Below are 288,358 nucleotides of genomic sequence, written 5' to 3'. Positions count from 1 at the left end.
TTACAGCTTACATCACATGCCAAGGGGTGAAGCGCCAGCTTTGTACTGAGCATTGCCATCTCTCTTAATTTTGATTGCTTTCCTTTTACCTGAATTTAATCAGACTGCAGGCAAACATGGGTTTAAGGGCAACAGCTAACCTAACAAAGATGAATTTTTCCTTCTCTGTGGATGTGAGTATAACAAAATAGAAATGCAGGAGAGGCATAAGGTGCTCTTAAATGGCTTGGGTATCATTCACATATCCCCGTTGGCTTCTCATCACAGCACCCTCCTTTGGCTTGCCACAAGACACCCCTTTCCAGAAGCAGCTACACAGAACAATGGCAAATGAGAGTGGGGCATGATAATTTACTGATAAGCCAGTCACTTGAAATGACATGTTTTGTTTTACACGTAAATAAAGAGCTGGTCTGGTTTCAGAGCGTGTCACTCAGTCACTGTCACTGCAGTAAGTGGCAGCAGCTGCTGCCCAGGGCCACTGCAGTGTGCTCGCCTCCATGTGGAGGTGGGAGCCCAGATCAGCTGTGGATCAGCATAATCCTACCACCTGGTTAACAAGAATAAATGGGAACAAAAAAACACAAAAACTTGTTCTTATAGACTCCTTTTCATCTAATGAGCACACCGTGCTTTTCAGTGCATGTTATTCATAGTGTCCCCATGGCAATTTGATCATCTAAGATGTAGAACGGATTGGCTGAGTCAGTCCAGCTAAAGGGCCTGTGGCAGAATTAGGATCTGTTACCTTTACTCACAGCCCTCTTCTTTGACCACTAGATGATGTCCATGACTGGATACTTTGAGGTTATATGAAAGCTTGCTCAGACACATCTGTTTCTAGGCAATATCACGGAGATATCTCCTTTCTTTAAAATTGACTGCAACTGAAAGCCTACAATAAACTCCGTGTAATATATTGCCAAACTAACATATAGCTTCAAATTCAGTTTGTGAAATCTCATCTTTTTAAGAGCAGAAACCCTTCTGTCATTGAGAAAGACCTGAAAAGCTCCTGCAGTCTCATGGGGAGTATTAACCACTGATGAGGATCTGTCTTAATACACGAGAGAACAAGGGTCAGAGTAGTTCGACAAGAAGAGTGAGGGCTTAGCAGCAGAAAAAAATCCCTCTAAAAGCCTAGGGTATAAATATGACCAGAAGAGAAATTTATAATTTTGCTCAGCAAATTTCAAGCAAGTCAGCCAAGCTGCATGAGGATTTTAATGACATTTTCTCTTGCTACCAAGAATGCTGTGCCAGAAGCCCTCAAATCCAGCTGCAGTCATATACTTGTATACTTGCAAACCATACTGCCCCAAAGACAGTGTAGTCTATTTCTGTCACAGATTAAGTGACCTCTGCACTTTTTGCATCTAGCTGTGGAGAAAGCTGCAGGTGGAGGAATGTTCATCCCTTGGTTAAGCTAAACCTTTGTTTGCTGTGTTCACATGAATAACTTATAGGGCCTTGGCATCATGAAAGCAGCAGTGACACAGTTGACATGACAGCACTATAGACTGAATCCCGATCTGCCCTCGGAGGAGAAGATGGGATGTTTGCTCGTTTCACATTTCACCAAGTCGGGCTGTTCAACTATTTATAAGATGAATAGAAATTTCCACTACTTCAGCTGACACACCTGCCTTTACCTAGCAACTGCTCAAAGGGAGCCAGCTGAGACAGAGGAGGCTTTCAGAGGCACAGAGCAGAGGGGAGCTGCTGCTGCCACCCCTGCCAGCCCTCTCTGTGCCACCAGCTCTGGCCTCTTGGCAAGTCAGCAGCCCTTTCCACTCACCTCAAAAGCTGTTTATACCCAGCACAGCTCAGGAGAGGAAGTGCCTTCCTGTGCAGCCTTTCCTGGGCAGTGAGTAGCATGAGAGCAGCAGGGAGTTCTGCAGGGGCCTCAGGGCAGAGCATGGGGAGACTGCCCTGCCTAGCTTGGGTGACCACCATGGTGACATGAAGCAACTTTCCCAATGGCCTGGTGTACCACCCATCCTGCTGCAATGCAGTCCTGGATACCCCTCATATCCCATTCCTGGATACCCCTCATATCCCATTTCTGGATACCCCTCATATCCCATGTGGCCCCTTCAGCTGCCTGGGGATCTCTGACAGTGCAGGGAGCCCACCTGGTACCAACCACTACATTTTCATCCAGCTTCAGGCCCATGGGAATGCAACCATCACCTCCCAGTCTTCTGCTCTTTTTTGACACAAACAGGCAGGATGAGGAACACCACTCAACCTGAGGCATTTGTCAAGAACTTGTTTTGCTAATGAATTGCAACCTGGCCCATACACAGTGCCTGCAGCCACTAAGGCTTCACATTTGACTCACGTGTCTGTAGGGTCTCTCAAAGAGCCTGTTTCCACCAGACTACCAGTGGCAGAAAGGACAGAGCCCCATTGCATTATCACATTTCTGTGCAGCATGTCTGAGGGCTCCAGCCACCACAGGGTGATCTTCTAAAGAAGTCTCCTAGGGGTAAAAAGCCATTTTAACAGGGATTAAAATATAGATGAGCTAGTGCAGCCAGGGAATAATGCATGAAAAATGGCACTTTCCTACTTTAATGCTGTAACTATGGAGAGTAACTGACAAAATTCTGTGGTAACAGTCCCAGAGCTGGACTAGTCAGAAGACCTCCTTCTACAGAAATACTGAATCTAGTCCTAGCCAGGAATAAAGTCCCATCATCCTGGTGACTTCAGACACAAAAAATCTGAGGAAGGAAGAGGCTACACACGGGATGCTGCAGCCTAATTTAAGACAGGAATAGGCAAGGACATCGAACAGACAAAGAGGGGGTGGCAGCAAGAGGAACATGTGCCAGCACAGATTCATCATGCATGCTGTTGCCAGGCTAAGAAAAAAAATTAAATGGTATCCCAAAACAAATTGCATTTACTAGGTGTTCCTTCCTCAGCTCATTGTCAGCAGAAGAGATGGGAATCTGACAGCAGTGCCCCAAGCCAGCCAGGAGCATAGGCTGGGGTATCTGGGGAGTTGGCTCCCTCTCAGCAGGGAGAGGGGCTCTTGAAAGGCAGTTTTCTTTACTCTGATACCTTAAATGTTTACCCACTAGCATTTGATGTTTTTGGAGAGGCAGGACTGTAACTAAATATAACATACTCTTGTTGTTCACAATATCGTACCATGTGGCAGCTTTAAAAAAAGAATACTTGACTACATGGTTTTGATGCTGAGGATGAAAAGACCATAATTGCTACGGCAATGTGAATGGTGTTAGCAAAGGAAGGAGTTTACCAAACAGTAGGAAAGAAGATAAAGTAGGGTGGGTTTTATGGTTAAAATTAGATTGACCTGAGTAGAGATTATAAATGTTAGGAAAAAAGTAAATGTGGTTTGGAAAGGGAAAAGGTGTTTCCAGGAGACGTGCTTAAGTTTCAAAATATCTTGTACTTTTTGCAAAGAAACAGACTGTGACCAAAATATTCAACAACTGTTCTCTCTTGTTCTTGACACATGCTCTTAAACGTAGAGCTGAGATCAGATGTGAGGGAGGGCAGGAGTGGAGGTTCCCCACACCAAGCAAAGCTGAATGAACCAAGTCATCTTTTTGTATTTCAGTAATCTCAGAGACTGATGGTAGTCTTCAGGATATTTTCCCTTCCCTTCCCTTCCCTTCCCTTCCCTTCCCTTCCCTTCCCTTCCCTTCCCTTCCCTTCCCTAGCACTGTTGTTCATCTTGGTAGTGATGTCTAGAGAGGCTGATCTGGAACAGAGACTAGACAGTTAAAAGAATACAATAGGTATTAATTGAAAGGCCTTTAAAGGATACACCTTGGGCAGTACAAGAGCTTGGCCAAGGCTACACCCAGGATGGATCCAAGATGGATCCCAGTCCTGAGTTTTTACACTTTTATAAGTTTTGGTCCATTTACATATTGGGGTTAATTGTCCAATTACAGCTTCAGGTCATGAAGTCCCATCCTCCCAGATTGCTCCCTTCAGCTCTCCATTGTTTATGCTTTTTGGGCCTGAAGCCTGTAACAGTTGTCCTTGGTCTCTGGAAAGCTGGAAAAGGATTGTTTTGTCTACCTACCCTGTGCAGAGAACTTACTAACACTTAATATGAAGCCCAGAGCTACGTACCTAGGCAGCACAGGATCTGAAAAATATGAAAACTAAAACTTAAGGCATCAGTAGCAAGTTCTTTGAGCTGTTAAAGCTGTTTGCTGGAGCTTTGGGTGCTCTCTTTAAAACTGAAAATCATCCTGCCATCATCCACCTTGCTTTAACACCCACCCACTTATGGAATCTGAAAGCTGTGTATCTTGTCAGAGGCTGCTAATGTTCTTAATTCTCCTACCTTAACAGCCTATCCAGAATATGAAAGGAGATTTTCTGCAGATTCCTGGGCTATAGAACATTCTGCTGCATTTCCCATACACATTCCAGTGTCTGTTTCCCATGGTTAAAAATAAAAAGTCTGATTCAACACTCTCATTTCATTTGTACATGACTGAGATACCGTTGGTTTTTACCTGCATAATATAAACTTTACCTACTAAATCTTATTGTGAATATTTCCCTGTTTCTTGGCAGGCTAAATTGCCCTCTCTAACCACAATCAGACCAGTTCCCAAACCCAGACTAGCAGAGCTACAAATATGCTGGATCTCTGTATCTTGTAGTGGAGACATACCTGAGTGTGGTGCACAACCACTGTCAGATATGCTAACAGGGTGTTACATAACTGCCTACCTAAGCACTGTTAATGCTTTACCTATCAAAGGAAGGTAATTGCTGAATTATCAGATGCTTTAATTGCAGATTTTAATGCGTTCCTACACTAGGAAAAGAATCCTAAGGTGCCAAGTTGAGTAACCCCCAATATTATCAGCTGGAAGCAGAGGGACACACTGCTCTTAGAAAGTTTTCTCTTGATAATTCCTTCCACAAGGCACTGCCATCCCTAGAGGATATAGAAACGTATGTACTGAAGCTGATTTGTAGTTGCCTTGCTGTTGAACCCTGGCTTCAGAAAAGGCCTTTTGTAAAAGCAAAAGAAGGGAACATCTGATTTCTATGAAATCAGTTTCAACCATCCTAGATTCAAATAGAATCTAGGATGGCTGAAACTGCTTTCATAGAAATGAATCTTAGATAAATTTAGCCCACTGCGTAGAAGATAGTGTGTCCAAGGTGAAAGAGGATGTGGGCAAGGAGCAGGAGTTTGCTCTGCTGGTGACATGCTGATCCCCAGATGCAATAGAACCATAGCATAACAGGTTGGGACAGTGAAACAGCCTGTGCTTCAGCACAGAAAAACTCAGAATGGTATAGAAATATATGAGGCAGGCAGGCTTTGGCACAGCTTCAGAAAAGCCTCAAAATGGCCTTACAAAACCAATTGAGCCTATACATCTTCCCTGCCTGATCTTGATTCAAAGCAGTGAATCTTGCCTAAGAACCAGAGCATGGGGCCAATAAAATACTTTATGCAATCAAGGGCTGCACTACATTTACTGTATAGAAAGAGATTAAAATATTTCAAGGATTTGATTGAGACATCTTTAGCAGCCTTTACATTATAAATATCTTCAGTACTAGGAAAACAGCACATTTGACTATAAGGCAGAAGACATCACATGGGGAGCCACATGTGAGCTGCTCACAACATGGTCAGCAGCTGTACTAAGGCAAGAAAGGGGAGAATAATTTGTTGTGGTGAGCTGTCTTCATGATTGTTGTGATCCAGGGAAAATGTTGATCAAAGGTAGTAAAACATAAAATGAACAGATGAAACACAATAGCAAAGGAATGGTTTAATCTTTCCAAAAGGTTTAGTTAATTTAAAAGATAGCTAAGACTCAAGCATCCCATGGGAGCCAACACTGCAATACTCCATTCCATGCACTATCACTGAGACAAGATCTAAGGCAGTCGTGAGCAGCATAATAGGAAAGATCTTATTTTAAACCTTAGCCACTGGTGGAAATAAAACTAATTTTTCTTTGTGCAGTGTTAAAAAGTAGGTTAGATGTTTATTTGTAATGAAAGTTTTTTTGTTGTACTTAATTTCCAGTAATACTGCCTCTCTCTGTTGTGATAGCATGGACAATTCCTTCCTTCCCTGGTGACTTCATTTAGGCAGACTTATGCAGCTCAGAGTAGCTTTATGAATAGGTTTGATGTGGTGAACCTTCTTCATTAAAAAGAGGAAGCTACTGAGTATAGAGTGCTGTGAGAAATGCACCAGGTTGGGAAGGACCAGCCTTGCTCCATGAAAGTGCAGGTAACCAGAAGGAGCATGGATGGCTGACAGAATAACAGCTGTAACTTGTTACAACTGTTAACCCCCTTTCATTGTTTCTATCATGCCTAATATGCTGCAGCACAGTACTAACCAAATTCACGGCAGTCCCATCACTAGAAGGAAGACTTAAGAGTGGGATAAATGGTCATATAAATAGTCCGTGCTTTCTGGCATTCAGATCAGGTTTTTTTACTTTTGCACAGATAACTGTGAGGAGTTTTTTTAAAGTTAGTAATCTAAATTAGGAAATAATTAGGTGCAGGTTTTCATACCTACAGGTTTTAAAACCATCCAGAAAATCACTGTGAAGTGAACTGGAGCATTTAGAATATCAGCTGAAGACACACATGGCTGAGGAAACCAGAACAACTAGTTTGCAGCATAGTCTGTGTAACATAGGCATGAGACCTGAAAAGTTAATGGAATTTCTACACTAGCAGTAGCATGTCAGCCAAGCTGGATCTGTGACAGCCATGGTGGTACCCTGCCCTGACCCCATGAGGACTCCACAGCCACCAAAAATTGGAAGCAACATGTCTTTAAACTGAGCATGAAAGTGACATTACCTGAAGGGAGATACTCACTCCTCCTACTTCCCACCCTCACTTGCCATCTGTTCTTGAATTTGCTGGAAGTGAGATGATCTCAGGAGGATATTATCTGCTTTCCACCCCAAGCTAGTTGCTGCTGACTGCACTGTACTAAGTGTGCACTAGTCCCAGACTGTTCTAGCTCATGGATCCCCTTGCTCTATCACCAGGTGTACATACACCCTAATTACCCCTAAATTTACACCATCCCTTTGATGCCAGTGGAGCTGCACTCACAAACTCATCAAGGATTGAACACTGAATCCATGAAAGAATAAATAATTTCAAACTTGCAGTTAGGTCTAAAACTGCATGAGCAATTTTCCTGTCCAAGATGAATTCTCTACTTTGCTCACAGGGCTGCATGCTCACTGTGAAGTACTGAAGAACAGTGCCACGGCTCAGAGGACATACCTGTTAAATGTCATTATATGTGCTCTGAAATGCTGACAAATCAGAAATCCACACAATTATAATTAAAATATTTGGTCACTGACAGAAGAAAACAAGTATCCTGGCAAATATCACCCTGTTGTGAAAACAATCTAAGGTCTTCTTCATGCCCCAAATCCCTATTGCTTTAATAGACTGCTTTGGAATATCATGGTTCTCTCTGCACCTAGCTGGAGCCAGGCTATTGAGCCACAATGTACCCATTTTTCTAAATTAAAAGTCCTCTGGTCATCATCATTGTACTCAGTTACTGCCTATTCCAGGAGATCACACCTCTTTCCGTGTGGGATATACACTGGTTTTTTGTTCAGTTGGGATTCTTTTCTCCAGGGATTGAACAAACAAATCTACTCAAATGAACTCAAACCCACTATTATTTCTCCAGAGAAATCCCATCACAACATTATTTTTCCTTTGCTGGAGAGAACCTGCTGGTCCTCCAGGTTATCCTCTCCTCACCCTAGCTACTTTTACAAGTATTTTATCAATTGTTTGGCTCCATGCATTTACCTCTAAAGCTCTCCAAGGACAAAAGATTGGCAGCTACTTGAGCATAAAGATAGTTTAACTTTACACACAAGGGCAAAAATGGAGGTGGAAATAAGATCAGCAAAAGCATTGCAGCTCTATTTTCCTAATGAAGCAGAACTCTCACACCGAGCTGGGCTTACACACTGTAATAAAACACATTTCTCACAACACTGGGGTTTATGGAGAGCCCTGTGAAGAGCAAGGTAATTATTGGCTGCCACAGCTCAGAAGGGCTCTTCCTCTTCATTTTGCTCACTTGTCAGTTTATATTAAGGAAGAAAATGAAGAAAACCCCACATTTTCAGAAGTATCTCTAGCACAAAAAAAGACATGAAGTACATATGTATCCACTTCCTTCCAATCTCCACACCCCAAAAAAAAAGGTGTGGACGAGAGAAGGAGGATCAGAAAATGCAATAGTTATGCTGGTCATCTTTGTGAAACTTGTTTTTGCAAGGATGAGCCAAACCTAGTTTTCAATTCCATTTCTGAAGGACTGCATTGTGGAAATTACTTCATAAGTGATCAATAACATTGACTAAATTAAAGTATTTTGAGAAAGGCTTCCCTGGTACTGAAAGGCAGGGACTGGTGACAGTCTAGAGGACAATGAAACTGCTGAGGAGATAAACTCAGGCAGAGTAAGATAAATCTCTGACTTCCTCATATGAATTAATGTTAGTGCAGATACAGGAGTGTGGTTTATTTAGGTAGTAATACAGGATTATTTTCTCCCATCTAAATTTACAGAAAGTGCTTTGTGAAGAGTTTGTTTGGAAACGTTTGTGGGCCTGCTTTACCTATGGCAGAGTAAAACGTTGATGTCTCTATATATACAAATGTCCAGGCACAGCATTCCATAAAACCTAGCCAGGTAGTGCATACAAGCAAAAGGAAATATCATTGAAAAGTCAGAATATTGCACTGAGCAAGTAGTTCTAGAATAATGAGTTACATTCAGTCCAAAAAACCGCCAGAAAGCTTTATCAAAAATAATTCAAGTTTTATTTAAGAGTATAAACAGATATGAAAGAAATAAAATCACTCAGCAAACTGTTCTCAGGATGTGACCTATGACAAAACAAATCATACCAGCATGCAATGAAAAAGCAGACCATGAAGGCCTGCAAAATGAGGGAACAAAAGTTAGAATCTTATAGGAGTGTGAGGGAGTATCTCAGAACCTCAGAATGATTGAGTTTGGCAGTGGCATCTGGGGATGGAATTCCAGCCTCTGCTCAAAGCAAAATGAACCACAATAGATTTCTCAGGTCTGTGTCCGTTTAGATCTTGAATGGAGCAACCACAACCTGTCTGGGCAAACTGGTCCTGTTGTTCAATCACCCTTATAGTAAAAAGTGTTTTCTTATTTTAAATGTCTTTGCCCTCTGTCTCATTTCCACTCATTGAACAACACTGAGAAGAGCCTCCTTCCATCTTCTTTAATCCCATCCTTCAGATCCCACTGAGCTTTGTCTTCTTCAGGCAGAGCTGCTCTGACTCTCTCAGGCTTTCCTCTTGTGAAAGATGCTCCAATCCCACAGCCATCCTTGTCACCCTTCACTGAACTCAGGCCACTACTTCAAGGTGCCCGTGGATGTGGGGACCCAGCACTCCAGCTGTGTCTCATCAGGGCTGAGTGATGCAGGACATAATTAATGCACTGTCTCAAAGGAAAAAAAATCACTGGTAAAACATATGATCATTTGATATTGGGGATAAACTACAAAATATCTGAGGGCAGAGTGCTACTTAAGCCAAATATTCCAAAAAATATTTGAACTTGGTGGTGCCTAAAAGGATTCCAATGATACATTAATGAGCCCAAGAGAGGAACTCAAGATCTTTGTGCTTGTACTTTAGGAAATGACAAAAAATTATCAGCTTCTGAAATTTGTGAATGTGGTTAGCTCAAAAAAGTGGTAAAGGATGGTGAAGTCATTAAAAAGTCACGATTTTGTTACTTCTAATTGGTAAAAATTGTCACTGAGCATTCAGTTTCTTCAGGACACCTGGCAAGCTAGAATGTTCATGTGTATACATATGTGGGAAAATATATGAAAGCACACATGAAAAATTAAGCTTCTCCATGAGCTTCTCAGTGACCTGGAAAGAATATTTTTAAGGTGAGAGCAGTGTTGTCAAAGCTTACTATATCTTTGGCAAGGGAGGGTGGGCAAGTGAAATTTTCATTAAACTGAACCATTATGCACCTTATGGTCAGAGAACGACTCTCACAAACACACCAGCACATCTCTCCCAATCCATTCCCATCAGAGGATATACACAAGTCGTGACCTGAGAGGACTGTAAGAAATTAGCATATCTGTAATTGGCTGCATGTGGAAAATCAATTGCCTCCCCAAATAAGGCATTTGTTAGTCATGGTCCAAATGCTAGGACATAAATTTTCATATCTGAAAACTGAGGAAAATTGGAGGGACTAGATGAGAACTGATGCTGTTTACCTATGGCTTCCTCTTTTAAGAGGTTAGCTGGAGTTCTGCAATTACACCAAAGTTCTGTACTACACTCATTACCCTACAGTACATGTAATCACAGTCCAAAAATGTCAAATGTTTCTAGTGCTCTTGACCTCACATGTACTTTCATAGCAGCCTGATTCTACAGCCATATCTTTGAAATTTCCTTTCCCTGGAAATTAAGCTCAGTTTTTGCTTAAGAAAAGAATGTTCCAGAGTTTAAAAAAATAATAAAACCTGGAGACTCTCATGCCAGGAATCAGAATTTGGTGATGAGCAAAGGAAATGAGCAGAGGTCTGTGCACACAGGATATTGGAGACTGGAGGAAGGAATCCTGCAGGGAAGAGTTTCACTCTACTTTGGTTTGAAAGTCAAATACAGCTCCAGATCTGAATCATAATTAGACTCCTGCTGAAAGTTCAACCCTTAATTTCTGAATTAGGTAGTAGTGGGTAGTGAATGCAACCAAATATGAATAATGATGCCTCAACACATCCCTTATCAAAAGCAGCAGTAAGTAGCCAACAGTGCTCAAGAACTAAATATTTAAGTGGACTAAAATAAATATCCTCAGAACTTGACCTATCTCATCTGGGCAGGTAGCAGCAAGGCTATAACAACCTATATGTTCTTTGATCATCTTGGAAAAAAATATTCTCCAGATGTTTATGTTTGTCAGAAAAATGATTAGTATTATATTTTTATAGAAAGAAATTCATAGAAGCAGTCCAACAACATGAATTTAAATTTGGGTATCTGCCAAAGAGTGGTTTGGTAAACATTAAATCTTTGTTTCAAGTTTCCAAGAAGTTATATATAATTCAACAGTTCCCACTGTTGCAATAAGAATTGTAATGATGATAAGGCTATTGGTAATGGTAATAAGAATAAACAGACTAAGCACTGAGAGGGGAGAAACCCAAAATAAGAAACTTTACTTGAGGAGCTGAGTTGGTGGAACCAGACTGAGAAAGAGCTAGCAACAGCCCAGGAAAATAGCAGAAGAGAGGAAATTTGTTGCAAGGAGGCAGAGACTCGTTTGTGGGCAGCAGGGTACCCAAAAACTGGAAGGGAAAGGAGAGAAAAGCAGAAAGCATAGCAAAGAGAAAGAGTAAGGAAGGTGTGAGGAGATAGAAAAGGGAAAACAGTGGCAGTCACACCTAGCTACAGAGAGGAAGAGAATTACTCATATAGGTAATATTAATTTGCAATATTAATTTTAAAGCTTTAGAAATAAAATAATAACAATAATTTTAGCTAAAATATAAATTTCCTAAACATCTCCTAAGTCTCTAAATTGGGAGAAAATAAAAAAGTTAGCCCACTGTTAAATGAGTGAAAAATTACAGTAGCAGTGGTATTGGGGGTAAATACCAATCCAGCAAAATGCAGCAAGTGGATATTAAGAGCAGCTGGGGAATGTTTCTGTAATGAAAGTCAAATGCAGGTAACATCTCTTCCTGATGGACCATTAAGTCTATCCAATAAGCACCCCAATTTAGTTATTTCTTTATTTTATTTTTGTACTTCTTCATAACAACCTGCATTGTTTCTGTTAATGTATAGGTTATCATGTTGAAGCATATGGAATCAAAGCTTTGTAGATTGGGAGAAGTGGTATTTTGCTGTGATAATAATACCATTTCTGCATAACTAGTCACTGACCTTTGTTCTTCTCATCAGCAAATAGACCATCTTTGTAACAAAAGTAAAGCTGAGGGATTTGAAAATGTCAAAATAGCAAGCAACAAAGAGCTCTTGGCCCATATAAATATTTACATTTGAAATATCCATTTGCTGAACTGAATATTTCAGCTGTTGAGGGCAGGCTGAATCTCATTACATCAGCTCCACAGGCCTATTGGTGCTCGTGCTTTGAAGACAAGAACAGCACATTTATTGTGTGATATGCACATTCCAAGCATCCAGCACATTTACGAAGTGGGTTGTATTCCAGCGATGCCATGTCTCTGCTATTCAATTTTTCTGATAGCTTCCAGACTCCACAGCTGTGTAGCTTTCTAATATTGAATACAGATCCCTCACAAGACAGCTGTCTTGGAGGGATTTTTTGGTTTTCAGTTTCTGATATTTTTGGTTTGGGTTTTTTTGTTTTGGTTTTTTTTTTAAAGAAGGAGAAAAAAACACCAAACTTCTAAAATCAGTCTCAGCAATGTCTTGCCTAGCAGAAAATCTATTTTAATTCACTAGTTATTCTGATCTGGAGCTCCAGTGAGTAAGATACTGTCCAATACTTGCAGTTCAGGATTAGTGCATGCAACCCTTTGTCTGGATGCAGCCAGCTCAGCCCACCCTTGAGCCAGTCTTTCCCATGATTGACACATAGACAGACCCCTCTGTGTACAGACCTGGTCCTCCATCCTTGTGAGGTACAAGGTCGTTGGGATAAGATTAGAGAAGAAGAGGGAAGACTAGGAAGGTGTCTCCCTGCTTTTGGCCTTGGCTTGCAAAGGAAAGCCATGCAAAAGGCATCTCAGCTCCTTTCTGGGAATGTCTATATAAATGCAGTGTAGGGACATCTGCCAGGTCAGTAGTCTTTGCAACCACTCTTCTGATTCATCTTTACCTCCCAAGAAAAGGCTGGTGGCCATAGGCTGCAGGTGCAGGATGGCCAAATGTTCTCCAGGAGTCATCAACCCCTCCACAGGTGTTGTCACCTTTGCCCCTTCCACTGGAGGCAGTGTGGCCCAGGATATAAAACTGGAGAAGTCCAAAAGAGGAATGCAGATGCTTTTATTGTTCCATTGCAGGTGTTTACAGAAAGAGATCCAAACGGGCATTTTTCATGTAATACAGTGTGATTGCTCTATAGTTTTCCCAACTTCAGTGTGTCTTTAGCATTGAATACTCCCAACTGTATGTATATTTACCATTCCAACTAATTTGGAAGTGTTTTGTATAGGCTACTTTGTTACTTCTGTACATCTCAATATGCCAAATAGATAGCTGAAATGTTGCTGTGGGGCCCGTTTTAGCAGCTGTTTGTCTGTTTCTGTACACATGCTAAATATCACTATAAAGTACTATCTTCACTTCAGAAAAGGCTCTAAACCAGGCATTACTGGCTGAGGAACTTTAGTCCTCAAAAGTCCTGAACTTTCAATTCTTTTTAATAGATTTTTTCCAGTTCTTACTGACTATCCTGGTAAAATGTGGAGCTAAAGAAGTTTCCCAGTCTTCAGATTTAGATTCCATTTTTTCTTGATGTCACATTACTTTCCAGCATTTCTATGACAAATAAAGATTTCTTCTCCTATTAATATTTTATAAACCAACAACCAGCTGTGTAACGGATCAAATCCAAGTTTAGTGAGTCTATAAATGGTAAATTGGCAATATATGTAAATGCTGGCCTGGCCATGATATTTCTATCTTTTCCTAAAGTTCTTTATAACCAACATTATCACTGAATACATCTCAAGGGAATTCTGTGATAACATAATGGTCCTCAGAGTTTTGTGGTGCAACGATGTGCCAGAACATGGAGTACATTTACAATGAAAGCATCACTCTGGCTCAGTGTGTGTAACTATTAATGCTTTGCAAATCTGCCTTGCCTGGGATGTAATGTACTGCAAATAATTGCCTAGTGTGCTTCAGCTTTCTGCACGTTCTGTGAAAACACTCCTTTCCTTTAACTGAGGTAATTTTTTCTCATTACCAGGGTTTTTTTTTCTCACCACTAACTGATTAGAAGGAAACATACACTCCAGTGGAAAAACTGGAGATAATGGTGATGTGATAAAGACTGAAAAGTGATCTACAACTCACTATAGTCACCAATAGATGACATTCATAAAAAGTTTTGTCACTCTTCCCAAGTACTTTTCTATTAAGCCATTATTTTATTTTATCAAAATTCAGGCACTCAAGAAAATTTCCTTCATTGTGGCAATTAGGTAAGTTTTATTACTTATACCAAATGCATTGGGTATGAGAGCTAAAGAGCTGACATTAACAGTGCAGGGTACTGTTGGTAAGTGTTATAAATAATTCTTAGGCAAATAAAGGAGCAAGCTCCTAAATGCATATACCCACATGTACGTTGGCACACATGGTGCTCCTTATGTACTTTGACACAAAGAACAATTTTGCAGTTAAAAGTCTAAACCTTTTGAATCTGTTGGATCCCAGAAACTTGGGATTTTTGAGCTCTCTGTGCTGTCTAGCACTGATACCCTGGAAAACACTGCTTTTGACCTGAGGCCTTGGAGAAGGCTTCTAAATATGAGTGATGAAGTTAAAATCATGGGTGTGTATTGAAATAAAAGTGTGTGCTTTCACGTGGTGAAGGGTTTTGAATTTGAGGTTTTTATAGTACAGTAATAGGTACGGGACAACATGGGGGTTTTAGGGCATTGTCTCTTTCTTTGTTCACCTTCCTTCTTCCTTCTTCATGGGTTTCAGGTAGTAGTTTCTGGTTGGTCAGTCAGTGTCACTCTAAGGGTCATGGGAATCTAGTTATTGGGTCAAAAGTATAAATAATATAGTTGTTAATTCTCTATTGGACTGTTTTGCTTTAAGACACCTTGTAGCAGCTGGATCTTCCTCCATTTTTCTCGCTTCTATCAGGTAGCTAGAAGTGCTGTCAAACGCTCTGTACTTTTTGATAAAATTTAATAAACAACCGAGCCCGAACATGAGAAAATCCGTTTCCTTCATGCATTTGTTAATCCTGGCTCTGAGTGAAGGCAGAAGAGACTGAGACAAACCATTAATTAAGTGGTGCAAAACTCCCACCGCTGTTACATTGCAGCTGTTTGAAAGGTGTGTGTCAGGTCTGTAGAGCCAAACAGCTGCTCACACCTTTGAGAAGCCCGAACATGGGGTCTGTGCACACTCATTTACACACAGTTATACTGTCCCTGGTGTTTAGGCCCAGCACAGCCCAAGGTGGAATTGTGGGTTATAAAGTGCATTGTAGTAACAAGCACAGTTTCATGACACAGAAGCCAAAGCTTTTACACCTCGTTGCCATTAATAGCCTGGGTTATGTTGCTCTTGACCTTTCTCTGTTGGTAGTGTTCTGGGCACAGTGAGCTTTTTGTCTTACCCCTTCAGATGCTTTCTCTGGGCAGACAGGGACTCCCTTGTGGTGGATCAGGAGTCCTGCCACCTCCCAGCTTTCAGGTGAGCAACCACAACGAGTAGTATGTCTTCCAGCCTTCCTATCGGCTCACAGAAAGCTGCAGCAGCTCAAAGCCTGTGCTTCCTTAAAATGGGGTTAGTCATGGAGGAAATGGGCCTTTCAAGATACCACAGCTATCTGCACAGTGTTCTCAGCAGGGACCTGGATTCAAGACCCTGATCCTTGCTTCTGGTCAAGGCACCAAAACCACATTCAAGCCAGCTACAACAGGATATCTCCATGTATTGTCTGGAACCTTTCCCTCACAAGGACTGACCCAACCTCACTCTGATTAACCTGAGTTATCTGGTGTCACATGTAAACATGAAAGGAATCTAGGCACTTATTAAATATGCATTTCCTTTCCTATTGACATAGTTCCATCAATATTTTAATGCCATGTTTCCTTTTAGATTGTTTTCCTCCTGTAACATGAGGTCTCTGCTTGAGCAGACAGACACCACAGGAATGGATGAGTCTATGGATGACATTTATTTCAGTATGGCAAGTTGCCATCAGTGATGATTTTCTGCTGCAAATGCTTACATTTCAACATGAAATAACATCTCTAGTACCTTCTACCAATAAAGCCAATGGGACAGCATGAAGGTGTACAAAGTAGGGATGAAAGGTACATTCAAGCAGCAAAAGATAACTTTACTGCCAAAAAGAGCTAACTTGTGATCCATCAATTACATATATATAAATTCAATTCAAATGTGTTGACTCTATTGGCATACATGAGGAGGAAATTTGATAATTTACAGGTTTGGGGGTGAAATTCATGTCTATAGGAAGTTTGAGGGTTTTATTTCCTGTTTTTTTACAATCCCTTTCTCATCCTGTCTAGTGTTTTTGCTCTTCTCTGGTCATTTGCCTGAAAAACAATAGCTGGCAGTTATTGTGCTAAATAACCCATTTTGTTATCCCTGCCACAATTCATGGTGTTCTCAGTTATTGCACTTGATAGGCGTCATTAAGGTTCCCATGCTGTTACTCACTTTCCTGAATCTTTCATGTTTCTTCTACTCAGGAAGCATCTTTTCTTAGAAACATTCAAAGAGAATAAAACTGGATTACATCCAGCACCTTGGCGTAATGGCATCTAAGATCCAAGTCCCCCACTTTTTTTTGTTTATTTTCTATTTTTTAAACTGATAACTCCAATTAAAAATTTGAAAGGCTGGATTATTCCCCTTGTGCTCACACAAAGTCATTCCATAGATGTCTACAGAACTAGCTGTGAGAGAAATATTGTTCAGTCATTAATTTTTAGATGGCACATTCTAGGAGTCTGTAGGACACTGTATTATCACACTGTATTATCATGAGCTGGGATGTATTAATTTGACTGGCACAGACCTGCCCATCATAAATACTGTGAGGTTACTGTGTGCCATCCAAAAAACTTTTTGGAGATGCTGTGTGCGTGTGAAGACTCAAACAGACTTAAAGCTCTGTTTGAGGGATGGATGTGCAGCCACCACCTAGGGAAGGAGACCTTCCCATTTTCAGGGTGAAGCTCTCTCCTGTTGCTGTCAAGGTCCCTGGCATGTCATGTGCAAAGCAAGGGAAAGTATCATCAGAGGGTGCCATAGGGTCAGTAGCACCCACGCTCATGAAGAGTCATCAAGGGTCTGTGCATGTGCTGGAACACATGTGGTCATTGCTTCATCTTGGTACCTAGAGCCCAACCTTGAAAACAGAGATTTGCTGAGTCAGCTCAAATCTAAATTGATTAGACCACTTAGAACCAGGCAGCCTTGCCTTTGGTGGGAAAGCACAATGTAAAACTAGAGATAGTTTCCCTAGGGAAAAAAAGTTTGAGGCCACAGGAAAGAAAAATCAGTCACTTCATCAAACATCCTCTCTTCAGAAAGTGCCACAGGTTTTTAATATCCAAACAGGAAAAGCAGATTGTGGATTAGTTTACATTGTTTCATCTCAAAATTTCATATACAGTAAACTGGATCAAGTATAGCAAATGCTAAGGGTTCAAACTACAGTTAATTTACAATCCTAACAGAAGCAATCTGTTCCTAGCATCCCTGGGAAAAAAAAGGATCAAGACTTTAGTTAAGGTGCAGGCAGAATAATGCAATTTTAAAAGAAGAATTCAAGACAGATGAGGCTAATTCTTACCTCATATATTTTTTATATGAATTTACAGGCCTTGGGACTGTCTTACAGAAATGGTAAGTACATGGACTAACTTTCATCTTTGTTACAAAGCTGAGAAAACAGCTTCAGTTTCATTTTTATTGCAGTTTATATTCCAAGCAACAGTGAGATACGAAGCTCTGCATGCACCGTAAAACAGGTATACATTTCCTATCTTCTTCTACCATTAATGTTCAAAAACTTTTCAAGTTACTGTTGGTTTTTTGTGCCCAGATTTCCTAGGAGGTTATATTTGAAGGAGAATGAGGGATAATCTGTGCCATAATTTTTGAATTAAGAAAGATCATCAGAGGAAAAAAAAAAAAAACACAAAAACCCTCTGGGGTGAGAGGGTATCCACTGTATCTTTCTCTTTCAGGCACAGATTCCTCCAGAAATGACATAGCTGTGAAACTAAAAGCTTAGCACAGAAACAGCTCCTGGACACCTCCTTCTTATGCATATATTTAGTACGCAGTTAGGGGCATACTTACGGGTAGCGATACATAAGCAGCAGAGTCACCATCAGCTGAACCAGTGATTTCACAGAAGGTGAAATAGTCCAGAAGGATAGGATAATATTTTAAAGGGAACGTGCAGGCTTTCTGTTGGCCTTTTCATTGAAAAAAAAAAAAAAAAAGCCCATCTGGGAGGCTCAGCAGAACAGGAATACGCTTTGTATTTCACCAGAAGGAGAGGGTGAGCGGTGTGGCTGTGGAAAAACCATAATCCTACAGGCTGGGAAATATTCTTTGAGCTCCACACTGGTTAAGCCTCTTTTTGATATAAGCATAAATCATCTTTTTGTTGGGGGGTTGAGAGAAAGGAAAATTTGTGCCCAGATTTCTCCTTGAGAATCCGCCAGTGCATTTGCTGTTAGGAAATGACTAAAATAAGCCTCTGCACATATGTCCTTAAAAACACTTTGACTGCATTCCCCTGTAATTATTAAGCTTCTTCAGAGTCTGTAAGCCAGTAAGAAAGGGATTAGAGGGGTTACTTTGTGCCTCTGTGCCCATAAAAATCCCTTGCCTAATGCAGCACACTGCTAGGAGCATCCTGAAAGCTTTCATATAATCCCTGCCTCCCAGCCACCACCACCAGCACTGCATTCCCATTATTTTGACACATTCGATTTTCATGCAGTAATGTGGAAGCACTCCAACATGGAAACAAGATTCACATTATAAATCACATTTGAAAACTAACCTGCCAATTAGAGTGGAGCAGCAACATAACTGCATGATAAACCCACCCTCTATTTTATGCTGGAAGGACAACTAGGAGATGTAAATTGTTAGTTAGTGTCTGCTAACATTTCCTATTGTCCTGGCAGTTCAGGACAGGAATCATTTTCAATACCTGTCCTTGTAGGAGAGGTCAAAATAGAACACTGATCCTGAACTGGAATTGCATCTGAGTATAAATACATGACAGCAATGGCAAAAGAGTGATCTGGTCCCTGTGACCGTTCAGGAGATTTTCATATCAAGAGAGAACTTGCAATTCCCAATGGCATTGCACTGAAAATAAGTCATTGTATCATAGGCAGCAGTAACACAGAACTGGAAGCTCTCTTCTGGGTCACACAGTCTGTTTCTAGTGCCAGCACAGTATTACATAAAGCCTGTAAAAATATCTATAAAAATCTTAATCTTTTTAAACACAACATTTCCTCACCATAAATTCAAGGAGGAATCCTGGACTGTGGAAAGGTTTGAATGAAGCACTGCTGTTAAACCCAAGAACAGCTGTAAACATCCAAAGAGAACAGCTTCCAGATCATGATGCTAAAGCAGAGAATCAACTGTCAAATGTGCATTAAAACAACATCTGCAAGACAGAATCGAAAAATCTCCTTTGTGCAGCCAACCATTTACAAATACTTCCTCAGTATACAGGAACCTTGCATCACTTGGCAGAAGTCAACTACGAGGGCCAAACAGTGCCTGGAGGAGCTGGGGAGGAAGCTGCTTGTCATGCACTGCCTGTCTGCAAGCAGAAGGAAGCCCATCAGCTATTCGGTTTGCAGCGGGTGCAACGAGGAAGAGTGGTCACAGGGCAAACCAGTAACCCAGCTTCAGCACTGGCTCGCTCCCGCCCTGCCCCCTCACATTTGCCTGTATCCCTTGGCACATCGTGTCAGTTTATCTTGGTCACCATCTGTGAAGAGGAGATAATAACACCTCTTGCCTGCATGTCTATTTAGGTTGTAAATGCCTTCCAACAAAGACTGTCTCATATTATGTTTACCAACAGTATGTAGTGCATGGGCTCAATCTTTTGTATAGATCCTGGTCATTAATACTCATGATTAGAGTTGGGATGATAAACACAGTAATCATTCAATATGCATCTAACAGTAATCAAGCAGTTTTGGCTTTGTTTCTATCAGAATTCTTATCCTAAATACATGAGGCCACAGGAGTTAGGAACACAGTGTATTTTTGCCTTTTGTGGAAGGGCTGCTGGTGATTTCTGGCTGCACACAGGATGCACCTTAAAACACAAGCATGCAACAAACACACAATTGTTCAGACACTGATCATATCTGACTGTTTAAAACTATCATCTTCTATGCACTGTCTCTTTGCAGATTATCCTTCATATGAAAGCTTCAAAAATAGAATCTCTGAAATACTATTGTATTACAATATCAATGGCAAATAAGCTAAAGATATGCATTACAAATAAAATAGTCCATTATCTTTTCCTGATAAATTCACTCATCTTTTTCACTTTAAAAATAGTTAATGACCAGGAATACCAATCCTTCCTCCTTCCAAATAAAGGATTTGATGAATCCATGGTGCAAAGCAGAAGTTAAAACAGTAGTTAAGAACTGCAGTCTGATTCTAAAGCGTTTTGGTGTTTGAATAAACTCTGCTAACACTGTTTAGCTAATTTTAGAAACTGCTATAGGTAATTTTTTAATTGATGAGCTCCTAGAGTGACATATTTCAAACATAAAATCTTAATATACTTTTCTAGCAAAGTGTGTGCCATTGTTCATGGGCAAAGAGAAGGAAGTTCTGAGCTAATTTTTAAACCCAGGGGAATATCAACAGCCAGACATCTGCTAAGGCTTTCTGCTTGATCCCTTTGCAAATTCTCTTCGGCTATTCATGGCCAAAACATGTCATGTGCCAATCTAAAATCATGTTGGAGGAACTGGTGGAAAGGGTCTCCTTTTTCATACTCCCAGCAGGCTTATGTCAGAAGGCTGTGAGGGATAACCATTGCTATTTATAGATAATCCCACTTTGAAAGGTCACCCTTCATTGTGTGCTCATTTCACCCCATAGCTGTCCAAGAGTCATTCTCCTGCAGCTCAGCCCTAATGAGTATTTTTTTAAGCAGATAAAAATGAAATAAATCATGCAATAAAGCAGAAGGTAGTGTTTGTTTTACAGCTGACAGCCCAAGCAAGGCATGCTGCATGCCACTCACATTATCTCCTGTGCTTTTAATTACAATATATGCAGGATTATTTTGCTTGAGTTTTTTCAACAACTTCACTATCTTCATCCAGGAGCAGGCACTTACTTAACAGGTTGTACATTCTTGACTGTAATAGGGCTTTTGGGCACTGAATCACTTCCTTTATCATGAACTACTCATGTGGAATCACAGAGTCACTTAAAAGCCCAACAAACTGCAGCTTGCAGCAAGTCAGGGAGAAGAATAGCACCTGCTCTACAATTCTCAGCACTTCTGATTCTGAGAAAAAGAACAAAATAGCTCCCATATTATGAAACTAAGCTTTCATTCCTTCTATGTATTTGAGTGGTCATCCTGAGCTAAAAGCTGACTGCCTTTCCTGCTTTCTGCTGAGACGCAAGCTGAAGGAAGCAAATAAAGAGATGACAGCATTGAGCACTAAAATAAGAGAAGCATTGAATAGCAGAAAGAAAAAGTGTATTTTTATCCAAAGCGGTGCACAGCAGTACACCAACACAGTGATATTTTCTTTATTTCAACATCATCAAAGTTCAATTAATGGAAACGAGAAGACTGTCACTGTGTCAAGAGATCGATGCAGAGAAGAAGAAATATGGGTAGGGAAGGGAGATAAAACAAGGTGAGGTTTTGGGAAAGAAGGTGCCAATGTCACCTGAAAAGAAATGGGCAGGGGATTTTAGAATATATGACTTAAAAGAACAGAGAAAACGCATAACATTTCATTCAAAAAAACTCTCTTGTGCTGCTATCCTTCTTAAAAGAGAGGTAATGAGTGAAGCCTTCTCATCACACTGCTGAGAGTGGGCAGACAGGGATGTGGGTCGGCTTTCCTCAGGATCGACAGCCCTGCCTTTTGCTGAGCTTTATCATCATGTCAAGCAAAATGGAGCACAATACTGCAAGGAAAGAAAAACAGCTTCAGGTTATGAAGGGCTCTGCCAGAAGTTGCTCTCAGTGCTGTTATTGTGTCTTTTCTCCTGATTAAATTTTGAGTATAGATGGCAGGATTTGTTCCATGGAAAACAATGGCTAGACTGCTGAGATGGACAAGGGAATTGGTGATCTCATCACAATGAGGCTTATTCTCTAATATATATTGCAGCAGCTTTTTTTCTTGCTGTTCATTAAATAAGGCCTAGCTTAGAGGCAGCCTTTACATTTTTGAACTGCTTAAACAATTAAATCATTAGTCAACACAACAGTTGCATTAAAAATCAGAAAGCACTGATGTTCTTCCTCAAAAGAAATTTAAAGGATTAAAGAGATCACGTTTGAATAGGAAAAACACTTTCTTTTTGGACTATTCATGTAAATTAGTCATCTGCAGGGAAAAAAAAAACAAAAAAAACCAGCCTGTAAATATCTGATTGCAGGATGGTGATTTTTGTCAGCTTCCACTGGGTAGATTGGTAATTCTAAAATTTCTTTATGGACTTCTTCCACTCTATTTCAATAGGCCTACGGGTTTAACTCAGCCATATTTATCATTTGAAGTACTACTCTGGATACTGAGTGGTTGGAATTTTAAGTTTAGATAGAGTTCACCTCACCTAACTGCAGGCTTGCAAAATTGAAGCCTCTAGTCTGAGACTGTCATCATCTATGTTATTTGAACAGACAGTGCAGAGAACATTGCTCCTCTAGAGGGTTCATCCCATCTCTATTCTACACACTTAATTTTGGATTATGGATTGAGAGTAACCCTGAAGAAAAAAAGCTTGAGGGTGTTGGTTGGCAAAAAGCACAACACAAGTCAATAATGTGCACTGGCAGCCCAGAAAATCAACCATGTCCTGGGCTGTGTTCAAAGCAGCTTGGCCAGCAGGTCAAGGGAGATTATTATGCCCCTGGTGAGACCCTGCCTGGAGTTCTGCATCCAGCTTTGGGTCCTCCACACAGGAATGACATGGATTAAGTTGGACCAAGTCCAAAGGAGGACAGCAAAGATAAGCAAAGGTCTGGAGCACCTCTCTTAAGAAGACTAGCTGAGAGAGTTGGTCTTCTTCAGTATGGAGACATCAAGACTCCAGGGGTAAGAGCTTATAGCCCCATCCATTAGGAAGCCTACAAGAGGTCTGGAGAAGGACTTTGTACAGTGCCATGTAGTGATGGGACAAGGTGAACTGGCTTTAAACTGAAAGAGTGTAGATTTACTTTAGGTATAAGGAAGAAATTCTTTATGGTGAGGGTGGTGCTAACCTGAGAAAGAGCTGCCCAGAGAAGTTATACATGTCCCATCCCTAGGAATGTACAAAGCCAAGTTGGATAGGGCTTTGAGAAATCTGGTCTAGCAAGAGGTGTTCCTGCCCATGGCGGGGGGCTGGAGCTAAGAGGCCTTTAAAGGTCCCTTCCAGCACAAACTATTCTATGATCCAATGAAGCATCCTTTGAAAACACTTGCAACTCTTAGTTAACTGCAGAGGAACATACAGGGCCTTTGAGAAAGCATTTGTCTCTTAGAGGGCTGAAGTACCATCTTCTGTAGTCACTATTAAACCAATACATCCACATCACATTTTGTATCTAAGATGAGTGGGGGAAAGGATTCTGTTATGCCCACAGTCTCCCTTCACTGAACTGACAAGTAGGTATGAGAAGAGAGGTGATGAGTTCTCACACCTGCACACTGCCTGTAGGAGTCAGAGGTCAGCAGGAAGGAAATACGTTCTGCTGTACTTGTACCTTATCTTACCTTCCTACAGGTGGCAGGAAGGAGAGAACAGACTAGAAATCTCTGAATAAAACATCACTCTAGTTTTAATTTTGTCTGAATTAGTCCTGATTCTAGATAACTTATTGAGAAAACAATTCTTCATTGTTAAGTGAAGAGCATAGCTGGAGAGTTTGTCACAAAGTATGTCATGATCAAAGAGCCTGTGTGACTAGCATCAAGGTTTTGTTTTTCCACTTGCCAGTATAAAGCTTGTGGAAGATTTTGAAAGACAATTTAGATAGACAAAGAAAGGCATTAAGTGGCACCCCAACAAGTAAAAGTAGACATAGTAAGTCTTCTTCTCTCATTAAGATCACTGTCTGTCTCTCACTCTAGAAGGTTTTTATTCAAAGTGGGTGCTAGTCGTGGCTTCAGGAATTATGTCTTCATTTCCCTATCAAGAGATCCTTGCAGACAAAGGAATCCCAACTAGCCCCCTAGAATAAGCTTGTGAAGCTAGCTAGAAGCCTACTCTACATGGTTTTGCCTATGTTTAATAGGTCAGTAGATGTCTTCTTCCATTGCAGTTGTGGAATGATTGTATACAGGTGATGTCTCATACTCCAGGCAGTTCTTAGTATACACTCCACTGTTTCTGTATCATCTTCCACTCAATCTTTAACAACAGTAGGGTAGGAGACCCTTTCTTTTAATATTTCTTCCAAACAGTTAGCAGTCACATCACTTAGAATGAGGACAAATGATTGTAAGACTTTTGTTTGTCTTCATCTGGAAGGAAACTGCCTCAGAGACCTGTAAATGATGGTTGACTTTGAGCTGTTCAAGTTCCCAACAGGGAGTCCTTCTCATAAAGAATGCAGATTTGGTTTCCTGGTGAGGTACAGCAAAGTTTGCCCTTACTCCAAAATGAAGCACATTTTGTCCCTTACCCTAAGAATGGAGAGGGATATTTAACTGAGAACAGCATAAGTTCTGGGTAATACATCAATATTTCAAATGATCCAGAGATTTCCATACAACTGTGCTTCACAGCAGGCAAATGAAACATTCGTCAGTCTTCTATCACTGTCAGGTATACTCTACTCTCTGCTAGAATCACCAGTCCACTGTAGATTTTGGCATAAGTAGCACCAAAATATGCTGATGGTCACCTAATTGAGAAGGTACATTTAAAAACTCTGTTGGTTTTTTTTGTTTGTTTGTTTTGGGTTTTGTTTTTTATTTTTGTTTTTTGCATTTTGCAGAAGATTGCTTTGATTTTTTTTAATTTTTTTATTCTACAAGTATTTTGGGCTCTTAGATTCACCTCTTTTGAGATTTTGTGCATCATTCTGTCTTGGAGTGCTTTAGAAAATATGTCAGAGTTTGAGGAATTCACAGATTTCTACTTTCTTTAATATGTAACCTCATGTATGTACAAGGCTGAACACTGGGTTTTTTTGGTCCAATCTCTACAGTCATAGGCAGCACAGAACAAATTTGTGATATCTTGTTTTTCTATAAAGAATACTCTCCACCCTCCTATGGAGCACTATGAACTGAAGAAAGGAAGAGATATCAAGTTCTTCACATTTTTGTGCTGGCAAGAGGTACAAGATCACAGAAGCTGACTTTTATACAAGCTTTAAGATTATGTGTAGAAGATATAATTAGAGTTTCCCAGTAGACTTGATTTTACCACCCATTGTGATTATTTTCCCATCCGGGTTCTCTGCATAACATTAAGCAGCTCTGTAATAAAGTTACATGACTACAAAATAATAGCTGCACTCTGCCTCTGTACACTGTGGTTTCCAGCCACCAGCTAAATGTGAATCCTTCATGTCATTCATAGCTCTGCATGTTTGGAAGAAGGACTGAGTTCAAGTCAAGACTGACATTATTAAGAATGACAGGTCCTATTTTTAACCATCCATCCATTTGAGGACGGTTTTGTTGTTTTTTCACTGCCCTATAGAACCAAGATTCTTCTCAGTGACAACATGCAGTACTGCTAAAATTCAGTTTTCCCAATGGTATCATGGCCACAGAAAACCCAGATGAATAAGGCAATCTTTGTGCAGATATGTGCAGGTCACACCACTGCCACTCTGCTATGTTTCACTTTTGTGTGCAGGCAAGGTAATGAATATGTGAGACTTGGGAATATGACTCTTATTATGATATTTGCATCAGTGTCTCTACTTAAAAGAACTGAATGGACGGGCAGAATAGAGGGGTGGTATGACAAGCTCATATACATTTACAAACAAAAATACAGAACTGATAGATCTAATTTTAGGCTTACCAGCAATCTCTCTTTACAATAAGAGGAACAAAATTGACATTCAGCTGGCTAGTAAATTGAACTTTTACTGTACCAGTAAGATATAATTTTAAATAGTCATGGCTCTGGACCAAGACAAAGAAGGTGCTGTCTGATCTTATGAAACACATTAAAGAAACTGAGAGCGTGAGTAAGTATCTAGTCCAGATCAGACACAGTCATCCTGACCCTCTGTAGGCTTACAGTCACAATAGCAACTGTCAGCCTCATTGGAAATATTTTAAAATTAATGACTAACCAAAATAAATTACTATGGTGAGTAAGCCTCAATGAACAGAAGCCATAACATCTAAAGTTATGCATACACACGTGAGCTGAGGAAAGTGGTCATTTACATCCTTGCTTGTCAATAGAGACTAAAGGCAAATTCATTCATCATGCCTATATCAGATTTCTGATCCAAGAGAGGAAGTGAACTCTAAACTTAAGTCTCTTCATTAACTGTAGTTACTACCTGACATGTAGCTTTCAGGACTTTGGAAGCAGGGAAATTTCATTTTGTACATCAAAGGACAAGTCTCTAAAATATAGCGCTTCTAATCAAAAAGTTCTTCATCACAACTCAAGCTGTGTAGCACAGAAGCAGCTGTGTCACAGCCATTGATGAGGTATACCAGAACTATTGCTTTTGCCTCCAACAGTATTCAGGATTGCACAACACTGGTTTGTAGTAATGTGCTTCTACTTAGGTATCTACAGCATGTCCTGTCAGATCTGTAACTAAAGCAGACACCAAGCCACAGCAGGAAGAAAAATAAAAATCTCCCCTGCATGACACAAGTGAATGTGAAGCATTCAAGACAGTTTTTTTTATTCTACGTATCTTGTTACCTAATTTTACTAACATGTTGGCTGTTTACAGGCTTTGAAGCAGACTTGTCACAAAAGAGTAATGTCATAAACTTGGTCCCTGGAAAGCTGGAAAGCTTTTCAGCAATATTTTTTTGTTATCACTTCAGCAGCTCAGAGTAGTTAACATCTGATTGAACTTTCTATAGCAAAGAACCAGATTAAAGAAATACTGCACCAAGAACTGAAACTCTACATGTCTTTTTTCTTTATCGACAGATTACTGTGATGATAAGCACCAGCAGATATATCAGAAAGCATTTGAAGGAAGTAAAATGTTATATTTGCACAAATTTTCATCATTCAGTTTAGTCTCAGAAACCAAAGGAAAATCAGAGGTAATGGAAGTGAGTGCAGCTGTTGTGCTTGTTTAGTCCCATGGGCAGTGCCATGACAGACACTCTTGTAAGTGCAGCTTTTGCACAACATTTCATGTTTCCCATGGAGCCTATCATTCCCAAACAGCCTTTTTGTCATTCAGAAATTTTCAGAATCAGATCCTTACCCATTTTCACATTTTACATTATAATAAATCCCCATAATGTTTATAATGTTTTGTTAACTCACAAATAAATCGAAATGTGGTCTGCTTCCTCTGTGAAGCATTTGATTCATTCAATGCACTGAGTTCGTGCTAATTTATTCCTCTATCTGTATATGGGTAGATGAATTCATGGACCATGATGTTTACACAAAAAATTTTAGAAGCAGAAAATTATAAGATATATAAATGTAAACTTAAATCCATAAATGTGCCCTGGAAAGGCTTGTGGGTAGTTTTGTTAATATTTGTAACTCAGGGTTTTGCTATTCATCCACACAACTCTAGCCATGATGACACCTTCAGTGTCATTGGCTTTAACCAAGTTCATTCCTTGCCTCCTGCCTCTATCAATTCCTTGTTAACCTTACAAAATGATGCAAGGAAAAAGTTTGGGCATTCTTGGCAGCTGCTCATAGCCTGTTATCAATACTCTCCAATGACTAATATCTTTGCACTAAACTGCAGCTCTATTAAATCTGGTCCAGTAAAACAGAGATGCAATATTAGAAACAACACTTGGGATGTCCTAAGTGTATAAAACAGGGATTGTATCTCTTTGAGCTGGGGATGATTGAACCTGTCAAATAGCAGGAGGTCTTAATTTTCTAGAAGCCCTTGTTACATAGTAGAGAGAGGCACTTTCAGGGGTGGTGCTATATCAGGGTGACTTAAAATCTGAGCCAGAAGAAGGTAAATTGTCAACTAGACTTACTCCATTCTTTTGTCAGTGAACCCATCTGCCCACTCTTTTACATTACACTTTATCTAGGGTGAATTAGTTAAGATCACCCTTGTCTTTCACAAAAAATTACTGAATTCAGAAAATTCAAGAGCAGCACAGATCTAAAGATGAAATTTTATCCCAGGAGACCAAATGAAAAGTATTCACCTATATTTTTGCAAGGTTTTTTTTGCTAGAGCTTTGGAAATGTCTTGACGAAGAGCAAAGATCTTAATCACATTTCAACTTGCCTATGCCATTCTAAAATGATAAATGTCTTGACACTCTCAAAGAGTGGAATATTCTGTTTGGTCTTAGTCATGATTATGCATAACACACTGGAGCAGACCTTCAGTGCCCTGTACAAGGAGGCTATTGGAAGAAACACAGTGAATGTCATTTACTGATGTAAAGCTTACATTTCTGACTGTCACAGTGTTAGTAGACTGATTTATCTATCCTTTGGGAAAACTCTGGGATGGGATTTGAAAGGTCGTTGATATCAATGGATGTCTGTGCCATATTCTGAAGTACAAAGAGCAAGAGATTTTATGGAGGATTAGAAAGGAGTTGCACAACAAAGATTTGGTGATCATATCTGTGGCAGCAGAAATATTGTAGATCAACTCTTAATATGCTGTAGAGTTAGAATTTGTACAGAAAAAATATAAAAGCAAGATATAACAGGAGTAAATACTGCTTCAAGTCAGCACATCATCTCTTATTCACCAGTTCAGAGACTGCTGGACTGAAGGTTGAAGCTGTATTCACAACCCTGGGGAGTTTTCCCTGTGAATTTCTGGCAGCATGGCTGCTTTAGGAGCTTGCTGGGAAGCACAAGAGGGCTCCTGGTGTCTCAGGCCCTCTTCATGAGGGGCTGGTAGTCAGTGCCCTCCTGGGAGCCAATCTGGACCTGTGAGGGCTGCAGGCTTTGTGGTGTCATCCACTGGGCCCCACAGCAGGTCCCTCTCTATTATTAAACATTGATGAAGCAATGCAGGAAGGACCTTATGGAGAGGTTCCTCTCTTGTTTATCTGTGCTTTGTTCCTGCTGAATTTGCAGGTAGGACAGATGGTGGCTGCAAGGTGACAGACACTTCAGGTGTCACCGGTCCCGACTCGAAACATCCTTCGGGAAAGAGGAAAAGAAAATAGACCCATGCTGTTCACACTGCTAGGGAACATATATTGAATTAACTCCTATTGCTATTTGTGTAGAAATGATAACTTGGTTGTAAAAAAATTATCAGGCAAATAAAATTTGTACAAGCAAATTTGTACAGGCAAATAAAACAGAAAAATCTATGCTGAAGACAGTGGGTTTATAGTATCAGCTTGTTTATCAGGAAAAGTCAGAGTAAACAGAAAATATGTGGTAAAAAAATCTGCTTCTGAAGGGTGATCTCAGATCAATGAGCTCTAATTCTAGGAAACAGGCAATAAACAACCTCATGTCAGTTTCTTCATGAAGTAAGGCACAAGCTTGAACACAGAGTGCTCTGAATATTCTCTAAGTTTGTTCTGTCATTTTTAAGTAATGGTCCTACACTAAGTATAAGTGCATAGATAACTCGAAGCTCTTTGATTTTATCCGAAAGACAGTTGCTGTTTGAATAGAAACCTAGCCATGAATGACAGAGCTGGGAAGCAAGTAGAGCAGAACTCCTCTCAGCAGGTCCTCCACAGCTTGGCCCATCTGAGCTGTGGGAGCTGTACCCATGGCAAATTATTCTAGTCACTAGACATGGGAGAAGACAAATAATAGGATTTGTCTGTTGTTTGATAGAGGGAATAATTACTTTTGTGCCACCAGGAAGGGAGATTTCCAGATTTTCCTGTCTTTTAGAATTTACAGGCCACTGGACATCAGGAGTTCTGAGATTTTATTGAATGAGATATACAACCAGCAAATGTTCTACATGAATTAGGATTTTATGGGAGTTTTAATTAGTTATGCATTTTGAATGTTCTCAGGATCGAGTAGAAGCAGTCTATTTTCCCTTCTCACCTACCATTTCATCCTCTCTATATACTCAGTGTTTCTTCCCAAGATTCAGCAAAGTCCTCTAAACTCTCCTTAGACATTTTGAAAAATGTTCCTCCAACACAATTACTAATTTAAAACTAAGGACAAGAGTTTCCACCATCTTTAGTTAATGGTAATGCCCCCATCAAACAATGCCATTGTTTCCCATTAGACAATAATGGTCTGGTGGGGGGAAAAGGACAGAGTCATAAAGGAATTGTGGAAAAGTGTTCCTACAGGACAAAGGAAGATTTCCCTTCCTAATGAGACCAAAGGAGCAAAGCAGCTGCTGAAATAGTATTGTACCCAATGGATTTGGACTACATAGAGAAATCCTGCTCTTGTGGAATGCAATCCATGAAGCAACCCTGCAAATCTCTGACCAGCGTCAGCTACTTGAGCTTTAACATGAGGCCATGTGTCACAAGGTCTTAATCATCCAGCCTAGGTCAGCAGGTCTCTATAAATTTTACTCATCTGATAGACTCTTATTGTATAAGTCATTGAGTTCTGCAGGTTTCTAAACAGGTTTTAGCTTGTTTGCCCCACATTAAATGCAAGATAATGTATCTGACTGTTTAAAGGTTTTATTGTCAAGACATAAAACCTTTTACAAATTATTGTCTTTTATTTTCCAGGTTGTAAAGTGTTTGAATAAGCAAATCTGATTTGATTTTACCTGATACTATTGCTCCATGACTAATTTACTTTTATTGTGTCATAAATGAACTCCATGACCATTTCACTCTTAGTTCTGAGTGCATTTTTTATGAAAGCAGGCTATACAGTTTTGTTTGTGGAGCAATAACACTGAACATGTTGGCGTAAGTTTCAAAGCCCTAAGTGGTCTGGGACATGTTTTTTTCTTTGCTTTATCTTTTAAGCCATTGAGTTCACCTGAAGTGTTTCTGTTGTCAGTTCCAGTTCCAGTAATGGACTGGAAAATATTTGCCAGGAAAAATGCTCAGCTCTAGAACTTATTTCCAGCTGGACTGCTAGTCCTGCTAGACTTTAGGGCACAGAGCAAAGCAATTTTATGTTTCTGCATAAGAAAATCCACATACTTCTTATCTTAGGAGGCTTAGTGGAGAAGTTGGTTATACCTGAAATTTCTAGAGGGCTTTTGTGCTCTTGGATATTAATTAGCTTTGTGATTTTCTTTACTCTAGAGTAGTTGGTAATATGTTGTGAATTATTTAATAGGTTTTTTAAAATGTAAGTTCAACCAGATCCTTGGGCAATGGTCACATGTTTTATAGATATCTATGTCAATAAATAAAAAAATAGATGTGAGTGCCTCTGCAGGCATGGTTCAAGAATTGTCAGAAGAAAAAAGGTAGAAACAGAGTGAATATTTTGACATTGAGAGTCTTTTGGCTGACATCATAGCTTTTCTTTTCCTCAATATCCTCTGAATTATTTTGTGGTATTTCCCAATAAACTATGTCAGTCCTGTAAGTAGCAGGTGACATTTTCAGAAGAACATTGAATGGATTTTGCAAATTGCTAAGAACATAGTGGTTACAAGGACACACCCTACAAAACCAACTTCCATTCAAAATATTTTGCCTTCAAAGTCCAGGTACAAGACCTTGAACTTAAGAAAAGGAAATTTTATACTACAGATATAGCCTTCTGCTCTCTGTACAAGTGATTCAGGAACAGATATGGGTACTTTTACTCATAATTTACAGCTGTCCAACAAATACTCCCTGTGAATGTATTTCAGGCTACAGGTGGTTCATGAACTATTCAACTGTTTTTGAGTATATGCTTCTCTCAAGGCTCTGACTCACATTCACTAAGCAAACAGCTGTGGTGGCTAAGACCTTACTGCCTCTTCTCCCCCATCCCAGCTGTTTGTTACTGACCCTCTGCCAGAAATTCTTGTTTCTGTTCCAGATACAGCAAAACCTGCTGCACCTCAGCTGCTCCAACTCATAATCTGGTGTCTTACTGCAAAACAACTTCTATTGCTCAGTTAAGCTCATGTACAGGACTGTAAAATGGAACAGCTGAGGTGCAGTAAAAGGCTCTATTTTGCCAGCTCTTTAATTGGGAGCTATATCTTCTTGAAAGAAGTGCTGATTTAACTAGTTCAGCAAGACCTACCAGGGTTTGCTTGTCAGTGTTCTCCTGACCATATACTGGCACTGTATTGCTTTTAGGTGTCTAAAAACATTATAAACAAAGAAGTTTTGATGAATGTAATAGCACCAACTACAGCAACAACACACCATTTGACAGTTTGTGCTTTAACAACTTGCATGGTTGTTACATACACGAGTACATTCATTTCAAATAAGCAAGCATTTAAAATTCATTGAACAGCAAAGATGTATGAACATATGAAAATGAGAAAAGTCAATCAGAATTTGCAAAACTATTCTCAAATGGCTTTGCTCACTTCTATCTTAAGCTTAATTGAAATATAAACAATTTAAAAATGGCTGGGGGGAAAATAGCAAATTAAAAGAATACTGTGGAAAAAGAAAGGGCACAAACTTTAGGCATACACTATGAGTAAAGTGAAACCATGAATGTATTCATATCAGGTTTCTGAATATAAAATATTAAAGCAGGCAGGAAAAAATCTTGGTGTTTTTTAATCTTTTCAAAGTGAAACATGCAAAGGATGTTTGTGTAAAAGTAGCTGTTCTTAGATGACTCCTAGGTACAGTAAATATTTTTAGGAATATTCCATTCAGGCCTGCCTTGTAAAAATCGGTGCACAAGGGAAGATCATACACAACACATATCACTCTGTCCCTTAACTGGATTGCACAAGGAATACAGCAGCTTAAAATTTGGTCAGATATGTATGTTTCCATGGGAAGAAAAATATCTTCTGCTCCAACTGAAGTAAATCTATTACTATACTACTAAAGGTGGAGAACAACCAGACAGAGAATTCCCAGGAAACTAATCAGTTGCTCTTTACAAATATGACAGTAAAACTGTACCACTGTTGAATTAACACTTGCCAGACAAACAGGTCAACCACTGAAACACAGCCCAATCTGCATTCTTTTACAAACATAATGTGCTGTGAAGTAGATTAAAGCAGCTGTTGCTTAGAATCAAGCTGAAGAGAAATTCAAATGATTTATACTGTTAGACTTTTCTACATTAACAACTGCTTCAGATCTTTTGCCTTGAGGGAAAGTACAGATGGATTTTGCAATACAGAAAGCACAATACATTGGACTTCATTTATTGGAAAAGTTTTTAACAGGGAAAGATTAATACCAATGATGATGCAGCTTAAAAAGATTTTCATGAAAACAAGTTACTTTTACTAGCATGATCACAGCTTGAGACATAGGCATGTTGAATATATAATTACTCTAATTACAGGGAAAATTGAAGGAATTTGACTATAATTGACCTTTAGGTAGGTGTCCTGAGTATGAGAGTCACCACACCTATTTTCGCAACAGCAGATTTCCAAAGGGCAGAACGATGCTGGTGACTCTCCATTCTGCTATATGGTCATTGATTTTGCTTTCAGCTAACAAGAATTAGTGCTTTCTGAATGTAGCCCCTTCCTCCAGCATTTACTTTTTCTGCTGCTGTGCCATTTACTCTGGCTATGAAATCCAGGATGAGAGAAGGTGTACCCAAATTTATTATTTACCTTCAACAATTTTTCTTTATTGTGTTATTGCTTCACTTCACAGTTACAACAGCTTTCCATGCAAAAAATCTATAAGGCAAAAGCTTTTATTTGTACCTGGAGCAAGCTGAAGCCTTTAAAGCAAAAAGTTTTTTAAAATAAGTGTTCTTTATTGCTCCTTAAACTTTCCTTTGGACCCTGAAATTACACAGTCACAGAATTACAAAATGGTTGAGGTTGACAGAGACCTCTTGGAGATCACCTAACCCAAATCCACAATTAAGCAATTGGCTCAGGACCATGACCAATAGAGTTCTGAATATCTATAAGTACAAAGACTCCACAAGGCCTCTGGACAATCTATTCCAGCTGTTTTTGCACCACCTTCACAGTAAAAATACTTTTTCTTAGCTACACATGGTAAATACCAATTCATGAGAACACATAGAATCTTCATTATTACTGTGGTTCACACAGTAATCTTTCTGTTGAGTTTCATTTTTCTTCTACATGCTTTATGGACTCAACAGTTTGTCTTCTGCTGTTACCCTCTCCTATAAGCCCCAGTGAATCCATTTAACCCTATTTGAGACACTCTTCCATTTTACTCAATGGAGGTGTGATTTTGTACTAGGGGAATAAATCCTAGACAAATTATTCACCATGTAAAAATAAAATTTGGCTGCTCCTATCTAATCTAAAATACACCTTAATTATTTTGCAATTAGCATCAAAATGTGATATGATTTATGAAAAAAGCATGCAACAATTAGCAAATACATCTGACTACAGTATGTTAGAAGTCCTCCTGGGGAAAAACAAAAAAAAACCCACATAATTAATATATTTCTGTAAGGAGTCATCTGATTCCCTAGTTAAGTTTTCAAGTTTTCAAGTTACTGGAACGATCCCATAAGGAAATTCTGACCATTGCAATAACTTTTCTTTCTCTGTAGCTTTCATAGCATCAATCTAGACAGTAAAACAAAATCAGGCCAGTAGAAACACCAAAAATCTTATCTGAGCTATACTATACTTCCATTGGTATAAAAGAATTTGGACTCTCAAACTAATTTTCCATCATGTAACACATATCGCTCAAAATGGCAGGAGAATCACAGGTTAGGACAGGCCTGTGAAATCTTTCTATGAGCTCAGAATATCTGTCATCACTGTGGTTCTGACTGTTAGAAGGAAGAGCTGGAAGTATGCATACTGTCACATCTTTTTAGAGCCCAGACTCACTCTTGTCAATTCCAGGTTGGGATCTAAAGTCTACCATCAGAAAAAGCTGGATCATCCTGATTAGAACAACTGGTGTTGAATTATTTATTTATTTGTGAAGAATCTGAAATGAGATTCATGTGACATTGATGCTCATCAGTGTACCTCATGGTCTTTCATGGAAGAAGTATAAGATCTTAAAAAAACACTTGATGAACCAGACAACTGTAAAAAAAAAAAAAACAACACAAAAAACAAACAAAACAAAACAAAAAAAAAAAAAAAACAAAAAAAAAAAAAAAAACAACAAAACAACAACAAAAAAACCAAACCAAAAAACCAAGCAACAACAACAAAACAAAAGAGGAAATGCCTTGACATTTTATTACACAGCTCTAGCTTGCTGTTTCAAACTGTGTTGCATGCCCAGTCATCAGAGGGAGAAACTCACTGATCCAAGCAATCCCCTTCTTCTCTAACTTCTAGGACAGGACTGTTGTCATACAGCAGCATAGATTTACACACATCCATATATACAACTGGTGGTTGGATGTGCTTAGAGCCAGCTTACAGAGTTGCATACAAAGGGAGAGAAAACAAGGTGGCACTTGATATGTGCTAGTGTCCATACTTATACAGCAAGCAGAGTTAGGGAAAGCCAACTGGCAGCTCTACCTGCATGTGTGCTCCTGAAAGAGGATCACCAGCCATGCAGCTGCAGAATCCTGGCAGGTTTATACACATACACACACACATACCCTGTCAACATCATTCACACAGGAAAGGAGAGGAAAGGATGGAAAACTGAATCTAGATCTCCGTTGAGACGTCCCCTGAGCAAAGTGATGATACCTCTCTGCCTCCTCCCAATTTATTTCTTCACCCAAGCAGTTTTTCTAGGTCAGTGACAGACTGTGCCATCTGCCCTGGCTGGGAGGACTATGGTGAAAACCCCAGAAGAACAGACATATCCTGCTAGGGGGAAAACACTGCTAAAAAGCGGTTCCTAAAACCAAAATGCTTGGAGTGAGTTCTGATTTGAGTCACAGACCAAAAGACAAGGCAGACCAGCACAAATGTTATTAATGCAGATGCATGCCCAATGTGAAGTGGACAAAATTCCCTTTTTGGTGCCACTGCACAATAGCACAGCTGCCCTGTACCTGCAGGCCAGCTTTGAAGGCAATGATGCTTTTACCTTTTACTAATCCTGCAAAGTGCCTTCTCTGAGCATTTTCATCCTAATGCCCTCAAGCTATTCATGCTACTGCTTCTCAGAGGCAATGCACTTTCACACTTGTGCTCTTTTCCTTTCACCTTCCACCTCACCACCCCATCTGAGTCCTTATGGACTGTAATTTGTTTAGTGGTTGAGTTTAGCTGTTCTAAAAAGACAAGAAAGTACACCTGAGCTTTTAGCAGTATGACTCACTTGAAAGCTAGTTTTCGTGCCCAGCACAATAGCTGAAGTCAGGATCCATTTTGCATGTGCTGTAAGAGGGTTCAGAGCTGCCTTGTTGTAGGAGGATGTAAGGGAGAAGGCAATTACAGCCCACAGGTACAGGTATCCTCCTACCCTGACAGGCTCCTGAAGAAGTTTTTCTGTGATTTTTTGCTCATGTGTATGGGAATGACTGGATTTATAGCATTTCTCAGGAGAGGCAGGGACTTAAGGATTTGGAGACATAAGGGCAAATTCTTCTCTTGAACCCACATGGTGGATCGAAGAGGAGAAGTTAGCTGTATGAAATAAAGCCAGGTACTGTGACTCTTTCTCCTAGGTAAATATTTCTTTAATTTTTTGGTATATCCAGCTGCGGCCTGTAGCAGAAAGGAATATCTCATAATGAGCTCTGTTATAAATGGCTCTGAAACACAGAGTGTTGGAATGCCACTAAAAATATTTTGTCTGTGGCTTTTGCTAAGGCTCAGCTCCTCAGGAAATACTTTCATTGTTTAATGCTGTCATTTTGTACATATCCAATATTTTCTTAATCTGTCGCTGGGAATAGTTTATTTATAACATATAACAAGATTATTCCAATTGCATGCTGTAAATATGTCTTAACAGTCTTGCCAAAAAAACTATTCACTATAGCTGCTCAGTTATAGACATTTAACCACTTTATTAGCTTTTAAAAATACCAGAAGTATGTGTCAAATCCTCCCTTACCCCCCTTTTTTCCACTGAAATAGTGGACGTACAAGTTTGGGTCAGGATTTAGCCCTGAATTTGTCATTCACATCTTTCTAGAAGTAATACCAAGGGGCAGAAGGACTGAAAGACACCTACCTCATGCTTCTTACTTGCTCCTTAAAAAATTGCCACTAGCCCATGATAAAAGCAACTTAGGGAGTTAGAAAACAAGGCATCCTTCTGGTCTTGCTGGGGCATATATGAGGAGACTTCTGTGCCATCATAAACTGTCTCTTGTCTCCTGGAACATATGAAGGGAGGAAAAAAGACCCTCTCTTTCTTAGGTCTTAGGATTGTTATATAGATTGCCTGTTGAATTTTACAGCTGGCAACCTGTAAAATATAAAACATAAAATGTGTTTCATAAGCAGTACAATGTAGCATGTATTCTGCCACAGATCCTGTTTGCTTGGAGAAGCTAACTGATCAAAGAGTTTTGTACTCTAAATGTTATTAAGTCTATACACATGTGCCTGTGTCTGTGTCTATGTAGAGGATAAAAATGAAGCTATGTGGAGTACAGAGATCTTGCTGAAGCATTCATACATATGCCAGCAAGTCTGCTGACAGTTTAGGGTTTTTTAATATATTTACACAGCTGTAATATATATACTTTTATGGGGAACATTTTCCATCATTAGCTTTCCAACAGGTTAAGAAGGTTATTCATAGATATATCTACACACAATGAGCCAAACTCTGGTCTCAGCTGTAACAGTAAATACAGAGTAACTCATTAAAATTGATTGCTTTTCTTTTTTTTTTAACTTGTACCTGGTAACAAAAAGGAATTTGTCCTCCCTGTATTCCAAGATTCCAGCAAGACAGCTGACCTTCTGTACTCAAGCAGATAATCTGATGGTCATTTCTGTGTCATAGCAGTAGAAACAACCTGCCAGCTCTTAGTGTGTTCTGCAGTCGTATGCTTTGGCTGATAAGATGATAGGAATCAATCTTTCTGCAAGTAATGTCCAAAGGCTGTCTCTAGGACTGTTTTTAATTCACAAGTGCTGCTTCTACCTCACTAGTGTTTAAAAAAATAGTCTAGAATTCCTCAGATATATACTCTTCTTCTGACTAAAATCCATATACACCCTTTAGCCACACCTAGAGCAACTTTTCATTAGAGCATCATTAAAATGTGGCTTGTGATATGGGCCCAAAGCTGATATTGCCTCTGCAAGTGGAAATCTTTAGTAAATGCACTTCAGTGCTTAGAAAATAATTCCAGATTTCTGCTACCATCATAGAGACTGGAGTTTGTTGAGTCACTCTTTTTAACTGATATGATTAGACAAGGTTTTAGCCCAAACATTCTTTTTCAGCTGTGTCAGGAGATTTTTAAAAGCAGCCTTGTCAACTGTCTTAAGGTGGTGGCTGTATGGCTGTAAAGACACTGTCTCAGCAGTGCCTGCACTGCTGCTGCTTTCCACTGCAAGAAACTCAATGGATGAAAAGGAGCTGGGAAGGACTGTGTCAAACCAGAAATACAGGGACCTCCATAGAGGGAAAACTGCACTGTTTTCAGGATCACACTAATTTATGCATGAGGAAATAATCAAGGTCATCTGAGAAACTTGGGATGGATGCACTCCTGTGGTATATTAGCAAAGTAAGCAGGCTGTAAGGCCAGGGTTGGATGTTGGCAAAACTTGGATGTTACCTAAACTGAATGATATCTCTATCAAAGCAGTCTTTTTTTCTTTTTAAAAGCTGGTTACAAAACAGTGAATTCCCACACAGTGTGGCATTCCATCTCATTGCAGGACAAGCTGCAAGACAAACACAGAAATCACTGAAGTGAATTAGACTGGAAACTATCTTCCACAGAGGCCAAATCTTTTCACATATTTCTACTCTACCAGACGGAACTAAACACTGACCCCATAATTTAACTCTCTCAGTAAAGCTGGAATGAGTCTCGAATGAGTCTCAAATAAGTTCTTGGTTTCCAATTTAATATGGGATTTCCTTTCAGTATAAGGATACAGGATGAAATAGAATATTACCTATTTCTACATTTGCTATACTTTTTCAATTGAGGCCACAAAATTTAGATCGAAGCAGTTGTCCAGCCCTGCTCTGCCCAGTCCTGCCACTGGTACCTCCCTCCACCTCTACCTGACAACAGGGACAGGAAGGGGACACAAGCAGTGACACAGACACTGGGGGCCACAAAACTGTCGAGAAGGGTGGTTCAGGTGAGACATGGTCTGGGTGATCCCACTGCCACTCTGTGGGCTCTGTGTGCCAGGCTGCTCCCCCCTGGCTCGGCTGCATGCACTGCCCAGAGCTGGAGCTTCCTGCAAATCCCAGCTGCCTTCAAGGTCTGTTTTAGTTTGCCTGAGCAAAGGTAGCCCCGAGGTCTGGTTACACATTTGTTTCTGTCACATACAAAGGAAGAAGGAGGATTTTTCAAGGAAAGGTTATTAAAATCTGTGATAAGATGCTGAGAAACCCAAACGTAAACTCCCTCAAAAATAATAGTAACTGTGTGAGAAATTCTTCATTTCAAGTGTTTGTACAGTGTAGCCCCATATAATGTTACAAGCTGTAGTCCTAAGTGTCGCAATCCTAACCATACACCAGCATGTGTTTTTAAATGTAATGCGTTTTGATGTCCTGTTTGCATTGGACTCACTACTGTAGGTCTCTGCAGGACATTGTTTACAAAAGAGATTACCAAAAATAAAAATTACAAAACAAAGTGGTGTAAGTTTCAGAAATGAGAGTAGGAATGCCTCCCTCCGGAAGTTTTTGCCACAAGTCCATATATAAACAAGGCCAAAGGGACTCATTATAAATCAAGTTATTTTCCTATTACTTCAGTAAGGGGGGGGGGGGGGGGGGGGGGGATCAACAGTTATCCTGGTCTTATTTTGCAGGCTGAAACCTGGAACTAGTTAAAATCTACTTTAATCTAGTTCACAGTTCATGGAACAGCTGTGTTGAAATGGAAATATTTTGTGTTGAGTTCTGTACCTTCTAGAGTGAAAAAAAAACCCACATTAAATGTAGAGTATGAATAATTTATCTCTCTAGAAGCAGAACAAGAAAAGGTACCCTTGATAAAGTTAGCTCATTTCTATGCCACCAAGATGGATGCAACTCTGGCTTTTGCACTGGCTTACAATTACATGTTATCAGTGGGGAGAACATGAAATTTTTCTCTCTGTCACTCTCTTTCCTACTCCACCCGCCAATTTCCAATCTATTGCACTAAAAATTTACAGTTCTATATGAGCTGCTCTTGCGTTCTCTTGCTTTCTCTTTCACTTTTTCTTTATCTTTCTTTTCTCCTTCTTTCTTTCTTTCTTTCTTTCTTTCTTTCTTTCTTTCTTTCTTTCTTTCTTTCTTTCTTTCTTTCTTTCTTTCTTTCTTTCTTTCTTTCTTTCCTTCCTTCCTTCCTTCCTTCCTTCCTTCCTTCCTTCCTTCCTTCCTTCCTTCCTTCCTTCCTTCCTTCCTTCCTTCCTTCCTTCCTTCCTTCCTTCCTTTTCTTTTTTTCTTTCTTTCTTTCTGTTACTTTCCCAAACTTTAACCCTCTTGGACCGTGAGGATATCTTTTTTGTCATCTAGACCATTACTGCACTACTGAACAATTACTGATGTTCACCTTACCCCTGATGTAATTTGGTCACCACTTCATGATGTCCTTAGTTTCTATTATAGGAATATATGGAAGTCCTGTTCATCATCAGGGTCCCTTTAGCCTAAATGCTGCTTAATTATATATTATGTAGCTACATGGCACAGCAGAGTGTGACATAACTTTGTCAATGTGCTATTTGCCTGAATTAATTAACTTTCACAATTTTGATGGTCAAACAGCATGCTGGTGTTACTATAGTGATTCTGATGAGGACTAGTGTACCATGTCACTCTACACATCAATAGAAACAATCCCTGCTCCAAAATTCCTCATAGCCTGAATAGGCAACACAGGGTACCCTGAACAAAGGTGCAGAAAGGAGAATATCTGTGTCCACAGCCACTGGCCTGTTCCTGAGAGTGAGCCTATGCACCCAGCTGCCTACTCTTGCTGCCCCAGTGGCAGAGGCAGTCTTAAGCACATAAGACCTGTGGAACTTAACTCAGTCAGGCAAGGTGACATCCTTCCTAATTATGTTGTGCAAATAGACTCATGAGTGAAGAGTGTTCACATCAACAACACTTGAAGGAAACAAATATAAGCCCTGCTTGTTTCAACAGCTCCTGGCTATAAGTCTAATACGAGGTAGCTTTGTACAAGATCAGATCTAAGTTGTACACATGGTCCCCTGCATTGCTGAGCTGACTACAGGAAAGAAATCACCTGAGCAAGGATTTACCACTCCAGGCAAGTGATACACTGGTTTATAAGTACAAATTTCTACAGATAGGAGACACATTTTGTTCCTTGGCCACAACAGATGCTGATACACACCTTAGCTGGGATCCATTGTGACCCTTGCTAATGGCTGTAAGGTGGCACAGTAAATGGATCCTGTGCTGGCTGACAATATCACAGTGACAGATTAATATTGTGATAATCACAAGGTACTGGATAAACACCTCTGTTACTTGCCTTGCTGCCTGAGAATTACCTCTCCTCTTTAGAATAAGGAGCAATTGTACTGCAGTCAAACTCTCTGATTTTATGCTGCTCCAGACAGGACTCTGACCTGAAGCTGGTCCTATATATTGCTCTCAAAGATTCAGAATAACATAAAAAATTGAAAATTATGCTTCATTTTAGATATATTGACCATTGAATGTAGGTGTTCAGTTCGTCTTCAGGAAATGTGAACCACAGATCATCCAAGGTAATGGCTCTCATTTATAACTCTGTTATGATTGGTACTTTGTAACATGAGTAACTGTATCACTGAGATTTTTCAGTGTGACCAAAAAATTTTTGTAAGCATCCAATCAACAGTTACGTATCGTCATGTATATCAATGTTTAAAAAATAGCCTGAGAAAGCATAATACTATTTTTTTTCGGAGAAAAACACTCAGTTGAGGTTTTATGCAGCAACAGAAGAAACAAGGGCTGTTTACCACAGCACATATCTCACAAAAGCTACTGGTATTCAGCTGAGTGTCTGATTTTTCTTTTTGAAAGAATGGTCCACTGGGTGCAGTTAAAATGCAAAGGAGAATATAAAAAAGTGGAATCCTGTATGGGTGAATAAGCAGTTTCTTTGAAGCTCAAATCTGACAAATATTTCAGAGCTCAACAAAAGCAAAAATCAATTCTCAGATTACTCTTCTTTCTAGTTTTGGATGAACTTGAAAGGAGAGCTGACACCAGCATGTTCAAACATGTCCACAACCGTTTCTGGGCCTTTGCATTTCCAGGAACAGGCAAAAACAACCAACATGAGGAAATACCTTGGCAAATAGAGACAGAACATTGTCTCCATTTTTTTACTACTCTTACCTTCTTCGGGTGACTGACCCCAGAAGACGTGGTGTTTCTGTTCTCTAAAGCTCCCAGTGGAATATTTGTCCCCTGAGGAATGTTAGCTACAGATTCTTAATGAGAACAGAGACAATGTGGCTCTGGCCTCTGCATCAGCAGCTCCAAGATCAGACAAGTACAGAGAGGTGTGTTATTCCTCCTCTCTTTACCTTCCCTTCAGCCAACAAACCTCCTTTCTGCACTTGATGAGTAGAGGAAGAAGAAGGAGATGGAGAGGGAAATTAAAAAAGAACAATTTTTTGCTTACCCAGAGAAATTTCCCAGCAGGTTAAGGCCACTGGATCACCTGTCAAGCAAAGCCTGAGGCTGATATCTGAAGATGTCAAACCACGAGGTCAGCTTTGCAGGTGGAGCCTGAGGTTCAGATGCCTGAGATGCTGATGCCCTGAGAACCTGCATGAAATGGGAACAGCACATTGCTCCACAAATAACTGTGTAATCCACAGTCAAGGGCTCAGCCTCATCTACCCTTGGCCATGGGATACTGATGGCAAGCTCCCATCCTCACCCATCCCATGGACCATCTGTCCAGGAAAACGTACCCTTCCAACCCAGTCCCTTAGAGAAGATGTTAATGTGGCTTAAGGCCTTTGAAAACCATGGGGTGGTAATTTTCTATACAAAATGCCATGCTCAGCAGAGGAAAATATTTTGTAGGATGTTTATTCACAATTATTCCTGTATAACTGAAATAGAAATGTATAGGGCATTATTTTGATTATCTAAGTGCTGCTGCTGCACTAGGAAAAGCGATTCGGCCAGCAGCAGGGAGTTCACAGGCTCTTCCCTCCACTTTGCATTCTACTTTGAGCAACATCCAACTCAATTTAACATTTACATCCTCTTTCTAGTGTTGCTATGAGGTAATGGTTCTCTTAATCTAAATCTTATCAGCCCAGTTGCAGTTTTTATATTTTTCTCTGACTGTGTTAGTCACATAAGATCGAAGAACATGAGAATTTAGTAAATCTCTCAGAGCATAAGATTACAAAGGGTGAAATTTGTTTCATCAGTTAACTTTATTAATGCTCTGCAGTCTGAACTAGATTCGAAATTGAAGCAGGCAGCACTCACTAACAAAAGAAATAAAATACACCATGAGAAACATTTAGTCTATTAATGTCTGCTACTTTTCACTTATAATAACGGAAATAGATTAAGTGTACAACAAAGAGTGAAGAAAACGAAAGTCTTTCTCTTTATTTCCCTCTTCTGTCGTTGCTCAAATAAGATATTTAGGTAAACATTGTCATCAAAACATTGGTTTATGTTCTTTATTCAAGCAATACTCCAATAAAGGCAGAGAAATTAAGTTTTTTCTCAGTATAAATTGAATATCATTGATCTGTATGTAGATCTACCACCTTTCAGATGGTATCAGCTGTAGAGTTTATTATATTTTAGACGTGAATTCTATCTTTACAGCACAGGGAGCAGTGAGGCCTGGATTGTGGCTGATGTTTCGTGTGGTATGTAAATGAAGGTGTGCATGGATGTTCATGGATATGAAGTGTACCTCTCTAAAACATCTTGCCAGAGCCTTTTCTAAGGATTAGGCAGCTGACCAGCGTCTGCAAACCTGTCATCATTTGTCCAATCTCTCTCACTGCCTTCCAAAGGGAAATTTTCTCCCCAGGAAAAAGAGCACTAATTGCTTGCCCAGAAAGGAAATTAATGACTCAACAATTATGACCAACAGAATGCATTTTGAAGATACCCAGTTCTGAGAAATGTCATCTTTGTCAGACTAATTTCTATTCTCTAATTTTATAATTTGGGTTGCTTTTAAGTGGTGGAAGCTGAGGTAACATGCCATGTGGTTGTGGAGCTGTATCACAGGGTAGATTACTGCCCTTCTTGGTGGTGGGAGTGTACTGGAAAAGAGACACAACTCTGGCAACTGTGGTTCCAGCCCTGCCTCTGCACCATGTCAAATCCACATCAGCACTGTTTAGAAGCTAGAGCACAATTTCTGTGGCATGTCAAAGCTGTATTTTGAAAAATGTCCTTACCAATCAGAGTAGCTCTGCTTTGATAATCCATTACTATGCATAATTTTAGGGAGACATAAAGCAAGGAGGCACAAGCACTTTTTTGCTGTGTGCTACAGCAGTGAGAATATGAAAAGGAGAAGGGGTTAATTTCTGACCCTCTTGGAGGTGGAGAAAGGCAAAATGGCTGTTACCCTCCATCCACAAAATATGAGTCATTAAACATGAAGATATGTTTATTGCAGAGTTTTTACATCATATTTAAATGGCCCATCATTCAAGGCTTAGGTGTAGTCACAAGTCACAATATTCTTCCACTTCTCATAAAAATGAGGTAACTAACCTGTGACATATTTATTCTATACAGACAATTTTCTTTCAAAGACATTTTTATATTTTATCAGAACATATACCAAACTTATAGTGCTTATAGCATCAAAAGAATCTTCAGCCAGGAGTTGCAATGAAGAGGAGTGTGTAGCCTTTTACATGAGTGGCCCTTTCAGTCAAGAACAGTTCACCAGTACATCTATATTTTCCAAGACAACCAATTGCCAAAAGCCAAAGAGAGACAAAAGAAACTTCTCTGCAGTCCAGAAGGAAGACCACATAAAATGTAGGTGTGATAAATTGGATTAAATCTCTGCAATGAAAAGAGACTTGCAAGGTTTCTTTAGGGTAAGAGAAGAAGGCTACAAGCATCTCTGTGTAACGTCTGGTGAAACCAGTAGTGTCTTCATTAAAGGCTTTTATGACCCTATGCAGTCTGCTTGTCTCTTGCTCTTATTATTATTGTATGTATTAAAGAAGAACCAGCAAATGAACTTAGTGCAACAAGAGAGAAAAGAGCAAGGAAGAACCAGAAACAGAGCCAGAACAAGTACTGGCAGTTATTCTTCAGAAATGCCCAAAAAGACATTTATGGGATAAGTGTTCCCAGAGGAGAGCTTAGAAGTATCACCAAAAGAGTGATTTCTTAACAGTTTCTGCTCTGTGAGGGGAAATGGGACTTTGCATATTCCTTTTAAACAGTGTGGCAGCAAAAATGATCAGTTGCACTCACTCCATCAATTAGCTAAGATTTATTTTCTTATTGGAACCTAGCCGAAGTTATTTTGTGTCATGGAAAGATTACGGTTGATGTCAGTTCCAGTGGGTGTTGTCCTTAGGCCCCAAACAGAGGCTTCCTGTTGCACCCTCTTAATGCAAGGCTAGCAGAGGAAGACTCAGCCTGGCCTTCATCTGTCCCACAACAGATTTGGCTTGCACTTAACAGCAGTAGCTCCCTAGAGTACAGCAGGGAAACAATGTCATTTCTCACCTGCCTTTGGCCCATGGAGATGAGTCTTGTTCAAGAATTATTTTCCATACAGGTTGTGAAGTATCCTAAGACAGGGATTATGAAATCAGTACATATCTCTGTATCAGTAACTGTAATTCCCTATTAGCAGCTCTACCCAGAGATGCCAGAAAGCAAAGTACTTAAGTATATCTTTAAGGTGAATGACAATTCTGTTGAATTGAGCACATAGGCAAGAGTTTTACTGTCTGTCTTCTCTAGCTAGAGTATATAAACAAATGAAGTCTATTAAAAACAAATAATTACAATATTCAAAATAATTTGGTATCAGGCTCAGAACTAAGCAAATATAAAAATAATTTCTGGGTTGACTGACCTTTTCCTGTGGATTCAAATTCTGGTGGTGCACAATTAGTGATGTAAAACAAGAAACACGGCATCTAATTTAATGAAATATATCAGATATGATGAAAACAATTGTGAGAGAATGGTGTTCAGGAAGAAAGGGTAATATGACAGATTATTTTGAATTTTTTGGTGCATGTTTATTTTTATACTTAAAGCTAGATCACATAAGTAGCAGAGATCTCTATTATCTGTCTGCCCAGCACTGCACTGAGCAGCTGCAGGGGCAGAGCCGTGCTCATGGAGCTTTGTGTACGTCATGAGATGAGAGCCAGCAGCGTGTGCAGCAGGCACAGCATCAGCATCAGAGCCTCTTAAAGATCCAAAGGAGCAGCTACATCCCTCATGCCTGTGAGCAATGATGTATTTACACAGTGGGCCCTCACAGCTCCAGGGGATACCTAATTCAAAACTCTGATCATTTAAATTCTCATATACATAATATATATTTACTGAAGGGACTGTGTGCCATTAAAAGGAAACAGCTTAAAATAAACAATACTGTTTCGAGGGGGTGGCTCTGTGTCCCATATAGCTTTTTTAAAAACACAAAGGCAGACATGTAAATCTCAGGTACTCAGCTGGCAAGAGGTGGGAAATTCAAAGTCAAGGCTGCTACTCTGTCTTAGGCTGGCCTTTTGGTGCCCTGTAATTTTAAGAACTTCACCTCCATGAGTGCAATCTTGTTTATAAAATGTGTCACAGTACTTACTAACAGGGGTGCAAATTCTGCCTGCCTGCAATGCTGTTGCTTTATCCAGCGTGCATCCAGGATGAAATTGGCCTAAGGCAAAAGGAAATGCCACCAGCCTGCCCTTTGTCTTGCAGGATTGCCCTCTCCATCAGTACCCCTTATTTATTGCAAGTGGTCTGCATGGACTGATTTGAGCCATCTTTCCTCATGTGACAAGAGAGACAGAAGTTATCAAGGAAACCATTAAAGCAAGTGCTTACAAAGATGTCTGCTGCATTTGACCTACATTTCACCCATCAGTTCAATGGAAAAACTGAAATTATAATACTTCCTGAAAACTTGAACACTTTTAACTTGGCCTAATTTTGTTGAGTCACATCCTTTCTTTGATACCTATCTGTCTTCTTACTAAGCCAAGATACTTACACATAAGACGTAGAATGATAATGTTCCTAAGCCCCAGCTGATTATTTTCTCTGATGTCAGGCATGGGAAATGCATAAGAGCATAGAAGTCAGGATAAGGAAATGGTGGAGCAACACCAAGCAGGAGAAATTAAGAAATTACAGGCTTTGCTGTGTGAGTGCCAGCTAGGAGCCTTAGCAGGTCAGCAATCTGAATGATTATTTATGCAGAGCAGATTTGCAGGGAACCACACGTCTTTGTGCTAATTTCAGCGTCAGAGACATACAATGCTCTGTCACGTTAGGAAAAGGAGGGAAATGAGCAAAAGTGCTACAGAAAAGGATCTGGGAAATGAAGCTTTAATAAAATTCTGCTGCAGTATACCATCTGTTCCAATGGGAAATCTATGCTGTCATAAATATGAGTGTTGTGGCTAGAAAAACGAAGGGCATGCAACCCAAATTTGTAGATACTGTGTCATGAAAACTGCAGAATAGAGCTGAGGCATTAACGTGATGAAGTTGGATTCTTTTCTAGTTGGGAATACTTCTTGATAATCCTTTGGTCCGTTTTTATTTAATTCATTACATAAGCTCAGTACGTGACAGGGTTTGTAACAAAAAGACTAACATTGACAAAAAGTTGACCTGTGTTCATTTACTGTGAGTAATTACTGAGTATAGCAATGCGTTTTCTACTCCTTTTGGTGGGCAGAATTTTTAAAAGGAGAGGGTTCTCAAGAAATCACCAGACCTTGGATTCTTAGGGAAAAGTCAGGTGAGAATCTGACAATAAGCAGGATTAACATACCTGAGCAAAATCTACATTTTCCCTCTCTGTGTCTTTTAATTCCTACCTGACTGAACAAAAGGTAGCAAGAGCAAGATGCAATATAATTAATTGTTTTTAGATTAAATTTCCTATTTCCCACAAACCACATTCATGAACAAGGACTCCTTAAAGGTAGCAAAAAGAGACCAAAAATTAGTCTCAGTTTCAAGAAATATCTAATATAATCTCTTTATTTCTATTTTTTATTATTCACAGGTGCACAATATACCTGCTAATGTTGCTTAAAACACGGATAACAACATCACAGGCAGGCTAATATGTGTGCTCTGTGACAGAGCTCTTTTCAAAGGGATTTCTCTCTTTCTTCCATGACTACCAATGTCTTCTCCAATGTAATATAAATGAGTTCAAACATAAATACCAATGGACTCCCTGCTTAGCATTTGCTTTTTGTCAGTAGTGTTCATGTACAGCTCAGTCACAGAAATGCAGTGGAAAATTCTGATATCCATGCAGGATTTTAGAAGAAAAAGGTAACTTATTTTTGCAGAACTGCTACTATCCAGAAAATGTTGTAGCCCATTTAGACTAGGACAGAAGTTAATGCATACCAAGCATGCAGTATGCAAAAGCATATTTTGGTCATTGTTGGGCATGCAAGGCCTTACAAGCTCACTTTAAAATGGGCCTTCCTTTACCTGTTGTATCAGTTTCCACTGTTTCCTCAGAACCACAGTTTGAAAAATCCTTTATTCAGCCACAGAAAAATCATTTTTTTCTACTTCATATATATTCATATCTATTTGTTGGTACTGCAGATAGAATAGAGAAGCCCATTAAAAAAGGGTCTATCTCTAAGCAAGAAAGACTTGACTAAAAAAATGTGCAGACCAATAGTAAGATCAAAGCTTAATCGTAGCTAGTGACATGAAATAATAATGTAATTTATACATCTTTTGAAATACAGGCAATTGTGTGTGAATATACATTGAAGTCCACTAGTTTGTTCATGTAGGACTATTTCAAAATCAGGAATTTTGAATGGACTGAAGGGCTAAGTCAGGTTCTTCACAGACTGATGCTAGCAAGTTTTTTCCAAAATATCATATTGCTTACAAAATCTATATCTTTTCCAGATGATCCTATGACTAACACGTAAAATGCATAGGACTATTGGTCAGAAGTGCTTGACTCAGTGGTTCCATTGGATCAAATGCCTGGACAGTTTTTCTATTCAGTACCCACTTCTTTTGCAGTTATTTAGCTCAGGAACAGGAACTCACTGCAACCAGGTTTTACTTGCTAGAACGTCCCTGGGACAAAGATGTCCTTTCTGTGAGATGGTTCCAGGAACTGGCTTAGAGAAATATGGAAGCTAAAGATTGTATGTCCAGCTATGCTGGGATTTATATGCACAATGAAACTGTGATTTGCCCATGCCTCTGAAGGCTGAGACTGCCTTATCAAGGGTACTGCTAAAAGAAAAATGTGTTGACATCCACAGGAAGTAGATAATATATATATTGTTCAAAACAGGTGGTTCAAAATAGGATAAACTTTCTCTCTTTACCCTCCCCACACCTTTTGCCCTCAGGCAGAAGAATGGGGAGGATATGGAGAGGTGGCAGAATGGAAGACAAGAAACTCCAGCAGTAGTCAGAAGAAGGAGGGCTGCTGCACCAAAGAAATGCTTTGAAAAACATTTTGAGCTGCTCTGTTGCTATAACAATCTGAGTATACTAGTTGCTTTGAGATGCACTTGCAAACTAAACAACCTGCAAGTGCCCCAGGAAATAGGTAAGAAATAGCAAGCTGAAAATAGCAACTAATCTTTTGCTTGGAATCATACTAGGGTGGCTTTGGCAAGCACAGAGTGAGGTATAACAGAGATGGTTTAAGATTCTCTTGCATTCTGCAGGACTCATGTCCACAAAGAAAAGGTTTGCCTCGCTGAAGCAAAAGGTAGGAACAGATCACTTACCAAGATTCTCAGTATGAGTCAATGAGTAAAAACACAGTAGAATCACAGTAGTACACAATACCATATTCACCCAGATATTCCACCTAAAGAGCTGAAGAAAACTGAAGACATGAAAAAAGGTGACTTCTGGAAACTTTGTGGTAGGTTTTCACACTTAAAAGGTAGATTTTCTCAAAGAGTTAAGTAATTGCACTCATGCTGTCTTAAAATCTATACTTGGAGAAGATGATAGCCACTGAGGAGATTATGGTTTGATTTATTATTTGTATTGTGTAGGACACAGAAAGGAAAAAAAAAGAATAAAGAAAACAGCCCTTTTCTTTCACAGAAATGTGGGCACCTTTCTCTGGGCGCTACTTGAATGAATGAAAGCTTTTGTCTGCCACCCTGACTCAGGCAGCAAAGAGCTAAAGTGCTGCCAGACACCTAAGTCTTTGTCCTTAACAGGAAAAATACTTTATATCCCATTTATAACAGGTCACTATGTAGGAAGCCTAACTACTACCAGAAACAAAACTCTCCACTTTGTATGCCTGGATGGTGCCTTCCAGGGCAACAAAGTCCCTTGTTGGATCTACGCTAGGCCAGTATCCCAGTGGACATGACAGGCATCACAGGAAATTGAATTCAAGTGTCCCAAATCATAGACTAAGAATACCCAAAATTTCTGTTTCTCATAACAGAACCTTAGAGCCAATCACACAGAAAGGACAGACTATTTGGTTTTCATTGGATTGTGCTGAACTACCCATCCTCCTTGAACAGCAGGCTTAGATTCATATTTTAAGGTCATCATCTGAATCATGGGCACCATTTGAAAGAAAATTACCTCATTCAGTCAAAAACTGGAGCTGCCTGGGATTTGTGGAAGAGGCAGGACAGTGAATGTCCATGGTATATCTAAACAATTGCTTTGATACTCAGTCTGGAAACACAAATGGAGGCTAAGTGATTTCCACTGTTTCCACTGGTTGGAAACACTCTGCTTACTGTCTTATTGCTATTATAGAATAGAAATTGTGAAAAAAAAACGGGATAAATATCAAGTTTGTTGGGAGTCATTATGACAGGCTGACATCAGAATAGTCATCCATCAAGCTGTCTCTTTGGTTTATATAAAGATTATCAAATACATGGTATTTCAAAATGCTAATCTCTGCCGAAGTAATGCTTTAGCAGCTGCACTGTTTTCCTAGGAGAGGAACCTTATTTCCCGAGAGCTCAGGAAAGCATCCCAATCGTGTGGGATGTTGCCATATCCCTATGCTACCACTGGACTCTTTTTCTCCTTCTTCTGTTGAATCCATAGTCAAAGTGGAAAGTCTGTGCATGTTTGCTCTTAACAACTTGTGCAGGATTTTGTCTACAACACCTACAGAGAAGGTCAAAGGGAGATTGTTACATCTGACTCAGGAAGGAAAGACTGAATCAGCTATGCAAACAAAATAAATCTGTATTATGGGGTAAAGAGATTGACCTTTAGACATAGCAATGATAGCAGAATGGAACAGTCATAAAGCTGTTAACTAAATGATTTGTTCTGACAATCTTGAATCAAATTGAAGAAACCTTTTTTAAATCTTTCATTTCTGCAATTCATTGTTGCAACATTAAGTTGTGTTTTTGTGAATAAATTTTAATTTGTTATCTAAAAAATGAAAAATCTCACATTTGTTGCATAACAAATCCAGAGCTGGTTTGGAGTTGGCCGTCTCCCGGACTTTATTTCTTAAATATAAAAATTAACAGAAGTTCTCATAATTAAAGATTTATAATCCTGGGCATTGTGATAAATTATTACAGGCTTGAAAATATGAACTTAGCTAAAATGAAAAATTCTCTATACACAGCAACAAGAACACCACTCAAGGTTTTTCACAAAGTAGGACCTTAAAAGCCAAATTTATAACTCTTTAGACTTTTACAGAGTACCAGTGGTATATGGACGGGAGTACATTTTTAGTGCAGACACACCTGAATTTGTTCCATAGCACTAAAAGCACTGTGCAGTTTACCCTTGAACCTGATCCATAAGAGTCACTTTAGATCTGAAAACATCATGACAACCAGCAAGGAGTAAATACTAGCCATTGCCCAGACACTTACTAGGAAATGTGTCTTGCTGTAAGGAGTCTGCAATACAAATAAACAAGATAGGGAATGACAGGAGGAGATAACACTGAGGAAGTGATTTGTCTAACAGAACAATGGCTGACTGCAGTATAGCATCTGGTTCCCCACCCTTCGTTGGTTCAAATCACAAGTGTTTTGCCCATTTCACAGACATATTACTTGTCCAAACACAATTCTGATACTTATTTTAGAAGTAATATCAAAATATAGTGTCATTTACTTCCCAATGAGATTAAAGCACCTTTAAACATCTCAATTCCACGTACCTAACGAGAAAACTACACTGTTGACAGAATCTTGTTCTCCAGACACCAGTGGACCATCTTTATTCTCTCTCCTAATGAGTGATTAAATGATCACTGTAAAGAGATATGCATCCTGTCACCTGGGAAACTTGTGTTCTTAAAAGATTTTTCATTTGTGTACTATTAGTCAGAGTACCATGGGACATGGAAACACTTGTGCTTCCCAAAATAAAAACAGAGTGTGTAGCCAGAACATTGATCTAAGGCAGTTTGTGTCCTCTTTCCACCAAGGTACAATGCAGGATGCTTTCAGGAAAGATGCCAATCCTCTCATAATGGATAATCATTTTAGACTATACTGTCGTCTACCAGTGCTGAATCTCATCTTAATGGCCGCTTGAGATATGTGGTCTGCTACATAATAGGACATTATCTGAGAAGTTCATTCCTCTTTTTACATTCTCAGTAGGCTTTGGGGAATAACAGATGCAGACAACTGACAGTCAAACCTTTTTGCTTCCTTTGTCCTTCCTCCCCTCTCAAAAGAGCTGCTAGGAAGATGGCCATTATCTCAGTTTGCAAACACAGAGTTGCCTCAGTCAACTGAGTGAGATGGAGAGGAAACACAAGGGTAACCCAGCAGCCTGGAACATAAGCTGTCCTTACTCTGGCTGGCTACTTGGTAGAGATGAGAAGGAATCTGAGAGGGACATGCATGATATTTCAGTACCACCAACTCACCAACCATTGTTACCTCTCTAGGGCAGCACATGCTGGAAAGCTGCTTATAGTGATTGAACTGGTAGGTCCAGTGCAATGGGACTAGTTTGGAATTACTGGCTCAAATTCAGGACAAAATCCTGGATTAATCCTAAACCTATCTCCTCTTAGTCTCTTGCCTTTGTAATGTCTTTAAGTGGGAAACTCCTTCTAAGGAACTTTTCCTAGAAAAAAGGAAAGGCATGCACCTTGTCCAACATGTTCAGGCCTTGCCCGTGATTAAGGCCACAAGTTTCTTGCTAAAGATTAATTCAAAGACACTGGTTGATTTGCTCTTCTGAGCATTCTCCATCCTTAAGAGAATGTCAGAAAATATCACTGTTAGATGAATATTTTTTCCTAATGCTCTAAATTTCCAAGGTGAGTAGAGGTTCTAGAGAATATTATAGACATATGTAATCTAGAACAATGCCAGCAGCACTGCACAAAGAAGCACTTCATCCAAATTAGTAGAGATCTTTATCCAAACACTTGAGTCTCTTAACTGTGAGGAATAAAGAGCTAGAGGCATGATACTGGAGGTGAGATGGCTACCGAAGTCATTCTTGGAGATGATCTTTTATATTCTCCTAGAAAATAAAAGGCTTCCAGTGAGAGGAAACAAAAGACCTGAACAGCAGGAATATTTTGGGACTGGAGCCAGGAAAAAGAGTCAGTAACAAAGACTGGTAATTTTGCATGAATTGCTGTTTTGTGTTGTTGAGCACCAGGACACAGCTGGTGTACTGGCGAACCTGAGGTTTTGTATTAACTGTATTGAAATGATAATGAAGTTTTTATTTTATGATTGCAGATGTTAGTGGATCATTGTTATTAAGCCTATTAGTGTAATAGTACAAATATGAGTTTCTTTTTTTTACAGTCTTATTTGTTGTAGGTTAAATTAAATTTAGATAGGTATTAAATATTTTAAAACAATATAAAGGTCAATTAAGGAGATAAAAACACAGAGAAGAAGGTAGAGTAGTTCATTTCAAATTCTTGAGAATTTGGAATGAACTTACTGCCTTCTGCTATTGCACTCTGGGCATGTACTTAGTGGTTTTATATGGTGATCCCAGGTACAGCTCATGCAAGAAAATTATTTCATGAAACACTGAAAGAGTAATGGTCTGTTTTGCAAATTGGTTTCTCTCTGTGCCTCACTTAAAAAAAAAAAAGAAAACAAACCCCAAAACAACTAGAACTGCAAAGTATCTACCTTCCTGAGACATCTAGATTTCTGCCTGACTAATGTGGAGCATCTCAGAGCTGCTCCATTTTCAGAAAGCATTGTTTTCCTGTTCTCATTTTCAGTGCAGTAGTCTTTTTCCGAGTATCTCAGCTGAATGCCCAACAGGCTAACTATGATTGTCAATATTAGCTTATTCAGTAAGTAATGCATTTTTCAGCTAATTCAGAATAGAATCATGGAATCATTAAGGTTGGAAAAGACTCCTAAGATCGTTGAGTTGAGCAATCAAAATACAGCACTTATTATTCCAATTATTTATTGGCATAATAATACGTAACTCATTAGTCATAGGTATAATATAAAACATATCAAATGGGGATACTATGACATTTGACTCACTACCTATGTTTTAGGTATACATTACTGACATTAAGGCAGTTCACTATCCTTGTGAACTTGCAGTTGCTATGGCCATTAGAGAGCAATTAAGGATTTTCCCTGTGCAGTCCAGTGGTTGCTCCTCCCTAGGCAGCCAGTTTTTTTAAAACAATATTTTCTGCCAAGTCACACTTACCAATGTAAAGCTCTGTTTTTCAGTACACCTTTCTAGGCTGCTATAAGTGGCCTTTGGCAGCTAACCAACCTGGCAGTGACAGGTGGTGGGGCACCAGAAGAAAGTCATGCTGCAATACGAGTGAGTGCAGCACTCTGAACATGAGAATCTAGTATAGGAGTCCTCAGCTGTGTTCAGAGCAAAAAAAATTGCAAATGGATCATTCCACCCCCTTGTCTGGCTACAGGAATTTGGTTGTGGCTGATCCAGTGTCTGCTGATGTCCCTGAAGCCCTACCTGGGGCACAACACCCAGACAATGTGTAACTGTTATGAGCCTCTCTCTTTTCTCATGTGCGTGATTAGCCAGCTCAACCACAAAATCATGATAACGGATTTCTCCCAGAGAGTACTGTGCTTTACTCTTCCTCTGAGCTATGAATGAGGTCTCTGCTTTCAAAACGAGGAATAAACTGTTGGGTTTGAAGACCTTGGGAAAGAATTTTAAGCTCTTGTCTGTCTATGTGTGTGCTTTGAGACATGTAAACAAAATAAAACAGTCATTGAAAACACAGTCCTTAGAAACCATAAAATAAATATTTTTCATTTCCTTATAACTATAGAAATTTATCAGATGTACTTTCTATAGCACTCTCTCATGAAGAAAATTCCTAATGATAAATATCTTGAAAAATATCTGGTTAGACACAAGGTTTACAATTCTTAATATTCCTATTTTGTTGTTACCTGCTCTTAATTAGTTTTATTCATTTTGCAATGAAAAAATGTTATCCCTCCCCCCCCCCCCAAAAAAAAAAAAAAAAAAAAAAAAAGTTTGATTGAGAGATGATAGCTCAAAGGTGCAGAGAAAGACTGGTGAGACTTTTGTTTATTTTCTTATGAATCACCTTAGGAGCAGAGCCACTTACAAGATTCAGTATGTGTGTGCATTCATTTTATATATAATTGAGCATTTGTTCAGATATTCACACACAAACATTTATCCATTCTTAAAGAAGCTGCAGCAGTTTCCTACTTGAAGGCAGTCAGAATAAAATAACCATTAATCTTCCAGCACAGCACAGTCAGTGACAGGGTAAGCTCCCACATTATGCTGCCAACAATCTTCCTGGACTGAGAAGCCCTTTCCTTTTTTGTCCTCTTGGCTGAGCCTACCTACAGACATGCCAACAAGCCTTAAGAGTTATAGTGCTTTCTGTTATGACACCTGACTCATCAAGGTGCTAAACCACCTGCTTGATTTTGAGCATGGGAAATATTTCATTATTCAGGCACATTCTCAACTCCTGTAGCTGAGCAGGCATGGTATTAGTCAGAAAACATAACTGGCAGCACTTACTCTCTCATTTCATATAGACTAACAAATGGTGACAGCAAATAGTCACTGCCTGACCTATATCTGAATTGCTGCATTGGAGTCAATGGGCAAATAAACATTTTCTGTAAGTCCTGTACCCTCAGATTTTTTTATATATTCATTTTAATTCAGGAAAAAATTTCTGTATCCAATATGTACAGTCAGTTCCCTTTGCTTTATAAGGGATTCTATTTGCAAACATGGAATGGACATATTTTCCACCTCTTACTATGAGCAATGTTGAAGCTGCACTGTACAGTACCAAAGTTTATAGCTGTTTAGCAAGTCAAAGCCTAACAATAAAGTACTATAACCTTAGAGAGAAGATAATTTTAAAATTCAAGTGGAAATGAGAATGATCCTTTCCTTCAAAGTACTGAAAGTTATATAAAGATTATTGACTTCAAAAAATGTGGACAACATTGATCTTCCCCTGAAGTATATCTCTGTCAAGAGGCAAGGCTGAATAGGATAATGTCAATTTATTTCTTTCACACGACCTAGTACTGAGAATCAGGGTGCTGCTCAAAATGGTTCAACAATGAACAGAGTAGCTTAGAATGCCCACACTGCAGAAGACAAAACTAAAAAAAAAGGGAGATGAACTCTAAGGTCATGTGAAGGGATTCTGTTCAATATTTAAGGCGTTCTTGTATTTGTATCAGCAGTCTTGTTGATTTAGTATGATTATACTGATACATAATTTAGTTGATTGTAGTTTGGAGCTAAAAGTGCCTTGTGTTTGCAATGAGTATCAAAGTATTGAAGTAAGGCCAACAGAAGATTCACATAGCAAGCAGTTCTGCAGGACCAAGTTATATTGGTTCATTTTGGAATTCCAGAAGACATTCAATGAAAATATAAGGACTGCTTTCTGAAGCTGATGTTACATGTTAGAACCAGCATGTATCCACTTTAATATCAAACCCACTGAAACGTTCTGTTACCATTTAAAATCATACTGAGAAGCTTAAAATTAAAATCTTACAAACAAGTCAAAGTAAAACCTTGACATGAAGTATATAGCTATTTCACTCTTCAGTTGTTTTGGTTATGGACGGTAGGACAAGATCATGAATCTAACTATAAATAAGTGGATTTCTTATTAAAACACTTTCACAGAAAGTTTTGCAAGGACCTAAACTTGCCCAAATGAAATCTTGACTTGGGCACATGCCCAATAATAATTCAATTCAACAAGAAAATTATTTGTATAGGGAACAATCTCTAAAAGCAGAATTTCCAGTTTCACACTATGGCAACAAAAATCAAGGGACCACCCCTCAGTTATACCTGCAATGGCAGTGCTGCTCTTCCTTTATCCCTACCAAAGACTTCCCTTCTGTGAAGGGTTTAGGTTTCAGGGGTTTGCTTCTGGCAGAGTTCACTGCCTAGCTAGAAGTACTAACTCCCATAAGATGGATGATGCAGACTGTGCACTGTTCGCTACTCTTTGCTCTCAAAAGACTGGCTCGAACTTTTCAGACTGATACTACATCTTTGTCTGATTTCTACTAATAACAGTAGAATAATTTGCTTGACTAGCACTGCAAAATTAATCTTATATTTGAAAGAAGAAATATTACACATTCAAACAGATGCATGAGAATGTTCTGTGTCACATACAACTAACAAACTTATCAAACAAATATATGTTAATTATTTTTTTAAAACTGCTTGAATCATAATTTTAAGCAAGTACAAAGCAGAAAACTAATGAACAGCAGTATCATCAATGATTAAGAATTGGGAAAATAATATTTGCATTATTTTTTTCTCCTAAATTAGCATGAAAAATATCATCCAGCTTTAAAAAACAAGCCAGAAAATACCCAGTGTAAGGTGTTTTTCAAGACCAAAGATTTCTCAGAACAGCAATCAGCTAAAAGAGATATTACAGCACCCTGAGATGCCATAAAGTTCTGTATTTACCTCTTCTCTTTCAGAATAGAAATTTCATATTGGATATGAGTTGCCCTCTTAGTAAATGTTTTTCTCCAAATAAATGCATTTTATGGATTTTTTTTCTATCGTGATAATTTAGTATTTTCCAGTTTTAAAGCATTCCACTTACCTCTCTGCAGTTCAGCATGATTTCTTACAAGCAATTCCATCACAATGCCAAAAAACACTCAAACAGGTGGCCACCACATCAACGTGGCACCAGGCCAACATTTCCCAGGGAAAACTTTAGCCATCAGCTTAGCTGAAGTCACTGTGACATCTAATCTTCTGAAAAATCACCTTTCCTTGCTAAAATAGAGAAGGTAATATTCTACCCAATTCCCAATAACTTGACAATGACACTGCTTTGAAAATTTAATTCCTAAGTTTTTGTATGAGCATCTTCATATCTCCAATTCTTTTGGAAATTTTAATTTATTTAGAACTATTCTATAAATTTTCTTATATTTCTTCCAGAGCCGATGATAACATAAGAGCTACTGGATATGTGTGAATTTTTACAGTTTTCTTTGAGCAGTTTCTGAAGGTTGAGTTTATTTTGTTGACAAGAGACTGAGCATGTGCAGATGTTCCTGTTTTATATGAGTAGCAGCTTTGGAGTGTTAAGACTAAATCCAGTTGTGTGAAGGATCCAGAGAAAGGAAAACAAAATTACATTTTTTTAATTCACTGCAGGCAAATTGCTACTGACCTTGAGGAAACTATAAGAAAAGTGAGCTTGTGGGAAGTAATTTTTACTTAAGCACCATGTGGAATTCTGCTTGCAGTACTGCAGAACCCTGTGAGGAAGTCAATATGAACTAAAATTTAATAGACAATCTGAGAACTATTAACATTTCATTGGGGATTATTTTGTATAGATTAATTTTGTATCAACAGTGATGAGTACTTTTTTTCAGATTGTGGCAGTGTTTATTCTCAACTGTAAGCTGACTGCAGGCTGATTGACAACTTCAAACTAAACCAGTTGCCCAAAATAATGTACTCCTTCTCTCAGCTTGTGCTTGAATATTCAAAACTGCAGATGTAGGAGTAAAATAGAAGACAGAGAAGTGTAAAAAGATTCAAATCTTAATGAGATTCAAGGTGCTGGATGTTTGACGTAGGCTCACCTCAATGAACTCTCTCTCCTTGGATAATTGCAATTGGACATTATCATGCCCACAGAAAGGTTTCAAATTTAAGATTCTTGGCTTGCAAATTCTGTTCAATAATAATTCCCATAGAGTAGACCAAGGAACTACTATGCTTTTCTCACCCACTATGGATTTGCTGGATTAAATCCTGAACATGCATTTTTAAGAGATTCATAAATAAATAAATAAATAAATAAATAATCTGATTCTTTAAATCAGAGAGCTCAGTGAGGCTGATTTCTTCAATGTGAGGTTTTTGAGCAGAACTCTATTGGCAAGGTATATCATGCCTCTCCACAGGTCCAATAGGCTGCAACCACAACCTTTAGTCCTTGTTAGTACATTAATATTAGGCAATATTAATATGTGCAAAATGAGTTTAAGGCCCTATTATCTCCCTTGCATCAGCAAACTATTTGCTTGTGCAACAGTTTAGCATCTGGTTTTACAGCAATAATAAATTATTCATGTTCATTACTGCACTACTGCTATGGATAAAAAAGGAAAACTCACTTTAAAATGAAGACAGTCTGCAGTTGCATCTTAACAGCCTTAAACTTAGCACAGAAGAATCTGTGATACTTACCACTTCTGTCGAGTAAAATGGAGGCTACACAAAATGAAACGTTCCCTCACCCTCTATTATGGCTGATCACCTGGACAAAAGGCTCAAGAGACTTAAATTTAGTCATTCATGAATGTGGAGCATCAGTCAAAAGCTACAGCCTCCCCCACTGAAAATTAACTAACAGATATTTTTGCACATATTCAGGCTGTTAGGCTTTGCAGAGGATTGCAGAAATAGTATCAAGTGACTTCAGAGATTCTGTAAACTCTATGGTCATGCAGCAAATATGGAATATTTGGGTCTTTCCAGTCCTTGGTTAATATCTCCAGGAAATAAATGCAAGCCCATAAAGAAAGGATAGATGAGGGTGCCATGGATTCCTTCTCTGAATTGCTTTATTGTGTTATGGAGACTAATAAGGCATTATGAGACTCATAAAAAATAATTTCTATCAATATATTTTTTCACTGCCATGAAGTATTGCACCTTTATGATTAATGCCTACATCACAAAGAAAAAAAATATTAAGATGCTGACCTCAAACAGATTTACTGGTTTCTTTGACATAGCAGTATGTGAGTAGAATAAGAATTGTTTTGCCCAGTAAGAAAAAGGCCAGACTATTTCCTTCCCACTTCTGCATTTCATTCTAGGTGTAGGATGAGTGAATGTTCAGTACACAGAGAACATGTAAATTACAGGTCAGATTATCAATATATGTTGTCTGGCCACAGCCCAGCACGATCAAGAGCATTCCAACTTAAACTTAAATCCAACTTAAAAATATGTCCTAAAAGCAGAACTATCTAAAAGATTGATATGTCCATGACAGTGGCAGAGTAGAAAATAAATAACAGATGCAAAGTGGATTAAGTGCATTTCAGATTTTTTCTGCCATGTAAAAACTTAGTGAACTAAAAAGCAGAATGTTTCAGAATGGGGATTTTTTTCATATCTCAGGACAACTGTAATGTAGAATCAAATGAAATTTGGAAACCAAACTAGAATTGCAACAGAATAAAAGAGAAACTCTGAAGAGGGAGGTGGCAGAACTCTTGATGTTGTGATAGCTCCTCCCCTGGAGCCATGACGAGGATCTAAAAACCAATCAAGGAGGAAGTGGTAGGTGTTCAGTGCCCTAGATAGCCCTATGGAAACCTCGTGTAAACTATTTTCTCTCTCTAGTGAGCACCGCTAGAGTATTTCTTTTCTTCACAGGTATGCCATGATTTGGGTGATGAAAATAGCAGAAACCATGCTAGAAAAACAGGAGATCAGGCAGGTTGATTTTTCTCAGGAAGAAGTTGTGGGAAACGAAGAGATCTAAAAAAATAAGTAGTAGTGTTGCCATAGAAAATGCCGAACTAATAGAAAGATAAGCATGAATCATAACATGGCACAGAGTGTTTTATATTTACATTTGCAAGGGTGCATTCCAATCCTTGCAGAAATTTTAAATTTTATTTCAGGTCCTAATCTCAGTGGTAGAAGAAGCAGCCACCAGCCCAAAGGAGGCTGCAAAATACACCCCAGAAGCAGACAAATACAAGGGCAGCTAGGTTGAGCTGTCGTGATGATGATGTTAGCAGGTCCCAGATTAGCCACCTTTGAGCAAGATCAGTTGTTTGACCACAACAAATATATCTAAGCATCTGAAAAGGCCAGTGCAGCTGTGACTCAAAATCTACCAGGCTACAAAACAATCCCTCTCTCAACTAAGTATACTGTTTTTACTTTTTTTCAGCTGTTGGGTTTTCACAACGGTATGTATGAGGAGAAGGGAATAAAAAGGTCAACTTGAGGAGGTAGCCAATTGTGAAGGATTAAAGACTTGATACTGTAAATTTTTAAGTTCAAAATGTTAACTTCTTTGGGTTTCTATGAGCAGCAGTTCCTAGGCATGTACCTTTGCCTTGTGCAGTGCTGTATTTCAGTGTCCCCAGGATGAAATGTAGAACAATAGCAAGACAAATGATCTGCAGCTATTCCATAGGTTGTACCAGGCACAAGAATCCAAAGAGGAGTTTCAATGCCAGGATAGGTTAGGATAAGGTATGTCAATAAGGATAAGGTATGGCAATGCCAGAATTTCTGCATCTTCTAAGCCCCACACCAAATCTGGGCCAATGTGATTTGCAAGAAGAGACAGCTGGAGAATGTGTGCTCTCCTACATTGTTTGTTCTGAAAAACACTCAATTCCCTTTTTTTCCAAAATTAACAAAAAACAACAGCAAAAACCAAACATATAAACCAAACAACAAACATCACAAAGTGGTGAGATACAGGAAGACAGCATGCATGTCTTAGGAATTATCAGTTTACAAACAGCAATAAGAAAAAAGAACAGAGTCTTACATATACAGCTTTAACAAGCAGACTCCAATTCTCAAAGTTAATCTAGACTTGTCAATGTACTTTAATTCTTCAATAGAAGTGTGCATCAACTCTCTAGAAGCACACTGACTCAGTGGGTCTGAAAATTAAGACTAAAGCACTCGGCTAACCTTCTTTTTCCTGTTTTTAAGAAATTTTCAATTTTACATCTCCAGGATATGTGACCGGCTATCTTGAAATAAACAGAATTCTTAATTATTGCACTGACAGGTTGATATTTTTAATGAGCATGATATTTCATTTCCATGAGCCTGATGTGCTGAGAGAGGCTATGTCTCATCTTTATTTCAGAGAACAAGGGTCATCATCCAATCACCAATACATCCCACACATAGTTAAATAAGTCCACCGCAGATCTTTCTCCTATAATTATAATGCAAGGTAACTATGGTAACGATAGTTGGCAAATCTTGCCTTTTAAATGGCTTCTGTTGCACAGGTTTTTATATCTTCTTCCCCCTCCCCCTTCCTACACACATTTTCTTATTATAACCAGAAGATATGGGTAACTATTATGAGATCTATGGATTCCTGTCCTCAGCATTACTGAAGATCATGGCTTCACCAAGACTGGTGCTTGCATTTAACCCAGTCAGTTTAGAATGCCTTCATATTTTATGTTCTCAAGCATCCTACAGTCCAAGATTCCTACTCACTAATTACTTTACTGCATCAATTTATATTCCCCCTTTTCACCAAATTCTAACATTACTGAGCTGAATCACCTTCAAACAAGATTAAAATCATGACACTTCATGAATGTTTGGCATCTCCATCTTAGAATTAGAATGCATAGAAATTTTCCTCCTTATAATTTATATAATTATGGGTGCTCACACTCTGTCTCAGCTAAGAATTTAAAAGAAGGCTACTCAATTTCTGTAGATAGTGTTGTCACTTACTAACATTTGTATCTAAAGAGAAGACTATGGTAAAAAGTTGCTGCCCTCAAAGATCTGCATTGCCTGTGAGCTCACTGGCTGCATCTCCCATCTCAACATTTTTTCCATTGACTCACCTTTGATTTTTGGCAGATTCTGAACACATTATTTATTATAACACTGGTGATGTGATCATAGTATAGACGACACTACTTGCTTTTTAGAACAAAACAGTATTTTGTTCTTCTGACTAGTTTAAGGTGCATTATGCTTCTTCCATCCATCAAATCACTTCATTTTAATTCTGAACAGGATGTCAAATTGTGCTTAAACACTTTGGCTGTACATTACTTATAGCCAAAAGTACAAAAATTCAGGGCATAATCAAAGGGCTACGAAAAAAAGGATTGATATTCTGATTATAACAAGCAATGCTATCAGTTATCAGTGCAATGCTATCAGTTCCTTGATTATTGGAAGAGTAAAGCTTAAAAACATAAAAATAAAACTAGGGCTCCAGTATGCAGAGATATGGAATAAAAAATAGGTACACAACCTGATCTATTAAATTACCTCTATATTTGGTGTTTAAAAAGGCTTAAATCACAATGATAAAATTCCAGTGGGTTAAAAAATGAAATCTATGGACTAAATTCAGCTGTGATATAAATCTAGACTAATTCAACTGCAAGCAGTGGTGATGTTCCAGATTTACACCAGTGTAATTGAAACCAGAATCAGCATCATTTATTAAACTCTAGGGGCCATGTTCGTCTCTCAGTATGTTTATTTAAGTCTCATTAGCTACTGAGAGGGAACTGTATACTTAATGGCATGCAATGGATAGCAGGCAAGGCAAAGGGATTTTCAGGGCTCAAGAAAGGCAGACTGCTCCCCAGGAAAGGAACAGTTGTCCCTCTCTTATTCAATCATGTTATTTACTGCCGTGGTTTTGTTTGGAATACTGATAAAGCTTGTATAGCATTGTGTTTTGGATTTAGTATGAGAATAATGTTGATAACACACTGATGTTTTTGTTGTTGCCAAGCAGTGTTTAGATTAAGCCAAGGACTTCTCAGCTTCTCATGTCCTGCCAGTGAGAAGGCTGGATGGGGACAAGAATCTGGGAGGGGTCATGGCCAGGCTGGGTGGGATATTCCATAGCATATGGCATCACACTCACCCTATAAACTGGGGGAAAGCTGACTGAGGGCCACTGCTGCTTGGGAACTGGCAGGTCAGTAGGTGGTGAGCACTTGCATTGTTCATCCCTAGTTTTGTATATTCTAATTATTATTAATTTTATCAATATTATTATCTTCTTCCTGTTCTGTCCCATTAAACTATCTTTATCCCAATCCACAACTTTTCTCACTTTTGCTCTTCCCGTTCTCTCCCCCAATCCACTGGGGAGTGCAGTGACTGAGTGGCTGTTTGGGGATTAGTTGCCTGCTGGGCTTAAACCACGACATTTACAGAGCCACAGAAAAATAGCAATGACCCCAGACAGGGAGATTATAAAGTTACAGTTATTATATCTGCATGTGCAGTCCAGTCATCACATTAAAGTGTAGCTAAATGGTTCTCATTTACTTTGATGGAACAATGCCAGTAAATGGTGCAGCCTTTTAAGAGGATTTTGGTCAATTCTCCTAGCTATACCTCTTTTATTCAGACCCAAAGACACCTGTGTTTCAGCGCCTATGTTGAGAACAAGGTCTTCTGGGAACAGGACAAAAAATATTTTTAACAGTTGCTAGATATGCTCGATACTCTTGGATCTTGCTGCTATAATCATGGCTCTTAATAAAAGAATTAGAAATAATTTGATATCTGTACTAGATACAAATACAGCTACAGTAAAAAGTAGCCTTCTCTCTATTTGGAGAGAACCAAGGGAAATGTAAAATTAACAAGTCTGTGTGGCCAAAGAAAGACCCAAAATTATCATAAAAAGTAGTGCAGAGCAATTTCAGAGCTTCTTATTTTACATACAGAGAGACCTGAATTCCTGTACTTATGGTCTCCATACATTGAAAATCATTCTCTGAATTTTGTAAATATGCACACATTTTGTAGCACAACCTGAGCACTAAATTGAGGAGATAGAGAAGCCTTGCATACCCACTTTCTCCTTCATCCTGAGATCATCTTGTCATCAGTCTGAGTTAACCTGAAGATCCCCCGACACTGTTGCAGAAGATTGGTCAGCTTTGCTCTTTCTATTACACTAGCCAAAAGATCACTCTTATCTGAAGATCTGGAAACCTCTGAGGACTAAGTTTTTCATTTGTTTTGTGTGAAACTGCATGCTTCATTGTAACAAAAATCACAATCAATAGATGTGTCCCAGCAACTCACTTTCCCTTCCTTGGCTTAGGTTACTTTCATCTTCCTAGCACTAGCCATGCAAGAAGACTCCTAGTTTCTTTTACTCCAAGTCATAATCTGCATGACCAAACTCAGGGTTTTAGTATATATTACTTGAGCACATATAATTCCCTATGAATGAAAATTGAATACAGTCAAAGAGGACAAAATCAATACAAATATACATTTATACATATATATATATATAAAATCTTTCTTTCCCTTCACTCTCTCTAAAAATTATGTTTCTGGGCAGTTAAGACTTGCTGACCAGTGGTGGAAGAGCTGTATTTTGAATTGCCTTCTAGCAAGGCCCAATGAGCAGAGAAGTTCTAGAAAAACCATCTTAATTGGCCCAGCACAGGAAAGCCTTTGGTTCATTCTAAATCCTGAGCTCAATAGAAAACTTCTTGAATTACAGTGGCTGCAACAGGTATAATTCATTTAAAATGAGAGTCTGGCCAAGCAAGAAAAAGAAAAGCTTTCAAAAATATAATTCCTCTAACAAATTGTTTGTCAGAGAAAAATAATTTTATAAGAGATTCAAAATCAGCATCACACTTAATCCAAGGATCTCTGTACAACATGTAAAAATGTCAAAGCTGGTATTTTGGTTTTGAAATAACAGCACAATATCTTAGCATAAAGCTGATGAGTCATCCACATGCTAAACATTTGGAAAGTCCAGATGCTCTTGGGAAATTTGTTTTTAATAACAGGAAAGATTGTGTTTTCTTTATTTTTTTTTTTAAGTAGAAGAATGATTTCTTTTCCTTCAGGTTCTGAACTTGGTTCAGTGAGTTGCTAATTTTTTCCTGAGATATCCTAAGCACCTTCTACCAACACTTGAACAGAAACTGAAGCCATGCTGAAGTCTGCCTACGAAATGGATTTTTTCATGTTCACTTTGACAAGAATAATGTCAGCATCCAGATTGAACTAGAAAAACATTATTATTTTGCTGTTTTTTATACAGTATTCCCACTTAATAATAGGGAGTCATGAAGATAAAATTATTCCTGGGAATGGATCTTTTGGTGCTACCTGTAACACTTGCTTCAGCAATCGTGTTGATTACTTACCACACATCTTTCACACTGCCAAAAATGTAATTGGAATATTGGAGGACTCATAGGCTTTGGATTATACTTACCGAATCTTTGATTAGGCAGTTTATCCAATTAATAACAGAGATGTACAGATAATAGACAGTGAGAAATAAGATAAACTTGTTAACCTCAGTACCTACACTGTACTTCTGTTACATTCATCATTAATTATTTCCGCCTTCATTAATTAATTACTTGGGACAGAAACATAACATCCAGTGTTTCTGGTGTGTAGGCTTCCTGCAGGAATGTTGGCACAGCCTCTCAGGGCTCTGCTCAAGGCCTTACGTGACCAGCCCAAAGCCACAGCCAGCGACTCCCATCCTGCTGCATGGCGTGACACTCTACCAGGTCATGTGGCTGGTGTGTGTGAAGACTAACAGATTTGGAATTTAAACATTTTCACATTGCTTTTATCATGGAAAGCTTATGGTCTCCATGGTAAACTATTCTTGAGATTACAAGAGAGTAGGGAATAATCAAGGAAGGAGATACCTTCTCAGTGACATGGATGCAGGACACAAGTTGCCTAGATTAAGGAGATATACTGGGTTGTAAATCAGGCATGTTTTTCACTCACTCATAACCAAGCCTTGATTAACATTAACTTTTAAAACAGATGCCTTGCAACCATAGATCCGAGAAACGCTTCAAATGGTATGTCAGTATTTGCACGCATTTTATACTACTGGAAAACTAACATACCACACATGAAGAGTTTCTCCAATCCATTTTGAGGGAAAAAAATGCACAAGCCTTTCAAATAGCCTCTAGAATTTCTCAGATTCTAACAATTATTTTGGTTAATGCTCCAGTACTTAACCACCTATTTATTAAGAAGTCAAGCCAATATTTTCTACTAATAGTAGATGAATTAACTACTTTCAGAAGTTCATCACCATTCACCCTTTGCATTTCCAAAATAGAAGAGATCATCATTTTTATACAGTGTAATTATACTTAGCATCTTCAAATGCCAAAGATGAAAATGAAACCTTATCTACCAGAATACACTGCAAATTATATCAGTATCTCTCCCTTATCCTTAGGATACAGATAGAGGGGAATTGTTTTCCCTTTTAAGTATGAAAAACAGTAAAGGTTAAATTGGTTAGTGGCTTGAGGTGACACATTTTTCAGATGTTCTGGATGAGGTTGCCCCTGAAATTCTATTCTAGAGGACAAAGTCCATTTTTTCCTTATGGTAAATAGGCAGTGACTAACTGAAGAACAAGGATAACATTCAGGTTTATTAGGTGCTACACAACTACTTGGAAAATGTTTGCATCTTTAAGTGAGTTTGATGGTGACTGAAGCCAGTGATCAAGCAGAGGGTCTGCTAATGCAGAGTGCACTATGAAAGAAGCACAACATATAGGTGGTTGCTTGTGATCCTAGCAGAGGAACTGAAGTCATCATTTAGTCAAAGATGTTTATTATTAACTGTGAAGAATGAGCTTTAGGCAGCAGAGTGGGAAGTCACTGTGGGTGCAGTGGAAGTAAATGAAGATTTTTGTCCACTCAAGATAGGTTCTTAGCTGTTTCAGTTAGACATTAATTTTTATTGTGAATAGAATAAATTATATGAAATTCACTCTGGCTTCCTATAAATATCATAGCTGCTGTGCTGTTCTGTTCCTTTCCTCTACCAGCCCTTGCTCACAAACCTACTTGCAAAATAGGATTGATAAATGTAGTATAACATTTATGAAACAGTAAAATGGGAAAAATTTTCCTCGATGTTACTGTTAAGATAAGAAAACACAAGATGGTCTCCGCTTTGCTAACACTGTCAGCAATTTGCAATAATATAAATAAGTTTTGGGAAGGTACCTTTGTTTTTTGCGTCTTTGTTTTTTGCATTCTTTCTTTTGCATCTATTTGCATCTAGTCCACTCAAGTGCAATCCATGAGTGCTGAGGGACTTTCAGGCAACTCCAGAAGATAAAAGCAAACAACAAAGATGATGTTACACACTTTCCTTGAGCCTCTGTCCTTAGGAAGCATGAAAGTCGACTTGTGCCTGTGCCTCATCCAGAATCATTTTTCTTTTATGCTCCACTGTACTCTGAACAATTTCAGTTATAATGTGATACATTTTCTCAAAGTCAAGGTGACATAAAACAGTAAGTGTGTTTCATAACAGATAAATCCTGTCCACTATAATGTCATAGTAACATTTTGGTTATCTACCCGAAGTTCAGGGACCTATTTAAATTGAAATGATCCACCTAACAAGATATTAATCAGTGGAGAAGAGATACCAAGATCTAATATCATTCCAATGATTTTATGTTCTAGCAGCTTTATTACAAGAAATATTTTAACTGTAAAGGCTATGCTCTCAGCTAAAATTTTCTATAAAAGTTTTCCTGTTTGTGATTGAAACATTACAAATAAATAAACAATATAATTCATTTTACAACAAAAGTGATCAGTAACATTATAGCTTTACAATTACTTAGCTGCCATGGTGATAGATATTCCAGAGCACTATAAAATGCACAGCAATGTAAAAAATTATAAGATTCAGCCTCCTTATTTCTCAATTATTCATCAAAAAATCAAAGCTACTTCCACTTCAGGTATCTTCAAAGAAATACTGCTGTAATGGGAGTTGCAAAGTTTGCTGTGGAGCACTTTAAGGGTACCTTAAATCAGATGTCTTCTCTGAGTTGCACCCAAAATCATATGAGTTCTCACACTGGCATGTGATTCTCTCACAAAAGAACAAAGATGGATATTTATACAAAACTTGGGAATTACTCAAGGTCTACAGTCTCAGGACTTAACAGATCTCAGTCATTATACCAAACACATGATCTGAATAAAAATATATCAGATGTTTCCTAAGCACGTGTTTGACAGGCACCATATGGGAAGTGGGCTTGCCCATGTTCCCATTAGTTTCCATGGGCGTTTTGTCCCTTGGTTTCAACTGCAGTAGGGGGAGAGCCTGCTCCAACAAGCATGAGGAACACAGCACAGCACATGTCCTTGGGACAGTTGTTGTTGCTGCCTGGAGTTACATCTAAAGCAGGAGCTTAAGATTTCTCAGCCACTGGGGCTGCTAATGAAGGGCCACAGAGAAGTAGTGACAGCAAGCCATGGCCACTTCCAGCAGACACACCTCACCTCACACACCACACATGGCTTGCAGTGTGATCTGTGCTGTTCCATTTCTGCAGCACAAAGCCAAGGTCTCCATCCCACCCCAACACTCTGTGCCACTGCTGGTCAGTCTAGTCTTTGAGCAGAAGCAGACATGCTGACCTGTTTAGTAGATGCATACCTATGAAATTCAACAAGGCCAAGTGCAAGCATCTGCATGTGGATTGGAGCAATCCCAAGGACAGAATGGATTGAAAGCCCTGAAGAGAAGGACTTGTGGATGTTGGTGCATCAAGGAGAAACTCACCATGACCTGTCAATGTGCACTGGCAGCCCAGAAAGCCAACCATGTCCTGGCCTGGCAGTAAAAGAAGTGTGACCAGGAGGTTGAGGGTGGTGTTTTTCCCCTTCTTCTTGACTCCCATGAGTCCATACTTGGAGTACTGCATCCAGCTCTAGGGCCTCCAACATAAGAAAGATGCCAATGTTGGAGCAAGTCCAGAGGAGGGCCATGAAGATAATCAGAGGGCTGGAGAACCTCTCCTATGAAAGCAGGTTGAGAGAGTTGGGGTTCCAACTCTGGAACAGTGGTTGTTCAGTCTAGAGAGGAAAAGGCTCCAACATAACCTCATAGCAGCATTGCAGCACCTGAAGGGGACCTACAAGAAGGATAGAGAAGGACATTTGACAAGAGCACACAGTAACAAGACAAAGGGGAATGGCTTTACACTGAAAGGGGACAGGTTTAGATTCCATCCCTGGAAGTGTTCAAGTCAAGTTAAATGGGACTTTGGGCAATCCAGGCTTGTGGATAGCATTCCTGCTCATGGCACAGGGATAGGAGCTAGGTGATCCTTAAGGTCTCTTCCAACCCAAACCATTCTATGATTCTGTGTCTGGACACCTGCCTAGAGTGTCTGGCAGGCAGCTGTGTGGATGCCACTTTACCTGTGTCTGCCATTTAATATAGCTGAGGTTTTCCATACCTTTGAGGCAGAACCAATTTTTCTTTCAGGATGTACCAGTTTGCCAAGAACCATGGATGCAAACCCTTGAAATGTGCCTTGAAATGCCAGCTTTCACTTCATCTGTCAAAACTGTACATATAAACAAATTCATGTTTGTTCAAGATGCATAGCTGCAGTAAGCAGAACTTGCTCAATCTGCCAGGAAACAGCTCAAAGCAATGAGAGCAAATGTCACAAAATATGTTTGGCATGAAGAGCGAAGTCAAAGACTAGAGACCCTATAGCAGACCTACCCCTTTTTTCTCAAAGTGATTGTAAACCACTTTGTCTTGTTTTATAAATTCATTCAAGTATCAGAAATGTTTTTTTCTTTCCAGAAACAATGCTGTTGAGCATGTTTTTGCCTTCAGTATAGTTTCTGAGAAATATTTCTTTAAATATAAGGGCTAGACTAAAAAGACAGGCATTTGTATAGGCAGATATTTCTTGTCTCCATCTTTTAAAGAATTGTCTGTTGAAAATACATTGGGCCTCTATTTGCTTGCACCTTGAGTGCTTAATCATAAAGGAAGCTTCATGGAGGAAATATGTTGGCACAACAGAGGCAGAAGGCAATAGTAGGAAAGGGACAGATTTTATAGCATTGTAAGAGAACTGAGACAGACACAGTGAATATCAGATACTTCCACTGGCAGGTTCATTTGTAGCTTTGCCAGCTCAGGTTGTTAAAAGCCCTTCTGAAGCTGAACTCCCTCAGTTTCTGATCTGCTCTCCTACTCTCCTTTCTTGATGTCATATGATTGTGATACCTGGTGAGAAGATGTTTGGCCTACAGGCTGCTCTGACATATCTGACTGGGATGAGTCAAGGCACATGAGCCAGGCAGTAGCCACACCACTCTTCAACCTCATCTGAGATTTACTAGAAGTAGCATACAGAGGGTGAGGCAGAGCAAACAGAGCTTCTGTTCATCTACAGTTGTCTGCATGTCATGCAGCTTCAAGCCTGAATCAGGAGAAAAGAAGCTTATATAAACCTTCCCGGGTTTGGGTTCCTTCTTAAGGATGCTGAGGTAGGTACCACCATGAGATGATCACAGGAGATGATCTCTTCAGCACAGGGAGATTCCTAGAGAAACTCACAGCAGTAATTCTTGCCAGCATATTTTTCATTCATAACATGTGGTATCTTCACAACACATACATGTGCATCTCATGCTCCAATGGTTTAAATAATTTTTATCTTTTTTTAGCATTTGGCATTAATGTACAATGTCTACCCTCTGAAGTTCCTATGGGGCTGGAAGAAAATCTTTAGCCAGATGGCAAACTCGGTGGGTAGCAGACAAGCAGTTACAGTGCAAAGGAGCTTTCTAGAAGGCTGCCAGCAAAATAACACTGAAGCTTCTCCCTTTACATGTGCTTAGATTTGCTCCCCACAAGGCAATACAAGCAGTGGTGGAGTGGGCTGGATTAAGAATGAGCAACAGTGAGTCACTAATCATTGTCAATTCACTGATAATCACCAGAGCACCACTCCACAATGGCAACCTAGCAATGCCACTGATGTCTTGCTGTTGTTGAGGGGATCCTTCACAGGGTTGCAAGCACCTTTACTGCAAAAACCAGGTAGCTGCAAAGTAAGAGTAAAAAAAAGAAAAAATGACCCGCACTTTTCCTAGCCAAATACAATTCAATTATAATGAGTTCACTTTGTGTGCCGTTGCTAAAGGCAGGAACAGTGTGCAATGTGACACATGCGGTATCCATCCTACTTAGCAGCCTAAGATTGCTGGTTAGTCTTCCCTTCTGATTTTTTTGCTGTTGTTTACTCTGGTTTTACAGTAAGCGCATGATGAATACACCCCTAATTAAGTACTTTTTACCAGCCCCACAAAAAATTAACCACTCTTTTAAAAACACTTTCCTGGGATCCTAGCTTTTATCCGTTCTGAATTTAACATAAACTCCAGTCTCTCTGATGTCATCTACTAAACAGTGTCAGACTGGGGCAATGCTTTAGTGAGAAACTTCCAAGAAAAATCTAAGCGCTGCAGTGACTCATTCTCTTCCCTCTGACTCAGTACTAGATTGCTCTCCTAAAATGCTCTCCTGGAGGTGTTATCTTTCAGATGAGATAAAAAACCCAGGTTATGACCACATACAGGAGTTTTTTAAACAGGGGGAGGAGATGTATGCTGCATTTTGCTATATATCCCCCATACCCCAACAGAAATTAACTCAGTGTCTGGAGTGGATAGGACACTCCCACCTCAGTGTTTGTTTCCACTCCCCCGTTGGAGGGTTAGAGGACAGAGGGATAGTTCACATACTGCTTAATCTCCTTCAGCCAGAGGCAATTTTAAAAAACAAGGGTAGGTGATTGTTAGCTATTCCAGCTTCCTTCGGGTGAGTCAGACAGGGAGAGAATTCACAAGTCCTCCCACAAAGGGAGACCAGGGCAGGATGACCCCCAGTGCTTCTGAGCACTGATAATGGTGCAGAACAGTGATGTGAGAGATCTGGGGATGAATGTGCCGCTGGAGACTCCTGAATGTATGCTAGAGGAGAGTTTCTATTCTTTTTTATTTTTTTGTGATAGTACATCACACCATTCACATAATTTCTTTCCACAGGCAATCTGTGAATGAGGAGTTGCCTGATCAGCTAAAATAATAACTAAATAGAATTCATTTTTGCCCTCCCAACCCATATGCCTTTCTTCCTGACCATTTCTAATTTGCATTTCACCCAAGCTCTCCCAAAGTATCTTTGCTACAAGCCTAAGGCTTCCAGACCAGACCTAATGGGCCAGATCACAAAGCATCAATGATCTTTCCCCTTAAAAAAAAAAAAAAAGGCAAACTTTTCTCCTCCACCATCCCAGAGAAACCGAATAAACTCCAGCCCTTAGTTATGGAAAAAGAAAAACACACGGTCATTTTAGAAGTCAACTGATAAACTGATACCTTTAATTGCTGCTAATAGGCTGGGAAAAAAATACACTCTGAAAATGGAATGAGCTACTCAAGCCTTGACAATAGGTGATGATTATGATAATGTCTTGACTTTTCACTCAGTGTTTGCTAATCATTGTACATCCATGTGGGAAGAAAAAAGAAAAAAAAACAAACTCACAGGTGTGCACAGGTTCTAGCTCTTCCCAGAGTTTTTCTGCTTGGGCAACATTATTATTATCCTTTAATGCCTTAAAATTTTACCCAGGACAGCAATGCAAGAGGAGAGCCTGGTTCATGGGTGCTGCAGCACTCTAGAGAATGGAACAATGCTGATGAATCCCCTTCCCCATCAATGCCTCAGGGATCAGTCTCTGCCCTTCTGAAAAGCAGCCAGAGTATCTATTCACCCTGCTGTGTGTGACTCCTCAAACAGGCAGAAAAGAAAGAACGAGCAGAGTTTGGCAGGGTAACCCTGCCATTTGCACCTCTCCCAGTTCAAGCTTCCTAACTATGAATGCTGCATTTCTGCAATGAGTAATGAAGACTGTGCTATACCCGATGATTCATTCCTTAAGTCTGCCTGCAGCTTTGAAGTCTTTCATTAACTGTGTGATATGCATTCAACAGATTAGCTAAATTATCTAAGTATTATATAATTAATCAGCAGAGTGTAGAATACCCCATCTGACATTTCGTTGGGAGCATTGAGGTGCTTGTATTTTATGGCCTTAAACAGGCAACTCAAAGCAAATATTCACTAAGTGAATGAAATTCCTTGTCTAATTAAAACAGCTCTGGTAGGACTCCTAATGTATCACATTGCATCAGTCTGATGTCAAGCACAAGGCTAATGTGATGTAATGGTATGCCACAGAACACCTTAGGTGCAAAATAATTAATTGTATCCAAGGCAAATAATAGGAATACTTTCAGATGAATACAGCTACATTGTGTGAGTAGGCAGAGCCCTTTTCCAGTTCTAAAAGCTACTAGCAGCTTCACTGGTCTCCAAGGAGCCTGGGGGAAAAGTGTTTCTCTCATCTGCCTCCAGTTTTTCTAAGTACAATTTTATGAATAATGGCCTTTTAGGTTTCATGAAAAGGATTGGTTCAGACTGGTTCAGAAAGTAAATATGTTTATGTTCTTGTTTGTGGAATCTCTTTTCTTTTACTAAAAAAAAAAAATTAAAATAAAATAATTGAAAAATTTAAAGATTTACAGACTGGAATACATAATTCTTTAACTATTGAAACAAGTATTTGGGGCTTTTCTGTCCTCTCTGAAACTCTTCTGCGAATTTGACCCATAATTTAATTCCCACAAACATACTCATAGTGGGTTTTTTTGTCATAGACACACAAAATTGTAATAATTCCTCTCCTGTATTTGTTTTGTGAGGCTTAACATGGCCTCTAAAAAATATATATAATCCTTAATATTCACTATTATAATAGATTCAGGCATCTTTGAGAGAGTGAGAGATTGAGGAAGAAAGAACCATGAAGGATTTACTCTTCATAAGGAGCAAGTGGCAATCAGGAATTAACTGTTCCCATAACCCTCAAGCCACATTCCTCCTCCTGAGATTAGTTATTGAAATGACAGGAAGGCCTTTAAATAGAATTAAGTTTCTAAGGGAAGCAAATTCCTTCATGATATTTTGTTCCCTTCATTCCTAAGGGAAGCAGATGCCTGCTTGTACTATCTTCTACTAATTGCTCCTTATCACAGTCTTTCAAGTAAGTGGCAAATAAAAACTGCAGCTGGACAGATGAAGGAGGAAAGAGGACTTATCCCTGAGAACACCTGGTCTGGAAGCAAATGTTCCTCTTTTCTTCTCAGGTCAAGGCTAGCTTATGTCAGAGACAGCAGAAGCAGCAATCAGCAGAGGTGTCAGAAAGGCCAGGGGCTCTGAGCCACAGGGCTGGAGACCAGGCTGCTGCTGCAGCCAAGGGAGGTGTCAGAGCATGAGGTGAGAGCTGTGAGGAGTGAAATGCTGAGACCATTAAGCCAACTCCTCTAAATTTTCCAGCCTTGCCCTGTTCCTTCTTGTGCTGCAGACCCTGCTCTGATTGACCTTCCCATTGTACAGAAATTTTCAGTTTTGCCTCAGAAGCCATGACTCAGCTCCCGTCCAAGCCTGGCATGCACAGAAGCAGCAATTTATACATATTGAGTGAGGCCTTTCAGAAGGTGCATTTTCTTCAATCCTTACAGACCTGACACTAAAAAAGGAATGAATTGACAAAATGCAAATATCTATAATGCAAATATCCCCATCTGAGCTTGTAGGCTAAACAGTCTTTAGAGCTAAGAGGGAGTACCAGGTACTCACAGGGCGTAATCTCTCTCATCTGAAAGGAAATGCCTAAGATAGGGTAGTTCTTTCCATTGACTAGAAAAGGAGTAGCATAATTTGGTCAAAGGAGATATCTACAGGATGGGTGTTTACAGTTTGGTGAAATATCTCATATCTCCATCTAATGAAGAAAGACAGCATTGATTTGAGTTGCAAAAATCATCCACACTTAGTTTCCCTTTCCATGTGAATGAGTAGCCTAGCATTTCAAACTTATGTGTTTCTTTAATGGTATTGCCCAGGTTAAAACTTTCCAAAAAAATTGCAGTCAGAACAGTAGCAACCACTGGCATGAATACCAAGCAACCACAATCATCTCTGACATCTCAAAACCCATACAAAACCCTAATAAAATGCTGTTATTGCTGTATGAAAGTAGTGTCCCCAGTAAAGACAGAAAAGTAGATGCTAACAAGAACGAAAAGAAGAAACAAACAAATAAAAGAAAGCAAAAAAACACAGAAAAATTAACTACCTTGCCACCACAAAGTTATATTGCAAATTTGCAATATTCTAACTATTCCTTCATATGATATATTATCTTAAACATTAATCGAATTGCTTGATACATTTCTTTTATAATTTCTGTCATCAGTTCTGCAAAGGTACAACTTGCCACATTACTTTTTTGCTTAGTTTCATGATAATATTTAATTGCTGTTAAAAAAGGTACATTTTGTATGGAAAAGAAGGGGGTGGTAGACTGCAGAAAGCAATGAAATAGCAGGATTGCACTGAAGCATTGTTCATAATGAGTATTCTGGTCTCTCTTTGCTTTGTTTGTGTTGGTAGGACCAAGGAAAGACAATCTGTCATTAAGAACAGGCACATTTTTACAATATTTCTCTTAATTGAAATGCCTTTCTTATTATGGTAATGCCTGCAGACAAACCAAGATTTAGTCTCCATTATATGTACAGCACTTAGCTGAAAATAGTGCTCAGAGTATACAGTCCAAGTAGACAATACAAAGGAGAGGAAAAGCATGAAATATGTGAGCAGAGCTAGCAGCAATAGCAACATCAGGTCAGGTCAGGCAGGCGGTTTTGGTTTTTTGTTTTGTTTTTTGTTTGGTTGGTTTTGTTTCGGTTTTTGGTTGTTTTGGTTTTTTTGTGGGGTTTGTGGGGTTTCTTGTTTGGGTTTTTTTTGGTTTTTGTTTTGTTTTTTTTTTGGGGAGGGGGTTGTTGTTGTTGTTTTCTTGAGTTTTTCGTGGTAACAAAATGAAAATTTGTTCAAGAACTGAAGAGACCAAGGAAACATAAGGTCAAGAAGGCAAAACTAAGGACTGCAAGGATAATAGCGGGGGAAGTTTGGATTGAGGGAAGTTTGGATCATATCATTCAGAACAGGTCACAGCAGGACAAGGTCTCAGCAAGCCTTCAGCTTCCCTCTTCAATTGCTCCTATTGCACATTGCTGGTACCGAGGGTACTCTGTCTTCACATTTCCATCAGAGGCTTCACTGGCAGGAGGACCCTAATGCTGCTGATGGAGAAGGGAGAGATGGACTTGAACTGTGTAACCTTCCCACATCGAATGGAGTGGCTGCTGCTTTAATTGTTTCTGAGCAACTCCAGCAGGTTAAACATACCTATTTAACCAGGTGCCTGTTGGCAGGTTCGAGTACTTTAGCAAGCATAAATTACCATAGCCTTACTGACATTAACAAGATGGGACTGATTTACAGTCACTAAGGAGCCTCAGCTTTGTATCCAAGTAGCCAGTAATGCTCCCGAACCTTTCCATAGGAAAAGAAGGCTTCTCTGCAGGAACTCCTTCAGACAGCACTCGTCAGGAAAGAATTGTTTTGAACGTTAAAAAAGTCTAATTTGTTGTTTAGAGCTGCAGGGAAGAGTGATTAAGCAAGGAGATGTACAGCAATTTTTATCCTCGTTCTGTTGGCTCACTTTGTATAAAATATGTAGGTGAGGGGGTTACAATATCTTCATTGTCATGTGGGTTTGAATTAAAGACATTTCAAATTTCATCTGAATATTTGTAGCTTTTTTCATAATTTTTGTGAACACTCTAAAAACAATAGCAATTTCTCTCCCTCCACTGACCCTCTCACCCTACATTTAGCACAAAGAAGAGCTGCAGCATGTCTGTGCCTGCGTGCTTATTCCAACAGATGAAGTGTAATAACAGGCCAGTTGCACGGCAAATTTATTATTGCCAGGATAAATGCAGTGCTTCCAGAGCCGTTGGATGGCGAGGCTCCAGGAGCAGGCAGCCATCTATTGGTACAATGCAGGGGACTTGTGCAAGCACCCCTGCAGCAGCTGCCCCACGTGGACTAGGAAGCAATGTCCCTGGAAGGAGACAAACACTATCAGACAAGGATTCCCTTCTTGCGTTTTGCACAGGTATGAAGGTGTCTTAATTCTTTATTTGCTTTATCATAAAAACAAAGGAAGAAAAAGGCTTCTTGGATTTATGGCTAAGACTATTAGCTTATTGTTTCCACTAACACTAGTGGACAACATGTAAAAGTGGTCTTTGTTCTTTCATAGCAGCAAAACCAAATATTCAGAGAAGTCCCATACAGATATTACATTTCATTAACAACCATGGCAATGCATTAAAAAAAAAAAGACACTTAATCCACTGCTGTTGGTACTGTTAACCAAATAAAAAACAACGTGTGGAGACATTAAAGATTAAAACCTCAGACACTTAAGGAGTTAGAAGGCAGAATGGCGATCCCTGAGACTGAATAGCAATGAAGGATGCTAGGTGAGCATGAAGCATGTGTTTTCCTATTCACCCTCAAGAGTTTGTGTGGGTGTGTATGCCACTCAGTAGTTTGCAAGTTCCAGAGATAAGCTAAAGCCAGGACATTTTAGAATCTATTGCTACAATTGTGTCATTGTTATTTATTTGACAGTCACAGCAGTTTCCTATGTCTTTGTAAATTAGCAGTTAGCATCTGAAAAACTCTTGAACACTGATTCTAAAGAGGCAGGAATGGGATTGTCATTGGCACACTGATTTCTCTTTATTCGTTCCTGGGAGCCAATGGGTTCCCGCGGTTATGGATAGGAGAGGTTAGCATTAAAATTACAGCAGCCACGGTGCATGTCAGAGCCCACCTTGCACCTCTGAACTGCCAGTTATCAGTCTAGCCCACCATCATTTGGCTCTTTTATGGCAGCAGCCATGAGTTCCTCTCACTTTGGAGTCCATTCAAGTTATCTAAGGGCGCTCGGTGCTAGGGATGCACATGCGCTTCTCGGGCTCACACTGCTCCACTTTTATCTCGGCTACTTGGAGACACATTTCATTTGTGAGTACAAAATGGATCAGAGCAGCCCCGCAACTGCAGCACAGAATTGTGTGGTTCACACATAGCTCCAGCACATCGCTGCTCGGAGCTCCTGGCAGCCAGCCGGCTCCTCGCTGCCTTCGCTCCCGACATCTGCCATTCAGAACTTGCCTTATCTCTCTGATGCGAGCTTGGCCGGCCGCGGCAGAGTCTTAGCCAAGACTGCTGCTTGAGAAAAGGCATTCCTGTTATTAGGATATTCACGCAGGAAAAGGTGAAATTCTTTTGCCAGACCTTCTTCATTAAACAAGTTCTATACAAACATGACATTTCACGGCCTGTAACGAAGTAGTAATTTTGTTTGGTGGTCAGTAGCCTAAAGTAGTGTTGGAAAGCTCAATCACTGGATGGCTTTGCAAAATACTCCCTTATTGATTTACTCACAAAAAGAAAGGGAGAGTTTCTTTTCAACTTCCATCCCTTTAATCCTTGTCACTTTCTGTAATGATGAACATTTTATGCATATATAAAATACATCATTTCTTGCTTCCTACATATAGAATAAATTATTCTTGTATGTTTGTACTTCCTAAGGGACATTTTTTACATATTTTAAGACGCTTCTGCAGTTGAGACTCCTGAACCACATAGAATTTATTGCCAGAGACCTGTAAATGGTCAGTCAGTACCCACTCAACTGCATCTAGAATGTAATGTCTTCAGCCATTGCATTATTTGCAATTTTTGCAGCCTACATTAGTCAAATATAACTGTGTACCCATATACTTTAAAATTAAGGGGAAACTGTATTTAAGACTGCCATTATTTTATCTGACTGAGATAAACCATGGAAACTTTTTATCTCTATATATCAATGTTCTTCTGTAGACTGATATTATACAGCCACAACAAACTGACAAATAGCAGTAAAAGAGAAGATTGACAATTTATATCAGCCCACAACATTTTGCTTCATTAAAGGATCCTTGACTACACAGTCCTAAGTGATATATTTTGAAGAAACATTTTGTCCATCTGCTCATCACCTTTTTTAAGGTGTTCATTGAGGGGAAAATAACTTTCAGTGAGCTGAAATATTAAAAGAAAGTTCTCAGCTCTCACTTTCCTAATAGCAAAGGGAAAGTACTTATATCTCAGGTGATTCCCAGGCTATCCCAGGTAGGAGTAGTGTGATTACAGTTCAGACAATTCCATGACATTATCAATAATGATGTCTCTGTATCTAGAAGGCCGTTCCTATGTGAAGAGATCTACCCCAAGGAAATGTCAATCCATGATCTTCCTTATCTTCCACATCCATCTTGTCTAGAAGAGTGTTAGGGTTACTCAAAAGTAGTTTTCTACTTCCTCTTTTAGTACAGAAAAATTCTAGCACCACATGGTTAGACCTTGATTATTTGCTACTCCAGGTGGTTGGTGCCTGTGCATGAAGTCCAGTACAGGATACAGGATAAAATTTCAGTAAAATGACTAGTAAATATCTAAAATCTACTTTACTGCCAGCTTTCAGTGTCACAGGTTGTCATTTAGTCGTAGTGAGGACTAGGAAATACCTTGTTGCCAAAATTTTAGCACCCAGACTGACTGTCAGGGATTGCAATTTTGGTTTGCAGACATTGAGGCAAAAGGTATATTAATAATTTTGGCTTTCAAAGTGTGTGCTTTATCAGAAATATAGTTTGACTGATTTCAATACTGTCATCACATGAACTCATGAAATAACTCAAGATTTCCCTCCATTTCCCTAGATTTCTTCAATAGGCTCTTAGTGGCCCAGAATCCAAGTCTGATTTGCATAAATTGCAGTAAAATGAAGATACATTTAATTCCAATGAAATTGCAGAAGAAGTGTTTCTAAATCCAACACCCATCTGATATCCATCCTTGGCTATAAATCTCATGTATGCACCAGGTGCTAAAGCGTTGGTGCACCACTGGTCTCACCTTGGAAGGAAAAGTGGACAAGTCAGTTTGTAGAACAGGCAGCTTTTGGACCATTCCTCACAGAAGTACATCAATTAACACCATCTAATCTTCAAATGGTACAAGGAGATTCTTCCAAATGCTCACTCTTGGTTAAATGGCTCTTTCATTTTAGATGTACTTAAACTTCATTGGTGGAATAAGACCTCAAAAGGTAGCTGACTATTTATTAGTCATGCTAAATCAGCACAGATGTTGAAATATAGATGTTGAAATTAAAGATATTACATTCCATATTTATATAAAAGGACAATCACACAGACTTCTTTTGTAAAATGCTTTGAGGACAACTTTGTGCAAGCATCAGATATTTTTTTTAGTAATAGATAATAATATAATAATAATAATATATAATATAATAATAATATATAATAGGTAACAATATGAAACAAAATAAACTATTCTTTTCATAATACCACCTCACTGAAAAACTTGAAAAACCACATGTTGATGACGCACTGATATTTTAATTGTAGTGTTCACTCAAAGTCAAGGACTTTTCAGTTTCCCATGCCCTGACAGTGAGCAGGTGCATAAGATGCCAGGAGAGAGCATGGTCAGGACAGCCTGAACTAGCCAGAGAACATCATACTCAGCATATAAACGGCAGGAAGTTGGCAGGAGGGGCTGATCACTGCTCAGAGACTGGCTGGGTATCAGTCAGCAGGCAGTGACAAATTGTCCTGTGCATAATTTGTTTTTCTTAAGTTTCATTCCTCTCTCTTTTTTATCTCCCTTTTCATTACTATTATTACTAGTATTATTTTTGTTATTATCATTATTATCAGTATTAATATTAATTTTATATATACTATTTAATGTAAATTTTTAAGCTGTTCTTAACTCACAGATTTTGCCTTTTTCCAATTCTGGTCCCCATCCCACCGTGAGGAAGGAGAGTGAACAAAGAGCTGTGTAGTACTTAGTTTCCAGCTGGAGTTAAGCCATGACACCACATTTTATTAATATGATTATAAGAAATATATACTTTTGCTGCAAAAATAATTTCTTTCATGATATCAACCATCTCAAAAAGCACAGGGCTATTTAAATCATCTAATCATCTTGTCATACTTTTCAAACTGAAGCATTAGTAGCTTGATCAAGAGTTTGAATACAGCTGAGACCTTCAGCCTTGATTTAATCTGACTCCCTGCTGACACTGAATGGAAACACATAAATCTTATTAGGCTTAGAGTGATTTCCTTCAATCATGAATTTAATAAAGCAGGTTGGTTTCTTTTAGTGTGCCAAAACCCGTAAAGTTCCAAAAGCTAAGTACCATTCTATTAAGTAAACAGAAAGTCAGTATGAAGGACTATATATTAAAGTGCAGTGCAAAACAGCAAGACCAGAACTTGAGGCATCATTTGCAAAACTCTGAACCTACTATGAAGTTAACTTCTTGTGTATTGACAATAAAATCCTGTTATCATATCTGGAAATATATTAATTTTCTATTGACTGTGCAAAGTCAGGTTAATATTAAAATATAGGCTAACCTATACAATTTTGTGCACCATTAGAACAGGCACACAAATGTTTCATACTCATCTGTGATGCAGGAAATAGCAGGGCAAGTTGTGCATTCAGTGATCCCAGTTCATTCTGGTATAGTGTGGGACAGGTTTTCCCTTAACTCTTGGCCTCTGCTATCAATGTCTGTGTAAGGTCATGTGAAGACACAAGATGCTGGCTTGACTGGAGCTGAAATTTCTTATGGAAAACAAAAGCCAACCTTCTCATAACACAGAAGTGAGAAGATGAGAAATTATGTTTAGTATATTTTCCCCTTTAACCTCAGCAGACAGTTTCCATGCACGTATCACCAGGTATTGCCATGCTATACCAGGTGACAAAAGAGACTGATGCCTTTCTGCCACTTGGTCTGTTACTATAAATGGTTTTGTATCAGAACTTCTAACTGGCATAGTTAAAGTTAACCTAAAAATACTTACAATTAATTATTAGAGGACTCATTTAATCCTCAGGTGAATTTCATAAGCCTCACTGAAATCAGATGAAGTGGTATGTGTGTGTCCCAGAGGAAAGTGTATCCTTAGCTAAATAGTGCTTTTATTTTCCAGAAGAGCAGACCTACTGACAGCCAGAAGGAACAAATTCTTCACAGTTCATGACCTCAGAAAAAATGTCTGATAGATTTACCATTAAAACTTCTGACCTATTTGAATGGATGCTTTAGCAGAAGTTTTATCAAATCTGACATAAACGCCCTGAGCAGTTTTCTTCATCACGAGTTGCTGGAGCCACTGTGGATCTAAGTGGGTGAATCCTATGGTGCCTAGTCAGATTAGAAGATTGCTTCCATATTCTGGCTGCATAAAAAGGGGTATGGCCAGCAAGTCAAGGAAGGTGATTATGCCCCTCTATCCTGCTCTTCTGAAACCCCACCTGGACTATTGCAAACAGCTCTGAGGTGCTAAGCACAGGAAAGCAGTGGACCTGTTGGATTCACAAAAGTTATCAGAGGGATGGAGCACCTCTCCTATGAGTAGTCTTATAGAGTTTGTGTTACTCAGCCTGGAGATGAGGAGATTCCAGGGAGACCTCATTGCAGCCTGTCAGTACTCAAAGGGGGCCCATAAGAAGAATGGGTGCAGACACTTTAGTAGGGCCTGTAGCAATAGGACAAGGGATAATGATTTTAAACTAAAGGAGGGTTGATGAATACTAGATATCAGGAAGAAATTTTATTTTACGAGGGAAGTGAAACACTGGAACAGGTTCCTCAGAGAGGTAGATCTATCCTAAACTTTTTTCCCATCAAATATCTTAGAAGATATATTTATTAGCAAACATATTTAAAAATAGTCCTGAATAAATGTGAGAACACATATCTATTTGTGCTGAAAGCTTGAATTCAATATAGAGGGCATTAGACACATTTAAAATGACCACATATATTACACTGGAACATGATTTTTAAAACTTTGCACACAGTTAAGTGTATATAAAAGTATGACTCCCTTGTTAAAATGGAGGTTCTATGCTATTGATGACCAGTTACTGTCATCAGTTACTTGTTATTTTTAATGGCATTTTCAGTGAAGAGAAGGGGCACATATTGCAGAAGTGCAATATGAGTGTGGGTAGAACCTGATGAAAATTGTTAGCTAAAAAAATCAATAGAACTCTTTAAAAGCCAAAATGTTTTCGAAATTTTTCATTTGGAAGGGTCAGAATTTCTCTTTGATTTCTATGCTTTCAAAATAGAAGAATTTCATAATAGATTAAAATGAGGAAGAAAGGGTTAAAAGTCTTAAATAGCCCACAACCAAATTGTATTTTATTTTATATATATATTTTTTTTTCACTGAAATGAAAATGAAGCAGCATGGGATTTCCTTTCATTTTGCAGAAATCCTCCCTTATCATGCAAAATTTATTTTGACTTGAACTGGCTTAATTTTTTCAAGGGTTCAATGACTATATTTATTCATAACAGTAAGTCATATCACAACATTAGCATTACAAGGCAATAGTAACTGAGTAGTAAATTAAATATCTTTGAGAGTCTAAAGATTAAGGAACTACATATTCTTCATTCTCTTTTCTATTGAGTGTTTTCCTTGGACTACAGAGATTTACTTTTCAATTTATTTGCTGTTTTATAATATAAGTGAGAAATAATTAGTTCAGACACTTCTTCAGAACCTTATCCATTTTAAAATATATATATATTGGTTTCCATGATGTGCTGAGCGCACTGCCATCATCCAGAAATAGTTGACTGCTATTCCAAGATGCTCACAATCTAAAAGCCAAGAAGACAGAGAAAACGATGGGGAAAAGAAATGCTACTTTAAAAGGAAAATTAGTGGACATATTAAAAGTGAAAATATAAGTTGCATTACATAAAGACTTCCTCACTTTACATATGAATGTCAGAACATCTAGTGTCAGTGAAAAGGTGTCACTGAGCACATGGAGATCAAACACCTCAAGATGTTACACAGGCAAAACTGCCCTCAAGTTGGAACAAAGGAAAATAAGAATAATCTCACTGTTCTGCTGTGGGGATTGTGGAAATTGTACTGTTAGACAGCTACAGCCAGATTCAGGCCCACAGCTCCTCTGGAAGAATTTGACAGAAAGGGAAAGAAGAATCGAGTTAAATGGGAGCTGTGTTTGTGAGCATGAGCAGATACAATGCCTCAGTGATTCACACGTACTCCATATGCAAGTACACACACAGAGCATGTAAATTCCAGGCCAGATCCAACTGCAGCAGCCATGTGCATCCATCAGTCGCCCCACCATTTTATTCCCGAGGCATTTCACAAACTGTGCCCATCAGATCTGTGTGGGTAGTACATGTGGAGGAGGTTCTTTTTCTTCCTAGTTATTGGTATGGCAACAGTTAGTTATATCTTGGTTGCATTCACAAAATGATAGAAATTCTTTGGCTGGATCACAAACAGGCAAAAAATGTGACAAATGTTAAAAAGTGTTTTTATCAGATTATTTTTAATTGGATAATAACCTACCGCATTATGGCAGGGAACGGGGTTTTTTCCCCAAATGTGTTCAGCTGCTTGCTGAATACTGTCACCCCTGTGACAGAAAAAGACATGTGAACCATGCACTGTCTTAGAGCTCCTATTGATAGATTAGGTTACTCTGTACAGATATTTTCTTTCTAAGATTTACAAAAAACCAAAAATTAAATAACATTTCCACTTTGAACTTTGGCTCCTCTTGGAAACCATGAAAGAGAGCATTCAAGCAGAGCGAAACATGAGTTTCAGCTTCCTCCCCTCCTCATGCAATGCTAATGAATCGAAGCAGATCCAAACGTTCCAATGCTATAAGAAACTGAGCATTGTTTCATGCATAAAAATCCTCACAGAATCATAACAGATATATGATTTAGGAATAAGGTCTCATATAGATCTCTGAACTACATCTTGCTATCTGCAGATTCAGCTTTCTGATACATCTCTGCTCAAGAAGTCTCTTGACCATCCCAGTCTGAGACACCAATTTGAAACACATGGCTGCCATCAGCCCTGATGGAATTGAAACAGAACATTCATGAACTCTGTGGACAGCTGGGTCCAGGTAGGAATGCTATCACTGAGAGACAGCTATGCTGATTTTTGCCTAGCCATGCACTGATAGACACAGTGCTGTGAAGTGCAAAGCTTATGCAAGGCTACCTTCCTTTGACCATTAGGACATTTATCTACTTCCGTTTATAACACTTTGGGAAAGCTGATTTTTTTCCAGTGATTATGTCCTAAATCTTGGGATATATCCAAGATGAATGGGCATGTATGTGTGTATAAGACACTAAATCTTAGTCCCACAAGCTATTCCAAAAGTCCTTTCTTAACAGCATGTTCTATCTACAAAGAATTATCTTGCTTTCTGATTCATTTTGTGAAACAGATTGGCTAATCAAACTGTAAATTCTTATTATATTATTAAGGAAGCAGTCCCTTGTTATTTATGCCTAATAATACCCTTTTTAGATGATGCAGTAAAGTCTACCCTCAGAATGAATCAGGAAAGAATGAGAAAAATATGACATATCTTCTGCAATGAAAATTCTTGTTCTCAAACAAGCTGTTTATAGCATTATACATCTTTTTAACTGTATGACCTTCAGAAACAAACACAGATTTATTTTCTTCTCCAATAAGATCCAGCACTCCACATCACTGGGTGAATTCCAGGCTTATTGATACCGTTTCTAGCACCATTTCTGCACTGGAAAATACATTTTTTTAGATGTAATTTCCTAGAGAAAATGGTGCTGATCTGCTACCACCACAGTCAAAATCATAAACTATGACATAATTAGTTGGATTCACAAGTTTTGCTGATTAGTCTTCCCAAAATATGTGAGATGGATGTATTATTTTTAGAGAAACACTTTTCAGCATATCTAGATATTCAGAACATTGGAAACTAAAACTCAAATGAAAAAAAATAATCCCATATTTCTGGGAGCCAGATAGTGAAGCCTAGACAGCAGTGATCATGAAAAGTAAAATTCATGTTTAGAGAATCTTTTATTTCCTACAGAATTCTTGATCATCTCTAGTTATAATGGCAATTTAACTAGACATCTGCAATGTTCTTCAGGTATGGTTTACAGTTTTTTGTTGAGCAGATCATTGCTTATAATAGACGACAGAGGGTGGTTGTGAAGGGCTTGTAGTGAACAAAAGTTATCTCCTAAGCACAGTGGAAATCAAGAGAGAGGTCATTACTCAGATATGTTTTTTCAGATTGTTAGGTCCTTGACTACACACACTAACAAATACAATTTCATAAAACAAGAAAAATAAGTCAGATTAATGAGCACAAATCATGCAGGATGGCATTAGTTTCATAACAAAAAGGGGCTGGTGAAGTCTTTATATCCTAGCACATGGAAAGATTGTCCCCAGTTCTCACAGACATTAGTGACAGACCTGAGGAAAGTTTCTGAAGTGATTCAAAACCAGATATTTTCTGAAGATCTTGTTTTTGTAACCCAGACAAAGGAAAATCTAAAACAGCTTCCCATGTGTAGTGTTGCTTGTAAGGGCAGTCTGAAGAGCACAGACTCTGAGGTACAACAGATCTGATAATGACATTGTTTTCTCCTGAGCTACTCCAGAACAGCTTGGGAGATCAGTCAGGTAACTGTAACTGGCATTCATATGTTTATGAAGCATTCCTCCCTTATTCTTATAGAAAACCTTAGACTGATTTGTCTCTTGCAAAACTGATTGGGAAACAAAATTTTGTTCCATAGGAAATTAGTTTCTACTTCAAGACAGGATGAAAAATTGGAGTATCAAAATAAAAATGAGGATGAAAAACTATAAGAATTTTCAAAATGAAAATGTCAAAGTGAAAAGTTACTAGACTCTGATTGGAATAAAAGTTCCTGAGCATCTTGACTTGTTGCTTTGTTTCTTTGTTTTTAATTCAAGCAATTATTTGGAACAGAAAAGTATCTTTGTTTCAAACTGTCACTTTGAAACGTGGAGGTCTTTGTTTTGATTATCCAAATTGTAATATAAAAAAAAATGCATAGAAATTGACATTTTCTCACAGAAAGTTCTTATTTCAGCAAAGCCACATTTTCCAAGGGGAAAATTTTTCAACCTGCTTTACTTGCTTGCCAGGAAATATGAAGCTGTCTAAAACCAGCATCTTACTAAAAATTTTCCAGCATGAAAGCTGCTGCAATTTTTCAGTTGAAACTTTTAAAATGTTCTGTTGATGAAGAGAATTTGGCCATGAAACAGAACAGTGCTTATTATAGCACCAATGCACAGAAGTCAGCTAGCACACTTCATGGCTATCACATGTTCAATTACAGTGGCAAATTCTAAGCATGGGTCAAACGCAAATAAACCCAAGCATTTAAATTTCTGCTTCTTTAAATTTTCCAGATGTAGGAGTTTTCCATTTGGTTCACCTCAGTCAGTCGAGTTCAGTGTGGTGGGATAATTAATTCCCTCAAGTGTTCTGCAAATATTTCAGTCCAGATATAGCTTTACCTCTTTGTGAAAGTGGATATACTTTCTAACAAAGGTATAAGAATAAAGTGATCTAAATCCAATTGGCAGATTAGAATCAATACAAAATCTAACCAAAAAGTCTGTAAAAAAGAAGAACATAAATAACATGCTTTAGAAATGTTTGCTTTTACTACAAAATGCAACTCTGCATAAGTAAGATTATTATACAGCCTTATTTGCCATAATTTTCTGGGCATTAGTTGTAATCAAGCAGAACCTGATGCTTTCATATACCTCAATGTTTTGATATCCACACTGAGAAGTTTTACAGATGTTAGTTTTCTATAAAGTGATGAAGAGCTACTCTCAAGAAAATAGGTCTAGTTAAGTATCTGAGAGTAGTTACCTCAAAATTACAAACAGCGTAATTCTTCCAATTTTAAAGTTTTGTTTGTTCTCAGTATTTTAGATCCATATAAATGACTGACCAATACCGTCACAAAGAACTTAATTTTAAAAACTAGGCTAGTGTTGGAAAATTTAAATTCTGAATGTAACATTCTGGTAGTTACTTAGATACATTGAAATTGAGCCTCCCTCAATTCTATAATTCTATCACATTTTTAATTCTATAATTCTATCACATTTTTAATTCTACCACTACTCAGAAGCATGTGGCTATCTTAATATGCACACACTTAATACACACTTTTACAAACAATTTTGCCAGTATGAATTCCAAATCCAACATTTAAGACACCAGTGTAGGAAAGAAATACATATTTCAAAATAAAGCTTTGACACTTCTGGATAGAAGCTCAAGTGTCTTCTACATTAAAAAAGCTGCCTTCATGCCATGTTAACATACAGTGTTAAAGAAGGGCTTCTCACAGTCATTCTGTGGTCAGAATTACATGGGCAATTCATATATTCCTGGGAACACTATGTGTGATGAAGTGAGATCCTGCCTCGGAAGAGATCTTCAAAGAAGGATCCTATGCAGTATAGAATTTTAGGAGTCCTTTTTGTCTCCAGGATACAGAGATTTTTCACTCTGAACCAATTCTTCCCACACAGTTACCTTAATTTTCTCTCTCATGAAGTCATTAGGCTAACTTTTACAACATGAATAGAGGAAGAGGTGATCTTTGTTTGTCAGCACTAATAAGCACAGACCTTTAATTTCAATAATGCAGAGAAAACCACAGAAACAGAAGGAATGAAGCAACATTAGTCTAGGTAATATCAAGGTCACCAAAAGTATTCAATTTCTGCTTCCATAATATTAAAAATCTCATGAGGAAAAGGCTGGAAAAGCAGTAGCAATGGAATATAGCATACTAGGGGGATGTTGACTACTTTCTCAACTGGTCTAGAATTACTTAAAGAATTAGAATATATTCAATGGCACTATAGGTGGGGCAAGTTCTACCTACAGGTAAAGGAGTAAGTTGTCCACAGTAGTAGAGCTAGGGACAACAAATGGGTATTAAAGTCATAGAAAGCCAGGTCTGCAGGTGTTGCTAAGAAAGAAGCATCAGAGTATGCTGGCCAGCTGTGGATGCAATCATGAAAGGATGGGAGGATCTGGAATTAGGAACAGAAATGTTAGTGTCACCATTTCCACTGGCAAAACTGATGCTTTATAATAATCCTCGCATTAAAAAAAGGTGCACTGGCCTCAAAGCTCTCCTCTGGCATCTTGCCTTTACATGGAAGAACTGTCCAAGTTTGAATGCTTCCAGGGGATGCAATTCAGATATTTCACATTCCTGAAGAACTTTGAGCTATTTGTGATCATGGTTTACTCAAGAACAGGTTTTTAAATCTTCTTTTTGATCTTCCTCAGTCTGAGATCACCTTGGGAATAACATTTCTCTGGCTGCCCAAGACTACAACAGATTCATGAAGACCACACCACCAGCCCAGAATAGGATGAATCCATAAGGCCAGGGCTTAGATTTCCTCATAATCATAATTAATCTCCAATTAAGACAGTTCTCTTGGGCAGAATCATGGATATGAGTGCTGTAAAAGCTGTCTATTCCCAGTTTAGCATTTTGTGGCTGTAAGGAGAAGGAAGTAGAAGTCTGTAACAACAAGGATTAGGTTGTACTAAGAGCAGATTCCTCATTCTCTTGCACTACTTGAAAACCTTGGGGCAACTGGACATGACGCCAGGGACCTGACCTTTAAGCAAGATAGAATATCATATAATTACTGCTCTGTGTAAGTCCACTGCTTCTCTTCTCCCAGCTTTTTCACAAGCTTGGCTGACTAAGGATCTACTTTGAGATTCAACATATTTTTAAAATGTTGTATTGTACCTTACACAGGGGTTGATTTACTTACTTTGACTAACTCACGTTCATTTTATAAATATTCAGGTCCCAAGCTATCTTCTAGTTGGACTGCTGTTTAGGTATCACACATTTCCAGTTGAGCATAAACTATTTTGCAATCACTAACTAATGATTCTATATATATATATATATATATAATATTATGTCTATATATATATAAAAGTAATGGTAGACAATAAATTATTCAGGCTTTCTTAGGTCTGACCATACAACTACATACAAGTCTGAGAATATCAAGACAAAATCTACCCACAATGGACAAGAATATCTGCTCAAACAAAAAAGCATGCAAATAACTCCAAAACATTCAGAAAAAGATCTGGAAATTAGCAAGTCAGAAAAGTAAAATTTAATTAAATTGCTATCTCTTCCTAAAAAACATTCTTTGAAATGTCTCTAATTTTTAAAATTACACATTTGATATCCAAAGATAATATAGAGAAATAAAAAAGAAACAGCAACATACTAAATAATTATTGCAAGTTATACAGCATTAAAACTCAGTGCATTGTCATCTCAGTGAGTGAAGACACCGAATATCTTCTCTGAGAACAGTAGCAAAGGACCAAATAAAGTACTTGTGGTTCAGATCTCATCATCAGTTTATCTTGACTATTAATTAAGAACCCATACACCTCATAGGTCCCTAACTCGTTGGAGGAGCCTACATTCCTAAGAACTGGCTCCTTGTTAAATTGCTAAACAGCCTTAGGAAACCATTGCCTTAGTTTATGAGTCCAGGTTGGAGCATAAGAAGCAAACAGGCAGTGAAAATGTTTGGACCCAGTCAGACTTGAGTGCTGTCATGTAAGTTTTTATTGCCAGCCCTTGGTGAAGTCAGCAGCACTAAGGACAGCAGGTGGTGTAGGGCAGCAGGCAGTGCTGGAAGGAGCCTCTCCCTTCTGTGAGAATCCATTCTTTGTCTCCCACTGTTATTGGGTTGTTTGTAGCCTCTACATGATCTAGAAACCTTTTTTGGAGCCTTTTACTGTAATTCACAATTGGATAGCTTTCACAGGCATTAAAACAAACCAAACCAAAAAAGCTCCCAAATCCTCCCCCCCACCAGGATTCTGAAGTGATTTCAAGATTACAGACTACTTTATTGAGCCACGGCAATATCCTGCTCATGTGATCTGGACTGGGTGGCATCTGCTCTTCTCTGCATTCTCTACAGATGAAGAAGCACATGTCTAGAGTACTCAGATCAGTGTATTAATCAAATGTGTTAGTGACAGCACTACCAACTTCAAGCATGTAAAATTTATGAATCACTTCTCTTGGAAAAAAATATTTTTTTTAAATTATATATGTGCATACTTTTATCTATCACTTTCTGAGCCTTCAGGGTGAAACTGTGCATTGTTTGAAAAGAGAAGGTTAGGAAGATATTGGTTTTTCTGTTTTAAGAAAAGTTGAACATTCCAGTCATTGGTTTTCAAGAATTTTGCTTCTGAGAAAAATACATGCAATGTCACTAAGACCCATGATGAAATATTAGTACTTGCCATTGTTTTTGTAGCAATAGAAATTAGCAGCTGATGTCTCTTATTATTCTATCACCTCTGTGAACTAAGTAGGAACAGGATTAGCATCCTTCTCTACTCCCACATTTCTCCTTAGTATAATAAGAAGTTATGCAAGCTAGGAATTGTCTAGCAGTCCAAGTGTAATGACTGATATTTCTGATCCCTGCTAGGCTACAGGACTTTTCCCAAATCGTTCCTGTTTTAATTATACCATCTTTATAAACAAAAAAAAAACCAAACAAACCATCTCAAAAACTATTTTCTATTTAAGCTTTAGTGATGATGAATCCACCTTGGTAAATAACTCTGATATCGAATTATCTTTTCTGAAAAGAAAAAACAAAACAAAAACCACAAAAACCCCCACAAATCCTAAAACTGACATGTTTGTTAATTCAGAACTGAACATGTTTTACTTCAAATGCAGACAAGGTGTCTACTGAAAACTACTTTGCTAACACATTTATCATCCTCCCAATAACTCTTCTTTTCACTTGTTCTCAGTTTCCAATACTTCTCTTGACTTCTGGGCACATGAAATGTATACATTATTCCAGTAGAAGGTGTTTGCACAAGCACTGAGGTGATAGAGCTCCATGGCAATGGGGTCTATTTCTACTGTTAAGAGCCACACCAGAGTTTTTACCTACACTGTCACAATGGGGGCTCATCTTGTAAACATGTAAACAAACCCTCCTCTCCCTCCTCTCCCTCTTCTCCCTCTTCTCCATCTTCTCCATCCCTCCTCTCCCTCCACCCGGGTTATCAAAGTAATCTCCAGGACTATTCTAATAATTTCTTACTTTTCTTGGTCTTTAAACATAGTATGATTTTGTTACATATTATCTTTAATTAATTTGACATTCAAGTGGAAGTCTTCATTACAAAAATCAAGACAATCATTCCTGTCATGAAAAAGTCCATATACACAAAAAAAGCACCTCTAAATAGGAAGTTTTATTTTGCCTAAACACCTGTTGCATGGGTGGTTAACCTAATCAATCAATTTACATATGAAATTGCAAATTTGAACTTATTTTGCACTTAAAGTACATGGTGAAATTCTTTAACATAGCTCTCCATAATGACTTTGTAAATTTCTAAGACAGGAGCCGTAAAGTAACGAAAGTAATTATTATCACAGTTAATTTCAGTACAGGTAGCTGCCATTCTTCAAATTGAAAAAGAAAAGAAAGATCACGTCAGGGATTTTGGAAATTGAATGACATAACATATGTTAGCAGAGCACCCCTATTGCACTGTAAAAACTTGTGTTTAAGCCAGCATTAACCTACTACCTATTTTAGTTGACAGTAGTCACCTCAATAGAGTAGCATGGGGCTCAACATGGGACACTTGATAAGGTAATTAGATTATTCTGAGCTCTCTGCTTCTGTGATAGGTTTTAAAAGAATAGGAGCAAATACTTGATAAGGCAAATAGAAGAAAACACATTCTGTGACAATGGACAAGACAATAGAATAGAAGGTGCTGTGGATCAGCTGTAATAAGAAGAAAAAGAAGAAACAATGACAAACTATGGTTTTCCTCATCTCAGGCCAACCATTTGGGAGGAGGAGGTTCTACAGATTCCAGGCAGAACAAAAATGGTCGAAATGCTATCAATGATATCTGCTATTTCCCTAGTGAAAGTAAAATGGACAGGAATAGTTGTCAGGTAATCAGGCACTGGCATGAGGATAGCTGAAGGAAGAAACTAATTCCATACCAGAATGGGTAAATTGCAAGTCTTGGAGTATTACTGGAGTTCCAGTGAAGAGACAGGTGGTTCACATCATTGAAGGGGACTCAGTTAACAAACAAAGACCAACTGCACTTCTGCTTTGTTGCATTTTTTACCTGTGGGTTTTAAAACTAAAAGAGGTTAGTATATATGAACCCAAACACCTCTGTGTATTGACACCTCTAAGGAATGTCGGCTGATGAATTTAAAGGCTTGGCTTAGTTGAAATATGGATGTCATATGTCTCTAATAAGCAGCCATCTAGCTAATCATGAAAACTCTCCACAGGCAGAACAGTCCTTTGTACATGTTTGCACCTACAGTGAATGAGACACCAGTCCTATTTGGAGTGCATATACTATTCTAATAAATAACCATAAATAAATGTGATTCTCACCTAGAGCTAGAATAAATTGAAAGCAAGTTTTTGATTATACGGTTATCACAGATGAGGGTATAAAAATGATTGGCACAAGTTAGCCCTTCTCTAAAATAGAACATGATTTAATCCTATCGCTGAATCAGTCTATATATTAAAAAAAAAAAAAAGGAATGAAAGCCTTTCTATTAAAACATCAGATTTAGTTAAAGGTGATTGTTTTCAATGGGGTGTTTTGAGCACATACTTATTATAGAATAAGAGAATTGAAAACTTGTGAGGACCGTGTCTTCACAATTACATTCAAAATAGAGTGGGGCCCGAGAGATCTGAGCTAACTCCCTCTGCCACAGATTCATTGAGCACTTAATATCACTCTTACCTGTTTAGTGATGCAAGAAGCACATGGATATAGCTGTTTGTTCAGAGAGAAATTTCCTCTGAGAAACATTTTACCTTTGTAATCACAGCCAGGGCACAAGTAATGGCAGAATAGTCTCCCATTTTTCCTTGATAAAGTAGGGCTTAATTTAGAGCTCAGCGTAGGAAAAGTGTTCATCCATGTAGAACCAAAGAATCATAAAATCACTGAATAATTCCTGTTGAAATGCATCTCAGGAAGTCTATAGTCCAAACTCTCACTCAAAATGGATTCACCTTTGAGATCAGACTGCATTACTCAGAGCTTTGTATCCAGGCCTTGGATACAATATCCTACAACCTCAAAGGATGGAGATTGCACAGGCTCTGTAGGCAACCACTGCTCGACTCTTCTCTTGATGAAAAAAATATTTATTAGAAATCCTTGATAAATTGCCAATGTTTTTTGTCCACCCACCATGCACCACCATGTAGAGCCTGGCTCTGTCTTCTTGATACTTGGTAGGTACTGAGCATTGTGGCAGTGAAGGGCAGCTACCAGGTCTCCCTGAAACCCTCTTTTGAACAGGCTGAACTAGCCTTGCTTCCCTAGTCTCTCCTCACAGGTCAGGTGCTCCAGCCCCAACCAACTCCATGGTCCTCCACTGAACCTGCTCATTATGACTTTCCTGTACTGGGAAGCCTAAAATTGGATGAAATATCTAGATGTGGTCTCACAAGCAAAAGGGAATAATCAGTTCCATCTATTGCGTGTGCTCTGGTTAGCACCATCCAGGATGCTGATGGTCTTCCTTGCAAGCAGGTCGTTCCTCAATCCTTAACACTTTGATGCTGCTAAATGTGTTTTCATCTGTCAGCCTGATACCACGTCTCATATATGCCAGAATGTATATGCAAATGTCAAAACAGGTATGCATGTATAGGTTTAAAAGTACAGGTTTCCATCTTTCTTGTACTTCCAATACTGTCTCTCTCAGCAGCATTAGTAGTGCCAGTGGAGGCTCATGGGATTACACAAGGATAATATGAAACAATTTCTGCTTGTATATCTTAACTATCTGATATAAAATGGGGCAAAGATAGTAAATATAATCAATCAGCTCTTGGGCAAGGACAGTAATGAAGCAGCAACAGGATTTCATTATTCCTTTGGCTGGCTACTGGTATCATCAGCCAAGCTGGCAGCAAATAAACCAAATATGATTTGGTTGAATCAGTATCCATCTTCAGTTGGTTGATGGTTTTGTTAAACTTTGCTGTTGACCATTTAACATCCAACTTCTCACTGTCAACACAATCCAGTGATAATCTAGCACATTTTTTGTTCCTCTGGATTCATTCTTTAGGCACAAGTGGTCCTATTCCCTTTTAGCATAGTAGCAATTAACTCAGTTACCAACAGGGTTTGAGGAATTTCTGCTCACATGTTTAAAGACTGTATACACTTCTGAGTAGTTAAGATGCTGACTATTGCAAAAATAATTTTAAAAAAGCAGTAAGGGGAATTACAACTTCATATGAAAGTCCAGTTCCTATGCCTGCCTCGTCCATGGACAATACTGTTGATGTTAACAGAAAAAATAAACAAGGAAGTGAAGATGAGAATAAGAGGAAGAGAATGTTGGGTAGGAACGAGATAAGTATTAAACTACTTCATAAACACATGGGCCATATGGTGCAGACATAAACAGTGTGAGCTTTCTTTACCAACATTATGCAGTCTGTAACCTCCCTTTCAGATAACTCCTCTCTGCCAAATGTTTTTCTTGTCTTTAATACTGCAGACTCTACAGACAGGCATGCTTATATATACCAGAGCTAGATTAAGCAGACAAACTTTTCTAAACTACATTCAATTTCTACTGAGTACCAGTAACAGCTGGATTGCCTTAAAAAAAACAACCAAACAAAACTCTTTTGCCACTTTAAGAAAAATGAAAACATAAACTTTTACCGAACTTAATGTGTAATGTCTATTGAAGGCATAGATCTTTTGCATAGATTTCAATTATAATATAATCATTGCCAGACCTGGTGTTTGCCATGGAGTGCAACTGCAGGGACACATTAAGATTTTTATCAGGTTTTACTGTACTTATGGGTTTGAAAATCCATGCCCAGCTATTTGGCAGCCTATATTTGATCTCTAGATTTTTGTGGCTAATTTGCTTTAATGGCTTTTGAAGACCCAAGGATTGCAGGAGAGTACTTTCAGAAGCAAATTACATGCCATCTCAGTCACTATGCTGATAAATATATAGATGATGATGTTGAACTCTCAAGTGTTCTTAATGTAGCAAGCACCTGGTTTTAATTCCATCATCTAATACATCATTTTGTCATTAGCCCATCTTTTACAACTCATTTTAGCTGTATGTACATTGATACTTTGCAAAATTAATGTAATAATCTTAAAATGTTTTGGAGCTTTTTTTTTCTATTGGCTTGCTTGCATTTTTTCCTGAGAGTTTTGTAGCAGTGCAGACTTCTGCAAGATTTTCAAATGACACCTTCTGCATAAATCAGCCTATTTCTATTTCAGTCAATGAGTGTTATACCAGTTTGCACAGTATAATGGCCTGCTGCAAAAATGTCCTTTTAGGACTGTCTGAGAAAAGTTTTATGCTCCATTTACTGTGCTAGTAAGAATGAAAGGACAGTTCTAGAGTAGTGCCATGTTATTACTGTCTCTCTACAGACAGATTGAATATATAGATGCCTTCATCCCAAGACTGGTAGCTGTATGGTTGAATACATCATGACAACTGGATAACAAGTCAACAATTTCCTTGCTAGCAAGCAAATTTTAGGTATCTAATGAGGCTTCATATAGTTTGAACCCTCATAAATCAAAGCCACTGTAGAAGTCAAATTCTGCTAGACAGGCTTGGCACTTACACACATCCAGACTGCTTCTATTCATCCTTCTGAGAGCAACCAACAAACTTATCAGTGACTGCAATGAGGGTAAGAACAATCTGGAAATACCATTAGGATTTACACAACAGTGTCTGTGACATTTTGTCCTGTTGCTTCACTTTCATTTCAGCTGCTGCTCCATTTTGTTTCTAAATCAACAGCATATTGTTTGAAGGATTACTATATCATCTGTTTCCAGGAAACTTTCTGAATTTTACATTACTTTTTATTCCTGCAATGTACCCAATGGGGAGCTGAAGCTGAGTATCCCCTTCCCTCTCACAGGATATTATGTTAACTACCAAACTTCATGTCCCTGCATGAAGTTTTTCCAGGAAACTTAGGTTCATTAATAATTTGAGGACGCTGTTCAGGTCGTACAGGTCTACTTCTATATTATTTATTTTAGTTTATTCTATTTAGTATAAATATCTGAGCCTACACTGCATTTCAAATGCCAAACTTCTGATATTGCTCTGTGCCCATTTTTTTACTTTATTTTCAGATTATGAAATTCTTGTAAGTGGAAGCAGCTGTATCATGTATACTGAATGTTAAGCACACCCAAAGCAGGTAAACCTAAAAGCCAGGTATGCTCTAAAGATATGGTAACTCTGCCCTGTTATCAAGGTTCAAGGCGCTAAGAATATTCAGGGACAGTTGTGCACAGTTTATGTTCTGCAATTACTATTTTAAGACATTTTTAATTCCCTTTTCCCCTGAAAAATGCAGGGCTGAATCTCATTAATGCCCTAATGAAATTACAGTAAGATGTAAACATTATTCTAGTTTCCAACATATAGAGCTTAACTTACTATTTCAGGCACTCCTTTTCCTTTTTGATCATACTCAGCAGTTGTTCAGCAAAACACTAATTGTAGTTTAAGTCTCTGTTCACCTACACAACAGTTTCTAGAAACTGTACATAGAAACAACCTCACAAAACCCTGAGAGCTGATAATAATGTAAATCCATTTACCCTAACAGACATTATATGTTCACAGCCTGTAACTACGCAACCAAATAAGTGTTGTCAGTTTCTAACCACAATCCCTCAATTATATTTTCAGCTTTTTTTAGAAGACAGGAAAGGTGCGGTCAAAACTGATCAAGCAGCATTTTGCAGAAAAGAGTTCACACATCTGCAAAATGAATTCTCAGTCAATGCATGTTTTCTCTATTCTTTCTAGCACCAGTGCTCATGACTAAAGAAACCATTAAAGCCATTGAAGTTTTAGTAACCTGAATTTTTTTTTGCTTATGAGCATGCACTGTGATCTTATTTTTTACCCAGCTTCCTCTCCTCTCTTTCATGCTACCCTGCAGAAACCACAAACTGCGCACTTTATGTCTGAGAGTAGACATCACAGAACTTATTGCAATCAAGAAATTATACTAATTTTTATATGACTTACTGTATAGTGCTGTAGACAGAGCCATATTGAACATTCCGAGGTCACTCAAACTCCCAATTCTGCATCAGCTCAAGTCTCACTACTTTCTTCCTGGCTTTTATTATGACAGGTAAATCATGCCAGAAAAGAGGAGTATTCCTTGGGCATTGATCAATTATATAGTTTATGATAGTCAAACATAACTCTTATAAATATATTTTTCATAATCTCTTGAATCTAGTCCTACTTTCTGACTATTCTTTTCTCTCAAATCTAAACAAAATTGTATGATCTCTTCAGTAATGCACACAATAAGTGAAATTCCCATTGCTATCACGTCTCAGGATGTATTTCTAAGAGTAGGGAAACATGCTGACAATCAGATAATACAGGAAAATGTGTTCTGTTATAATTTTTAAAAGATAATATGATATATTAGTTTTTATCAAATCTAGCTTAATTTTATTTGGCAATATGAAGCAGATTAATCAACCAATTTTGCACTGTTGAAGAGTAGTGGTCAAGCTAGCTTTGTACATTAATTTCCATGGCCCAATTCTCATACGCTTACAGAACCATGGTTTAACACACTGTTAAAAGTGACCAAAAACATAGTCACTCAGCTGAAAAGAAGCTAGAACTGCATCACTTTTCAGGCTGCTTCCTGCCCTGTCATTGTACAGGTCTGAATGCTGCTGTCTGACGTTTCAGGAAAGCATGAGAAGAAGAAAAGCTGAGCTGCTGAGTTTGCACATTATGGGCCGTCAGAGAGGATTCTCTCACCACAAAAAATTCAACTTAAGAAACAGATGCAAGAGATCTCTCAGCAGTGTCAAACAAAACGAGGGGAAAAGGCCCAAACAAACATCTACTTAATGAACCTAGAGCTGAAGGCTAACATGCAAATAAATCAAGAACACGCAATTGATGACAGACAAGCTAGATCTGTCTGCTCTGTGAATGATACCACAGCTCTCACCTCGCCTTTCCCTCTCCCCCTGTCAGACACATATCAACAAGTGGAAGGGATGGTGGTGGTCTTTAGGGCATTAGCTGTACCAGTTATTTTGTCCAGTGGAAAGACTGAATTAACAACCCATTCCCTCTTTGTACAAGATAATTAATTTATTATATATAAAAATGCAATATATTTTTCCTAATACAGAATATCCAGGCTTCATTCACCCTTCTTTCTCCTGCTTTTCTCAGATCTACTGACTGACACAATTGGCATTCAAATGTTAGGCTTCTGTTAGCACTGATAAACAGATTTGGTGCTGGTGATGGGTCCAAAGGTCCAATCTGGAGCCCAGAGCAGGAGCAGCCCTGGGACAGTGGGGTATCCTGGCATCCCTCCTTGTGTGGCAGCCCTGCAGAGCTCAGCCCCAGGCAGCAGCAGGTACACACCTACCCATGCCCTGAGTCTGCCAGTGGCATGCAATCTCAGAAACCATTTTACAACTCATTGCATCTTCGATTGCTGTGTGTGGGCATAAAAGGCACAGTGGAAAAACTACTCATGAGAAACTATCAAGTAATTTTTTCCCTCCATTATCAGTCATTGCTGTGGTAAACAAAATGAGCTGGTAGTAGTAACTCACCTTTACTCCTTGCTTTTGATATCAATATTCCATATGACTTCTTTCATTTTGGAACACTATTTATGACTTGCTTGTGATTCACTGCAAACCTGTGCCAGTTTGTCTGAAGTACTGACTTCAGGGATGATTTTTGTAGTTTGCATTTATCTTTAGATTTATTTTATTTAAATTACGTTGATGTCTACCTATTCTTTGCAGATAGATATAAGCAGATTATTGCACGGACTCTGTTTACAAAACAAATATATTCACCATGATAATCTAGGTCATCAATATAAATCCAGCTAATTTCTGGATAGAGCTTCTGATTGAATATGGTATGTCTATGAAATAGAAAAACAGCCTGTAAGAGTTGAACAGAAAATCCACTGTCTCCTTTGGTAAATTATTCTGATAGCCCATCAACCTTGCTTAACAGGTATCTCTGTATCTTGGATTAGTTTTGCCCTCTTAGGGAAAAGTAGTGGATCTAGTCCAGCAGAGTGCAGAAAGTGGATGATGGCTGGAGCAATTCGAGTGCCTTCTGAAAGGAGGGTGGTAGGAGGCTGTGGTTGTATAATCTGGGTGTTACTCAGTAATTTGAAACTGCAGCAGATTCAACCAGCTTCCTTTTAGTAAGCAGATAATGTCTGCCAAGATCCTCTGCATAGAAGAAGTGGTTATATGTGATAGGACATAGGTGTCCCCAGCACTGCAGATGACAATAGAGTAAACTAAAATTATTGTATGCACACAGTGGAAGCAAGAAGAGCTCTGAGTGGCTATGGGAAGATATAAAATGGAGTTATATATGCCTATGCTTTCTAACATGCTTTTGCTGTCATATAACTCTGAAGTAGGTATTCATGATACAGCTCCATGCTCTCGTCTCTGTGGCAGTTAGGACCATGTAAATCTACACTGATTTTACAAAATGCAATTTTTATCACCATGACACATGCACTGCCTCTTGAATCGCTGACTGTGTAGGTATCCTGAACTTTACATTCCCATGAACTCACAGGGTACTGATACCACTGAGAAGTGCAAAAGTGCTGATTTAATTCTCTCGCTTGTGATTTTATTAGAAGAAACATGGGGAAGTAAAATGGAGGTAGCTCTTCCCCTTTCCACTGCACCCCCAAGTGAAATCTGCTTGCTGTCATGTTACAAGTGACTTCAGTTGTGCAGTTCCTGAACATCCATCCATGGGACAGCTATAGACAACAGCAGCCAACTTACTTGGAACCACCTCAAGGCAGGATCTGACCCTGATCTGGGAACCTAAACACACAAACAGGACCTTGCTTATCTTCACTGTAGCTAAAAATGCTACTTCTAAACACCTTAAAATTATTTTCTCTCAGTCTTCCTTCTGCCTTTCCCTAGATCCTGATGTAAATACAAAAGCAAATTTATTAATTTATTGAAAACAGGAAAATCAAATCTAAGAACTATAGACACAAGCAATATATTTTTTTCATTTAAATCACCAAAATATGTTTTCACTGGAAAGTAAACGTAATACAACCTAGAACAACACTACAGATTAAATCCATTTCAAATGCTGATGTCCTTAGTGTCTGCATCCTAGTGCACTGACCACACATAATATGACATTTATGCAGATTATTTATTGGACGATGATTTAATTAGAAGCATCTCTGAGGTGACTAGATTCAGAAATCTGATATCAAAAACCTCCCAACTTTTAAGCATCATTAACCATACTAGAATATATCTGTATTGTTCAAAAGACACTGATAACTTCTATCAAATGTAAATAAGTTATTATGAACATCTGACTTCAACACTATCTGCAAAAAATCGCCTTGTTTAAAATCTAGAGGAAGCAGCATGCAGTGTAAACAAAGATGATGTTTGAGTATCAATATTTAATGAAAATGTAAAACCTGCCAAGCCAAGTCTCAGATCAATGTTATTTTTTTTTCTCCAGCTAAAAAATAGTTGCTATTCAGGTTCTGAGTCACAAGTCTCAGATCTCTCAAAATGAACCTTGTTCATTTTGGCTTCATGAACAAACAGAAAAAAAATTGCTTTTAACTTCTCTTCTACTATCAGAATAGGGAAAAGAGGGACTAGAATTGGTACTGCCTAGTAATTTTAAACATAAATATATTGAAATTAATGTTTAGTATGTAGCTCATTCCAAAAGGAACTAAAAGTGGAGAAAGTTTGATAACTGAAGAAATGAACATTTTGACAGGGTAAAAAACAATAAGTGTAGTAAATAATAAGTGCAATAGAACTGTAAAACTTCAAGTGACCCTTTGTATCTCTACACTCGGCTTTCTTTCTTCATTTCGGTTTCTTTCTTCTTTTCTTTTAACTTTCTACCTCTTTCTACTTTTCTTTAGTATTGTTTCCTGCCTCATTCATTGTCAACCCATCATTTTTCTTTGCTTTCAAGCCATACCTTAAACTCAGTACCTCACTGCAGCTTTACTACCCTACCCAGTTTTTGTTCATACCTTCCTCTTCTTGAACTTTTTCCATTATTTGTACCATCCAAAGCTTACCTTTGAAAGAGCTCCATGTTTGGTACTATGCTCAAGGGTTTTATTTTTTATTCTTTGCAAAGCATGGAAGAACAAACCAATTACTTATCCTTCTGGGTGCTCGAGGCTTTTTGTGCAAGCATTCTGCTACTCACAGCATCTTTCTAAGTTGCTGTGTCAATAAAGGAGGAGGGGAAGTCAACTGGTACACATTTTTGCAGGTAAAATATTCATTGATCAGACCAGCTTGTGACCTTTTTTCCCACTTCTCCATTGTTTTCCAACATCTATTTCAGGATGAGCAAATTGACAGCAGCTACCCTCTGGTCTTATAAAAATCTTTCCACAGGCTATAAAAGAGATGTTATTTGCTCCTTCCACACACTTGTCTGTCTTCTACAACCATGTAAGGGAGAGCAAGATTGCTTCTTTCCCATCTTCCTTCCTCCTACCCATATTAAGTATTTTTGCAACACAGCTGAGATAATACCTACAATATGTTGCCAGAAATTAAATACTGTTTTAGTACCCCACAAAGCATGCTTAGAACTTTTCTGTTTTCAATCATTGCACTAAATCTAGTCAGAAAACAAAAGTACAGAGAATAAGTGAAACAATGACACCATATACGGTGGTGGGAACTTAGCAACAAATTAAACTTGAAGAGAAAAAAAAGCAGCTCTGCAGTATTTGAAATTGGCAGAGTAGCAATACAAAAGGTCAGTGACAAATAATTTCTGTGTAGACTAAATCTCCATTTTTAGGAATGTTATCCTAAACTTGAAAGAGAAATGCCAGTAGAAGTGAAATGAGATTTTCCCCAAGAATCTCACTTAATAGGTTAGAAAAAATTCCAGTCAACCCTTTAAAGTTTACACTCTGATAATACTATGACAAAATATAGTGTGAAAGATATGCAAGTAACATAAAGGAAATTAAAGCTTAAAATAAAATTGATTAATATATTAGTATTAAAAAATAAAAAAAATCCAGTAAAAGTTAGATAAAATCAAAGCAAACATAGCAAATCAGACAGTCAAGGCATTACCAAAATAGCCAAGGGCCTTCACTAAGCTTTGTGTCCTTATTATTCTATGTTAAAATATATTTTTATGTCACATAAGGCACAATAGAAGGCACCATGCAGTTTTCCAGTTGTGTTTTATAACACATTTTTATTTATCTCTGATTCTTAAAAAGTTTTTTTCTACTTTGCAGTACAACACATATTGAAAAAAACCTGTGGTTTACAGTGCAAAGCACCATATGTGAGGATTTACAGATCAAGATATGATTTATGTCATAGAAGCTAAGACTGACACAGGGAACACAAAAATTTTAATAGAGTCATCTATAGTTGAAAACTGTGCCAGTGTGTTCTGATATAACTGAAATCCACAGGATTATATGTATGCAGTCTGCTTCATTATCTACCTTAAAGTTAGGAATAGCAGTTCATTTACTAACTTTTAATTGAAAAAATAGATACAGCAATTTTTATTCTACTATAACAGAAGATTTGTGTTACATCGCTGATGATGACTGGTGGCAATTCTCAGTAGCCTCGTGCTTGGATGATGATTATGATCAGGTTTTCTTCAGGGCCCACCATATGACACCTTTTGCATTCCTTCTGAACCTTCTATGGCTCTCACCATCATCCCAGCTTTTAAGGAGCAGCTAAATGTGTTACTACACTCTGTAAGCTGCAAAGGCTCTAAACCATGTCAGAACCTAAAGTCTTGATTGATTATCTACTCAGTAAAGCTGGGAGCTATGCACAGAGCACAGAAGGTCTTTAGCATTTTAAGGAGTGTTGATTAGGTCTGCTCTAAGTAGATAACAGTGTTGAAAATGCTGGCAGCTTTGTTTACCCCAAGGATCTAAATGCTGCCAGCACCTGAGGACCAAAAGAATTGTAAGCAGCACTGGGACCAGTTTGCAGCATTTCCCTGAGCTGAGGAGAGCTCGATCTCTAGCAATGTTTGACCAACCTCTCACAAGCAGTATCTGCTACCACATTGGAGGAGAGTTAATAGTGCCTGCAATCCTTATATTTAGATGGGACTGTCTTCTCAGCTTTATTTTGGCTTTGAATGAAACACTGATCATTTATTTATATAAACACAAGGAAAACAACCAACCTATGCCAAATAATAATAATATTCCATAATACTTTAAAAAGAAATAAATTAAATCCTCTTGTCATTACAAGAACAGAAGAAAGATACTTCTGGGAAACATAGAACAATATCTTCTCTCATATCTTATGTGAGAAGAATGGTTGAGTTGAAAAACTGAAGCAGCCCAAGTAGAAGGATCCCTCCCTGTCAGCCTGGGAGGAGAGTCACACCATATGCTCAGGCACTCACCAGTGCTGCTGGCACCCTGGATGTGGCCTCACCTAGGTGAACATTTAAATTCCACAGAGTTGACTTTTCTTTCTTATTTTTCATCAGAAGAGGCTATAAGAACCCAATATCTTAGTGGTTGATATTTCACCAGGAAGTAGAAGGTTGAAATGTCCTAAAAAAGGAAACCAGAGTCGTGTGCCTTATCTAACAGGTGAGAGGTTTAACCATCAGGTTAGCAGTTAAAGGAGACTCTTCCATCATCACAGTTGGGGCTTAGAATAGGTTTTCTTCAGTAGGGTTCTCTGAATACATGCAGTGGATTAGCTGATTGGGGAGCCAATTTCTGCTTTCCAGTGACCCTTTCAGTCCTGTGAGTTTGTCAGTATCTCTGAGCATACTCAGGTCAGACCTATGCCCACTGGCAGAACTCTGCTGGTAAAAACAGACAACCCAAGTGACAGACAATGGAAAGTTTGAATTTCCATATTTTAGAATTAACTACCTACATTTATCGTCTATAAATAACAGTTCAGCATTGATCCACTTTCCGAACTCCACAGGAACAAAGTTAGCCCCTGGAAGGAAATTCACATCTTACAGAATGAAGCTAGACTCTGCTAGAGAAAACCTTAAGTGTATGTAATGTAAATGGCTACTAGATCTTGGCTGGAAGTCACTAGTGGGGTGAAATGAACTATCAGTGAAGACACACATAAATATATGCTTTTTTGGATCTAGGCTCAGGTAATGGAAAAAAAGGGATCAAGTTAAGATAATTATTGCATGAGATGCTCATTACAACAAGCCCATTTCAAGTCTGTCATGCTACATACTATTTAATATGTCGTACAAAGTAACTATCATGTAAGAGTTTCTTAAATTATGGTCTACATATTCTGCTTAAACTGCTACCAGCATCTTTAACAGTAGCAAACTGCTTATTGACATTCAGCTTAAATCAACTGTGCAAAACCTACACTGCCAGTGGAGCCAAGAGCAACTAGAGGCTGGAAACCTTTCACATGGGTGACTGCTTTGGATCACAGGCAGCAAAGTATGCTCAATCTGACATTCCAAATTCCATTTAAAAGGAGTTCTGACTGCAAATGCTGAAGCTCATGGTATTTTTTATCCACTGTGCAGAGAAGGTCTACTCAAACCAAGTGTTTTTAAGCATGATCATTGATGAGATTGCTACAAAACTTCAAAGCACAAAGAAATTAAAATCATTTAATCAATGCAGATATACCTAATTAGAACATATTTACATCAAACCAACCTGCACATTAAGACTATTTTAAAAAAGAATTGACTCTTCCCGAAAAGGCCATTGTTAGACTAAAGGCATCTCAGACTCTCAAAATGGCTGAGTCCTGACTCTATCTATTTTGTCAGCCACAAAACCCCGTGCAGTACGGATAACAAAGTTTCAGGCTATCCCTTCCTAATGTAAAAATTCCATTTAAAACTGCATTAGTTTTCACCTCTCTATTGACCCTTTTCAACAATTCCAGCTCTTGTGTTCACTTCATTCTGTCTGAAAGTTGTAAATAAGAGTAAGTGTCCCCCTCCAATCTGTTAAATTTCAAACTTTCAGAGTTCTGTCTCTGTTCTCTTTCAGGATACAAATTTTAGGTCTTTTCTTTCCCACCAGTACATAAATATGTCACAGATATTCAACTTTCAGTTGCACTGATCTAAAAGTAAGTGTTACTACATAGGTGGACAAAATGTTGAAGAAAAATGCATTGATCTGGAGAATCATTTTTTTATCAATATGACAAAGTTATTATTTCATTATTGCATATCACCTCTTACATCTCAAACTACTTTTTCCAAAACTACATGTTCAAAAGAACATTAAATTTAATTCCATATGACTGGAGAAGACTATGTAGTCTTGATCTATTAACCCTAATTTCCTAAAGGCTTTGCTCATGCTTAAGTATTTACATATTTGAATTGTGGTAACTTCCCTAATTTTCTGCAGTCCATTTCTTAAGGCACTTCAGTCGGTAACATACTTCTTCTTGGGAGTGGCTCACAAATAGCCACAGAGGAGCAGGTCCTTGGCAGAGAAAATACCACAAGTGCATAATCCATGTTGTTCTCCACTATAGCACCCAATAAAGTGCTCAGCTGTGGACACTCTCATGTAACTGAGGAGATGCAGTTAGTGACTCCCATTTTGAGATCTCCACCATCTGGGTGGAATCCAAGAGCTTCTATTCCAGTTAAGAGCATAGACCAATTACCTAACATTTCCTCTAAGAGCCAAAACCCAGATAGGTCTACTTAAGTTCCAGTTCCAACTACCACCATAAGCTTAAACACACATTTCTCAGAAAGAAAACAAACTGAGAAAATAATTATGAGCAATTGTCCTTCTGCATGAGCCTTACAAGCTCACAATTTCCCTGCTCAAATGAGAAAACAAACATAGTCTGAGATTGCTATATAAGTAGCAGGTCTACATACAGGACTTCTAAGCCCATGCATCTCAAAAGGCCTGAAGGCCCAGCAGTCAGCAACAAGACAGGAATATTTCCTCTTCCTTCAAACTGCTCATGAATAAAAGTTCTGCTTAAATAGGCTGACAAAAAATAAAAAGGTGTTTGTATTTGCTTTAGCTCCTTCTGTTCTAGGCCTTACAGTCTGTCAGACAAGACCCATCAGATGACCACAAAGCCTTGCTGCACAAATCTGTTGACCAAGTAACCTTTACAGCTCTACTTTATTCCACAGAAGCTAAGTCCTTCCTCTATGACTACAATGTTCCAGTTAGCTACACAAACTATGCAGATAATTCCACTGAAATTTTACTTCACTGAAATAATGAAGCACCATGGGAAAACAAGTATGACCATACAACTCTTACAGATAAAACAGAGTTGCAGTCTGTAACCCAGTTGTGTACACCTTGCAGTATTAGTGACACAAATCATCTCAGATAGATGCTTTTATATTTGTACTTGAAAATTTAATGCAGAAGAAAAAGAAACCAAAGATGTACGGCTATTAGAGACACAAACATAAAACTGAGATCCCAAAGGGAATTTCATAAGTCCAACGATAGAAGAAGCAGAATATATGGTACAGTGAGAGTTCTCACAAAAGACTGCTTATCCAATTTAACTGCTCTATTGTACCTTGTAGAGGAACTGTCAATCAACCTTTCTATAAAAATTGTAAGTAGGGTAAAAGAAGACATAGCTTCCTTGTAATAGCAAAGAATGTGCAGATACAAGCTCCTTGGTCTTTTCCAGGGAAATTCATCTTAAGATTGCTGTGAAAGAACGACAACACAGAATTTGGAAAGTGGCAAGCAACCAAGAACACGTTGTAGCCCACTTTGCTTTGTAATCCCTCTGTCTAGATGAATAGGAATAACTACCTTCAGAATAGACTTCAAAAGGCAGGTTGGGAAATGCAAAGATATCCTAATAAAGAGTTAGTGATGCAGAATTCAGAATGAGGCATATTATCCTCCAGATGAAAAGTACTATGGTTTTTCCTGCCATGCTATCAATTAAAAAAAAGTCCAATTTTATGAAGTTATTTGTGAAGTTATTTTTAGCACACTGTGGTGAGAAATACTTTTCATTGCTACTGAAATGTTGTTTCCATGGAAATTTTCTCACTCAATGTCTCTTTTAGTTGCCCTTACATAGAAGAACAATTCTATTAACGTCTACTTACAATAAATTCAGAAATCTTACTGAATTCCTTAGTGGTTCTACAGACAGGGAAGAAAAGAAGAGGAAAAAAAAAGAGACAGACATGGAAGAAAAAAAAGAAAGGAAGGAAGGAAGGGTAGGAAAAACGGTGAAAGACAGGAGGAGAAGGAGAAGAAGAAGGAGAAGAAAAAAGAAAAAGAAAGAAAGAAAGAAAGAAAGAAAGAAAGAAAGAAAGAAAGAAAGAAAGAAAGAAAGAAAGAAAGAGAAAGAAAGAAAGAAAGAGAAAGAAAGAAAGGAGAAGGAGCTCAAGAAAGGAAAGAAAGAAGGGCTGCTTTTAGACTGATTAAATTCCAACATCCTTCTTGAATCTGTACAAATGAAATAAAAAAAAAAAACAAAAAACCAAAAACAACAACAACAACAAAAAAAAACAAACAAAAACCACCACCACCACCAACAACAAAAAAACAAACAAACAAAAAAACCAACCAAACAAAAAAAAAACCTAAAGCCTAAACAGTCTTAAAAGTCTTCTCTGTTCTAATGGTCCTATTGCCATGCCTGATGAATGACCCAGTTGGAAATAAAAATACAAGAAAGCAGATAGTCACTTGAAGAAACATTAAACCAAGTAAGAAATAAGATCTCAAGAGCTAAGGAAAGGCAGATATTAAAAATGAGACCTGAAAGACAGGGAAGTCACAGAACTTTCCTATCACAGATAAGGCATATCAAGCTGAACTTTGCATAAAGCCTTGGACTCTTTCCTCCTTATTGTGGTTTACTGAAACTATAAAATCCAGGTCAACAAGTTCATATAGGGTTCATAAGGGGTACTTGAAACTATGGGTTTCAAGTACTTCTGTGCACTGAAGTGCTGTAGAGCAAAGAATGATAGTAGCAGCATGGTTCAACTGCCTCTGTTGATGGTTAGGATTTGTTTGTCATGCTCCTTTCTAAAAGCTGAGAGACAAGAACTCCTTATCACTGCCAGACCTGTACAGTAAGCATCCTAAACATGTGTGTGCACCAGTCGAGGAGAGTTGAGTCTGTGCCTTGCTAGCTGGGCAAGATTTGTGTCTGTGTGGTTGTGGTGGGTTGACTCCAGCTGGATGACAGGCGCCTACCAAGTCACTCTATCATTCCCTTTCCTCAGCAAGGCAGGGTGAGGATAAAAAAAAGACAAACTCACAGGTCAGAAAAAAGCTGTTTATCACAGGATATTCTGAGTTAGAGGAGTCTCAAAAGGATAATTAAGTCCAACTTTCAAGTAAATGGTCCATACAGGGATCAAATCAACCACCTCAACATTATTAGCACCATGCCCAAACAACTGAGCTAACCTCAGGGTTGATAAAGAAGAAGTAAAGGCCATGAACAGAAGCGAGGGAAAAGAAAATATTTCTTCTCTACTTCCCATCAGCAGGAGATGTCCAGCCACTTCCTGGGAAGTAGAGCCTCATATGTGTAAGCAGTTCCTCCAAAAGACCAAACCTCATAAGAAATGCCTCCATCCCCTTTTCCTTAGCTTTCATTGATGAGTAGATGCCACATGTCATGGAATGTCCCTTTGGTCAGCTTGGGTCAGCTGTCCTGGCTGTGTCCCCTCCCAAGAAGTGGCCACCCTCAGCGTGCTGGTGATGGGACAATGTTGGAGAGACACCTTGGTGCTGTGCCAGTGCTGCTCAGCAACAGCCAAGCACGGGTGTGTTACCAACACCTTTCCAGCACCAACAAGCAGCAGGGAGCTGCCATGGGGAAGAGTAACTCCATGCCAGCCTGACCCCATGCATCAGTAAATCCTGTCCCCTCCTACCTGCTGATCAGACAGAGGAGTGCAACTTGAACACTGCAGGCAAGGGTGGGAGCTTTTGGCTGGGAGCACTTTTAATGCCTTAAAACAGAGGAATGTTGCATAAAGCAAACAAATGTATGAGGCCGAAGATACATAAGTAAAGATTAATATTGCTACATTTCACTAGTTTCGAGTTCTTAACATTTCCTGTGCTAAAGTGTTTCAGTAATTCAGGTGTGCTTTTCGTATTTTTTCTCCTGAGTCCACACATCCATCACACAAAATATTTAATTTTAGAAGTCTAAAAAGGTCTCCAACAAGACCTAGTAGAACTTTGGCAATTCAGAAAAATTACTAAGCAAGTATGGATTTTGTTTTTCAAATTAGCAAGGAAATGAAACAAGAAGTTAAATGACCCAAAGACAATATATCACAAGACAAGTAACTTGCAAGGTCCTATTTAAATCAAAAGTAGTATTGCACAGGTAAATAGTAACTTTCGTAAACTGCATATAATAAAAGTACTAAAATCTCATCAGTGACACTTCTTTTTTTCCCCCCTCTATTTTAAATATGGATGAAAAGTGACAGAGCCATTGTTTGCGTAGAAATTATGACATGTGCTGATTAGGTAAGCATGTAATAAAGAGGCTATGCATTCCCAGCAAGCTGACAGAAACTTAGGTGTCTGAAAAATACATTGCAGAGTTGTGGCTACGAGTTTTCATTTCAGTTTCTTCTTTCTTTTCTTTCCCCCATGATAACTGAACATAAGGAGATTAATTTAAGTGTGGGAGTGACATTGTAGATGCCTAATTAATTGCCCTAGAAAATAAAAAAAGGTTTCTGTCTTACCCATAGAGGCAATTTGCCTGAAGTATTGCTTTACATTATCAACGTTTGGATAGAATAGGCAGTATGTGATGTAAAAACTGGGCAAAAGGCAGAAAAACTAAGTTAAGAACCTGTCCTAGCCATTAGCAAAGATTTCAAGTTGGAGTAGGTAAACTGTGCAGACGTGTGTGTTCTGGTTATTGCTTGATGGCTACTGAACAATTACAAATATGAACAGGTACAAGTGAAATAGCAATGAATTTATAAATAACCAAATGTTACGGTCAGATAGACATATAGGCAAGTTTTCCTTCTCAGCTTTAGCAGAGGATATTTTCAGGAGAGGTAAGGGTGAAACAGAATTTGGTTTGCTACCCTCATATAGCTCTTGTAGACACGGGATTTACATTTTTCAGGATTTAAGTCCATATGCTTTGTCAGTTCTTGCCTTATTCTTTCCCTAGCATTTGTTTCCCCATGGCACAAACAATCTGGCGGATAATCTTTTAGTAAAGAATTCCCTGAAAGCTCTTCAGCGAGATGTTACCTACACTGTGGGGTTTGTTGGGTTTTTATTCTGAAGAGGAGCTGATGGGTGTTGTCATCACACTGTACAAGTCCCCTCTCCTAAGGGGAAAGATTTTCAAGCTGCTAGGGTAGAAAAAGGTTTTTCATGGATAAAGCAGCTCTGACAGCATACAAGGAGACATTGTCTCTGAAAAACCTCGGATATATGCAGTGGTCTCTGTCAGATAGGCTGTAATGCTGGTGTGACACAGCACTCCATGCCATTATACAGGTGGTGCTGATTACGGATTTGATGAGCAGACATTGCACTACAGACAGGACACTTGAATGACTATGTAAGTCAGTAGAGAGAGATTAGAAAACTGACTAGTAAAAGATCACATAACTTATTTTATAAGAGAGGTACAATGAAAGGAAGACAATCTTCCATCATCGAAAACAGAAACTTGAATTATTGTCCTATAAAGCATCTCATATGTTCATATTGGCTATGAGAGACAACCTATATTTGATTCAAGTCTTCAGAGACATTATTTCTTCTTATGTCTTTTCCATTTCCAAAAGGCAGTGCCTAACAAATCAAATGTTTTGAACCTTGCAAACCAGTCATCAAACATCCAAAGTTCAGAAGAACACTTAAGTGGGCATTAATAAAAGGATAAGCAAGTGTGATGAAAAAGCAAATAGTTTCACCAAGAAATTGGCAGCAATTCAGCGGCCAAAAAAACCAAAAGACTGTATCACAGAAACCTTTTGTGGGTAAAGCAAATTGCTTAATTGCAAAGTTATACTATCATTAAATAGGGAGTAGTAATTATATCAAACTATATTAATAAAGATACAACGTTGTTATTACTTGTAAAATTAAATGTAATGAGTGAACAGTATACAAAAATTAAAGTGTAACCAAAAATAACAAATGTCTCGCCAGATTTTATCTTTAAAAATAAGGATTGTAAACTTTATTAAGGACATTTGAATTTTATAAATTAGAGAACAAACTGATATTAATGGTTGATGCATATTTTCTTTCATTATATCTTCTCTTTGTCAAAGCAATATTGAACCCATGTTAGGATAAAAATTAACTACAAAGAACAACAAATACTAGAGGAGACAATAACGAAATGTTTTCCCCCAGCATTTCTTTGGACTGTAAGAAGCTTGACTCTGCCATGCTCATTCTGGTGCATATTCTTTTATTTATTTACCACCTAAACTGGTACTATCTGGCATTTAGAGAATTAGCTTTTTCAAGAGCTCTTGCACTGTGAATCCATTAGAAGGCTCTCGCTTTTTAACCACACTAAAAAGTCAGCGTATTTTCTTATCAATGTACGTGAACATTATTTAAGCTCATCTGAATTCTCATGAAACTGCTATATCTTCCATAGTTTTCACAAATATCACCTTTTACTCCTTCATGCATTTGATTTTGACAACATAAATCTCCTTCATCAGGGACACCTGATTATATTTTAAATTTTTTTTCTTTGTAACCAGATTTATGCATAACAGATATCATAGTATGAAAACACTGTAGAATAATAAAATGAAATCACAAAATACTAAAAATTATTTCTTCTAAGACATTTAATATACAGCAAATATGGCAACTATTCTTTAATCATTGTATTAATTAAACAGATCCTCCATTCATCAGCTAAATGTAACCAGTTTAGAAATAACAATAGAAAAGCAAGCCAAAATTAGAGAACAAATAGTCACTATCAGGAAGGAAGAAGCATTATATAACCAGCATACAGAAACCTCCTGAATCATGTTTAAAAACAAATAAAAATAATCATCATCATCATCCTCCTCCTCATCATAATCATAATAATATTCCAAAACTTGTTTAATAAAGCCAAGTGGAAAGATACCATACCACACAGATTACGGTATACAAATGAAATATTTGCCTTAAACACTAATAAATTCTTTTTTATATATAATTTAGATACATTTGGATGTATCACATCTCTTATTTCACTGATGATTCAAAATACAAACTAAAGTAATTGGAACACAGGTGAGCGCATTTTATATGATTAATTATTAGTACTTTTTGCTCAGTTAGTTTTTAATTCCTGTAAACTGATAAAGTTCCTGTAAAGACAGCCCTGAAAAATAGGAGATGGCTGGATTGTAGTCCACTAATGAATATATAAGATACAATGGCTCAGGAGCTGCTTGAGATCCATTACCCCTCTAATTTTCCCGCACTCTTAAAAATTAATAAATCTCTTTCTAAATCTCTATACTCCAACAGGCCAACATATACAAAGTGTTGGCTGAGTAAGGGTGTGTGGAAACAGGACTTCACTATTTAATTTTCTTCCTTCCTCCCTCCTTCCTACCACTCAGTGAAAGAGGTGGGCACACAGCAAAGTTGTTCATCCTTTCCACCCAGTGGGCCATAAGTAAAAAGTGGGGAAGATGAACAACAAAATAAGTTGGAACTGCCTGGTCATTTCTATTTTTAAAAACACTTGCTGATCCTTGTAACCCTGATGAAAACGACACAGACTATGAGGCTTCAGATCACATGTTTCTTTGATGTATTTCAGGCCTGCAATAAAGTGGAAATATATTAAGAGAAAAACCCCAACAAACACACTTTTTTCTCATAAGGATGGCATATAAGTGCACTTCTTTAAATTTTCAAAGGACAGGCTGCAGTTCTGGAAATTGCTGTTAAATATTGCACATGGAAGACAATGTCTGTACTGAGAGGGATACAGAAACTCCCTGACACAACACAAGTAATACAATTTTGTGAGTTCCTTTAGGCAGTTTATGTCCTGAACCTGCCAGGGCATGTACAAGTTCAAGTTAATCTATATACCTGTTCTGTTTGGAGCTTGAAACAGAATGACTAAAAAAAAAAAGCCCAAACTAATACAAGTATGAGATATATATTATATTCATTGATTTTTCTCACATAATTGTATTTACTTTTGTCAACCATAAGCTCAAAAATATTATAAGAATACATCTCAATGTGCAGAACACATTGCAGGGAAAAACAGAAATGTGGTAGTAAACTATTAAAAAAACTCTACTCCTCAACCTCAAAACAAAAACTGTTGAGGGGAGGCAAAAAATTATGTGATTTTTATCTTTCTCAGTCAACAGTGAGAAACTTCACACTCTAAAAGTACTGCAGTACTGCAGTACAGGGTAAGAGGATTGTTTACATAGGATGTAGGATAGCTACATCTCTGAATTTCCTGGCATTATGGGTTTAAGAGAGGTGCTTTATCTTAGCTTTACTTGCCTGTCAATTTAATGTTTCATGGAGTTTTTTTATCTAATTTAGAAAAGAGGAATAGATCAGAGAAAAAGGGAAAAAAGCCAAACAAACCTTATCTGTACAACACTATCTTTTTTCTGGCTGCAGAGGTCTTAATTAACTCCTGCTGATTTCATTTCTTGTGGTTAACTTCCATGATTTACCATAAGAATTCTGGTTCCTTTTTTAAAACAAAAAAATAAACAAATAAAACAACTAAATAAACAAACAAAGCCCAACAACATTTTGTCTGGTTCCCATCTAAAACCATCAGGTCTCCTAACTTTTTCTCTAAAATGGATATTTTCACTTGTCTTCACAGCAAAACTGAAATGGATAGGGATATGCATGGGGAAAGAAACAGTAATAAGGAAAGGAACAATTTTGGCTTAAGTAGCAAGCCGGATTTTCTAATACAGACAGAATTTATGGTCATTTTACTGTTGTCTTACAATTTTAAAATTTTTATTTGTTTTGGTAATTATGATACTGTTCTAGAGTTTTAGCTGAACATTTTTTTAGATTAGAGTTTCCTTCTGAAACAAGATCTCTATATGTGTATGTATGAATTTATACTTATTTATACATGCCAACACTATCTTTGAAGAGGATTCTTGACCCTTTCCACTAATTTCACAGAGCAGCTGTGGGCCCTTCCTGCTGTCCTGGTGGACAATGCTGAGTGTATGGCTTCATAAAAAAAGGCACTGCCAGGGCTTGGGGACTTCAACATGACAGGCACTGAGAAGTGGTTGAACAGTGAAATGGCCTGGTTGTTTTTAACATCAAGCTGAGTGAAACACAATAAATAAACAAATTTAAGTTTTACTGCAGATCTAATATTTTTTATTTTATTAATATTTTTCTTTTTTAATTTTAGTAATCCAAGATATTTTTACTAAAATAGACATCAGCTTTAGTAATTACTAAGCTTGTGCAGCTCTCATTCAATCCAGTCAGAACTGATGATAACAAAATTGTCAATGTTTGAACTGCTATCACATACAAAATATTTTTCGATCTTTTAACCCACTTCTCTTGGAAAACAAACTGCCTTTACTGCTGTCTAACATGTTGTAGCCTGAAGATAACCTACAGCAGTACTATTACTAGATGTACCCATAACATGATATATTCAAGCTCTACTAGCTCAAGACAAGGCTGCCATATTATCCTATTGACAAAAGGCAACTTAGAGGAAAATCCTATCAATCTTTTCTACTAGTACATAATAGAAATGCAGTTCGTGTTACAAGAACTTAGTTACTTTTCCTCATTTTTATGAATTGACAAGCATAATTTTTAATTATTTTTAAAAGTTTGTTTCTACTTACCTTAATACATATGATTTTATTATTAACTGACAATAGAAACAACACTCAAGGCAAGACTTTCTTCTTTTGACTTCTCATAGTCTACATTTAAACACTGTAAACATACTTGATTTTATATATATACAAATAGAAACTTTTTTTAAATACTTTTGCTATAATTTATACTACTGTGGAGAGTAATTTGTTTTGAAGCTTTGATACTAGGTATTTTATATCCACACCTTTTCATAGATATCCAAATGCTGACCTTGATAATCTTCAGATCTGTATTTGTAATCTGAAAAAGATTATTCCTGAATAAGTCTTGCAAGGCTGAGCCCGAGATTTAAGATATTAAAAAATGCATGTGAAGTAGGTCATTAGTAATATTCTTCAAAAGCAATTTTAGGTAGGTGGAATAATTTCCTTAGTATCTTGAAACCAGATAAGATGGTTTAGAGCTGTATGTGATCAACAAAGTAAACAAACAATTTATTTGGCTATGTTCTGGTAATCACTTATCATTTGAATGATTAATTCTTGACTAAGGTAGTAGAAGTAAAGTAGTGCATCTTTTCTGTTACTCCTCCTTGAAAGAAATGCAGAATGGGAATTGTTACCTCTAATGACTCTTAAATGCTTCAAACCCATCTTGAACAATTGCCAAGGGGCAGAAATGCTAATGTTTGCTGAAGGAATCCAAAGCTTAACTGAATTATCTATTTCTTATCCAAAGGACTTTGAAGTAGCATTGCCAAGAGACAATTTATTTTTCTCCTTAAGAAAATTACCCAGCACTGAGGAGATCAGGGAGGGGCTACATTTACTCTTTATAAGACAAACTGTTGTGAGTCAGGAGTGTGACTCAGACTGGTCAGTGATGTCGATCAGAGAGAGATATCTTGGTTACTCCTTTTGCTTCTTATCTTGGGGAGAGGAGGAAAAATAAGTAAGTCCCTTGTCACTTGATCACAGAGGAGAGGAACACTACATTACAATTTACAAACGAGATATTCAGTCAGCATGAACTGGAATAGGTCACAAAAAGGAGTGAAATCAATGAAGCCTCACAAACGTCAGCTGAAAAGAGGCTCTCAAAGATAAGGCCACAACTTCATTAGAGGAGTGAGAAAACTTAAAAAGTATCATATCTAAAAGCACCCACAGTATCATCAACCTAATGAACTAACATTTTTATCTCAATCCAGAACTGTACATATGATGAACCCCCAAAAGGACTTTTGTACTTTGCTAAGCATAATGGACACTCCTAACATTTTGAGTCTTGGGGTGATAGGTGAGCTGCAACAGCAATATGTGTCCATACCACGGACAGGCACTGAGAGTTGATGTCTAAAAGCAGGTCCTGGGAAATGAAAACAGTAGCTTATTTTTAACAAACCCTTCTAGTCGACTGAACAAAACTGCTTCCAGGACAGTCTTGCTTGAAACTTTGGTCATCTTTTAGGAATTCAAGAATGAATTTGCCATGGGGGAGAAAGTATCAACTCCAAACTGGGGAAGTACTACATAGGAAAAGACACTTATGTGGAGGCAGCTGGATGCTCACTGGATGCATTTTTAGTAGTTATTTACTGAGTGATAGAATACATCCATTCACCAGTCATTTCTCACTTTCTAAGAGGCAGCCATGGTCATACTATATCATCACCATCTATTCTTGGTTCTAATGGTTCATGTTTTCTCATGAAAGGCTTCACAAATCTTTTTCCCCCCTGCTCTTTATAGATGTGTAAATTATTATTATCCCACCCTGCTCTATTTTCCCCTTCTCTCTCAGGTCTGCTCAAATTCCTTTAACTGGTCAAATTCTCCATCAATTACAGGATTTATGCTTTGTTGGTTTTTTTTGGTTTTTTAAAAAAATTGTAGACATCGTGCCCTTGCTCAGGAAATACCTTTCCACTCTTACATCTGCTTTGGGACTGTAATGTTATTGAGCTGCAGAGGTGCTTGAAATGAACACGTAAAGAATAAACAGTTAACATATTAAGTACAGATTACCGTTTTCAGATATATTTCACATACAATATACATGAAAATTGATTTGTGCAATAACTGTTACTCCTCAAATTTCTTTGTTTATTCTTTTAATCTTCCACCCTCCCGATCCTGCAATATCACAGTAAAACATAAAACTGAATGCAAAAAAACCAAAAACAAAGCAAAAAGCAAATCATCCAAAATTATTGAGAGGGAAATTGAATAGAGAAAATAAAATCAACTACTTGAAATTATCACATGCATTCTCGAAGGGAGGCACACTATTCACAAATCCTGAGTTCCGGAACAGTCAAGAGAAAGAATTTTGAGCTGATAAAAATGCAAATGTTTAGAGATAGGCCTCTTTCCTAAGGGTGGGGTGGAGGATTTCAGGATGAAATGGAGATATTGTTTTGTTACACAAGACCATTGCTAGGCTGCAGTGGGTGAATGGTAGAGCAATTTGGTCATTGTGCCATCTACAAGACGAGTGAGTGGTCCATTGTTTGCCTATCTAGGTGGCTGTTTAGTATTTTAGGCAACAGATTGTTCTTTTAGGGTGCAGGATACTGGAACAATCACAAGATGCAGCCTCCAGGGCCTGTCAGGAACAAGCTCAGGACATCAGCCAAGAGCATGGAAAACAGAAATCTTCTCCATGGTGGACTGAAGAGATTGGTCAAACAATAGTACTGAATGAGAAAGAAAACTGGAAAATGTGTACCTGGTACAGAAACATTTGGTTCTGCAAAACCCTTGAAGCTTTAGACACTCATATCTCTTTGCTCACACACAAATACTCCCCTAACTTCTCATGCTTTGTCTGCGCTCTCCACTTCCATCCAATTTAATAAACAGAGTCTGAACAGGATCAACACGGGCAGAACAGTCAAGAAAACAGTTTCAAGAAAGTTAAGATCTACACGCAAATTATGAAGCCTGTTTTCTGTCTTCTCAGGTCAAGCCCATAATGAGATTTTGACAAAAGTCCACTAGTTAATACAGGATGGTGAGGTGGGCACTCAGATCTTGGTCACCTTAATAATTTTTGACCAAATATTGTAATGATCCAAATACTCTTATTCTTACTCTTATGTTAAAAGTCTCATAGTAAGTAGATTAGAAACAGGCAATCCACTTACATTTGCTGTGACACACTTTCTGTGTATATCAAAATGTGTGATGCTTGTGTCGTTAGTGTGCTGGTCATGGAATGAGCTGAAGTACTGGCACTGATTCATCAAATCTGGCCTTTCCAAATGGTCTGCAAACGACTCTGAATTTTCCTGAAATGGTACTGTTTCCACAAAAGTTAAATTAAAGATCTCCGGGAATATTCCTTTCTGTATCTTGGTTTTGCTTGCTTTATACCATTGGTGACCCACATCACAGGGAATGTTTTTTGTTAGTCAATTATATGTCCTAATCTTTAGAAACAGCAGGAGCACCTCTTTTGCACAAAAAAAAAAATTTAAATCATGAAGCATGTTGGATACTGAGAATTAATTTGGAAAAATTTTAAATCCTCAGGGAGAATATTCTGTGGAGATATAAGAAATTTCTCCTTTTTTTCAGTCAACGTGTTGCATGTTTTTATGCTATCCCTGTATATCAGTGCAAGAGGAACACTAAGGACTATTGTGTGCCTCGAAAAATGTATCCACTTCGAGATTCTACCATAAAAGATAATGATGATATGTACCCCTCCCACCTTTGCTTCCTTCCTGTGAAGAAAATAGGACATTATTCCCATTTCATAGGAAAAGTACTGAAGCACAACCTACCTACCTTCCCTCAAGACAAACGGAAGCAGGTACAGACATGTACCCGAACTGCAGTGCTTTAAACACATCATCTCCTTCTTAGCTGTACCAAAGCTAATTTTATCTGCCCGAGAGCTAGGAGATATGACAGAACTGTGCAGAACACATCTGCCAGTCTTATAAAGCTGTATTGAGAAATGTAATTTCCAAGTGCCTGGGGAAGGAAGCCTCACTGAGCTACAGCCATAAGTGCAGAGGAGGATGCTGAACTGCAAACAGAATGCAAGAGAAATTGTTTTATGTATGTTCAGATAGTTTTATATTCTCCTTCTGGGAAGAAATGCAAGAAATCTCCTCAACAGAACATTCTTCAGGATTGCTTACCTCATTATTTTGATTTTTCAATTGACCTCCAGATATGGAGAGGTAAGGTAGTATTTTTAGCAACATTCAAAATAGGCAGGAGCCATTTACTGCTCACAGTCTCTTTTGATTGCTTCTCTTGAACAAGGAAAAAAATGTAACAGACATTCAGGTAAAAAAGAAAGAGACAATGAACCTCAGGCAAACTGTAATAATAGTGTAGTTAGGATGATTTATTTATTTGCCAGTCCTTGTGGGCTGCTTTGTGCTGACTTCATCCTGTTGCTTTAACCCTCTAGGCTCTGCAGCATCTCGGGTCTGAGACTGTAGAGCTGCATAAGCTTCTCCATTCAGTTCCTTTGCAGCACTACGATTTGAACGATAACGAAGGTGAAGCACGGTATTTATGGCAGGCTCAAAGAACCTGACAGCCTGGGATGCAGCTGGCCAGTCACTCGAGAGAGATGTCCAACAGAGGAAAGCGAAAGGCGTTAAAAACCCCACGCAAATAGGTTACAGAATGACATAATTTATGGACGGGTATTTTTCATTGGGGGAAGGGGGCAGTAGGAGATCTACTGCATTGGAAGAGAACTGAAATCAGGTTTTTAATTCCCAGTCCTCTTATTCACTTCCAACGTCTCCCCGGACGACTCACTTGGGCTCAAACGTTGATAACCCCATTTGCTTTTATTTCTCCAATCGAAGAGCCTTCGGCTGGAGACTGGGAAGCGCTGAGCACCTGTGGCCCCCAGACCTTTCCCATTCCCCCGAGGGAGCTGCCACGGCTCCCCGAGAGGCGGACACGCCTGACGGGAGGCACGATCCGGAGCTCCCTAAACCTCACCGTCGGCAGAGAGCGACACCCCGGTTCCTGCCGCTCCGGACCCGCCGGCGGCCCCACGCAACAGGGACCTCCTGCCGCAGCGCACCCGGCAGACACAGCGGAGCCTCGCCCAGGCTCCACCGTGCTCCCCGCGCCCGCTGCTCAGCAGCCGCCAACGCGGCTCCCACCGCCTGCTCTGGAGAAGGGGGAAAGCCGTGGGGCGACCGCTCCGGGCACGGCACCCTCGCTCCCCCTGGGGCAGGGGAGGACCGCGCCCCGGGCGCCCGGCGGTCCCTTAGGGCGCCTCTTCCGACGGCATCGCCCCCGCCCCTGGGACGGCTCCGGCACCAGGAACGGCCCCCGCCCACCGGGGCGGTCGACGCGTCCCGGTCCGGAGGGCGGTCACCCCTCCCTCGTGGGACAGCGGCCTCTCCCGCCGCCGGGGGATCCCCGCCCCTTCGAGGCGGCCCGCGACCCACGGGCGGAGGGACGCGATACGACAGCCCGCCTTGCCCCGCCCCCGCCCCGCCCCGCGGGAGCCGCTCGTGGCAAAGTCACCGACCCCCGAAGCCCGCCGGGCTCCATCAAACGCCGCGGCCCCGCCCGCCGACGTCATGGAAACAAGCGCGTCAGCCTCCCGCCCGCCAGTGGCAGCGGCGGCGGGCGGGCAGCGGCGCGGGGCTCCGCCTCCGCGGGCGCCGTGCCTACCGGGGCCCCGCCTCCACCTCCCCCATTGAAGATCCGCACGTCGAGACCCCCCTTCCTCGGCCGAGCGAGGGGCCCCGTCACGTGGCCCGCACTCCGCAGGCGGCGAGGGAGGCGGCGGGGACCGGCGGCCGCGGCGCCGGGAGAGGAGGGGGCGGCGGGCGCGGGCAAGTGAGTGACCGCGGCGGGCGGGCGGAGGCGGGAGGCGGGCGGATCGCTGCGCTCCGCCCCGCCCAGCCCCGCCCTGCCCGGTGGCGCCCGGCTCCTGTAGCGGTTGCTCTGCGGCGCAGGGGCTCGGCGGCGCGCTCGGCGCTGCCCGGTGCTTGCGGGGGAACGGAGGCGGGCGGGCCCCGGGGAGCGGCGGCGACGGCGGCGGCGGTGGGAGCGCCCGCGAGGAGGGCGAATCGCCGATTCCTGCCGGTGAGGCGACGGGGGCGGGGCGGGCGGTCCGCGCCCCCCTCCCTCTCTCCCTCCCTCCCTCCCTCCTTCCTTCTCCTCCCCCGGCTCTCCCCGCGCCGGTGCCCCCTCCCTCCCTCCTTCCCTCCCCAATTCGGTCGCCGCTTCACCCCCCCGCCCCCTCTCCCGCCCTCCTCGCGCGGCCGCAGGGTGGGGGCGGCGCGGCGGGGCCGGCCGGCCGTGGGCAGGGCGGGGAGCGCGGGGACCTTGTGCGCTCGGCGAGCGAACGAGCGGGCGGCGTCAGGTTCACGGGCGCCTCGTCCTGGCCCCCGGCTGGCGGCTGTGTCTGCCCCACGGCGCAGAGGTAAGCGCGGCGCCCGCGGCTCGGGGCGGCTCTCCTCCCGGCTGGCCGACCGGGGCGGGCAACAGCGTGGCGGCAGGTGCAGCGTTGCTCCGCTCCCGCGGCGGGGCTGTGAGCCGTGCCGGGCTCGCTCGGGGGGGGGGGGGGCGGCGCGGCCGGAGGGGCTGGGTGCCGAGCTCCCGGGCTTTCGCCGGTTCTCCCCGCAGGTAACCGGAGCGTGTACCTGGCCGCCACCGTGCAGCCGGGGCACGGCGTGACCTTGAGGGCAGCAGATGCAGGGCTGAGCCGCCGCGGGAGCGCACCGCCACGGCGTCGGGGACCCCGCGGCCGGAGACGGCCGGCACGCCACGGCCCTGCAAGCTCCCGGCGGGCGGGCGCGCACACGCCGTGGATTAAGGTGGTGCTCAGCCCCCGCCGCCCGCCGGGTTAAGTAGCCGGGATTAGCTCGCTGCGGCAGCACGACACCGACATCCCAGGCACTTCGCCGCCCCGCGGGGGCTGGGAGCCCGGCACCCGCACCCGCGCAGCCTCGCCCGCCCGCCGCGCCCCCAGGGCGGTGTTTTTGGCCGCGGCTGAGTCGTACGCAGCTTTCAGTCGGAGCGGACGGGCTGGTTTGATTTATCGATGCCTGGCCGGGCTGCTCATCGACCGGCGCGGACGAGGAAGGGATGCGGCACCACTTGGGGCGCCGGGAGAGCGAAGCCCTGGCGGGCGTTTCGCCGTGGGTGAGCCTGTCCCCTCGCGGGGCCGCTCCGCGGCGGGAAGCGCCTCTAACGGCGGTGTCATCCTCGTCCCGGCGGTGCGTGTAACCTTTGGCTGTCGCACCACGTGAGTTTGGGAGCGGGCTGGAGCCTCCGCCGGGGATGGCTGGCCGCTGCCGGGCGCGGGAGGCAGCGCTCGCCGTGGGGCGGAGTGGGGTGGGTGTCCGCGCTGCCGTCTGCCCTGGCTTCCTGCCGAGCCCCTCGGTCGGTCGGTAAACGCTGAAGTCGGAGGGACTTAGGATTTCGAGAGGAAGATCTCATGAGAAGCGGTCTGTGGTCCCCGGGAGCGTTTCCTTTAGAGCGGCTGTGCGAGTGGTGTTCACCAGGGGCAGGAAGGGGCTCAGCCTGAGCCCGGGGAAGCGTTTAGGAACGGAGAGCTGTGGTTGAGTCTGTCCCAGGGTTCGCAGAGGGGCAGTGCATTAGTTCAGCTGTAATAGGCGTTTATGTAGTGCTGTGCATGATCCATACTCCACAAAAATCTTTTTTTACGTTTGACTTTTTAAACTATACGGCTGGTGATGAGAGACATGAACAGTAACAAAATTTCGGTGGCTTTTTTTTTTTGATCGTTTTAAGATCCACATTACAGAAATCCTTAAATACCTGTTATATGTGGCATTCGTGAATTTATAACTTCGGTTGCTGAGGTTTTCTTCTCAAGGTCTGTTCAGAAGGAACTGGTGATAGTACCTTATGCTGTGTCTGAAACCATCATTCTGAGAACGTTTGCTGGTATCTCGCCTCACAGTGCTTGAGAGGTGACTGGCTGGGTGACTGTTCAAATCATATCCCTTCTTAGAAGTGAAGCCCCACTGTACTTGTGAAATATCTTCCATCATTAGTGGTTGGCAGTCTTGATTTCCTGGGGAATGAAGTGAGTATGACTTTGGAAAACCACCTCGTGTAGAAAAGCTGCTGCATCTTTTAAAGCATTCCTGGGTGCTAATGAATTTGGGTTGAAATAATGTGTTTAGGTGTTTGGAAAGATGTTGGTTAGATACCCTGCCAGTTCCTTGGTTCATGATACTGTGTGTTCAGAAGGTGGTAGCTGTAGCTATAGCCAGGGCCATTTTTCTTCAGCTGTTTGTTAGCGCTTTTTAAGGATTTCTTCCAAACACCACAAATTGTGAATTCCAATGGAAGTAAACTTGTGTATCTTTAAACTGTTGGCTCTTCTGGCAGGAATAGCTTCCAATGTACTAGGACTTTAATACTTATGGCATAATGAATGGAAACTCTCGGTGTCAGTGGAAAAAGTGGTCACTGAATTCAGTGAGGAAAAAAACTCATACACTTCAATGTGAAATTTTCGGTCTGGAAGAGCATCATTGTGTGGTTCGGTTTATTGCTGCTCCTACTGATGATTATGGTAACCAACCCATGCTGAGGTATCTGGAGGAAACCTGAATCCTCTGTTGTGTACAGATACTTGCAGGTTTTCCCAATCAATGTTCCTATGTCAGTGCTAAATTGCAACATTATTACTTCTATCCACTAAAAGAAAAAGGCATGGAAAGCCATGTGGATCATCAAAATAATACAAGTCAAAACTAATTTTAAAGGGAATTGTGGATGTACTATTTGTAAGCACACATACTGTTGCTTTTGCAGATTAAGCAAATGTTTTTGAGAATTTAAAGCAGAAAACAAGACTTTTTTTGTCACATTAGCATTGAGTAAACTGTATCAGTTTCTTAAGCAAAGCTGTATTACATACAGATAATGGTACTAGGAAAGGATCTCCATTTGTGTAATACATATTCAGCTAATATTTTGGGGGTAATCCCACAAATTCAAGTCCACTGTAGTCTAAAGATAGAGTCTAGTTTAGAAAATCACTTTTTTGTGGACCACAATATAGTGAACTTCTGTCAGCTGTTAAAATTGCGAACCTCTAAAGCAGTAGAAAGCCTCAAAGGAAACTGAGAGGCTTGAAAGTGTCCTGTAGCAAAGGCACAAAGGTCTAGTAACTACTACTATTACCTTTAACTGTTTGAATTTATTTGGAAAGAAAAATGTGATAAATAGGAAGTAATCATGAGATGATACTAAGAAGGAAAAAACATAGGCTGGATCTGCTAAAGCCACCTCAAAAACAGATGCTTTGGAAGAATTAGCTTCACCAACATTTAAGATTTTACAGCTGGGAACTTACTCTTAACTGCCAAGTTGAAAATGAAGCTGACATAACAATCAATAACATGCTATAGCAAGCAAGTCTCCCTTGACATGAGGGTGGACAAGATAACCTAAAGTATCTTCTAACTCGAATTTCTTCCATTAAGGTAGACTAAATATTAATGGCATTCTTTACCACTGAAATGTGACCTCAGTAATGTCTTTCAGTGTTTGAACTCTTTATTTTTATATATGTTCTCTTCTGTTTCTAAAGAGAAAATTATGCTGGTGTTAAAAGGGATTCACGTTTTATTTAAAGGTGAAGTCAGGTTTCAGTTAGCAAAATTTAATGCAGAATAATGAACAGCTATGATTAGTCCTGGGCAAAGTAAATATCTTTTGAGAAATAAGGAAGACTGCTTGATTCTATGAGAGATCTGTTATAGAAATGCATGCTTACTTTATTACAAAAGGATCAATAAAATTGTAGTAAAAGTCTTAAATTGGTATTCTCCAGTATTCTCTATGTGTCTTAAAATAAGTAATAATACTAATAAGACTTGTTAAAAGTTGCAGTTTAGGAGATAAGGATCTTTCTCTATAGAGTATTTTAATTAAAAACTAGATAAAATCTAGGAGTTGCAGAATTGTGTCTAAAAAGCTAGGATTAGCTCTGCCTACTGGCTTTCGAGAGTGTGTGCAATGGTCTCAAGCAGTTTTGTTTTTTTACTTTTTCATTTAAACTTGTTAAAATTTCTCTGAAGACATTTTTTATTTCTTCTTGTAAAGTTTAACAGATCGAAGAACAAGGGAGGCGGGAGAGATGAAGTGATACTGTTGCTGGTTTGAAAAAGAAAAGTGAACCTATGATGCTTTTTGTAGGAGATGGGTATTTCTCACAATCATTAAGATTTACTAGTTTAATTCTAAATAGCTTGCCTTTCTAAAGATTGGGTTTCTTCACTTTTCAGTACCTGATGTTAGTGTTCTCCTAACTTTAGGCTTCCATTAGCTGAAAAGACCATGTTGATTAATTGAACAGCAGAGTGATAAAACAGTAAGAATTTTTTGTTCATGAAGCCCTCCAAGCATCTGTTAACACAAGTAAAAAATGAAAACGTGTTTAGCAGTTTCACACAGAAGATGTAAGCAATGATAATGAGCAGTATAGAAGGAGAATTTCTAGGAGGTGACATGTGCAATGAAATCAAGAGGCAAAATATTAGACTAACCCATCTTGGAACAGTTGCACTTACACGGAATGTAATTTCTGAAAAAATACATGGCATTGTCCAGTTTGTATTTTATTTTTAAATTATCAGACTTTCAAATACAGTTAATTAAAAATAATTTCTAGTTTTCATGACAGATTTCACTTGATATGAGCAGTATCTTTGAAGGATCTATCTGTTCAAGCTATTGATACTCCAGTAAATGTTATGAAAATTATTTCTGCTGCCACTTCTAAATCTTACTCTAACTGACAGATGACAGCAGGAGGTGTTATTAGTTTAATTTTGGTGAATTGCAAAGTAGGTGTGAGGCTTTCTCCATTGGTATTTCAAAGGTCTTGTGGGAGAAAAAATCTAAGGAAAATGTAGGAGGCATTTTAAAAAGAAATCAGAAATAGCTTTGAAAATAAATATAACTTATTTTTTTGTCCAGTAAGAGATAATATGTAATTGCTGTTACAAAGCAGACAAATAACATCTGCCTTGCCTTTGAAGGGAAATGGACTGAGAAAGAGAATATATTCCTCCTTACTGATGTTTGCAACCTTACTGTGCCATTAAAGAATGCACAGATGCATTTTGAGGATGACATTTGATAACCTTTGGTGCTGGCCACTAAGTCTGGCTGGTTCTGTCACTTACAGCATGACCAGTCTCAGCACTAGGGGTAGCCCTGGCTTCTTGCTGGCTATAATCTCATGCTGCTTTGTAGAAGAGAGTTAGGCAAGTTTCTGCATGGCCTCCTATTTACAGTGGACTTCAGTGGCTTGCATGTTTCATTTTTTAAAATATTGTGTATAAGGTGGATGTTGCCTTAATTCCCAGTGTGCACAGGAAACATGTTCTTAAAACACACTTCTGAGAGCCTATCACTTGTAATCTGCTACCCTTACTTGTGCCCTTATATTCACAGAAAGATAAGGTAGCAGCAGGGAAAACAACGCTATTGGTTTCTCACCACTTGGTGTACAGTGTCTGGTCAGAGGAGGCCCAGCATGTACCATACTCTGCATAGTTGATAGCAACAAACCCTAACTCAAGGCAGGAAAGATGATTCAGCCCACTCTGCTTTAAGCAGCTATCTAACATCTGGGACGCGCCCCAGGGGTTATAGTGGTGTGCTCTTTTCCTGCTTATGTCTTCATTAAAACTAAAACTTTAATGTTAATTTAAAAATTTTGAATCAGAGATTAATATCATCACCTTTACATTACATACACCAGTGAAAGAAAAATGAAATGCTATTCGCTGGGGTGTTACAGATGTGCCCTTATGTAGAAATCACATAACTTTTTCTGAGCTTGTTATTTGACCAGTGACTGGTGGCTTGTCTGCATGACTCTCAGGATTGCCCCTGCGTGTCTACAAATACAAGGATGTGTTGTTTATGGTGTGTATTTTGGCTTCTGTCTAGATTTTAAATAAAACAACTGGTCACTCCATATGGGGATAGGAGGAAGAGTCACTAGCTGTGTTTGATGGATTTTTTTTTCTATGTAGAAAGAAATAACCATAGTGCTATGGCCTTCATTGAAATAAGGAACTTAGGCTACTAACAATAAAGAAGTCTTGTAGCTACAGCACACTTTTTAAAAATAATATTTGTAGAGTGTTCTAAAAAGTTGAAGGTGGTCACTGTGACTCTCCAAAAAGCTTGGAAAACATTTGGTTTTATATGGTGTTTCAAGAGATAGGAGTCTTTTAAGTCCCCAACAGTCTCTTCTGTGAATGTTTGACACTTTTTTAATATTCGAAGTTTTGTCAGACTTTTATGATGGCCTTCTGAAGCTGCTGGTTGATCACCATAATCCAAGAGACTGAGGACAGAGAGCATAATTTGTGACGGCCTATTTGGCTTGTCACTGTGAGTGCAAAGTTTCATGGGCTGGCTGAGATGACCTTATGGCTACTTTCATTTCCATCTTGGGCTAACTGCAATAATTCCCTCCTCTTTTGTGCCATCTCTGCCTCTTTGAGTCTACTCAGTGCACCACTAGATGGTTTGTTACACGATCTTTGTGCACAAACTGGTCTCTCCAAGGTGAGAAGTGAGGCTCACATTAGGAAAGCAACACAAATCTTTGAACTGGTGGTTGGGAATGTTCCTCCTTGTGCAGTGGTCGAGTGGAACCATTCCCTGGAGAGTATTAACCTTTTCACATAGGAGAACTGGAAGTTATGGTTTTGACAGTAGATGGGAGAGTGGTTTGAGTGCCAGTTTTCAACTAATGGTGTTCCATAAAAGGATATTTGGGTTAAAACACAAGAACTATATGCCTAGGTGGTTTCTGATACTACAGTGGAGGAAAAGAAATTGTACTTGTTGTGTTGAGCATCCAGACTTGGTTTCTGATGTTCTTTACATAGAAAAGACTGAGTAGGTAGTAACAATAAGTGGGTAGAAAAGGTGGCACGTATGGTTAGCCCTTAAACTGTTTAAGAAAGGGCAGTAGTTTTGAAGCTCTTCTGGTTATCTGGATCTAGTAGATAGTAGATCAGGATCTTAATATGCATATTGAACAGAAGTTTTTTCGCTTCTATCCAGATGCTACTGCTATAAGTGTTGATATTGCACTTCAAATTGCTTTACATTGCTTGGATTTGCCAATTTTTCTTCACTTGGGAATGAACCTGGTACAGAACTTCATGAAGCCTATGGAACACAGTGCAAATCAATACTTAAATTAGAGCAGTGTCTACCAACCTCACTCAGTTGAGGTTGTATGGAACATGAAATTATTTAAACTGACTGTCAGGGTCTGTGCCAGATGGCTTTCAAATATGCATAGTTGAGACTGACAGCTGGAGAGAGTAGGGAAGGTGCTTTACCACTGCTAGCACAACTGCTTTTCTTCTGCTTTATTAATAACACAAATCATTACAGCTTGCGTTCACCTACTTCTGCTCTGAAATCCACGTAGTTAACATTGTCAGTGATTTTTCTTATTCTGCAATGAACTTGCTTTGCATAGTGAAACATCTTGATGTCTTCACAGCATCTGCTTTCAGATGCATCTTGATAATAGGTGGATCTTCTTGTGGTGACTGCAGATCAAAGGATTTGTTCCCAAACTAGAGCTGTATTTCTAAAGTGAGTTGAAAGAGATTTGGGAGTAATGGAATAAATTCTCCAGGATTTGAGAAAAGGATGGTAACTTTTTCTGGATTTGTGTGTATGTCTGTTTACTGATAGTGGAGGCACTTACAGTGGAGTTATCTGTCATATGGAGTCACCCACTCTGCAATGCATACCAGGTTATGGGAACCTTTTGGAAGAACTTTGGTACAAACACGCACATCCAAAATTAGATGCCAGCATATAAAGCAGTGGTATATGCTAAGTCTTGCTTGTGAGTGAGTAATTTGTGTATGGCTTTTTTTTTTTTCTTTTTGATCCTGGTGTTGTCAGGCACTGGACAGCAGCTCCTCAAACCACATTAGCAAAATGGTTTAGAAAAAGTTGTCTTGGTTGTGCGAAATCTGACACACTAAAACTGTATTGTGCTCCCTAACATGCTACCTTCTAACGCAGGAAATTGGTTTACCCGATGGAAAAATACCAGGGAGGTATGCTTGAGGGGACTACTTCATATTTTCTGGGAAGATAGCTGTAACATTCTTGATAGGTGAACGTCTCATTCCAAAACTGCAACACCGAATTTGCATAGGCTCAAAGCTTTATATTTGCCTTCTATTGATAGTCAAATCTAAGGTTACGGAAGTTAATATGGAGAATAAGGTTGTATACATAACCCTGGGCAACGTGCTTTGAACTGGACAAAGTTAATACATGTTACTTTGAGGCAGCTATTGTAAAACAGGCCAATTTCAAGCTCCTGATGGGGAGCTGCCAAAGGCTCTTCCTGAGCATTACTGAGCTGACAAAGTAAAAACACTTCTGATGGGCTTTCCTCTTCACTATCACAGTTGGCAGTAGCTGAAAATGGTGATGTGGTTGTAGGGCTGCTGCATGATCGCTGGAGTGAGGGTGAACAGGAGAGCCGGGGCTGGCTGCACCTGTACCCTACCATGGGGAGGAGGATGCCTGTAGGAAAGGTCTTGGCCACGCTGCAGGACAGGGAGCCTGAGCCAACGCTAGCTGAAGGGCTCTCCTGTGCTGGCAAGGACTGGCCCATGCTGGGCAGCATGAGCAAGAGTGTGACCGGTGGGTTTTGCCTTTAGTCGTGCTTGTGAGGCCACATCCAAAAATGGTGCCTTGTTTTGCACCTCTCCTGACAGTCCATGAGGGGCTGTCCTGCGGTGTGTGGGAAGGAGATAGGTGGCTCTGCTTGACCTGGAAGGGGGAAAGCTAAAGAGGGACTCTGGTGATGGTCTGTAGTGGGGCTTTGCAGGGAAGGTGCAGCTAGGCTTGTCTTTCCCAGGATGAGCGTGGGGGTGCAGAGAAGAGCTTCCATGATTGACTTGAGCTGGTGAGGCCTGTGCTGGCTGTAAGGGGCAGTCGCTGTCGCTGTGTGACCTTCAGGAGGAACCGCTGGTGTTGCTGCTGTCTTCCTTGTCGCCGTTCTCATCTAGGGCTGTCTCCTGACCTTGAGGTCAGGTGAGCGGCGGGGCTGGCGCAGGGCTCTACCTTCTGGCAGTAGCACAGCCTTGGGTATTCCTAAACTAACTGTGAAGCCACATCCTTGCTCTTGCTCTGACATGGTAGTGCAGCTGCTTGATATGTGAGTTCAGCCCAGCCGACTGTGCTTAGCTTTGGCAGAGCAATCCTGGCCACTTACATAAGCGTCTTAAAAAACTGAAACTAGTCACTCTGGGCTGCCTCTGCTGCTGAAGTGACACAAGCGCATCTAAGATGAGATTCGTGTGACTATTTTAGATCGTATCCTAGGTGGCTAAATTTAATGTTTGGATATATACGTTTTAATTTATCCATTGTCTATTTACAAAAAGTGCCTGAAGTGCCTACCTTAGAGGTAGGTGTTCCCATTTGGTCAGGTGAATCTTGCATATGATGGGAGGAATGTAAAGTTTTAACCCACGAAAGGCACACAAGGCTTTGGAACTTGAGACAGACCCTTCAGGTGGTGAAAACAGGTGATGGGGAAGAACACAATTTCAACACTGACTTCTAAAAAAGCTCTTGCATCTGCTGCATGCTATCTATTACCAATTATTGAAGTACTGAATCTTGGGAAGTGATTAACGCTAGAATCAGTAGTTGTTCAGCTGTGTACTAAATTGAAGGTTTTCAGGTTAAAAACTGGGATAGCAACAAGCCTCTGTAGATCCTTAAAGGCGGCTGTAGTAATTCTAAAGTATACAATCCTGTGGAATTTGTTGTAGAGACTTCACCAAGAGGAAGGATGCCTGTGTTTCAAGGGGCTTTTCAGCCCTTTCCCCAACACCCTTCTTACTTTATATAAATGAATCATGTGTCTTAACTTGCTGATTAGAAGCCTAATGTCAGCCTCTCAAGTGTAAAGTGTGTTATAAACATAGCTGGGAGGAGCTTAGCAAGGCTCCAGTTGCCAGATGAATTAGAATTTGTAGTATATTTCCTGTGAGTATGGTTTCATATTTGCTTCACTCAAGCTGGTTCAGTGTAGTTCTGTGTCATGTTTTAAGTTGGCACTGACATTGGAATATCTATGTAGTGAGTCTAGTTAGATAACCATTGTGCCTGGAAAAAAAAAGCATTTTTGCTATCTGTATAAGCTTTTCTTGTACCTGCAGGAACTTCACTGTTGTCACAAGAGACTGCAATATCTTGGGGAGATAAGGGATGATCAGAGTGGTTGGTATGCATCCTGATACTCGAGCATCACTATGTTTGTGATGGAGGAAGCATGGCTTTCCTTACTGTGGTTGCTCTGCATAGAAGGTATTGAGCAGCCTAGCTGGAGTCCTGGGAACCACCCAGGCACAGCACACAAATGGAGAACACTGCATGAGCTCTGAGTTTCAACAGCACAACTGTGAGATAGCTTTGTTGCATGATAGGGGTAAAACCTTTTAGTCAGCTATAAAATACCATGTAAGCTCTGGAAGATGGGAACCAGTTCAGCCCACTCTGACTTACTAATTTTGTGAATCTGCCACGTGAAAATGAAGTTGAGAAGTGAACACCACTTTCTTGTAGATGGGGAGAAAAAAACAGCCATCTAATTTGCTGAAGGGTGGTTCTTCTATTTTTAAAACCTGAAACAAGTGAAGGCTAAATTATGTAGCTACAGGCACATTCTTCTTCGGTAGGTAGTAATCAAAATCTAATGATTCAAGCTGTCAAAGCTTTTTAAAGTTCATGTGAAGTTTAAGATGATGGAAATTTATCTTTTCTTTGGGAGGAGGAGTGTTTTGCTGTTCTTCAAGAGGAAACTTTGAGACAAAGGCATGTATTGCACTTGTATGAGTTTCACATATACATACTTGTACTTACATACAGACTAATAAATAATGAAACTTAGAAATAGCCACCCAGAAAATTATATAATAAATGTGTAAGATTGGAAAGAATTTTATATGAGCTTAGTCTTGTATCAACAAGTTAGGAGATGTGGACTCTATTTAAGAAAAATAAAAACAAAACAAAAAACCAGTCAATTTTGTAGACTAAAAAATGTGGGTGTCTGTTTGTGGAGTTTTTGCCAGGAAGGTATGTTGTCTCATGTTGGCCTGGAGTTTTGGGTTCACCTCCATGAGATGGCAACAAGCTATCAATATGTCTGCTCAAAACCTATTTCTCTTTCCAGAACTGTTTCCACAGCCACCCCTGTGTCAACACAGTTCAGTCATAATTGTCAGCTCCAAAGCAGACTGATCAATGGAAATGCTAAATAAAGCAGCAGAGCTCTTGCCTCAGAGGCTGTGTAAAACCAGATTTGCCAGGAGGTGTGTGCCTCTGTGAATATCAGCAGAAAGGTTCACTGTGTTACCTTCTAGGCCAACACTGCTATGTGCCTTCCTGGCTCCTTTGCTTGAGGTGTCTTGAATTCTTTGAGTTTTTCAACTTGTCTTCCAGTTATTTTCTTAAGAAATGGACAACCAAAAGGGTTTGGTTTTTCAGAAACTGAGAAACAACAGAATTCATAGAAATAAAATCTTGAATTGCAGCTATATGATGGTTTTGGTTATTGAGATTTTTGGTTATTTTTTTCTTCTTTTTATGCATATGAAGCATCAGACCTTATGGTACTTACTGTTAGAATTGCTCCTGCCATTCGTCAGGTATGAGACTTTCAATAGCTGACAGTTGAGGATCAGAAACAAAACACCAGCTCTACTTACCATTGACATACATGTCTATGAAAGACTGAGGAAGTTCATGGCATGCTTTAAACTAAGTGCATTAGATTTGCAGGCACAGCTCTTTTAGTGCTTTCTTACAAGGTATCTTTTTCACAGCTGATAAGTAAAATGATGTCTGTACTCCCTCTGCTGGCTCTGCAAAAGTAGCTTTCATGAGCTTAAATAGCTGAGTAGCAAATATGCCTGTGTCTAATTCTGAGTTAAGAACAGTTTAATGAACAGAAGAGGGATTTTCCTGAAAAATGGGTCAACAAATAGTTGCTGAAAGCTAATCAGGTGTCTCAGATGCTATCTCCTGCTATAATGGTAAACACTGGTGTTGTATATACCTTTGTAATTGTAGTCTGATCTGTTTTTATGTATCAACAATTGGATGGGGCTATCCGTTAAAATACTTGTACATCTAGTTAGACATCTAAGCTCCACTTTTATAGGTATTGTGTTCTATATGTACATGAAGAGCTATGATTAGTAGCCTCACATAGGGCAAGAAAACTTTTCTACTTCCACAGAGTGCCATATACCTTTTTGCTTATTCTAAGACCACTTGTTTCTTTCTATGTGAAGAGATATTCAATATAAAAATTCTCAGCCAGGATGGAAGAAATTTGGGCTTGAATAAAATCTTGGAATATATTGGTATTATGAACATAATCAAAACAATTGCACTTGGAAGTTAATAGACATCTTTACATGCCAATGTAGTTCAGTCTGTTATCTTGTTTTCTGATATTATTGTTCTATTATACTAGTGCTCTGGTTATTTTTAGCTTGTGGAATTCAGTGATAGTTTACAGTTTCAGCGAACCAAAAGGGTAACCTACCCCTAATATACTGGTCAGTAACCAGATAAGTGAAATAATAAACCAAACTGCCTTTTTACCATTTGCTAGTTCAAAACATCTCTGAACAAGAACCTTTGAGCCTTGCGACGTGGAGTCTGGCTCCTGCTTGTGAAGTCTGAGATATTCCGGATTTTTGACCCTGCAAGATGCATTTCCTGGGAAACAGTCTTTTGTCCAGACATTTACTTGTATAATTAATAACTGTCAAATATTCCAGAACAGTAAAACTACTGTGCAAAGTCAATTAAGAATTCAGTGCAGCCACTGTAGTTCCTCCTGCTGAATTTCTCTTTGGGTGTACCTGTGGCTGTTTGCAGATGTATTCAGGCATTGCTGTACTGAGAAGGGACTGTTTGGCTGTAAAAAACCAGACAGTCGCCCAGGCCTTCACGCAGAGGTTAGAACAAGTCATCTTCTCACAGCAAGTGCTTTCTCCCTATCAAATATGCTCTTTTTTGCCCTGCTATTATGATCAGAATTCAGAGTTTTACTGCCATGCCCGTTATTGTTTTTTTTTTAAAGTCCAAAGTTCTATTTTAATAATCATGCAAATTGACAAGTAAACCAAAACTTGTGGATCTCCATAATATAGACCATTAAATTTAGCTCAGCAATGTCTGCCTTTAACCCTGGTCTTGTCAGACAGGAACAATGGAGGATTCTCCATGCACAGGAAAATGCATCAATTTCTTAGGAATGTCTAATCGTATGTTTCAGAAATCTCCACATTAAGGAGTTGGAGAATCCTGATCTTAAAATATCTTAAAATAATAAAATAGCTTGGTTTAGGCTTCCTGTGGGCAATTTTGCCATGATGCAATTGTTTAAATACTTGAAAATATTTGCTCTGTGAAAAATACTTTGTGACAGTATGATGACTTATTATAATAATAATTGCTCAACAACAAGGTAATGTTTTAGCAACTACCTACTTTTTCAGTTTTAAGGAAGAAAGCTGTCTTGAAAGCTGTTTAGCTTAATTATGTGTCTGAAGCATCACATGTCAAACTAGATTGTGACTTTGACAGACAGATGTGTAACTGCCTAAAATTGTTTGTTCTTTTACACTTAGTTTGATTCTGGATTCTGACTGTATACTCTTTGATCACATTACTGACTTCCTTTATTAGATAACTGCTCTCAACTGTTCAAATGCCAACAAAATTAGTTATTCCACCACCACTCCATCCTTCTCCCACTCACCGCCCAAAAAATAAATAACCCAAACAAACCAACCTCTACTCAAATTTCATGCTGTACTGGTGAGAGCAGAAGATTTCAAAGGCAGTGGATAGATGTGCAAAAATTTGACTCCTGTAGCAGGGGTATGACACGCTAACTAGCAACTCTCTATTAGTAATCTAGAGCAAGCTACTAGCTACCAGTAACAAGTCTGAGTGCAACACACAAAACTACATGTAAACATTTCCTTTAATGCATGTTTTTTTCCTGAAGGTGAACTGGCAACGTTGTTTATAAGCTGTGCTGCTTTGCCTGAATAAACATGGAGGTGAATTAGGAGTCCATTGGTGTAAATTTTTGTCTCTTAAAGCATCCCTTTCCTTGAGAAAAGGAGGAAATGGAAAACAAATGTTGTAAAATAATGGAAGTAAAATCAAATTAATCAGTAGTTAATAGGTTAGAGACCATGGTAGAACTTGGCTGTCAATCTACTTGTCATGGTGTACAGGTTTGAATTCAGTTGTAACTTAAATGAGCCAAATCCATAATGACTTTGAAATGAGGTGTATGGTTGGTTTTCAGTGTAGGACTTTTCATTAAGTTTAGCTTCCTCTTCCTTACCAGTGTTTTCCTTACCTTAGGTCTGAAAGTGTGAATAACAAATCTGCTACTTGTTACTAGTAGATTTCATACTTGTACCAGTTTTTTCTAAGCCTTGTCTACATCAGGTAGGGGTTTTTTTGTTTGTTTGTTTGGGTTTTTTTTAAAGGCTACTAAAAGAATGCTTCATTGTAGAGGTTTTCAGATGGCTTCTTTCTATATTTCCCTTGAAACAAACTAAAATAAATCATCCTTAAGGGGACTGAAAAGCAGGATTTTCGAGAACAATCCTAGCACAGCTGCTTCCTAGTAGTCTGCTTTCTCTTCTCCAAATGCTGTGCGTCCTTCAAGCTTAAGGGTCTATTGAAAGTGCTGAGAAACCGGCTGATGGCATCCTTTGAGGAAAACAGGGATACAGGAGTTTGCTTAGGAAAGTGGAGTAATAGGAACAGAGAAGGAGTCTCCCAAAATTACCTTTAGAAAGTCTGAGTCCCTAACTGTGAGAGTTTGGGTAATTCCTGTTATATTTTGTTTCACGGTGCTGTATCATTTTTTGTTTGTTCCATGATACTTGACCTTCTCAGTCACTTCCCTCCACTGGAGAAACAGGCATTTCACTATTTCACTGAGTATTACTAGCCTCAGGATAGAGGAAGCTCTTGTCTTCCTTACTCTGCTTTACCTGCATGCTGCATAAGAGAAATTTGTGAGTTGCAGGGCTTAGATTAAAAATATAGTTGGCTTCTGACTTAACAAGTGTTGGTCTGTAAGCCCCTACTCAGCTGTATAGTGAAAGAATCTCATGCTGAGCCGAGGTGTGATACAGTCAGATGTGCAATGACTCTGGTCCTTTTAGGAAGTCTGTTGGAGGCCATGAGCTGAACATAGAAATCTTGGTTATTTAAAGAGTTTGTGCCATCAGAAGTGATAGCATGCACAAATTTAGCAAGATGCTTGAAGTTTGTCACTTGAGTGGAGAAGCTGATACTGCCTTTCCCAATTCCCTCTCTTCAGAGATGCTGGATGCTTTTGGTATCACTAAAATCAAAATGATTGCTAGAGCTGCACACTGTTACAATGTGCCACTGTAAAACAAACACTTGTGGGAAGTAGCTTTGTTTGGAAGGAACACAATATTATCTGACTTTGCTGAGTCAGAATGATGACCTGTAGTCTTCATGAGTGGATAGGCTCTTGGCCCTGATGGTCAGCTGCAGCTGAACTGAGCATTTATCTGTGCTGAATGCATTATGCTCTCAATCGAGATACCATCTTTTGGAAGGACAAAGATTAAGCTTGTTAAATTAACAATTGCTACCAGCAATTCTAGGAGCAATTCTGAGGATTCAGAGCTACCTTATCAGAAGACTGACACCTTGCTGTTATGCCAAAGTTAGTTATGCTCCAGGCATTAGGGCAGGGGAGTAAGGAGAATCTAATAGCTGATCCTGAGCACTGAGTAAGTTCAGCTGATTGCCATGAAATTCTTCAAGGCATGGCCTTTCCCTACCTAGAGGAGTTGTGCCAGAGCTAAATTAGACACCTAGCTCACCTCATAATTTGAATGATTGCTGATTAGACTGGAAGCAGAGCTGTCTGCAAAGTACATTAGGATCCACTGATGCTAGCAAAGACTTAAAGCATTTGGTTTCTGGGAAACTGGAGAAGGGATTTCCTTTACTGTGTGGCATAGGACTTAAAATATTATAATGGAGCATGGTTTTATTTGCATTTCTTTTGAGTTACTTTATTTTTTCTAAATATTAATCAAACACTGTCTTTGTAATCTCAGAAATCTAAACAGTTATGCTCAATAAAGTTCTTCACAACTGAAGACTTCAGAAATGAAGCAGCAATTATTAATTGCACATAGCCAGTTTGTATAGCAATTTTATATAGCCTACCAAAACTGAGAAATGAATTAAATTTACTAAATCTGCTTGAGCCATTGTTTCACAGTCAGGTGAATTTGCTGTGCAGTCAAACCAAACAGTGTCTGCCCTTCACTAAAAAGGGATGTACCATGCTATTTGTTTAGTGGCAAGTCACTGAACTTGTGTCCTGTGTTTGCTCAATCCACTACAACTTGGAATAACAGAGGGAAGAGGAACCTTTCCTTGAAGGGAGATTTAATGTTATCTAAAGGTGGCAGCCATATAGTTCCTTGATAAAGATGCTTCTAGCATTGGCTGAATGTGTGTCTTGTCCCTTAACCTGGCAAGTCCACATTGCTTTTGTGATTTCTACAAATAAATGAGCTCTTCCTGGTGTCTTGTGGGAAAACTTGTTCAGACAGTAGAAAGGCTGCTCTTTATATTTTTTCACTGAGGTGGGGGAGATCCTTTTTAGATGACAGCTTTCTGCCCCACACAGCTACAATAGCCCACTCACTGATATAGAACCATGAAATGCATGGCTGCCATCACAGCTAGTGGGAGGGTGGAGGCTTGGGAGCTTTTGGGAACTTGGTGGAGGCATGGTGCTTTCTTGCTCCTTGGATCCTGGAAGGGAGCAGATTCCATGGCTAGGGAAAAAAAAATTTAAAGATCATAGAAGCATATGGAGAAAGCAAGAGCTGTGAAAAACAGAAAAAAGCATTAGTAAAGGAAGAAGTGCCAAAACCGTTTGGAGTGCTGTATATCCCATGAGAGATGGACTTAGAGCAGGACCCAAAATGAAATGCCTTCTCTCAGTGGCTGAGGTGCTGTAAAGAAGAGTAGAAAAGTACACAAGAAATGGGCATTGCAGGCCTGGGGTTGCCTTGTGTGACTGTTGCAACAGCAGACCTCCCATACTCTGTTACTTCATTAATGCACCTGGCAGAGTCGATGGCTTTTCCCAATGCAAAAGGATAAGGGTGGCAGGTGTAAGTTGCAGTGTTGTTAGTGTCAAATAATGAGAGCTGCTTCAGGACCTCAGTGAGTGGGAGTGTTACACCGTGTCACTGCAGCACAGCCGTGCCTTTGGTCACCTGAGAGTGTGGCAGACTTGCTGCTTTGTTAGAGCTACAAAGTGCTCTGATGGGAATCTCAGCTTTGCTGAGATGTCTACTAACACTGCTTATATATTCCCTGTCTATGTTAATAAATGCTTCTCTCAGGAGTTTGTTTCTTTATCGTATATTGGATGGTGGACATGGGATTGTCATGGGTGTACTGATCACAGAGCAGTTAATTTACCCTCATTCCACAAACAGATGCCAATAGCTATATTGCAATAATGTTTCAATGTGTGAAAACAATCCCAGACTAGCAATCAACCCTGCATGAATGAGAAAGTTTGGAGTAGCTGGAAGCGTGTGACAGTGCAGGGAGCATGACAATTTAGCCTCTAAGTGGGTGTCAGACTTCAGAGAGATGGAAAAGTATTATCATGAGGAAAGACTAGTTTTGAAACTGGAGATATCCCTGAAGGATGAAGCCACATGTAGCCTTACTAAATCGTAAAATATGTCAGATAATACCATGAGGTGAAACGTACTGAACATGCTTCTTGCACTGTACCAGAAAGAGGAGGGACAGTAGAATGGATGAGTGAGCTAAGCTTTTAAAACTTATCAAAAAGAGTTAAAGAGATGGCTAGTATAATCATATAATAAAGAATTTTGCAAGAGATTTCACTTTTGTGTTTCTTCAAAGCCATACACTGGATTCTCAAATTCAAATACTGATGTGAAAAAACCCCTTACCAAACAGAAAGGATCCTTGGACCTCTTGCCATAACCAGCAAGAGCAGCAAAGTTGTGACGTATTTCTCAAAGTGTTGCTCAAGTGTGGGCTAGTTATGATATTTGAATTAAAAAACCCTCTGTTTCCTTAGGAAGAGAAAACGACAAACAAAACTGCAGTTTTTATAAGGGATTTTCTTAGAATGATTCTTTAAGCCCGTTGATTTCGTGTGTTTCTGGCAGGCAGGGATTAATGACATTCAGGGGAAGCTAGCATAGCTTTCAAAATGTAGGTTTCTGAAGAAGTAAGGCTCTTTGAGGGTTTGAGGATAAGGGTGTACTGTGGTCTGGTATTTCTAGAAGGCTTGTGAAAAAATCTGAAGATGAAGGTTCTCAAATTGGCTTGTCACAGGCCAAGAGGGAAGCTTCTTAAACTTTGGCCACAAGAGGACAAAACATATGTCCAATTTAGCATCACAGTGTGGACTCATTGAGATGGGTGACCGGGTGTGAGGTGTTTGCTTTATTTTTCTTACATTCCAAACTCTTGCTTGGGATGGTGATTTTGAGGATCATAAATTGATCCTTTACCACATTGATATTGCGATTTATATATTACCTGTATATTACCTGTTTATGGTTCAATGAACATATAGACTATTTTGTGGTACTGTTTGTACATAGCAGTAAGCTAGTCCAAAGTAGCAAGAAAAGCCTTAAAATTTGACCTGAGTTAATTTTACTGCTCTAACAGAAAGGAATTGATTATATACAGAGTGACTTTATGGAAGTAATTAGGCTTCATCTCATAGGCATAAATATTTCCTAGTAGTTTTATGACTAATTTTAAATTTCTTTTGAAGTTTTCTGAATACAAGAAAAATCAGGTAAGAATGGACTTTTGCCTTTTGCCTGAAGGCTCATAAGTCTAAAGAGCTTTTTGCATCTCTTTGATGTCATGAAGCATGAGTACAGTGAAAAACCTACTGCTCTGCATAAATGGATACTAGCATTAAAAAATACTTTCTGAAAGAAAACAATGGAAAGTGTTGAAATCAGGATGAAATGGTAAATACAAGTTCTGTGAAAAAAGGGTGAAAATATTTCTCAGGACAAGTCATATACCTGTAGGAATAACTGATGAAGTTAGCTGCTGGTTTGCTGACATTGCCAGCTGAATGCATTGCACTGAGCTTTAAATGCAACAAGTGACTGAAATCCAACTCCATCTCGCTTTTCCTTTACTTGAAACTTAGTTGCCTCATTTAACACACACTTGTGAGAGTTTGTGAACACGTTTTGCAATTCAGGAATGCCAATGAACTCTTGTAGTCTTAAAAATGTATAATTTTAGTGAGTTGGTTGCCATGCTACCACCCTACCTTTTTTTGAAAAAGTTCAGCTTTGTCATTTTTGTCTATATGGTTTTGACAAATGTTGATGAGAAAAGTGTGGTAAGTTGTTCATGAATCTAGTAACGTGAATATTTGTTAATGGATAATTTGTCAATGGACTTGACATTTTCTTTAAAGCACTTTTAGGTTTATATATTTAGCTATTAATATGATAGATCTAGTTTATGATAGATGTAGTTTACAGCATAATTATCCTAAACTGCACAGGATTAAACTTGAAATCCTCAGTCATCTTATTTAGGACTTAGTGTATCTGAAAGAATGGAAAATGTTGATGGGCTTTGGGGAAACTTTTTTTTTTTTTTCTCTTGCATTTGAAACACCAGCAGGTTGGCCTTCAGCCATCAGCTGTCTTAGTCTAAATTTTGGCAGCTTCACTCACCTCAAGTTAGATGAGAACGCTGACACAAACAGTAAGTGCATTTTAGGTACCTGAGCACACTCGAAATTATTCTGGATGGGACAGAGTCACATCTAGAGGTTTAAACTTTTTTCACTGGGATTATAGTCTTAAACTGGAGTGACCTTGTATTGCAAACAGTCCTCTTGTATGTAGCCTTTAGTTTATAGTGTCATCATGGAGCAGAAAGTAGATGAGCCCAGGAAAAGGAAGTACAGAAGAAGGAAGCTTCAGGGCCTGTGGGCAGAGAAGAGAAAAGCTGCCTGAGTGTTGATTAGAGGTGGAGACTGCAGAAAAGTGTTTTAAGTGGTTAAAAACTTGACGCTTTTGCACGGTTTTGTCTTGTTTGCTGTCTTGTGGACAAGCCAGCAATGTAGTATGAAGTAGGTGACTGTGAAAGGCTAGTGTTTCAAACACATAGAACACCTGACATTTCCTTCAGTGATGATCACAGAGGTTTTGTCCTCTGGGATTTTCCAGTATGTCTCAAAGCCTGATGTTCCTTGAATGTGCCCCTAAGTTTTTCTGAAGCCCTTCTTGTTGTGTCAGTCTGTCTATTTTTGGATGAGTAATATCTGTTTGGTTACCTCAGAAAACTAATGATTAGCTTAAACTTTTGATAAAATAGTGTCCTACTCAGACTTTTCTATACAGTACTTTCTGATCGTGTTTATTAATCCAGGTGTCACTTCAGCTGGAGCTGCGTTGTTTTGTGAGTGAGGAGAGGCCATGGCTTGGACAGGCAGGGCAGTACAGGCTGTGCAGATGCTTGATGGTATAACAAAATGTCTGGATGCTTGCTGGGCTCCTGGCAGTGGCTGTGGACCAAGGTGCTTCGTAAGAGAAGCTTATGCCCTTCATGCCATAATAACTCGCCCTCAAGACTCGTACAGTTTTTCCTTGCTGCTACCAAAATAGGAGGAAAATGAAGCAGAACCTGTGTGTTGACTCCTGCTACTACCACGAAACTGACTTTAGACTACTGAAGTCCTAATATGTTGGCTATCATTTCAATAAGAGATAAATTTGGGGTCTTAAAGGAAGGAAACCACCAGTGGATGAAACTGTTTCTACAAGTGTCAATCACAGTAGGCAGCAGAAATCCATTAGATTAAGTGCCATAAATCACAGAATAATTTGGGTTGGAAAGGACCTTTAAATGTCATCTTGTCCAACCCTTTGCAATGAGCAGGGACAATACCAGTGTTTAAATCCAATGCAGAATCTAGGCCAGTTTTTATTTCAGATAGGTAAGTACATCTGCTTCCCAGAAGATTAAGCTTCAGAATTAAATCAGATTTCTCTTTTAAAATTAAGCAAAAGTCGTGACCTTTGATGAATTTACTGTTTGTAGCACATAAGCTGTAATAACCAAAACTTGTCATTACAACACTGTTGGGCATATTTAAGACTGGAGATGATATGCTAAAAACTTTGTGCCCTTTGCCTCTTAGTTCTTCAGTCTACTTGTCTTTTTATAAACCAGGCTGGCTAAGATGTTTGCTCTAAAACAACAGCATGGCACTGGAATTATTTAACTCCTCTTTGTTCAGTTAGACACATTTAACATACAGAATAGAGACTTGTAAATGCTACTGTTCTGCATTAACGTTTTGCTTCATTCATATTCCTTGTGAAACAGCTGGTGAGTTTCTGTAGCCTGTCAAGTAGGTGGGAGGATCTGTCTCTTACAGTAAAGAAGTTTGACCCTTCAGAGCACAAGACCTCAGTCAGTTTCAGTAGGATTTCCAGGTTACTTCTCAGTTAGTTACTTTTCATTGTAATGATATTCCATTATAATAATATTGCAGACAATTTCCATTCTTCCCCCCACCACTGCAATGTTATTTGATGGCTTGAAGCTGTGCATCATATCCAAACTAAAGTATGCAAAAGCGTATTATATTTTTTTCAGTATCTTTGAAGCTGTAGGCCGGTTAAAAGGCACGACAACTGAAACATATGGGGACAGTTTTTATCACAACAGCTTCTTGATATGCAGATCTGTCTGGTATTCTTTGACTAATTAGATTAAACAAAGGCTTTCCTGAGATAATCACTTTGCAAGCCCTTTCCTATATTACAGGGCCCAATTTTAGTGTGTTGCTGCTGAAGGTCGAATGCCACCAGCTAATGCTCAGTATCTGAATGCATACTGTTCAAGCAGATGTATAAATTAAATTGAATGACATAATTGAGGTATGAGTGTTCTTAAGTGTTTTAATATTGATTAAGAAAATTGTGTTTCCTTGTAGGTTAGTGAAGCAAGTATTAAATGTAATCATAGGAAAAGCTTGGATAGGGATCTAAGGTATGCTAGGTCCTGTGCATCTGGGCAATAGTAATTGTGCCACCACAGGACCACTTAAAAAAACATATGCAGCTTCTAATTTGGTCAGCCCAGAATGTTCTGGTAGCATTAATAGACAAGTCATCTGTAGTCTCTTCATGCTTTGGTAAGCATCTCTCCATGCAGACTTCTGTTTAGAGCTTTTCCTTTCTCCAGTCCAACTACAGAAGCTTTTGATGTTGAACTTACAACACTGGTAAAGTTGTCTAACCTTTCTTTAATGGATTATGGGTTTGAATTAGTGTCTTTGTCTGGTAACAAAACACAGTCCCTTAGCAATAAACAGTAATTTGATTTGGGTAAGGAAGTTACTCCTCATAAGCAGCTACAATGATAAGATGTGTCAGTGAAGTTACTACAGTCAAAGAGCAGCAAGGTCTTCTCAGAGGGATTTACATAAGTATCTGAATCCTACCTGTGAGAGTATGTGCTGCTACTGAAATCTGCCTCTGCAATTCAAGTTTTTTAGTCACTTGAGTGTGACAGATAATAGCTTTTAAAGTTATTCCTAGTCTCAGTGATATTAAGAGATAAACACAATGTCAGTGATAAAGGATTACCCAAAAGTTGATGTGTCTAATGAAATATAGACATCTTAATAATTTTGTCTGCAGCTTGTTTAAGCTGGACACTAACACAAAACTTCAACTGAATTAAACTTTAAATAGGCTGGAACTTCAGCAGTGGTGTATAAATGAGTTTTAGCTTGTTTCTTGGGTTTGAAATTTGAGATATTAACAGATTGGAAGTTTGAGGTGAGTTGCTTTAAACTATAGTGCTTCAGAGCTCATGCTATTCAGTTATTTCAAATGGTTGATGCAATAATTGAGAACTGAAACACTGGTGAAAACAAAGTATTTTATTAGTTGAGACGATAAATACTATTAGGTGATCTTTGTAGCTTTAAAATGAACTTTCTTTTATGCTACTAAATTTCAGTCAATAATTTCATTATGCATCACCACTAATGTTACAAAAGTGGACTCTTGGAACTTGCTGTAACAGGAACTGATTGAAATGTTGTGAGATTTTACATCAAAACTGCATTAAGGATATTTCTTGAAGAAAGTTTCTTTGCTGATTCCTACAGAAAAATCTGTGTTAAACTACGTTCATTCTGTACCTGTATGACAAGAAGCCACTGTGCTCTGTTGAAATGCCTGGTAAAAATGGACTACTGAAGCAGATACTAGTCTGATTTTGTGTAAAAACTGATAACGTTTAATCAAGTTTTTATGATCTGGAGCAACATTACACTTGCACAGTATTCAGAATTTGAAGTGAAGTCTTCAAATTCCTGTTCCTTTCAATTTTCCACAGTTCTTTGCTAACATGGATGTATCAAATAATTTGTATCACTACTAGAGCTGATCTGTAGAACTACATTTTTTTTCTAGTTAATGCATGCTTATTGAATTTGCCAGTGAACCCTAAGGGTCCATTGGTATGTTAGGATGGCATTTAGAGTATATAGAAAAGAACCCCCTTCAGTATAAACTTAATGACTAATCTGGATTATTATTTATTAGTAAAAATTGATATAGATGCATGGAAAGGCTAGAACTGGAGTGCAAAACACACTGAGTTATGACTAAGCAGAGTTACTGCTCTTAAGTTTAGTTGTATATGAAAGCAAGTTTTGCCCACTCTGTGCATATATATGGAGAGAGAAAGTCTTAAAATTTTTGAGGACAAGTGAGCAGTGACTAGAGCTGTAGCTTTTCCTATCATTTTCTCTTGGATTTGGGTGTGTTTGGGCATGAAGTACAGGGCTTCTGCTGGATGCTTGAACAGAGCTTTTCTTAATTAAGATTGAATCAAGTTTGATGTAATTGGTTGTGGGGCCTTCTGCTAGGTCTATTTTTGCCTAATTAGCAGCTGCAGCATCTTCACCATAGCTATACAAACTCATTTGCCTGATCTGCTTCTTGTTATACTGTCATAGCTTATGATCAGATGCCAGCTGATAAATCCTCCTAGGCTGCCAGCTGGACAACAACATCCAGCTTTTGGGCATTAGATAACAACGTGGTATGTCTTTAAAGAAAATTCTTTCATACATGGTTTGCATGAAATTCTTCACTTGAAGGATACTCTTTAGAGTCTTACCGAAAACTACATCCTAGCATGTAGGTTATAACACCATCATCATGGACTCTTCAACTGTTGCAACATTTTCTTACAAGTAACAGAGAAACAATCAAAATTTAAAATTAATTTTTGAATTGAGAAATTTTCTGATGTTATAGAATGTTGGAAGTTTTATGCATGTGAATATTGATTGCCTTATGCTTTTTGTCACTCTTTGGGAAACAGCCATGGACAGTGGTTTTCTCAGAATCTCCTGTGACAGGAAGAGAAGAGCAGTTGCAGTTGTAGAAGTTGTAGTTCTGCCAGAGATGGACCTGTCACTTGTGGTCAGGTGGCATCAGTTCAGGGGCTTTCAGTGGTTGTTCCCAGTGCAAACAAAGTACTGTGGCGTGGTGCTTTAAATGGTAGATTTAGTATAGCTGCATCTGATTATTTCCAGAGCAGAAATCTGAGTCTTTCCTGGAACCGAGACCTTAAATTTCTGGTAATTGTGTGCTTATATATGCTTACTTCAACATAAACTCAGCAGTTCAGCCAAACAGTCCTCTAACCTGGCAGAGAAGTCGCTAGAAATCTTGTTTGCTGATGCTTTGCCTTCGTATTTTTGCCTTTAATAGGCGTATGACACCTGAGGATCTTGTTGACCTGGAAGTGTCCAAGTTATTGTTCATCTGAGCCTGGCACTCGTGTTTTGTGGGGGAATATGTTGTTACATATCCTCATTGCTCTCCATTATAAAGCTGACTTACATGATCAGACATCTGGTTTTGGCACACAGCAAATCTTCACACAGGCATGAGGAGTCTGTGTGTGCACTGTTGTGTAGCTACATGTGTACATGCAAGATGTGTCAGCTGAGCAGGGATTAGATATAGAATGCCTGTGCAAGTTCAGAGTCCTGTGGCTAGATGATAATTTCTCAGCTACAATGCATTGATCATCAGACGGAAGAACTGCTCTCAGTCTCCTCATCCCTTCTGTAGAAAGGTGGTATTGTGCCATTTTCCCCTCTCTTCAAAGAATTAGGTGGAGATACTGTGCAAGGCTTGAGTTGTGATGAAGTGGCTGGAGGAGGGTTGAAACGGTATGGACGTGAAAAATGTATTATGAGCTAGGTCTGCCTGAAGATATAATCCTACTTAGAATACAAAAGTACTTCATGTGTGGGCTAGCTTAGTGTTGAAGTGGTTTTTCTTGAATTATTTTCTTTTCCCATTTCTGATTCATGGGAACACAAGAAAGCTTGCTCTTCCCAAACTCTGAGGTAAGAGCATTGGTTGGAAAGTGGGGATTTTTAACGAGCATGTTCTTTCCCCATGTGACATCACTTGTGGACGCTACAAGCTCCATTTCCCTGGAAACAGATTTAATTTTAGGTATTTTTAAAGGTTGCTGCTTGATGATGAACCATATGGACATATGAAGGAAAATGCCAGTGTTAAAGGCAACAGTTGTTACAAAGCTAATGATTTAAGGAAATCCAATTATGCAAGGTTGTTTTGAGATGAGAAACATCCATTTTCTTCCTTATTGCTCTTGCCCGTGGAATGAAAAATAAAAATATTATAGGAAATTTAAAAAGAAATTTGTTCTGTAACCTCAGTACAAAGATTAAGGGCTGTCTTACAATGCATTTCAGTATAGCTATTATGTAACTGAATGTGTATTTATTCTCTCCCTAGACTGTACATGCCTTTTGGCTTTGGGGAACAGAACTCGCCATGGGACAACCTCAAAGATATCTCTCCAGACGGGCTCTCTTGCTTGGCTGATGTGTCTGCTCTCCTGACTGTCTTCATACCCAAAGGATTTATTTTCCTTTTGGAAATATTTTAAGTTGAAATTTTGTTCCTCACTGGAAACTGTCTACGCTAAAGACTGCATGCATCATGGGTGACATGGCAAACAACTCGGTTGCATATAGCAGCGTAAAAAATGCTGTAAAAGAAGCTAATCATGGAGATTTTGGAGTTACTCTTGCAGAGCTCCGTTCTCTTATGGAACTTCGAGCTGCAGATGCACTGCATAAAATACAGGAATGCTATGGTGATGTACATGGCATCTGTACAAAGTTGAAAACTTCACCAAATGAAGGTAAGTAAATTTTAACACTTATTGAGGAAACTCAATTTAGGTAAAGCCTTAGTCAGCAAACTGTTTTTTTTTAATAGAATGAAGTTTGTAAAAGCATTTTAGTTACCATAACAAAATATTGCTTCTTGTTCCTTTAAGATGGAAGTATTCCATGGTAATAAATAAGCAAGAGTTTTTTTCTGTTGGTCTAACTGCATGTGAGATGTTGCATTAACGAAGTTGCACTTGGAACAAAGTTCATTGTAGACATCTGTTGTGTACAGCTATGCAACATGGCAGTGTTCAAAGTGAAAGTATCAGTTTTCTGAATAGTTCATATGACCTATAGTTCACAATTCAGATCATGCTCTTATAGAGCCCAGGGTTTTAATAATCTAATGCAGGGCTTATTAATCCTTCTGTGTGGCTACCTAGTTCTTGGATTTCCTAATGCAGCAATTTTTAAAACTGATTACATGTTTTCTGTTTGTGCTATGTTGAATTCTTAATAGCAGTAGCTAGGTTTTAAATCTGCAGTATTTCTGTAGATTTCATTTGAGCTAGGCAAAATAACTATCAATATAACTTGAAGCATTGAGGTGTACTCTTAGAAGAAGGTTTGCAAAGTGATTGCATGATCTTATTCCCTAGAAATAAGCATCTCTTCTGGAGTTTTTACCATATTGGACTTAGTGGCATTCTGTAAAGTGTAGCTGCATGATGCTTTTGCTATCTAGAGTTATTACACCAAAATAATCTGTACAAATGTGAAGAAATAAGTAAATATTCATTAAGTGTCCTTTGTGAGAACATTCCAGAAGTTCTCCTTAAGACCTGGCTGTTTCTTACTGCTTTCTTCCAATGTAAATGGAAACTATTAAGTGTATTTGTGTAAGAGGAAAGTCATACTGCATAAGGTACTGTAGTATCTACATACCGTAGTACTTGCAATAAACTGTACTTCAATAAAAATATGTAAAAACATTAGCTGAAACTTATTGTGAAGTCCTGCTGTTGAGAGCAATTGAGAAGTACCAAAATCAAGATTTTGGCAAATTGTAGTGTCTCTGCATTTAAGGACTCACATAGATTTTAACCAATGTGGTGTCATGTTGGTGGCAGTAAAGTACCTGCTGTCTTAATCCTGGAGAGCCGTTGCTTTCTGTTCTTCAGAAATGCTATGGAAAGATTTGCCTTCTTGGACCAAGAGCAGCCTACTAATGCCGTAAGGTACCTCTGGGTACATCTGCATTTAGCATGTTTTGGCTTGATCTGCTTTTGAAGCCAGACTCCTGAAATTATCAGTACATGAACTGGGTTCCTCTTACCAAACTGAAAGCAGCCAGCTGACATGGCTGAACTGCCAGTGAATGGGAGTAGACCAATTTCAGGATGAAGAAGTTTGTAAAACATGAGGAGTACAAACTTCTGTTCCTTGGCAATTGTAGAGTAGTACAGTGCATGTGTGTGAAGCACTGTAGTGTATAAGCAGTGTAGCACATCTCAGGAGCAATAGGCTCTCATTACTCTGTTGACCTGTTGCATAGTATTGGAAGGCAGTTTCCTTTCTCAGTGAAAAGGTATATAGTTTTCTCTATTTTGGAATTGAATGGAGAGTTGAATTCTGTTGTACAGTTATCTGCAAGGCTAAAGGTCCATTATTACTGCAAGCTAGGTGGACATACAATTTTATATAGCCATGATGCATTAAGCACCTGGTATACTGCAGGATTCACTTTGTTTTCTTGATGTAACAAACATGCAGGTTAACACATGGGAGTGATAAGTGTCAGCATACTAAAACTCAAGGGCTGGGTGTCCTTTCTTGCAATTGATTGTGCTGTACTTGTGTGATCAAGGCCTTTCACTTTCAAAAGGATTTGACATTTAGATGTACACTGCAATCAGTTACATGCAGTTGCTGACTTAATAAAAAGGCATCATCCTTTTTTAAGTGTGAGAGAAGCTCATAAACACGCCAAAGACTCAACAGCTGAACGTGTTAACAGGCTCAGAAAAGGTTAATTAAGATGAGTTAGAATGGTGTTCCACAGAGGTGTCATTTTGGCTCTAAACCACAACATGAAATTTTAAGAGAATCCACCTCTGTCAGGTAACCTGCTATAAACTTTCTGGAGGTAGTACTGGAGAGCTCTTGTAAAGGTAGAACTAGGTCACTTTTGTCAAATGCTAATTGTAAGTATAGAAAGGGAGACAGTACTAATGGAAAAAAGTCTAGGGAAGATCTTGCAGAAAACTTGTGTTATGCTAATACTAGCTCTCTAAAACCTTGTGTGTATACCTGCAAGGCCCTATGACACTTTTTCCTAATCAGGTGCTTTCTTTATGACATGACACTCTTACCACTATGTAATTACCAAAGGCTTCACAGGAAAAGTACAGGTAGTTCTGACATGGTACACAGTGGATGAGTTCAGCTTGTTCCATTTCTTGCTGTGAAGTTGTTGACAATGTAAGACAACGTCTGTTTTCAGGCAAAATTTGGATCAAGCTTATCTGATTTGAAGTGAGAAATGGGAACAGTCCTTTACCAGTATTATTTAAAAAAAAAGAAGAAGACACTGAGCAGACTTTATTGCTTACATGTAAACAAATGTGCAAAATGAATGTTTGCAATATCTTTAGTAGCAAAAGTCTGTCCTATATTCAGGACAGATATAGATATTTCTAATAAAATTCGAATATGAAACATTAACTAGTCCCTTGGACAATATTTTTCAAACTTAACCCCATATAACATAAATTAAGGGTAATTTATGTTAAGACACATACTTAAGAATATAATGGCAGTAGTTTTGACCTCAGGACTGTAGATTGTGAACTATGAAATTGCCAGCTGTGTGGTAAACCTAGGAAGTTCAGTAATGGTGCATGGTGTATTATAGTTTATACTAAAAATAAAAATGGCTTTTGTCTTTGCTAGGCTTATTTACTAATCTTCACTAAGTGATTCTGGTAGTAGTTTGACTTTATAGCCTCATTTGGAAACACTTTTCATTCTTCAAACACCTTTGTTATATATTTCTGATGTTCTCCACTGTGGTACCCTGCAAAGGGAGGAAGAGAGTGATATTGCTAACATTATGTATATAAATTTCCAAACTCTGCCATGTAAAAGGAATAGAGAGGTATAATCTTCTGAAAAATAGCAATATGGCCCAGCCTTTTGGAATTACCACAATGTCCTGAGTTTCTGTAGGCCCTGTAATGTATAGCTTGATTTTGAAAATAGTCTTGCAGTGCTCCTTGAATTGAGAGTGAAAGTAAGCACCTTAAAGCTTGAACTGCAAGAAGTGTAAGGTTATGGCTAATGAGTACAATTGCTCCTTTGTATTAAGCATTCAAGGACATGAATTAAAGGTGAATCGAAGACTGTTTGAATAAATGTAATTTTTCATATACACAGAGTATGTTTAATTCATTTCACTTTTGAAGAAATCTGCACATAGTTTGCTTTTCAGTTAAGTGATTCCATAGCACTTGTTAGCATTTAAAACTGAGCTTTGCAGTTCAGTAGCCTTTTCAAAGTGTCTTGAAATATGTGATGATTCTAGGAAATGTCCGTTAGAGGTGTTAAATACCCCCTTAATATGAAAGCCAGCTGCAGTGGCTACTGTTCTTATTTATTACCTAGTATGTTTGCAAAGCCTTTATCACTAAGCAGTTCGGTTAGCAACAAAAAAAATTGCTACTAAGAAAGTAGTTATCTAAGCTGGTGCTGATCATAACCTTGGGGTCAATATGGTGGAAGTATCCAGACCTTTGCTCTGAACATGCCTTGAAGTTTGGCAATTTTGATTTGAAAAATCAGCTAGTAGCTTAATTCTGAATGGTGGGTTCGTCAGCTGGAAACTTTTAGAGAAGTAGCCAGGTGGTGTGCTCACAGAAAACCTTGAGTGCATGACCTTGCACTGAAAACACTTGGTATTCCTTTATTTTTAAGGTCATGGCAAGCTCTTGAAACATGCTGTAGCCTTTTGTGTAGGCCCCTCTCTCTTGTCTGCTACTGTCCCTTAAGAATGGTACAAGAACTGAGACAGAGGAGGACTCAGATATGCCATATAAGAAAGCAGCTAGATACAAAACTGAGGTGACAGACGTGGCACAGTGCTAAACATGGGCCCTCTCTGTGTGAGAAGAGATAAAAAGAAAGTGAAGCTTCAGAAGAGCAAATAACTACCACCACTCCAGGTGGAAGCAGCATCATAATTTTTTCCACATGATGCCTGCAGACCATCAACAACTTTTAATAGTATTTTATATAATAATTAATATTGAAATACAATAATTATAATAGTTATATTTTAATTATAATAAACATCTCATTATAAATGTTACATTACTTTTAGGATCCTAGGATGTTGTCTCTGAATACAGAATCCCTACACTGGGAACCAGAGCTGCCTTCAAGGGCTGTGGTCTTGCTAAAGCTTTATGGTGCTACTCAGTCTCAATAGTAGTAACTCTACTAATGATCTTGTCTTGCAAACTTGTTTACTTTGAACGAAGGTATGTGTGTTATTATTACTCTGTTCCTATGTCATATTAAGTGACATATTAAGCAGGTAGACCATCAACTTTATTTTGGTAAGGTGAGAATTGTAAAATATAGCTGGCTTTCTATAGTGACTCTGATTTAAGGGTATTACTTATGTAATTATGTTTGAGATGTGGCTTTTTTGGTATTTTACTGAAATATGGAGTGGGACTTGATTCCATGTGTGGGAAACTTCAGCCACTTCATAATGTGAGAGTGAAATGTATGTAAGTGTCACTAACTTTATCTTATTGTTAAATAGGTTTAAGTGGCAATCCAGCAGATATAGAAAGGAGAGAAGCAGTTTTTGGAAAGAACTTTATACCTCCTAAAAAGCCAAAAACATTTCTTCAGTTAGTATGGGAAGCACTACAGGACGTTACGCTAATTATATTAGAAATTGCAGCTGTAGTATCCTTGGGCCTTTCTTTTTACCAGCCTCCAGGAGGAAACGAATCATGTAAGTAAACTTCTTAAAAAGTAGGTATCTACTTTTATTATACTACAGACTTTCCTGGTTCAACATGCCTATACTGTAAATCTGATGGGAGACAGTAAGTCAGTGGAAAAGCAGCTTATTGTTCCTTATTGAGAGCACTTTACTAAAACTCTATCTTGCCTTAAAAGGGCAACATGAGATTTCCTTGGTCATGATTTGGTATTATTCTGACCAAAGGTAAATTGCAGGCAGCAGGAACAAGGACTTGTTTGAAATCCAGTCTCTGTGGGATTTTTTTAGCTTTGCGTCAAATATTTAAGCAATTTATAATTTGCAGTCATGGGCTTTCTTTGGGGAGTCAGCAAGTCTTAAATTTTCCTTGATTTGTGATATGACGCTTGTAACTTTATAATTTAAGAAATGAAGATATATTTATACTTCTACACAGAAAATAAGGGGATTGGGATTTCATTTAACTTAATTTTTGCAGTGATATCTGGCTTTTTAAGACAAATGTAAAGTGGGATTTGTTGACAAAGCAGAATGTTTACCAGTCTGGTGTTCTTATACCATCATTTAACAAAATAAGGACAGGTAACTTTCTCTATATCAATTTCTCTTGTGTTCTGATAAGCAGGGTGCTTTAATTTCCTCAAGTTGCTCTAGCTTTCAGGTTCTTTAGCTTCTTTTGTGTTACCCTTATGGAAATAAAGGTAAAATTGCAAAGAAAGCTAGCATGGAAAATGTTTAGCAACTATTAAGTTTTTTGTTTGCCAAAACTTTCATTGTTGAAATATCTTTGTGAACTCTCTTAAATCTAAAACCTGTTTTCTGCAGTATGTGGATCAGTAAATGTTGGTGAAGAAGAAGAGGAATCTGAAGCAGGTTGGATTGAAGGAGCAGCAATCCTTCTATCTGTAGTTTGTGTGGTATTAGTAACAGCTTTCAATGACTGGAGTAAAGAGAAACAATTTCGGGGATTGCAGAGCCGTATTGAACAAGAACAGAAATTCACAGTCATCAGAGGTGGCCAAGTCATCCAAATACCAGTAGCTGACATAATTGTTGGAGATATTGCACAAGTGAAATATGGTAAACATATTTTTAAAGTGGAACTTTCTTTTGCTTTTAAAAAAGGAACTGCAGTCAACAAACCCAGTGATCTCTCGTAGGTGACCTTTTACCGGCTGATGGTGTTCTCATTCAAGGAAATGACCTCAAAATTGATGAAAGCTCGCTGACTGGGGAATCTGATCATGTTAAGAAATCTCTGGACAGAGATCCTATGCTGCTGTCAGGTGTGTAGCATTTGACAATTTTTGAATAAAGTAGTTTGTTTCTGCAGTAAGCTGGTTATTTAAAATTTCAAGGTTAAAGCTAGCAAATTGGTTTTTTATCTTGGTTGACTCCTAGAACTATCCCAAACCAGTCGAACAAGTACAAAACTTTGTTGGAGTGTTCTGACCTATAAAACTGACAAAGCATTTTGTATAGTTGTTTATGGGTTTACTTTCCAGATAGCTCTGGCAGGTAAAGCTTTAGGGAAGTACAGTGGTACATATACACAGCTCACCGTTTCAGCAAAGTTTAAAAGCTTATTTCTTCAATGTCTTTTTGTGCTTTGCCATATAACTGCTCGAGTCTCAGTAGAAAACCCAATTCAATCTTTCAGGTACACATGTGATGGAAGGCTCTGGAAGAATGGTGGTTACTGCTGTAGGTGTGAACTCTCAGACTGGAATCATCTTTACCTTACTTGGGGCTGGAGGAGATGAAGAGGAGAAGGAGAAGGAAAAAGAAAAGAAGGAAAAGAAAAGTAGGCATATTAATCTTAAATACCTTGGTGGTGGAGTGGGAATGGCGGTGGTGGTGAACTTTTGAATATTACTGGATAAAAACATGTTCCAGTCATCCAAAGCCAGAAAGCTTTTTAAAAAACTTATACCTTCTGTAGGTTTCACAGGAAAAAGCTTAGGTCCAGTGACCTGAGAGTGCACCACTAGTAATAACTCTTACATGGAATTTAGTTAAATTTCAGATCTCATTGATCAGTCAGAGTTTGGAAAATTTTCAATTCCTAATCAGCCATACATACTACGTATAAATAGTTAAACTCTCATGTTGTGTAACTTGTTTATGTAAAACAGGTTATTATGAAGTTCAACCTAGTAAGTATCTAGCTCTGCATGTGACAGATAGAAAATGCTCTTTATAACGAGTTCTATAACATTTGAAGGGAGGAAGCCTAGGTTTTTCATACTGCTGAGCTTGTGGATGGATAACTTAAACACGTATGACTGATTTGGATAAAAAATGAGCAGACATTTTCTGTGGCATTTTGAGTGGCATTTCTGCCACTCCTTTTCTTCAGAGCTGAAATTTTGAATGCTCAGATATACGCAAGGCAAATTCCTTACGGTACTTTCCTGTAACTTAGTTTTCGGAAGGAAGAGGGGCTTGTTGTAACTGAGCATATTTTGGAGCCCTTCTGTGAAGATGAAATGAGCTGTCTTCTTTATTGTGAGGTCACTTATCTAATCTTAGCCTTTATCCCAAGAATCAAAGCATAGGAATGTTAAACTAATGTTTTGATAGTGCTGCTCACACAAGGCATGTTCGGTACTGAGCTTCATGGTGAAAATTTTTCATTAAATCCTTATGAAGTCTTCTGGGTGGGACTAAATCTGGGGCTTCTTGGCACTAGAACCAAAAATTAAATTATAATCCAAAGTATACTATTTTTTAGCAGAGGGATACAAGACAATAAAGGAAAATTCACACAGAAATGTGTTTAAGAATCTCAGAGATTCTTCAAACTTAAGATTCTAAGATTCTTCAAACTCAATAGGCAATTGCTAAATGTGTTCTGTGTGCAGGAATTGGGATTGAAGTTTTTTTGTCTTTTCCTAACCCACAAATACTTTACAATTCTGACCCTTCTTGAAATTTGAAAAAAGCAAACAAACTGGAGTTTCTTTACAAGTTATAAAAATTGTTACAAGAAGAATTGAAAGTTCTAAGTTAGTTTCAAGCTCCAGCATGATAGTGAAAAGTAAAAGCTGACCTCCAACACTCACAGTAATTAGTGTGAAACAGTTGCCATCCTGTACTCTTCGTCTTACAGAGGAAGGAGAAAGAAACAAACAACAGTACCAGCTGCTGCAGGAGATATGGAGGGGATTAAAGCTTTTATTAATATTCTGCCAGTGTTTATTATTCTAAAAGCAGAAGTCTCTTTGACAAGTAGTGTTTTGGCGTATCCCAGGACCCGAACACTTGTGGGGTTTTAGACAGCTTCCTCTTTCCCTTAAGTTCGGTGCCTAATAAGATTCTCCTTGATAAAACTCAGGTTAAACTAAATTAACTTCTCTGTGAATGTTAAGGAGATTAAAGGCACTATATTTAACTGTCTCTATATGGCACAGTTCAGAGTGAAAGCAAATGTAAGTACAAGGAGTTACAAGTGACTTAAATGTAGAACTTTGCTCTTGAAAGAGGAAGTGGGGAACTAGGGGAGAGCAAATACAACGGAAACAACGATGAGTTCTTAAGAAGTCTGAGATGGCATCTTCTGGAGAAAGTGAACATGCTTTTTTTTTTTTTTTCCCCCTTTGGTTTTTTTTTGGTTTTTTTTTTGGTTTTTTTTTTTTGTTCAGCTTTGTGAGAATGCTGGGAGAAATCTTATGTATAGAAATCAGACTGTGTCTAGAGTAATGGTGTAGTGGAGGTATTAAATGTCATGCCAGACAGGCTGCTTGATAATTTGATTTTCTTCTACCTGAGTACTCTTGTAAATTTCAGTCTACAAAAGCTAAGAACAAAGACATAGTGAATTACCAGTAATACTGAAAATGTTTGGGTTGTGTTCTAAGTTCTTCAATTTTGTGCTTTTATTTCAAGTTATCATAAACAATAATTATAACCCTTGCTATCTCTGCTTAGAAATAAGGTTCGTCACATAAGCCCCCAAAAATAACACATGATGTGTTGGTCTTCCAATTACCTTTAATATTTCACTTGTTAAATTATTTAATTATTTCATTGTCCTTCTTTATGATGTCTTGTTGAGCCCTATTTCTGAATACAGGTAGGAGTGATATTTTATTATGAACTTGGGCTATTCTCACAGTGATGTATGGTATGTTGCCTACAGGTTATGCTTATGTTTGTGTAAATAGGGTTAGCATAGATCCAGTAACCCAGTGCTGTACCTCTGCTAAGCTTTCCTGTGGATTTATGAATATTTTATACCATAGTAGCTTCTGCAATGTTGTACAAAAGCACTGATTCTCAAAGTGAGACCCTGCAGTTTATACAGGTGGCAAGTACTGGAAAAACACAGCAAGACGGAGGCCACCAGAATCACTTTAATTGTCACAAATATCTTTCCTAGAAAAACGTGTCAGGAAGTCTTTCGTAAAGCTTTCCTCATAAGTGTCAGTATCAGAAATTTGTGCAAACTTAACCATAGTAGATTAACAATGCAGCAATCCTGTATGGGAAAAGTAAAGTCCAAAAAGTGTCATGAACGCTTTCTGTGAGCTGACTTATATGTGTTACTTTTTCTTTAAGTGTGATTTCTTGTTTTATAAGGTACTTATTATATACAAACATAAATAAAATAATGAATTCTGCACAGCCAGCTTAAAACACGTTTCTTTCTCTGACAGGTAAAAAGCAAGATGGAGCTGTTGAAAACCGTAACAAAGGTAAATGCAGGTTCTCTGATTTTTTTGCAAGTCTCTGTTTTCTAAGAGCAAAGACTTTCCAATAAAAATGCATATTGAGTCCTTAGATCCAAAGTGCTTATGATAAAGATGGCATAAGTGAATCTTCCCAAAACAAATGCTTCACCGAGCCTGATATTCTATCACCTATACACAATACACTTCTTTAAACATTCATGTGTAGTATGGCCTCTCTGGACACAAGATAATACTCAGTGCTATTATATTTAGTGGAGCTGGGTATTAAGCTTTTTAAGTATCCTTGATTTGGGAGACTCACCTAAAGGATTTAGACAAACTAAACTTTTCTTTGATCTTAACTTCTAGCTAAAGCTCAGGATGGTGCAGCCATGGAAATGCAACCACTGAAGAGTGAGGATGGCGGAGATGGAGATGAGAAAGACAAGAAGAAAGCAAACTTGCCAAAGAAGGAAAAGTCAGTTCTTCAAGGCAAACTCACAAAGCTCGCAGTTCAGATTGGCAAAGCAGGTACTATGTCTCAGTACTCTCCTTGTGTTGATGTCACGTTAAAAACAGTTGGAACACGCATAGTTTGTGAGGAGATAAAATAGTCCAACCACTCAAGGCTGGCTACTTAAGTCAAAATTCTAATGCATGTAAATATGCTGTTGTGCCTGAGTATTCTGATGGCCTCTCAGGCTATGTCATGTGGATGGCTTTTATTTTTTCTTAATTTAAATAGATTCAGGCTTTCAAGTGCCAGGTTCTAGGAGGGAAAATTCCAGCTTCATAACATTGGACAGAGGTTACAAAAAATCTTTTTATGTTAGATATAGCATTTAGCAATGTACCAAGAGAGCTGTAAGTTGAGTGAAGTCTGGAAAATGTGGTACAGTCAACGAGGTTATCTCTAGTACTCTCAGAGGCTTAGAATTTTGCACTTAACATTTGCCTTGCTGATACATAACATTTGTATTGACTTCCTACTTTTCTATCAGCTAATATTCAGCTCCCCTGTCAAAATATTTGGTAGATTGTTGCCACTTAAAAGTAGGCTAAAACAACAGTGAAGTTCAGTATAAAATTTAGGCAATGTACGTAGTGTGTAGTGGTTTAATTCAAATATTTCAGGATTTATTTTGGTCCATATGGAATTGTTAAACGGTTCAGTCTGGAAGGAATTTCAAGAAGACTTGTAGCCCAGCCCACAGCTCAAGGGCTGCCTTTAGCATTTGCGTATTAGACAGTTACAGCCTGAAATGGAGCAATGAAATTTTTAGCTGTAACACTCTGCAGTTGTGTATGGCAATCTTAATTTTTCAGTGAGATTAACAAATTCCATTATTAGCTTCCTGTATACTACTGTCCTTGTCAAAGTTTTTTTTTCCATATCTTCCAAGAAGGTCTTGTTTTCCTCTATGTACCTTTTGAGCTATGGTAGTTCCCCACGCAGCCTTAATACTCATCTACTTCATGCATGGATTTTCCTGTCCGCCTGCTTTGAGACCACACTGAAGCACTCTACTGAATCAATCATCAACAAAATAATATTGGTGAAGGCCTCCTGAATTTTTTCACTTCTTGTTCTGCTTAGTCAGTTGACTTTACATATTGGTCTTTCCTGTTACTAATTAGCTCCATGCTTTTCAATTAAATTGGAGAAGAAAAGATTTTTAGGATTTCTAGGTGAAATGCATGAGGAAATACTTGCATTGGATGCTGGAACACCTCTGAGAGCTACCTCAATGTTTTGACTTGCCTGTTTGAAACCTTAGTTCTAAATTAGCTTGTCTAAAGGTAGAAGTATTTGCATGTATCCATAATCTGTATTGCCAAATTTTTGACATAGTTTCTTAAAACTGTTTATTCTCTTTTTAACAAGGTTTGTTGATGTCTGCAATCACAGTCATTATCCTTGTGTTATATTTTGTAATTGATACCTTCTGGGTTCAGAAGAGACCTTGGCTTGCTGAATGTACCCCAATTTATATTCAGTATTTTGTGAAGTTCTTCATTATTGGAGTTACAGTCTTGGTGGTGGCAGTACCAGAAGGTCTTCCACTTGCAGTCACTATATCTCTGGCTTACTCTGTTAAGGTAAGTGGGTAGAGGGCAAATAGATTTTTGAAGGTAGGCAGGTGTATTGTACTCAGTATCTGTTAAATGCAAATTTAATTATGCTTCATCTCAGATTTTATATATATATATATGTATATATAATATACACATCATACTGGGAAGAAGCTTTTTTTGTTTTTTGAACTGCATAAGAATTCTCCTGCAGTACTTTTCTTCGTCTTTGAATGAATACACACTGACCACAACAGCATTGCCAGCCTGTTGTCACCAGCTAAAGATAAATGGGTTCAGTATGTAGCATTGTAGCATTTGCTTACAGTAAACAGATGTCTTAGAGTTTGTAAATATCAAACTTTTATGTAAATCTGAACTTCTACCTAGCTGATGTTGTTAAACAACTGCTATGAAAGCTTCCAGATTGAACTTTTTTTTACGACTGAATGTAAAGTCAGTGTAAAGTGTAAAGCATTTTGTTTTCTGCTTATTGTACAGCATGTTTTTTAACTTAAGCTCTTTGTGTTGTTAATTTTCTTACTGTATCAGCATGCTAAGACTGATTATTTAAAATCTAATTTTAAAGACGATGGGTGCTTAGGCTGTGTTCTAGATTAATGACTTACGGCATTTACTAGTAGTAGCCTTGTATCATTTGAAATTCATCTTCCTCTTAGAGATGAAAATATTATATTGCCTGTTAAGGAAAGAATTTAAAGCAATATTTAATCTATGAAACTCATGTAACCCTCACTGTTTTAGCTGAAACATTAGGCTCCCACTTTGTATTTGCTTCTGAGTCTGAATCAAGGATCTCTGAAATCTGTATTATCTGATCTTTCGATAGGTCAAATAAGCTGCATTAGACTTTCCTTGTAAGCAGAAACACTTTTTAAACATTGTATCTGGTAAAACTCAAACCTTACCTCTTCTCCATTTCTAAATATCATCATAAACTTGTTTGCTCCTAAAAGTGTGAATAGTATCAATAGTCAGTGTGACATGCAGGCACAGGAGATTAAGACTGTATTTATGTACCTTGTTCAAAATGAAGTTTACTGCAACGCAGTAGACTTAGGGGAATCTGTACAGAAAGTGGCAGATGCTAGTTCTTCCTCTGAAATTTGCCAGATGACTTAATGACTGAGTGTTTTCTAAAAGTGCTGTGTAAGACTGGCCCCATAAATGAGAATTTCTGAAGTGAGGTAATGGTCATGGATTGCTATTAACTGCTTCTATTTCCTTAGAAAATGATGAAAGATAATAACTTGGTGAGACATCTGGATGCATGTGAAACTATGGGCAATGCAACAGCTATTTGCTCAGATAAAACGGGAACATTGACCATGAACAGAATGACAGTGGTCCAAGCCTACATCAATGAAAAACATTATAAAAAAATTCCAGAACCAGAAGCTATTCCAGAGAAGACTATGGCTTATCTTGTGACAGGAATTTCTGTTAATTGTGCTTATACTTCCAAAATACTGGTAAGTGGATTTCTTCATTCCAGTCAAGATAATTGAGTAACTTCTGCAAAAGGTGCAGATTGTCTGATGGCCACAGGCAGTTTCAGTGTAAATGTGTGCACAATGCAGGATAAGGTATTTTGTACCTGCTGTAAATTGCTCAACCATTCATTTTAAACTCAGTGGGGAGAAAAAGCTTATTTCAGTTAGAACTGATAATTCAAAGACAAAATCTCAAGATGATTTCCTTTCAAGTGCACAGTTGTTTGTTTTAATAAGTGGGGCTGTTTACCCCACTTGAAGAGCGTCTTGGCTGGATTTGAGAGCTACTTAAAAATAAGCATTAAACAATTAGTATTTAAGAGCAATACATTAAATAAAATATAATGAAAAAATGTAATTACAGTCAAGGATTTTAATATATTATTTTTCCAGATACTGCTGTATAAGTTTATAATCTTTAGAATTGTAACATATTTGTGAAAATCTTTTTTGAAACTTGCAAAATGTTTTGAAATGAAAGTGTAATGGACTGTTACACATTTTAAATAGTGGGCTATTTAACATCTTGTGTGCATTATTTGCTAAAACTCTAAACATGGCTTCCTTGCTGTAGTTATTCCAACATGTTGTATTAACTTCCATTATTTAGGCAGTAGAAATAATAAGTAGGACTTAGTAAATGAATTAGCATTTCAAGAATTTGTAGAAGCCTCCACTATGAATGCTTTGTATACAAATAGCAGTGAAAACTCAGTTCAAAAGCTACTTATCAGCCAATAAAAATTGTATGACTGCAAGAATTCCACAATAGCAGTGCTGGACAGCACTGATTTATCTGAAAGAAGATGGAAATACTGTCATGAGTTACAGCATGTGAAGAGCTTCACAGTCTGTTTTCTAAGGCTCTTTATATATCAAGAAAAAGGTAGCTGTATGTAAGCTGACCAAATCCCTTATTACTACAATTTTAACTGAATTACATCCACTGCACTAGATTTAGTCTGCTTTACAGAATCCGAGAGGGCCAAAAGTGACCTCTAGAGAGAACCTCTGATCCATTCCTCTGGATCAAAGCAGAATCAGCCAGAGCACATTGCACAGGGCACCCAGTCAGGATTTAAGAATCTCAAAGGATGGAGACTTTGCAACCTTTGGGCAGCCTGATCAAGTATTTGATCACCCTTAAAAGGTGTTTCCTTATCTTCAAAGGGAGTTTCAGAAGCTTCAGTTTGTATCCATTGCCTGTTGTCCTCTCACTGGACACCACTAGAAAGTCTGGCTAGACAGGCCTTGTTCCAATCAACTGCCTTACTCAGGCATTTAATACACACCAAAAATTTCTCTCCCAGTGCTGTCTTCTGACTGAACAATCCCAGCTCTTTCAGCTCATCCTCATGTATCAGGTGCTTGAGTCTCTGTTATCTTTGTGTGCCAGGGGAGGATGCTCTTACTCCTGGATGCTGATATCTCTCATACTGGGGCACCCAGAACTCGATGCCTTAAACTGCACGTTAAAGTGAATGTTTTAAAAGTGCAAGTATTCACTACAGACAAATTCTAAATCTTGCAGCTCTGAACAATGAAAATGGACCACTGAGTTATGATTAATGTAGTTCAGCACTAGCACCTGAGATATGTCAGATTGAGTAAGTCCTTCTCCCTATTTTGCTGCAAAAAAACCCTGCAGTGTTATAGGTATATAAGCTCAAATATTTTGAGAGAAATACTTATACAACTAGTATGTGCATATCCCACATTGTTGAGATAAGAAACTTTTTCTCATCTTAAAGAATTGGAAACTTGCTTCTGAGCTCTTTCCAGTTAAATAGGCCATGGCCTGGAAAACAGAACTTGTAGTGAGACTTAAGAAGCTTAAAGACTTAGTTTGTTCAAAAGAAGACTAACAGGTGATGTGGTCATAGTCTAAGTCATTGAAGAATTATTACAGGAACAGATACTTTAATTTAGCAGAAATAATGCCATTTAGCTTGCTAAAGTCAGTATATGTGAACTTATCTGTACTTTTAAAATCCAAAATAATTGTTCAAGGTCTACACTCAATTGATCAGATAAATATTTAAAGTAATGGCAAATGTCTTTTAGAAAGGTCTTGTTGGGATTGATACAAACTTAATGGGTGATTTCTGAAGGATTGAAAGATCCTAAATAGGTGCAGAAGTTATTTTAAAAAAGCAGCAGTATGAATTTGGAGCATGACTCATAGGAATTTATAAAGTAATTACTGAAAAAAGGAAACCTTCCCCTCCTAGAACTAAGCTTGTCCTTCCTTGTTTCCTAAGTGCTGTGCTTCAGTGGTTTATAAGTTAACCTAATCAGTGATGGTTCTTGTTCTTCTTGCAGCCTCCTGAAAAAGAAGGTGGCCTACCACGTCATGTTGGAAATAAAACTGAATGTGCCTTGCTGGGATTGCTCTTGGATTTAAAACGTGATTACCAGGATGTAAGAAATGAGATACCTGAAGAGGACTTGTACAAAGTGTACACCTTCAACTCTGTTAGAAAATCGATGAGTACTGTGTTAAAAAACTCTGATGGCAGTTTCCGGATATTCAGTAAAGGTGCCTCTGAGATAGTTCTTAAAAAGTAAGAACAACTACTATTGTGATTCAGCACTTAAGTTTGGATAAATGTTGTGATAGGTGGGGAAACTGACCCTTGTGACTGCAACTTCACAGCTTGTCTCCTTCAGTGGTTTGACTTTCCACAGTAAAATGGGCCATTAGCACTTTAGTTACTTTACTTCAAACAACCCAGCCCTACCCCTCAAAACAAAACAAAGAAAGAGATGGTTGTCAGGCTTTAGTTAGACTATTTTACCTTTAAGTGTGGTTGATCAAAATTGCCTTCTAGTAGAGTCCCAGTAGTTGATATGCCTAAATTCCAGGAAGGGCTTGTACCTTTGGAAAGGGATTACTTTTTGCGTATTACTGCTTAGATGGGGCAACTTTCTGTTCAAGTTGATCATTTCAACATGAGGTTGAACTTGAATGTTCGAGCAACTTGAGGGGTTTTAGTATGACAAAGCAATTACTTCCTTATCCATCTGCCCACCTATAAAGGATTTATTAGAATGAGATTAGACTTAGTGAGCAATTAGGCACCCCTGGGACAAACCTTTATAGGTGTGAAGTCAGCTGTGGTAACTCCTAACTGGGTGAGGAGAGACATCAAACATGTGTGCATCGTGTTCTCTAGGAACAGCAGTTGTTGCCAGGCCCGGTTTGGTTCTAATGTCAAACTGTTTCTAGTCTGAGTAGCACACAGATTATATTCATCAGTTAAAATCTACTTTTTTTGCTTGTTAATAGCTCCTCAAATCATTATCTAGCAAAGTACTAATGTACTAAAGAAAAATATGAATTCTTCTTTCTCCTCAACTTTTGTGCTGAGAAGAAAATGTTAATCTTTAAAGGATTCCTGTTCCTATTGGTATGGAACTTTAAAATCTGTACTCTTTTTGCTAGATTTTTAAACCAAACCTTATCAATGAGTAGGTATGCCTATATTCACATTACTTCTACCTTCTGAAGTTTTTTGTAGCTTATAATATTGAACAACTGAACTGTAGAAATCACTAGAACTCAGTCATTCCAGACTCATGTGGTCCACTTGACTTAATAATTGAAAAAAGCAAATAAATAATAAGGGCATTTGGCAAAGAACAAGAAAACCTAGACTGATTTGGATATTATAGGAATACTGAAACTTGAACATTTATAAGACAGAAATGAATCACTAGTAAGTGTAGAAAAAATGCAGAAACTTTTGCAAGTAGAGCAATTTCTTTTTTCTTTCCTTATCACCAAGTCAAATATTTGAAATTAGTTCCAGTGCAGTCTTTGCATAGAACTTATTTATATGTATTTAGTCATTTTGGAATGTTTGAATTTGTCACCAGCCTTATGATTGCAGCTAACACTAGATATCCTTAATGATTGCTGACATTTGAACAGATAAGTAAAATCAGAAAATTCACATAGACTTCAAATTTTAGTTATGATATGAATTTTGAAGCTCTAAGAGACTGCTTCATTTTGATTTTCTGTATGAGGTGGAAATTTTTAGGGAATTTCCTAAATCCTTGGAGTATATGCTTAACTGTAACATTTGTCATCTTTGCAAGTCTGCAAGGTCTGAACTTGATATTTAATGGAAGTAATTAATTACTTTTTTTTCCCCCTCTGGTGCTGTATGAATACTAATTTGTAAAAATAATGCATAATGGTGTTACTTTATGGCAAAATTTTGTGAAGAACACATGAGAAAGATTGAATTTCTTGTTCAAACTCATTGGTAGTATTATATTCGTGGCATCAGTACTGGCAAAGTATATGTGCTGTCTGTGAGAGCAGTGGCATCTTTGGCATGAAGAAACATGACTAAGAGAGCATGTATTGAAATGCTAGAGTGCATACTGGTGAATCTAGTCTCCTTTACAAACATTTTAATCAGCTTCAATATTTGTTTTTAATTTAATATTTCACATTGTCTCACATACCAGATGCTCTCTGAATTCTCTGCACTTAGATTGGGGGGGAAGGGCTGCAAACTTTCATTCTTAAGGGTAGCAGTACCTGAATTTGCTTATAGTGCTGTAAGTTTAGTGCTTGTTGTTCAAGCAGCATGTGCGTGTTCTCAAAGTGAATTTACTTCTGAGACTGTATTGCTGTTATCAAGGTTGGGATTATTTTGTTGAGCTTGAAACTGGATTGCCTCATTCAACCAGTGCAGACACCAGTCTGTTTACATACCATGGAGAAATGGATACCTCTAGGAGGTAGCTGATGTGTATGTGAAATTCATTGGGCATTACTTTCATTCTAGGATGACTGGCTCAGTTACCTTTCTACAGAAAGTAGATTTTGCAAGTGAAGAAATAAAGTGCATTTGGAGAAGATTACCTTAGAGATACCACTACTGGCATTTTGTGCCTGTGTGTGTGCTAGTGAAAACACAGCTTATAGAGACCTATTGGAGTTGACTAATATGCCAAAGAGTGGGTTGAGCTTCTGGTTAAAATTTGGTGATTCTTTAAATCTTTCTTTCCAGGTGCTTCAAAATACTGAGTGCTAATGGAGAACCAAAGGTATTTAGACCTAGGGACCGCGACGATATTGTGAAAACTGTAATTGAGCCAATGGCTTCTGAAGGTCTCAGAACCATCTGCTTGGCATTCAGAGACTTCCCAGCAGGGGAGCCTGAGCCAGAGTGGGACAATGAAAATGATATTGTTACTGGTCTGACATGCATTGCTGTTGTTGGGATTGAAGATCCTGTGAGACCTGAGGTAGGGTAACCACCTAAGCTGCAGCGATTCTGTTACATGGGATTCATGTTTTTCATCATGCAGAGTACAAGAAACTGAACTGCTATTGTATGCCTTAAGCATAGTTAATAAATGAAAATTTAATTTCTTGAAGGGAAAGTTAATGGAGCTATAAAAGCAGATTAAAACTACTTAATGTCACTTATACTGTGTTACTAAAGCTCTGTACAAATTAATAACTTAAGGTACTTACTGTGCAGGATCTCAGCAAATGAAACGACTTGTTATTTTTTAACACTTGGAGTATTAGGACTTTTGGTTTAGATAAGATTAGCCATTGTGCTTGTTACCAGCTTCTCATGGGGAATGATGGTGAGAGGTGAGCTTGTCAGCTGAGAACTGAGGGCAAGGAGTTCGGCTTGTGGTTGAGGTATAAGGTTTTTCAATCGTGAAAGCTTTTATGCCACATGCACATGGAAAATTGGGGTTGATCTGGACTATTGTCACTTAACAGTAAAAGTTATGGGTGAAGTAGTGGAGTATGAGCTGTAGTTTATTTCACATAATCATAAATAAAATGCCAGTACTCAGTACAGTCTAATAAGTCATGAGAATTTTTGTGGTATTTTTGAATACTGTGGTATTTGAAAAATTGCAGGAGGGAGGGGAACAGGCATAGCAGTGGCACAAAGCCTCTTGCCAGAATTGCAATTTGCATGGTTTTTAGGGAAAGAATTGTGGTATGCTACTGAATTTTTTTTAATGTTCCGTAACTACAGTCTTCATTTTAAAATAACAGCAATCCTGTACTGAGCCATAAACATTCCTTTCACTCACATGTCTAGATTTATTTAACTATTGTACAGTCTCTGAGCCTGTGGGGTGTTTTTCTTGCTTACAGGTACCTGATGCAATAAAAAAGTGTCAACGTGCAGGCATAACTGTACGTATGGTCACTGGTGATAACATTAATACTGCTCGTGCTATTGCATTGAAATGTGGCATTCTGAATCCTGGCGAAGACTTCCTGTGTTTAGAGGGCAAAGACTTTAACAGGAGAATACGCAATGAAAAAGGAGAGGTAAGCACACTGACTCTCTCATCAAGCAGATTGACAGATATTCTCAGTCTCCTACATGTGTAAAATATAACCAATGCTCTTCCTGCAGATAGAGCAAGAGCGAATAGATAAAATCTGGCCAAAGCTTCGTGTTCTTGCAAGATCTTCTCCCACTGACAAACACACTCTAGTAAAAGGTATGTAAAAATTCTCTGAGCTTCTAAGTAAAGCTAGGGCATTTTTCCCCCCACTACTTCTAGGAAAAATAAAAATTAGGACTGAAAAATGACAAATGCTATGAAATTGTGTCCAACTGATTTTTTTTCCTTTCTGCTTGAGAAATGGAGCCAATGAGAACTTTTTTTGGTGACTGTTGTTTTTGTTTGTTGTTTTTTTTGGTTTATGATGGATATAGACAAAAACTGGGTTTCTCTTTTAGGTTAAATCTTTGCTGTGTTGTTAATTTAGGACTGTAACACTTGTATGTAATTTTATTTTAGGTATAATTGACAGCACTGTCTTTGACCAGAGGCAAGTTGTAGCAGTAACTGGTGATGGTACCAATGATGGTCCAGCTTTGAAGAAGGCAGATGTTGGATTTGCTATGGTAGGATTTTTTTTAAATCCCCAGTATTTTATCAATAGTTTATCAAATCGTTTAAGATTACAGAACCTTGTTTCATGAGCCTAGTATACAACTATATTAATAAAGTCAACATTCCAACTTAAATGTGTTTTTATTTGATGGAAAAGGTCCTTGTGGCATTCACCACTGAATAAAATTTTTAAAATGCAGATTGCCAATTACTTGCAAATTGAAAATATTTTACACAACAGCTTGTTGCAAAGCACTAGAACAGAATACTGAAGATTGCTGAAACATTTTCAAAAAAAACCAAAGTGACTTTAGGCTGTAAATAGCATAATAGTTGTTGATTTTGAGTAAATCTTGTTTCTGATATGGAATGAGCTTAATCATCCGTTTCCCATTCAAGGATACATAGGAATAGGGAGACCATAATGAAAGAGACTGCCAGTTGATGTTCAAAATGGCTTTGAAGGCCATATCTTGTGTATCTGAAGTACAACTGAAGCAATTGCATTTTATGACAGTGTAGGATCTTCACTTGTCTGGATGACTTGTTAGATTACATGGCTTTCTCAGCTATCCTTTCATGTGACTGCCAAACAGTGTTTTGGCTTTTAAGTGCTTATACTGCATAGACTCATGCCTTAAGTATGTGGATTTCAGCTTTCTTTCAAGACAAGAGTAAGGCAGATTCCTCAAGCTTCCTTTTGCCACAGGGCTCCTCCTCAGTCTTAAATGTACGACATACACTTTGGTCAAGGCAGGTCACTGTAATTGAAAGGAAAGGAAAAAGTGAAGACCACACTCTTCCTATACCTCATGCAGAAAAAGTAACACTGACTCAGATTCTACTCCTGAGAGAAAAAATGGGGAAGAGATTTCACATCATTCTCAAAGAGCTTTTTTTAAAAACATAACTTAAAAATTTGACAGCTACATATGAAATGTTCTCTAGACTAACAGTCTTGTCGTAACAAGTATCTTTGTTCTGGTACGGTACAGCTGCTGTAGTTGCCACTGTCAAGGGCAGATTTGTTTCTCCGTTTTGAATATTTCCTGCAGTTGCTGTCTGTATTTATCTGTGTAAGGAACTATCTTGTCTAACTGCTTACCTAAATGGCACTTAAAATATACCATATGATATCTAGAGGTACCTTTTAAGGTATACACCTATCTGTGCAGGTCACTCATTTCCTTGACAAAATAATATATCAAGAATAACGATCATTACATTTGCTATTGAGTTAGTGGGTTTGGAATGCCGAAAGAAGAAAAAAAAAATTTTTTTTGAAGTAAGTGTCTTCAGGTATCATTATACAGAACCCAGCTGTTCGGGTACTGTAGGAGACTAGAGATGCTTAAAAATTAAGAATGTCATATTGCTTTGCAATGCATATGCAGTGATATTGCATATTCTACTGTTCAACGCTAATGCCCTTCTGCAGAAGGTTTTTGGTAATGTTTATCATCCTGCTGTGTTGCAAGCACACGTGCTGCCTGCTGCTGGAATTCATACGACAAAATAATTAGGGCAGAGCTTGAACTGTAGCACTGCACCATCTGGTGGCCTTCAGCTTGAACAGGGTTCAGTAACATCTCTTTGGGAGAGCTTAACATGTCTTTACTGTCAACTCTCAAATTTATATTAAGGTCTTTATTTTAAAGAAAGCATTACTTTGTTTTCATTTTCCCAAGCTTGAGCAAAACTTCCAAGTAGAACTTGTTTCAATAGGCCTTTAGATGCTTACATTAAAGGAGTCCTTCAGACATGGTGCATCCAAGTGAATGCTGACCAAGGACATAATAGCTTTTGTCATAAAAAGTCAGTGCATCCTGTTTTATTTCATAATGCTTTTCTTTTTCTATCAGGGTATTGCTGGAACAGACGTAGCTAAAGAAGCTTCTGATATTATCCTTACAGACGACAACTTCACCAGTATTGTTAAAGCAGTTATGTGGGGACGAAATGTCTATGACAGCATCTCCAAATTTCTTCAGTTCCAACTTACTGTCAATGTAGTAGCAGTAATTGTTGCTTTTACAGGAGCATGCATAACACAAGTACGTACCAGTGGGGGATTGTTTCAGCTAATAAAGGTTGAAAAAGTCATGATTGATTAATTCTTGAGTTCAAACTTTCACTTAAATAGTATTCCAAAGAACATAATGCTCTTCAGAACATGCCAATATTGTATGATAAATGAATTTAATAGCTGTAATTTCTACTCTTCTATTGGAGGGTTTATGTATCTATCTTTATAGGATTCTCCACTTAAAGCTGTGCAGATGCTGTGGGTAAATCTCATAATGGACACATTAGCTTCTCTTGCCCTGGCAACAGAGCCACCCACTGAAGCTCTTCTGCTGCGGAAGCCTTATGGTAGAAACAAACCTTTGATTTCTCGTACAATGATGAAGAACATATTGGGTCATGCATTCTACCAGCTTGTAGTGGTCTTCACACTCCTGTTTGCTGGTAAGAACACTGAGGCTTTACAAAGTTGTTCTGAATGTTGTAGAGAGGTGTGTTTAAAACTATTTTTTTTGCTGAAGTGTGTGTGTAAAGACACTAATAAAGCTGCTCATAAATGCCTTTTATATACAGGTGAGAAAATTTTTGACATCGATAGTGGAAGAAACGCGCCTCTGCATGCTCCTCCTTCAGAGCATTATACCATAGTGTTTAATACATTTGTGATGATGCAGCTTTTCAATGAAATTAATGCCCGAAAGATTCATGGTGAAAGAAATGTTTTTGAAGGAATCTTTAACAACGCTATCTTCTGTTCTATTGTGCTGGGGACATTTGTTGTGCAGGTAAGCAGATTCTTGGAGGGTGGGGGGGAAATGCATTTAGTACACTAATGTACTTGCTCACCTTGGAAATGCCAATCTAGTGCCAGAGATCTAATTTCTGCAATATGGAAAACCTTCAGGGTCGAGCACAAAATAAGTAAGTTGTAAGTGCAGCTTGATTGAGTTTTCAGGTAAGACCTCTTTGAAATTGGTAATGTTGGAATATTGTATTTGTAGTTACCTTTTAAATTTTCTAGTCCATCAATTTTATCTTAGTGTTCTAGTCTCTTGGCAAAGTTCGAAGTTGTATGTATCATCTATTCATTCACCCCTTGCCCCTAAATCTCTTCTAATATCTACTGTGTATCTGAACGAGAATCCATTTAAACGATTATAGAAAAAAGTACAATTTCTTTTATTTTCTTAATGAGATTAGGACATGAATAAGCTTTAGAAATTTAAGTATCAATTTTTACCTTACTGCCTTTGGAATCAGTGATACCTGCTGGTATACATTGTAGAGATGCTGTTTTAAGTGAAAGCAAATGGATGTCTAGGGATCTTCTGTTGGGGCACGTAGGGGGATTCATAAAAGCTGGTTAATTAACTCAGTACATGCTAACAAAGGAAATGAAATTATCTTCAGTTGATTGGGTTCACATGCTGGTGTTGAGAAACACCAATTTAAAAAAATTTAAATTTAAAACAATCTACAGAAAATAGTTAACAAGAAATATTTTCACCTTCTAAATAACCTTCACTTTAATTAATCAGAAGAAATATCAAATCAATATAGTATTTCATTTCAGAACCCCTTTTCATTTTTTATTAAGTTATTTGGGACATATAACCTACATATTAAGCTTCTCCTTAAACTTGATAATTCATGAAGCTGATGGAAATCATATGAGTTCAAGCATTGGAAATATATGCACCCCTTCTTCACATTAAGTCAAGGAACTTGCTCTCTCACGTTTAGGTTTTTATAGATGACACTTCTTCAGAAAGCTGCTCTTATTTTTGGGGTTACGTATGCAGCAGATTGACTATTGTTGTGCAACAAAGCCAAATATTTAGAAATTACTCCTGAATGCCACTGTGCTCTCATTGTATATTTGGCAGAATGAATGCCTTCCCAGCTCCTGATTTGTCATCTCAGTGGTTTTTTTCTGAGTTAATAACAGAAGATATTCCTTGCTTTTTCACTTGTCAGGTGTCCTACTTTATGGTCAATACTATCTCCTTTTCATGCCTGCCCTGCTACTTTGAATTGTTGATTCTCCAGGGCAGGCTTTCATGCATATAATTCCTATGCAGAGACATACCCTGCTCACTAGGGCCCTTACAGCTTGTAATAGCTAAGGCAGTAGGAGCTCACTTAATTTAGCTTTTGAGATCTCTGCTCCCTTCCCCCAAGATTTACTACATGTGGTGATTTAAAGTCTGATATTTAACACCTATGTGATACATAGTAATATTCTGTAGAATTACTTCTGAGATATTTCATGTCTTATGGATCTGTGAATTCTATTAATACAAGTTTATGAATGTTGGACTTAATTCCAAGATGGATGTTCATAGCAGAAGTAATCACTGTACATTTGTAGCATCAAATACATGCTGTAATTGTGAAATGAAGGGAAAAACCTACAAGCAAAACTGAGGAGTCAAAAGGTTTTCATGAGTGTGATATTTGAAGAATAAATGAGTAGTTCTTGAAATACTGAAAAGAGGAAGAATATGCTTAGGTCTGGAAACTTGCTCAAACTGCTGAGATAGTGAAAGAATATGCTTAATAAGACGGGAAATCCCATGTTCTCTTGGAGACCTGTCTGTTGTGATTTTAAAGCATTAGGGAATTTTCTAGTAACAACTCACTGATACATGTTTAATTATGTTTTTCTTCACAGATAATTATTGTGCAGTTTGGTGGAAAGCCTTTCAGTTGCTCAGAACTCACAATTGAACAGTGGCTGTGGTCCATTTTCCTGGGCATGGGCACACTACTTTGGGGCCAGGTAAACTAGGATTTTTCAAAATGCCAAAAATCTACTTGCAACAGTATACTTTAAATGGAAAAAACAGACACACTGTCTTTAGCGTTCAGATCTTTCAAGTGGACTATATGAATATATGAAGATTAACAGTAAATTTTAAAATTGACTTGTTCTATAGCTAGAAAGTTCTTAGCTGAATATTTCTTCCTCAGAGTGGGTCAATTACTTACATTTCATAACTAGATGTTGTGGCTGGTTTGTTTAGCAATTTTTAACTAGAAGCAGCTGTAGTTACCTTTTAAATATGAAATGATATCTTCAGCCAGATATGAGTACCAGAAAATGTGGTAAGAATACAAGATGCAATGAACATGCTAATGTTAAAATATATTTAACTTCTTGGCATTTAATGGTTTTCTTGAAAAATCAGAATTGCTAAACTTGACAGTACTTTCCTGATTTAAAAACCTCCTGGAGTAGCAAGAAATGCAGCAAAACTCAAACCAACTTTCTCTTTCATCTTCATTTGGATAATTGTGACATAATTGAAAAGTCTTCCCACCTATTAAGCCATTACATTTGGACTTTTATTTCCTTTCCCCTCCCCCCAGAGTGTCATTACTATTGCATGCACAACAGTGCTTGTAAGCAGCAAGCTTATTTACGTGAAACTTTAGAGCTACAGAGTTTTCTATTATTTAATGACATAGTTGTCTAAACTTTTCATACCACATGAAGAGTTTTCCATTACAGTTTCTTTCCTTCCACTAAGTAAAAGACACTTCATGTTTCGCCATAAAATTGGTAGGATGAATTTTAGCTGTAAATACATACATAGAAATATATTCTTAAAGTGACTAAGCTTTTTAACAAGGTTCTCTGGAAAATTAATTATTTAAAAAAATCAAATAGAGTCACTCTGAGGTTTAAAAGTATCCTAGAAGAGAATCGAGATGGCTTGAAATACCTTTGACCCAAAGTGTCTTGCAAGGACAAAGCTTCCCTGCTGCAGTTCATGCTGCTCTAGCATCTCATTAAAGTCAAAGAGCTTTACTTTTTTGAGAATAATAGAAACTGAAGTGTGAGCTGGGAGCATTCATAGTAGCAGTTTCAGCATAAAGGGCTGTTTATCTTCCTTTTGGAGCAGACTTTTTTCCTCTGCAGCTGCAGAAATGGTTTCTAGGTTTGTGATGATCAAGGAAAGCAGTCTTGGAATTTATCTGGATCTGCTAGATATAATGTACCAAAAGATGACTATCCTTAACTACACACAGCTTTTGTTTAATTTAAGATATATAAACTGCTGTACACCAAGTAGCAAAGTAACAGCATGAGATACATACAATTTCAGAAACATCACTCATCCTTGCAAATGGATTGATATCTCCCAGGTCACACATGAATGAATGTCTCTTCTGTATTTCTGAATTAATTGTGGTTACTTTAGGTGATGGAGGTCCCACTTGAGGTGACATGTCATGCTCATCAAACTGATGAAACTCTAAAAGCTCTAGATACAAGTACAATCTGCAGGATTAATGGCTTTTGTAACTTCAGTACTGCTCCTTCCTGGTATTGTCAAGTAACGTTAATGTGGAATTCTTTGTCCCTGGCAAGGCTGTTTTGTAGTCCATGTTTAATTTTGCACCTTGGTTGAGGTAGTAAGTGCATTCACAGCTTTGCATCTATCAGATGGAGTGATTGTTTTACACTGATGAACTCATCCTGTCTATGTAATTTAGTTTTTTTCAACTTTGCTAATTGTATGCAGGATATCTGTTAAGCTTTAAGACTGGTATTGCTCTTTTTTGGTTGTTAAAAAAAAGTATAATCCTGATTTAAATGTTTCATCCACTGTTAGTTGATTTCAACAATTCCAACCAGCCGACTGAAATTCCTTAAAGAAGCTGGTCATGGAACACAAAAGGAAGAGATTCCTGAAGAAGAACTAGCAGAAGATGTAGAGGAGATTGATCATGCTGAGAGAGAATTGCGTCGTGGTCAGATCTTGTGGTTTAGGGGCCTAAACAGGATACAAACTCAGGTATGGTCTTGAAAAAGGTAGGATGCAGTGGGGGTTATGAGGGAAATCTCATTTTTGACTAAGGTGGCTGTTCTAACTGGTGTGACTGAGACTGTCAAAAGGGGGTATGGATGGATTTGTAATCCCTCAGGGTCCTCTGTTTTCTTCAGCTTTAAATGCAACTCTTACCTGTGTATCTGCTCTGTTTTTTAAAAAGTGCCTTTTTCTTCTTTACTTTCTGTGTGTTATAGATGGGATGGTCCTTTCTCTTGTTCTCTCTCTCTCTTGCTGAGCAAGCTGTCACAATCTCTGATTCCTTGCAGATGGATGTAGTGAATGCTTTCCAGAGTGGAAGTACCATTCAGGGGGCTCTAAGGCGGCAACCCTCCATCGCCAGCCAGCACCATGATGTAACAAATATTTCTACCCCTACACATGTAGTGTTTTCCTCTACTACTGCTTCTACTACTGTGGGGTGTGAGTGTGTGTTCCTAAAGTGCATGAAATTAACATTTCCTAATTCACGTACCTAACGTTTCTCATTTTCTCCTTAGTACTTAAAATCATCGTTCAGGCTTTTATAGAGCTCTTCCACAAAGTGGAGTCCTCAAGACTTTTTTTTCTTAGAGGGCTGAGAACAGGTGGAACAGTTTCAACAAAAGACTTTATTGCGAAAGCTGTGAGCCTGCACATCCTGTGCCTTCATCCATTTGTGTACAGAGGGATTTTTAAGATAAAAAGGGAAAACTGTTGTAAATTTTCGAGTATATGCCTCTTAGGGTGACTTACATTGAATAAGTGAATTAACTGTATAATCATGGACCCAGATCAATAAAAATAGATCTCTTGCACTGCAGCACAAGCAATACTTAAGTAAGCAAGCTGATTTCGAAGCAAATGGTATGTTGAAGATATGAATGTAGTTAGAACATGGAGCACTAAATGCATTTTCTTTGTAGCTTGTAAGGAACTTTATGAATCTCTGCTTTAATTGGACCTTATTTACTGAATAACAACTTTTTCAACATCAGGATTCAGGTGGCGAAACAAGACTTCTAAAATGCATACACGTCAGAAGAAATATGAATTAGCTAACATAAAAAGGAAAGAAGTTTTAAGCATTAAATGGCGAAACTTTCATTCGAATCTGAAGGGTTCTTTTTCCTCTCTAGGTTCTTCTGGGAGCAGTTCATAAGCCATCAGTGAAAGTGAAGTTTGTCTCACCTCAATTCTACCCTCTCTATATTGTGCTCTAAGTGGCATTTCGGTTTCAGCCTTCCTCTCTGTAGGGGCTGGAGATTTATTTACTCTTGGATGTAGGCCTAAACTCTGGAGCCAGAAGATGCATAGTAGTTGTAGTTGAATACTGAATAGCCAATATCTTTGTACAGAGTTTTCCATCTTAATACATGTTTAACTTTCTTCTCTAACTTCCTAGAGACTGGTTAAATGTTGTTTTTTTTAAGTAATTCTGAGAGGGCTTCCCCCTTCCCATCCCTGCTTAAACTTTCAGATTACCAGATGGATGAAGACCCTTAATTTCAGGAGCTGTCTTAAGTGAAATGGTCTCTTCATATTTTTTTTTTATTATTTATTTTTTACTTTTGGGCTCAGCCAGAATTTGTGTGTGAGTTTGCACAAGTATTTATCTCTGTATTTGTTCTCCATAGGCAAGACAGATATTTCCCTACCTTGCAGTAGTGCTGAGAAGCTCAGCTCACAAATTTGCATGCCTCAAGAACACAAAATGAAAAGTAGATTTAACACTTAAGAGCACACAGGATTGCATCTCCTAGTTAAAATGCTAATTAGTAACCTGTATCCCTAACTACACTCTAGAACATTAATTAGACATACAGAATTCTCTAGAGAGCAATGACATTCCATGCTGCTATTTGAGCAGAATCTACTGGGCACTGCAGCATCTCATTGCATCAAATGATCAATGCAGATACAGAGCTACCATAGCAGAGAACTAGTTTTTAATCCTCACTATTACAGCCTTCTGCTATGCCCTTCAGAAGAACAACTTTTCAGAACCAATATAGATTAATGGGAAGCAGATGTGTTATTGTCTCTTTTTTGGAGCTGCTTGTTGGAAAATAGTTCCTATGAAGTAAGGTTGCAACACTTAAGCAGCCATCTGGCTAGAAGGATTTGGAGTGCCAACCACATTCCTTGCTATTCTGGTAATAATATGAGGCAGGCCTGATGACAGTATGAATTACACTTAACAAATTGTCTTGTTTGCACCTCACTTACATGATTTATTTATAGTTATCCCTCTTGTTTAATTATCTTGAGTGGTTGAAAATAGAGCCTTCAAAACACTAGATTTTTCCTTTTAAAGTGCTGAAGGTTTGATTTCTGCCTTTATGGCTGGACTCTGAGAGTCCTGAGCTTGCTGTATTGTCTAGTCCACTTATGTAGTATGCATTCTGCATGGAAACCAAGCCTTTATTGTGGGAATGCATATATTCTATGATAATTACAGCTGTCCTCTTAAGCCAAATTGTTTTTCATTGTTGCTGATGTTCTAGATTCCCATCCATAAGCAATGAAAAACAGTCCCATGAGACATTCATATCTCATTTTGCTACATAAATGGCACAGTGGGATGCACCATGGCAAATAAAGTCATTGCAAACTTTCAGCCTGGCATTGTCACTGCTAATTTTCTTGGCAAGTGCCAAGACAGTTTAGGTAGCTGGCTGGACTTGTTTAAACCTTCTATAATGCGCCAACTCCTTGACAGCATGATCAATTTTTTTCATGCAATGAACAGTAAAGTACTAGCTGCTGTTATAAATTTTTCTTCAGCACATTCACTCTTTTCTGTCCTCTCCTTACTGGTAGTTATGTCCTCCCCCTTGACTGTGTGCCCCATCCTGTGTCCCCTTATTCCCTGTGCCCTGTTCCCTTGCCTCCATGGTTAATTTGGCTCAGCATGTACCTGTAGTATAAAAATGGGGACATGGTCACTTTGGAGTAAAAATCTTTGTGCAAGTGGTCTGAGGGAGCAGAGGTGGGGAAGTAGCAGAGATGCTACTTCTAGAGGTCAAAGAACATAGCTGGGACATGGGACTTTATCATGTTCTATTTAACCAAACTGATTTAACCCATTGCTTTGGGGGAGCCCTTCTCTGTTTACAGTGAACTTCCCTGGTGTATCCTAGCTATTTTGAAGTCTCTGCTCTTGATCTGCTTGACCTTCCTTCATTCCTTCACCTAGAAGTAACTTTTTTTTTTCTGTTGAAGACCTCTTGAAGCACTAGTCATGATGTATTTCTCAGCTTGAAACAAGTCATCTTGGATGAGCTAAAAAAAGCTTTAAATTTGACTTGCTGTTTGTAACAGCAAGTTCTTGTTTACTATGGAGTTGCTCTGCTGCTTATTATTTAACACTGTTTCACACTACTTTGCTGGAGACTTGCTCAGGGTAGAGATGTTGAGAGTTGAATAGAGAGTCAACAGCAGGGGGAAGCTATCTCGGGAAAAGTGTTGGACAAATGAGTCAATGACTTCCGCCTCACTTTACATGTTTTGTCAGTTCAAGAATGAATCCTGAATTTCTCTTGTTGGTCAGGGAAACATGGGGCATGGGAGAAGGGGGATGTGGGCAGCTGGTGTCATCATTCAAAAATAATAGTCTGGAAAGCTTAAACTCAAGTCTGCCTGGATATGCACAGTTTGCCAAACAAAGCTGTACTTTCTTTTGTATCTAATTTAACTATGAAAGGTCTATTTATTAATTCTGTTAGATTAGCTTTCTGATTCAGAAAATATTAAACAACAAAAAGACACAAAACAGTCCTCAGCTTGGAAATGGTGTCCATGAATTCAATGTAAATTGAAGACTCCACAAAGGCTGATCATCCTGCTTTTCTCATACTTGGCGCTACTTAAGTAGTCTCTTCAAAGTCACAACCTGTCCTGGCTACTAAACTGTACAGTACAGTATCCAATTTCCTAGTTTTGGTCTTAAGTTTCCAAAGCACTGTTTACTAAGGAGCTTTCTCTAGCGTGGTAAATGGCTATATACTCGAATATTTACAGCTGTTACAGAGGTATCCTTTTTTGCATGACTTTGTAAATGTTTGTTCATTGTGACATTGGCTTACACTTGCTTGGCTTTTTCATAGTCAGTTGACATCCTAATTCCTAGCATGAGAATTAGTGACCCTTTTATCCCCTAACTTATTTTCAGCCTCTCCTCTCCTTCCCTCCCTCCAATCTCATGCAAATATTCAATAAAACACTCATTGAGATTTATTTAATTTTTGAATAAGTAAATATTTGTTGGCCTCATTTCTGAAAAATGCTTAGCCCATGTTAAATAATTAAACAGTTTTAGTGCCATGTCTGAACTTTAGGGCCCTTCAGCTTTTTGCAGTGCTTTCACAATTTTTATTCCTACTGTGTAGACTGGCAGTGCTCTACTGAAATGCTCTTCATTTTTTACAGTTTATTGCAAGTTCCACTGCATCATACAAATTTGATTCACTCATGTCTCGCTGTTTGTGGATTCAAGCTCATAAGAACCATGCCATTATCAGTCAATCTGCAGCATTTCAACAATATTTTTTCTTTGTTTACAGATCCGAGTGGTGAATGCATTTCGTAGCTCCTTGTACGAGGGGCTGGAGAAACCTGAGACACGAAGTTCAATTCACAATTTTATGACGCATCCTGAGTTTAGAATAGAAGACTCCGAGCCTCATATTCCCCTTATTGATGATACTGATGCTGAAGATGATGCTCCAACAAAACGCAACTCTAGTCCCCCTCCCTCTCCCAATAGAAATAACAATGCGGTTGACAGTGGAATTCACCTTACAACAGACAAGAACAAGTCTGCTACCTCTTCATCCCCAGGGAGCCCACTACATAGTTTGGAAACATCACTCTGATTGTAAGCTGAATGTTAACACACTAGCTGCATTGTAAAGAAATTGAAACTGGGTCTCTTCACACATTATGATGGACAAGATGCTATTCTTGTCTTGGACTTCAACAGAAGAAACACTTGTACGAATGTAGATTTATTTTTTTAAAAAAAGCTTTCTGCCAGACTGGAGGGTGCTTTTCTGGGGGTGGGAGTAATAATGAACTCTGACAGATAAACAGTAACTCAGCATAAGTGACCTGTGGATCATCTGTTGTACTAAGAATGGTCCTGAAGAGTGTGTTAGCAGAGCTTTAGTTTATCATGATCCTTTTCTGAGGGGAAAGCTGGGAAGGGCAAGGAGGCCCTGGATCATTGAATTGATACTTTAATTTCTGCTGTTGGCTGTTAATAATTTGGATTATTTATGTTTATAAATGATACAGATCTGTTTACAAGGTTTGTAGATACTTTTTTGTTCCTGTTCATAGATGGGAAGCTTCCTTATAAATGATGCAGAGAAGACAAAAAAAACAAAACAAAAAAACCAAAAAAACTAGTCCTTCAAATACTGCTGTATTTTCAGGAAAAGGGTGTTTCTATTGAAACTGTACTAAATTTTGCCTGCAATTTACCTTGTTAAATATTGTAGATAAATTGCTACTACTAATAGCCAAATAGATAACACTAATGCTTTGTAAAAACATGAGCAGTGGTGTTCTAATGAAGTTATGGCCTCTGTCCTAATTAGTTTCTTAAATACATTTACTACTTAATGGTTTTGAAACAACTGTTTAATTTTTAAAAATTTTGAGAAACTTAATGAATAACTTTTGTTCAGAACTTAGTAGGATTGTTTAATGCAGGACATCAATACGTGATGGAACTTGCTTGAAATATTTCTGTTATCTCGGGCAAAATGGATTAAATCAAAATACATCAGAATCTTAGTCCTTTGTTTTTGTCTAATCATGTTAGTTTAGTGCTGTCTTGGTGAACTGTGAGTGGAACTGTGATTTTTTTCTAATCTATAGAATCCTTCATGCAGCATGAGGGCTGTTGGCATTTTGAAAGGTTGATAGTGGGTAGCATACATGTTCTCCTTTTTGTTTTTGAAACTTGTTTGTAAACATGAATAAATCTGCCCTTTTGTTAAAATAAAATTGCAGCAATGGTTTCTTACAGATTTTTTTTTCTCAGCTCCTTCACTGGAAATACAGAGAGTACTCTTTTGTGTTACTGGTTACCTTTAAACTGCAATTTCAAGATGGTAACAGCCCCACTCCAAATAGCTCTTTGGGTAAATGGAATCATGGTGGCTGCCTCCAGAATGAATGTAAGTTAAGGTACTCAAAAGTCTTCACTGAGCCAAAAGGATACTCCTGGGGAATTATCAGTCTGCCTGAAATTCCGAGACTTACTGTGAGTACCATGTAATAAATGTATCTCTGACTGCTTAAGTGAGGGAGACTGAGAACTGATGTAAAGCACAGGTGAAATGCACCAGAACTGATCGACTAGAGATTGACTGAAGAAGTTATGGTCTGCCTCTGCTGTATTGTTCAGACAGCGAAGGATGATGAAACAGTACTTGGTCTGGCACTTACTCATGTTTTCTAGGTTCAATACTACTAAAAAGAACAACAGAAGGCATGAGTTGTAAGATTTTCTTTTTCCAGGTCTGTATTCTTTAAGAAAGCAAGTGAATTTTTTTGTCAAATAATCCAGAATTATGGACATTTTTAAAGTGGTCCCTTCAAAGGACTGCAATAATTAAGTTGGTAATGAGGAAGGAGATGATACTAGAGCTAACTGCAGAAATGAACAGGTTTGGAAGCTCAAGCACATCTTTCCCTTGTGGTGGGGTACATGCATGCTTGGGGTTGTCCTTTAGCAGATATTGTTCGACCTGTGGCACTGTATCCCACTGTCAACCACTCCTGAATTCCATCTTTTCTATTGTACTTCAGTAAATACACTGAATTCTAGGCAAGGGGGTCGAGGGTGGGGGGTTGCACTTGACACTTTGTATAATAATTCCTCCCACATGTTTCTAGCACTTTTCTTACATCATAGTTCTTATCTAGAGCGCTTGGTAGGGGCGTCAGTTTTTATGTAAGCTATTTTCTCTTTACTACAACAATCAGATAAGCATTGGCTTAAAAAAGGAGTTTTCTTTACCTGTGAAGTACACTGCCATGTGGAAAAGTATCTTCATTTAACTTCATTAATGAGTAATGATTTGACTTCATTTCAAAACAGACTTTAATTTTCCCCTCTTCTCTAGGTGTGATCATGACTGCATGTTATCTTTTTTGGAATAAAATCTACACTTAAGCCTTTTGTGGGGGGTGGGAGGGTGAATGTAGGGTTTGTACATCAATGGTCCCTCTTGATTCTGTTAACATCAGTGTGCTGTTCTTACAGGAAGCTTCCTTACAGAAATAAGGAAAAGTTGTTTAAGAGGGGGGTATGCTTTCTTTGTGATCTCAAGAAATCATAACATTGCCTAGATTATGAAATGGTTTTCACTAAGCTCATGAGGCCTTCATTGCCTTTCTGGTTGTAAGGTTTACTTGTCTTTCTTCTTGTAACTGAAATAAATAAAAGTGCTGTTCATCTCAGTCTGTATGGGGACTGAAATTCTTGAATGTCAGTACAATACTGATTTAAACCTGAAATGCATGCCAGTTCTATAAAACAGCTCTTGCTACAGTTTTACGCTCATTCGCTTTCAAGAGGTCATGGTATATGGTGTGTGTGGTTGAGCAGTAGTGACTTTAAACATAAACTCAGTTCTAGACTTTGGAGTGGCTTAAAACGTGGTTTCTTGGGTGGGATGTCTACTATAGTTATGTATATGTTACAACACCTCATCTTGGCTCTGAAGAAGGGCTGAAAATGGTAATACAAGAGGACTCTTTTTCTTTTTTTTTTCTGTATTGGCCTTAACAGGAAGAGGAAAATATTGCACCCTGGAGTAGTCTGGAGAGAATAATGGAGACAAACGCCTTAATGCTAAATGAGTGGATAAATGCAGGGGTCTGTAGCAAGTACAAGCAGCTAAAAAATATGCAATAAGATCCTCAGAGGGTTTCTTAGAATAACAGCAGATTTTCCAAATGTGTTTCAAAGTAAGCAAGCAAATGTAATATTCATGGAAAGATAACTTGTGTATACTGAGTATTGGAAAGTGATTCCAAAGGCCTGATAAGTTCAATTTCTACTGCAAGTAGTTCTAGCCTCTGCAGACCTCTAGAACAATCCAGAATATAGTAAACGTTACATAAATTAAAATAGATTATCTTAATGTCTGTACTACTTTTCTAACGCAAATACTTGAATTTAAAGAGCTGTTGTTTTTTTCCACCTGCACCCTCTCGCCCAGCAGTGCATTTCTTGTGATCTTACAGATTTCAAGCCCTCACTGAAGTACCTTAACTTTGTTGGATGAGCCTGGCCAGCATGAAGGGTCCAGCTCCAATTTATCTCCAGAATGAGTAGTCCTGCTTATTCAGGACCATGTCATGAGAAATTCAGGGCCAGAATAAAAAGCCTTATAGCTGTTCCTGCCAATCTTTCCCCCTGAACTGTATACAGAAATACCTAACCACCTTCCTCGAGAGGTTGCAGCATCCATTAAGGAGATATGATTTAGTGTGTAAAACAGAAGCCTCCTACAGGTACTACTTGTCCTTTGTGCTCTAAAATGAGGGTTTGTTAAGAAAATAATGGGATGGGCTTAGACAGCTGAAAAAAGACAGCATGTAAAAGGTAGCTCATTGGCTAACTTTGCTGTTATATACACCTACATGAGTTTTCTACAAAATCTTTACAATCATAAGTTTGAAAAAAGTTCCTTGACTTGCCCCAAATAGAAGACGGTGGGAATTTAAACTTGAAAAAATAACTAACAGGAGTATTTTGGGGAATTAACAGCTTTTGGTGGAAATGTACATTCTGGAATACTGGAACATCATTTCACATTCTAGTGTAATGACTGAAACAGCAGTTGCTCACCAAAATAGGAGTATGCATTCTGGATCCCTTTGAGCCCTTGCAAACGTAGTAGCATCTAACTATTCTGAACATCTTCATCTGCTTTCCTAGGCTGCCTCTCTTGCAGGGCATGAAGCTGAATCATGCTGAAAGAATGTAAGTATGATCATACAGAAAACTTTCTTCCTTCTTGGCAAAGGCACAGTCTTGCATTCAGTCTATGGCAACTGCTCAGGCACAGAATGAATACTGGCTTTTCCTGGTTTAAAGCTTTCAGTCTCTTGTATAGAGAATCAAGGTGTACAGTTCAAATACTTTGTGTGAAAAGCCTCCCAAAGCTTTTGACTTAAAATACAATAAAAAACACAAAGCCACTCGACAAATAAACCCTAGAAGACATATTTGTTATCTTTGACAATTTCAGTTTTACAAATACGGGATTTAACTTGACTTTCTCAGTTTTCCACAAGTTGGTTGCTCTGATGGCTGTTAAGTACAAAGCCTCTTCAGTTATGACCAAAGGTTGTTGAAAGATCTCCTGAAGGTAAGCCTGTATTTGGCAGATGTTTGTGGGGAAATACATAGCTTATTTTGAATACTGTGCTGGCAGCTACTGCATAGTGTTTTGTGCTATGTATTTTAGGAGAGAATCTGCAAAATGAACAATTTGCAAAGTTCAGATCCATGCAATAGAACCTGTCAAAGGATACATGAATCAGGCACAGAATGCATGAAATAGGAAATTCTTTGAAGTGATATTTTGGTGTAAACCAGGATTTTGTTTTGGACAACACTGCTTTAGAGATGGGAAGATTTCTCTATTCACTTGCCATATATTGGCCATGTTCTGATCAGTACAACAATTTAATTCATTGAGGACTATAATTCAAAAATCATTCTAATAAACAAGTGTTTTTAAAGAAAAAGAAAATTCTGGAAAAGGTACTTTTTGTCATATTTTAATATTCCCAAAAAATAATTCATTCTTAGCTTCTTTTGCCAAATCAACTAGGCTCTGTTCTAATAAATCTAGCAGTATATAGACATGAATTATGACTTGGTATGTCCTTCCTGTCTTCCTCCTTCCAGTCTGTCAAGGATGATTGTAAGGAATCAGTGAAGGACAGATGGGGTAAGATGTGCAGTTGTGGATTTCTATCTTGCCTTTTGATCTTCTCTTCTGCTTTCTTCTTCAAGATCTCACCCACTCTCAGTAAATTTTGGGAGTACTTTTTATATGGTAGCATCCTTTGGTACTGCAACCCAGAGCAACTCATAGGAGAGCTCTTTCAACAGGATATGTGGAAAGAACTGGCTTTGGAAAAATAAAGAATTAAAGAGAGACAGGTAGCTTTTTTTCCAAATCAGAAAAACAACAAAATTCAACAGGATGAGTTTATTGCAAAGTTTTTACTAAAGAATTACAAAAGAATTATCAGGCCAAATATCACCAGAACGGCTTGGCTGGTTACTTGGCCCATAAAGATTCTATAAAGCCCATCATGTCTTAGCTGAACATAGCTAAATTGATGCCATTATAAGAAATTAGTTTCTGATTTTCCCAGCCAGTCAAAAGTGACAGCATATGAAACTGCCTGAACACAAGAAAACACACAAAGAGGTTATAGGGAGTCTTCATCCTTGGAGACATTCAGAAGTCAGCTAGACACAGCCCTGAGCAATCTGCTGTAGCTGATGCTGCTTTTAGCAGGGCTTTGGAGTAGATAACCTGCAGAGGCCCTTCCCAACCTCAGTCATTCTCTGATCTTGAAATTCTTGAGCAGTAGGTGTAATTCCATTGGGTTTCTTCATTATCCTCATGGATATTATTCCTATACATAGATGGAATTCAATAAAGACATCAGTCACTGGAACGATCAAACCTGAGGCAAAGCAAGAAAGCTACTATTTTTTTTCTCTTTCCCTAAACTGTCCTGACCAAAAGGCTTGCTGACATTTGTCTGCTCTAATGCCTACTGTGATAGCAGAGCTTGGATCACTTCTGCCCTAGTAAACCTTTTTGAATGATGACTGGCTGTCTGTAGTTCATAGGAAAGCCCACAGACTCTAACATGATTTCTAGAAAGCTGCAAACCTGTGGAAATGAGCTTCTCCTCAAGGAGAGGATTTCTCATTCTGTTATTAGCCTCTTTCAGGTGTTGAAAGAAAAAAATTGTAGCTGATTCTAAGGAAAATTAAACTCCAGCTTATTTGAAAATTTATGTGGTTTCATTACCCTGCTCTCTACTTAGGACTCTCCTGAAAGAACATGATCCTTTTTCTCAAAGTTTCTCTCTCTTTTTTTCTGGTTTCAAGTGTTTAAGATCAGCTTCTATTAAAAAGTTCTCTTGCAGGCATATAAAGTCAATGAAATTTATATTATTCTAATGGATCAAGACAAAGAGCACTGAAAGGTATGTTTTTAGCCATAGAAGATTATAATTTACATGGAATTGAAAAGCTGACTTTTCTCCTTACCTTAGTTCATAGCGTGGTGGTGTTACAGGCTTTTATCTAATTGAGCAAAGTATTGGTGAAATTAAATGAAATGCCATATCAGTTCTGATCTTGCATACAAATGCTCCCTTCTTCTGCCTTGAGTTGCAGAAATATTTTGCTACACTTAAAGAACTTAGTGTCATATCAGAGCTGGATTCTCTTTTATTGGTTCACACATAATTGCCTGTAAAACTTCAATGCTAATGTAGGAAGGCATTGCGAAACTGCCATTCTGATCTTAAAAATGTTGTAATAGGAAAAAGTTTCAAAGAGTCCATGCATAACCTGCATAGTAAAACTAGCTGCTTGGCTGATCAAACGTTATAGTAATGAGATGATTCTACCCAAAATTTGACATTCTAACTATTGAAAAAATAGTTGAGTTTCTGCAAAACAGAAACATGTTTTTTTTGTTAGAAATAACACATTCCTTTTGAAACTAAAACACATTCAAAACAAGTATGTTTAGAAGATATGGGGAAGTGCCTACAACACTAACTTCCAATATGCTGTGTAATGGCTCTCTATCTTAAAGGTGCAGAAATCTTTAGAATTTTCATCTGTAGAGTCAATATATTGAAGCATGTTTCATTTCAAAAGTCTTCATAATTCAATAAAAGCTAACAGGAGGTTAAAAGTATTGAGTGGCCATTTTTAAACTTGGGATGCTCAGCCAATTCTGTAGGCATGTCAGTACTTGAATACAGTTATTATATCTTTAAATCTCACTGACTTCAGTCTTTATCAAAAGTGCCATAAACAGTCCAAGTCTGAATATCAACTAAAGATCAAATGTCATCTTGATACCAATCAACACAATCAGCATTTTACATATTTGAATGAAGAAGTGATACGGGCTTTTTGATCACTGGATGAGGAGAGCAAGCTGATAAAATACCACTTGAGATGATTTTCCATTGTTTTTTCTTCATTACTGTCCCCAAAGGCAATCAGCACAATCAACAGATCCCTCAGTGTTTGTTTTTCAAGGTCATGCTTCATCTCTGACAATCATTGTCAAAAAGACTGAAATACTGGGACACACTCATGCATGCTATCATATACCCAATTTGAAACATCACACTTGAAATCAATCCAAGTCCTTCAGTTCAGTCAGAGATAGCTATTTCCAAACTGACTACATTTGGGATTTTGCCAAATAAAACACAAGTGCTCCTGTGGCTTTCTTGCCTTGTTTTAGTCTTGTAAGTCTTGATGATTGTGCTGTAACTCAGAAATCAGCCTTAGTGGAAACTTCATGGAAAAATCTATTTAGGTGCTAAGCACCTTAATAAAATTATTCAGCTCAAGCGCTTTGCTTTTGTGTTATGAAATGAAAGGGTGTAGCCATTTCTAAGAAGGAAATTTGTTAATTTTCGGTTCATGCCTGTGGGTCTGCCAAGCTTTTGAACAAGCTTTGACACCTGTCAAGGAGGATCTCCTGGTGTTGGGGATCTCTTTTGCTATGCCAACAGGGAGCATAGACAAGTTCAACTTACAAGTATCTATACAGTCAGCCTTGTTGGCTTTACAGCAAAACTGTAGCTTTTATAATCAAACTGTTCCACCTCACTGCAGGGATGTGATTGGGTTGGAACGGAGCCTTTCACAGATATGTGGTGCTGGCCCAGGTTACTACTCCTCTCTTCCTGCAGTGTTCCCTCCCTTGTGCCATTTCAACAGCTTCTGTGACAGTGTGGTCAACCACACCAGAACGATTTCTGGGTAAACTGCTGCTGCAGGCTGGTGGTGTGGGGTGTTCTCTGCACAAAAAAACTCCAGCAAAGACATGCTCCCCCTGTGACTCGTGCTGCACAGTCTAGAGCTCAAGGAATAACAACCCAGGCACTGTAGATGAAGAAGTAGGAATTGAAAGGGGAGAGTAGAAAGAAACACATGAGCAAGGAGAAGGTTTTTGAAAACTTCTGGGGAAGAAAAGCAGGGTAACAGGATAGGAGTAAGAAGAACAAAAAACATGAATATACAAGTTGAAAAGCTTGTGTTTTAAAGCAGATTTATCTAGCTTGAGGTACTAATGTCAGGAGCACTACAAACTATGCCCTCTAGTTATGCTGGAGTATTTCAGTCACCTTTCCTTCTTGTTTTGGTTGGGAGAAGAACCAAAGAGGATCTGTGCTGTAGATCTGAATACCAAAATTTGACAACTGCTATGGATCACTAGGATTTCACATAAGTGATGATAGGTGTGAGGGAGCGTAACAAAACTAGAACACTGATGTAAGAAACTTAATCTTTTCATTTATTAAAAGATAATAAAAAAGTAGTTCTTATTTAAAATACAAAAATTAAACATGCATAACATAATTAAGTGGTGTGTCACAGTAAAATGTGCTTATCTGCAAGTGTTCATATATTTTTGGTGAAGACAAAGTTCCACGATTCTATTGAACACTAAGGCAGGAAAACTTCCTTGCAGCAGGAGTGATCTTGAAGGCAGCTCTTGTAGCAGTCATGTAAGACCCCTGTCTGGCGACAGCTGGGAAATTAAAAAAACAGTATCTATTTTATGGATGCAAAAATAAGCTGCTTATACTAATGACAGGCTATGTGCTTCAAAATATAAACCTAGTTAAATATGAACTCTCTTAAACTAGAGTGAAAGTAGCCAGCAAACAATTTCTAAGTAAGAATTAGGGAAAAAAATATAAAAAGAGCGCACAGAGTAAGTTAGAGCTCTCATCTCCAACAGACTTCCTTCTGATCATTTTAGCCTGAATTTAGCATTTTGTCTCCATTACAAAGATTGTATGGTGTGAAAACACTTGTTAGGTTGCAGCTTTACAGCATAGTGATGGAAAACTACCTGGATTTGTTCTGAATGGGCAGAAGCCACCAGACCACACTCCCTTGGCAATTCCTGCTACTGCACCTGCAAAAGTTGTGGCACCCAGGTATTCCTTGTAACTTAGAGAATTGCAGCAATTTGCTGCACATCTCATCTGCTACATGGTTCTGCAGCTAGGACCAGTCTCCACTGTACCTGTATTGCTAACTGCCACTGTAAAACAATTGCAACTGGATTGTGATGGAGATTCTGTATATAGTGTGTCCCTACACTGCAGCCTTGCAATTAGTAATGTGTAAGATGATAAAAACAGGTAACATTCTGTGATACAACAGAATGCTACTGGAAGCCTGAGGGGGTTTTTGAAAACTTGTTTGAATGAGAAAATGGGGAGCAAAAAATTCTTCCTGGCTTCATTTTGTGATACTAAGCAGATGCCTCTTTCTGCTTCATTCCACACTATGGTACATGGCTTGTTCAGCCTTTCAGGAGCTATCCTCTGAAATAGAACCTGCCATTATGCTCAGATCAGCATAAAATTTCATAATATTAAAGCCACTGCAAGAAGGGGTTGACACAAGCTGACACACATACAACTATGTATGGATACAGCCTTCCTGCAAGAGAGGAAAGGGAGTTTTAAAAAATAATGCGTAGAATGGATAAGGTATTTGCAGTTTGGACTTTCTACCCCCAAAATGACCCACTATGTGTGCATGCATTACCAGTGGAATAGGGCCTGTTGATTGGATTTTTACCATTTTATAAGCATGATTTGATAAGATGTAACATCACCACTCATTCTGGAATCAGACAAGTGTCTAGCTATCTCACCTATGGCAGCAGCTTTTGTACTTGATACAGGCACACAAGCAGAACAATGTATTTAATAATAAAGCAAGAGAGTCTGAAACTACTACCACTCCATTTTTCTCTGTGCTTCAGACACACAAGTAATATTCAAGAGAAAATCTATGTGGTAGCAGTAGGAAGCATCTGTGGCAGTTCATCATGTTGTGGGTTTGCCAACTGTCATGCTGGAAAGTTCTTCCTGTCCAAGAAGCCAGGGTTGCAACAGAAAAAAAAAATAAAAAGAGTACACACGCAGGCTTTCCTTGTCCAGACACAAGTCCCTGCTCTACTTTGGTATAATAATGATAAATACAGGTGTAATTTGCAATGCTGTCTCTCATATCTTCTCGGCATCTATCCTGAAATGAAGCAGCTGCCACAGCTGCCTGACTCCTGTCCCACTGCAGCTAAGCTAAGAGAAGCAGTGTCTCCTAGTTCTTTTAAACATACTAATAAAAGTCTGGTTCAGCCCTAGTAAAATAAACTGGTGGCTCGGTCCTTAGATAGATGCCACAAAGCAGCAGCAGAGGAGAGAGCAGTGAGACTCCTAAATCAGCTCACAAGTAATTTCTGGACCAGTCATGAGATACAGAGTCAAGGATCATTTTAGAAGATGCATGGGTGGCGTGGAGCTGGGAGACCTGCACTATGACATTGCCAAGCAAATGTTTGGCACAGCCCTATGCTAAGCACCTGCAGTCTCTGGGGGGTCAGACCTCACCCTTCAGAAAGCAATTAGCAGAAGAAATTAACATCAAGGATGTTGTAGCTGCAGCTGTTCAAGCACCATTAGGTTCCTTATTCTTCAATAATTGTGGCATATTACTTTTCCTCACTTGTTTTTGTAATTACAATTGTTATAATTTGTCTTACTTTGTACCTGGCAGTTGCAGACATTGGTTTCAAACACTTATTTTAGCTTTACTGCTATTGGAAGATTGCTGTTGAAAATGTGCATTCTAAAGAAACTAATTTTATGGAGGATTTGAGAAAAATCAGAAGCAGGATTAATGTCTAGCTCACAATTCTTATTTCAGTGCTCCAAGAAATTACTAGTGTGCTTCCAGGGAATACCTACCCCTGAAAATTACGTATCAATAAAATTCAGAGTTATAAGAGTTTTTTTGTTTTTCTTCTAATAGGTTACTTGCTTCAATTACCTATAAACATGCATAACATGGTTCCACTTGGCCAGTTACATTTTATCCTGAAAATTTACGTGGGTTCTGATACCAAGAGTTCATTTTTCTAGTTAGATTTCTTATTCTAGATTCCTTGCTCTGGTTTATTCTATCCCCTAGATCATTCTCCTTTAGGTGAAATGTTCGCCTTGTAATACATACCTAAAGAGACACTTTACCAAAGTAGGCATCTCCATAAAATTCACCAGTTTTTATTGATTCACCTTTGCAGTTAGCATCCACATTATAGCAGATGAATGATCCTATTATAAGATGTACTAAATGAAGATGCCCTAAATCATTCTATATAGCACCTTCTTAAGCATTAATAAATTTGTACTAATTTTTGCTATGGTGTACTACATTCTTCCAAAATTGTTCTAGCTCTTGCAAACTCAGACACAGGAATAGTTCTTGATTTTTAAATGCACATTATTAAACAATTTGCTAAATTAGCTTGATTCCAATACATTGAATTTTGCAACATGACAGGTATTGTATGGCAAAGAGACACTATACTACATATATATTTAGAAAAAAACCTGCTTTACTTATTTTTAGAAAAGCTGGATGTAAGTGCATCGAAATTAAAATATATTTACCAACATACCCATGTTACTTGCAACACAGGAAACTTTCCTGGTATTGATCATCCATTAAAACATTAGGAATAAAAAGGAAGATGGTCTTTAAATTTGGAATTGCATATGAGTATTCATCCACATAGTGATGCTACTGGTATAAAACCCCATAATAGAATTATCCCAGAAAATGTAATAGTAAAACCTGTTTAATTATCTAAAAAACAATCAGTCACTGCAAACTTTCTGAGATTCAAATAATATAGAGGCCAAGAGTTATAGTCTGACATTTCAGGTAACACTAAGAGACTTACATGGAGCTCAAAGCATGCTGCATATTACTCTGTCAATGTTTTTATTGTGCTGTTTGGGTACTAAGGGAGAAACATTAGGGATTTAATCTCCATAGTCATTAGAAAGATATATATCTTTTACACAGAAGCATCTAATTAAAAGGAACAAACAAAAAAGGACCTTTGTATAACACACCCAATTTTATACAAATTCTAATGACTCTAGGTTCTTTGGCAGAGTAACTGTCACTCTCAGTTTCTAATCCAGATGGTTATGTTTTAAAGTGCTGGTCTTGAATTATGCAGTTTTCTTTCACACGTGTTTCCCTTCAGGCATCAGTAATAAGAGATAAGTTCTCTTATTTATCCTTCTTTTCACATACAATCCCTACACTGAAAAAGGAAAAATCTCAATCATCTATTAGCATGAATAGACCACTCATTATTTTTGTGGCCCTCTTCTGGACCTGCTCCAACAGATCCATGTTCTCCTTATGTTGGGTGCCCTAGAGTTGGACACAGCACTCCAGGAGGGGTCTCATGCAAGGAGAGCAGATGGGGAGAGTCACCCTGCTCGATTCAGTGGCCACCTGACTTTTGAAGCAGCCCAGGGTACACTTCTGGGCTGGGAGTGCACACTGCTGGGAGTGATGTCCAGCTTCTTATCCATGGGTAATGCCAGTACCTTCTCCACTGCTTTCAATCCATTCATCCCTCAGACTGAATTGATTGATACTGGGCATTGCCTCAAGCCAGGTGCAGGACAATTTTAAACTTCATTATGCTTGTACATACCAAGTCCTCAGGCCTGTCAAGGTCCTTTGGATGGCATCCCTTACCCTATATCCGATTGAATCACTCAGCTTGGTGTCACCCACAAACTTCCTGAAGGTGCACTCAATCTATGCCATTAGTAAAGATATTAAATACTATAGGCCCCAAAAGAGACCCCTGGGGGGAATACTACTCAGCACTGGTTGCAGCCATACAATTCCTTGCCATCTAATAGTCTATCCATCAAATCCCCATCAATTTGGAAGCAAAAGCATTGGAAGGGACAGTATTAGAGGCTTTACAGAAGTTAAGTGGCCTCACTTACCTTTCTGTTGTTCCCCTGATGCAGTCACTCCATCATAGGCAGCCATAGATTAGTTGGGCATGATTTGCTCTTGGGAAAGCTGTGCCAGCTGTCTCTAATCACCTTCATGCAATCACCTCTCATGTGCTTTGACATAACTTACAGCAGCACCTGCTCCATGATCTTGTCAGGCACAAAGGTGAGGCTGACTGGCCAGCAGTTCCAGGGTCTGGGTGTGATAATCCCTTCCCTCCAGTGCCTGGGACAGTTACAGGTAGTCAGTCACTGAATGGTAGTCACAGCCTGATTATCATCACTTTTCAAACATGATGGAGACGTGGCTCAGCCATTACGCCTGCCAATTCCTTCAGAACCCCAGGATGTTTCTTAGACTAATACACACATACGTATTCCAAATCATCCTTGTATTTCAAATTGTTATGTACCTACTTGATATTCTTTTCTCTTCCAGTCTCCTGCTGCTGTTGGCAAACAGACTTTAATGAGATTTTGATAAGAAAATTTCAACAGAAGCAAAAAAACCAACACTACTCCACAAGTTATTTTATAGGTTTAATATTTATTTTCATAACCATTTTGATGGAGGAGAAAAATGTAGGATCAGAGGTTAGAAAGACCATAAGGTATACTAGTTCCAAAACAGCAAGACAGCCTGCAATTAAATCTTTGTGCCCTTGGACTACATTCTCTTCCTGCATGTAGGCTGGTGAATATCCAACACCACAGTGGCAAAGCAGATCTCACACTCCCCTCTAGTGACAGAGTGTGACCTCCTGAGGCCTCTCAGCAGCCTGGACAGCTCTGTTGCTAACACAGCTGCTCCTAATAGGATCCTACATAGCTACAGCTGGAGTTCTTAGTTTTATTTTAAAGTAGGATTAACACTAAGTTAAAATACCTCATTTTAGACATGAAAGAATTTTTGGTGGGCTACTATATTGCTAGTATATTTGCCCCTTGTGCTCATATATTGCTTTACATCAGTTATTATTATGAAATCATTTGAAATTGGTGTAATAAATGTGTGCATTGCAGCATACATGCACTGAAGTTATCATATTTGTCCATATGTCCTTGAATTCTACACATCCTTTTACTAATTCTTTTCCTGCAGTGACCATGTCAGCACAAGCCTGGAATTACCATCTTAAAGTGTTCTTCTCTAGATATAATTTTTGTTTGGACATATACTACCTTAACACAGTGCCTGAAAAAAAAAAAAAAAAAGTCTCCATAGCTGCTGAAACAGCAGCCTGCTGACACATGATGCTTGGAACATATTTTCTGAGGCACCATTTATCATTGTCATCACAGTGCACAACAACTTATTACAGTAAGTTGCTCTTCCATATCACAACCTTAAAAAGACAATGCCAACTCATAATTGTATTACTAGGAGTTAAAAGAATCTTAAAATAATTCTAAAAATAAAATCTATATATACTAATGAGGGAACATAATCAACATAAAAACTATTACCTGCCAGCTTTAAAACTACATCGCTATAGCTAATTACATGGCTGCAGTAAAGGAATACTTTGCTTACTAAGAGCATTTGAGAGTCCTCAAAGCACTCTTAGGAGTGAGGAGATACAGCAAGAAACAGACTAACTTTGTAAGCCCCACAATTTGAGAAACACTCATCTATCAATCTGTAGAAAGAGGGAAGCCATGCTCCTCCTCCCCAAAATCACAGCCCTTGCTTTGCTTTATGCCTATCACCTGGCAATTTATAGTCCAGGAATTTTGTGGGCAGGTAGAGACTCCAGTTTATTGCTAGCATACCAAAATTAGCAAAATCTACTGAGATGCTGGAAGCATAGCAGCTCTAAAGAAGGGAAAAGGATTCAGTACGACTGGGAATTGTCATTCAGCTCAGTTTCTAAAAAAGGTAATATGTTTTTGACCACTGGGCTTTAAGAGCTCCCAGAACAGATCCAAACCCAAAAAAAAACAAGGTACAAGAAATACTGAAAATACGCAGCACACAATTAAAGCAGTAGAGATGGTTCTTTCATTCAGGAGATGAGAAGAGACAGAATAAATTAAGATCACATGAAGTTTGGTACTAGCCCAGAGGGACAGAATCTAAATGTAGTATCCCTGATGAGACATCATTCACAGCTGAAAAAAAACCCGGCAGAAAGAAGACAGTTGGAAAAAAAGTTGAGAAGGGCGGGAAGACTTTAATAATTGTTAATAGGTCAAATGTAGTTTAACTAGTTAACTTACTGTTCCTGCAGTGGTTTAGAGCACAGAACATTTGAGCTTTATCATTACCAACTTTTTAAAATGCCACATTTTACTCTTCGATCTAAATCACAGGGACTAAAAGAAAAGGACGGGAGGGTGAGCTGTGTAGAAAGAAAAAAACCAAACCAAACCATCAAAACAAAATTCCATCAATAAGCCAAACCAAAACCAAATAACGGCAAAAAATCTGTAGCTTTTGCTAGGTCCAAGTAAATGTGTTTATTCCACCACTTATATTCTTAAAAGGGTTTCATATTGTGAACCAAAAAATGGCAAATTATCAGCCTACATAACCTCAATGTGAGGAGTGCTGGTAGATTTTCATGGAAACGGCCTTATATACTTGTGACAATCCTACTTTTTTCACCACGTCCAAAGTTATTATTTTAAATGTGCATTTCATGGTTAAACATAATTTATTGGAACTGTCCTATAAGTGACAATTCTTATATGTTGGCCTAATTACTGACCTGATTCTGTAGATGTAAAAGTTTAATGTCAGAACAACCAGTAAAAAACAGACTGGATTTAAAAAAGAAAGCAAGGGTAGTTGCAGTATGAGTTATTTCTTCAGGAACACTCGCATATCGAATGACAGCTTTGACATCACAGCCCTTTTTGCTAACTGCTGTCAACCCTGTTTTTATCAGCATAACTATGGGAGCAGTACTTTTCCAGAGAGCTTGGTTCCCTCACCCAGCTTTCCATGAAGCTGCATAAACATTCACAGCACTACTAACTCCAACGTTGCAGCGTTGGAGTTTTCTTAACTTTTAAGGTAGGTATAGGTTTTTTGAGCATTAAAGGTCTATTAAAAGACCACTCTGTATGAAACAGATGCGAGTGCCAACTTAGAAATCTCGAAAGTCTGACCAAAAAAAGAAACAGCTGAAGAAAAAGACAGGAATTCAAACTACCTAAAGTAGCATAATATAACATCAGCCTAAGACTTTAAACACAGCTGCCCTGCAGGAATTTGTAAGTCACAAAACCGAGGCAACATGGCCCAGACTCTTTCACTAACTGAGCATCCCATCTATATCTGCGGCTCCACCGAACCATGCCCGCTACTGAGAGCTCAGCCCTCCACAACCCCTGAGCCGCCCTGTCCCGAACAAACTCGGCGAGTTTAATTTCCCCATCCCGACTGGAAAACCCCGGCGCTCCAGCCGCGCCAGGCCGGTGTGGCTGCGGCTTTAAGTGCCCGCGGTGCGGCTCCGCCCCGCGCAGCGCGGCCGCGCATGGGCGGACGGCGAGCGGCGCTCTTGGCGCGGCGCATGAATCCGGGGCTCGGCCGGCCGCGCCTGGAGCGCGGGGCTCGCACGGGCCGCTCCGCCCATGGCCTCCCCGCTGGTAAGGGCTCGGCCACGGCCCCCGCCGGCGGCCGCGGCAATCAGGATGGCGGGCAGGCGAGCCGCGGCCGGCGGGTATCGTCCGGCGCCGAGGGCTGCCCGGCCGCCGCCCCCGCTGGTGGAAACGCTCCGGACGCCGGGACCGGCGGCTCCCCCGCCGCGCGCGGGGCGTTAGCGGCCCCTGAGGGGCGGGGGAGGGCAGGGCGAGCGCGGCCGCCCCCGCCCGCAGCCTGACGGTGCGCACCCTCTCCCCAGGAGGACCCCATCCTGATCCGGCCTTTCCACGGCCACACGGCGGCGGTGACGGGCGTCGCCTTCAACGCGAACGCGGCGGGGATGGGTGAGTGCGGGGCCGGGCGCCGTTTGCTTTCCGGGCGGGGCAGCCCGCTCCCTCCTCCCTCTTCCCTCCCCGCAGCCGCCGGGCTGTTCCGGGTGCAGGTCCGGGCGCGGAGGCGGGGCGGGTTCCCGCGCCTTCGGGCGGGCTGAGGAGTCTCTGCCCCTTCCTTAAGCGACAACTTTTTGAGCAAACCACAAGGCGGGAGGAGGGGTTTGTCCCGCGGAGAGAGAGGAGGAGGAGGAGGAAGTAAGTGAGGGGAGCGCCGCGGCCGGAGGGGCAGGGGGCTGCTCCGTGCCTCCGCTGCCGCCCCGCTCCCCCGCGGTCTCCCTGGAATCTGCCGGGCCCACCACGGAGGGCTGGCTGCAAACTCTGCCGGCGGCCCGAGCCCGAGGCTGGGAGTGCCTGCAGCCCCCTCCGCCCCTGGGCGCGGGGAGAGCCGGCAGGAGTTCACGGACACCTCTCTGCTAAGGAGTTGCTTTTAACTACCTAAGATGAGGATCCGTCTGGCGAGAAGATGGACGTGGGTCCGCAAAAGCTGCGTGTTTCTCGGCTTCTTAATGATCGCTTACTTTGTGGTCGAGCTATCGGTTTCTTCCTTCGGTGCCTCCCTCGCCGGCAAGAGCATCACTAAAGGGAAATGGGAGAGGCGCTTTTCTGACAGAGCAGAAGCAGCTGTCGATTTGGCTCGTCCAGTTTATGACAAACCCCCACCCGATCCTTATGCTCCAGGAGAATGGGGTAAGCCCTTTCGCCCACAGCTGAGTCCTGAGGAAAAGAAGCAGGAAGAAGAGCTGATTGAGAAGTATGCAATAAATATTTATTTAAGTGATAAAATTTCTCTCCACCGGCACATTGAAGATAACCGACTGAGTGGTTGTAAATCTAAATCTTACAACTACAGAAGACTGCCCACGACATCTGTTATAATTGCTTTCTACAATGAAGCCTGGTCAACGCTACTGCGGACGATACATAGTGTGCTTGAAACATCACCTTCAGTGCTTCTGAAAGAAATTATACTGGTGGATGATCTGAGTGATAAAGTGTATTTGAAGGCTGAACTCGAAAAATACATAAGCAGTCTGAAAAGAGTTCGCTTGATAAGAACCAACAAACGAGAAGGATTGGTTCGTGCACGCTTGATTGGCGCTACCTTTGCTACTGGTGATGTTCTCACATTCCTGGATTGTCACTGTGAATGTGTTTCCGGCTGGCTGGAACCACTGCTCGAGAGGATTGCTGAGAATGAGACTGTTATTGTTTGTCCTGTCATTGACACCATTGACTGGAAAACATTTGAATATTACATGCAAACGGCAGAGCCCATGATTGGGGGGTTTGACTGGCGGCTGACGTTCCAGTGGCACTCGGTGCCTAATCACGAACGTCTCAGGCGCAAATCTGAAACCGACCCAATCAGATCCCCAACTATGGCTGGTGGCTTGTTTGCTGTCAGCAAAAAGTATTTTGAGTACCTGGGAACCTATGATACAGGAATGGATGTTTGGGGAGGGGAGAACTTAGAATTATCATTTAGGGTTTGGCAGTGTGGAGGCATGTTGGAAATTCACCCATGCTCCCATGTGGGCCATGTGTTTCCAAAGCGTGCACCCTATGCTAGACCAAATTTCCTTCAGAACACGGCACGTGCTGCTGAGGTGTGGATGGATGAGTTCAAAGATCACTTTTATAACAGAAATCCTTCAGCAAGGAAGGAAAACTATGGAGACATTTCTGAAAGAAAGATTCTTAGAGAGCGTTTGAAATGCAAGAGTTTTCACTGGTATTTAAAAAACATATTTGCTGAGTTGCACGTACCAGAAGATCGTCCTGGCTGGCATGGTGCTATCCGCAGCACAGGAATACCTTCGGAGTGCCTTGACTATGTCTTACAGGAACATAATCCTACCGGCTCTCACCTTTCTCTCTTTGGTTGTCATGGTCAGGGAGGCAACCAATTTTTTGAGTATACATCAAATCAGGAGATTAGATTTAACTCTGTAACTGAGTTATGCGCTGAAGTCCCTGAGCGCGAAGACTTCATAGGTATGAGGAGCTGCCCAAAAGATGGATCTCCTATCCCAGAAATTATTATCTGGCACTTCAAAGAAGATGGGACTATTTATCATCCTCATTCAGGGAAGTGCATTACTGCTTATCGTACGACTGAGGGGCATGCTGATGTGCAAATGAGAACTTGTAATGCTGGAGATAAGAATCAAATTTGGAAATTTGAGAAATAATCACTGCTGGTTGTCTAAGTCAAATGGACTCTCATCTCCAAGCCTTTTACATGTGTGAGCAGATAGCAATGTTTGATTGAATACCTTGGAATGTTTTCAGTTGTGTTATAGTGGTGTAGAAACTGTTTACTGTGATGAACTGTATGGAAAGCAAAAGTAAATAGTGCTGTTTGGTTTCTAAAACATGGATTAGAGGATCTAATGCCTTTTATTTTTGTAAAATTTGGATCCATTATTACTTTGCTCAGTCTTGATTATGGTAAAACAAAGGCTTCTGAGTGGACTGAGGAGGGATTTTTTTCATCTTAAAATTATGCAATAAATCCTGCAAGATAATGCTACATATAAACAAAAAAAAATTTACTTACAGAGTAAAAGTTAAGGTTCTTGCAGTGGTATTCGCTGACCTATGTTGCAGATACATTATAAAATATGTATCTTAACACCGCTAGTAATGCTACAGTAGCATGTTACTGAATGGATATTGATGTGGAAAGTCGAATCTAAGCCTTGTAACAGTCTGCATTTTTCTGGTAAGGTACATGCTGTTAAGGGTACTATATTATATAGAAGGACAGGAAGTTTATTTATTAGAAGGGCTTTGGCACTGCTTTGCAGTCTTGTACCAATTGTAAAAATTTTACCCCGTGGGGCTTAGTCAGGAGCTCTCATGCATTTAGAGGAGAGTGTAGTAGCAGTGGAACCAAAGACATGCTGGTGATATCAAAAATGGAAGAAATAGGGATGTCTACAAGTGAGAATTTTGTTTAAAGGTAACGGAGGAGGAAAGAAACCACAAAATTGCCTTAGCTACTGCTGTTTATTAGCTATATATTTAATATATACATTGCCTCTGTGTAAGCTTTTCCATGTTCAGCCCCACATCCTAGGGACACAAAAGTTATGTAATTTAGACCATGTTTGAGTTTTTTGTTGTTTGTTTTTTGTTGTTTTTTTTTTCATTTGGTCTGTCAGCAAGGTAGAGGAAGGTAACATAGAGGAACATTTGGACTGTTATATTTTTTGTGTTTTGGCAACAGCTGGCATGGGTCAGCCCTAGGAAGAGTTTTGAAATAATACGGCATAAGGTGCCTCTTTCTAGTCAAAACAATACCACTGGAGACCTTGGGTAAGGCTGGGAAGCTGAAGCCTCTTACATGAGGGTAATTGAAAAGACAAGGAACAGCTTGCAGGAAACTAAGATTTGTTGGTAAGGAAGTTCACGGAATTACTTGTCTAATTTTTTTTCAGTTGTGTTGAGTTTTTTGAAGAATACTGATTCTTGAATCATGTCACTAATCTGTTTTGATTATGCTTATAGATGGTAGATGTGATAGATATATTGTGTACTTGAAAAGAAGTCTTGTGTTAGTATCTGTATTTTAGTTTCATAAGATTTAAGTTGAACATTTTTCTTAATGTGTTGGGCATTCCAGCTGTTTGGTTATTTTCACTGAAGTGATAAATGTTCTTTAGTAGCCATAGTGTAGTGAGTCTTTACATGGGACTGGTAGGTAGAAACTAAAATTAGTGAGCACTAGGAATCTGGATACTTGAGGAATGTGGTAGTGTTAGTAGGTAGAAGGGTTAAAAAGGGACAAGTGAGACTTAGTGTAGTTGAAGTTTTGCCAAAAATAAAGGAAGAGTAAGTTAGAACATATTCTTGAATCTTAGTGACTTGAAAGCTTTGAGAGGTTTGGCTGGAAGCAGGTTAAGGTAGAAGGTGAACAGAAGAAAATTTGGAGCTGGGAATGCAGCATTGAAGCATAAAAATGCTTGCCACTGTGTGGCATGGATTCTTTTAAGACTTTAATTTATTTTTAGGCAGTTATTTGGAATTTGATTTTTTTTTCCCTTTTTATCTTCCTTTTTTTCCCCTGAGTTGTTTTTTTTTGTTGTTGTTGGGATTTTTGTTTGTTAAAAAAAAGGGAACTTTTTACTACATAAGGGAAACATTCCTGAAAATTTGCATTCCACTTTGCAGCAGGAATTCTTTTGTAGACCTGCAAGTTATGAACCATTTATCAAATTTTAAAAGGGACTGTACTGGGACAATAAATTATATAAAGTATGTGCTTTTGTGAAAAGTTTGCTGTAGACTGTTAAATTCAATAGAAATGACAGGAAAAAGGCCTAGGTTCTCCTATGTGACAAATCATAAATAGTATGTGCAATGCATGTTTCTTCAGATGAAAGTAATTAAATGGTGTGAATATAGACTATGCAAATTTTATACAGTTAATTTTTTTAGCACTTGGCAATAACTGCTTTTTGTATAGAGAATTACCTTCAAGTTAAACCTGACATTCAAAGTGTTCCTTATCTATTTAAGCAATAATTATAATTGAATCTGCCTCTGAGTTTGAAAAGTTACTCTCTCTATGTATCTGAATCCTTCCTCTTCCCTTTCAATTTTTGGAGTTATTTAGAAACAAACTGAGAAGAACACAAAAAACCCAAATTAAATGACCTGGCCCTAAAAAAAAAAAAAAAAAAAAAAAATCTTCCCAATGGGAATAAAAAACATTGAAGTAAAAGGAGGAGGACTAGAAAAAGAGAGAGAAAGAAAGAAAGAAGGAAAAAAACAAATAACACCTTACCATTTCAATACTCCTATCCAATTATTTTTCAGTATGAACAGATTTCTGGAAAATCTGAAACTCTGAATGGTTTTCTATTCTGTCAGACTTTGAAGATTTGGTGAATGCTTGTAAATATTTTAAACTACTGATTCTAAGTGACTTAAAAGAAATTGAATGTAAACTTAACACTGAATAAATGTGGAGGGCTTTGGGATTTCTTTTGAAAAAATAAAATCCATAAAATTAAACGTTAGCTAGTGTGCGAACTCTTCTCGGTTCTTTTCCTCTTGTGTACATGCATATAGAATGCAAAAAGAACTGCCAATAACTTGAACTTATGGGAGTTAGTAAAAATTTTTCCTATTTTATTTACTGTACTTAGAACTCCAGATTGGTTTTTTTTTGACAGAGATTCAATTGAATTATTTTTCTCCAAGTAGGAAATACTGCAATTCATTGCAAAATGTGTTTGTATTGTGATGTTGTACCATGTCATTGAGAGCTGCAGCATTCCTGTAAAGTGTTGGGGTTCGTTGGCAGTGGTAGGCTTTGAATATTCACACACCATTGTATGCACTCACTTCTGTCTGCCCTATAATTCTTGCACTGAGTGGTTAATTTTATTGGAGGTACTTCAGTATTTTGAGAGATGTACATTGAGCTGTTAAAGCCTGAGTATTTCTCTTTTGATCTATGCACAACTTTGTTAGTCAGCACTTGGTTATTGTGGGAAATGAAAATAATATCTGCACACCACTTTGCTGTAGAGCTCTCAGCTTGGTCTTTGCATAAGGCCAAGTCTTTATTTTTTGGTGTTCAGTTCTGTCATGACTCATCATCAGAAAAGGAAATTATCCAGTGATGTATCTGCTATACATGGGTGTGTATAGCAGCATTGGTGTTTAATGAAAAAAAGCACTCAGGTTATAAACTGGAGTAAGTTGTATGTTGGAGTCAGCCCGAATTTTTAGCTTTCTTCATTTTAGTTATATTTTGCAGTTGATCATAGTAAGGACAAATTGTCTTCCACCTCTAAACATGGTTCTGGTTATGTCCTGTATTCTCTGAGGAACGACAGGCCTATTTGTGCTATAGCACATCCTAAAAAATTTCTTCTGGACCTTCTGTGCTTTTTTTTTTGTTTCCAATCCAATATTTAAGCATTGCATAGACAGCAGGGAGTGCAGAGGGAAAATAAGGAAGATGGTCATGGATGTCCCACAGAAAGGAGAACTTCACTGCTTGTGTCTCATTTACCTTGGAACAGCCCATCTATGAGATAGCAAGCTACAAGAAACCAGGCTCTGAATGAATGGTGCTGTCGTCTTTCTAAAAATATTTCTCTCCATTTTTGGAACTGAAAGCTGATAGTACACAGCCTTCATGCAGTTCATAAGATACCACAAGTATTTGATAGTTCATCAATGATTTGTTTTAGAAGCCATCAGTCTTGTCTGTTTCACATTTCCAACCTGATGCCTATTTTAGCTTATGTTTCACTTCTTCCTTTTAGTCTTACTCCACTGCAGATCACACTTTTTAGAATCAAAGGAAAAAACAATTATTTCAAGTACAATTAGAAAGACTCTGCTGTAAAACAGGGTTATGAAAAGTTGAAGTGGGGGGGAAAAAATATCCTGTATTTCTGTCAAATATAGGCCTGTTGATATGGGCACAGAGATAGTCTGGTCTCGCATCTTTTAGCAGAAGCTAGTCTTTTAGGAATAAAAATAGTGTCTTTGTATCAAATTCATAAAGGGAATTTAATAGTTAATATTTAATGTTCTAATATGCTAATATTTTGTTTGAGGCTTGCCTTGACATGTGATAACAAGGAAACTCAATTTTTTTATGCTATGTTGGTGCTTGAAAGAAACTGGGAAGAGAAAAGCCATCTTCATGTACTCTTCCAACTTCCAGGATGCCCCTGTTCTTCCTCTCCCTTCTTTTCTCTGCTAGGGTTAGGAATTTGACAACTGAGTGGTGGGAGTGTGAATACCTTGTTTTTATTTATGTCTATATACTAGCACTTAGCAGCGATGAAGATGATAGGGATAGGAAAATCACATACACCAGTTTAATTAAACTGCTTACTGTCTTTGCTGCTTATAGTTCCTGAAAAGGATCAAGCTCTGGTAGAAGTTAGGTTTGCCTTTTTGGCTGAAGGTAGTATAGTTCACCTGTACAATGACTGCAAAAATCCCATCTTCAAACGTACTCTTTCTATTTTTAGACTGACAACTTCATGTTCTTTTTTGAACTAGACAAATGTTAGTATTATAAAACTGGTACTTAAATAGGATTACAGAATTACCATATATCGATATCTTCACTCAAGTGTAGATATCTGAAGTGTTGGAAGTCATGTCTTGAGTTTAAGTTGGCATGGTTTTTTTGGAGTTAAACACTTGGTGCTTGAAACAAATTCCATCTCAGAAGTCAAAATGAGATTACTGAAGATTTTGTCTATGTTCTTAGGAGTTGGTAAAACCAAATCTGGAATTGTATTTACTGATGTGCATGATATTAGGCTTTGAACATTTTGCTCTATATCTTCAAAGTACTTGTAAACCAATTGGCTTAGTAAGCGGGAGAGCTACTTGTTAAGAATTATCCTTAACTTCTCCCACTCTTGTGACATCCTTCTGAAAGCCTGATGTTGGCATTACTCCCTACCAGGTTCTGTTCAGGCTAAGTATCCATTAAAACCTAATAACTCCTCCCTCCCCATAATACCCATTAAGTTCTCTGTTGAATCCAAATCCACAGTTGTTAGCTCTGACTTTTATAAGAACAGGAGCAGACTCCTAATATCTTTTACTTCTTGCCAGTTACCTGCTCTGTGGATAGGCTTCTTATATTGTGGAAGCTGACGACACAGTGCAGAGCCTACAGGTTTGAAGGCCATGCAGAAGCATTGACAAGTGTAGACTTCTCACCAGATGGGCAGGTGCTGGCTTCAGCTTCTCATGATCACACTGTCAGGCTTTGGATTCCTTGCATGTGAGTATAACTGAGCAATTCTGGATATGTGTTTTGTTACTGTGCAGTGTCAATATTGGAGGCTTTACTCAAGTTTCTTTTTCCTTCCCACATGCCTCGGCTTTGACAGAAACAGAGATGGGAACCACAAGCAATGCAGTTCTTTACTGTATTGCTTTGTTGTTTTCTGAATATTCTGTAGTTGCAAAAAAATAAGTTAACAACTCAGAGGTCACAATTTCATGTGTGTAGAACTATGCTTCATAATAGTTCTCTGGCTTAAAGATTATATTCTAATTAGGATTGCATGGCTAAACTTCATTTTGGGGAGACAAGTGACGAAGAAAACAATAGTTTTTTGGAAAAAAACCCAATTAATTAACTTGTCTTATCAGACTGTTCTTGAGTAGTAGTAATTACGAGCTATTCATTATGATCTTAGACTGATGTTATTTGAACTTTCAAGCGCTTTATAGATTACTATGTAAAAAAAACTCTTTCAAATGCTAATGAGACTAAAAGCCAATGCTGCTATTTAATTGCACTGTTCTGTAAAATTGGTAATTGGTAAACGGAACTTAAAGAATGTTATTCTAATAATATTTAAGTAAGTAAAAAAATTATGGTGACATTAAGATTTGGCCTCTGTATACTGCTTTTTCATTTAGGTCTGATTCTAAATATGCTAACATTGAGTTTTATGGGGATTTAAACTCTTTAATATAATTGTGATTTGTGACTTGGTATTTGGGGTTTCATTTTATTTTCTTCCCCCCCCCCCCCTTAGTCATGGAGAATCATCAGTACTGAAAGGTCATACAGCATCTGTTCGGAGTGTGAGCTTCTCCCATGATGGCTGCTCTGTAGTTTCAGCATCCAATGATAAATTAATAAAAGTATGGAGTGTTAGCTATCAGCGCCATTTGTTTACCCTATTCCAACACACTGGTTGGGTTCGCTGTGCCAAGTAAGTGTTGTTTTTCTCTTGGTAAAATAGAATTCCTAACAAAGGGGACTTTGTATCCTAGGGTAGAAATAAGAGAAGTAAAGTTTGTGAATGACAAATAATGATCTCTCACCGATAATTAAATTTTAATAAATGAACCTTATGCACACGAGTTTTGTATAGGTCTCCTAGCTGAAGTATGAAGGCTTGTTCTATATTAATATACATACATACTAAATCAGTTACTGTGTTCATTCTATTACATTAAAGAACAAATCGGGTCTTCTGTAATTTTTTTCAGTCAGTATCCTGTCTTTTCCCAATTTTGTTTCATTTTTTGTTGTATTAACTTATTTCTCAGTGCTTGTTTCTAGATTTATCATGCATTGTAGGGGTTTTCTCAACTATTCTTGGAATAGTAGTGGCATTAAAGAATGGTCATGAATCCAGATGAGTTAAGCTTACATAATTGGAAAAGATAAAAGAAACGGCCTTTGGACTGCAAGTTAGGATTCATATTGTTTAAAGACAGGACAGCTCTTCAAAGAAAATATTGTTTGCTGATTTTTAAAAAAATTCCTTTCCTCCGTATTAATGGAAAATCTGCAGCTAAGAGAGGCCTGATATAAGCCTCCTGAGAAAAGAATTTAACACTGGTGAAGTGCAGACCCCTACAAATTTCAAAGTGTCGACTGTTGAAAAGAAAAAGGAAAGCTCTAGGAAATCACATGTGAAAGTTCTTGAACAGTTTTTTAATGTCATTTTGCAGTTGCTCAATCGGTGAAATAAGAGTGCCTGAGGAAGTCATAGACAAGTCAATTTTCCTGTTTAAAAACCTAGTCTGCTAGTCTAGGAATAATCGTGAATGCTTTGCCCGCTATTTGTAAGCTTAGAAAGAACTCAGAGAACATAAATATAGATGAACATTGAACAGAAGATTCTACTGTGGCCTCTGTCTTTTTACCTATAGTTTTCTAAAATAATCTCTTTGTCATCTGAAGTTGTTGAAGTTGAATCTTAGGTTGCTGATACCTTCCCCCAACTCCCTCTCTTCATCTTGTTTATGGCTCTGTGTTTAATTGTAGTTGATTGTGAAATGGGGCAGAGTGGAATAGGAGGAGAAGCTTTTTTTTTTCAGTTTTATTAATCGATGATAAATACTAGAAGTTCAAATGTTACACAACCTTATTTCAAACAGGTTCTGGTTTTTTTTGCTGCTTATGTCTCTGATGCTAATCTAGGCAGGATCAGTTGATAAGTCATGTATATACTTTCGTATTCCAGATTTTCACCTGATGGAAGATTAATAGCATCTTGTAGTGAAGACAAATCTGTTATCATCTGGGATACAAGAAATAAAATCTGTGTTAATAGCTTCTCAGATTATGAAGGGTAAGTTCTAGAAAAAACTAGGAAAAAGAGGAAAAATAAAATAGTGTGATTTTAATGGCATTTATTTAATATTCTGTGTAATTAACATCTATATACGTTAAATCTGAAAACAGATTGGAATTCTACCACTCATGTACCACTCAATAAAATTATTTTACTCAAGTAAAAGAATTCATATAGTTTTCTAAAGAGGTTAACTGGCTACATTTATCCAGGTATTTTCCAGCAATAAAGAGATAATCCAAACAGAATTGAGATTACACTTGGATTTTGGAATGTTTCCATGTTATCCCTCAATTTTGATAATGCTATTTGATGTTGGATGCTTCAACAGAAGAAAGCTTAAAGGCTTTTCCAATTGTTGATGAAAATAATTTTTGTTACCTTCAGTGGTCTGCCTTATTTAAGTTTAAAAAATAATTGCTTTTACTTATATGCAGTTTTCTTAAACATCTTGGATCCAGAGTTTTAGTTAACAAGTCAGTGGAATTTTTATCTTGCATATGTGCTTTGCTGCACACGGCTGCCTTTGTCCTTTTTCGAGTCCAAAATGTTGTTATAGCTAGATACTCAGTTCTTAGACAAAATTATTTTACTTGTTGCTTACATACTCTTTGCAGCACTATCTTCTAGGAACTTTATACTCTAGCACAAACTCTGATGGTTGGACTTGGTTCAATTATACAGTATTTTCAGCAAAAGTGAGATTATGATTTATCATGAACATCTTGCTTTCTTGCTTGCTTATTTCAGTTACTTGAAATGCCTAATTTGAGTTTCCATACATGTAGGTTTTACACAAGTTTGTGGCAGCTCAGTGTTAATATTATGGGGTTTATATATATATACACAGCCCTAAATATTTCTGTGGAAACACAACATAAATCTGTTCTTATTAATTATATTTAGATTTGCAACTTTTGTGGATTTCAACCCAAGTGGAACATGTATAGCTTCTGCAGGTTCCAATAACACAGTGAAATTATGGGATATTCGAACGAATAAGCTACTGCAGCATTTCAAAGGTAAAAACAATGTAGCTTGTTTTATTTTCTTTACAATGGGACTATTTGCAATTAAATGTGATTTATTAAGAGTATGTTATTTCATTCCTTTCTGGGGAAAGTGGACAAACAAGTCATATTGACATGTTGTAAGTATCTTTTTGTAGTTTAGCAACCCTAAGAATCCAATCTGTGTACTTTTTATTTCTTTGCTTTTCTTAATTTTTAGAAGTGAACTAAGCAAATACTGTGGAGAGTCTTCTATGCCCCAGCACTTTGGTTGTTTTTCCCTTAAATGAAGTAGCTCTTTGGGAAGTAGAAAAGAGCAAAGAAATAAAGTGTGCTTATCCTCTTAGTAGATATCTACAGCCTTTGAATATTGTCTTCTGTAAATCAGTTCACAGAGCAGGGGTTAATTGTATATCATTCCATCCTTCCGGTAACTACCTCATCACTGCTTCTACTGACGGTACCCTTAAGATTCTGGACCTCTTAGGAGAAAGACTTATTTACACTCTTCATGGACACAAGGTATACACAATAATCCACTTTAAATGGAGCTCTTAAGAGGTTGTTTAGTATCTTTACAAAGTGAAAGTAACATGCCATTGTGTCTTTTATCTTGCAATTTGCTGATAAAATTTAGTGGACAGTACGGTGTTTTATTAATGCACCTTGTCACAAGTGGTTAAGGAATTGCATCAGGTTTTGCCTGTAACCATGCTTTTTATCTGTCAATGTTACATGCTTGATGTTAAGTAAAAGCTCACGTTCTGAATTCATTAATAATTCACTTGATTTTCAAAATCATGATATTTGGCACTTCAGTCGTTTTGTCTATTGAAATATAAAATCTAAGGATAATGCCACTATTTTCCTAGTACAGATTGTTGTAATTGTAATGTAGCATCTTATGAAAACATATTATTAACGTATATTAACTTTTCGATCAAGTTTTGCAGAAATTTGACTACAGTAAAATTGTTCCTTATTTTATTAAAATTGAAAAATCTATTATATTAGGTAATAGCATCAGTGTTTTTCTCTTTGCACTAAAATACCGTGATTGCAGTAGTAGCCTAATTTTACTGTATGCTATTTTTTTTTCAGGGACCTGTACTTTGTGTGGCTTTTTCAAAAGGTGGTGAAAAATTTGCCTCAGGTGGAATGGATACTCAGGTTTGTGGTATTGTCTCCTTAAATGAAATGTCTAAATGTTTATTACAGTGGATGGGAGTTAAATATAGTATGTCACAGTAACATGCTAATTACTCACATGTATTTTATCTTCTAGCGTGTTATATAGACTTTCCATTGGATGTTATGATGAGGAGAAAACTAGCCACTTCTATTTTACATATTAAAATAAAGGAAGGATTTTTAACTAAGAATATTTAAAGTGTTGCAATTCATGTCAACAAAGTAGTTGTGTTGCAATTAATATTAAGGTTTAGCTACTTTGTTAGGTTTTCACTGCTCTTAAAGTCCTTACTCTGTAATTATTGGTTTTAAATTGTATTACTGGGAAAACTTTGGCTAGAATTGGGAAAAAAAAACCCCAAAAACTTCTTGTGTTACCTTTACTTATTTACTTTGATGAAACAGTAAAGTATGTATAAAGGGAAGAAGAGTCATTAAGTATTTAAAAAAAAGTTAAGCAATAAGTCTTATTAATCTCCATCTGCTGTAATAAATCTCAGAATTAAGAACAAATATTATCAAGCTTGGAATAATCTCTATCAGATTCATAAAGTTTCCAAAAAGAAAGAACTTTTGTAGCACAAGATTTACATTTTCAGCCTGAAATGTTCCTTAATATTAGTTGTCTTTTTTGTTGTTTCCTGTTACAAAAAGCTAAAAGCTCAATGTAGATATAAAAAACTATGCTGTTGAAATTAAGATCTTTTCAGTTTACCATAAGTCATGGCTATGTTCTGTTTTTTGGAGTTCGAAATAAATTTCAGCTAGTAGCAGAGGTGGTCTTGGGAAATAAAAAAATTGCTTTCTATCTATAAATGTTAAGTAAGAAGTACTGCCAAGACTTGAAGTTATTGGAAGAATGAAAATGTTGTCAAACATCCCATATGAATTTTACAAGCAGGGAAAAAAAACCACAAAAGCCAACCAAGAATGAGGGAAAGATAATTAGTTATATCTTGACCCAGTAATATGATCTTTTGTTTTCCATAATAAAGTTTTAAATAAGATTTTAAGTCCCAAAATGCAACTTAAGTCCTACATGATTATGAATTGTTGACCTTACCGTCCATGAGTATTTTATTTGAGTTTTGTGACTGTTGGTATCTTATACTTAACTTGAGAGGAAAAACGGTGCATGTAATTCACTAGGTCACATGGCAGAGGATTAATCTGAGAAGCTCTGATGAGGGCAAGGACCTCCAATATTAAGCCTAATACAGCCTCCCCATTGAATGCCAGCACACCCTGGGAATGCCTGTCTTAGTACAAAATTCCTTTGAATTTGGGCCCCCTGAATGACATGTGTGTCCAGTGCAGTCATGTCGTTGCCTTTTTCCTGCCCTGATTTTCTGTTGTAGAGCTTCTGGGGCATGAGAACATGGAGAAAGTAGGTAAAAAATCTATGTCTCATGTTCCTCAGCAGTTTGATATAATGGGTTCATGCTGAATATATGAAAGGGAAGATCCAGTTTTATCAGGAAGCACTTCCTTAGTTAAGCTTTGAATTTAAAAAGTAGTCATAGTAGGTCAAATAACTGTTTAAATTACCTAAAAAATGGGCCTTCCTGTGTTGAAATTTTCCCGTTTGTTTTATCAGAGTTTTGATGGGAGAGGAGTACTTACTTTGCTGCACCTTTCACTTTTCTAAGTTTTAAGATATGCTAACCACTGTTGCATAACTACCAAGGTGTATATCTTTATCTATAGTAAGCATAAGAACTTTATTCCTCAGTGTCTATTTTCTTTTGGTGTATACACGCATGTACTTCTCAAACATCCTGCTTTGCTGACCTGTCCACAGCCAGGTGTGCCAGGAAGATGGTTGTGGGACTTCTCAACTCACTGTGATTGTTGGTTTACTGTAATTGTAGGGTGTTTTTGTTGGAAAAGTTCTGCTGGCAGATCAGCAATGTCATGCTTATGAACAGAGGCTGGCCATAAAAGTGTTATCTTCTACCCCTCATGCAGTACCCAAAATACACTGTCTGTTCACAGCATGAGTTGGAGGCAGCTGATACATTCGAAGTTTATAGAAGACTGCTTCCTTCATATGTCTATTATTTCAAGACTATGAAGTTTTCAAACAACAGATCCTTCCATACCTTGCCATCAAAGAAGTAAAACCAGTATCTCTGCTTCTTGTATCAAGTTTCTGGTTGCTGTAGAACCAGCTGACAGCCTTGTTCAGAAGCAGGTTAAATATTTGAGACAGACACTGGATACTTTTGTTTCTTTTTATTTGCTCCTTTCCTCAAACAAAAAAGATCTCAAAGTGTAGCATTCTGAAGTTTGTGTTCCTCACATTTTTGGCTATATGTGCAAATGGCAATTTATTTCATTAACCTGTTGCCATGGAAAACATAAGATCTTTTATGTGAAAGAGCAAAGTTACACCTATTTGTTTAGAAAGTAGTAGCCTATTCAGTTACTATGTAGAAGAGACAACTCATATCTGATGAAGGCCTTGGTGTGAAGGGATGCACTTCTTTATGAAAATCCATCTTTCTAGGGTTGTACATATTGCTTTTGCACTGCAGTTGAGATACTCAAGGCACATGTGGATGTTTCCATGCTGGTTTTACTCTTACTAATTTTTTTATCTGTAATGATGAAGCTGCGGGGATACGGCCTTTGACTTTAGAACAAAATGAAACGTATTTAGAGGTTGAGCAGCTCAAAAGCCCACCCCTGATAAAAGGTGAGCTTCTTCCTGCCTGTACTGTTATTTACACTCAGTGCTGAAACACTTAAAATTACTAAGCCAGCAGAAAATTAGCCTGAAAAAAAAAGAGGGGAAATTACTAAAAAAATGTAAGTAACTTTATTCTAGACTGAATTATGGAAGTAGTAGAACCTACACAAATGAGGAAGGAAAGAAAGCAGGAGCTCCTGTGAATCAACTGATCTATCTCCTAACAGTCCTGCAAGTGGCAGGTTCTGAGGAGGATTTAGGTGGTTTGACTGAGGTCTATGCATCCCTCTTTCACTGGTACTAATGTCTGAGTTAGTTTGGGTTCACCTTTATTGGTGCACTGTCTCCCAGTGCATATTCAGGGTCTTTAACTCAAAGGAGTCGTGAAAGATGTTGAACCTGAAATGAACTCGTAGTAATGCAGCTACTCAGGAATATATTAAAAATATGATAGAGTGTGCTTTAAATTTCTGTGAACAAATCTATGATTTTTGTTGCTTAATAATTATTAATATCTAAAAAGTACTTCTAATGTCTGTCAAAAATATTACTGGCTGGACAGGGAAGTAATTTTAAGTTAGATTGTAGTGCCCTCTTTGTTTTCTTTAATTTAGCTAGCAGCTGTAGATATCAGCATTGGGCTTCTGGTAACTTTTCAGTGTCTCAAAATACCTTTCTTCTCCCTTCGTATGTAAAATAAGGAGTTCACAGGCCATGTAAGCTTAATTAAATTACTTAAGTATGCAATTATATTGTGACATGAGAGAGCAACATTGTGTGTTATGTTTTCAATTCCTGGAATATTCATAAGACTGGTTAGAATACCTTTGGACTACCTCTGTTCCCTATGAACTTCTGCATTTGGTCGTTGTATGACTTGTATATCGTTTCTACCTAGAACATAACTAGGCAAAGTTCAGAAAAGAGATTCCTGTTGCTAAAACACTGGAACCAGGTGTTTTAGAGTTCTGTGTAACTCTCTCATTTCTCTTACTTCTTCAAACTTTCTTGTTAGACCTGCAAGCCTTTATAGGGGGCAGAAATTTAACAGTATATGATCCCTTGATCTGGTAGAAAAGTAACTTGGAACAGTTCAGTGGGACAGGAGTTTGCTTTGTTTTGTGATTATAGACATATTTTAGAGGTAATTTTTTAATATTTTTTTTTTAACTACATCTTTTCAATTTGAAGTAAAGATAGTCTGGGCAAGTGCCTGTATTGCAGTACAGATCAGACTAAGACATCACTGCAGTATTGATATGATGCAGTGATCTACTGGTAATAACAGACTTTACTGAATTATGCTTTATTAATTAATTACTATTATTTTTTGTTACTGAGTTATGCGTTGAGCACTGAATAAACTTCAAGTAGTTACTGATACAAAGATTTCTTACAGGTATTACTATGGAAAACCAACTTTGATTCTTTGGATTATGAAGATGTTCTCAAACACAATTTTAGAAGAACACATATTGATGATCCTCCTCATATTCTTGATATTTACCCAAGGTCACCTCATTTGCATGATGAAAATCTTAATTCAATTGAGGTGAGTGCAATAAATTGTCTGATATAATAAACAAGAAGCTTCTGTGAACCCTGTCTGACATTTCTGGTTAAATATGTTTTATGTATATCAGAGAGCTTTTTATTGTTATGTATAATACTTTGGAAGCAACCATAATTTATGAATCTGCATTAGGTTACTAGGCAAGCTGGTGTTGGCAGGTTTATGCTGAAATTACTTTCATGCTTCTTCTGTGTCTGTACTCTACATCTGATTCAAGTAAAACATATGTGATGACCTGGTTTCTGGAATAAAACTGCAAGTGTTGCAGAAGGCATCTGAATCTCCAATGAGCTTTAGAATACTTACCAAAATATGTCATTATAAGCAGGACAAAGTGGTGATATTACTGAAAGTCAAATACTTGATTGTCACAAGCTGTTCCTCTTTCCAAGACCTTTAGGTGTTATGAGAAGGTCTTGATATCTATCTAAAAGACTTTCTAGGCTAGCAGCGTGTTTTACGTCACTATGTAGTCTGATTTCCTCATATTTAATTCTTGAACTACTTTACTGTCAAACTATCTACTGGCATCTATCGAAAGTGTTGGAGATTAGGGAACCAAAATGCAATGTCAAATGTTCTGTCAGCATTAGGAAAAATCCTACGGCTGTCAAGTAGTCTGAAAGTTATGCTCAATAGGTAAACAGTGCTGTGCCTTCAGTGAGGCCATTGTTTACACTTTGTGATAGTCTCTGATAGAGCTGGCTGGCTTCTGCATGGCAATTACCTATATTTTCTTCTTTTTTGATAGTCTCCAGGTTCCTCTAGTATTGAAGAAATGTATCTGGAGTAAATCTAGAAACTTTCTGATTGCTGTAATATGCTATCAGAGGACTATAGAAATTAACCATTGCCTGGTTGCCTACATAGAAAACAGAGATACTGCTGCCATGGCATTCGTTTCCTGCTCAGAGTTTTAAAACGGTGACGTTTAGGCATTTGAGCTTTTTTTATTGGATGTATGGGTAGGTGAGTTTGCAATATGAATACATGCAAATGAGTAGCACAAAGATTAAAAACATTTGCTGTAGGAAGGGAACTCTGATAAAATCCATGACTAAGATTTCTGTGCCTGGTTCTATTGTCAAGTCAGATATGACGCTTTCTAATGCATAGCATTTTGGTCAGAACAGGATGACTACATGTATGACAAGCTTCATAAACAAACTTCCTTGGTGGACTTTCATGTTTGTTGTAAGGTAAATGAATGAAGTTAAGTTTACTGGTGCCAGCCTTCAGTATAGTTGATCAGTGCCAGAACAAATTCAGTCATAGCATTTGCTGGCAGATTCAAGCCAGTCTTGCTGGAGCAATATTTTGCTTCAAGACTGTTCAAATTGCACCGTTATAACATGTACTAAACAAACACAGATTACAGCTGCAGGGGTCCATTGTTTTCTTTTCAGGTCAACATTTCCAGACCTCTCTGCTGCTTATGTGCCTAGCAAAGATGTAAATATACTTCAAACCAATTTTTCAGATTTTTTTTTTCTTGTTCCTCGTCCTGGGTAAGTGAGAAGCTCTGGAAGAGCATTAATGAGTTCAGGCTAAAGTTAAACTAAGGCTAGGAAGCCTCATTATCAATACTGAAAGGGCTCATCAAGGACATTCAATAGTTGAATGTCAAGAAATTATTTATTAGTTAGCTTTAACAAATTTAACTTAGCTTTATGTCTACGTTTATTCATTGCTGCAACATTTGTGGCTGCATATAGGCTCCTGGGCTGCTCCACAGTACTGAAAGAGCTCTATGACTTTGTAAAAAGTGTATGTATAATATATAAAGTTTTGGACTCTGTGTTATATTTTTCTGGCCTGATTTCAAGATTTTAACAAGAGTTGCTGTATTTTCTATTTACATAATATTGTCACTAGAATATCTTTCTCTCAAGTAAACAAGAAGTATGTTATATTCTTGGAGACAAAATAGTGTCAGTTTCAACAAAACTCATTACTGTAATGTAATATATTTTTATATTTGTAAATTAAATAATATAGTAATAATGATTAGAATCTCTTTTGCAGCTAATTCTTAGAATTAATGTAATAATATAGTAACTGAGATGGTCTTAGGGTGAAATTATCAGATGTTCTTGCTCCGTATGTCTTATCTTGTTTTTTTGCTCCTCCTGTCTGCCTCAAAATTTGTGGGATTTTTGTTGTCATGATCAAGGATAGATCTCACCAACTAGACAAAAAAACATAATTTATCCAGGCAAAACTCATATCAGGTTACTGCCAACAGCAAAATGCTTTAGTTAGCATGCACTAATTCTTAGGTAGCACTATGCTTGAAATTTTTCAGTGTTCCATCTTCTTAACTATTTCCTCTTGTAACTGAGAAAAAGCATAATGCCTAGACTCACTGTGCTGTGTTGTACTCTGGAGAAGGAAAAAAAGAAAGAAATTTTGTCCTTCTTCACATGCCAAGCTCTTTCTAAGCCAGAGGCAATAGAGAAAATTCTAGCGTTAGGCTGTTCCACTGCAATTCCACTCTTGTCTTTCAATGGCTCACCATATTTCTAATATATAAGGGAAGGGAGGAAAGGAATCACAGGCACGTCAGAGGGAGCTTCTGGAGATCATCTATTCCTCCTATCAGTGGTACATTGGTTCAGCTGTGTCTGGTTAGGAGGCCTTTGAATAGGGTTGGAGATTCCCCTCTCCCTCTGTGTGATCTATTCCACTACAGCACAGCGGTTGTAATGACAATTTTTTTCCTATTATCTTATCTACACCTCAGATAATATGCAGAACTGCTTCCTTTCTTATTATTTTCTTCCTTTCTCTTCATATTTCCATGTGAATAGGGTAAGATAATTGATCTTAACCAAACAGAAGTAACACTATCCTAAGAGACTCGATAACATACACAAGAGTTATAGGTAGGCAGAGGAGGCAGTGGGGAGATGGGATTTTTAAAATTATCAATGACTGCTTAAGGTTTGCTACAAGCCACTACAAAGTCATCTAAATGCTTGAGATGTGTTGTAATACATTGCCTTGAGTTATGCTCAGCTGGTTTAGTCACCTCTACAACAGGAATGAAGAGGGATTGCCTTAGGATAAAATTAAAATATTAGAACACAAAAAGTTCAACAGATGTACAGACAGAAAGAGGAAAGAAAGTAATTCTCCCCCTATTTTTAAAAATTCTTAATATTTTGCACTTTTCCTTTCATTTTTTTGTTTGTTTGTGGGTTTGGTTGTTTTGTTCTGTGGGGTTTTTCTTGTTGTTTTGGGGGGGGGGGGGTGGCTTTTTTTGTTAGCTATTGCTCCTCTATCCCTGCTTGTCTCTGTGGCAAAGTCCCTGCAATTCCAGAACTTGATTCTGGGAAATAGAATATACAAAAATGGAGCTGGCTTAAAGTTTATTCAGCTGGGATCAGAGCCACAGTTGCAATGTTTTCACTTGTCACCTTTTGGAAATGCTGTTTTGTATAAAGCAGCTGGCACAAGGCCATTAAGAATTGCATGTATCATCTGGTGTTTTGCCTTCAGGATAGTGAGTGTATTTTGCCTTTTCTGATAACTTTTTCTTATTTGCTCTTCAATGCCTTCCTTATTTTTTTCTCTCTCCCTACCTAGTTTTTGAGGCCTAATTAACTTTTACAAGAAAATCATTAGTTGTGTCATCTCCTCAGCCCAGCGGTAGCCTTAATTTTAATGCAGTTTTGAATTTCATGTTCTTAACTTGTAAAGCTTCGTAACTGTCCTCCACCTGCACTGATCAATGTGATTCTTGAATATTCAAGTAGGTAGAGATTTAATGCTTTTAATCATTGCAATTTTTCAGACAACTTGGAAATGTAAGTAAATTATTTCTTCTCTAAAGGCACCTACTTTTTTCTGTTGACCACAGAGGTAATCTTAGGTGATTACCAGCTCAAATACAGGTGTCAAGCAGTATGGCTAAATTTCACTGAGATAAATCCCAGTTGTTGTCTCTGTTTGACATAAGGTCCTGGTTGAATTATTTGAAAACAGTATGTTTAATCAGTTATGCAGTTTTAGTGGAATACACTAAAAACTGCATTCCACTTGGTAAGAATTGTATTTCTGAATTTGTTGTGTTTGTATGGAATTGACCTTTCGTGTGCTAAAGACTTCTTTAAAATAAATGGAAGATTAGAAATTAGTTTCTTTCAAAACAACTTTGAGGTTTGAACATATCAAGATGCACAGAATTTCTCTTGTGCACATATAGCTTCTGTTGATTTAATCTTAAAATTTTCAGTGTAATTTCAGTCGTAAATATTTTCTTAGATGAAGGAAATTCTAATATACACTAGGTGGCAGTAGAAAAAAAGATTATATGGCTTGCTTGGCTTTTGAGGGCCCCCGTCTAGAGCAAAGAACAGCGTTTAATCAAATTGAAAGCTAACTTTCTGTTGCTATTCTGGAGCTAGAATGAAAGTTCCTCTCAGTATATTTCTGTTTATTGCTTCACCAGCCATAAGGGGAGGATGAGGAGCACTGTAAACCTGACTGAGGGTGGAGTAACTGGTTTCAGGGATTTTTTTTTTCCCGCTTTCAATAAGGTGGTTGGAATTAATACTGTCTCTGGATTACTGATAAAAAAATTGGAAAGAGAAAACTTCATTTCTCTTTATTACATCAAACTTATTAGTTATTTGAAAGTCACCTAGTCTTTCTGTAAATTTTATCAGTTCATAAAGTAATAAGAATAGTACTTCCATGCATCATGCTGAGAGGGCAAACATCTTAGCCTGTGATACAGCTAGATAATAAATAGTAGGGATAATATGCACACAGCTTTTTATAGGGAGGTTATTCTGATCCTTAGGTGAAACCATATGATAAAAGCAGCAGCTTTCTCAAATTTCATGTTACTTAATGCTTCACTTTCAGGAAAGGTCACTAGCAAAATATTGCTAAAGTTGTAGATTAACTCCTATAGCCAAAAATAAGCAAGTAGTAACTGATATTAAGAGCAAAATTACAGATACTGTGATGACATATCTGATCAATCAGCCTCTGACATTGTCCTAGTAAAAAGCAGTTTTTCCTGTGGTTTCAGGAACAACATAGTTTGTGTTTGATCTGTTAACTTATCACAGATTTCAGTGTTACTTCCTACCTGTTTTCCACAGAAGTGCTTTCAAAATTAATTTGGCAATCAGAGCAGGTACAGAAGAAGTAAGCATATCAACAGTCTGTTAGTAATGGGTGACCTGAGGATCTTAAATGGGGATTGGGAACCAGTTGATCTGAACTGCTAAGTTTGTTCTCACATTTTATTTCAGTCTTATTTCCTTTTCTCTGTTGGTGCTGAAATGATACAATTAATTTTCAACAGGTCGACCCTAGCTTTGATGTGCCTGACAAGCAAACACCTGACCCAGTTGTCATCAATATTAGACCAGCTTCATGTATCAGTACTCCTGTAAGTTGCTTTGAAAAAAAGAAAAAGCGTGGGGTATATCTAGCATGTTACAGAAATATGCTTTTACTGTTCATATGAATAAAATAGATTTTTTAGCAATTGTTGAGTACTCAGAGTTCAATATCCTAAATTCTCAACTTAAACTTTCTGTCACAGTTCCCAAGTCTAACCAGAAGATGGTGTAATAGCAAAGCTTTAAATTTATACCTGTAATTTTACCACTATACTAAGCACAAGTTCTATTTATAAGCCCATGCTAAGTACATCTAAATATTACTGTTAAAATTTGTGGCTTATTCTCAAACACTTTTTGTAACTCTGTCTTTATCTTCAAATAATGGTAACCCTAAACAGTCATTGTCTCACTGATACAATTCTAAAAGTGATGTTTTATTATTCTTTTAAGGCATTTAGTAGTTCCCTAGCAGGAAAAAAAGTAATGCATTTTAAGACAAAAGTGATAGGATTAGAGTCTTCTAGTGTTGGCTTTATATATGACTTTGGTATGGCATGGGGGAGGAGAGAAAGGCAGTGTTTTAGTGGCAGTTTCGTGGGAGGAAAAATATGCTCTCCTGGTATGAAATCTAAAAGACATGCTGTTCTAGAATTAGGTTAAAATGAGAAATTTTCTTTTAGTTCTGAAACTGTTCCTGTGAAGGCACAAATTGTGTCTTGAGCAATTTTAGTTACAGTAAAGAGTTTCTGTGGTTGAAGGGTTAATACTTACAAAAAGGCAGCAGGTGTGGTTTCTGCTATTCTATTTTGACACGAATGCTTTATGAATGCTTTATGAATGCTATGTTGTGAAAGTCCTATATAAAATCCTTTAAGAATTTTTGAAGATCATGGTGCACAGGTTGATGAGAAACCTTTACTTCAAAACAAATAATCAAATAATGACTTGTGTTTGAGAGGTGATAATGTTATATATTTTAAGGTTTATCAGCTGTGTCATGTTTTCACAATGGAGATATGGTTGTTTGTAGACTTACAAACATCTGTTTAGTAGGCTTCACAGACAGTGGATTGTGGTAGATATAATTTATTGACTACCTATCACTTTTAAGTACTCTGTATTCATTACTTACTCTGCTCATCACAGAGTTGAAATGTATGGTTGCACTGTAATTCTTTATTACATACCTACAAATCACTTAGTCTCCATTAATTATTTTGATATGAAAGCAGCTTGTAAAACTTTATGCCTAGAACTCAGAGGAGTACATTGGCACAAAAAGTACAGCATTTTTTTGACTACTGTCTGTCTGGCTTTACAATCTTCATTATAAAAATATTGCTTCAGAATTTATGCTTTTTTGACTGTGTCAGTAATCACTATTTTTTTCCCCCAGCATCTCAATCTACCAGTTATCATTGATTCTCGCTACTGTTGCGTTTCAGCATTCCCTGTCTGTCTTTTTCCATCTAGAACCATTTCTATAAACTTGGTACTTGGACTGTAGCCTTAAGGGCAACTGTCCTGTTGAACACAGGTTAACCCTAACCATGTCACTGTTCACACAAATTCTGGAATCATTTGCATGGTTTCTTTGCCACTAATATCCTTCTTCTTACATAGAGAATAACACTTTCTTCAATTTTGCCAACCAATCTGGTCCTCCCTTCTTTCTAATGTCAGCTCATCCTTTAGAATCATCTTCCTGTCCAGTGTCTGTCATTTGTGGAATTATCACCTGTTTCTTAATCAGGATAGCCATCTAGACTCTTTGTGTCTTGTTTCTAGAGGGTTCTGGATCTCAGTGACCTTTTTATCTGAAGCTTTCTCAGTTTCCCTAATGTATGGAGACTCTGTCTAACAGAGGCTTGATGTGTTCTTCATAAGGAACAAGAAGAAAAGGGAAGATGCTGCCTTTATTTCTATCATACCTTCACTGACAGATTTTCTCTTGATACAGTTTGTCCTCAATTGAATGATACTACTTTTGTGCATTATTTGTATTTTTTTCTTAATCATCTTCCAACTTGACATTGCCATCCTCTAGTCTTAGTCTAATTCATCATCCTACCTCATATATATCCCTGATTCCAGTCCCAATGGGTTGCTCTTTTTCTGCGGGTTGTCGAAGACATTATCACTGTATTTTTTTTCCTTGCAAACATTTCAAACCCATTTGAAATCTGTTTATGGCTTTTTGGCACTATTTCTACGGAAAGAATGCTGTTCAAATAATAACATTTTTTTATCAGATTGTTGGGTTAATTTACACATGTCCTAGCTTATCTTTTTAAGGCCCTGCCTTAAAGGAGTTCTGCCTTTCTCATATGTGCAGAGAGAAAAGTGCAATCTGCATTTAGGTATCTTTACACATTCTTGTTCAATGCATTTATCATGCATGTAACGCATCAGGATCTTAAGAGTTATTTACAAAACATATTGGCAAGTCCCTAGATACTGGAAGTAGCTAATCAACATATTTAATTTTACTACTGAAGGAGAGAGATACTTGACAGTGCTCTGACAAAATGCGAGTCTTTAAATACAACTTTTCTCTGGGATGAATAACAACATTGAAGCTTTTGTAGGATCTCTGGTGAGTTTTTTAAAGCTTCCTGAAATGCCTTCAGGAAGATTGGAAGTCTGTGCAAAACCTTGTAATGCTTTGTTGAATAACTACCAAATTCCTGACAGTAAGTGGTCAAAAACTTCTGTAGGTCTCAGTCTAGTCCAGGAGAAAGGACAATAGGAGAAAATGCTCTTCTTTTTGATAATCTTTTCTTCAGCTGGAATTGTGCGTGGCATTGTCCTACTCCCTTTATGTGAAATATATTATTACTGCACCAAGATGATTTGTGACAGAGCAAAAAGACTTTTCCTTTCTTCTGTGAAGATTTGTTGATGAAATGATAGAGTATAGCTTGAGAGGGATGTCTGGAGTCATTTCATCTAACCTTCCACTTAAAGCAAGGTCAGCTTAGATCAGGTTCTTATAAGCCTTGTCCTGTTCATTTGTTAATAGTGTGTAAGGATAGAGATTCCACCACCTTTCTTGGCTGCTTATTCTAGTGTTTGGTCAATGAGAATATTTCTTTTTCATAATATGCAGCTAAAATATCCTATGTTCCAACATGCCCATTACCTTCAATTCACAGTGGTCCTCTAATACATGTGTTTGTCTTCTTTCTATTTACCCATTAGATGTCTGAGATGCAGCAGGATTTCCCTGTATCTTTTTCTCTAGAGAACAAACCTGGTTCTCTGCCTTTTCTTGATATCACATGTTCCAGCCCCTTTGTTATCTTGTTCACTCTCAACTCGGCTTGCTCCAGGGTGTCAGTGTATATCTAGGACCAAGAAGCCCAAAAGAAGACACACTAATTAGGGTGCAGCAAAGTATCACCATCATCTATTCTTGACAACAGTCTGCCTAGAGAAGATTTTTAAAACAAATATTTAAAAATAGAACACTCTTGATTCTTTATTGTGAATTTAAAATATATGTTTAGATATTTTCTTAGCAGTTCATTTATATTGAGCTGTAGCTAAGAAAATACCAGTATTATCTCTTCCTCCTACTCCTCCTCCTCTTTTCAAGCCATTTTAATTTCTTGCTTCATCAAAACCAACAATCTATCAGAGCTTCCACACTTTAAACGCCTGCTTTTGTGTTTTTGTTTTTCTTGCTTCAGAGATTAAGATAGGCAGCTACCAATGTTCTTATAGGGATTTTGCTAAAAACACATTAAACTGCCTGAATTGTAAACACCTTTTCAGCTTCTGTTCTAGCTTAGTACTAAGGCCAGTTTTGAACACGGTGAAAAATCTTTTTTCATCTAAGGTTCATATTGATGCAACTTCTTTTGTAAACTCAGTGAAGGGTTTGTAATCCTTGTGTCAGTGGAAAAATTTCACTGAAATTTTCAGTATGGAGTTGGTTTCTTTTGGACTACAGTTACAAAACCATTAAGAATTCCTGTGTATTATTATGGTTAGGAAATGGCTTTGGGTTTGATGATTTATTTATTCAGTTCTCCTGTGTATTATTGAAAGCACTGTAAAAATTAGCTGTGTATGCCTAACAAACTGGTACTTGTCTAATGTCTTGACTTTTTCAATGGTAAGATTCCTCATATGTTGCAGTTACTAGAAGTTAGGTGTGTTCTAGCCTTTTGCACTCTGAAAATATTCACTAAATTTGGGTCAAATTTGGGGGCTGGGAGTGGTGTTTCTCCTTTCTTTTTCATTGAAGACTCTGAAAACATTACTGCCTCTCTCCCACCCTTTCTCCTTGTGTCAAGTAGCTTAACATTGCCTTTGTTTTCTGAACTATCGAAAAGGAAAAATTGGAAGTTTTGTTTCTCTTTGGCATTACTTCTTTCTGTTTCGTCCTCTAATTTTAGTTTTTAGTCATGAAGGAGGTTGCATCTTTTCAATTCTGTAAGGCAATACACTGGTAACCTCCGGTCCCTGATAAGCTGTTAGAAACAAGGGAAAGTTGATGGTGTCTCTGTAGTTTTTACTGACAGAAGCAGGAAATCACTGTAGAGGCTCTCAAATGTTACATCCCCTGACCTTGCTCATGTAAACAGGATTTGGAGGAAGCAAAGCAATGTACTGTAATCTGGAAGTCAGAATGTCTGTGCCGGCTGGGAGATGTTTGCTGTTCTTTCTCTTCCAGTGCCATTTAACACTAAAAACAAGACATTCTTATTGTTCATTTACAGTACAACTACTACAAAGTTAAGACTGGGTTAATTACTGAGTGAGGAAAGATAAGGATTGTTTCTGTTTGGAGCAAAAAGAACATACTAAGTTTTAAAATAGAAAGTTTATCTGTACTGCATTTGTAGTAAGTGTCTTGAGGTAAAAAGTAGAAGTATCTGTACTCAATTTGTTCTGTACGCATTGCTTTTGATGTTTGTGTTTCGGGGTTTAGGTATTTTTGATACACTTTTCTCTGCCTTTGTTTTGAATAAAAAAAAGCCCTAAAAAATCCAACCAAGCTCCACACTCAAAAAACACCCCAGGTATTTGGAAAGACAGCAATTATGAATGAAAATTTGCATCTGTTCTTCCGTTTCTGCATACATGAAGGCTTAGTCAATTCTTCCTCGTGGAAATTTGCTTCAAAATAATCTTGGAATAATGTCTTTTCCTTGCATGGCTTAACATAATTCCAGAATCCAGTAGGAGAGGATGACAATAGAAATTATATATTAAAAACTAATTTTTAAAACACTTCATGTTTTCCTTACCATGCAACCTCAAATTTATTCTGATTTACATCATTTCCTAGCTTCAGCCTTATGTGGAAATAAACACCAGCTGTCTTCAGTGAGGTTAAGTGGAGGAGGGTAAAAGGAAGAAAGGAAGTAATGGCAATTTTATACATAGATAGCTCCTCTGGGGCCTAAGTCCAATTCAGAAGGGAACAACTGGTAGAACAAAACTCATATGGCACTTCATTGTGCAAAGTAGTTACCTTTGCTGTTTTTTATAGATCATTTGAAAGCACAACAAATAGCTTTTTGTAGTTCATGGATATCAACTTTCCTAAATGTCCTCAGGCAAAAACTCGGATCATTACATGATATGCATACATTTTTCTCTACCAAAGAAAAGTTCCAGCAGTATTCCCTTGGAAAGAGAGACTGGAATCACTGCCTCACTTTTGTTCCTTGTCCAAAACTCAATTGCCAATTAGACTGAGCTCTACACTGGGGAGTGATCCCACTGGTAAAAGGGCTTTGATAACAATTGACAGTTCCCAGCCTCTTCCATCACCTTACTTTCTTTGTTCCCAGACAGGGAAAATAAGAAAGGCCACTCCCTGAATAGCTATGAACTTTTTTCATTTACTGCCATTCTTCTGATTACCAGTAAATGTTTGTTTGAACTGTCAGCTCCCTAAACTCCCAATGACAAACAGAATTAAATTAGAAAATAGTGTGAAGAGATCCTGTATCTCCACGAAGTTTTGAACTAAAGCCATCTGCACCTTTTTTGATAGATGAGTATACAAAAAAACTTTCAGACAGGCTCTGAATGGCTCATGCTAAGTCTTATATAAATGCAGAATAACTACTGTAAATGGAGGAAGTCAGAAGTGTTCAGTGCAGCAGAATAAAAATAAGAATTGTGCTTTTGTGTCTTTGCAAATGAATCCCCCCTCTGTCCAATCTTGCTTTTTGACAGGCAATTTTTAGTGTCATCTTGGTTTATACTACACTTTAGACAGACCTTTCTGCTCTTTGCTCGCTAGGCAGGTACAATGTGTGAGGCTGGTGCAAGAGGAGAAACTCGGCAGCTAAAACTCAGCAGCTAAACATCTTCAGCTGCTCTCAGGGAGGGAATGTTTCCCATTCCCCCCAAAGGCTACACCTAATCTGTCTGGAATAACCATGAAACAGTAGAGACAGCTTTTTCTGTTGTCCAACTAAGAGCCTTCTAAAGAAGGTGTGGTGTATATGAACAACATTAATCATCATAAGTACAAAAAGATGAAGTGTTTCACATTTTGAACAGTGAATTCCTAAACTTACATTTTGAACTGCTCTAGATGTCTAGGCATGCTTAGAAAGATTTGTGTATGTAATCGTGAAAGCTTTACTTTGATAGCACTAGCATCCAATAAAGCTTAAGGATCAAATGCTTGAAGGTGAACCCAATGCATGTAATAAAAGAGGGATTTGTTACAAGTGATCCTTGTGTTTTGCGATGATGCTGTTCTAACACAGCATCTAACTGCTGGTTTACAAGGAGAGAACAGGAAGTATGTTGTGCATCTACATAATTAAGTAATAATACATGTCCTGATGTTCCTTAATAGTCTTGATTATATTCTCTGAGTGAACTGGAGCTGGAAAGAAAGTCAGGTTTTTATCGGAGACTGAATTCTGAATTTGGGCACTAGGGAGTGCAAGAATATAATATTTCCTATACTATTTTTAGCCTGCTTTCCTGAGGAAATTTACTTTATGAGATTGTGCTGTTTATTTGTCTGTCACTGTTCTGTCTCCTTAATAATTTTATAATCAAGTAATTGGTGCTTTTTTTTAAAATGAAATTTAGAAATAAGCAGTTATAATACCTAAGGAAGCATTAGTGCTGTCACTTAAGAGTAAGTCAGTGGATGTGAATGGATACTGGAATAGACATGGAGTAGCTACTGGTGACTCACCCTCTAACAGTGGCTCAACACATATGGAGAGAGCTTGAGTTCCTATAGAATAGGAGGCCTAGGAGAGGGACCTAACAGAAAAAATTGTATATGTGCACACATATACAAATATTTTGTAAGATAAATTTTGCCAGTTTTAAAAGGCCTGTTTACTTTGTGTAGGGTCTTACTCGGGGCAGCTGTGTTTCAGGAATGCTTTTCAGGTTGATCCGTGTCTGTATGTTGTTCCTTTAGCACATTAGCACATTTCTGGGAACTAGAGGGATGGAAGTTCCTGGTATTATTTCTCTCTGTTTCCTGAGATACTGTACATGTACGTTCTGACCTTGTCTGCTCAAGCAGTGTTTTCCTCCGCTTTGACTGGAAATCTAAGCTGTATGCATAGTTCTCACAGCTGATTCTGCGGCACGCAGAAAATGCCTGACAGCTATCAGCCCACACATCCAATAACAACTGGTTCCTTCCTCTTCCTGGGGAAGAGTAACATCCTCTGAGAAGAAGTGTCCCCCGAGGAATGCAGGAACAGCAGCAAGCCTTTCACACAGGAAATTACTACTATAGCACTTGTAGAAAAGTGTTTCTGTCACTTGGATTGTCAGTCTGTAATGAGCTTCCTGCTGACCTAGATGATGATTTACTACTGATCTAAATGCCATTTGTGAGTCATTCAGCTTAATGGAACTTAATGAAGTTATCATTCAGTGGCTCTGTTACCCTGTAAGCACCTGGTTTGACTTTTTTATGCAGTAGTACAAATAAAGTTTTCAACTTCTTAGTATTCACAGGACTTTAATAATTCTGAGACTAAGGGGGACTAAGAAGCAAGGGAATGCTTAGTTTAACTCATAATGCACTTCTCTTAGAGAAAGCTGCAAGATTTATTTTTGTTTATCTTAAGTTGCATAATAAAGCTGAGCTACAGATCATGTCAGAAAACAAGATTGTAAAGCTAAAATATTACCCTTTGTTCTTAAATACATCTGGAGTATAAGTCTAGCACAGCATGCTTGCATCTGTATGGTAGAAACTTGAGTATAAAATGAAATTTATTTCTATATAAAACCCATATGTTACTCAAAATTGTTAAAGCAAGTTTATTATAAAAGCAAACACTTGAATACTGCTTCAATATTTTCTTATTTTTTTCCTAAATGACAGTGCTTAAACAAATGCTCACAAATTCTATTTATCACTTAGAGTGATTTCTAAACCCAGAGGATGCTTTCTGACTAAAAGCTTGAGTGTTTTCCAAATATATTAGTTGTTCCAATACAACACATCTCTCCTTGAAGCCATGCTGCATTACTATCGTGTTTGCAGTAAGAGATGTAGTTACTTGCTTAATGTGAGATAATGGAAACCCTGAGTCACATCCAAAAATTACATAGGTTGCTTAAAACAAGACTGAAAAAATGAGACTTCTCAAATAAAATTCAGCAACTAAAGAAAAAAAAATTTCTTCAGCAGATAGGTGTTTGATATAGAAAAACATCTTCCACCGAAACAATGTGGGGGTTAGAAATTAGGTAGAACAATGCTAAAGGATGATTTCACTGTCATTTCAACTTAATGACTGTTTTTATCTGGTTAATTCCATCCACATCAATTCCCTGATCTGTTCAGCTGTCCAAACACTAATACCAGCACAAACGAAATAATGAGAAAAAATTATTTAGAGATGAAGGAGTAGATCAGAACTGGCTGTAACCTAACTGAATTGACTGATGCCTAGTGTCATGTATCCAATGTGATTGTGCTATAATACATACAGGTGTGTTACATGCATGCAACAGCTGAATGCCTTTCTTAAGTTGCAATGGAAAAAAATAGGAGGAAAGGAGGTGCTAGTAATGGTTTCCTTTTGTTCAGGCAGTTCATATGTTGGATTCATTTTTTTTTTTTTTCAGCCTAAGAGGATTGAGATTTCTTCTATCTACATGGCTGTAATGTAAACAGCAGGTAACAGAGACTGAATGGAGGCAGCTCCCTCCTTTTTGCTTGAATTTGAAGCATTGTAAAGTAAAAGCTGAGAGTATATGACATCAGAGGAAAGCAAGTGAGAAACAGTCTATAGTTAGTGATTCTGGAAGAGGAATACTAGATTCTGTTTCATTTTGCAATAAAAAGTATTTGGGGAAAAAATTAGTAGCTCTCTGGGTGACACCATCAGTGGAGGTATGTGGCATTACTGCTCTGAAAAGTTGGTTGATTGAGTTTGGGTTTGTTCTTTTCTTCTCTGCATCCCCTGACATATGGTACTCTGGTTGTAGCAGTTTGGGTTGGTTGAAGGAGGGATGTGGGGAGGGGAGAGATGCTGTCCTCTGGCACGTTCTAACTGCATGGATATTTCCTGTCCACCAAAATGTGAGTTCCACTCTGCATGTTAGATCCTGAAGTGAAGGCATCACAATGCAACTGAGTTAAATATTGCATATTTTTATTGTAAAGGAGGACTCCTACTTGCAACAGAGATTTAAAAGAATTGTTTTATCCTTAAATTCTTCTTGGATTAACCAGTATCAAGCATTCCTCACTGAAAAGGTTACTCTCCCAAGATGTTTCCTCCTTCCTTACATTTCTTGGGAAAGGAATTCAGTGTCCATACTTCCAATTTTTGCTACTGTAGTGAAATAGTACAATGCTTATGAGTTTGTTGGTTGCATGTAAGATACTGTAATTCTTCACTCAGTAACCTTATTATAAAGGTTTATAATTTGTCAAGTTATGTGTCACTGTAGATCTTTTCAACACCTCTGCTTTCTGTAGTGTATTATTCTGTATTCTTCTGTGATGTCTGGCATGTGTACATAAAGTTGCATTCCGACAGTTAAATAAAGTCAGAATGCCAAGTGATTGTTTTAATAATTTACAAGATGCCTTTTTTTTTCACCTGTAAACTTGATTTTCCAGATTGCTGGTATGTTTTGTATGGGACTAAAGCAAGAGCAGATTTCAATTGAGTCACTAAAACCAGCTTAATTCTGCAGTGTCTTTCTGATTTAACTATTTTAGAAGAAACACTAACTAGATAATTGAGTTCATAATGCATTGTAACCTAAAATACGTTAATAAAGTTGTGACATGCATATTATGGATATTAAAAACCAGGATGATTTTGTCAGTAACAGTTTAACTAAATATTTCATTAGAGAGATCTCCAGTTTGAAAGACCATTTCTTTTTTGTCCCCTCAAACTGTTTTGACATTAGACCTTAAATATTTGCTCTGTATGTCCTAAGCCAACTTTTTAGTTGGTTTTTTGGCTTTTTCTGACACACTTCTCATGCTGACTGTGAACTGTGACCACACAATTATCCTGTTTATCCTTTGTGATTACTGATAGAATTTCAGCTTCCTTACTCACCTGGTATTTTCTCCATTATTGCAGGATATATGAAAAATCAGTATCATTATCTGACTTGTGAAGTTATTGCTGTGGTTGGAGTGGAAAGTATTTTGCCAGAAATACAATTGCAACACTTATTATCTTCTGAAATGGAAGATAAAAATACCTCATTAAACATATTAAAAACACATGTATAATGCTTTAACATCTCTAGATAATAAGTATGCTGTTGCTGGGGCTTCTTTTGTTTCTGATACTTTTAAAGTACAAATAATCCTTGAGTTATAGAAATTACTCTTTAAGAGTGTAACAGGCTGTTAGACCTGTGGTCAGAGACCACTCCAAAGTTAATATTTCTTGGATATTTGTATGCAATTGTCAAATTTTTAGGTTTCTGCTGTGCCCTAATTTGATCCCTCTCACAGTAAATTGTAAAATTCAACTGACTGAAGTACAAAGGTGTTCTGGTGCTACCAAAGCAATTTTTTACAATCCCACCTCTAAACAAAGCAGGACTGAGTATTATTTTTGCCTAGACAAATGGGACAGCTTATCCTAACCTTCTGCATATTTACTAATGTGGAGCACTGAAATAGCTCAGGATGGACTTTCGCTATTTTCTCCAGGTATTTTGTGAAATCTAACAAAAGCACAATAAATTTGACTTTTCAATCAAAATTTTGAAGCTTCAGTTTACCCTTATGGGATTTTTTTGTGATGCTCCTGTTAAAGTGTTTGATGTCCTTTTGAAACTTTCACCATCCACTATAGGCGTAACACTTCATTAACAAAAGCCTTGGTAAAATGCTGAGGAACTGTGTTTCTTCTATTACACAGTAAAATATATTTTTCATGGCTTCAGAGGATTCCAGTTCCAAGCTATGAAATGTTGGACTTTCTTTTTTTCTTTTGCAGATAGTAGTATCTTTCTCTTTGGCAAAGTGTTCCAGCAGTTGTGCTGGCCCTCTTGGATTTAACTTTGGACTCTACTATGCTGGATTGCTAACTTAATTTCAAATGCTTTTAACTCTTTGATATTTTCCTGTAAGTAATTTGTATCAGAGGAGATTTGACACTTGCTTCTGTGGAATAAACAAACTCAGTAGCCACCTGGTCAAGTGGTATAACCATGTGTGGTTACTGCTGCTCTGAAAGGAAAGCAAAGCTGCCAGATCTCAGCTAAGAAGAGATTTCTCTGCGAAATCTTTGTGTGGACTCCCTGCCCTCATAGCATCCCCTAACAGGAGGCAATTTAGGTTTGTCCGTATGACGAAGTTTTGTTATAACACAAGTTATGTTGATATGAGGTAGCAAAATAAGAAAATTTGTACCATAGAACTGACACTTATCCTGACAAAAAACATCGATACAGATGCAGCTGTGCTGGCAGAAAGGAGTTTCTTTTAGCTTGGCATATAGCTTTGAAAGCAAATTGTGTGTAGATAGGCATATAAGTATGTAGTTATGTAGGGGCTGGCAAACAGCTCCTATGTCCACCTGTAGCAGTGCCCGTGCATGGAGGGAGCTCTGCAGCACGGGCAGCTCTGCCCTGTGCCAGCCTCCTGCTCTGGGCAGGCTGGAGCCCAGCAGCTGCAGCCCTTCTCAGCTTTCTGCAGGGCTGGGGAGAACACTATTCAGAACCTTCAGTTCTTGTTCTGGTGGAATCTGTCTCTCCAGGATTTTGTTTTCAGGAATTTTTTGTTCATTCTTATTGAGAGGTGGGGTTTAAGACAGAAGTGTATTCCTTTAGTTCTTCTCATTTACATACAGTGTAAGTTGTTCAAGATTTTTTTTGCCCCAACAGGTTAAGTATGAAAGCCTTATCTAGGAGAAATAAATTGCATGTTGTAAAGTATATTCTTTTATTTTTTTTCTCAGGAGTAAACATGCCTTCAAGAGCAAGAAATTCCTTTGGGTTTGTTGATCAATCTCTTTTCATTGTAAATTGATGTTGATGGATATATTAGGTGACTTTGAATGAGATAGAGGAAGTGCTGTCTTTTATATATGTAATATATATATATATATATATCTCTAAAAGACTGTACAACAAATTCACTGTTACCAGGTATTGTTCCTTTGTAAAGTTCAGTTAGACTTTGTTAGCTAAGTGTTGGTTTAAAGGCTTTCATTCAGTTTTTTTAGGTAGGGGGAAGAGGACAGAAAGGAGTCATGAGCAGGCAAGCCAGAAGAATGGCTGTCATTTCTCTGATTAGATATGTTCCTGGTGAGGATGCTGTACTCTCACTGACACTCTGAGGGTAACCTTGCCTCCTTCCTCCCATGTGCCCTCTGTGAACCCCCACAATCTGCTATTTGAAGTACAGGGAGTTTGCCAGCATGCTGGGGAAGTCCTAGGGCTTTTATACTTTTGTTTTTATTAATTAACATTTGTAATATCAAAAATAGCAGAATATTCTATTTATAGTGATAGAAAGGAGGCCTTGTCCATATAAGGTTATTAATATTCTGTCATTACTTCATTCTGGTAAGTGTTTCATTATGTTTTCAGTTTCTGTTACAAGTATTCCTCCATTCCGCCTTCCTTTAGCTTATATCTGCCCTGGAATGGATTAGAAGTTCAAGCAGAGTCAGTAATACAATTTTTATTAGAACTCTATGTAGGTAAAAAGAAGTCATTATGGAAACTTTTTTTTTTTTTTTAATTTCCGCCATAAGATGTCCTTTTGGGTATGCACACAAGCAGTCCAAAGTAATTTGCCTAACTTAAACTTGGCTACTTTATTTTGTAATTGTAAATAGTAGGAAATGCTTCTATAGTATCATATTATTTCTCTTTAGCTTTGCAAAGTTTCTTGCTGAAGATATATTGGAGGTAATTGATTACCTTTCTTTGCCTTTCTTCTACAGGGTACATTTTTATATTTTAGTGCCTCTGGTTCAAGTGTTTGAATATAGTCTTCCTGAACTGTTATTCTAGAATTGACTTCCTGGCAGGAGAGTCTCACCTTTGGAAATTGAGCCTCCAATGATTTCTGCCTGATTTGTTTTGAATGTTCATGATATGCTTTGGGGCTTTTTATTTGGTTGTTTTGTTGGGGGCTTTTTTTTGTTTGTTTGCTGTTTTCTGGGTTTTTTGTTTGGTTGTTTTTTAATTATCAATTCCTAACTTTTCTCCAGTATTGTTTGTTTTTTGGGGGGAAATCCTTACCTTTTTCTAAAAGTTTAAACTGACAAAGACTCTGTGCAGGGTACTATTAATGTTAGAAATTAACATCAATGAGCAAATTAGAAAGAAAAAAAATCACCTAGTTTTAAGTAAGGTTTATTATCAATGGTCTGAGAGTTTGGAAAGAACTATTTCAGGAACATTATTTCTAACTGGATGCACTCAAATATTTGTGGACTTCTAAGAAGATTTTTTTAGGGAAATATAAATAATTTTTTATGTTTCTTGGAGAAAACAAGGCTTATTCTATGTTCTTTCTCAGTGCTTTCTTGACATGGATGGAATACAGAGAAAATATTTTTGTTCTGTACTAGATTCTGTATATGTGGAATCATAAAATACTGAGTGCATTGGATTTACTCTGTTTTACAGTGTTTTCTCAAACCAGAAGCAGCACTCTGGGAAAAAGATGACATAAGAAAACCACATAATCAGTTTCTCATTATGTATGTGAAAGGATGCTTGTAAAATGTGATATAATTTCTTTGTGTTGAACTTTCAGGATATCTCGAGATGTGCCTATGGATACATAGGGGAGTTTATTTCACACTCACAGGAATACTAAATTCAATATAGCTGTCATCCTGATAGAAATAAATAATTCTGATGAATCACACCATAGCTGTAAATGCATAAGGATTTCAGTTAATTTTGTACAGATAATTAAATAAAAAAACCCACCAAAGTAAGCTACTAGTTTTCATCGTTTTGTGCTGGCCTTCTGGCCTGTATAAACTCAGTTAGTTTCAGACTGAATTTGCTATTTTCAAGACATAAACTGTTATGCTCTTCCATCTTAGGTGAAAATGCTTGTTTTTGCGAAAGAATGAAGTCTGATAGTTTGGCCTGTTTTACTGGCTGTGAGTTGGTAACCTGGTACCACTGCTCATGATCAGGCTCTAAATTGAAGGACATGCTACCTTCAGTAGTCCTTCACGGTGTTTCCATGTCAGACTTGGACATGCAGTTCTGTTAAGTGCTTTAAATTTTTTCATTCAGCTTGGGCATTTTTAAAAAAGCTGGAGAAGACTCTGATATGTAAGATAACATAAAAGACTTTGACGTGTAAAAGTCTGTGTTGCAAGTTCTGAAAGTGGACTGGTCAAGCTAGAAATGCTTAGTAGAACTTTTTTCTGGATGCACCACGTAGTTTATCTGTATTTTACTGCTTGAATGCAAAACTTCATTAAAGTTTGAAATAAATGATTCCAGAGCTACCCCATCAGATAACATGGGGCAGAAAGCCACAGTTGGCACATGGCAAGTGGTTGCTGTGCTGATTCACGTCCATGCAAGAGGAGAGGAAATGAAAAGTGGTGTCATCAGCTGAAGCTACAGGGAAGTTGTCTTCAGTAGGAACTGATAAAACAGATTGTGATTTAACATACTCAGCTTTAGACTCATAGATCATAGAGCTGTTTTATGTGGATCACTCATTGGCTGAAGAAAATAATTTCAAAGCAGTAGAAGCAATCTGTGAGTAAATAATGTCCTACAAAAAACCCAACCCAACTCCCCCCCCAAAAAAAACCCCAAAAAAAACCAAAGGAAAAACAGCTCTTGAATTTAGCATTTCCACAGTGAACCATTTTTATATGAGGGTAGGTTCACAAGAGGAGGCAAAAAACAGTGATGATAGTACTATTACTCCTGAGAACTTCTCATGATTTCAGATAACCAAAAGACACAGGAATTCATCTGGTAAGGTGGGACACCACTATGTTATGCCTTTGCTCTTTGGTCTGTTTGAGCTTAATGCCCTACTTATGACTCATTATTTGTAGCTGTTTTAATCACAGTATCAGAAATATTTTAGTATTAGTAGGCAAATGTACCATGTGTTCAAAATTTAAAGGTTTATTTTTAAAAAGCAGATCATGCCAGCTTTTGTGATTCATTAGGAAGCTTACCAATGTCACTTTTTTATAAGCCCTACTTAACTATGAGATATCTAAGATAGGCTTTTAGAAACTGTGGTCTGTAGTTTCCAACTTTGGAGCTTGTAGAAGATGGAAGCCTGTTGATAGCCAGTTGTGTGACAGAGACTTGTATACTTTGTTCTTTTTTTTTTTTCCCTTGAGGGAACGTTTTTATTTCTATAGATAGAACTGCTCAGGCGTCCTTGTATATGCATGCATTTTACTCAATTTCTATTTCTAACAGTCGTGAAGCAAAGGGAGACTGGGATGCAGTGTGTGGGTCTCTGTGCTATGTGAATGTTTCATGGGAAAACATTTGGGAACAGGCAGAGGTGATAAGGTTATGTGTAAGGCTTTTTCACTAATTGATCAAATACCACCCATAGAGTTTTGGCTATTTTGCTTGACAGAAAACAAAGATGAGCAATTATGGTTTGCTGTTTGTGACATCATTTTATAAGCTAAATTTAATTTTCTGCTGAACATCCGCTGGTAATGTCATGGTAATAACTTCCTATTGATTAATTAAATCTGTTCCTTCTTCTCCTTATTTGTTACTTGCATGAAGTTGCCCAAATGTGGGTTTATGTTATTACTAATGGACTGTGAATGGAAATACTGTACACATTTTAATTTTCTTCTTTGCTTTGCACAGATGTAACAATTTAAAATTGATTGCCTTATTAAAATTTATTCTCTCAAAATAAGCTATAGCTCTGATGAGACTCAGAATAGTTTGGGTATTTTTGAATTATGAGACATTTTTACTACATTGCTGGTGACATATAGAATTGTTTATGAATTGGTAGCATTTCAAGTACTTTAGAAAGGGGCTAATTTGAAGGAAAGACAACATTTAATTCTTGAAACATTTCATGTGAAATGGACTGTGAGTAGAAAGACTATTTTAAAAGAACTTCATTTAAAATAAAATGTTATGCTGAATGAAAGTGTTGGACATGAACTGGCTGGTATCCAAAAGTAAAGGAAATTTATTGAGACTAATGTCACTCCTTTACAGCAAGGTTTTGGCATTTGAGTGTTATGTTAGATTTCAGCAGTTTTGGATGCTTTGCTGAGCTGGAGGAGATTGTAAAATTAGATATTAGGAAAGGTTAAAATATAAAGCAGATAACCTTAAAGTCGTAGGAACATACCTGATGTCTGACAGTGTTAAAAATCCCTACAAATTTCAAGAATATGTTAAAAATAACCATTTTGGACAAGTTATCTAACCAAGTTAGATAAGCTGAAAATTTGAAATGGTCTCGTTTAGTTTCTCTTACAAATTTTGAAAGTTCAGTTATTTGCTTATCTCTGAATTTTGACAAACATCAAGGTTTTTGTCTTACTTCTGTAAATGCTTTCATGTTGTATTGTGCTTCTAGGTCTTCGAATATGGAACAGAAAAATCTCAGTTTGCTGCCTAACCCAGTAAATTGCAAGAAGACTTTTCCATTACTCTGACTTGCAATGCTGGTGGCAGTTCACTGAGATATAAACCATTCTTTCACGGCCTGTTTGTATGCTATATTGAACTTTGGATCAATTTTACTGTAAGAAAAAAGTGGTGAGACTTTTAGTAGCTTAGCATTTGCTCTCTTTACTGAATTGACAGCTTTCCTCCTTGTTTTGAAAGAATCTGTATAGGCTGGGTTTAAGAGCAAAATTTGTAATCACTTTGTGGGAGCTTAAACTGAAATTTCTAATCAATTTTCAGTGTGAAGTGCAGTAATATTGTTTGAAAAGAAACAGAAACACCAACCTCAGAGTAGAACTGTTCTTAGAACTTAGCAATGTCTAATAACCTCAGATTGTTTTCCTCTCCTGCTCTATTCATCTAAAATAATTTTAAATTATCGTAAATCACAGACATCAATTTTTGAGTGTCATTTAATGTTAAATCTATTTTTTGTTAATTTTGAGTATTGGAAGATTAATAGATTATCCTTGGGACATTGAACTTGCAAAGCAAAATGCCTTTAAGCAAAGTCAGAGAGTATCAGAGTTTACAGTTACTCGGTTCTGTCTGTGCCACTTAGTTGCTTTTATCATTCAAAGGCAAGAAAATGAATGTCCTTCCCAGAACATTAATACAAGTACATTTGTGAACGTTAGTCAAACAATGCTAAGTTTATTTACAGTTACCTTATTGGTACTGGTAGCTGGGAAAACCTGGGTTCCAGCCCAGGTCTTACCCTTTATTTCCTTCAGAGTTAAGGAGTGTGAGCTTGCAGAGCTGTGTTAACCTGAGGTGAGAAGTTCTGGCAAAGAGCTTTCAGGAACTGAATTACTTCTAAGAGCCCTACTCCTCCTTTGATTCGATTAAAATCAGAAATAGATGCTATAATTTTCAGAGAAGACATATAGGTGTCTACAAAATACAGTTGCCTAAGATTTATAAATGTCCCTGCACCGAGTGTTTTTCACTGATGCTTTTAATTTCCTGTATCAGTTGCCCGTGTTTCTTTAGGCATATGATAACTGGGCAGGTTTATTGCTGCCATGCAGAGTATATAATGCTTGGGCTCTGCCTGGTTTTCCTGCAATGTATTTCATCTATCAGGCCTCCAGTTTTCCTAAAATTTGAGTTCTGTCTGTCAAATTTAGCTAATCCTGGTTGAGGTTTGAAATCTTCTGAGCAGCCAAGATTTACAGACAACAGCAAGGTTTCTGTAAGCTTCCTATCTTCCTGTTTTTCTAGAAATATCACTGAGAAGTCTATTCTAACAGACTCACGTATTGTAGTTAAGTACAAGAGTGTTCTTCATGGTGTGATTGGTTGTAAGGCAGGAATTCTTTAATGCATGGCAATATTTTGTCTTTAACATTTGAATGCCAAATTGAACTTAATCTTTCTCATGTAAATCACCATTTGAGACTATATTAATTTTGTGATTTAGTAAACATGCCAAAGCCTTCCATTAATACTGTTTCCCAAGAACCCTAGATATATCTTCATAATTTGGAAAAAACACAGTGAATATGAGTTCTTCTAGGACTGTGTTATCACTATATCATATCACAAAATCTTTGTAAAGGGAAAACATGAACAGTCTTCAGATACAACAATCCCACATATACTTACATGTTCATGTAGAAGTACGTGGGATACATTGAGAGCCAAAATATTCCAAGATACTTGAAGTGCTTTCTTTTGAAGACTTCTAAAACTTTAAAGCAAGGAGCTGAAGCAAAGCAAAATTAAATGAGAAATGAATTTTCTGCCTATCTTGTCCAAAACCCAATATTTGTATTCTATTTCATTTTGTGCTAACAAGTCACTCTTTTACAATATGCAACTTTTTGGAATAATTTGAAGTTGACATAACAGATTTTTTTCATGTTGAGAAGAAAATTAAATTTATGGCATTGGAGAGAGAGATGTAATTAAACTATCTAGTTAGGAGTGGGAAAGTTCTGGGTTCGTATCCTTTCTCTTTTGGATTTTTAATTCATTTTATTCTCTTCTATATAAAATATAAAGCCTCTCATGGGAATAGAACTTATCTGCTCCTGGCTAGGCATTCTAACCACTGAACTAAAGCTTTCTCAGTAGCATAACTTGAGCAGCATAGCTGGAGAGAGTACCCTTTCTTCCAGTTTTGTGCATTTAAAGACAACAGCCTGGGTGACAAAGCATTGCTCCATGATTCATGAGTTTAAGTAGACTTGAATGGAGAAGGCCAGTTCTCTTAGTCCAGTGTAAATGTTATAACTTTGTATGTTTAATGTTTGAAATCTTTAGTTTGATGTCTAGCACAGTTTTATTTTTGCCATATCCTGGTATCAATATGCATCACTGATAGATTTCAGTATTAGTTGCATCAGCCATTAATTATTTGACATGCCTGGTTCATTTGCCTAAGTCAGTCACCAAGCACAGAAAGGAGGGCTGAAAGGAAACTGGAAGTATCTTGCTGTGAATTTATGTTTCTTTGCTCATAAATAAATCAATGAAAGTGATCATGAGATAGTACCATGGTACTATCAAACCTCGAGATGGGCTCCCTCTGGTCTCATAGCATTGTCAGTTAAGGTCTGAAGTACATGCCTGGATATCTGCCCCTGTCTCTACTAATGTCATGCTCTGCACTTCGTGGGTTCTTGCCTGGGGGCTTGAGACCTGTCCTTGCAGAATGTAACTGCACAATGGAACTTCTAACCCAGAGAGAGTTGTAAGACTTTCTTCTTTACTCTCTTACCTCACCCCAGTCTCTGCTTTCAGCCATTTCCCACCACACAGGACTGTGCAGGATGGCACTGAGGACACAGGAATGTTATTGTGGATAATGCAGCAGAATAAGTTCATAGTAATATCGATATGATTTAGTATTTCTTAAATTTAAAATAGTTACACTATCATAGTGATAGTATTTAATCCATCAGTCTCTGATCCTATGTGATTCAAAGGCAGGATCAACTACGTGTAAATCGTTCTTGACAGAAACTCATCAACATGCCTAGGTAATCTTGTAAAAGTCTGCCAATAATTCTGCCTGGCAATTTACATTCTACAGGATTATTTTAGAGATTTAGGAGATTCTTCTTTTTTTAATGTTTGACAATGCTTTTATTATTCTCTCTTTTGAAAATCTCTTCAGTCTTACAACATAAATATTTTTGGAACATTGTAAATATTGTGTATTTTAAATACATCACATGAGACTAAAATTTCCCCTTTGCATAGCTAATGGGTATTTTCATGGGCTGTCAATAAATTCCAGAGAAATTGTTTAATTGTAACCATTTAGAAGGTTTATTTTGTAAATGTAGCTATATCAAATATAATTAGAAATAGTAAAACCTAACTACCGCAATTTATTTTACTGTAAAAGTAAACTAAATTTGTCTGAAGATATAAGAAGTTCTCAAAGAAATTTCAGTAAGTCATTAATTAATCAAGTAAAGTTGTTGTGAAGGACTTTCTAATTAGTTAGTGGTTGTTGATGTTGGGGTAGTTGTTGAGGTGAAGAAGCAGGAAGGGCCTTTGCAGGGGTTTTACAGAGATGTTTATTTCAGCCACGCGTGTGCACAGTCCTGGAGTTCAGAGGCAAAGGCAAAAGGGTTGGTCTGAGAGTCCAGGTTAAGTACATGGGGGTTTTGGGGCAGGGGAAGTAGTATCAGATACCAATTACTAGGGGGCATGGGGGTGTTACAAGGATGGGATTAGGGCATGGGGGCTAACAAGGAAACGGGGTGAGAGTGATGGAAAGGCTGACGGACAGAGAGAGGGCACAGGGCAGACCCAAGGAACAAGACAATGATTGTTCTGACCTGATAAAACAGGAATTGTTATCGAAAGGAGACAGCTGAGAGAGAGGCCTCTCACATCTTTCTAATTGGGAGTGCCTTTCAAGGTCTCCACAAGTGGTGATTTAACCTTTTATTACTCAAAAATACCTTTAAGAACTTCAAGGCACAGACAAAACCAAATTGGTGGGGAAGATTATGCTCTCTCATGTAGCCTGAAGAAATGTTTATACATCAGAGTTATTTCTCTCAACATTGCATTGTGTGGATCTTTTCTGTTGTTTCCTTCTCCCATTTTGTGAAGAAACCAATTTTTCAAAAAGTCCCATCACTGAACAAACAACTAAAAACTACTTTTTTTAAAATGCTGAAATAAGACAAAGGCAGCTGAATCTTCAAATGATATTTCTGTATTCAAGGTTACTGGCAGAAGTGAAGAACTGAGGAGTCCCTCTGCTTCTCCCTCAGCAAGAAGTTCAAAAAGGAAGGCAGAGAATGAGAGTGGGTCAGCTGTGCATAATGTGGAACAGCAAAGAGGCATCTCCTCCTCCGTGGGCAGGGTTTTGGACCACATTGTGGGGCAGCTGCATTTGTTAACTTTAGTAAGTATACAATAACAGGTGATACTTGCAGTGCAAAATGACAGTGCTATCAAAGGGCAGCAACACCCTGGAGTCATATTCATAAATCAGAACATTAAAGACTATGGGGTTATTTTGAATAGCTCTATAGTCAAGTCACTGTTTTGGTGTTTTCCTTTCAGAAAATATTGATTGCATGTATTGTGTTTGCTAAAGTGAAAGCTTCCTGGTACATAAGCATAAAGATTGTTGCTGTATTTTTAACTCTGGGTGAAGAGAATTGCTGTTTTTCAGTAGTGAGATCTAGGCTAGTTTTGTCAGAAGCCAGTTCTTTAGCAGACATTCCAGCTGGAACAATCGCACACTAGCAGGGGATGAACAAAGTAAATTGCAATGTACCATTAAATCCCTTTCCAAACTTAGTGTGTGAGGTGTTGGCTTAGGTAGGAATCCAAGCAGTGCAGTAAGTCCTAGTGCCAATGTTTTAAGATACTTCTTTTTATATGTATAAAAAATATACATATTTAATTGTATATTCAATGTCTATATTTATATATAATTATTAGTGTAGTAAGTTGGATGGAAAATAAACTGCCAGCCTGGGTCCAAAAACCTACTTTTTCTGATGAAGATAATCTCTTAGAGAATTAGTGACTTTTAATAGGTTTTTTTTTTTCTCAATTCCTTTTCTTGTGGATGTCTTAAAAGTTTCTTTTAGGTTTTTGAAAAACATCATTTGTGGTCACAGTGATGGCTGGTTTTTTTTGAAATATGGATGCAACTTGCACATAGTATTTCAGAGTACTTTATATTTTGCATTTATGCATTTTCCCAGTGATAATGTTTTGTGAAAATAAAAATCTTTCGACAATCTCCATGGAGACGAAGCCATAATTTCTAAATACAGTTGTGAATAGTGGAATAGCTAAGGAGAAGCCATCTTATAGTGTTTTTTTCCTGTTGAGTTCAAATTACTTTTCTTATATTACTGTGTTGCACACTTCTTTAATACTGTGTGGGTCATTCAAACCCAACTGAAATTATTCTCTTCTTCATGCAGACTGTTTCAGTCCTGGAACAACGTCTTACTAATACTGAAGATAAATTGAAAGAATGCATAAAAGATCAGCAGGAAATGTTACGAGAAAACAGAACTAATAAAATATGAAAATGAACTATATTGAGGACTATGTTTCATAAAATCACAAAAAATGCTTTTTCACTGGATTTTGCTATGAGCAGAAACTTCAAATCAAAGTAATAAAAATGTAAGAAATTTTCAAAAAAATGTTTCAACCGTTGGTAGCAATCAGATATTCTGGTTATCTATTCAATGAAGTGTAGCCCAATCAAAACCAGTATTTTCTAAATCATTTCCATTGAACATTACAGGACCTAACAAGATTTTTGAATATAACTAAGCCACTAACTATGTATTTTTAGATGAACAGCAGTTATTGTGAAGGTTATCACTGTCCAGATTTTTAAACTCAGGCAAGGATTGTGAAAATAATGTTCTTTGGCTAAGACAACATTACTTAAACACCTAAATAAAATGAGACATAATACCAAAAATGCCAGAGGTGTTCTTTGTCCCTTACATATGCTCAAGTGTTTTACTAAAAAGTAGTGAGTTACTCTATATCTTCTAAACATTTTAGTAATGATTATAAGAAGATCTAGTATGAAAACTTAATTTTTGTATTTGTTACTAAAAGAAGTCACTTAAACTTTGAAGCTATAATTGCATCTATGTGTATTCAGCTGCAAAACTGATGCATTTGAACACTTCTGCTTATCTCATCCACATCAAAATTCACCTTTCATATTTACAAAAACATAAATCAGCTTTATACTTCTGAAGAATATATTTGAACCAAACACAAAACAATGGAAAATCTAGGTCATAAATACAAAAGATTCTTATCCTAAGAGAACGTCCACATGTGCTCAAGCTTTGCATGCTATGAATGTACCCCATCAGATAATGTATTGTGAATGCAGACATAAGTCAGGAAAAACTCCAGTGTATGATGATTTGGGTTTTATTTTTAATAAAAATGCAATTCTTAGGTAATTTTAGGTCTTATTTTTTTTAATGAAAAATACTTAGTTTATGTCTATCTGTTATTTTTTTTAATGACAATTGCAGAACACCTGTTGTAAATCCACAGTCAAAACTAGGTAATCATCTGTTTCTGTAACTTTATATGTCTGTTGAAAAATAGGACACTTGAAATGGGGGAGCATTTTAATCCAATTCTGCAACTGACTGTATATAGATAAAGCCCATTTCCCAGGCTGAACCTCATTAACATCAACAGAGTTCAACTTTAGTAAACAAGCTCACTGTGCAAATATGACTGCACTTCAAGCCACAGAAACGTGCAGTCAATTTTTCTTGTATAACTTGTATAACATTTTCTCTCTCAGCAGCCACCTTCAAATAGCCAGACTTCACCTCACTTCCTTGGTTAACTCTGATTTTTACCAATAGGTACTCTATATTTGCAGCTCAGTCTTGAGCACTACTGGTTATGTCAAAGAAGCAGTCTCTTATAAAATTTTTGGATGCAACTGTTTTTAGGCAGTATCCTAACCACAGATTTTTTTTGTCAAAGGATGGTCTTATTTATTCCACCCTGACCTTTGATTATGTAATTGTTTATACTACTATATAACACACAGTTATGTAAATGCTGTCTTTTAGATCAAATGTACTTCATTTTATGAATTTGCAAATACTCTTGTGGTCTTTGCCTTTTCTTGTCTCCATTAGGAGACACAAAACCATCTTGCTATTAAAATTTGAGCTCATTTCTTGTTTCTCTCTTGGTAGACTACATATACATATATATGTCTTAAATCTGCAGATTTTTCTTTGAAGTTTTTTCAGGATTATTTATCAATAAGATTTGGATATTTCTTTTACTTCCATATTTTTTTAAGAAAATCTCTGCTGAAATTCTCCTGTCTGCCTTAGCTCCTATCACTAATCCCTCTTCCTTTTCAGCAGTACCTATTATCTGGAACATTTACTACTTAATCCAGTTTATTCCTCTGTTGTTTGTGAGTCTGGTGAACCAACGTAACATTCCCAAATTGAGACATGTTCTCATTCTGTCGGGTGGTCTGTTGATACTGAAACTCAGCATGATGACACTTGGAAGGATGTCTGGTCATGGTTGGTTGAAAATAGACTGGATGTATTTTCCTTAGGCTGTGATGGCTCTCCTAAAACACAGCCACAACCATGTACCATGATGTTTCTTTTCAAAAAGCATTGATGTGGGCAAGTTATCTTATTCTCTTGATCCATTTAATTTCTAATTAAGTTATGGAATGGAAATACTTCCTTTAAAAGCACCTGCCAAGTCTGTTAAACTCTCAGAAGCGTTTACTCTAGGGTTTATACTCTGTCAAATAACTGGTGACTTGACTAATTTGAATTACAAAACTAGAGGAAAATGATTGCTGTTTAGTCTTAGTTGTGCTTTTGCTTTTTTGTGAAAAAATAATTGCGTGGATCTTTAAATTATGAAAATTATCAATGTATTGGAGACTGCATTGAAGTACTGATAGCCTATACTTGTTCTAAACAAGCTCAACAATGTACCTGATGCAGTACAGTTTCTCTCAGGCTAAATTATCTCTCTGACACTAAATATAGCTGGGCCCCCCTTGTTGGAGAAAGACTGCTTCCAGCTTTCAGGCCTGCTACTGCAAAAATAGCTCAATTACTTATTAAAAAGAATGACATGTTGTAGATCCCCAAGGTTTGTGTGTCAAGAGAGAGAAGGTGGTGGCAGGAATAGTTGTTGCTGGGAGACTGTCTCTGGAGAAACCCAACTTCAAATTCCTCAAGTGTCAAAGTGCTGTGCAGTAGCTCAGCAGCTCGTTGCAATGTTCTTCAGCAGACATTTCAAACTAAAAATACTCTTCCAAATTGAAAGAAATGCTACCAATTGTTATTTCAGCATTCACATTATGCTATTGTTGACATATTTTTGATAAATTTAGGGTTTTGGAAAACCAGTTCCTGGAGGTGAACATATCTGAACAATTCCCTTGTCTTTAGGGGATTGTTATTTCTTGCTTTTACACATGTAAGATAATAATTAGCTTTTTCATTGTCATTTTCATGGTAAGAAATCAAGAAATGTTGATTATATTAATCTTCTATGGGAAAAATGATAGTTAAATAGGTTCCCATTGCCATTTTAGGATGGCAGATCCATATAGCATGAGGGATTTGAAAAATACAACTTACCATTTTTATTTATATCAATTTAAATAAATAAATAAGCTGCACTATTTTTAGAGTAAACAATCTTATTCTTTCTTACTAGAAGTTTTTTTGCAGTGTTGCTGAATTATTTTCATTGCCACATCACAGCACAAAATCACTCTTGGTATTTCTATTGAGCTACAGTAGCCAGGATTTGGCTATTTCCAGGGACATAGCTTTATGTAACCTATTTACCTTGTAAGACTTATAAAAACCAGAAATTCTGTACTCATTGCCCCAAACAATTAATGAATATGTATGTTCACACTGGATCCAGGAACAGTCTGTTTTTGTCAGAGTACCCCCTCAGGGACTTTTGCACGCTTCAGATGCATAATACAATTGAAGCTGTTTCTTTGTGAGAAAATAGGTTAATGACTTGCCAAAAGGCAGATGTTAATTGGAAAAAGTGCATACAAGTCCTTTTCTTTACAATGTATATGGGTTGCATTTGTCATGACTTGCATCCAAGAACAGGTGCAATTTCAATTGACTCAGCTAACAGGATGTGCTGAATGCACTCCTCACCAATTTCACCAGAAATTTTAAATCCAGCAGAAAAAGAGAGTTTCTAAACTAGTCAGTGAGTGATAAGCTACTTTTATTTTATCTGTCATAGAGTGTATTTATAACTTAATATTGCATGTACAATTAAACATCTTAATAATATGAAAAAAAATATTTGATTGTTTATTGGTATTGTTAAATTTTACTGGTGAGCACCGAGGCACCTTACATGAGACAAAATGTGTCATCCTTTCTAAATTATTTCTTTTTAAGACAGCAGTTCTAGACAAGGTACCACCAGTGTAATTGTAAATAAAACTTAAAGCAGAAAAATTCTTTTTCACTAACATGTTTCCTGCCATGAAGCTACACAATCAGGTCAAGGTCTTTGTCTTGCCTTGCTTCATTTTCCCACAGTTCAGAAGCAAAAATTAATGGAACAGGTGGAAAAAAGCTATCGGGGTGTGTCAGGGTCAAAAGAGTTGCTCTTGGATAGTTTAATAGTTCTGTTTAGAGGTCTCTGGGAATTTCTAGGCTATTCATACAAGTCCACTGCAACAGGAACTTTGGTTTGGATCCATATGCCTTGCCTAATCTCATCCTTCAAACTTTTGAGGAGGGCTGGTTGTGAAATTCCTCTGGGTGTATCAACAGTCTAAACCAGCGCAAGAAAATCTAGTTTAAGATGGAACATTGGCCTTAATGAGGGTACTGAGACTGCTGGTGACTGGGGTTATATGATTTTCCCGTGCCTGTAGCAAGGACCTGCTCAGTGCACTTGTAGAAGCAGGAATGGACTGAGAAGAAATAGTGAGAGTCTCAGTGCCATATAAATATAGAATTCTGCAGCTCCCAGTAGCAGTTAGGTTTGTAAGTCCATCTATGGCCTGTGTCCTTATAGACCCGGGTAAAAAAGAGGGACCTTGTTTCTCTTCAGAGCAGCTAAATAGGCATCAATTGCCAAAAGAGAAAAAGGAAAGAATCCCTCACTGTCTTTTTCATCCATTTGTGCTTTGTAATGTAATGAAATAGCAGCTCTGTCTTGGGTTTTTATCTGCTCCTAATCCCCAGAGGAAATCCTTGCTCCTTTTAGAGAGGTAAAACCTTAGGACACAGAAGGTAGCAAGAGCTGCTTCTCTGTGCTAAAGGTTGCTACTGAACCCTCTTCTGGCCACAGTAGAGAAAGCCAAAGGCCTGCAGTGCTTACTCCAACACCTGTATTGAATGTCAATTCTCCCTTAAGATTCAGGAAGAGGTTTATAATATTCATAAGCAAAGCATATTTGAGTAAATTGCTATTTACTGGGACTTCATGAACAAGTGTCAGAGAGACAGAAGTCTGGGAAGGTCAAAGCAGAAAAATTCTTTCTCTAATTTCTAAGAAAGATTCAAGTGAGCCATATGCAAAAAGTCCTGCTGCTTTGTGCTACCTGCATCTTGCACATCTCAGAAACTTTTAAGATTAAATGGGCTTGGGTGATTAAAAAAAAAAAGCAGCAATGCTTTCTCATGACTGCATTGGTTGAACATTTTTTAATTGATATTTTCATTTCATGAGGCAAGACTAAAGATGTTTGCTGAAGCCTAAAGGAGTAATTTGAAAGAGAAGGATGAGATAGTTGTTGATGGTTTCTGACGATGTCCAATTTCTGCTCTGACTACTGGGGGTATTCTGTTAAACTTCAGTGATGCCACACCTAAAATTTGATATTGTGAGCAAGAGCAGTGTTTAGCCCTTAGTCTAAGACTTGAAAATTCTTGTACTTCACAAAAACAGCTTTCACTTCTAAGAAAATTATATGAATGTGTTAAAATGCCATTAACTTTTCAGTTAAGCAGTGAGTCTAATCATGCAAAACGTACATTATATTTGATTGTATGTAACCATATTGAGTGATTTCAGTCTGCTCTGATGTTTCTCTGCAGCTTCATTGCTGAAACACTGTGAGCTTTTGTGCAGCTTCTGCAACCTATTCAGTATAGACCTAGCCTATAAATAGCTGCATTATTGAAAGACTGTGAGAAGTTCATTAGAGAAGTTCTGAAAGTCTCCTTCGAGCCAAGGCTGATATAGTACCACTCCAAATTACCAAAGAGTTTCAGCATGTGGGTAAGACTAAGCATGAAGCTGGGCTTTTGGCCATGCAGCAGCCGCCGTGCCCCCGCCGAGCATCCCCTGTGAGTCTGGCTGCAGACTCTCACAAAACACAGTTCACTTCTTGCTGGCTCTGGGCACAGGGACGCAAGCACAGCGGGTGGGAACTCGTGGTCACACCGATCTTGTCCCCAAGCAGAGGCAGGACACAGCCAGGGCGTCTGCTGGTGGCCAGGACCGCGGGACATCCTGCCCATGCACCTCCCCGCCGGTGCGGGCGCAGCCAGGGAGATTAGTCATCTTCACATCACACGCAGGCACAAGTGCTTTGCTGACTCAATAGGAAGTCACTGCCTGAAATCAGTGGGACTTCTCACGTGATTGAATTTACATGCTGGAAATGTCTTAATCTTGTGCACTGTGTTCACATAACTGGGGGAAAAAGAAAGAAAATTTGAATTGTGGCTGAAGACTGTTTCCTTTAAAGGTACATGAAAAACAAATACAAGCCACTTAACTTGAGCTTCTGGTTATTTTAAAAGGGGTCTTTGCTATTTATTTCACAGCTATCTGAATTAGAGCCTCCTAGGTCTGGCCCTGGTTCTCAGGTAATTGAAGAGAATGTAGGATTAGATTCCCAGTTTGTATGCAGACCTTCTCCTACAGCCTTTTGGGTACTCCTTTGGAAGAGATGCTAGACCAAGAGAGGTCTCCAGTATCATTCCAAACAGTACAAGAGGAAATACTCCTCATCTTGTCTTTTTTTATTTGATGGAAAAAAAAAATGTCAACCATCCAGGTATTCCAAGTTGTGTATATATTTTCTACATTTTTCTCTTTTCTCTAAATGCTCTAGTTAGTAATTTCAAAGTGAGAGAGTTATGCCCTTGTTACAGAATCTATTTGGGGGAGAAGTTATCAATATTTTCCTATCTAATGGACTTGATAGGAACGAGGAGGAATTCATAACTAATAGCATGTAATAGCTGAAAAATGCTATCCAGAAAGGAAAGATGATGGATACAATAAAATTGCTCTATCTTCACCAAAAATCTCACCATTACTTCTATGTTTGTGTACATTGTAGGGTAACAAAGCTGAACTTTCAGCAGTTGTGGAAGATCATACTGAAGTGCTCGAGAGCTCATTTTAAAGATTTTCTCCATATAAGGAGTCACTTACAAAACTATATAATGTAGCCTGTTAACATTAGCTATGACACACCCAATTTCTTTCCTCTTCCTTCTTTTTTATTATGTAAGGAACGATTATGCCATCAGGAACAGAGGCTGGGAGGTTTCCATCAGCCCAGGTTTTTGTCAGAGAATGCCGATTTGTCGTAAGCAAAATGTTTTGCAGAAGCGTCTCTGTTTGAATGAACTTCCGATGACCACAGGGCAGGTTTCCATCACAAGCCCGCCTGACTTCCTGCCAGCTTGCCTGGCAGCTCTCCAGGCTCCATGGCTCCAGGATGGCTCTGGACTGAACCTGTCATTCTTCCTGACTTCTTTTACTTTTTTATTTATTTATTTTTTTTTTTTTTTTTTTTTTTTTTTGTTAGAGGGGAAAGGTCTTGACAGAAATACACCCTGGCTCTGCTTGGCTTTTTCTGACTGTCTTGAATTAGACATTTTGATAGTAAGGACCTTGCATAGCCCAATCCCATGTTTTATTATGTGAGAGACCCAGGGCACCTTTCCTCCCTTTCTGAGAAGCTGCTCCAGTTAAACTGCCTTGGAAGTGAAATATTGTTCATATCATACTGAGCTTCATTTCTGAGCATTTTCAGGAGACATCCTAATGCCAGGTATTGTCTGTTCTATTTTCTAAAATGCCCAATTGCCTTGTGATTTCTCCATGCCCTTCAGCACTGTCTCCTTCACTCACTTCTTCCAGGCCAGTTTCTGGGACAGAAGCTGACTGTCTTCTGATCACTCTGGCTGCTGGAATTGTGGACACAAGGTGGTTTCTTGGGATCTTAGACACAGATATAGTCTAGAAAGCCACCTCGGTGGCCAGCTGCTGGTGGTTTGGCTGCTGCTCCCTGGTTTATCTGCTCAATCTTCCCTTGGAGACATTTCTCTTGGAGATATTTCTCTGCACTTCAGTCTGAATTACCTGGGGGTGCCGGATGTTTCATTCTTTCTCTTTAATGTGGGGTGATCTGAGGACAGGGCCTTGTGCAGGCATGTGCTGAATCCTGAGGGCTCAATGGGTGAAGTAAGCTGTGGAAGGCAGATAATTTCCCCTCCCCCTCAGGGCTCATGTCATAGGCAGTCACCTTTATCTGCCTTTGTACTCCAAACTCTTAACCTCTAACAGCATCCTATACTTGTTTTTTAACTTCAGTCCATGAGCATCTGTATGTTAATTGTGTCTGTGTACATGGGTTAACTTGGTTTTGAAAAGCATTTGACTGAGAAGAAGCATTTGGCCAGCATCAAGAAGATCTAGTAATTTAATCTCTGAAATTGGCTTGGTCTTGGTGTTACCAAACAACAAAATTCAGCTGCAAACATCATTTTAATATTCTCTTTAAGCATTAGAGTATCTCACTTTTTCCAGACCTCTTAGTTTTAGTTTCAGTTTCTCAATCAGTGACCCGTTACATCCGAAAGTGGATTGCTCAAGAGGCTGGCACGGCCAACAAGATCAGCCTTGTATTGCTGTCACAGCATGACCGGGAGCTATAGAAAGAATTGGGAAAGTGATGTGCTCCAATGTAATTTTCTAGGCAATGTTGAAATGTCCTGAAATTTCCAAGGAGAAGAGGCTTCAAGTTTTCAGGGTGTGAGAGGAAGAAACAATGCCAGCAGAGGCTGAATGCAGACAGAGAGAGACATAGGGAGGGGAAAAATATGAACCCCATTCTGCTGAAATGCAGCCTCTGATAATTTGGTTGTAGAGTCTTCACAAATAGACCGACAAGGTCTGCCTCCTTCTACACTAATATTTGCCATGCCTATATTGTCCATCCTTCTGCAACCCATCAGTTCTTTGCTTATCTCTTCTGCTCTGTGTTTTCATCCTCTCCTCTCTCCTGTCCTTTTCCTCTGAAAAATTATTGTGCAGCCTACAATTACTGCACTTGGCTGAAGTCATATTGGACATATCAGGAAGTTTTCTGGATCACTCATGGGTGGAGTTTCCCAAAAGCATCAATTTGGTATTAATGCTGTATAAACAACAGGCCTGTCAAACCCTGAATATCGTAAGGCAACATCAAAATGTTGTGCCTTCTTGCAGATTTCTCTCGTGGTTACCTCACATGACAGAGCCAGCATGGTCTTCACAGTCACACAGCAAACAGTGGCCACAGGCATAACCTCAGCATATGCCAGGAGAAACCTTCCTCATGTTCACGTGTTTCTTTCCATTGGTCTGAAGCATCAGTACCAATCCTGTTCGGTAGAAGCCTGTCCAAGCAGCCATTAGGAAGTTATGGTGGGTGACAGAGTTAGAAGGCACAAAGTTGCATGTGAATTTCCAAGCTCACTTCTGCCAGTTGTCATGGTATAACAAGTTGTATAGTAATGACATTGTTTGCAACAGCTATGGAATCTAGTTGAATCAGGACATTATCTGTAAGAAAACTTTAAGTAAATATTACAGTTCATACATCGCTAATATGGCTTGAAATACAGAATCACTTAACTCATTTCAGAGCTCTTACTCCTCGTTAGGAAAGCAGTGGACAAGAGCTCATATAATTACTTCAATCACAGACTTGGTGTGACACAAATAGCCCTCCTTTCCTGCATTTCTTCTTGTAACAGGCTGTTTGCACACATTTCCCGACATTTGAATGAAATTTTCTATGCTAGGTATCCTTTTCAGGATGAAATTTTCTAGAAATTCTCTGCCTTTTTAAAGAATAAGGTATATGTGACCTCCCCATATAGACCTTTGCTGGAGCCTTTCTGGCATCAGAAAGTGTAGAGGCAGCGATAGGAAGTAACTGGTGCAGGAGACATTTCTTCTGAGGACACAGGCAGGCAGCTCACTGAAAGCTGCCACAGCAAATGAGCCAGGCCAGACCAAATGTGAATAGAGTGGGACCAAGACAAACTCAGCATGGAGATGAGACTGGGGCAAGGAGATGAAAGAGTAGATCTGAGAAACACAGAGTGGCTGAGAACTGGACAAGACACTGAAAAGTCTGGAGAAGACTGAGGAGATCTTATTGTTGGGAGAAGTCAAGCTTGGGGCAAAAAGAAAAAATGGCTCTGGTCTATTAGATCCTGTTTCCTTGCACTTTGCAGAGCAGCTTCTTGCTTGACTAAACAACTTTTGCGCCACTTGCTTGGTATTTTCCCCAACTGCTCACTTGCCCTGTGGCATGAGGCATGGCACACCCTGCTTGTGTTTTTGATTTCTTCACCTATTCAAGAGGCAAAGATCAATGCAGTGAATCTAAAAACATAAAGAAAATGCATAAACAGAAAGCTATCTGGAACTGTATGTTTAGATCCTTTTACTAAGCCAACTTTTGTGAACTGAATTTTATCTCTGCATCTGTATCATCAGCCTGGCAGCTGTACTCTGTGTAGGAAGCAGTGGGATGGAGATCTGAAAAGGCTGGCAAGGAGGGGGATGTAAAACCCAAAACCCGGAGACTGCAAAGTTATAAGGAAGTGTTTTGAATTTTCATTGAGATCTGAGATACCCCACAAAGGAGAAAGCAACAGAGTTTAAATCAAGAGACAAGGAAAAGCAATGCTGTGCTTATAGGTCCAGTCAATAGATTTTATGTCAATGGGAAGATGAAGAGGACAAGGAAGCACCTTGTGAAAAGTAGGAATGAGGAAAGCTGCAGATGAAGTTGCCTGTTCTGCGTGAGAAAAGGATTCTGCTCTCTATCTAACAATGGTTTTATGACTCATAGACCATGTTTATTTGTTGCTCTCTATTTGATTTTATAATGGCAAGTACATCCCTTTGCATTTTTCAAAATAACTTTGGTGCTTGCAGATTGATTTGCCACACTAATATTCTCTCCCCATCTCTATCCTTTCAGGTTCTAATAAGTAGCTCATACTGCCTTCCTCTCATGTATTCATGTCCCCACTGACTCCAAGGTATTTTCCAGTCTTCTAAGCACCCTGCAGCATTTCCCCCTGCCCCATTCTTCAGCAGTGGCACTGAGAGGGTCTCACCTTGGCTGCTGTGCCTGCTTCTCCATGCCTGTTGAAGGCAGAAGGTCCTGCTCACCTTCTCAATGCTTCTCCTGCTGCATTGCTCAAGCACAGGAAGCTCCATACTGGGAAAAGTGCTGAATTAAGCACAGCATTATCAGGGAGCCTAAAAGGTTTGATTTTCTACAAAGCACAGCATAGTCACTGTGAATGTTTAACCTCAATCTGTGCGTGTTGCTTCCCGATTTGCTCCCTTGGAGTCCCTGGCAGTGTGTGCAATGCCTGGCTGTGTGGTGAGGGGAGACAGGGTTTGCTTTAAAGCACATGATGAGAGTTTGGAGCTGCAGCCTCAGGTAGATGCAGGGGCAAAGAGAAAGGAAACCTGCTCAGTGAACTAGAAATTCCCACACTCTGTTGTCAAACATGCTTGTTCACTGGTGTGGAAAAGGGAAGCTGAGGAGAAGAGAAATGAATTTGAATGCATTTTAATTGGGATTACGGGCATATGGCATGGTGTCATTTGTTTTCGTCTTCCTGCTCTGCAGTGGGGCTCTAATACCTTCACACATTTGCCCGTATTTGCCATGTCAAAAGAGAAGACAGCAACTGGCTTTTTTCTCCCCTCTTTTGGGGCCACACTAAAAGCTCTCATTTTACACTGAACTTTGCCAAAGGAACAATCATGATTTTCAGAAAAAGTGCAGCCAGATCACAAAAACAGATGAAGCAGCTCTGACTTACTTTTATTAAACTTTTCAGCTGCTCCTTGGAGGACCTTTGCTATTTTGCAGCAGCAGAAAGGGATGGATTAAAAGGTGGGAGAGGAGGCATGATGGACACAGTATCACATGTACATAATTCACCAGCAGCTGGATAGTTAGGTTTTATTGTTATGATAGTATATTTAATGTTTTGTTAAAAGCTACTTAGGGAGCTGTTTCCCTTGTTGTACAGCAGTTTGATAGATGTAAGATTCAGACATAAGCCTTTAATTGCGCCCAGCACCACCACAAAAGCAATTTCAGCTCTCTCCCCTGTTTCATACAGCATCCTAGGATGTTCTACATCTAAATGTGAACAAGCTATTGTTTAACATGGCTTTAAATCATTACAGAAATATTCTGTAGCATCCACTGGGAAAGGCTGCTTACATCTGTCCTGTTAGTTTCTCACAGTCGCTTTGGGAACCAGGGCCAGCAATCACAGAAATTTTGTTTAAAGGTTAAGCACAGAGTAGCATGATCTTCCTACACTGTGAAAGCTAATAACAGGTGAAGGTGTGCTCAGAAACATTTATAGGGGAATACAAGGCTTAAGGCTAAGCATCTTTCTCAACCTTCACATAAGTCTTTCTATTCATTTTCCAGAACTGTGTATGGTACAGTATAGGATTTGCAAGGGACTTACAAGCCAATGCCCACTTCAAATAAAATATCTCTAACAGTGTTGTAGGCAACCAGTCTCCTCCTGGCACCCCTGACACAAACACCCTGCAAAAGACTTAGGCCAGCTCAGTGCCATGGCATCACAGCCTGACTCAAACTCTAAGTCTGTAGCTCCTGGGAAAATGTCAAGCCTATTATTTTTCTTCAGAGAAATATGTATTTTTTATCATGGCTTAAACTTGCAGAAAAAATATAACACACCGCCTAATGTTTTTCCATATATGCAATTTTTGATGCTGCTGTTGTCCCAGGGTTTCTGTTTCAAATAATGATAAGGGAAAAAAAAAAAAAAAGTTGTATTAAATTTACATCAAAGGAAAGCTGGGGAAGCAGAAACATGAATAACAAACACATGCATAATATGATTTTGAACAAAGAAACCTGTGCCGCCAGTGCAGGGATGGGCTGTGTGGGAACACGTGTGTCATTGCAGTGTATTGCTAACATATGTGGGATCACCCAGACATGCTTGGGGGCAGCTGACATCACTGTTTGAAGGTAAATTTGATAGAATATAGTTTGAAGGTACTGTGGCAATGTCTGCAATTTACATCTTTATAGAGCTTACCGCAATGTGTTATCCTTTACAAACTTCCCTATACAGGGGTGTGCCAAGGGGACGGTGTATAGAATATAAAAAAAAATTAAAAAACAGATGATAATAACATTCTGAAGTAGTTCATACACATCTTTATAAAGAATGGAAAAAAATGGTTAAATTGTAATGAATTTCACCCATTAAGAGCTCCAAAGCAGTTCAGCAGTTTTTCTTCTTCATCAGCTTACAGTGTTCCCAGCTTTTCAGAGAAATGCAGAGCATGGCCAAGGGAACACGGGTCCCGTTGGAAGTGTGGATGTGTTTGCCTAGAGCAACTGAGAGGTTCTTGGTTCAAAGCTCTTCCACTGAGGACATGCTAGTCTTAAAGGTACCTCACATTGTTGTGGATTTAGTACTTTATACTTGTTACAGAAAAATAGGTATGCTTGGCATTTTTCAGTAATACTCCTGTTTGGGTTTGATTTCACCAGATACTTGGAATCTTGAACAAACAGTGTCTCTTACTCTGAACACAGTTTTGCTTTCCTTACAAGCAGCTCTGGTACCTGTTCTGCTGTCCTTCATGTCACCCTCACACCAAGGCAGCACTGCACTGACTGGCTGGCCTTTATCTTGGATTGTCCAAATGTTCAGCATCCGTAACATTGCAGCAGATTTTCAGCAGCAGGCAGCCATCAGTCATGGTAATTACAGTTTAGGCCAAATTCTCAAAAGAGCTTGGCATACTGCCCCAGATCTGGTCCCAGACATGGATACATAATGCTTTCTTGCAGGAATCACAGCTCTGATTTTGGGAGCCACCTAATTCCATGCTCCAAGAGCTGGAGTGTGCATTCAGGATGAAGTGGCAGCTAAGTGCTTGTCACACATGGTGATGCTGGTTTGTGATACTTGTGGTGCAAGAGAAGGACAAAAAAATGAGAATCTAGCTATTAGAAGGTGATAGTTATGAACAATCGGTTTTTGTTACTAAAATCAGGTGGCTGGCTCACTGCATGCAGGAGTTGAGGTGAAAATAACCAGTTAAGTTTTGGCACACTGTAGCTAAACATACTAGAGCAGGTCTTTAAGCCTTGGTGCCCTAAATTGCTTTTAATGGATCTCCAAATGGTACCTAAAGAAACCCAGATTTATATTCATTATGCTGGTATCTTAAATTTCCATCTATATTATCACCGAAAGATGCCTAGAGCTGCACAAATTCAAAACACTTGAAAAAAAATCACTGGAACAGAATTATAATCGACCTTAAAATAGTAGTTTTCAAGACAGTAACTACTGAAGTCAGTTGTAGGTTTCTTGAATTTCTGCCTCCTCAAAGGCAGATCCAAGGGTAAAATAAGCGAGATGAAATCAGTTAATGCAGTGTCAGGGTTATCTAAGGGCTTGTTGGCCTTTCTAATTGACCCTCGAAACTATTCTACTTATTTTAGGAACAGACTAAATGAAGGCAGTTCACCAACTTTTAGATTAATCTGAGCACATGTCAAAAGACAGACTACGAGAGGAAGAAAACAAAACCCAAAGAAAAGGTCCTCAAGCCAAAACCAAACAGGCAAACAAAGACCCCCATCCCCTGGAGGTGGACAAGGTCACTCCCTGGCAGAGCTCCCATGAGTTGAAGGCAAAGCTGCCCCAGCCCAGATGAGAGCAGGAAGCTGTGCCAGCAGGGCCGTGTAGAGTGGAGCTTGGTTAGAGGGCAGGCACTCCTGCCCCAGTATTTCAGTGCACTGCCAGTACAGCCCAGGTGCCATTCCCCAGTACCACAGTGAGTAAAGTGCTCACAGTGTGCCTGCCTGAGCCCTTGCACAAGGTCCCACATGCACAGCGAGCTACTGAAGCTTTGCTCTGCCAAGGTCAGTGGGAATTTGTTCACCGAGTGGTGCAGGCAGGATTTCCCCCCACGGACACACACCTCCTCCCGGATGCATGTGCATGTGATTATTTGTGTATATACATACACTTTACAGTACAAAGTACTTACAGGAAGGCATCTTCTCTCTTTAAATATTTTTCTTCAACTTCATATTGCATGAAGTCAGGTCCTCACTGTCACAGTTTCTCACAGCTTAATGGTGTTAAAGAGCCCTTCTTGCTCCCAACTGCTGCAATAACAATCAGGGTGGGAGGAAGGGGAAATGAGCATGCAGCACACGCTGTACCTTCCAGCCACCAGCTATTGTTAAGAGAACATTGCTCCAGACAGAGTGGCAGCAAGGCATGGGGTGGGAAGCAGGTGTAACCTGCCAGGAACGCCAGTCTAGCAAAAGTTGATTTTTAATTCAGATGAGTACTCCTACTTCTCTGATGCCTCTTGTCACCACACTGAAAGAGGTTTTACATTCCTGTTGCTCAACATATGAAAGCTTAACAAACACCTCTGTGGCAAACAGAGGGCTCATTTTCTCATGCTGGCACTTTAGTCATTCACTTGCAAAGTCAATAATCGTTTCTTCTTCGACTCCCTATCATAGCACAGCATTTCACGTGCAACACTTTGCTCTCAAGAAGCTTGTTTCCAGGCACTTTGCCATAGTTGGGTTCTTTATAGAATAGTTTTCAATCTCTCCTCCTTGCTTACCCTGCTTGTCCAGCTTAGTATTTTTCCACTCTCTTCAGAAAGTCCCACCAGCAAAGGCTTCTCAGGCTATGGTAGCCCCAGTGCAGCACTTTGCTCAAGCTAAATCTTCACAGGTGGGTAGCCTGGCACGATTGACAAGGTTTGAACTGCTGCTGGCTGGCCCAAGCCCAGTTCATGACCCTCACTCCCGAAATTGAAATGCAGTGTGTTGGAGAGCTAGTCAGCCTTGCTGAACCCCAGTGCTGTTCACAGACACTCTTTAGGATATTTTATAAACATTGGTGTGTAAGTCCTTGCCACGTTGCATGAAGCCAGCAGCCCACACGTTCAAACCTTTTCTTTGCTTCATTGTGGGAGTTACTGTCCTGCAGTGCAATACTAAAGTTTATTTGTGATCATGTTTAGGTCGTTCTGCTCCTGATCTCCATTAATTGATTTCAGATTCCTGCCAGTCTCTGCTAAGCACTCACACACTGTGCAATGTAATACAAATGAACATGTTCAGGCCAAGTGCCACACCATTAAAATGTACAATGAAAGAACATCCCATCTATGCCTGCTTCTACCCATCAGGACACTCTCTGCTTCTTTTCCTCCACCAAGGCCTGGAGATGAAGAACTGGCATCAGTTGCTCTTGAAATGCCTTCCATGGCTGGCTGTTCTCTGCAGGATTATCCTTCTGCAGTAGGACACAGCTGCTTGGCAAGGGGGTCAGTGGGCCATAAAAAGGCCTGGCATTTTCTGTTCCTTACTAAGAATTTTCTTCACTTGTCTTTTTATTTCTTTTCTCCTCATAGCTATTGGTCCTCTTTCACCAGAGGATCATTTTTGGGAAAGAGAATCCACCCCAGTTTCCTGTCCCCCATGCAGCAGCTCTCAACTCCAGCTGAACATTGCTTGGTTGTCTTTGGGAGATAGCTCAATACTCTGCCAAAATGCTGCAGCAACTAATCCTTGATTGTCTTTCTCTCCTTCTCCAGCTGCTTTTGCATCACTCACAGATGATATTGCCCTCTTCCTCATAGTTTGTCTTACTTGACTGCTCTGAAATGATGCTGAAAAACGATGGAAAAAACCTTCAGAAATGGTCTTTCCCCAAAGGAAAATTCTTCTCTTTAAATAGTCCACTTTCATTTGGGAGGAAATTTTAATCTCATTAACATATGATTCCCCAGTCTTCTGCACTTCTGAGCTCTGTACTTAATTTATGTTCATTCTTAACACATGTGATTTAACCTAGAGCTATGATGTACAGATTCAGACTATGAGAAAAGGACCATATACTCCGTAATCAGTTCAGCTTTATTTCATTCAGCAGTGACTCTGGATGACTTACCAGCAATTTTGGACTGAACTAAATGCAACTGTCCTGTGCTGCAGTGAAGTGCATCCATCTGCACCCTGAGAGCTGTCATTGCCTCCTCACCTATCGCTTCCCACTTGTGGTAGCATCACTTCACCTAGGCCACAGTAACTTGCCATTTACACTACCAACAAACCTTGAAAATGCTCTGAATTTCATACCATGAAAGGCCATATGATGCACTCTCTATGTGCAGAACAGAAACTATTCCTGTGCTACCATAAAATCTGACCCAAAATACATGGGTATAAAGTTCTGTGCTATTTATAGTTTTTGCTGCATTGTTTTTAAGTACAGGTATAATATACCCTAATAAATAATTTTATATTTTGCTTTGCATCTTTGCTTCTGGCTGATTAAGAAATGAAGATGGGAAGGGTAAGAATCCATCCCCATGTGGGACTGGGCTGCCACAGTACAGGCCACAGCCTGTCAATGCAGTGATGCAAAGTCCAATCTCCCCTGTACTCTAAGTGCCCCTGTAAGGAAAATGAATTTGTCTAAGTCTTATAGGTGTATAATGATGACCCTGGTCATTGAGCTGGTCTTAAATCTGTTTCCACCCCAGTGTCCAGGCTGCTGAGCTGTCTGGGGGACAAACAGTGCCATTGAGATGATGCCTTAAAGCAGCCAGGGTTCCTGGCTTGTAGGAAGCACAACACAGCCATGCCTGTACTGCTGCCAGAGATGAGGCAAGAAGTAGGATGGCTGTGTCCCCATGGGGCTAAGCCCAAACCCATCAGCTCACACAGAGCTGGCTGGGACATGAGAGTATCACCTCCTGAGACAGAAAAGAGAGGCTCAGGCTGTTTCCAGTGTGGTTCCACTGGACCATGAACCATACACCCAGGCCAGCTCTTCTTCAAGCCACTGAAGTGCCAGCTCACTACATTGTGCTTTGGCCCAGTCCCCAAATGATTGATTAGCTGGAGCAGAGAACCTGCCCGAGGACCACTAGCTCACTGCCACCACAGCCACCCCATTTCTTCAGAAACCAGAGTGCTGGGAAGGTAGGACATTGACACCTAAGCCCTCTGTGGGAATTCGGTATAACCTGTATCATTCCCATTTCCAGGAGTAGCAAAGGAAATCCTTCAGCAAAGGAAATCCTTATGCCATTTTGTAATGTTAAAATGCAAACAGACAGCACAGTAACCCTCGCAATGGCTCCTCCATCACCACACCTCACAACTCAGGTGCAGCTGATCACAGAATCATTGAGGTTGGAAAAGACCTCTAAGATCCTGGAGTCCAACCATTAACCCAGAACCCCTGTTCACCATTAAACCATAGCACAGATGATACATGTCACTGGAGAGGTGCTTACCCACAGCTCCCATCTGCACAGTATTTCTTTTCTAACTCCTCGTGCTAAATAACATCTTTCAGTGTTGGATTTGCTAAAAGCACTTGTATTCTTGTCATGTTCTGTTCCCAGAAGTCCAGCAGGACTTCAGAGTCAGTTCACTAATGCTGTCTCTGAGACTCTTTCCTCATTGAATATTTTCAGCATCTAGATGACCAAAAAAATAAAATTTGACTTTTATAAATTGAAATATCTAAAATAATAAAAGGAAATAATCAGCTAACGTCTTAATTGGAAGCAGTTTTAATAAAGACTAATAAAACATATATTATACAAATCCCTTTCTGATGAGACTTCTAATTTTTAGGAAAACTTGACAGTATTGTAGCTTGCTAGATTAAAAGGAAAATAAAATTCAACATATTGAAAATGCCTTTAAAGTAGGAATTCCCAGTTTTAATCTACCCTGAAGACCACACAAACAACATTTCATATTTTTATGGCAGCAGATCAGAACAGCACCATTCCTTTCTTCCATATGGCAAGGATGATGCAAAACAATATCTGGAGCAAGAACAAAAAAATAGTATGTGACTGATTGGAATACAAATAAAAAGAACTTCATTGAAATGATCTTTTTAGAGCATCATCCCACATAGCTCAGAACCTCTCAGCACGTGTCTGGCATAAGCTGTGCTATGCCAAACTTCACCTTCAAGGCTTCCAACTTCAGACTGAGAACTAAAGGTGCAGAATCTGGCTCTAGGCTTCCTGCTCTGGCTGCTCTGAGCATGGGACCGAGGTGTCTCCAGAGGTCCCTGCCAGCCTTGTCCTATTGCTCAAAAAGCCCCCTTTTTCTCCAAACCTGAATCACAGACTGCCTCCCTGTTGCTTTGTTCCCTGCTGTTTTCTCCCAGCAGTTGCCTTCCCACACACAGCTCAGGCAGGAGCCACCACTGTGCCCTGCCTGGAGCCTCTCTGTGACCAGCACCACCTTCCTGCTCCTGGCCAGCCCTTGCAATGGCATTGTCCCCGTGGGGAGAGGGTGGCATTGCAACGAGGCTGTGTTTTCACTACGCAAAACAGTGAGCTTTCTTTACAGAAAAATGGCTGGTTTGAATGGCTTTTTTTGGTCAGTGAAAAAAGCCTGTGCTTCCAAGCATTTGTGGGGCATGACAGCCACTGAGGGAGCAACACTGGGCCAAGCCAGAAACCCTGCTGGGCAGCACCAAAATAGCCAATTATTTTGTAGCCCATTAAAGAGTGAATAGCCTAAAAATTATCCTGCATTAATGGCATTAGTCTTCTACGACTCCCTTCCAAGAGGCTGAGATGAACCACTCATTTGCAAGAGTTAAAATGTCCTCAGATGCAAACACCAGGGAAAAAAAGGCTCATAACATCCACTTTCCAAATAAAAAGTGACAAACAGAAGTCATCAGTAGGTCTTACTTAGGACAGAGCTATGGGAAAAAAAATGCAGAAAGCTAAGTAGCTGCCCTGAACTCACCTTTTTTTAACAGAAATGAGAAGTCTTTTGCCATGTTAGATCTTCACTGATGCTGCTTCTGCTGTGCTCTTTTGGAAATTTGTGAGTTGAATTTGGAACCAGGGACATCATACTAAATTCAGATTTGTTTTAAAGCAGAGTTTAAGTATCTCTTGCTTGTGGAGAAGGAACTAACTCTTTTTTTTTCCCCAATGAAAGTGGTTCAGTATCTTGCACTCTTATTTTACAATCATTTGTAAATCAAGCTATCACGATGTGTCACCATGATATGCTATCATATCTACTTAGAATTATTTTTTCTTAGGCCAATACAAATGATATCATGCCTCCACTTGTCTGAGGAGGACAAGAATATCTTGTAAGAATAAAATTCTCAAAATCCTTACACGCACATGCTTATCTAAACCCTGGAAGCAGGATTTTGTATTCTGTATTCATTGTGAATTTGGAAGTTAGAGGAGGCAAACTGAAGCATGCTGCTATAGCTGTGTTCCTGTGAGCATGTGTATGAGTATCAAATAATGAGGTAATCAGTGGACTAAGCAGCTGGTATTTCTATTCATTTTGTTTTGCTTTAATTTCTTTTCTTGGAAATTGGAAATTCCTCTGATCATAGTTTTTACTATGCAACTCAGTCTCAAGTAGTGCAGGGCTGGAGGGTGCAGGTTACAGATAAGTGTTTGATCTACAGGCAGGTATATACATTAAGAGTAGCAAACCACCTTTCATTTATACTAAAACAAAGAAAAAACACGAGTCCATTATATAATAAAAAAAGTGAGTGGATTAAAACCCCTGCCCAAGGTACCAGGCTGCCTGAGAAAGCCTCTACAAAACCAAATGCTGCAGAGCAGGAGGTGTTTGGCATCAGCTGCAGGGATGAAGCTGTGCAGGGACAGCTGCCACCCCTGTGACCAGCTGCAGGGCAGCCCCCAGTCTGTGCTGAGCACTTCTGCACCTCTTCTGCTCCAGGAGAAGCTGCTCTTTGTCTGCCTTAAAGCAATACCCAGAAAAGGGTGGAGACCAATGTATTTTCCATTATCAGAAAAGCTCACAAACAAGTGTTGCTTCCCTTCTCTCTGCCACTCAGAAAGGCTGGAGCCTCTCTGGAAGACAGCCTTGAGCAGAGGAACATGGAGGCACTCCCAGGCAAGGGCTAGGAGACAAAGGACATAATATCCATCACCAGGGATTTAGGGATGCATCCAGGGCAGGTGATCCAAAAGCCTCTCTGTAGCTCCCGTGAGTGCCTGCAAGGTCACAGGCATTTGTCTGAACTGCTGTATTGTCCAAAGGATCCAATGAAAGAGAAAAGTTGTGCTTTTTCAGTGATGGTAGGAGCACGGCTGAGCTGACTCTGCCAGCTCTCTGGTGCTCAGAGATGAGTGACTTCCATCCCAACAGTCCCAGTGTGAAGCCAAACCATGGGCAGCAGCCAAACCACTCACCTGCATTTTGGTAGGTACTGGGGCCTACCTTTGATGAAATGAATCTTTTACTGTCAGTGTACTTTATGTCCTGCTGAATTCCCCTTTGGCCATTAAGGTGTTATTTCAGTTCTGAGGAAATGTTGGACATTGGAGCAGCAGAAACTTGTCGCAAAGAATTTTGGCATTCATTGTAGCCAGGGGCTTATAAAAAAGAGGGAGAGTGATTTTTATACTGACAGATAGTGATAGGACCAGAGGAAACAGCTTTAAACTAAAAGAGCAGAGATTTAAATCAGATATGAGGAAGAAATTCTTTACTCAATGGGTGGTGATGCACTGGAACAGGTTGCCCAGAGAAATTGTGGATGCCCCTGCAAGTTGACCAAGTTGGATGGCGCCCTGGGCAACCTAATCTAGTGGGTGTCATCTCTGCCCATGGATAGTGAAACTAGATTATATTTAAGGTCGATTCCAACTCAACCCATTCTATGATTCTGGTATACCTGGGCCTATACCTGTTGCTGCATACCTATCCCATTCCCTTTATTGCTGTAGGTGACAGTATGCCAGTTCCAATGGAAAAACCTGCTTGAGTTTGTAGTACTTGGGTCTGAAAATTCTTCCAAAAAGCAGAAGAGGTAATGTGATCAAGCTCAAATACCAATATACTAATTTGTCAAATTAGTATTTGATTTTAAAAATCACCATTCAAAACACAGCAATAATAGGGGTTTTGTTTTACACATTATCCTATGCTGCCTTTGATTTCAAGATTTTTCTTTCTTAGACATGAAGGCTAGAAAGACTGGATTCAGATTCATGAAAAGTGAGACTGTCATGAAATTTCAAAACTTGAGGAGCTAGGGCTTAGCAGAAAACAACATATGTCATGAGATTCACACTAAAATTAGAAAAGTGAGTTGTACTGCAGTATAGCTGCACAGGTGCACAGAACTGCAGTCACTTCATTGTCAGGAAATACAGTTATGCAGTAGAACTGCCTCTTAAGCCTGTATTTCAAGCAAGGCAGAACCGACACTTCTTTAAAGCCACGGAATCCAGCCAACAAAACCTGCGGGGCATGTGCTACCCTCCCACACCCTCTGTAGTACCAGAACAAAGGCACACAGGAGCTAGTGGGCAGGAGCCACTCAAAGCTACATCGAGGCTTTTACAGGGAATTTGTCCTGAGGAATAATAAAAAATCTTTCCCTTTAGTTTCCATATCAGGTTTTCAGATCAGTGTTCTTCCCAGCCTCTCCTCCTCTGGGCTGCTCGCAGTGTGGAGTGCTCTTTTCCTGTTTACCCTCACATCCCTTTTTATTACTAGGCAGGATTTTTTTTTTAAAGCACACTCAGGCGCCTGCTTGTTTTTTCTAAAGCTCTACAGGGATTTGTCGGCGTCTTTTGCAGCAGGTCATCCTGTTTTCAGACAAAGTTCCTGTCTTGTTAAAAACAATAATTTCTGGATGTCTCTGTAGGTCTCCTGCTTTTAATCATCCTGAGTCCTTGAGCCATGCCATCCACACTCAAAATATTCAGTGTTTGTTTGTAGCTAAAAACAAAAAAGAAAAGAAAGGAAAAGCCCAGAGAACATTTACTTCTGCAAGACAGGAGACCCCTGAGCACTGCAGTAGCACAGGTCAGCTGTGCATAGGATGTGTCACACTCAGGACAAAGGCTGTGACCATATCAGACAAAGCAGTGGCAGCAGCCACTTTACCATCACTCAGAATGCCTTGCTGCTCAGGAGCAAGCTGCCTGCAGGTGCCTGAATCACGGCTAAGTGCCAGCCAGCAGGGCCCTGGCAGCCACGCTCAGCCCTGGAGCAGACCTGCAGGGCACTCAGAGGATGTGCTGGGCCTTAGTAGGGCTGGCCCATCTTTTAAGCCCAGTATGCAGTCTGAGCACCTAGAGAAAAAAAATTAGTAACACTGTCTTGTGCAACAGCAGTAATTTTCAGACTGATCAAAGCTCTGCATGGCTTTGAAACTCACTGATAAACAGCAATAGGGCCAATATAATGCTGTATTATTTATTGGGCTTTAATTTTATGTTCAGAGAAAAACTCAAGCAACCATCTGTCATATTTCATCTATTTTAATTCTGTACATGCCCCCTACTACTGTGCTAAGGACAACTATTCAAAGAGTACATCCATGCTAACAACACCTCTTGTGGTGAGGGGACCACTGTTGTTTCATGCACTTTTAGGCTGGGACAGATATTTTGTGTGGCTTCATGTGAGACAGAGGTAGGAGATTACTGTTCATGCTTCCCTTTACAGCCAGCACTAGAAGGTATCCTTTGTTAGGGGGCAGCTGGCTCCCCTAAGTTAGAATCCACTGCTAAGCTCCTCTCTCTGCAGTTTCTCCTCATTACTCTAGTGAAGGCGAACAGTATCTTGCCTTCAAAAGTTAGAGTATGTGAACAAACCCTCAGTAATTGGTGATATAAGATGTCAAACTGTTTAACAAGTGTATTTAGTACCACTCAGATAGAAATAGTTGGGGGAAGTTGGTTCACAGGAGGTGATATGTGTCACCTTAAGCTGGGAAAAGAAGTCAAGTCTCTTTCATGTAGCCTCAAGGACGGGCTGGATCTCTCTGGCAGTGCTGCAAGGAGGACTCACGGGAGCACAGGACTGAACCTCTGAGCTCCTGAGGGAGCACTTTCCAACCTCTTACCTATTGGAAAATGCTGTTATTACAATGGTAAAGGGCAAGAAAATAAAGAAAAAACCCCAAGACAAATAACTTACTCTCCTTACTGGCTCCAGGTTTGCACTATACAAAAGGATCTTGGGTCACCTCCTTGGAGCTGAGGGACAGCTCACCTTCAAGTGCACCTCCAGGGTTTTGTGTACTGTTATGTTCAAGGAGGTGATGAAATGTGTTTCAAAATATGTATGTTTAAAGAGGCCACAGCCTGTACCTCCATTAAGAGAAAGGGTTTATTGTGTACTTCCTGACGCTGAACACTCATGCAAAACAATCATCAATCACAGTTTCAGGCTTTGGTAAATTTACCCCTGACAGTTCTTATAGGAAGATGTTACACAATCCCTAACCAAAATGCTTTGATCTCCTAAGTCAAAGTCAATATGTCCAGCTGGATAAATAGCATTAAGCCCAGCACTGCTTCCTGTGTAAGTGATAAAAAATTGATAAAATCCTGACTTTCAGAAGCACAGGTGCTTTAAATCAATGAAGCACAGTTCACCAAATCTATTAATACTACCCCTGGAAGTCTCCACTGGAAGCAAAAAGCTTTGCAATTTTCATGCTCCTTAGTTCAGAAATGGAGTTTAAATTAGGTGGTTTTTAGGCAGCCACAGCCACTGAGCCGTACTCTCTGCAAGGATCAGTCAGAACCGTGTCATTTGCTTAACTGGACCAGAGTCCCTGAGCCGAGATTCAGCTTCCTGCACTGCCAGCCTCCCTGCAGGGCAGCTGGATTAGCTTTCAAGGATGTGCTTACAGACACAATTTTACAGACTTGTCCCTATTCCTCTCTTAACCAGTCCTCGCTTTGGACACACGGAATGTGTTACCCCTCCCTTTCAGGATCCTACCATTTTTCAGACCTCACTTAGTCTCCTTGAACTCTTAACTGACCACAGTGAGAACATTTCCTCCTTCTCCTTCCCCTTGTATTATCATGGCCCTACAGCCCCTCTTTCTGGGCAAAAGCAAGGCTGGTGAATGATGGGGTTCAGGCAGGTTTCCTTCCCTCCAGCTTATTTGTTTCCCAACATTGATAATCTATTACAGATTCTGCTTTACTGCCCATTTCCCTCCTCCCCCAATAACAATGACATTCTTGAAAGTTTGAGATAAATATCCTGTTACAAAACAGATGATCAGGCTGAATATTACTTTCATCCTCTAAGTGACTACTTGTGGGGGAGCCCAGATAGTCTGTTTAGCCATATGGATGGTTTTCCATCATTCACACATGTCTCTGACAGTGGGGCTTTCATTTTTTTTACATGGTTTTTGAGTTGCTTCAGCTGAAGTTGATTTTTGGAAGGTAAAATTCATCCTGGTCCAAGGGCCACTTCATAGCAAATATAACCCATAAGTTCTTATGAAAGTCCTGAAAACATATGTAAAATTTCAGAAAAACATGCACCTTGTGCTAAGGAAACTTCTGGAGGAAATCTTTGACATGCCAATCTTAGAAATTAATTTTGAATGAATGAAATGGTATATCCATCTTCTGAAACACCTATCTGACACACCTATCTTTTTTCTACCAAGTATACAGTGACTGTAGACTCCTAGGAGTGCTTTGTCTTCCAAAAAAACCCAAAACTGACAGCAATAAATTGCTTCCTAGAAACTCTTCTTTGGACCTGAGGGGAGGAAAGGAGTCAGGAAAAAAAGTCCCCTCTGCCACTTCTCAAGAAGCATTTCTTTCTTTCTCCAAATGACCATGCCCACGAAGAAGCGTGGGGTGTTCTTTGCTGCTGCTCTCACCCAGCAGCAGAAACAAAAACAGACACCTTGAGTTTCAACAAATGGCCTGGCTGGGCAAATTACAGAGCTAAAGAAAACAGTTTCTATCTAAGAATATATCAGCTAAGGCACTTTCTCCCCGAGCAAGTAAGAGTTCAGACCTGATGGGCAACCTGTTCTCAGAGAGAGCAGAGCCAGCACTTTTCATGGGGAGCTGTTCTCTCCGGTTTGGCAGCCACATTTTGTCTAGACCGTGCTCCTTCCTCCTTGTCCTCAGTCACAATTCATAACACCCCTCAAGTGAGCAGAAAGTCTCCGGACTGCTCCCAAACATGTTCCTGCTCCAAGGGGTGGCCTTGGGCAAAAGCAATCTCAGTAAATGCTGCTCCCTGCTTGCCAGCACATGCAGCCCTCCCAACACTGTGCCTCACAACAGGCCATGCAGGACACACATCAGATGCCTGGAATTGCTCACAGGCAAACTTTTCAACCCATAGTGAATGGTGGCAGTGTCACGTTTTTGGAGACCTGAGTATGAAGGTCAGGTGGGAATTTGGGACGCAAGGAGACAAGGGACATGGGGCTGAACCTGTACAAATCCACAGGGCAGCTGTTGGCATAGGGGAGGTTTTGGGGTCATCTTTGCCTTTCTTGTAATGCCTGATTGGACCTCAACTTGCCACAGCTGGACCTGATCCTTCTGGCTTGTTTTCCCTGTCTCATCTGTACTGTCTCTATGGTCAGAAGTTCATCTTCCCCTTCTTTCTAAAGGCAGCATGCTGAACCCAGCTGAATGGATGATCAGAACAACTGATCAATTCCAAACTCTGAGAATAAAAAGTCCTTGGTTAATTTCTCTGCCATTTTGGCCTCATTTACCTCCTAAAGTAATAGACAATATGTTTTTTCAGAGCCTCATTTGCAAAATCAATATAGGCTTTGCTTTTAAGAGCAAAAAGACAATCAACACCCACCATAAGTCCTATTCCAGGCTTTTGCCTTGCTGTGTCAGCTAAACCTAGTCTAGTTTGAAAATCTGCACTAACACCACTGATAATCTTACTCAGATGAGATAAATAGCTTCAAGGTGATTGAATCAAATGGTATGCCCTCAATAGAGAAGGATGATTAACAGATAATAATCAGTTATTTTCCCATAACAATGTATCTCTTAGCTTTACTAACTAATAGCGCAGTATCTGTACATTTACTTCTGTAGGTTTTCAGTAAATAAAAAAGTCCAGCTAACAAAATGGTTCAAAGGAAATCCCTGTGGTACATTTCTGAGTTGCCCTGAAGCCGAGTGATGTGAGTAGGTGACCTCTCCTGTTTCTAACAGTTCTTGTCCACCTGTCATAGCAGAAGCATCAGGTGTTGTTGATGAATTTAAAGGAGTGGGAGCAATTGTTTTTAAATAATTAGTCTGTTTCTGAATCTAAAAGAGATTAATATTATCACTGAGTGTAGAGAGCTCTTTGAATGTAAGAACTCATGCTTATTTACCTCCAGTTTTCTCTGAGTAACTACATGAATCAACAGGGGTGGCACTTGAAGGCGCTGAGCTAAAGTGAAGAGCACTTTCATCTCGAGCTCTCAATGCAGAAGACTTGCTTCCTCTTTGCATAAATCCTGCAGAAGAAATATGAGGCACTGAGAGCTCCTTTGTTTTTGCTCATTGGATTTAAGCAATTCCTCCTGCACACATTAGAACAATGAATCCCTTCAGTCTACCAGACTACAAGCAATATAAGGCAATCAGTTCATGCTGCAGACCTCTAGAATTTTCTACGTTTTGGGGAAGCAAATGGGATGATTGCAGAAACTTCAGATTCAAACTTTGATTCTGCTGTTTTAAAGAGAAGTAGTGAACAACACATCCCCTGAACACACACACTCCTCTGTATCCAATTATTACCCTCACATAATGTACACATCATTAAGACAGAACATCTAGGCAGAAGTTGTCCTCACTAATTAGAAAAATTCCTGGCCAAAACTGTATTGGTTTGAGCCCACAGAATCCAGGTTCTTTGGTGATTCCTCACCACATTCTGTCACTGGAATCCTCACCTTGCATACTTCTAGCCTCGGTAAGAACTTGCTGACACAGCCAATACAGTGAGTGTGGACAAGCACCAACACAGCTGGCAGGTTGTTCTCTCTCTGACCCTACACAGCATGAAACAGAGCCCCTCTCTCTGACTGACTTCAGGAAATGCACTTTTTTAGATTAAAAACATCCTGCAGCCATTAGTTGTCTCTCCAAAATCCACTGACAAAAGCTATTTTGTTAGATGTCCAGGCATGTCAGCAGGATGCTCAGCACCATTCAGAGCTGTGATCTGGCTCATTAATTGTTCCGTGTAGAAGAAGAGACAGTATATCAAGGTTATGATAATTTGAAATATTTAATATTTATCCAGATTAAAAAAAAAAAATCCATTGACTAGTTGGACTACAGGGTTTTAGTACCAAAGGCGCAGTTTGGATTAAATGAGAAAGAAAAGAGTTATCTGTTTTTGTTTATTTCATATTTAATCTCCAGAGAGAAATCTTTTCTGAAAGTATCGTTTGGACACTGACCTGGTCTATGGTATATTGAACTTTGGTATATTGATCTTGGCAGACAAACCAGTTCTTCTTTCCCTCTACAATATATGTAGAAAAGCAGTTGCCTTTGCAGTGCAATACACCATTCTTCAGTGGGGTACTGAACCTATTCACCTTGAATATAGGACATAACATATTTCAAGAGTTAGTTTGGAGGCTGCATTTTCATTCTCCATCAGAAAAGTTATATAGGCAAAAACTCCTGGCAAACTAAAACTCAAAAAATTAAAAAAAAAAAAAAAAAAGAAGAAAAAAAAGAAAAGACAAGGTGTTGAGAGTGGGTATAATGAAAATGCTGATGGGCCCTTGCATTCAGTGGCAGTAATTAGCTTTACATAGTAAATTCCAGGCATATGGCATACCAACTTTCGCACCCTCTTATATGATTTAATGGTTCTCATGTTTGTCTCACTGTAACTGTGAAAAATCTCCTCTTCTCTCAAGAATAAAACTGCTCCAGTATCTTGCCCTGACAACTGATGCTTAAAAAAAAAGCCTCCCAAATCCAGTTAAGGCAATGATGTGTGTTTAATGCAAGAGAACAACAATTAGTGTATTTTTGACTGAAAAGAACTCAGTTAAGCTGCCAGAAATGTCAAAAGTTCCTCGTTACCCTGACACTTACGTAATTGTTCTGTGAACACCCACACACCGGAATAGACCTACTCCACCAAAAATTGCAGGGCTGACTCACTGAGTGTTCTTCTACGTATTGAAGACCTAGCCATCTAGGATACATCATCCATAGCATAATTCTAATGTGATTTCCCTGATTAAATAAAGTTACACTTCACTCAGGGAAAAAAAACCAAAACCCTCCCTATCTTCAGGATCCTGTCCACCAATCACAGAGGAAGCAGCCAAAAATGGCAGCACTGCAGGCAGTGTCTACTCTCCAAAGACTTGTCTGAGCCCCATACAAGGGCAAGGGTAGGATTAGATGCATCTGGCCATGGTCTTCAGGATTCTCTTTGTTGAAACACAATACAGAAGCAATTGTACCTACAATTGTTCCACTTAGTTTTAACCTCCATGCTGTGTAGCTTTCACCTTTCTGAATCCAGTCATTACAGCTGGCCATAAACCTTGTTATCTGAAGGAAGGTGCAGCTCATCCTAACCCTGTGCTAAGGCATTGATCTGGTCCCGACTCAAAAGGGAGCAGGGAACCACTGAATGCTGGTTCTTGCTTCCCGCACTTTTCTTATTCCAATTCAAATTCTGTTGTGATCCAGAAATGCTTACCTTCTCTGATCTGATGGGACTGACACATGAAATGAAGCAGATTGCTGCAAACTGGGACTAGAAGCAAAAAGAAAATAACCAACCAACATTTATAATGATTACCAGACAAAACCTCTAAAAAAGAGCAGGGAAGCTCCAGTGTACCACAGGAAAGCATAGGGCTGTAGGTGTCTCTACAACATCTTACAAACCCTTGAACAGAGATCTACGCACACAGTTTAGCCAAAATAGGAAACTTTGTGAAATTGGTTTATATTTTACGGTTCTGCTACAAAGTTACTCAGAGAAAGCAGTATTTTAATATAATTTACCTTTGTGGCATGTTGGTGACACCAATGTACCCAAGTAAGTGACAAAAACTGTTACCATGAACAATACTGAAATCACGATGTCGTGCTCTGACACAGCCCGTGATGACCTGGTATTTGGATGTGACAGTTCTGCTATTAAGTCCTCATAAATACCTAAACATACTAAAGCCAGAATAAACTTGACAATAGTAACTATCTTGCCAACATTTGCAGAGATTACACTTACATACACCCAGCCTTCGAGGTATATTTTATATTGCAAAGATCTTAAATACCGAGTCAAAGAACTACCACACCCACTTATGGCTTACCTTGAGATATATGCCTTTCAAAAGGACTCTGTTCCCTCAAGATATCCTTTTCTAGTAATGTACACAACCCAATGTTGCCCCAGACATTTATAAAACTGCTCCACATTTAGGGCATTACCCTTTCTTCTCTTGTTTTATTTACATCAAATTCTTTCTACTGGTTTCCCTCTCCTATCAACTAAAGTCTCTCAAGCTTCCAAATGAAATAACCTCTCTAATCGGTGAGACTTAGGAGTTGTAGTGACTGACCCCTTAAGGACACTGTAGTTTGACAAATTTATTTTTATATTCTGGTCTGTTTGTTTGTTTGTTTTGGGGGAATTGAGGTGCAACTTGTAGCAAACTAAACCAGAAAGGTTTGTGTGACTTATATCACATTCTATCTCCTGGAAGACAGTACCACGGGTGCTTCAAATTCAGCATGTGACTTGAGCCCTTTGGTTTTTTTTTAACAGAGTAGGACATTTTAGTGCCTGGGTCTGGCCATCAGTTTGCTACTTTCCCCTCAACAAGCTTTTACCAGCCTTTTTTGACAGCAGCAGGTCACAATGGAAAGCTCCAGGCTCAGTAATAAGGAAACTTACCTCTGTCAGTGTTTGTATCCAGTTTGGTGCAGGCCCTGCCTGTCCCAGGAGAAATCCCTATGAGGGACTTTTCATCTGTGAAAAGTAAAGCAGAAGTGCTAAATGGAAGTTGTCGGTGCCAGGATGCATAATTGTCCGTGTGTCTCCCCCTGTGACGTCCTGGAGCCAAACTGTTTGCTCAGCTCCATGGGGTCCCCAGGACACATTTCAGTGGCCATATAGAAACAGACAGCGGAAATTGAATTGTTCATGCCTTGGTTGAACTACTAATTGCCTCTCTTTGGAAACAGAATATAAGATAGCTGCATAGCATTTCTTTTCCTGAATACGCCTGTCCCAGCATGAAGATCTTTTTCTTACATAATTTGCTATCCCTGCTCTGCTCTCTGCACAGCTGATTTACCCTGCACTGTGCAAATGTAGCCCTTGTTTACTCTTTTAATGGTCTAGAACAAGCCTTCAGTCATCCCAGGGGCAGGGTTTATTCCCATGGTCAGAACAGAGAGATTTGGTATCAAGGGATTTTGCAAACACAGAGGAAAAGAAATCTTTAGCATTGGGAAGAGAGAGCTGCTTTCCACGCTTCCTTGATGCTGTCAGGTTTGCTTTCTTGTAGGATGAGCGAATGGGACAAAAATGGGACAGTGCTATTGAAGGAGCATGCTTTAGTGACAGCACTAATTCCTCCCCAGGTAAGCCCACATGTTAGTCCCTAGTTAGCCCTTCAATCAAAATGGGCAGCATTATAAAGAGATGATAGCGTTTTCTCAGCAGCCTCATCTGGTGTGATGTATGTGCCCCGTATATTGTGATACAGGCTGCCACTGAACAGCAGACAACAGCAGAGAGAAACACCAGCCTGCACAACATGAAAACACTCTCTGGACACTACTGAGCTCTTTGGTATTGGCAAAGAAATAATATAAGCACATTGTTGTCAGTATACAATTAGAATGATATTTCTGCATCATGGATCAAGAGCTTTCCATAGGAACTGTTCTATTCCTTAGCTAAGTTAACAGAACCATATAAATCTACATTCCAATCAGTAAGCACATTTATTAATTTAATCACTGCTACCAAATAGAATGGTGTATCTGTATTTTCATGCAATCACACTTTTATAATTAAAAAATTTAAAAAGTACCACTTTAGAAATTTAGTCTGCTTCTGCTTTTTGTCTCTATTACACAGTCCATTTTTTATTTGAAAGCTATCAAATTAACATGTAATTATAAGAAAAGTGTGCAGGCACGTAGCCTTCTGTTCTCTTCACATTTATTATTTTTAAGAGACAGCTGCCCACCTGTGCTACGTTTCTGTTGCCAGAAGATTGTAAACCACTGTGAAATGATACACAGGTCAGTGCCACCAAAAGTCTCACTAGCAATGAAAGCATGTGGTGGGAAGGAAAAAAAGAAGAAAAAATTATTAGAGCACTTGCCTCTGTGCTTGGCTAATACACTGTGAGCCTTGTTAAATGTGTGCCTCGCACTGCCCTCCTACAAGCTTAGTTTTATCCTCTAAGAAGAGAATCCGACAGCCAGTAGAGATCTGCTGTCAAACAAAACTCCTCACCTTTGCACCCTAAGGAACTGCATTCAGAAGGGAACCTTGTTTATACTACAAGGAGTCAAAAGAAAGCAAAATATCTTAAATAAATGCATGTTTGTGGTAGCTGTTAAGTATTTTAAAGCATCGTTCCTAAGTAATTGCTAATTACATTACTTTATTACGAGGCACAATTAAATATATGCTTGAAGTCATCCAGCTATTTGCTGTTTCAAGGAAAGTACTTGAGTCAAAAGGATTTCCTAAATGGAGTCATTCAAGTGTTTTATTTCTTCAACTTCAGGAATTATTTCAGATGTGAATAATTGGACATTGAATAACCAGTTAAATGTCATTTCCATAAATTGTTTGTACTTTACATAAAACAAATAAAATGCTATATAGGACATGTTTGTTCTCCCTTTGAGATACATTGCACTAACCACTCTTACACCAATGATACTCTATTTTATGGACAACTTGGTCTAGGATGATTTGTGCATTTCTGTTTTCAAATAGATCATTCACAGAAACCAACACAGACGTACATTGACTTTTTCACTTTTACTGAAACTAAAAGGAACTGTATAAAGGACTTAGAGATAAACCTGAAGGTGAGAATCACAGACTGCAAGGTAAGCATATAAAAGTAACAGGCTGGTTCCACCAGCACAATTTAGAGACAGCAAAGGGGACCGAGAAGTTCCAGAGTGCAGTTTTTCCTCTCTGGAGACCTTCTGAAAGTGATAAATGAGAGGAAATAAGTAAGTAAAATGTGAACCTCTAACTTCCAGCATTTAAAGCTGAATGACTTTTTAGCTGAATCACAGGCATTTTCTGGTTCAGTCAAAGCTGATAGTCACGATCCTCAAAATTCATGCCCAAGCATGACCTGTCAGTGTCTTCACTACATTTTTCAAGCTCTCGCACTTCCAGAGTTGAGTTGAGTTGGCATCTCACCCAAAATCCTGATGCCAGTTATGCTTCTTGGCCTTCTCCAGCAGGCAATCTCAGAGTGTTCTTTGCTTGCCTGAAATTAAACAGTGCAGTTACAGAAGGTGTCTCTGCCATTTTGATTCAGATCATGAGTGGGACGTGGAAAATGAAGGCTGGAGTCCCTGCTCTTGTAAATATTGATTGATGGAACATGGGAAAGAAGTGATCAAAGAAGCAGAAAACCCTTTCCTATATATTTAATGCCTCATCTTCTCACAGAAAGACCTATCAAATTTTGCTTCAATTAAGTAGAAGAGAGACATTAAGCTGTATCTTTAGAGGGAGAAAGCACTTATATTAAAAAATTCTCATCCCTGATGCAAGAAGAAACTTCTACATCAGTTCTTAGCCTTCTGAGGATGCCTCTACATCGCTGCCTTAGTATTCCAGACTGTGAAGTGTCTCAGAGTGACCCAGTTGGCCTCGATTCAAAACGTCATAGATACCCGGCTTTTTGGTACTTCTCTCTCCCATTACACTATGTAGATAGCCTGTCTGTCTAATTCAGGGCCAGGGCTTCTATTACAGGGAGAGATATGAAGGAATTGGGCAAAGCAACACTAAATTTGATTGTCATCCATGTGACCCTCTTGTCCTCTGTGTCTACATATCTGGCTAAGACAAGCTCAGGTCATAAGCACTCACGGAGATCTCTGAAGCCTTCTACACATGCTACAAATGAGCAAAATGGTCCAAAGGCCAGCAAAATAGGCTATTTGATATTAATAAGCTTTGAGCTGGACTGAAGAAGTCTTATTTTCAGACAAGGAAGTAAAAAAACCAAACCAAACTAAATAAACACATGATCATCCCCATCACAAACTAAACATTTCAGAGTTGAAAACCTAACTGCCAGAGGCTGGGTGAATGAAGGGATCCAGGTTGACAGGAATCTTCTCACTGCTCAGGTACTACAAAAACTTCTGGAAGTTGAAGGATAAATGATCACCTGGTGAAGTCTGGGTTGTACGTCTGACAAAGCATCAGATGGTAGCATGGTTAACTGAATCTGCTCCAGCATCCCTCAGTGACTGACAGGACAGAGTGGTTCAGACAGAAAGAGGAAAAGAGAGTGCATACATGCATGCAAACAGAAAGAGAACAAGGTGTCACATAGTTCTCATTCTCCTTTAGAGTTCTTCAGCTGGTGTGTCTTGAGCGAGGTACTACTACAAATTCAAAGGGTGTTATTTGTATTTGGCTGGGTTAACTCTGCTGCAGTGCAAAATCTCCTGCCTGGGTCCAGCTTACCAAATGCCATCCTCAGACTGCTGCCATGCAATGAGCAGGCTATAGCTACCACCATTACAAGTCTGTCTCCAGCTCCACTTCGGAAATTCAGCTCTTTGGAGCATGCTTCATCTAACATCTTACTGCCTTCATACACTTACCCTGTAACGTTCATAGAATTTCCATCAAAACGGAGAGTACTAATGATAGAAATATATTTAAATGCTATAATTACTTCTTGTTATTGTATTGTTATACTACTAGGCTGGTATCTCACCCAGAAAATACTCAAATAAATAAAATAAAGGTGCCTGCTTTCTAGTTTGGTCTGCCACTGCTCTCGACATTTAAACAGCATAGAGAACATAGCGAAACAGCAAATGAAGCACCTGGGAAGAACAGCCTGGAAAGTCTTTAACGAGAGGACAGGTGCATAGAGGGCAAGGCGGGCTGGACAAGCTGACCACGCTGAGCCACGGGACAGGGTTTGTGGTGTGCCCAGTGAGTTGACCATCAGCTCAAGGAAAACTCCCGTCTAAGGGGCGGGGCAAGGTTTGTGTAACACTTCAGTCCCACTTTCAAGCCGCTCAAAAAGGTAGCAAGAAGGAATCCTCTCAAAATCCCTGCTGGGGAGGATGTCGTTAATGCCATCTGGGTGTCAGCCTTACTTGAAACTGCAGCGACTGATGTGCCAACTTTAATTAACATCACGGATGTTTTCTGTGCGGAGCGCACTGGACTGCCCATGTCACTATCTGTTCCCAGGGTCACACTTTCCAGCCACTCACTACCTAAAGAACCACCTTCAGCTGGGGTTAAAAACAGTGAGCCCTGAAGCGCAGTAGCAGTGGAAGAGAGATTAGCCTCTCCTGAACAATTTTACTTCCAAGCAGATGTTGGTGGCAGGATTAGCATTTAGGCCAGGCTTCTCCTGATTTATGGTCGCTCGTCGCATTTCCCTTCCTTGTGCTAACCCGCACCTTGGAGCCACCGCTCCTGGCTCAGCCTCCGGCCCCTCGGCGGCCCCAGGTCGCCCCCGGGCCCTGCTCCCCCGGCGCCGCTCCGACGGGCACCGCAGCCCAGCCCTCCCCTCCGCCTCCCGGTGCGGCGGGGACTGCGGCTCCCTTCCGCCGGGCCGGGCCAGGGGGAAGCGCAGGACGGCGGTGGAGGGGCCCCACCCGCAGGAGGAGCCGGTGTGGCGGCCGGGCCCGCCCGTGCGGGCGCTGCCAGGTGCGAAGGGCCGCACCGGACCCCGCCGTGCTGGCGGCGGCCCCGGCGCTCGCCGCGCCCCGGGAGCGGCTGCGGGCTCTTTGCCGGCGGCGGACTCACGCCGGGGCTGGGCGAGCCTGCTTCAATCACCTAGAGGAGCCGGCCGGGCCACTTTCCCTGCTGACGTTTGTGGGGTGGCCCGCCTGGGATGCTGCAGGAGCGCCCGCGGGCTGCTCCTGCGGCGGGGCCGGCTCCCCGGCTGCACTGCGTGCAGAGAATAAAGCCGGGCCGCGTAGGAAGAGATTAGCTCGGGGTTTACTCTTCACCCCCATAGGGATCAGCCGAGGACAGAGCCTACCCGCCTCCCTAAAAATGGGATTCCCAGAACGCCCTAATGAAAAGCCGGGCCACGATCAGCTCGGGGGGAAATGGGGGGAACACAGCCGGCCCCCTCGGGGTATGACTTAGGGAGCGAAAATATGGAGGGAGGGATAGAAAAGAAAAAGTGCCATTTGTTCCGCCGGCTGCGACGGCCGCCCCGCGGCTGGTGCCGGTGCTGTCGGAGGGAGGGGGGGGGGGGGGGGGGGAGCGCCGGGCCGCGCCCCCTCACCTGCCCCCGCCGCCCCCGCCCGCCGCGCCGCGGCTGCCGCTTGTTTGCACTCGGCTTATCCGGAGCGGAAATTCCTTTCCGTTTTTGTGAATGACAAACTCATTAACGATTCATCAACACAACCTGTTCCAGCCGGCCCGTCGCCGCGGCAACAGCCCCTTCCGCGCGCCCCCATTGGCTGCGCCGGAGAATGTATCCATTGAGCGGAGCCGCGGTTGTATCCATTGAGGAGCCGCCGGGCGCCGGGCTGCGGCCGAGGGGCTGCGGGCCGGCACAGCCAAGGAGGGGAGCGCAAGGGAAGGGGCTCCGCCACCGCCGCAGCGCTTCCATGCTGAGCCGGGGAGCCCCGCTCGGCGGCACGTTAATTGGATTTCATTCACTCGTGGCGGAGGAAAAGCCCAAGGGCTCGGGCTGCAGCGGCGATTAGGCAGGTTCATTCAGGGATTCATTGACAGAAAAAAGAGGAGACAGGGCAGGCTGGCTGCGCGCACGCAGGCACACACACACACACACACACACGCACTCACACACACGCCGGGGCCCCGGCTGCTTCTCCCTCCCCGTGACTCCACCGCCGCCCGGCGCGGGGGAAGCGGCGCGGGGGGGCTGCGTGATTCATTTTCCCGGGGCGGAGGGAGATAAGTTGTGCGGAGTTAGAGGGGTGCAGCCCGCCCGCCGAGCCAGCCGCATGCCTCTGTGAGAGAGAGGGGCGCTTCCAGAGCACGCTCCGCTCCCCCCGTCCTTCCTCATGCTAGATACGTTCAGACCCGTCCCTTTCGCGTCGGAAATGGCGATTAGTAAATCCGTGGCGTGGTTGAACGAGCAGCTGGAGATGGGCAACGACCGGCTACTGCTGATGGACTGTCGGCCGCAGGAGTTGTACGAGTCGTCCCACATCGAGTCGGCCATCAATGTGGCCATCCCCGGCATCATGCTGCGGCGGCTGCAGAAGGGCAACCTGCCCCTGCGGTCCCTCGTCGCCAGTAGCGAGGAGGACCGGGAGCGCTTCGCCCGCCGGTGTGGCACCGACACGGTAGTGCTGTACGACGAGCACAGCCGCGACTGGAACGAGAACACGGGCGGCGAGTCCGTGCTGGGGCTGCTCCTCAAGCGCCTCAAAGATGAAGGTTGCAAGGCATTTTATCTGGAAGGTGAGAAGGGACGCCCAGGGTTGGGGGAGAGATCGCTGCCTGGGGCCCGGGGCTGTGGGGAACGGGGAGCTGAGCCCCGCGGATCTCCGTCCGGGTGAGAGGGAGGGGGCGATGCGTTCTGCAGCGTTCCCTGGCCAGTGGATTGATGCGCCAGGAGAACACCGACCTGAGTTAGGGGGCTTTCCCCCCCACTTAACATCTTCCCCCCCCTCCTGCCCCCCCTATCCTCGCATTGTTTAAAGAAACCTTGATGTCTAAAATCACTATGGCAGCGTGTGGAGGACAGGGCTAACGGGGATTCCGGCATGCGCCTGGCAGAAGGAATTGCCGCCGAGACACCTCTCCAGCGGTCCCCGCAGGGCAAAGCGGTACAGAGCTTTAATCTTAAATGTGCTGAGCCCTGCACCGCAGCGGACGATTTTCTTAACCCCTCCTTTTTAAGTTAGTCTGTCTGCGTTGAGAGTGTGACATTTTTTTCCTTCTTTTTCCCGGAGCTCGAGAGGGTGCAAAACAGACGCTCCTTTGCAGGCAGGGCTGTACCAGGGAAGTAAGTCGACATGCCATCTTATATCAGGTTGCATTTTCTCCTCTTTGCTTTTCTCTCCAGGTGGTTTTAGCAAGTTCCAGGCCGAGTTCGCCTTGCACTGTGAAACTAACCTAGACAGTTCGTGTAGCAGCAGCTCTCCTCCTTTGCCAGTCCTGGGTTTGGGAGGCCTCCGCATCAGCTCCGATTCATCATCCGACATTGAATCTGACATTGACAGAGACCCCAATAGTGCCACCGACTCCGATGGCAGCCCCCTCTCCAACAACCAGCCTTCCTTTCCGGTGGAGATTTTACCCTACCTCTACTTAGGCTGTGCCAAGGACTCCACTAATTTGGACGTTTTAGAAGAGTTTGGCATTAAATACATTTTGAATGTTACTCCTAACCTGCCTAATCTCTTTGAAAATGCCGGTGAATTCAAGTACAAACAGATCCCTATCTCAGACCACTGGAGCCAAAATCTGTCTCAGTTCTTTCCTGAGGCCATCTCCTTTATAGGTAAGACCCGGTTACTCGCTAACAGCTACATGTCAAGAGGCAGAATTCGATATCTTTTGCAGCATTTGTGAATTTCGGGCGAGAAGCGGTGGCAGCATTTATGGCCGTCTCTGGGGCATGCCCTCTTTTCTGATTTTAAAGCCGGCTTAAGTTGAGGGGCTGTTGGGGACTGTTTGGGGGGGTTATTGAGAAGTCCTGGTGAATTGTAAACGACCTTCGCCGGGTGGCACAGACATACCTGGTTTGTCTGGCAGTGGAATTCCTCCTCGAGTCATTTGTGTTGGAGCTGGGGACTGAGCCCTGCGCATTTTGGGAGATCTTAAATAACTTCCTGGCGAGTGGGGGGCAAATGAGCCTGGGGTCGATATCTTATTTGACTATTTTTTGTTGTTTGGGGTTTGGGGGTTGTTTGCTTTTGTTTATTTTTCTTTATTCCTTGAGGTTACTGAAGACCAGTATAATAAAAAGAAACGATCTGAGAATCTAACTTCAGCTTTTTAAATACAAGTTACGAATAAGCGGTGTCCCTGGCTAATATATAGCCAGAGTTTAAATTAAATCTCGTGGTAATAATGATATACCTCTCGGGCTCCGTGCCTCGGTCAACCGGCCCTCAGACATTACCCGTCAAGCTCTGGAAATCTGTACCCTTGGGCCCAAGGAGTTCTGATTAAAATCTGCACTCTCCTTCGTTTTGGGGAGGACTCAAATTGCCCTATCGGGGTGCGATGGGGTGGGCATTGCATTATCTGTTGGGAAACTGTGCAGTAATCCGGTTGACTGATACCGGTAATAGTGGAGAATGTAGGTAATCTGAGCCTAGCAGGAAGAAATGTGGGCTAGAAGCCACAAAGAAACTAATCTCCAGGCATTGTAATGCATTTCCTATTACAAAGGAACCCATTTTCAACCAATGTTGACATCCTGTTCCTCCTAATGGGCTGTCCCCTGTGACTTCCCTCATTCTTTTAAAATGCCTGAATACCTCCATTGTTAGCCGCACAACAGTTGGAGAATAATTTAATAGACCTTTGCAGTCTGCTGGTCTGTATAAAGCCTTTCAGCGACATATTGCAGGATTTCCATGCTGGGCCAAGGGGACTGTAAGAATTTAAAGGCAAATCTCCAGGCAAAAGCCTGTCTTTTAAAGCTGATTTTTAAAACAGTGTCATGCAGCGTGTCCTGCTCCCTTTGTCTCATTCTTAGTTTTCTCAGCTCTTGGACTTGGGTAGTAGGAGGAGTGGATTCTTCTCTTGTCCTGGTTTCAAGCTGCTGAAGTTAACTCTTGAGTTGCACTGCTGGCCATTGGGATCAGAATTGTACTTTCTTCCTACTTGATACTAATCTCATTTGTGTTGAGAGATCAGTTACCAGCTCTCTGTCTTATGTGTCCTTCTCTGCTTCTTTGTACAGATGAAGCACGGGGGAAGAACTGTGGCGTCCTGGTGCATTGCTTAGCAGGGATCAGCCGCTCGGTCACAGTGACGGTGGCCTACCTCATGCAGAAGCTGAACTTGTCCATGAATGATGCCTATGATATTGTCAAGATGAAGAAGTCCAACATTTCTCCCAACTTCAACTTCATGGGTCAGCTGCTGGACTTTGAGCGGACTCTGGGACTGAGCAGCCCCTGTGACAATCGAGTACCGAACCAGCAGCTGTACTTCACCACCCCTTCCAACCAGAACGTCTTCCAGGTGGATTCCTTGCAGTCCACGTGAGCTCCCACCACCTCCCTTCTCCTATCCATTTCACGGGATCACTCCTCAATGGTTTCTCTTTGGCAGTGATAAAGAAATGCAGCTTTTTCTTTTTCTGGCCTCTGCTATTAAAAAGCAGCTGCCAGTGCAGGAAGCGAAAGGTTACACAGTATGGAATTGGCTATTGCAAAGGGAGGGGACATGGCGAGCTCTCTGGGCAGGACCCTGGTGACCAGGCAGCACATGGGCAGTACCTTCATCCCTGCTTGGGCAGTAGCTGGGGTCCGAGGACTTCTCTGTGGTAGGGTGAGGCTGGACAGGCTGGGCACGTGTTCTCTAGAGGCTGGAACTGTCCTTCTGCCCTCTGCTCTCAGATCTGTGACATGCATCTCTGTCTTCAGTGAAGACTGGTTATTTTTGTTTGTTTGTTTGTTTTCATTTAGAGGAGCCAAAGAAAAGAGATTTCAGCTTAGTGTATTTGGAGTACTTGTTTGCTAGGAGCTTGGTAGTATTCTACTTGATCAATGTAAATATTTAACCTTAAATTTATTTGCATTTTTTTCTTAATTCACATGTACTCAAGAAATCAATCCAAGGGACACCCGTGTTTTTGTTCTTTTCATGAATTCTGCTTTGTTTGTTTGTTTTAATTGCAAAGAATATATTTGCAGCATGCTGAATTTTATTGAAGCAAGCTTTCCATGAGGGAGAAATGGCAATGGTGAGAAGTTTGCAGATCATGTTTTGTGAGCAAGTAGTCTCTTCTTTCATATATCTTTCTTTTCCTTGTGGTGATTTTTTTTTTCCTCATGCTTTTGATGTAGGTTCCATATGATATATATATATATACACATATATATATATTTTTAAATTAAATTAATTTTTTGCCTTACCTTTTGTAAATAGATCACCTGGGAGGAGGTTTGTCTTTGAATGCGAAAGATTTTTGATCACTTTTTAAAACTTTCAGATGTGCTAAACAGTGCATTACCTCTGTACAAATTCTTCAGGGAGCTTCACCTCAAATGCAATATTTTGCGTCTTTTTTTTTTTTTTTGTATAAAACTGGAAGTATGTGCGAGCATTTGTACCTGTGTGTACGCACAGTGAACCTGCACATGGTTGCCAATAAGGGAGAGTCTAATCCACAGTGTAAAAGTTTTAAGATGGAATTTATTATAAGAATGTAAAACCTTAAATTATTAATAAATAAATAACTATTTTTGGCTATGGAGACGCTGGCTGGTTTATTCCCCCTTTCCCCTCTGTGTGGTTGTGGTTAATTGCACATACCCATATGGTTATGTTTAAAGGCAATAATTGCTCTCAATAGCTTTTGTACATCCCCTAAGACAATAAAACCTTGATTTCCCCTTTGGTCCACGGATGCTTAAATGAACAAACAGGGAATGTGCTAGATTCTCATCTTGCTTTGGTGAAGGGAACATTTTTGAAGGCCTTTAGGTTAATTAGAAAATATTCCAGCATCTCTTTGCTATACTAGGGATGTACCTGGCTCTGGCACATGATGTTTTTTCCTCACTATTATTTTTTCTTTACTATTAAGAGTAAGAAACTGCTGTTTTCTGGCTTAGTTTATGAATTTTGGTCACTCTATTACAGATGCCAGGAGATGGGTTCATGCTCTGCTTAGCTATCTGGCTGGAGCTCATTTCATAGAGATTCACCAACAGTCTGCAGCCTGTAAATGATTTTCCTGCTGCCATTCAGCCACCTTGCAACTTAAAGAAGGCAAGGAGGAAAAGTTTCTATATACCCTTAGTCACCAAATTTCCTCTTTGGACCCTTCAAGCAGTTCTGTCTCTGCAGAAGGAAAAAGGGGGATTATAGCAATTGCAAAACTTCCTGCTGCAACTTATATTCATTAACATCCTTCCTGATGATAACTGGCCCAAGGCAGGGTGATGCCAAAATCTGTGTGCAGTACCACAGTGAGGGGCTGGGGCTGTCGGCTGAGGTACTGCAGAACTCCTGGCAGCCAAAGCCCATTTGAAGTAATTTTAGAAACTGCAAGTGTGTGAAATGAAATGCAAACAAAACATGGGAAAAAAGTGAGTCAGTGTCTCATGCAGTAGTGGCCTAGATTGAGTGCATAAACTGTGAAAGTAGAAGTGGGTTGCAGTTAAACTTGGCTTGTGCTAATCCAGTTTTGAACGGTTTCCGCTCTTGGCATTCCCTATGCTGTTCTGTTCAAAGTGGAGATTTGCAAGCAGCTCTAGCAATTTCCTGTCCAGCTGCAGCTCAAGTGACTCCCTTGTTTATTTTTTTTGGTTGTTTCTTTTTTTTTTTTTAATATGGTCTGTGGATAATTTTAGCCAGTTTCCTCTTTGTGGATTATTAATCTGCTTTCCTTGTAGAACCTACATAGCCGTGTCCCTACTGTTCTGCTGAAGTTAACAGATGGCCTCCCCGCCACTTCCTCTCGTTTTGCTATGGGTTTGTTGTCAGGCCACTTCTGAAATTAATAGTGTTTTCTGGCCGGCTGCCACAGGCCATTACCACAAAGGGGAAGTAACACATCTGAATAGCAGGAAGCCGGGCAGGGTCACAGCGTGAACTGAACCTGTTGAGCGCAATCAGGCCTCTCCCGTTTGGCAAGTGTAGGGCTCCTCTTTCCTCCCCCCTTTTAATACGCCTTGCACAGAGAAAGGGCTGACACCAAATGCTTCAGCTGTTTGCACCGGGCAAATATTTCCGGCTGAAGGAGTTGCGAATGTTAGCTGTGACTAGGTGCCCCTTAAGGTGAGGAGGTAAAGAACAGTATGTGGCTGTGTAGCCCAGGGGAGGAGAGCTTTGGCTTTTTTTGCAAACTGCTTTGAAAAGTTAATGCTCACAAGGGCTTCCTGCTTCCTTCCTGCTGCACCGAATGACTAACACCAAATGGGTACTTCTGCAATTCATCATTTTTTGCGGCAAGCAAGCACAGAAGAGCAGCTTTGCTCACAGACACACACACATACAGCAGAGTCAGGCTGAAAACTTGTTCCAGATTTTTCCTTGAGCAAGGCCTGAACCAGGACTGTTTCAAACCCTTGGCTGAACTTGAACCAGACTGCATGACAACAGCTTTGGTCACAGGCAACCCCAAATTGCAAGTGGAACCAACACAAAACCTAGTTCAATGTCTGATTTTGCTGGGAGTGTTCACAGTCATAGGCTGGCTCTGAATTACAATGGGTTTGGGGGAAAAGTGATGAGGGCTCTTACCAGCCGTGTTCATCCTCCCCACAGTGCTTTCCAAATAGCTCTGTCCGAGCACGGTGCAGGGAATGGCTCATCCTACATCAGCACTTGCCAGCTTTTCTCAGTCTGGGTTCTGTTTGCTTCTGCAGTGTCTGTCCTGGTTACTACATCTATCCCCTCCCCAGCACTTGCTTCAAAATAATTTGCTTCCTCTGTCCCCTGCCTCGTTTCAGTCCTTGCTGGGATGGGGCAGAGGTCTCAGACTTCTGAGGGGTTTGGCAGCTATTACAATTCCTCAGCTGGTAAAGTAATTTGTGAAGGGAAGAATAAATCCTTTGTGCCTGTAGGGACAGGCCTGGTGTGTATTAGGGGGAAAGAGGAGAAAACTCTGCCCTTTGCAGCTAACAAAATCACAACCTGCTTCTTCATATTATAATGTAGTAATGTGAGGTAAGGAAATCCTTCAGAAGCTGTGGAGATGCTAGGAAGGGAAACTGTACTCTTAGGACTGATCAGAGCTTTCTCACATGACCCATCTACCTTTTATACAAAGGATTATATTGTGTCCTGTGGCATCCTGTCTCGTTTGCTCCAGTAAGGCCAAGGTTTCCAATTGTGTTTGTGTGCACACTTTGCTTTTAATTTTCTGTGCAGTAGCAACATGCAAGTCTTTGTGCTGGTTCCCCTTCTTGTGTTTTCTCTTTCCCATTCACACCCTTTCAAACTGCCCTATGCCTCCCTTCAAAATGTCTTAACTCTGTTTTTTTGCTGTAATAGCCATAATTTTCTTTCTCCATATTCTTTCTTATGCTTTTTAAATACTGCTCTTCCTCTTATGCCTTCTAATTTTCCATAGGTCTTTTTCTAAGTTCCAACTTCTCCCTTGTATTCTTACCCTCTCACTTTTCTCTGTTATTCTATTGCTGTTTTCCTCATATTTCCTAAATCAGCTCATCTTTCTGCCAACTTTAAGCCTGCCTGTTCCTCTTTGTTTTCACAGGGAAAAACAGAATGAGTCTCATGGACTAAGTCAGTTATAATGAGAAAAGGTATATTTTAGAGGAAAAAGTAAGGAAACACTACTGCTGTCCTCTTGCCATCCTAGCAGATGACATTATTTCTCAACTCCGCTCTGTCTGTGGAGATTTGGCTCCACATGGCTTCCTCAGGTT

General features: G+C 39.1%; 4 protein-coding genes and 1 long non-coding RNA gene across 16 annotated transcripts; 4 read left to right on the top strand and 1 right to left on the bottom strand.

The window, feature by feature from the left end:
• Window positions 1–8,845: 8,845 nt before the first annotated feature.
• On the bottom strand, window positions 8,846–43,151 carry LOC148223581 (uncharacterized). Its single transcript, XR_015803799.1, has 2 exons — window positions 43,006–43,151; window positions 8,846–9,526 (listed from the first exon to the last, which is right to left on the bottom strand). It is a non-coding gene; the product is annotated as an uncharacterized LOC148223581 (long non-coding RNA).
• An 80,345-nt stretch (window positions 43,152–123,496) lies between these two features.
• Window positions 123,497–184,673, top strand: ATP2B1 (ATPase plasma membrane Ca2+ transporting 1). 11 transcript variants are annotated; one of them, XM_088165048.1, is made up of 22 exons: window positions 123,662–123,846; window positions 149,793–150,204; window positions 155,004–155,201; window positions 156,018–156,272; window positions 156,353–156,478; window positions 156,853–156,996; window positions 159,851–159,889; window positions 160,235–160,396; window positions 161,751–161,965; window positions 163,189–163,431; window positions 165,775–166,016; window positions 168,483–168,720; window positions 169,601–169,780; window positions 169,869–169,956; window positions 170,260–170,366; window positions 172,218–172,409; window positions 172,611–172,824; window positions 172,954–173,165; window positions 175,055–175,162; window positions 177,003–177,185; window positions 177,488–177,641; window positions 181,763–184,673. In XM_088165048.1, the coding sequence occupies exons 2-22, from the start codon at window positions 150,000–150,002 to the stop codon at window positions 181,786–181,788; spliced, it is 3,531 nt and encodes a 1,176-aa protein (XP_088021174.1). In that variant the 5' UTR covers window positions 123,662–123,846; window positions 149,793–149,999; the 3' UTR covers window positions 181,789–184,673. The 11 variants fall into 11 exon arrangements, with proteins under 11 accessions (XP_088021170.1, XP_088021174.1, XP_088021177.1 ...); XM_088165051.1 differs by having other exon boundaries at window positions 123,742–123,846; window positions 177,488–177,601; window positions 181,763–183,212; XM_088165046.1 differs by lacking the exon at window positions 123,662–123,846 and adding an exon at window positions 124,041–124,186.
• A 14,539-nt stretch (window positions 184,674–199,212) lies between these two features.
• POC1B (POC1 centriolar protein B) lies at window positions 199,213–243,925 on the top strand. Of its 2 annotated transcripts, XM_014888991.2 has the most exons (11): window positions 199,213–199,304; window positions 206,958–207,129; window positions 207,896–208,075; window positions 209,339–209,446; window positions 210,356–210,471; window positions 210,848–210,981; window positions 211,561–211,629; window positions 215,742–215,894; window positions 221,236–221,322; window positions 242,589–242,771; window positions 243,811–243,925. In XM_014888991.2, exons 1-11 carry the CDS (start codon window positions 199,301–199,303, stop codon window positions 243,916–243,918), a joined length of 1,314 nt encoding a protein of 437 aa, XP_014744477.2. In that variant the 5' UTR covers window positions 199,213–199,300; the 3' UTR covers window positions 243,919–243,925. The 2 variants fall into 2 exon arrangements, with proteins under 2 accessions (XP_014744477.2, XP_088021168.1); XM_088165042.1 differs by lacking the exon at window positions 221,236–221,322.
• Window positions 199,685–201,686, top strand: GALNT4 (polypeptide N-acetylgalactosaminyltransferase 4). Its single transcript, XM_014888969.2, has one exon. The coding sequence runs from the start codon at window positions 199,793–199,795 to the stop codon at window positions 201,542–201,544; it is 1,752 nt and encodes a 583-aa protein (XP_014744455.1). The 5' UTR covers window positions 199,685–199,792; the 3' UTR covers window positions 201,545–201,686.
• A 36,435-nt stretch (window positions 243,926–280,360) lies between the features above and the next one.
• Window positions 280,361–285,216, top strand: DUSP6 (dual specificity phosphatase 6). The gene is made up of 3 exons (XM_014889003.2): window positions 280,361–281,237; window positions 281,845–282,282; window positions 283,696–285,216. Exons 1-3 carry the CDS (start codon window positions 280,835–280,837, stop codon window positions 284,001–284,003), a joined length of 1,149 nt encoding a protein of 382 aa, XP_014744489.1. The 5' UTR covers window positions 280,361–280,834; the 3' UTR covers window positions 284,004–285,216.
• Window positions 285,217–288,358: the final 3,142 nt, after the last annotated feature.

The sequence above is a fragment of the Sturnus vulgaris genome, chromosome 5 (assembly GCF_052056855.1).
Source record: "Sturnus vulgaris isolate bStuVul1 chromosome 5, bStuVul1.hap1, whole genome shotgun sequence".
NCBI classification, from domain to species: domain Eukaryota; kingdom Metazoa; phylum Chordata; class Aves; order Passeriformes; family Sturnidae; genus Sturnus; species Sturnus vulgaris.
The sequence above is the reverse complement of the archived record's forward strand: the minus strand, read 5'-3'. Positions and strand labels throughout refer to the sequence as shown.

Excerpts from the sequence above, each read along its gene's own strand:
- ATP2B1 (XM_088165051.1), top strand. The coding sequence starts at position 150,000 with ATGGGTGACATGGCAAACAACTCGGTTGCATATAGCAGCGTAAAAAAT. Across the intron at positions 156,273-156,352 it reads TATTGCACAAGTGAAATATG|GTGACCTTTTACCGGCTGAT; the intron begins GTAAACATATTT and ends GATCTCTCGTAG. Across the intron at positions 170,367-172,217 it reads CAGATGTTGGATTTGCTATG|GGTATTGCTGGAACAGACGT; the intron begins GTAGGATTTTTT and ends TTTTTCTATCAG.
- POC1B (XM_014888991.2), top strand. Across the intron at positions 211,630-215,741 it reads CAGGTGGAATGGATACTCAG|GTATTACTATGGAAAACCAA; the intron begins GTTTGTGGTATT and ends GATTTCTTACAG. Across the intron at positions 221,323-242,588 it reads CTTCATGTATCAGTACTCCT|GTTACTGGCAGAAGTGAAGA; the intron begins GTAAGTTGCTTT and ends TCTGTATTCAAG.
- GALNT4 (XM_014888969.2), top strand. The coding sequence starts at position 199,793 with ATGAGGATCCGTCTGGCGAGAAGATGGACGTGGGTCCGCAAAAGCTGC.
- DUSP6 (XM_014889003.2), top strand. The coding sequence starts at position 280,835 with ATGCTAGATACGTTCAGACCCGTCCCTTTCGCGTCGGAAATGGCGATT. Across the intron at positions 281,238-281,844 it reads CAAGGCATTTTATCTGGAAG|GTGGTTTTAGCAAGTTCCAG; the intron begins GTGAGAAGGGAC and ends TTTTCTCTCCAG. Across the intron at positions 282,283-283,695 it reads TGAGGCCATCTCCTTTATAG|ATGAAGCACGGGGGAAGAAC; the intron begins GTAAGACCCGGT and ends TTCTTTGTACAG.